At 35.7% G+C, this 288,358-nt stretch overlaps 2 protein-coding genes and 1 long non-coding RNA gene across 3 annotated transcripts in view; 2 read left to right on the top strand and 1 right to left on the bottom strand.

The window, feature by feature from the left end:
* Nucleotides 1-3,474, top strand: part of LOC145662631 (uncharacterized) — a 5,749-nt gene extending 2,275 nt beyond the window's left edge. Inside the window, exon 2 of the long non-coding RNA XR_014127074.1 lies at nucleotides 3,107-3,474. This is a non-coding gene — a long non-coding RNA (uncharacterized LOC145662631). The remainder of the gene's footprint in view (nucleotides 1-3,106) is intronic.
* Nucleotides 3,475-7,744: 4,270 nt separating this feature from the next.
* Nucleotides 7,745-38,529, top strand: LOC145662630 (hsp70-binding protein 1). The gene is made up of 6 exons (XM_081728396.1): nucleotides 7,745-8,249; nucleotides 21,221-21,401; nucleotides 22,139-22,360; nucleotides 28,491-28,646; nucleotides 33,106-33,314; nucleotides 38,001-38,529. Exons 1-6 carry the CDS (start codon nucleotides 8,028-8,030, stop codon nucleotides 38,067-38,069), a joined length of 1,059 nt encoding a protein of 352 aa, XP_081584522.1. The 5' UTR covers nucleotides 7,745-8,027; the 3' UTR covers nucleotides 38,070-38,529.
* A 21,800-nt stretch (nucleotides 38,530-60,329) lies between these two features.
* On the bottom strand, nucleotides 60,330-268,243 carry Rcd6 (Reduction in Cnn dots 6). The gene is made up of 8 exons (XM_081728395.1): nucleotides 267,703-268,243; nucleotides 127,736-127,790; nucleotides 104,293-104,381; nucleotides 99,664-99,759; nucleotides 93,031-93,093; nucleotides 80,658-80,744; nucleotides 76,714-76,862; nucleotides 60,330-65,086 (listed from the first exon to the last, which is right to left on the bottom strand). Exons 1-8 carry the CDS (start codon nucleotides 267,772-267,774, stop codon nucleotides 64,489-64,491), a joined length of 1,209 nt encoding a protein of 402 aa, XP_081584521.1. The 5' UTR covers nucleotides 267,775-268,243; the 3' UTR covers nucleotides 60,330-64,488.
* Nucleotides 268,244-288,358: the final 20,115 nt, after the last annotated feature.

The following is a 288,358-nucleotide window of genomic DNA, read 5'->3' as shown; positions in this document are numbered from 1 at the left end:
CGAAAATTCTTTTGGGTGCGTCTCTGCTTGTTTGTTTCCAGATAATAGGGCGTATTTAGAGGGGTCTTATCCCCTCTCCGATTTTTTTTTTTTTTTTTTAAGATTTATAACTTTAGGCGAAATTTATGTATTTCGTGCCTCAAGCTAGTTCCAATTTTTTTAAAATATGCCCCTACCAAATATCAGTAACTTTTGTGAAAAAAGTGACATTTTGATAAACGTTGCTATACTTTTTCCTTAATGCTTAACCTTTTAAATTATATTACCTATTTTCATTCTATTAAAAATCGAATCTTCATTATTCAATTAAAAAAGTACCAATAAACCTTTTTACTTCGTTTTTTTTTTTCCAAGACTGAAGGCATTGTAGAACATGCTACATATGCTTTCACGCCTTTCTGCGTCGAGACATAGTGTGTGATAACATCATAAATTTAAAAAGATATTTTTTGTTATGCCTATTATTATTATTTTTTGGTAGGCTTACATTTTGCATTCAAAAGACTGAAATTTTGCACACTCGTTCACTGCACCCCTTATTATTTTTCAGATCTCTGCGTGAAAACCGGGGGGGGGGTTCAGAGGGGAAAATGTAAAAAAAAGAGGATATTTTTAACAAAATAGCTTTTTCCGCGATTCAGATGGAGACATATGAATGGTACAATTTGAAAGGCTGTTCTATTCTGAAGAGAATGACGTACGAACCATGATCCTAGGATAAATAGGGATGTTTCAGGAAACTGTTACCTGAGATCCTGTGTTATACGGGAATTGAGGGATATTATTTTTCGCGGGCTTAATTTTGCACGTAGAAGATTGAAATTTTGCAGATTTATTCAATGCACCCCTTAGTATTTTTCAGTGTTTCAGATCTCTACCTTAAAACAGGGGGTTGGTCCAGAGGGGTAAAAAAGGGATATTTTTAACATAAAATTCCTTTTTTCGTGATTTTTCCGCCCCAGATACACGATGGAGACATTTGAATGGTATGATTGAAAATCTTTTTTATTCTGAATAGAATAATGTACAAATCACGACCCTAGAATAAATAGAGATGTCTGAGGAAATTTTTATATTACATGCGGGTTATCTGGGGCATTGTGGGGATGTTCTTAGCTCATTGTTAAATATTTTCCCCGCCCTTAGTATTCAAGATAGCTTGAAATTTTATACACACATTTAGTACACCCCTTAGTATTTCCCAGTTGATTTTGCGATATGTGCGTTAACACAAGGGAGTCCAGAAGGGATAAAAATTTGAAAAAAAAAATCAGAAAAATCCCATTTTCTCTCAAAATTTCCCGCTTCAGGGACATGATAGAGAAATGTGAATGTTACCGTTTCAGAGGCTGTTCTATTCTGAAGAGAATGAAGTATGAACCATGATCCTAGGATAAATAGGGATGATGTTGTAGCTGCTTGACTGGAAGTCCATAATTTCCCTTTTTTTTAAAAAAAAAAAAAAGCCATAATTTAAAAGGGTTAAGAAACATTGTTTGGGATTAACAGAGGTTAACAATCGGGGATTAATTCAAAATTCAACCCTAATACTTTCATTTAAATGGCATAATTAGCATTGAATACTACTTCCTAATACTTTTTCTTCAGTTCGCGACTTGTAATTTACGAGGAGAAAGATTTGATTTAAGTCGAAGAAATCGATTTAAATAAAAAAAATCAGCAAAAATGATTTTTTTTTAAAAAAAATCATTTTTTTCCCACCCTGGTTCCTCGTTTTGAAGTTTCCGCCATTCCCCATTCCCGTTCTTCTTGGGTCCGAATATTCGCCTCGTGATCTTGTTTTCAAATACTTTCAATCTATGTTGTTCCCTCAGAGTTAGCGACCGTGTTTCGCAGCCATACAGAACAGCAGGCATGATTATCGTTTTATATATTTTAAGCTTCAAATTCCTCGACAGAGTTCGCGACAAGAAATTTTGAACTGAATAATAACACGATTTTCCTGCTTTTAGTCGACACTTAATTTGCTCGTGAATATGTTTTTCGTCTGTTAATATTGATCCCAGATATCTGAAATTATCCACTTTATCAAAAGTATTAACGCATCCATAATTTGCCGTGTTATGGTCCCGACGCACTTCCAGGTATTTAGTTTTTTTTTTTTTCTGCGTTTACTTCCGAACCCAATTCACTGCTAGCTTTTAATAAGACCTCTACATTTCTTTCTATTGTTCTCTTCTCAAAAATCATTACAAGTGCTATAGGTAATCACATCACTGCGAAAACCCACGATTTCACTACAATCGCGTACGCAAATACTCACCATCACTTACGCGTCTGTTCCCTATAGACACGCCCTCGAGCAGGCTCCTTGCTACGATTAAGCCCTAACTAGGTTAGTAGCATTATGGCTTTTACTGGCCACTTATATAGATAGATATAGGGTGAAAGTGGATCTGAAAAGGTGGGGGGACGGTGGGTAGCGGCGTCACGTCACGCCGTTCCCCCTGCTTTCTGCGTTTCTTTTGTCCATTGTAATTTTTTTTAGAAACTGGGGGGACACCGTACATATTTTTTCGAGGTGGGGGACGACATTTCCCTGCACGTTTACCCCTATATATATATATATATATATATATATATATATATATATATATATATGGGTGATTCCAAGAAAAAGGGAAATTTTCTGTCACGGGCATTTCTTCAAACTACTACTAGAAAGATTCACCTCAATTTCTTTTGTTTGGTAGTAGTTGTCACAAAGTACTTTCTGGGAACTACTGTAAGTTTTGAGTAACAATTTAAATTTCAGCCACTTGTATTTGTGCAGAAATATTACGGTACTATCTCGCCTATAAATTCTCAGTTTTTGACGTTCAAAAGTGTAAGATACTTTCTTGAAAATGTACTGCATTGCTTTATTTGGAGTTAATGGTCTCAAAATATATTTTTTTCTATATAGGGTATTGTAGTGTTTTAATTCCGAAGGAAAGCTAATTTTTACTACACAAAATAAATTTAAAGCTTATTTTCGTAAGTAGAATATTTCAAAGTTCGTAATACGTAGCGACAGTAAAATGTACTGTATTTTTTTTTTTTTTTTTTTTTTTTATTGGGTTCATTATGTTAATTTGTATTACAGATGCAAGCAGTGGCTTACAGCCATTTCAAGAACGGATCTTTTGGCGAGAACGACGTATATCTGAGGAGAGCAGTCTGTTTGCAGACTTCATGGGAAAGCAGCATGTCTGTCAATGGAGTTAATTCACGTGAACAGGATTGGAAATGTAGTCCCTCTCGTATGACTTAAAAGACCAAAAAGACACACACAAAAACAAAAAATAAAAAAAAAAAAAACTTTCTTTCGTCACTGTCCATGAGCCTGCATTTTGAATAAGTTCTAAATAGGAGAAATGAGGTACAGGAATTAACACACATTTTATCAGTAGCAATCAGTACGCAATTTCCATGTACTTTCTTAATGGACCTTATAAAATTATTATTACTGTATTTTATTGTTTTATTTTCTTTCCTTGTTTTGGTTTAGGGTAATCTTTAGCTTATGCACAATTATGGTAGCATATGTTTCTATTGTTGGCTAAATGCAACATTTCTCGCGCGGGTAACATGAGATAATGTGCTAAAGAGCTCTTAATTATTAATGTCTAAATAAAATTCAAGCCTAATTATTCTGTTGCTGATCATTTGTTTCGTTTGCTACCATAAGTGTGAAATTACGTATTTGTGTTTTTCAACTATGATCTGTGTGTGTAATTATAGGAAAAAGTAGTGGCAATCATTAATGTATTTATTTATTTGCTGATTACATTAGAGTTTAGCATCCCTTTCACTACCAAGATTATATGAGACGTGAACCTATAGTTTAACGTGGAATATAAACAACAGTAATGCGATAGAACCTTCGAAAGTTCTTCACCGCGAATCGAACCTGGAACCTAGTGCGCCAAGGGCATGAGTGCGGGGCGATTAGAGCACAAGGGAAAGAAGTTCAATTACCAAAGTTAATACAAAAGGAGACAAAGCTATGAATCTTTTAAGCTCTATAAGGAGTTTCGATGGGGATCCTGAAGAAGAGATACTTTCAAAATGGATTTGATTCGCTTGTGCACTGAACGCGCTGTATTATCTAATTGATTTCTAGATCAAGTGTGTATGTTCCAGGTATTGTTGAAGGATTTAACTAAATATACTCATATATTCATCGATATCCAAAAAAACTTAGAGATGTTCTCTACAATCGTGGCATCAGAATTAAAGTTCTGTTTTGACAATTACTCAGAAAGGACTAATGGATGGGTCAAGTATGACGTATTTCCGCCATTTCATTCAGATTAATTTGTTTTCGGTACGTTCAAGAGAAATTTACTGCAAACGATATAATGGCATAGTTTTTCGCTGATCTTTTCACAATATGACAAAAGGGGAGAATATCTACATCAGTTAAAAGAAAAAATCCAAAAGAGCGGTCTTCGAAAGATAACAGGGTCAAAAATAAGGAAGGGAAAGAAATCTATCTGCATGAAAGTAAAGACAATCTATCATAGGCCAAATTCTTGCAGTTTTGTTGACAGCGGAAGTAACAAAATTACTTGACTGATCCATTCGTGTACGATATGAAGATTCTATAAATAAATACAAGCTACATCAAATGTATATTTATGAAATCGGTAAATTGTTTTGAAGCCTTTCTACAAAGTTGAAGTTTGTGATACAACTTGGATTCATTAGTTGAAAGCACATTATTATTATTATTATTGGTGAAGTTATTAGGCCAAAGCAGACAAGAGATGTATTATGGTCAAGGTTGAACTGGATTCGAACTCGCAACAGATAGGCATTCTCACTATGACACGAAACCTACAATTTATCTTAATCGTAACTGCTAGTATTTTCCTCTGAGGAGCACTCCCAGCTGAATTATAGTAGGAGACTGTTACGTAATAAGCAATGCAGGTAGGTATTTCCTTGGCTGTATATAAGGGACTAGAGCAGGGATGCAAATAAGCAACAACATTTTAGTAGTCCATGGAGAGAGCTACTAGCACACATCCCACAATAGGAATCATTTACTTACCTTCGGTATGGTATTAGAGGGTGTCTACTAGATGTTTGTTGTTAAATTCCAGGCTTTCTCCAGATCTATTTATATTATTTTCCATTTTTTTTTTCAAAGAAAAGTTGTTACTGTTAATATCCCCTCCACAAGGCCAGTTGAGAAAAACGTGCAGTAACTGAAAAATAGCAACCAGGGTTCTCATCTTTAACTAACGTGTGATTCATAGCTCTTGATAATATCCCTCTCGTGTTTGTTATCGGCTTTTCTTAACAAATAGACAAAACCTAAAAGAATGTTTTACTTTCTGAAAATTTTCCTTGATTTCCAGTTCCATTTTCCAAGTACCATTTTCCCTGTCTTGTCCATTACTTTTTCGTAAAATTTCCTAAAGGAGAAGTTTCCCGTATTTCCCTGATTTCTAGATTTGTTATTGTAGCAAAAAGAGTTTTCGAACTGCCCCAAAATATGGATAAAAATTCCACCTAAATACTTTCAAGAGGTCAATGGAAACTCTGTCACGGGAAGCGTACAAAAAAAAAAAAAAAAGTCACAAGCAAGCGGAAGCAATGACAGAACTCCGACCAGATATCCCCCTGGTTGCTATTTTTTTTATTAGGACTTTTCTATTATATACAGTGAAAAATGTAAAATTAAGAAAAATCCAGGTTTGTTGTTAAATTCCAGGTACAAAAACAAATTCCAAGTTTTCCAGGTCAATAGACACCCTGCGTTAAATACTCGCACCTACAGATGAACCACTGGTCCCAGGCTTGTGGTTATTTGCATCCCTAGACTAGAGTATTAAAGTAGGATAGGACTCACCGAAACTAGAGCTATAACTAAATAGCAAAATTATTTTAGGTTCACTCGAGCAGACGGTTCTACCAAATAGAACATTTATGGGTAAAATACGGTGTGAAACATTTTTTGTGAAGGAATGAGAGTGTGAATATAAGTAATTACTGCACATCATATTGAAATGAATTCTGAGTGATAGTGAAAGTATTGTATGCGTAAGTGTGCTTTTCCACTACCCTCGTTTATGCGTGTGCTCCCTACGGACGGAGCCCCTCGCCGCCGCTCAGATCTTCCTGCTGCGCTCCTGCCCTGACTCGGTTAGATAGCATTCGTGCTTTTTAGTGGCCACCTAGCATAAGTTGATTCGTGTTTCATGCACTGTATGTAGTTTTTATGCCATACGTCTACACTATTTACACTGCGCCGTCAATCTGCAAGTAGTAATGGAGCACCTCATTTAGTGCATGATCTGCTAAAAGAAATACAAAGCTCTAACATAACCTGAAAATGTAAATGTGCCAAAATTGAGTAGAACCGTCTGCTAGAGTAATGCCATGACTTTCGTGTGTGTAGTAACTTTGTGTTTGTAAATATCCTTTTGTGTGTGTGGGGGGGGGGTACCGCCACGACTTCATCTTAGAGGTCTGCAGGGGCCGGAATTGTTAGTGAATTTATAATGTGAGACCCCACCCGAGTCCGAAATATATGTTAGCATTTAGGCCTGAGATCGTGTGATAATCAAATAAGCCCAAATTACAGAAACTTAATAATTAACTTTGTGGTGGACAAACACCGTGTGCGTGGGTTTTCTCAGGGTTCTCCCGTTTCCTCCCACTGTCTTCATTCCACCATTTCATTCATTACTCATAATCACCGTCTCCTTTAGCCTAACCGGCATAACCGTGGGACGTAAAACTGAAAGATTTTATTTCATTTCATTTAATAATTAACGTAAATATGTAGTTTTATTTACAGCAATTAGAGGTTTAATTATGCAGTTGTGCTTTAAAAGTTCTCCAGAAAGAACGGTCCAATAAATATCGTTGTAGAGCATATTTACAAAGTTAGGCCCGAGAACTATGTATATTTAAAAATTTACTACCCAGGACGGAAATGATTTATGCTTTGTAAGCCCGAAACCGGCCTGCGGACCCAGTCTGAGCTCGTGCAGACCTCTACTTCGTCTATCATGTTATATATTCAGAAGGAGGGGTTCTAGTTATTATTACTTTTACTTAATTATGCACCGAGTCAGACGGTGATGACAACAATGAATGAACAGTGGAATGAAAAAGTGGGAGGAAACGGCAGAATACCGCGAGAACCCACGTATACGTTTTTGTTCGTCAACCACAAAACCCGCTTGTCGCAAGCTAAACGAACTAGCAGAGTTTTACCACTCAGCCACCGTGTCTCCTCATAAAATTAGACAGTACCACTTTAATCCTCTCCTACAATAAATATGCTATACTATTAATTTATTTTGCCATTCAGAATATAAGTACAATATGGTATAATTAAGGACATGCTACTCGAAACTATTGGCAGAATAAATTATCTCTTTTTTATTTCCTCTAATATAACTTATGCGCTTGAGGCTAAAGATGACGGATGATTAATTAAATTATTGTGAAATTAATTTTATGCACTCTAACGTCGGGAATCGAACTCGGAACCACGTGCACCAATGGCACGCGCTAGCCATTAGAACAACGGGGACGGCTTTATCCGCATGCACAAACTGTCCTATGAACGAGAACATGACCAAAGACGGTGTTCTCGCTGCTGGTAGCAGACAACGCTAGAAGCAGACGATGCAAGCGACTTACGACTCCTACCAGTAGAGGCGCTAGAGTCAGTTTTGTGGCATTCTGGGAGAAATTTGAATTTCCATTCGTTGTATAGGAAGTGGTGCCTCTTATAATACTCACTCTACGATACATATATTCATGTGCTCTTTGCCACTGTTAGGTGTATAACTCGGTTGCTGCAGGATATAACAATTTGTTTTTATTTTCGTTGAAAATTTGTGTATTAGAGAGAAGAATACTTTATTGTGTTTTGCACCACTATAGTTAATAGAGAAAAAGTGATTAAATCCTTTGGAATGATATTTTCTTGAGAATAGCAGAAAAAAAATAACATTGAATAAGTGTGAATTGAGATAACGACAGTTCTTGTGAATAAAATGTCATCCAATGGTAGTGGTGAAAATATGAATAATTCTGATAATGCACAAATAGTAGGTGCTATTTCCTATGATGCTAACAGTGAGCAACAGAATATGTCACCAGCTCCAAATCAACCAAGGCAACCCGCAAATTTGCAGGGTTTATTGAGATATTGCATGGAAGCAACACCGCGACAAGATGCTTCAGAAGAGGCCCAATGCTTACCTATGGATCAAGAAGTAAGTAACTAAAAATTAAAGTTAGGAAAAATATGGAAGAAAATTTGGAGTATGTTTAGTATAAGGGGTCCAGAAGCACGTAAAAAACACAAAATTTACAGGAGAAATGAATGATGTAACATAACGTAACCAAATCTAACTTAACCTAAGCTAACCTGAACTAACCTAAACTAAACTAATATTAGTAGAAATAAGCGAAGTTCTATCATTTTTTGGAAAATTATCCGGGGCCTCTACACTAATATATCATAAACTAAACTAACAGAATGTGAACAAAAATTACCAAAATTGTAATATTTTTAGAGAAAGGAGCGGGGCCCCTTCTGCTAAATATAGGCCGAAAATTTGTCAAAATTATAGTTTACGAGCAATAGTCCGTCAAGTTAAAATAACATTTTTCATTCACTTTTCTTGCTTTAAATGATTCTCGAAGGCGTTCTGTGCAAACAGATGTGCACTGGGAATGACCATGCTAGTGCCGGAGTAATAATAGCAGGAAAATGTAAAAATCATCAATTTTTTAGACCTCTTTAAAAGGGTATAATAGAGTGGGGTTGGGTAGAGTAGAGTAACGATCGGGTTAGCTTAAGGAAGTTTTGACCCATTTAGTTAAATTAATTTCTCGTCTCTGCGTAAGGGTACCAACTGGAGCGTCTCTGTACATCCGCAGCCATGTTCAGAATACAACTGCTCGTTGCTTTGCCAGAATCCAATCATGTGGTAACCTTGTACGAAGTAGGGGGCGCGGTGGCTCAGTGGTAGAGCGTTCACCTCTGGTGCTTGGGGTCCCGGGTTCGATCCCAGCCTCCGCCAAGTGAACTTTGTGGTGGACAAACACCGTGCTCGTGGGTTTTCTCGGGGTTCTCCCGTTTTCTCCCACTTTCTTCATTCCACCATTTCACTCATCTCTCATCATCACCGTCTCCTTTAGCCTAACCGGCATAACCGTGGGACGTAAAACAAAGATTTCATTTCATTTTCCTTGCACGAAGTAGTTCCCTTCGCTTGCGAAATAGTTCCATGTTCATAGCCGCTTATAAAGAAAAATAAACGCAACTTCCCCTCTTCTTACATATTATCAAGCACTCAAGCAAGCAAATTATCTATTTCTTCCTGGCATATTTTCAAAATTTAGCTAGAAACGGACGACCAGCTTTGGAACTTAACTCCGAAAAATTACAATTCTTTTACGATTTGCATATAAATACGAAGTCCGTATGTATGCATAAAATTACAGTGCAAAAAGCAAAAAACCACCTGTGCTAGGTAGTCACTAAAAGGGCACGAGTGCCATCTAACCGAGTAGGTGCAAGGCGAAACGGATTCCGAGCGTCAGCGTGGGGGTGTCTCTGAAGGGAGCAGACGCGTCAGCGAAGATGGGGATACGCATAAAGCGAGAGTAGTGAAAACGAATGGTTTGGGTTTTGGCATTGATACGAGTTTCAGTAGCACTTGTCATGGTTGACACGAGTAGCGCTCCACTTGTAAATATAAAATATAACTTCTGTACAGTGTAACAGAAGGGTCATTCCATATGAATTCACCAGATTGAAGGAACATTTGTTGCTTCATAGTCACAGATTTGGCTTTTTTTTTTTTTTTTTTTTTTTTTTTTTTTTTTTTTTTTTTTGTACTGAAAGGTAGTGTGCTCTAGGTAATAGAAATGCAATATGAGAGTTTTTTAATAGATACTGCGGAAAATACAGGGTGTTCAAAAAGTGACGAATTTCTCCAAATTGGCCGTTTCTGAAAAACACCCTACGACAGAAAATGAGCCATATCTCAACAACTATTTGACCAATTGTAATGATTTTGGTCTTGTTTGAAAATGGAAGGTCTGTACAAACCGAAGATGTCATTTTTACATGCGTAACTCCAAAAATCTCAGAACAATCTTGCGAAATATACAAAAAACACTATCCAAAATAACACCCGAAATGACAATTTTTTAAACGGTGAATCCCAGGAGATAAAACAAAATAATTTGGTACATCACCTTATCAACACATACACAATAACATAAATAAATATTAAAAAGGTATTATTTCTGACAATGAAATTATCACAATTTTATTGTACCCTTACCTGGTTGCTGTCTGACGCTTTAGAAGAGTCTGTATTTTCGCAAAGACATGTACTCTTTCGTTTCCCTTTAATTAATTTTTGGAGCATATCCTTATAATCTTTATGCGAATTGTTTGCAGCATCAACGTGACATTGTGATTATATGTAGGGCCACACAATCTTTGAAACGTAACTGGCAAAAGTTAGAAAATCCAATAATGTTCTAGTGAATGTTTCTCCTTAAAATATATAAAGATTTTCTTTAAGTTGAAGAATAATAGCCTCTTCTGCTTCAAGATCTTTCCATTCCCAACTGGCACAGATATACAATCCTTTTTACCAGCACACTCGACTTATATCGGTAAGTAAAATTCTTGAACTCATCTTATAGTATCTTGGCGTACACTTGCTTCTTTTCTTTTCCCAGGTTTGTATGAATCAGAGCCATCTATTGAATATGTGAAGAATGTACATTGTTCAGTTCTGCCATCTGTGGGTAAGTAACAAAACTACTTAGCTACATGAGAAACAACTCCAAACTTGTACAGTATAGTGAGTGTTGACATTGTCTGAGTGGGTAAAAATGGAGACTTGTTTTCTTTGTAGTGGTGAGCATGTGGAGATACAGCCATTGTACTCTGTGATTAGTTTAAGAGCAGAAAACCAAGAACTTCTTAAATTAAGAGCAAGACTTGTCCAGAATGAAACAGGTGACTTTGCTTCACTACATATTTGTGAGAGTCACAAGATATGAACATAACCAAAGAAGATGCTGTGACCCTCTGAATTTGCATTCTCATAAACCACGAAAGAAATCTCTTAAAACTATAACACTGAAAATGTGTAAAGTCAATCTTACAAATCTGAACATTGCACCAGGACAGAAAGTGTGCATTACATGCTACCAAAATATTTTTACTGCAGGTAAAACGGAGCAACAAGATACATGTGCTTCACAGTCTGAAGATATAGAGTTTTCTGAACCAAGTACGTCTTTGGAGGGACTGAACACCTCCCTCACTGCTGTTGGGTGTTTACCTCTCAAAGTTAAGAAACTATCCAGAAAAAGGCGTACACCATACATGAAAAAGAAACTGTTAGATTTAAGTGCAAAATGTGTTCAAACAGCAGCAGATCTATTACATGTTCCTCCTCATAAGTTACACAGTGTTCCAACACCGTGCACTACATGTTCAGACTGTGACACATTGATGGAGGGGCTCAGGAGAAAATTTGCTGTATCTACCATCCCGGATAAGGTGCAAATACTGACTCTAGTTCCTAACTCATGGACTATACCACAGACTATGGAATATTTTGAAACAACTGAATACATGGTTAGACAAGCACGTACGATCAGAAACACAGAAGGTATTCTATCCAAACCTGGCAAAAGAAAAGGTGCAAGTGTAAGCAATGATACTATAAAATGTGTTCAAGAATTTTATCTACATGATGATATAAGTCGAGTTTGTGCTGGTAAAAAGGATTGTGTGTCTGTGCCGACTGAGAATGGGAGGGAATTGAAACAGAAGAGGCTGTTATTGTTCAACTTGAAGGAAATCTTTACATATTTTAAGGAAAAGCATCCAACAGAAAAAATTGGATTTTCTAAATTTTGCCAGTTACGTCCCAAGGAGTGTGTGACCACTGTAAGCCGTGGAATACATTCTGTTTGTGTATGTAAATATCATTAAAATGTCAAGCTGATGCTACAAGCCATACACATACAAGATTATAAGGGTATGCTCCAAAAATTGGTTTGTACATTAGAGAATGAAGAATGCATGATTCATCGCTGCAAAAACTGTCCATCAGAAGAGTTTGTCAAGTCGGAACTGCTGCAATCCGAAATGTTTAACCTTGTAGATACTATAAAGTACTACCAGTGGGGAAGAAACGGACAGATCAACTATTGCATGCATAGAACAGCCATGGGATGACTTTATTGACAAACTGGTTACTAATCTTTCAAAACTTACAGCTCATCACTTCATTTCTAAATGTCAGAGCACTTTTTTGCAAATATCAAGGGAAAACATAACATAAGAAACAGTTATCATTATTGCTGATTTCTCTGAAAATTATTCCGTTGTAACTCAGGATTCCATTCAGAGTTTTCATTGGAGTACTTGTCAAGCTACGGTTCATCCGTTTCTGGTCTATTACAGAGATGCTTCTGGGTCTGTCTGTCACCTCTGTATGTGCGTAATAAGTGACTGCTTGCAGCATGATACAAATACATTTTGGTCATTTCAGAAACACATTGTTGCTCATATTAGAAAAGTTGTTCCGGAAGTGGCCCATATTTTGTATTTCAGTGACGGCTCAGCAGCACAGTATAAAAATTACAAAAACCTCACAAATTTGTGCTACCATCTGGAAGATCATGGCACAATGGCGGAGTGGCATTTCTTTGGCACAAGCCATGGAAAAACGGCATGTGATGGTATCGGTGCCACTGTGAAACGAATGGCTACTCACAACAGTCTTAAACACCCAAGAGATAATATGATATTAACTCCTGAAGATCTCTTCAATTATGCAGACAAGAATATCACTGGCATCAAAATATTGTATGTTTCATCATCAGAAATATCTGCTTCTTCCATTGCTATGGAGAAAAGGTACACTAATACACAGCCAATTCGTGGTATCAGGCACTATCATAGTTTCATCCCCATACCAAATTCACTAACAATTCAAGTGCACAGAGTTTCTGGTTCTCTTCATTCACACAATGTACACTTGGGTAAAAGGGAGCATGTACAGTTACAAGTTACTGAGTTACAAGTAGAGCAGTACGTAGCTTGTGTTTATTGTGGAAAATGGTGGTTGGGAAAGATCATTGATGTTTCACAAGAAAATGGTGATGTAAAAGTACAGTTCATGCATCCTAATGGTCCATCTATGTCTTACACTTGGCCCTCAACTCCTGACACATGCTGGATCCTCACAGGCCATGTCTTGAAGATCATCAATGTTTCCATCACATCAACAGGACGAACATATTACATCAGTGCAGAAGATACTGCCAATATCGTTTCCCTCTTCCAGAAGCAGTATTTGTAAGTATTTCTCGGTGGGAGCTTCTACATGCTGTACCTTCATACCATTGTCTTTTTTGGACATACTGTGATTATTATGTTATATCCTTGTTCATAACGATGTATAATTGGAGCATTTTGCCTTCTATTATGTGCGTGTTAATTCTTACACAGTAGTGACGTACTTCCACATATCTTCTGGTGTGCTAGAACTGTTCAATTTGTGACATATGTGTTGTGTTTGCGGAAATATGGACTCTTCTAAAGCGTCAGACAGCAACCAGGTAAGGGTACAATAAAATTGTGATAATTTCATTGTCAGAAATAATACCTTTTTAATTTTTATTTATGTTATTGTATATGTATTGGTAAGGTGATGTACCAAATTATTTTGTTTTATCACCTGGGATTCACCATTTAAAAAATTGTCATTTCGGGTGTTATTTTGGTTAGTATTTTTTGTCTAGTTCACAAGATTTTTCTGAGATTTTTGGAGTTACGCATGCAAAAATGACATCTTCGGTTTGTACAGACCTTCCATTTTCAAACAAGACCAAAATCATTACAATTGGTCAAATAGTTGTTGAGATATGGCTCTTTTTCTGTCGTAGGGTGTTTTTCAGAAACGGCCAATTTGGAGAAATTCGTCACTTTTTGAACACCCTGTATTTTCCGCAGTATCTATTAAAAAGTTCTCATATTGCATTTCTGTTACTTAGACCACACTACCTTTCAGTACAAAAAAAATCAGCCAAATCTGTGGCTATGAAGCAACATGCATCTGGTGAATTCGTATGGAATGACCCAGAAGTTAAACTGTGGTACACCGCCGGTGATAAATAGTTTCTAATACAGTCGTCTCTCATATGCGCTCAGTTAGGCTTGCTATACACTATGAGATAAATCCTTGAAAATATCTTAGGATTTATCTTCGGAAAAATGCTATGAGATATCTCTTAGGAAATCCTCCCTTTTGTGCCATACGTGTGAAGAGTTTTCTTGTCTGACCGAATGACGTTTTTCAGTGTTATGAGATAGTTCTATTTAATAAAAGTGCAAAATTGGTGAATTCCTATGCTACACTGCACATCCTACTGATATTAATACCAGGCACTATATGTTAAATTGGATACCTCTAAAGATAAATAATTAAAAGTCAGAAGGGTGCTGGTGTGCATTTGGTGCACCACATTTTAGAAGATTTACAGGTAAAATTCAATACTTTGCATGAAAAGACACGTTTATAAAGAACATATTTCTGCAAGCAATAGCAGGCTTTCCATGCTCCTATATTTCCTATTTTTCCTATACCGGTATATTTGCATCTCTTCCTATATACTCCTATATTTCCTACATTTTAACAAAACCTCATATATTTTTGTGGCATTGCTACTTCCACTTGTGCAAATGACATAAGGAAACAAGGTGATGATGGTTGGAGGACCTCTTGCCTCCACAATAGGGTGGTTGAATGGAGGCTCTTCTGTGTTTCGTCCTTTCTGCTTATTGTCTAAAGATAATTACACCAGACAATATGCAGATTGCGCAAAAAGTATTCATACACCTACGAAATGGAACAAAAAGTAAACTAGTTTCGTCATATTCATTAAAAAGTTCTATGGAGTAGTGATTTTAAAGACTTACAAATAATTTATTTAGGTATATCAATACTTTTTGCATTAACTGTAAGCAGATAATTGTAGAATGTGTTACACATAGTCAAATCTTACCTTAAAAATTTTACCTTGCCTTACAAACACTGATTTCCTGATGCAGATCATTTTTGCACTTTTCCGTCGTTACTTAGTACTGCTGAGCTACATACGAAAACACTAAGAAACTCGTATAAAATTTTGCAATAAGATAATTACCCATTTAGTTGTATTTAGAGTAGAATGTATGTTCATATAACAATTGGTGTAATTTCCATGTTTTTTTAATTCTTTTTTTATTTATTTATTTCTATCTATTGGATAATTCAAATATTCCTTTTTCACAGCCTCACGAAACCTCCTACCTAGTTATATCATAACTACTGTTACAAGTTTGAATGTGAATAACACAGAGAGTATTAACTCCAAGACTATTTATTTTGGTCATGTTTTACATTGAATCATTTTTCGAAATGTCCCCCCTTGGCCTTGATGCAGGCACGAAATCTGTCCGGCCACTGGTCAATGGCGGTACGCACCACGTCCATGGGAAAATTGTTTACTGCTCGGGTCAAGGATTGTTTCAGACTGTCGACAGATAGATGCCGTTTATGGCAGACCTTTGGCTGAAGGACTGTCCAAAGATTGTAGTTCAACGGGTTAAAGTCTGGGCTGCTAGAAGGCCAATCGGAGGTAGAAATGAAGTCGGGGACGTACCGTGCCAGTCAGTCCTGGGTTGTTTTCACTTTGTGGCCTGGAGCGGAATCCTGTTGGAAGGTCCACCTTTCTCCACGGAACATGGTAGCAGGTGTCCTGATACACCTTGGCAGATGTTTTAACACCTTGTTCGCAAAATGCAGCTGGGTTGTGCCTGAATAGCTCACTCACCACCAAACCATCAGTGAGGCAGGATGATGTGCCCTCAACGCTTGCAGCTATCTCAGCAGCTGCAGTAGATGACTTTGCATACACACGGTCATTTTGGGCGTTGTAGGTCTGCTCAATTGTGAACACCTTTTCGTCAGTGAACAGTCTTTCTGTACAGATTGTTGGCGTAACGGCGCAACAGTCTCTTTGATTTAAGGACCCTCTGCGACATTAATGTTTGGGTCAGACAGTGACCAGTCCGCCTCTTATACGCCCGTAGATATAGGTCACTCCTGAGCACACAAGACATGGAATTTCTGCTGATGTTCACCTCAGCAGCCATCACACTTTGTGTTCGAACAGAATATCTTCGAATTCTTGCTGTGACTGCTTTCTGGACCTGCGGGGTTCGTACCGTTCGTGGTCTGCCACTCCTTGCGCTGTCAGCTGCCGTTCCAGTCTCGGTGTATCGCTGTATGGCACGATACACGAATCTCTTGCTGATTTGTAGGGGTTTCAGGAGGTTGAAAATCTCACCTGCTGTCTTCCCGACCTTGTGTAGCGCAATTACTGATACACGATTTTCGTAATCGCCCCACTCCATCAGAACTCAGTACAATACCAACGTATGTCATGAACAGTCAACACACACTACACGCTTTATACACAGATGGCAGCACTGTGCCATTCCGGATGCCTATAGCGCCACTCCAAACTTTGTGACAATATTTATGATATAACTATGTATATTTTTTCGTCGCGATTTCCTATATTTTTTTCATTAGCATTGGAAAGCCTGCAATATTATTAAATATAATCTAACAATTATAACAGTATTTTATATTTACAAATGTAGGGTTAGTAGTGTAAAATCATTCATTACACTACTGTTTTACGACAAATAAAATATGTGAGGGGCAATGTTTAGCAGAAAGGGTCCAGCTATGTTTTCTAAGAAATGTTACAGTTTCGGTAGTTTTTGGTCGCATTTGTTTAGTTTAGATTGGTCCAGGTTATGGTTAGATTACGTTATGTTGTGTTAGATTATATTAGTATATGAGTCCAGGTAAATTTCAAAATGTATATGGGTCATTACCTTCGCTGATGCGCCTGCTTCCTTCGGACGCAGTCCGTCGCTAACTCGGCGGACCTCCATTTCCAACTGGTAAAGGAGCTTGTAGCCATGATTTGTCGTCTAAGGAACAGTTGAGAATTGATTCTAATCCCTTTTTTAATTGTTCATCGAACTTCTCTAGTAAGTCATCTTCTCGCCAACAAGAACATCGGAGAAAGTACAATAATAACCTTGGTATTGAAAGTGATGCTCGTAATATATAATATGCAGAATGGGCTGAAATTTTAGCTAATCTGGAAAAGAATAAGTCTAATTTGGAGATCTTTTCTGATAATATTTTGCTCCGTGCGTCGACCGAAATGGCAGCGCCTAACAGTTCAGCATTACATGATGTTAGAAGCCGAATTCCTGGTGCTGATTCATTAAAACTCTGATAGAGTTTCTCAGTTTGATCATCTGTGGCGCCCAGAAAGCTCACTAGCGGATCGCCCTGTTGCACTCCGCGTTGTGACAAAATGATATTTTCTCCTATAAAAAGGTTACTTGGTTAAGAGTAACATTGGTAAATGTATGGATAGAAGGTTGGAAAATTATTTTTGACGAAAGAAGCATAGAATCACGGTTGATTTCATTAAAAGCATTGCGAAAATTAATTTTCAAAAATGCTTTTACTTGAGTGTGAGAAGATGAATAATAAATTCGTGCTGCGTGGACGGCAGTTTCTTCCCCAGATGGTACGCAAACCCCTAATTGATATGGTGATAAAATGTGGATTAATGAGTCATGCATTCGGAAACAAACAATCTTAGTAGACAAGCGTCTCCATACATTTCCCACAGCTATTGATCTGATACCACCGCTTCTCTTGAGGGCTATAAGTGACGCACCAAAGAAAATAGGTCTAAGCATGACAGGTACATTTCCAGATATGATTAAATGTAGTAGTTCACATGTATAAGTGATCAGACGCTTTTTTTGATTCGAAGTCTTGACTTAGTATCAAATCTTTTAGAATTGAGGGCGTAGATTATCCATTCCACCAGCCAATCCAGACGGAAAGGATTTCAGTGCTTTTAAAAATTCTGCAGATGATTCTCTGGGTACAGAAGTAGAAGCTTCAGGAGGTTCTGGACTAGCGAATGAGTCGGAGTGAGCAGGATGCTTTTCTCTAAGAGCTTTCAACACTGACGCATCTGGTGTGGTCATTATGTCTTCAGAAATCAATAATCTCACTGCAACATTAGTATCTTCGTCTGATAATTTCTGTTCGATGATCTTGGAGTTGAAGGGCTTTTGCTACTTTGCAAGGTTTATAGTAGGCTTTTAAATGCTGATTTAATAGTGCTTCCCGATGATTTTGAGACCAGTTTTTTGACTCATTGTTTCACCCAAGTGGTGAGATTTGAGGCTTTTTCAGAAAGTGGTGGGATGCATAGAACCACATATGGAAAGAGAAAAAAGGTCGATCCAAGATTCGAAATCGTTATTATTTGTGATATTTTTAATTATTTCACATAAATAATCTGCTACAGATGAACGGGCGCCTCGTGCGACTCGACGAAGGATCGGAATATTGGCCTTTTAAGTGACAAAGAAGATCGCCTAGTTTGGCTGATGATTCTTGCGAATTGATATCCAGAACTTCGTATGATAATAAATGTGATAAATAATTGACGAGGTGGTTTGATTTTGCAGTGGTTCGTTATTTTGAATATATCGCGATGACACTTGCCAATATGAACGGACAAACCCCTTTGATTGAGAAAATATTGATTGCAATGTTGGCATCGCACTTCGTTTGATGCGTCAGAAACTTCCAGTGCAGAGTTAGTCTTAAACATATCTGAATCACAGACACATGTTATTGGAGGCCACAGGCTCAGTCTCATTGCCATCTTCCTGATTAACGGTAGTTTCACCTGAAGAGTTGTCAATTCTAAAAGTCTCGACTGTGTTCATAATAAATTGAATGTGCAGATATTGATATTATGTTAAGAATTTAAAATAATTTAAAACAAACTGATTTAATTTAAATAATAATGAACGATACTGTCCTTTTCATTGTTGAGATCAACTGAAATAACGAAATACTTTAGTCCACAATTGTTAGAATTCTAAAAACTAATTTGATTAAGGATATGTTGTCACTAAAACGATTTAAATACGGTTTGCACCCCACTTATATATCGATCATGATGAACACTGTCAGTGCACTTCGACACATCCAAATGCTAATATTCCCTGTTTGTAGGAGAGTTCTTACAGAGAGAAGTCTTGAAGCACACCAGTATACAACACACACACACATTGAGTTGAGTTGATGTTGAGTTTAATGTCCCTTTTCAACAGCGAGGCTATATGAGACGTGGACCTACTAATTAACGTGGAATCCGAACCACATGAGCTCCCGCCGGAAATCGAACCCGGGCCTCCCACGCCAAAGGCGCGTACGCTAACCGCTTAGCCACGGATGAGCTCACACACATATTATATATATATTATAATGTATACACTCTATTGTATGAGAACATGAACATTAGCTACTTAAAGTCTAAATTTTTTTCCAAGTGAACAAACAACATTGCCATCGCTTCATAAGCTTATTTGCTTCCAGTGACGTAACTAGAGGGGGAGGCAAACGAGGCTTGTGCCTCGGGCGCAAAATTGGGCTAATATTTGGAGGAGCGCTTTGGTTTGGTTGGTCAGGGGGGGGGGAGGCTAAGCCGAGTTCTTGGCCCCGGGCGACAACTAGCGTAGTTGCGTCGCTGTTTGCTTCTTTCTTGCACTTATCGATCTGCTTGTTTGTTTTTATTACAATAACTCGAAGCGGACGGTAACTTGCCTGATTGCTTGGGCGACATCTTTAAATAGTGGCGCGCGCTCCGCGTATTTTGTCATTGGTTGTAACCGTTTTCTCTTATAAATCTGATTTTGGCCCAAAATTTCGATAACATTATGGAGATATGCTTTTACTTGGATCCGAAATATCCTTAGTATATTTTAACAATACATTAATTGCCAGTGCATTTGGTGTGGACTATTTTCATAGGGAGAGTCAACTGTTGTTGCTAACTTACAAATATTTTTCACTTTTCCTTCAAGAATCATTGTCAAACAGTTGTGTTATTTCAGAAAAAATGGGCTGAAATGTTCATTATATCATACACATAAAAGAAGAACGTTTGTATTCACTGTTTTTATTTACGATATTAAGTTCATTCTAATTCAGGTCATTGCAAAGCCTTTCGTTAAAGATGAGGAAGTGGTCAGAACGTCAAAAAATGAATAAAAGATGAATTAAAAAGGATAAAAACACTTTTATAGAAGAGGGCCACGGTGGCTCAGTGGTAGATGAGGTCCCTGATTCGATCTCCGGCCAAGTAAGTTTGTGGTGGACATCATCATATCCGTGGGCCCACATTTATCACTCACACTAATTGTTCCATCACTATTCACTTGTCTTAATCATTGTCTCCGTTAGTCAAACGGGCATAATCGTTGGACGTTAAACTGAAATGTTTAATTTCAATACTAGTTTCATAGAGATCAGTGCTTAATGCTGTCACGTCCTACGGATGTTTTCAGTCATTTCCTGTCTGGAAACAACTAATGTCAACTCAAAAAAGAAAGAACGGAACAATTGAAGATGAGAAAAATAATTTGAATGAAGAAAGAAAAAGTAAAACAAGAAAACTGCTGCAACCTGCAAAGAGCCGAAGAAAGAGAAAGAAAATATCGCTGGCAAATCAACAAAAGAAGTTAGAGTTGATGATAAATGAGCTGTTTGAAGATCGTAATAATGAATCAGGAGTTTTTAATCTTACTTTAAATACTAGTTCGTAAATATTACTCCTGAATATACTTCATAAATATTCCTACCTTACAAAACCACTCCCTGACGTATTCACATATTTGATTATCTATGTCGTGTCACTTATTCGTATACATTGTGTTGTACTTCGGAATATTAGGGGAGATGGGAAACCTCAAAAATACTTAAAATTTCAACAATTTTTTTTTCTGGTGATTTCTACGTATCTTGAACAACAGTGACACTTTTAACATCCATCGCATCTATGAAAGCTTAAAAGTATTTTGCGGACAAATTTGTACCCATAGGTTATTAAAGGCCAGCACGCCTGATTGCAGTAGACATTTTGGTGTATTTTATTTATTTATTTATTTTATTTTTATTTATTTATTTATTTATTTATTATTATTATTTTTTTTTTTGTGACATTCAAATATTTTCTGTGATTTCTACAGAGGCGACAGTGGTTGAATAATGTCCTGCAATCCATGACTGAGGACGTTATTGAAACGTTAATGAACGCCATAGAAACATTGAAGCAGGCAGCGGAATTAAGACCTGAAGATGATTCTACTAGATTCGAGGAAGCCCTAGAAACAATCTCTGAATATGTGGATAACATGGATATTGCTAATGGTAAGTAAATTAATTAACTAGTTAATTTACTAGTTTATTTATTTTGAAGTTTTCACATCACAGTTATGTTCAAAGTAGTTTATTTTGATAAATACTTTTTTCCAAAGAATTTAAAATCGATGATTGTGCTTAGAAATTTATACACTATACAGAAAGTGTAATGTACTGGAACATGGATATGATTTATTCCTCTATTTGATAACTTGATTCCGATATTGGCAAAAGTACGTAGAGAGAATTCACCATTGAGTATGATCTTCTTTCTATTTTATAAATGTAGAATAAAATTGAAAATAGACAAGTTATTCTGTTCTTAATCACAAAATTACATTAAACCTACGGATAGATTTCTTTTCAAGTCTGTGCTTGCTTTGAAAATTTGGATTATAATTGCCTTTTTGTGAGCGATGAATCGAATAGAATGACTCTCTGAATAGAAATTGATACATTTTCAACTTGTAAGGTGCAATTTTTACCACTGTTGCACTATTTTAGTAATTATTTACTTTCTTCATAAAGAATGAGCACTTCGACTACTGAAAATATAAGAAAAAGTGAAAGATATTTGGTTAGGATTTTACACAGGAAACTGATGCTGATATGTCCATAATATGGTAAAATGTATTTATTTGTATTTATTTACTATGCTATTATTTAAAGTGTTTTCGTCCTATGCATACAATGCTAGAAATATGAAAAATATTCTTGGTTTATACTTTTTTGTTATTATTTTTTAGATTTTCATAAGATTGGTGGTTTTTGTATTTTTAACTCCTGCCTCAACTCATCGCATAGTTCCTTACGGTGGAGAGCTGCTGAGATAATCGCTGAATTGACTCAAAATAATCCTTACTGCCAGAAAGAAATTCTCAAACAGAAGTTTCTTCCCGTGCTGCTCAATATGTTGGACAAAGATCCTAGTGAACAAGTAAAAATTAAGGCATTATATGCAATATCGTGTAAGTAATTAACGGTTATTGATTGTGTACAAAATAAGAATTATTATTAGTACTTAATTTGTTCAATTCTTATTGGTCCTCAAGTAATAATTCATAATAGATTTAATTTGTATTACGTTTATTGTTTTTAATTTGCTATTGTATGTTACAGTTCAAAGATTAAATTTTCATCCAAGAAAGGAAACTAAAAGTAATTGCTGATAAATACTATAGGATGCATATTGAGTGAAGATAATTTTACCTTGTATCCAATGATATAAATTCATACCATGTTGGTGTTCACTAATATCTTTTTTCAGTAATTTCTGTACGCTGCTCGATTGGTGACATGTGTGCTGGTAGAGCTATTGTGGTTCTTTTTTCTGGAGCATGAGGTCCCTAGTTCGATTCCACTTTGCGCTAAGTGGACTCTGTGCTGGATAAATACAGTGTAAGGGTTTTCTTGGGGTTATCCCGGTTCTTCTCACTTTCTTTTTTCCATCATTTCGTTAATATCATCATCTCTGTTTCCGTTAAGCCTCGGTGCATAATCTTGAAACGTTGGGCTTAAAAAAAAGTTTCCTGTCTCCTAGTAGAACTCTTTATAGAGAAAGTAGACGAAGTCTTCAGTTTATAAAAAAAATCCATAACGTTTTAAATAGGTATTTTCACTGGAGGTGATTTTTACGTTTCTTCATGATAATAATTAACTTTCCTGCCTATTGAAGATTTAAACTGAAAATTTATTTTACGTTTCTGTATGAAGGGTTCTACTAGAAGACAAAAATCAACACAGTGTCACTAACGTTGCAGCGTACAGAAGTCATTGAAAAGTGACAACAAATACCGAAGAATATAAATTAATCTCGAATTCACTGGATGCAAGGTCATATTATCTTTATTTTAGTTATATATATATATATATATATATATATATATATATATATATATTGTTACACAGTTGTGCCTCGAAGTCCTAAGCCGGACTCACATTATGGGCAAGACGCCCGCGCTTTTCAAATTGTATGTGTAGTAAGGAAAAGAAAGATAGGGAGAGCGGAGTCAGTTGAGGTTTAAATTGGTTTAGCAACCTGATGCCTCATTGACACCAATCCACACGCATGTATTAGTGGTATGACCCTAGCTTTGATTTTACTCAGATCACAGAGCTGGGTCCTAGAGGCAATAGTTAGGGAATACCACGAGAGCAATAAATATATAAAATCTATTATGTAGTTAAAACTAGGTATAAAACAAAAACTGTAAAAAGAAATGTAAAATAGGAATTTCAATCCCGGCGTGATAGAGAAAAATCATAGAAATACTAGAAGTCTTAACCACTATTGAGCATGCGCGTGAAGAAGTCTCTCCCATGCTCAATGAGGCTCGTGACGTCGCCTTCGAGCTACGTCAGAAAAGGCAGAAATGCGTGGGACGAAGCGCCTTTATTAACGAGGCTTGTCTGCCGCACCGGTTGATTCTACGGACGGACGACTAACAGTGAACTTCGCTCTGGTTAGGGACGCTCTTAGAAAAATCAGGTATGTGCTAATTTTTTCTAAGTTCCCCCTCCACATGGGATGAGCACTTTGAGATTGTTTAGTGATCAATATGAGTTTCATGTTCAAGTCCCTTCAATCGGAGACCAAATTCCCTCTTCGAGAATTAACACTTTTCCCTTCGGGCCAATGCAAGTTGCGATGTACGAAGTTCATACTTTACTATTTTCAATAACTCGCGGTTTAGCATAAAAACCTTCTAGCACCCATTGAGTATTATAGGGGTTGTGCTCCCACTTGAATAATGTAGAAAAACTTCCAAGTTGTAACTCCAAGTAACCGATTTTGTTAAATTCATCTGTATTCTTATTTTTATTTTTTTTTTAATAAAAAGTAAAGTGAAATGGTCTCTTTGATTCAGTCAAGCTATCCCACCTAGTTAGATTCAACTCACAGTCTTCAAGTGTTACCTGGGTTTCGATTCCTAGTACCAAGCTCTACCACTGTTAGTGCACTTTCTCATCATCTTCGAACCAGTAGGCTAAAGACGTTTTCAAAACCGAGGCTATTAGGGAGTTGGACTCCGAACCAACTTCGTCATACTGGGTGGAGAGTGAAGAAGTGATCTCAACTATGATTTCACAAAAGTAAGTGTACACAATTGCTACGCCAATCTCTGAACCAAACAAACATCATAACAATATATATATATATATATATATATATATATATAAACCTAAAAAATTAAATCGAAACTTTTAAGAGTAGTGTGACACACGTTGTTTGTGTGGGAAATATGTTCTTATTACACAGAATTTTAGTTGCGAAGCTTCTGAGAAAATACCTTTTGGGTAGGCTTAAGATGGTAAAGGAATTATTGTATGTGTTAAGATCTTAGGGAGATGGTAATAATAGTTCCAACTGGATTAAACTGTAACAAGGAAAAATCCACTTGCAGTTTTTGATTTAAGAGGCAATAAATGTTCGGTATCTAATGCCATAGAATTAGTAGGCTAAAACTTGTTGAAAATTCTCCAACTGGTAAAATCTCAGGTACCTTTGAAACTGTTCGAAAGGCTTATTATTATTTATTCAGTTATTTATTTTGCTGCAAAATAATTTAAACATTTGATCGTATACATATACCCAACACAAATTAATAATAGAAGCAATTTTTGTGATAACTCGTAAAATATACAGCGTGGGCCATAAGTCGCTTGACACAGTAGTTAATCAGTTCTCAGTTGATTAGAGTAGCAGTGGCTGATAGACGTAAGCAATACGTTACGGTGTGGTTCGTGAATAATTCAGTATAAAAATTATTAAGAATTTAAACTTTGTTACATCTTATTGTAATTAAGAATAGTTACAGTGAACAGAAAGCTATAAAAGAATGAACGTGTGTTAATAATTCAAAAGTAATGGTTACATATCTGCAATTAAGAAGATGAGATGGAGTTATTTGTGCAGTATTTTCCGAGCACTGTCCTCGATCTCGACAAATAAGCCGTAACTTGAATAAAAGGTGGTGTAAACAGATTGTGTCGATATCGGATCTTCCTGTATCTTATGACAGTAGCACAATTTTTGTTCGATCTTTGGCCAAACCAACTCGAAAAGCATCCAATGAGTATGGTACTGATTTTAAATGCATTATTGTGAAATGACTTATGGCCTACTTGTACTATTGTTATTGTTATATTCATTTTGCGGCATAATAATTTAAACAATTGATCGTATACATATGCCGTATATACATATACTAAAATCACAGAATCGATTTTTTGTTTGATTTTTGTCCATTGCATATTTGTGAAATAGGAGCCATTTGAGCGATTATCACTACAAAAGATGCTGAGTGGGCAGATTTATAATTATCACGTAAACTTGGCCAAAGTTCTTCTTCAGCTCATGGTAAGCAGAGGGAAAGTGTGCCTAAAATGTGATTTTATTATTATTCTGTGCTAGTGACGTTTGACATCATGGTGCAAAAACGGCGTTTAGACCTTTTTTCTGAAATGAAAACCGATTGACAGAATGGAGAATGGAGCAAACTCAGATAAGGTCCAGAGCCATGCATATTCGGAGAAGTCCTATGTGCCACACTTATAGATCAATTTTAACGTACAGGTGACCTATCGTGAAGACTTTAGCCAAGGGCTACAAATCCGCAAGATGACAACTATTAAGCCTTTACTTGCAGGCGCCACTTAACCATATCTGCACGTCAAGTGATTTGCCTTGCTTTGCCACAGAGTTTCTGCTGAGACTCAAAAACCTGCTAAATCTTGGAGGTTTCACGAAAGATCTCTCTTTGCAAGATGATTTGCAATGTGTGTGCTGTTCACTTCATCACAGAGAAAACGCCATTGGTAATAGTGTTAACATTGTGGCTAGACCTAGGTTTACTGGTCGCTCGTTTCGTATACAGATTAATCCAGGCCTAGCGTACAAACTAATTCCGGACGTCTACTCATCAGGTTAGAGACGAACACAAGATACCATCCACGTATTATCAGGAAGGGCAGCATCATGACCACTGTCCACATCATTGAGTATATTTCTCTGACTACTAGAAAGTACAGATGACATCCTGGATCAATTCAGTACCAGAAGAGAGTACATTCTTAATTATACTCACTGTCCAGGCTTTGTTGACGAAACTTTTTCAATCCGCATCAACAGTGAACTGCGTATACTCATGCAGTGCCCAAATTCCCCATTTACCTGCCCGAAACACACAATCCACAACATTATATTTGTAAATACTTTCCACCTAAATATCCTTCAAATATTTCTCTCTAAGGAAGAGGGAGACACACTTACATCGCCTTCCTGAACTAAACCATCTATGATACTTTTTCACTACTGTAAGGTACGAGTCCTGTACAGTACGTGGTTTCCCACACTTACAGCCGATTCATTTTATTCATTTTTCGTAAATCTTTTCGTTTGAGTTATTTATTTATTTTTTGTATTCAAATTCTTCTATCATGTATTTACATTTCTTATTGATTTTGTTTTAATTTATATAATTATACAAATTTAATTTTAAATTTTCGTTTATTTTTCTTTCTTTCTCGTTGTCAGCAACCCGTCTTATTAGTTTTGTTTCCTTCCACCTGCAACACGTGTTTTAACTTTGCAATATTCTGACGTGACTACTTTCCAGATGGCACGTCCTAGACACTTCGCGGCTTCCTTTCTGTTCTTTCATAATTTTTCTTTCGTTTGCCTCTTTCCTACTGTACCTGATGAAGTATCCAGCGAAAGCGCATAGAGTTTTATTTATTTTTTTAAGTGTATTGTGAGAAAGTTTTCACTAAAAACATTGACTTCTCAATCCTTGCATAGATATTATAATTTTCAATTCGTGCCTACTATTCACGCCGGTCACCAATATACAAAGTATTTGCACTAATCAGGGTTGGCAAAAACCATGGTTTTTATTAAAAAACCGAAAAAAAACGGTTTTTTTGGTTTAAACCAGGTTTTTTTTTTAAGTTTAAACCAGGTTTTTATGGTTTAAATAATTTGCTCTGTATATTCGTATCATATATGGACAGAAATAAGTTTGTTTCGCCTTGATATTATGCAACAACCGGGTTATGCTGGACCCGGGCAACAACCGGGGTCACATAAGCTTAAAGCGGAATAAAAACCGCTTCTCGAGTTACATCCGAGAGAAATTGTCCTCCATTTGAACTCGGAACCAGGACTAATTGGCCACAAATGCAATACATCTACCGACTCACTCACGAAGGAATCCTGATTTAAAAAAAAAAAAAAAAAAAAAAGTTGTACTGATATTTACATGCTTCTTAATATAACTGTCAAGAGTCATTTCAGAAGGACAAAAAGATAAACAGTTGCACAAGTGAAACCATTACACAGAATTACATATGAACAATTTCAAAGTACTACGGAGTACAGAAGAACTAATTTAGTTCAAGTTAGTTAACAACGACTTTTATTGGTCCAAATTAAAGAAATACACCGACTTATCAATAAGAAAAGTGAATAAAGATACGAATTATTTGAGTCCACTTTGGCTCAGACTCATTTATACATAAATAGATACCAAAGATACTTCTCATTTCACTAAATGCCTCTCGTGGGGTCTGTATGATCCCCCCCCCCCACACACACACACAAAAGTACGGCATTTTCGTTGTATTTTATCAATAGTAAACATTGAAACGAAACAATATTTAGAATTTTTCTTCGATTGCAATTACATAACAATAATAACAACTACAAAAAAATCACAAAATAAACATTTATAAACTTATAAAAAAAAAAAGTTGCTTTTGTAGTATAATCTTTTTGGGTAATGAATGGGGAATTTAGATCCGAATATAATACGAATAATATACGGGAGTGAAACGTGATAACCCACAAATGTGTGTTTATCAAGATTTTACAAACACTTACACTTTTACGAACACTTTTTGTTTTTTGGTTTAAACCAGCCAACCCTGGCACTAATGCAAGTAAATTACACAAGAACACTACTATACACAATTACATTTCTCTCTCTCTCTCTCATGTTTTATATGAAAGAGACATGTAGATGTAGGATAGATGAGAAAATATATATATATATTAAAGGTTGTGTCTTGGTAATAAATTACAATATCGTTACATTACAGGTCTCGTTCGTGACCATCCTGAGGCTCAAGAAGAATTTGCAAACAGTGATGGCTATTCTGTACTTTTGCGGGCCATGCAGAGCAACGTAGATAAGCTAAAAGTTAAATCATCCTTTCTTCTTACGTCACTATGCAACCAACAACCTAGTATAAAAGGTAATTACGTTCATCGAGATGGACAGACATTAAATTTATATTATTATTATTGTGTATAAAATTTGTTAGATTGAAAACACCGAAAAACATGTTTACAACAAGTTTTAGAAAATCAGGAACAAAATTAAATTAAACTGTTGTATTCATTGTAAGATTTTGAAGCGTAACTGAAGTCTTCCTCAACTAAATTTTTCATGATGTGAGCTTTGCGTCTTAATTTCGTAAATATATATGTTAGAAAGGACATAGTGAGGAAATCGAACAACCATAACCCCTCTTTTACTTCGCACAGCAGCTATATATTTGGAGCATGTCCCATATTTATTTTTATTTTATTTTATTTTTTTATTAGGAGGGTGAGGGGCAGGGGGCCTTGCAGTATTATCAGTGATAAAAAGGTGATAGAGGAATGTATACATAGGATATGGTTTCGCCACTACAAAATAAAAATTAGAATACACTCTTTTAAATTATCATTTTCACAGTGTATACTACATCTTTGAATAAGGCAGCGTATTAATCATGGATAATTTTCGTCGTTCTTTCTTTTCTTTTATCTCTCTCTCTCTCTCTCTCTCTCTCTCTCTCTCTCTCTCTCTCTCTCTCTCTCTCTCCCCCTTCCTCCCTGAAGTGAGGGTATCGATGATTGGATTCTGTTGTGATGTAAACCAGCCATTTATTTAAAACTATGACCATCTTCCATTTCTTTTACTTGAAGATCAGCAGTTCAAAGGCACAGATAGAACTCTTCACCAGACATTATTTCTTGCTCGTTTCTCACATTTGTTTTAGTTTATAAAAATAGCTTCTGTAGATATTAAGTACACTGCCTATACAGTCCTATTATATTGTACATTTAATGTCTGTAGTATAAATTGCTCAGTTTATCTAAGAGAATATTCATATGTACCTCAACTGTCTTGTCATTAATTTTACCTTATTTCTTCTGATATTATAATCAAACCTGGATAATTTCTGGAAGAATAATAAGTAACAAAAGTTATTTATTAATTTTTGCAAATGATACAGTTTATTATATTACAACAGTCCGGAAGGTAAGTAGTAGTTTACCATGTCACGTTTTATATTTATACGTATATCATATATAAACAGAAAACCTTTTTCTCCTGTTGCTGTAAATTTACAAAGCGCGTAACGCAAAAATTGTCCAGATTTGAGTACATTTCATGATGGAAAAACAATAAACGTTGGTATTGTAATGCTTGTATTTGTCTTTAATGTAAACTTGATTGAAGTTGATTCGATTTTTCTTTTCTTCTTCTTGTTTTATTTATTTATTTATTTTATTTATTTATTTATTTTATTTATTTATTTATTTTATTTTTTTGAAAATAAGAGACGGAATGCAAATTAATCCCTAAAGCATGACATGTAAAAAAAATTTTTTAAGGTTAACAATCCTACTTTGTTTCTTTAAAGGTTTAGGTAGTCAAAAAATATGAAGGAAATGCAAAGCAAGCTATGGTTACGTTTGCGTTAAACTACATTGCTCTGCCTCTTTCGTAATTGCGAAAAGTCGGTATAACTTTAATACATTCAAAAATTCTTAAAGGAATTAACGAAAACTGTAAAATAAGTAAAGAGGTTCTAAATATTGAATTGTGTTGCACACACTATAAAAAAGCGCCCTCCCCGCTGCTCCTCGAATGGATAGGTGCATGGGTTTCGGGTTCATTACCTACAAGATAGCCTTCAAATATTTGAAAGCAGTAGAGCGGTTCAGATTTCACAACCTACGTAAGTGCTGAAAGGGATGCTAAACTCCAATCCCACTAACCAAAAAAAGAGGAAAGATAACTCCTATAAATAACAGTAGCAACACACACAAGAGAAATGTACGCATCCGATGATCCACAACAGGAACAACTTAGAAGATACTTTGTTGAAGAAAGAACAAAAACAAAAAAGGAAAGGAGAAAAGCTAAAGTCATCAGCAGCGTCTTTAGCCCGCCATGGGTTGTAACGCCAGAGTTCTGATTTAAAAATTATTTTGTATACTTGTCGTTGCATATTAGCATAAACTGAAACAAATACAGGAACTTACTAAACTGAGACACGTCACTTTGAATCTAATATAAATTAAATAAAGAGTGTCTGTCTGTGTGCGACGTGGGAACCGGACGAGTAGACCGAGAGTTACCAAATTTTGGTCATGGGTACCTTAGTCCAGGCCCCAGACAAAGACGAAGCGTTTTTTTTTTCTTCCAAAATTCGAACCAGGGGGTTCTCAGGGGGATGGGGCGTTTATCGGGACATGTAAAACTAGCAGAAAATGACCGATATTAGTGTCGAATTCATAGTTTCCGCGGTCGCTGAGATCAATGGTGACACTTCCAGTAGCGATATGATTAGTGACTTTCAAATTCAGCTATTATTGTATGCGGGCCGGGTTTCATCTGCGGCGGGAGGAGGAGTTAGCGAGACATGTAAAAATAATCCAAAATGACCCTTATTTCTTTTTCTTTCGTAGTTCAGTTTGTTTACATAGATATTTTGTCTGATTCATACGAAGAATGAGTATTTCAGCTAGCACTTTGAATAAAGGATTTCTTTGTATTTCAGTATATAAAATAAAATTTTATATAATTATGAAGACTAAAGTATTGAACTGATCATAATATCTCTTTGTTATTAAGAAAACAAATTCGGTTAAGTGAGGTAGTGTTAGTAAAATATTAAACAAAAAGGCATTGATTAATTATCGTATTTCATGCGTTACGTTACGTTATTTATTTGGGTGAGCCCGCATTTATATAATAATTTTATAACACACTAACCAGAGGTATCGAAGTATTTGGATGAAATCCCCCAAATTTACCATTCTCCCCCCCCCCCCCAAAAAAAAAAAAAAAACTAGTGGAGGACACAGGAGTTGTCTGTGACAAAACCAGGATAACTTGCTTTGTAGACCAGATTTGATTCAATTTCGGAACTTTTTCTCTTCGTTAAAACATCGTTATGGTATAATTAAAGTTCGATTGTGTCATTTTCAGTTAAAAATATGTCCGTCCCAAAGACCTCATGGGCGCAACCTGCCTATAAGCGCACCTAACAGTAACTAAATCAAATATATTTGTTTTCAAACGTAGGAGAAAAAAAAAAACTGATATGTTGGCAGCTTTTTGCGACTAAGAAAAGCGAAAAGTATGCAAGTAAATTTATGTTAAGTCTATTTATGTAAGTGTACTGAGGGGAAATTTTTTCCTGTAATGCGCTTCCACTTTCGCACGAAGAATGCAATTGATTGACTGGTTTGTATTTGTCCTTTGTCCGAAAAGGCTATACAAGGCATGGTCAACAGTTCCAAGTGAGGCGTGAACCACTGTACTGCGTTCGATACTCTCCCATCGGAAATCGAACCTTGTACCTCGTGCACACAGGCACGCGCTGCAGCTACTGGACCAGAAAGAAGGGCTTACGAATACTACAGTAAACACAGGGCTCATACTGAGTCCTTTTATATATATATATATATATATATATATATATATATACACTAAAAGTTAGTTTTTTTCAAGTTGGTCACTAAAAGTTACTTTTTTTTGGCGAGGTAAAGTGACTTTTTCGTGTGATTTATGTTTTGCATTGGCAGTTTTCTAAGAAAAATATAAAAATAAATGGAAATAGGCAGAAATTTGTTATTCATTACTTCTCTGAAAGCTTCAGTACTTGCTGCCACGTGTGAAACAGTCAGCTTTATTCTCACTTCAGCTTTTATTCTCACTTCAGCTTTTATTCTCTCTAAAGCACAGTGGATGTTTGGTGGATGTTTAAGCTCTCAAGGTGGGGTTGAGAACTTTTCTGTGTCTATTCTTTCTTCTATCATAATAGTCTTTTAGTTTTCTCTCGTAATAGTTAACGCTCCGCTCAACGTTGTGTGTATGTGTTTGTGTGGTTCATCATGTTCGTCTTGTGTTATGCTTCTTTTATGTTCTTCTTAAGAGTAGGTGGATGAATTTGAATATTTCATGGCTTTGAAAACTCTCAATGCTAAGTTAAATATAATGTCTGAGATGAAGAAATTCGGAAATAGGCCAAAACTGGTTCCACTTACTCAGAAGCTTCTTACATCTGCAAAGTCTGCTTACCGTAACTGAAAAGCATGCTTAGAAAACCTAAGAAAGGAGGAAGCTGAAAAAGAAGAAGTAAAGAAGAAAAGATGAAACAAAACAACAAAGAGAGAGGTGGTGGAGAAATTAACAAAAGAAAAAAGCGGCGGGCACTTTTTGGTCATTTTTGGTGTGCTTTTGGTCATTGTTTGGTCACTTTTCAACTATTTACAAGAGACCAGACCACTATGAGCCCTGTAAACATAATAAATCAAGAATATGCTAACCGATTAGTAGGTTTTCACTAGTAGTAAGTGAAATAAAATTAATACAGACTTACATAGATGTTTTGTATCAAAACTAAGTGTTATTATTGTAATGTTTTGCAGATATACTGTGTCAGATGGGTTTTGTTGAGCAGCTGGTAGCTTTACTACAACACGAGCATACTGCGAACCATGAGCATCTGATGTCCGCATTGCTTGGTCTAGTGAGAGATCATCCACCGTCACAGCAAGAATGCAGAAGACCTGAATTGCGTCTGAGATCGACGTTGTTACAACAGCTAGAAGTCACGAAAGACAAAGATGAATTTAGGGTAGGTTTTGTTTTTTGGTTTATAGCTTTTGAGCGAATGAATGGTTTTTCTGTATTTTTTTACTGGTGACTAGTCGTTGGACAAAAGGGAAATTCTTCGTTGTGGTCGATTCGCGTTGAATATCCCTTTCTAACACCGATACTATATAAGATGGGTCGTAATGGACGAATATTCTTCATATCACTCATGACCCTGAGGTAGCAATCTGTTTTGTTCCACCGCGACTTTTCACCTTTTTACATAGATATATACATGTATATAGTGATCTATAATATGTATAAAAGTAATCCTGAGCCTTTTGAACTAAAGCTTTCTTATGCTTATACTCCGTTTGGCACCTTAATCCTATTTTATATTTTCGTCGTATTTATATATTTTTTGCTGAAGCTATTCCTTCTCAAGCACTTAAGCATGTAAGATAGTTATCAAAATAATAAAAATATATTTGTGTTGCAGCACCAAATTTGTTATTTAAACATTAAACATTTTTCGTGTACTGCGGCTGTGCTGGGTACAGCGCAGGCGGATCAGATTGAATTCCTGCAAGCAATAGACCAAACATTAGTCGTACAAAATTAGGACTCCCCTCACCGGATTTTCAAAGAAGGAATAGTATAAGTATGCTGTTATTTGGAGCAAGTGTATCTAAGACTGACGATGCGTTACATGTATCGTGAACAACAAAGTCCAAGGTATACAATACTTGTGGCCAAATACTATCAGAAAAGAGAAATAGTATAAGTGAGAACGATTGCCAAGCTTTGAAAACGAGTATTACAAAGATGCGTAGTGCAAATGTAGCTTAATAAGCGTAGTGCAAATGTGACTTAATATGCGTAGAGCAAATGTGGCTTACTTAAATGCTGAAATCAGTCATCATCTGAAACGACCTGTTACTGTAATCACAGTCGTACAAGAGTTACATAACCTTAATATCCGTGGTTAGGTTGTGATTTCGCTGATTACAGCTCCCAACATAATAGTGCAAGAATGAGGTCGTAAGAACTTAAAACGTGGCGTATGCTTGGGACTGGTAACTTCTTACGGTTAAACATGTCGGCTGCTGTCTGTGTGCGTGGACCGCAATTTAATGGTATGTCGTTGGTTGTATGACTCTCAAAGGACGAATTACTAGTAATGATTATGTGGACATTTATAGTGATACAGTACAGATGTTGGTCCATAACAACGACGCAGTCTTTCCAGGTGCTCCAATACACAGTCAGACCTGTTTACACAGATAGAACTCCAGCACTTTCTCTGGCCCATTGAATCCCTCAACTTGAACATTATTTAACATCTGTGATCAGTTTTGAGCAGTCATTCCCCCAGATTTCCTCCTCCATCATCATTGATTCAAATCTCGAGGAATGCACCCCAACGATAAAATAGGGTTTTAAATATCTAAAGGCAGACTTAAATGTCCCTCTGAATGTATAACATATTCCAAAGTTGTAGTTGCTAATGCCCAACCTTCACTCTCGCAAGTGTACTTGGTAGCTAAAGGTTTCATGGAGAACGGCAGACCATTCTTCCCGGATAGTTTCAATGAGAGTGGATTTCGATGTGGATCTTGGTGGTCTGGTCAAAATATTTGACTGATCTGCCAAGGATATCAAATTTCCGCACCTCGTGCCGAACAGTTATGGTGTTAAGAGTACACTTTGGAATACATCAGTTATAGTGTCAATAGGTCGTTTCTCGGAAGTCTGTGAAAGTCAGGTCGCTTTTGGGTTGTGGTCGTCCTGTTACTTGGTTCCCGCATATACTTGTTACACCTGTTGCATATAATCACCTGACAAAAGTTAAAACTATTGAACTCCAGAAAACGACACATTCTGCTTTCTCGTGCTGTCGTGACGACTGCGGACACTATGCTTGAGTTCCACGCGGTATGTGATGTTAGTAAGTCTACAACTTAAGAACATTCTGTTCGAATAGTTTCGATCACCTATTGTGTATTTGTTTCCTCTCCATTGTTCATCACATTTAGAGCCTTTTCGAACCCATCCCTTAATATCATAAATTCTTGCTAATTCCCCCTCCCCTTTCTTGTTAATACCTAGACTGTGCTGTCGATTTTTACTTGGATACAATTTTTCAATATATCTTCCTCAATTATCTAAAACTTCACCGCGCTCAAATATGGTTTTCATTCTGAGTTTATGCAAATGTTGTCAGATTGAATTGAAGACAAGCCCGGAGACCAGTGATTTTTGTGTAATTGGATACAAAATTTGAGATTGAAGATACTTGCATTTTATTGTTTTACCATTGTTACTTCTAATACTAATAACCACTGTTAACAAATATCGTTACGATTATTACTAACTAAATTTATACTGTGCCGAACTCAGTGCAAATAAATTAATGATTATTGACGCCTATCTTACTATTCATATTTGCGAAATTCTTGACAAGTCATTCTCAATCTTATCTAAACACAAATTTCGGCCATCTAAAGTTCTGTTGGCATTCTGTCCGTATCATCTACTCATAAGCTTTCATTACACTAAACGCTCGATCGATGTGTGCATTGGTATAGCATTTAATTATAATGCATTGTTTTGAACAGGTTTGATGTATCGAAAAACGCACCAATAACTCACAATTATTATTATTACCCTTAATGCCAAGTGTTGATATTACGAATTTCAGAATAGAAAGCTCATATTTTACTTCTACAGAAACAGATTTCTTCCCCATCTCTTTCAAATCTTTGAATGTTGGCGCCGCGCGATAATACAGTCGCAATAATGAAAAGAAGTTGAACATTGCCAATTGTTATTATAAGAACACAATTTGTTGAATAAAACTAAGTAGAACATGTAAGACATAAATTGTATATATAATTAATTATAGTTAAAGTAATATTTAAGCTTGTAGATTTAGTTCATTGGTCCGTATACCTGTGGAATGTACTTCGAACCCGGACATTTCGGGCAGTACGTGGGGATCTGGCAACCCTAGTTTTTGCTTCATAAGCATTCCTGTTTGTTTCGTTCTTATTTTCGTTGATTCAATTTGCTATACGTGTGTTCTTATTTCCTACTCGTCGTAGCTACTATCATTATATTCATATACATATTAGCTTGTTCGCAGTGGGAGGATAGGTGTATGGGAAATATTTGAATCCCATTTCTCATTAACGTACGCATTTCAGTGAAACTGCTAAGATAATAATCCATAAGATCTCTACGGTTTTGACATAAATTTTGAAACACTCTACCCCATAGAATACCTCTCTCAATCTTCAACTAGAGCTCCTCCGTGGCTAAGCGGTTAGCGAATGCGCCTTTGGCGTGGGAGACCCTGGTTCGGTTCCCGGCGGGAGCTCATATGGTTCGGATTCAACGTTAATCAGTAGGTCCCGTCTCATATAGCCTCGCTGCTGATAGGACGTTAAACTCAAAATCAACTGAACTCAAATCAATCTTCAACTAAAAATATGCTAGTAATTTATCTCTGGACAGCTACTTCGCTCTGGGTATGTTATTGTAGTCCACGAGGGGAGTACGGTTAGTCACTAGTAGAACGCTCACTTCTGGTGCTAGATCTCCCTTGCTCCTATGCCAAATTAGTTTGTAGTGGATAACATCTTGTCCATGGGTTTACTCGGAGCTCTTCCGTTTTCTTCCACATTCTCATTTCACCGGTTCTTTTATCATTCACTTTCAATAATCATCCATCTTCCTGCCTAAAGGGTATAACCATGGAACGTTGAATTCAAGTTTTATTTTGTCAATCCACGAATGAATGAAGCAGTGTTGATTCTATCTGTGGTAGGAAAATACTGCGGATTGACTTTGACGGTTATAAACATGCTTCCAGTCTAGTATTTTGATTAGTTAATTATATGGAGTTTAATGTCTCTTTCAGCACCGAGGCAATATGAGACGTGAACCTACAGCTTATCGTGGAATCCGAACCACATGAACCCCCACCTTAAATCGAAACCTGTCTCCAGTGTCAGAAGCGCGTACGTGTACCTTATAGTCATGAGGGAGCCCAAAACAAACATTTTGCTATCAAGTTGGATTATGTATTATTTGTCTGGGATCAGAATAGAAATGTTTCGAGAGGTCGAACGTTTGGGGATGTGACCATGAATTAACTTTATGTAAATAAGAGATGATATCTAGGCTTTTGCTCTCACAATTGATTTATTCCACCCTCTTAATAGCAGATGTGTCTGTTGGCCTCTGCTAGAAGTTATACTAAGAAATATTTCTAGACCATACTTCCCATTTTAGTTACGTCTGGCCCTTTGTTTCCTCTTTAGTTAATAAACCAACGATAAATGTTCGACAGAGGTTCGATCAATAAAAAAATTCCATGTGCTGAAGTTCTGGGTTTTACTCGCCGTCAGAAGCAACTTCCTAGGTTCTTTTCAGCAGTTTTCTACCATTGAACCCGGAAGTACACCAAAGAGCGAGGAAGCCAGGTAGAGTGATATAACCAAGACAGAGCAATATACTTGTACAAAATACAGTAAAACTTTCATGGATCGTTCTCTCAAGTATGATACAAACAATATAGAATTTGAGAATTTCGTAAGCCAGAATGCCCATAGCAGCTCACTTTTCTCGCTTGTGTAAAAATTAGCCTAGCCTTCATCATCTATTTAAATTATCTTGTATTATATAAAGAGTTTAGATTAACCGGTTTCGTCATTTTCTATTTCAGGAAGAAAAAGAATATATTCAGGAGTTGTTACGCATAGTGTTTACTGAAGATGGTGAAGAAGAGAGATAATAAAAGCTTCGACCATCAGAGACATGAATACGTTGAATTTCTTATCTTGCAGTCACAGTAATCGAGTAGAAAATTTTCACAAAAAAGCTCTTCGCCGACATAACCTGGATGGAGAATTAAGTCCGTTTTTCCACATCAATAGTGACAATAGTGGATCACGAAAAATTACATTGTACACATGCTTTTTATTTTTATGAACATCATGCTAGTGCGTCAGTTTTAATAGTGGATAATCTTGCATAATCATGCTTTAACTTTACGTAACAGAAGAAAATTCACACTTGTGAAATACTGTGTGTAGATGAGCCTTGTTTTGTAATTGTTTATTATAATTTGATGTTTTATTATTTGTGCGGATGTTAATTCTATATTTTGTGCGTGTGTGTGTTTTCTGTTCTGAGAAAAGACTACAATCCACATGTCACTTGTTAAATTAACTCAATACACTGACTCCAGTTAATTTTACTCTTGTCATTTAACTAAATCCTTAGCGTATCCAGTAATATTATTTTCCATAATTTGCTGTGGTAAGGTCAAAGTATTGGCGGCTGATGTAAAGGTAAAATTATTTGTTCAGTAGTGGACGCTGGTAGCGTTTATCGAAGTGTCTGTGTACACTCCTTCAAAATATAATTGCACATATGAATCTTTCTATGTTCCTTAAAATAGGCAGTTCGGCAACAACACATTCAAAGGGAAAGTAATAGGACAAAATAATGAGACTTCTGAACACAGCTTACACTTCGTTGTTTGAAATACTCAGCTCCTGAAATCGATAAAACTTTGTGGTAGAAAGAAAACACAGGTTTCCGACCAAAAGCAAAATTCGTATTAAAAAAAAAAAGTTATTAAGGAGAAACCTTACAGTTGTTTCGATCGTTTTATATATATATATATATATATATATATATATATATATAGGCGTGACACCTTTTCTGATTTTCAATGTAACTCCTTAATAATTCCTTGATCCATAAGATTTTCGTAAATCTGTAGAAAGAAAGAAAGAAAGAAAAAAAAAACTACGTTGTAGTGTCCAGGAAATCACTATCAGCCATAATAACTTCTTCATCACTACTAAAACGTAGTTCATTGTTATTATTATTATTATTATTATTATTATTATTATTATTATTATTAAACTGTAAACAGAAAAAAGGCTGGATGGTACTAAATTTGGTGAGACATTTTATTTCTTCGCATGGCGATTTTTTTTACACCTGTTTAAGTGTTGTAATAGTTGTTAATAGTATACTTCGGACATCTAGCAGCATGTGGTAGATAGTCCACCATAAGAGTGTCCTCAGATTTCCATAAAATACTGGCCATCACCTTTACCCCGAGTGGTTTCGTATGAAGTATTTTGGGAGTGAGGATTATGTATATTTCCATCTGCTTTGAAACCTGTTTTATCTCAAATTTAAAATTGTGCGTGAAAGTCATCTTGAATTACAAATCTTTACTGAAACCTGTTTGTTCCTCTTTATAAAGATAATTGATGTGCTCACAAGCAAGCACTCGGCGCTCCCGTTTTCTTCCAGAAACAGTAGTTCGGAGAAGAAATCAAAATTAGGTGGAGCTGCATTGGGGGTGCTATTTGATATATTTTAGCTCCGACGGAGGGTGATTGGTTACTTCGATAGGGGGAGGGAGGTCAAAAGAATATCTGGGAAAAACACTCGTTGCCGATTGTGTTCAGCATTCAGAAATTTGGAAATCTGTCTGGCCGATATTTTTCTTATTCACAGCCACACACCTGTGTGCTCACCACCTCGTCAGTGTGTGTTGTAATCATTTATACTATTTGGTCTAGGAATTAATTCGTGCGGTTGGACAAGAGATGGCGCAACGAACGGAGCGTCCCACAGTTCCGTGTATCCACACATGTGTTGCAAACCCCTGTCATCGCGTATCGTTCGTAGTATAGGGCAGTGGATTAAAGCGTCAACAACACCAGTTTGTAGTTAAGTGAACATGGCGCAATTTGTGCCTGATAAAGTGTTTTTGCGGGGTGTCCTGCTGCATTACTTTAACATGCAGAAAAGTGCGACTGAAAGTCATCGTATTTTGGTGGAAGTGTATGGTGACCATGCTCTAGCTGAGCGAACGTGTCAGAAGTGGTTTGCACGGTTTAGAAGTGGTGATTTCGGCTTGGCAGACCAAGAGCGAGCTGGACAGCCAAAAAAATTTCAAGACGAAGAATTGACAGCATTGCTCGAGCAGGATTTGTGTCAAACGCAGGAACAACTTGCAGCAGCATTAGGCGTTGATCAAACAACAGTCTCCAAACGCTTGAAAGCCATGGGAATGATTCAAAAGATGTCACATTGGGTTCCACATGAATTGAAAGACAGAGACGTTGAAAGACGAAAAACCATTTGCGAATTGCTGCTTCAACGACAGAGCAGAAAGGGGTTTCTGCATCGAATTATTACGGGTGATGAGAAGTGGATCCATTACGAGAACCGTAAACGAAAAAAGGCCTGGGTGAAACCAGGTGAACCAGGTCCATCACAACCAAAACGAGATATTCACTGTGCAAAGGTTATGCTGTGCATATGGTGGGATATGAAAGGTGTGGTGTACTATGAGCTGCTGCAACCGGGTGAAACTATGAATGGAGAACGTTATCGACGACAATTAATGCGTTTGAAGCAAGCTCTGGCCAGAACACGACCAGAATGGGAGAACAGACATGATAAACTTATTGTTCAACATGATAACGCTCGCCCACATGTCGCAAAACCGGTCAAAACCTATTTAAAAAATGTCGGATGGGAAGTTTTACCCCACCCGCCGTATTCACCAGACGTTGCTCCTTCGGACTACTACTTGTTCGATTGCATGAACAACGATTTGATTGGACAGCGGTTTACTTCTTCAGAAGATATCGAAACATGGGTCTCTGACTGGATCGCTTCCAAGGATGAGGACTTCTTTCGCCACGGAATCCGTACATTGCCTGACAGATGGGCGAAAGTGGTGGCTAGCGATGGACAATATTTTTCTTAAGGTATTTATGTATTTTGTGTTTGTACTACAGCTTCAATGTGTGCGTACCAACCGCACGAATTAATTCCTAGACCAAATAAATACAATAGTTTCTATAATACACCAAAGGTCTTCGATTCTGCAATACCGTGTCATGGATGAGGTCAATATTTTTTGACAGCATTGTTGAAGGTGCACCGCAGCGAAGTTAATCATCAGTGGATATCTGACACTTTCGGAAATTTGCAACTGAATTTCTCTCAGTAGCATTAGAAGGTGCATTGTTCCTCAACAATTGACACATATCAAGATGGAATTTTTGGGAATATCTCCTTCTTGTACAGATACTCGATAACTGCTCGGTTTTTTGTCTTCTGTTCCTTGGTCGTGCTTATTAACAGGGCCATTCTGTCGCGGCCTGGAGCTAATGATGGAAGTGAGAATTCCATGTCTACCATGAACAAATTATTTTGTGCAACTTGGATTGTGCATATCAATTACAGTGATACTCCACTAAATATTTAAAACGAGAGAACAGTAATAATTCAATATCGCAGGAATAGTTTCTGTTCCCGGTTTCTGAATCGTACAACTTCGGTTTCAACTCTGATCCCCTTGAATGAAAAACTGTATAGTTGTCATGCTATATTCTGTCTCTGATCGTTGATTGAAAGGAGTATTTTCACAGATATCTGTTTTTGAAATCCAAACATACCGGATTTTTTTCTTCTGTGCCTCCCCTCCCCCAATCCATTAACACTTGCGAACTGGAGTTTGTAAAACGTTGTTGCCAAGTTTGTCTAAACAATTTCTTTTAAACTTATTAAAAGTTGCTTCAAAATATCTTCCCCGTAACTCCAGTATTTTTCTAAATATCAAATTATAGATTTCAACCACAATTCCCCATGTGCAATATGCTGTCAGACCAGCTGAAAGCATTTCTGATATATTTGGCAAAACTTGGAGATTGGGAAACGGGAGCAGGAAATAAGAGTTTAGAGGGGGTGTTTAGTAGGCCTACTTTGCGTTTTTCTTCATTTTAGTGCAGGTTATCTTTTTGACCACGGACTAAAGCTCGTGAGATAGTGGCCATAAATAGAATATTCGAACCTTTGAGGACCGTGGTGGCTCAGTGGTAGAGCGTTCATTTCTGGTTCGATCCCAGTTCGCGCCAAGTGGCCTTTATGGTGGACAAACGCCGTATGCGTGGGTTTCCTCGTGGTTCTCCCGTTTCCCCCATTTTATTCATTCCACTATTTTAATTCATTTCTCATCATCATCCTCTTCTTTAGCCTACACGGCATAAACGTGGGACGTAAAACTGAAAAAATTCATTTCCCTTTTATATAATCGAATCGTAGGTCAGTTGGAAGAGTGCTGGCTTTAAATTCTGGATCTTCTGACCACCTTGACTGGAGTTTTCTAGGATCTTCTGAGTCACAGTAGACGAATTCCGGGATGGCACCTTAGTCAAAGGCTCTAACTAATATTTTCCACATTCTTTTCCCCAATTGGTTTGTTTTGTAGAGGCACGTTATCCCTGCAACGTGACGGGTTTAAGTCAAGTTGCCATTCTGTACAGAAACAAATTTTAAAAAGTCGATCTGAATTAAATTTAAAAAATAATTTCGACAAGTTTACTTGCCAGTACTCCATCGCGAAAATTAAGTGTAGACTGCTATGATCTCGTTGTTTTTTTAGATGAAAACTTGTTGAATGACTAGTGTTGTAAATAGAAAAAAAACGTTCGTATTTTTTCAGAAATGTACGATTTTTTTTAGAAAAAATACATTGCCTCTCGTTTTTCTCTAAATTCCGTTTTTTTTTTCAAATAGTCATTTGTAATGTATCTAACGTCTAAGTATGAAGTATTTTTATGTAGGCATAATTACCGTAAAATGCAACATAAATTAAACGCTAGATACTGATATGGTACACATATTACAATACATATGAGTAGCATACCTACTAACAATTCGAGTTCTAGCAGTGTTCTATCAGTATCAACTAAGAAATAAAAGTAGAAATGAAAATTTGTTTTTTCGTGAAAGCAGGCCTTTAATAAGTACCACGTACAGTATAAAATGCAAATAACTTGTCTAAAGGTAAAAACTAATTCTATTTTTCCTACTAGTATTTTTCTAAATATCATACAAATAATTTGTCGGCTAGATATATGATATGCAGGGAAGGCTCTACCATATGTACAACACGTGCAATTGTATGGGGCGGCAATATCTGTCATAAGTATTTTATTTAAAATAAATATTTCTTGTTGGAAACAGACTTCATGATAATGGTAGTTAAATTTACTGAGCTGATCTTCTATTTGAATACCACATTCATAAATCATGTTTAGGGCGCATTAGTTTATGGTCACGTAGACAGTGCTAAAGCAAATGGTCAAATAAATCCCAGCATGAATTGCTTGATTATTGTCAAATACAAGAACTCAATTCTCGAACAGTAGCAAACACATGTTCCATTTAGTTAGTTATCAGAGTTCTGATATAGTAGTTACTCTTGTCTTTGTCATAAATAAAATTGTTATCATTGAAGGTGGAAACAACTTTTTTTTAAAAAAAACAAAATAACACATATAGAAGGGAAATCAAGAAATAAAGATAAAAGAGCTAGTTGCACTATAATTGCAAACTGATATATGATATAGAAGCTCGATATGGAATTCTATAAAAAGGGTTACCTTCTTTCAGGTGTGCGCTTTATCTTTCACTTTCACTAACATAATAGATTAATGTTTAAATAAAAAAAGACACAACGGGATTGTATTATTGTAATATTTAAGCCTTTCTGAGTGCCAATGCACTTTCCCTCCCCTTCGTTGTCCATGCTGGAGTAGCATACTTAAAATCGTGACTTTCAAGATTTGTTCTTTCTGGAGAAAGGGGGAGGTGGCAAATTATGCCATTGCACGGGGCGGTAAATTGCGTAGGGCCAGCCCTGATGATATATGCATACAAGACATGGATATAGGATGACATAATTTGAAACAGTGCAGGGTGTTTCAAAATGAATATTAGGGATTTGAAACTTTGTAGTATCTATTACAATTAACTTACAATTATAAATATTATAAAATAAAAGAGCAACTCAAACAGTTTTGTACGCACGTATGCACATGCACGGTTTCCTGTTTGCCATTAGAAGGCGCTTGTAGCAATGATGGTGACTAGTGAGCAGAAAGTTTTATGTGTTTTAATTTTGCAAAGACTGAATCTGTAGTACAGTGCAACCGACTGTGTGAAGAACTTTAAGGAGACGCTTACAATACGTCCTTTTCATTTACAGTTGCTAAAGGTCTAAAGCCTACAGACTACATTTTACGTGCCAATTTTGCAAATGAAATATTACTGCATGACAATGAAGATTTTATGGATTGTATCGTCTTCAGTGATAAATCGACATTTCACCTAAGTGCTAATGTAAACACTCATAATGTTCACATCTGGCGGTCAGCAAATCCTCAGAATATGGTACAGTTGCGACGAGACTCTCCTAAGTTGAATGTGTTTTGTACCATATGTCGGAAAGTTTATGGGCCTTTCTCGCCTATTGACTCGATGTCTGCCGTGTAACGAATGATGCTCACGTTGAACACGTAGCAAAAACTGTTTGGGGTACTCTTTTACTTGATGTGTTGTTTATAATTGTACGTTAAATGTAATAAGTAGTACTATAAAGCCATTAAAAACCCCGATATTCATTTTGAAACACCCTGTATTTCTCAGCAACAGTAATGGAACTAATATGTAAAAAGGAGAGAAAATTTTCCTTATAAGTTATTGTTACAACAATGAAACTATTGTTAATCGAGATTATAACTACTACAACAAAACGAGTTACTAGTCTAAAAATGTAATCAAATGTCCAATAACCCTTTCGGACCCAGATGGCCAAAGTAGCACACACGGGTATGTCACTTTTTTTAATCCGCTCCTGTGTGGACACTAATTGATATCGGGATATATATTGCCAAATATGCTTGAAACAGTTTATCATATTAGTTTCTTTTTTTCTGATTGTCGAATTTCCTCAAATTTCAACCGTCAAAAATTCGAGAATTTTCGAATTTTTTCCCTCTAGTTTCCTTCGTTCTAGTGAGATCTTAAGACTTGTCAGGTAGATACCTCGAATGGATACCTAATTGATGGCATCAATTGGACTGGCCTGCAAGCAATGTTGCAAACTAGGGAAATTAAAATTTTCCTAAATTGAGCAAAAAATTCGAAATTTGTTTATAAATCAGTACCTATATGTCCGAGCGCAAGTCAACTTACGCCAGCCGAACATTAGTCCTTACTAAACAAAAGCGAATACAGATCGTTACAATGGGGTAATTAGGGGGTGCACGAAAAATTCGTATTTAGGTTCTAACCCTCGATATTTCTAGTTTTTCCCAACTTTTCTGTTTACCGTAATCTATTTTTTGTAATTAGAAGCTTTGTTTCTTAAGTATCGCCATGATACTTGTAGGATGTATTAGAGAGATACCAAAGTTCATTTTAAGATAGTTTGTATGTATCTGGTAGCAGTGTTTCCAGCTACAGAAAATTTTAATTCTCGATTTTAGGTGGGAATTTTGGAAAAATTCCGTTTTTCTCTCTATTATTTTCCTCTTGGCTACATTCGAACAAAAGCAACGCTATCTGAAAGTCTGGTCCTTAGTTTACACAACGCTTCATAAAAAGTTTCAGTAGGATAGTTCGAGGAAGTACAGTTGAGATTTATAATGAACTATGTTCTATAAATGGTAAAAAAAAAAAAAAAAAAAAAAGGTGAATTTCTGAGGTAAAATGAGAGATTTTTTTTAAAAAATTTCATCCTTACTTTGTTAGATATTGCCATGATACTTGTAGAATATATTGGTGGAATACCAAGGCTTGTTTTCAGATAGTTTGCGTCTGTCTGGTGGCAGTGTTTCTAGCCAAACAATGAATTCCCCATTTTAGGTGAAAATTTCGAAAAAATTCCCTTTTCCCTCTATTATTTCCCTCTTGCTGGCTACATTGGAACAAATGTACCACTACCGGAATGCCTCCTCTTTGGCCTACAGAACGCACCATAAAAATTTTCAATAAGATAATTAGGGAAGCTGTAGCCCCGTCGTATCAGTTGGTTTTTGCTTCTGAGGTATAAAAAATGTCAAAATTGCATGTTTATGATGACAGAGAATTTTTTCTTTCTCTCTGTACGAAAGCTAGCGACTTTAGTTGTTCACTGTACCCTGTCAATACACCAAAGAATTATTTTAGGCGAGTTGAACCCATGTAGCAACAGTGGTGCTAGATACGAAAAAAAATCTTGAAGTTTGGTTAGGGATTTTTTAAAAAATAAAATTTCACCCCTACATTTCCCTCAATAATTTCCCTCCCGTTGGCAACACTGCAACGTAATTTACACTAAAAATAACCACATCCGTTTTCTAGAAAACAAGGTCTCAGCCATATCAATCGGGTAAATGGTTTTTGAGCAATACGTCACTAACTGAAAATGTAGGAAAACGCCAAAAATGAACTGGGTCCGAAAGGAATAATCACAAAATTTTGCTCATATAAGTACAAAGAAACAAACGATTTGTAAGTCGAAGTTATGAGGGTTTCGACTTAAGTTCTGCTGATTATTTCACTCATCTGCAACAAAAATCAATAAATAATAGTTGCCAGAAAAAAAAAAACACATTTGAAAAAAAACATGAAAAAGAAAGATGTTTTGTTTTTTATTGAAAAAACTTCACAGAAAAAAAGTTTTTTACAACACTATGAATGACATTGATATTACAGCTATATAACTGAAGCAACAAAGCATTCAAAGAATACACCACATTTATATATGAGTGATTCCATTTCAAATCGTCCAGGGTGGTCCACACGACTGTCTCAGATTTAGTTTATTTTTTAAAATAAGAAACTACATACAAAATTATTAGACCCATATTTTTCCCTTTTGCTGAAAAAATTTTCTTCTTCGATATACAGCCTTCCAAAATGGCTGCCCTCCTCTCGGATTGCTCGAAAAACTGAAAAACATGTCAAACTAAAAATTTTATTGTAGTGAAACGAGTGTACTTAGTAACATAATCGCAATAGCAGGAAGAGTATAAAGTTGTATGTTTCGGTGGAGGACCAAAATTCATTTATTGGTCCAATAGGAATCGCGCAATTCACTCGCAATGTTGCCAACTTTGGTGAATTTTTTGCTAACTTCAAACATTTATTTTTCTGTTCTCACGAGCAATATCAACCATCTGCTTCTAGCATCGAAATCTACTCCATAAGGTCTCTTGAAAATGTAAAGGACTTCCGTTTCTGATTATTACATCCCACGTTATAGCATGATGAAAAGCTGAAAATTTCATTAAGATGCCATGTGTGGACGCCATTTTCTCAAAAACCCCACCTTTTAAAAATCTGATTTTTTTTTACAACTATTGGAGAAGTACCTAAGTATTTAATATCCGTTAACCGTTCATGCGGCTGCAGCCCCTAACACTCGCAATTAATTATTGAAATTTCGATTTTTGTACTTGAAATGTAAATATTTCCTATGGGCATTTAGATCCTACATACAAGGCGAATTGAAAGGGAGTATGAAAATTTTGAGAGATGAATCCTGACATCAAATCCAGTAGAAAAGTTCCGATAAACATGAGTCGAATTCCGCTTCGTTTTCGAGTTACAGGGTTTACAACTCGAGACCCAAAATCGGCTCTGGACAATTGAAAATTAAATATATATTTCACATTAAATCAGAAACTGTGTGTTAAAGTTATGATGAAGTTCCGAAAGTTGATTTGTATCAATATGATGATTTTACGTCAGTTCCAATTCGGTTGGCAGTGTTGCCAACTTGGTAAAACTTTTATTTGTTTCCAAACGACACTACATGGGTTTTATTTGATATTTGGTATTCATTAATGTTTTAAACATCACATGAAACACAATTTTCCCCACATCATCACAGTTTTCGAAAATTTACATGTATTTCATTAAAAGCTTTTATCTCGTGCGTTATTGATAGTTTGCGTGATTCGGTGTCGTGAACAGTGTTCTCTAGAACCATGAAAATTGTTTTCACTGGTAACATGACATTGTAGTGCACTAGTTAAAAGTGTTAGTATGAATAACAATGGGGAAGTCCTATTACAGTAAGGACCGTATTAAATATGTTGATTATGTTAAAAGCCGTAAGAAGATTGTACACAGAAAGAAATCTAGACAAAAAAAAAAAAAAATCTTGCGGTAAAATATATAGATTGCGTACAGCGTGTCTGCCCAAACATACTGTTAGGGGAAGATGATTATTTCTGTCCTGTACACAAAGCGATTTGAAAAGCAGTATGAAAAATTTTGAGAGGTAAATGCTTCACCATAGTCTAAGTTTCACCGATAACTGCCGTTTTAATGGCTTACACATTCATGTTTAGCATGTTAACTGTCTGGTTAATGGTTTCCAAATCTACATTGAGAGGAACAGATTCTTATCTTGCTGGTGCATAATTTCATATTTACACCTTCTTCCGTGGTCACCAATGTCTCACACACATTCACGTTGTTCACGGTAAATATTCAAAGCACCGTTTTCACAAATAATCATCCTCTCTTAATACTACGTTTTGGCAGACGCGCGCTGTACGCAATACATATATTTTACCGCAAGATAAAATTTTTGTCAAGAATTCTTTCTGTATACAATTCTCTTATGCCTTTTAGAATAATCAACACATTTAATACGGTCCTTGCTGTAATAGGACTTCTTGTTATTCACACAAACACTGTAACTAATGGACTATAATGTCATGTTAACCAGTTAAAACAATTTTCATGGTTCTAGAGAACACGAGGACGATGTTCACGACACCGAATCACGTAATGAACTGTTTCGTGGTCACAGCAGAACTTCTTGAACAAGTTCGAACTTGATGCGTGGAGTTATGAGAGGTTTTGCAATAATAAAAAAATGCATTTTCTTCTTCTTCTTCTTCTTTTATTATTATTATTATTATTATTATTATTATTATTATTATTATTATTATTATTATTATTATTATTATTATTACAACTTACACAGACGTAGATTTTATTCGAGATTTTGGTTTTATTAATGATGGCAAACATCAAGTGAAATTCACTTAATGTTGCGCGAGCTATCAATAACGCACGAGATAAAACCTTTTAATGAAATACATGTAAATTTTCGAAAACTGTGATGATGTGGGGAAAATTGTGTTTCATGTGATGTTTAAAACATTAATGAATACCAAATATCAAATAAAATCCACGTAGTGTCGTCTGGAAACAAATAAAAGTTTTACCAAGTTGGCAACACTGCCAACCGAATTGAAACTGACGTAAAATCATCATATTGATACAAATCAACTTTCGGAACTTCATCATAACTTTAACACATAGTTTCTGATTTAATGTGAAATATATATTTAATTTTCAATTGTCCAGAGCCGATTTTGGGTCTCGAGTTGTAAACCCTGTAACTCGAAAACGAAGCGGAATTCGACTCATGTTTATAGGAACTTTTCTACTGGATTTGATGTCAGGATTCATCCCTCAAAATTTCCATACTCCCTTTCAAATCGCCTTGTGTATAGGACCTAAATGCCCGTAGGAAATATTTACATTTCAAGTACAAAAATCGAAATTTCAATAATTAATTGCGAGTGTTAGGGGCTGCAGCCGCATGAACGGTTAACGGATATTAAATACTTAGGTACTTCTCCAATAGTTGTAAAAAAAATCAGATTTTTAAAAGGTGGGGTTTTTGAGAAAATGGCGTCCAAATATGGCGTCTTAATGAAATTTTCAGTTTTTTATCATGCTATAACGTGGGATGTAATAATCAGAAACGGAAGTCCTTTACATTTTCAAGAGACCTTATGGAGTAGATTTCGATGCTAGAAGCAGATGGTTGATATTGCTCGTGAGGACAAAAAAATAAATGTTTGAAGTTAGCAAAAATTTCTCCAAAGTTGGCAACATTGCGAGTGAATTGCGCGATTCCTATTGGATCAATAAACGAATTTTGGTCCTCCACCGAAACATACAACTTTATACTCTTCCTGCTATTGCGATTATGTTACTAAGTACACTCGTTTCTCTACAATAAAATTTTTAGTTTGACATATTTTTCAGTTTTTCGAACAATCCGAGAGGAGGGCAGCGATTTTGGAAGGCTGTAAATCGAAGGAAAAATTTTTTTCAGGAAAAAGAAAAAAATGGGTCTAATAATATTGCATGTAGATCCCATATAAAAAAGATAAATGAAATCTGAAACTACGATGGGGACCAATTGTGGTTTGCTTGGACGATTTGAAATGGAATCGGTCATATGAAGTAAGTGCATCAATTGAATTCTCACTTGCGGCCCCAAGAGGGACCATGTCATTGTGGCCTATACAAAACATCCTACAGTTCCATCCCATCATCGCCGTCGTCACTGTTGCTAGTATCACTTTCTATAACGATTTTTTAGTATCGTCACATCTATTGCAACTCTTATACTTTTTTCTTTTTCTATTTTAACAATGTTTCACACACTTTACACAATGTTGAAGAAATGTTATCCATTTCCTTCCGAATCACTGGAATTACCAAGTTTCCAATATTTGGGGTTTTACAAAGTAACCAAAAAAAAAGTTCTTGCCGTTTTTGACGTCCCATTAATCATGCGCTCACAGAGAGGAAACGTAATAACTCATGTGCTTGCCAAGCGATCGGGAGTTAGTTTGACCATCAACTTTCAATAATACAGACACGTTGTGCGCACACAGCAGTCATAGCTCGTCCAGTGTCGAAGGGAAACGGAAGTATCGAAGCAGCTTGTTCACGTGCGTTTGTTGTATGACTTTAAATTAGGCCTGTCAGCTACAGCATCAAGTCGCCGCATATGCCAGGAATTTGGGGAGAATGCCACGAACGAACACACCACCAGGCATTCCAGAAATTTCGTTCGGGAGATGTGAGCCTTTCGAATGAACCTCGCAGTGGACGATCACATGTATTGGATGGCCTGAAGGCAGCCATCGAGGAGGAGTGTGTTGAACTTGCAGAGAGGTTACATGTTTCCGCTGAAACAATCAGACTGCACCTGCATAGGATAAGGAAGTCACACAAGTTAAGCAAGTGGTATCCCACACATTGTCGGCAGCCAACAAGAAACAAGTAGTAACAGCCTGTTTGTCTTTGCTCACTCGGCACCTGAACCCACCCATTTATGGTCGCTTGCTCACTAGTGATGAAAAGTGTGTCCTCTGTGACAATCCCAAGCGTACCAGACATTGGTTGTCGCCACATAACCCTCTTCCTCACACCTCAAGACCACTTCTGCACCCACGAAAGGTTATGATCTATGTATGGTGGAATTGTCGGCAAATGGTGCATTCCGAATTCCTTCCATCTGTTCGGACCTTCACTGCTGACTACGCTAAGCAGTTGCAAAGGGTGCACTGTGCATTGCGGCAGGAGCCGGTAATGGTGAATCGCAAGGGTTTGTTGTTCCAGCACGACATTGCCAAGCCACATATGCGAAAGAAAACCATGCTTTGAAACACCTCAGGTTAAAACATTATTCATAGATCCAACTAATTCAATATTTGGCAGCAATTTTTTTTTCCAAAAGATGATGCATCAAAGGCAGCAGACGATTTTATTTGATCATGACCTCAAGTAGATTTGTTAGTATATTTGAAACTTTTACGGTAGGCTTGCAAATGAACTATAATATGGTTGGCGGGTTCGATTCCCGGTGGGGTCACTCGGTCGAAAAGGTGTAACATGCTTTTTCAGGCCAGCCACCCTGAATGAGGTTTTCCTCATTCCCACCAGGCAAATGCCGGGGTGGTACCTAACTTATAGGTCCCAGGCCGCTTCCTTCCTTCCCTTTCCCCGGATTGTGTGCTCGCCGAGGCACGTCATCCCTCAAATCGTGAAGGGCTAAATGGTCTTAGATGCCGAAAGCCCCGAAATCTAAATCCTATAATATGGTTGGATTGCCCGCCACTCCCTACATTTTGGGGCTGGCTACCGGTCTGCCCCTAGCTAGTAATCAAGATTCTACCGGCGTGCTTGGTCAATGTGCTAAGATTTTACAACTGCGCAAAAGTCAGATAGCTATAGATTGGTTTGGTTTAAATTTTAAAAATAAGTGAACACTAGTTAGAATTCACATATCTTTGTGTCGAAAATATTAATTATAAGTTTGTAATTACATCATTAAATAATTTGTGGTGTCTATTGAAACCTGTCACCAAACTAGAGATGCAAGGGCTCGAAAAAAAAAAAAAACTGGCTTTTTCTGCTTCGCTTTTTTGCTTGGGAAATTTTGGGCTTTTTTCAAATTTCTGCTTTAAATTGATAAAGCAGACTTTGTTTCGCTTCTCTATAATGCAAAAAGTGATTTAATTAGTGGTTCATGCTGATAATAATATAAATCCTCGGAAATAAACTATGAATTTCGAAAAGATATTTCAAACGATTTTTCTTCAACATATTTACATTATGAATTCCAAAGGATTAACCAATGTATATAATAAGAACTTTTTTAACCTCCTATATACAAAAGTAAGCAGAGTTGGCACGAACCATGGTTTGTTTTGAAAATGCCAAAAACCCGTTTTGGGGGGGGGTGTTTAAACCAGGCTTTTTTGGTTTAAAGCAGATTTTTTTATTTAGATTCTTTGCTTTATGTATTTGTACTACATATTCACAGAAATAAGTTTGTTTCGCCTTGGTGTTATTATGCAACAGCGGGGTTATGCCGGAAGAACTCCCATAAGCTTAAAGAAGTCCGGTCAGTAAATTTCTTAAATTGAGAAGCTCCCGCCCTAACCATCGGGAAGATCCCGTCATTACTTGAAATGTAAGACAATAACGGAAAAATCCTGTTATTACTTTGCATATAAAATTTAAAGGTCAACGTATCATAATCAGTACGCTAAAACTGAGGTATTAAATTTCAAATTTAGTGTGTAGATATCATTGAAAGTCCAATCCAAGCTGATGTTGGAAGCTACGTAGGCAATCGATAAATTTTGCCAATTTCTATCAATATATTTAAGCAATCTTGGCATCTTTATAAAACAACAGGCATTTAGGCATGCAGGAATATACAATTTGGTTTTGTTTCGTATGTTTAGGATTAACATCCTTACGAAATACCGAGGTTATGAAGGAGAAGACTTTCGCTTAAGCTGACATCTCAACCGCTACTTGGTTTACGCATGAAAGAAGGGTTATGTTTCGACCGAGAATTGAACATGGGACACCTTGATTAAAAGGTGAAAGGGAAATAAAACTATTGCAGGTGGTTTGATATCTGGAAACGTCACCATGAAGTTCACACGATTCGCATTTTTCGTTCTTTTTATTTTTTTGGTTTAAACCAGTTATTTAAAAAAAAAAAAAGTTAGGGTAAACCACACGGAGAAAAATGTATAATCCAGTCGGCATGTAAATGCTGTTTTTACCAGGTTACGCGCGTCACCACATGAAGTAACGTTGTTTCATGAGTAGTACGATCTACACCACCGTCCAGCGAAAATTTTGTATTCTGGGACCACCATTTCAAATCTAGAATTAACGCCATACCCATTCCGACGGTGGTAACTTATGTATATAATGTTGTTACTACCTTCCTACGGGTGTCCCCTCTTGGTTCTTTCTAAATCGGTGACTCCCTACCTTACGAGAGTAATAGTTTTTAACACGAAATCAATCATGTGAATAAAATTATCCAATCACAGCGAGTCTAGTTCGACGCCGAACTCCAGACTTGGCATGGTGTTCCCACCTGCTGTACTTTTATACATGAAATTACATTATTTAAGGAGCGCACCCGCGTAAATACGGTGTATCCACACGGGAATCCTAGTCCTTTTTTTCTCAGTGCAGCCAACCCTGAAAGTAAACACTTCTTTTTAAAATATACACAAATAACTAGCAAAATTGTATGTAGTATTTTTACTTCAAAATATTCTATACCCTCTTTTTGAAACAAAATAAAATTAAAATAAAACAAGAGAAATACTTAGATTTATATGATACACTTAAAGGCTGCACATCTAGATCTTTTGGTTCTTTTTAAAAACCCTTCCCAAAATACTTTTCTAAATCCGCTTCTCATTATTTGTATAAATTGGTATTCAAGGTTGTGTCCGGAAAATTATTGCTAAATCACTTCACAACTACAGTATAACAGAAATGTGGAAGTACGGTTTGACGGATATATTGAAAAACGTACGCTTTGACGGATAAATAGAAAAACGGGCAAGTTTAACTTTGGCGCTAGAAGCTAGAGTAGCTCTTAGAAATGAAACACGGATGACAAACTAAAATGATCTAGAGAAGAAAATAGATGTCGATAATTCAAAAGTTAAAATAAAGTTAAATAGCCTCTAAAATTGCCCTCGAATACTACATTCTTCATGTTAGCTTTAAGTCGTAAAACATGTGCTCCATCCATCTTGATGGTGAATTTCAGAGCGAAATATCGCATTTAGGTCATGGAATACTTATCTAACTATAGAATATACTATAAGAAAGCTATTTAGATAAAAAAAAAATCATGAAAATGAAAAGAGCCAAAATTTCCAAAATTCTCGTTTTTTTTCCAAAAAAAGCCGGCTTTTTATGTGAAAAAAACCATCGATTCAAAAAAGCTGGCTTTTTTGCATCTCTACACCAAACACCAAAAAAATACGAACACAAAGTTCACGCCCTATTGATTTAAACTGAACTAGGGCAACAGCAATGATACGGAATTGAAACGTAAAAAAGAACGAAAGAAAGAGGAAGCATTCTGTTGTGTTGTGTAAGAGGTATAATATGTGCTTTTCAGGAAATACCCACGACAATGTATCTACAGAAAGATGGAGTGAGACAAGAAAGATAGTATCGTCATAGTTGTGCTGCATAAGTGTGGAAAAGCTCCGCTGAGTGATTTTTTTAATTTCCTGATGCATCTGAAAATAAGAATGTGTACAGGTACCACAAGAGTCTTGTCTAATTCGAGACGACATACGTATAAAGCATTTTGCGGTCAACAGGACAGTGTCTGACTTCTGTACTGAAGGAGATGAGAAATCAGAGTTGAACGCTTAACTCTAGTAGTATGCCACAAATGACCATCAATACATTCTCTTTCGGGTGACAAACTCTTTGCCGTTTAATAAACAAAATTATAAGATCTATGTTCATATGTCTTCTGAAACCAGACAGACTGTTCCAAAAGTGTAAAGAGGCCACCACTCGGCACTAATAATGAGTTGTTGAGGTGTTGGTCACCAATCGATATTGTGCATCCCGCAATAGCTGAATGGCCGAGATGTTTAAAAGATGGTGCCTAAACAACAGAATGGTATTTCGAATGAACTGTTATACACTTATGTCCAAAATTATTGTCGCATGTCTATAAATATGTTGTTGTAGGAATATAATTTGATAACGAATTCGCCCGGTATTTCTTACAATGTTAGTATGTGTATAATCAGCAGACACACATATGTGGCAAATTTCATGTCAAAAGAGCAGTAAATACGTACAATAAAACTTTCTTGTCCATTTAACATCATTTTGTTTTACTCATTCTCAGGGGTGTAGCCAGCAGGTTTGTGTAGGGGGGGGGCGTCGTTTTTGAGGGGGGCCAGCTACAATGTGCAAAGCTAAAAAATGTATTGCTGCTAGTCTGCAAAACTAAAAACACTATTTTAGCTTCTTCTTCTTCTTCTTCTTCTTCTTCTTATTATTATTATTATTATTATTATTATTATTATTATTATTATTATTATTATTATTATTATTATTATTATTATCCATAAATTATATTCAAGATAGTTTTTATTATGCTTAATCCAGAACTACTGCCCGGGACCAAACGCTATACTTTTGTGCATAACTATAAAGGTAACCAAGAAAGTTCTGTCCCTTTTCGTGGAGGTCTGTGTTCAATTGGACCTCACATCGTGAGCTGAATGCGAGTGGAGATAAGGCGAAAGTCAGTTGTTGTTGTAGGTATATCCAACATACTACCTGGTTGTGGCAATTCAGACACACCATGAACTTGCATAAAGACAGAGGGAACATGGGACTTCCACAGAGCGTCATAGGAGCATGTATGCTGAACGAGTTCAAATGGAGGTCAAACGCCGCTGTAACGGGACAGAAGATATGCCAGGCCTTTGGTGAGAGTGTCGTGATGACGCAGACATTGCAGCGATGGTTGAACAAGTTTAAGGACGATGACAAAACACCCGAAAACACCACGTGCCAGAAGACCAACACATGTACAAAGAGGAACTGGGACTACAATTCAGTGTGTGGAGAAACCATTCGGCAGCACATCCATCAACTTGTGAAGCACTACAAGTTGGGTCGATGGGTCTCTCATATTTTGACTCCGAGTCAGAAGGCAACGCGGCAGTCGCCTGTGTTTATTTACTGTTTCGGAGCCATTTCTGGACAGAGCGTTAACATGTGATAAAAAGTGTGTCCTATACGAAGCTCCACGGCGTCGTCATCATTGGTTAGTGTCCCATGAACCGATTTCAAAACAACCGAAACCAGCACTGTACCAGAAGAAGGTCCTTCTGTGTGTTTGGTACATCGTGCATCGGAAACTGCTACCAGCTGGTCAGAGTATCAATGCAACTGTGTAATGTCAGCAGTTGAGCTGTGCTCAACAAAAACTGAAAACTCTGGAGGCATCACTTCTGAATTGCAAATGTGTCCTCGTTTACGGGACAACGCTAAGTCCCTCGTGGCTAGGATGACTCAGGACACCATTTTTCGCCTTGGATGGGAAACAATATTGCAACCACTATATTCCCAGCGTATTGCGCCGTCCGATTATCATCTGTTCCATTCTTTGGACAATCACATTAGAGGACGCCATTTCAAATCCCTAGTAAAAGTCCAAAATGCACCTGATACTTTCTTCGTTTCACGGCCCACCAAGTTCTACCGCGATGGATTCCATGGCCTTCCTGAACGTTTTCAGAAGGTCGTCGATGCTGATGGGGACTATTTTTCATCTTCCAGGTTAGGTGGCATATCGATGTTCGAAGGCGGTGTGTGAAAAAGCAACAACACGTTTCTTGGTTACCTTTATATTTAAATTTAAGACATTGTATACAGAACCTATCTATACAAGATTGATTTTCTTTGAAACTTCACTTAATTTCTTTACGGTTTCCTGACAAATATACTTATTTATTATTCGTGACTAAAAAAAAAAAAAACATAATTGTTTTATTACACTGACGAGGAAACGGTCTTAAGTGTAAACAACCGATTTGGCTGGGGTCCGGATATGTGTTACGGGAGACCAAAGTAGGAGACACGTATTTTGGCGTTTGGGCCCATACGCAGAAATTTCCGAAATTCGGGACCCCAAAGTGGCCCTACATGCTATAACTAGGAAGCGAATGACGTTACTTGTACACAACCGATTTGGCTGGGGTCCGGATATGTATTACAGGAGACCAAGGTAGGAGGCACGTATTTTGGCGTTTGGGCCCATACGCAGAAATTTCTTAAATACGGGGCCCTAAAGTGGGCCTATATGCTATAACTAGGAAGCGAGTGACGTTACTTGTACACAACCGATTTGGCTGGGGTCTGGATGTGTGTTACGGGAGACCAAGGTAGGATACACGTTATTTGACGTTTGGGCCCATACGCAGAAATTTCCGAAATACGGGGCCCCAAAGTGGCCCTACATGCCATAACTAGGAAGGGAATGACGTTACTGGTACAGAATGTTGGCTTGGGTTGGAATGTTATAATATATCCAAAAGTATGAGACTTGTGTTTGTTGTTAGGTCCCACAAAAAGAAATGTCGAATGTACAGGGTCCGATATTGTTAGATTTTCAATAAGGCCATGAAGTCGGCGTATGTGGTACCCATGCAATTCTGAACAGATGTTCAGCTGGCACGAGCGTCGAGGGGGATCTGCTGACCACGAGGGTGTCAACGGAGCGAAAGAATGTTTGCGTTTTTCGCTTGTATTTCTAACTTCATGGCCTTATTGAAAATCTAGCAATATCGGACTCTGTATATTCGACATTCCTTTTTGTGGGACCTAACAACAAACACAAGTCCCATACTTTTGGATATATTATAACATATTCCAACCCAAGCCAACATTCTGTACCAGTAACGTCATTCGCTTCCTAGTTATGGAATGTAGGGCCACTTTGAGAGCCCGTATTTCGGACATTTCTGCGTATGGGCCCAAACGCCAAAATACATGTCTCCTACTTCGGTCTCCCGTAACACATATCCCGACCCCAGCCACATTTAAGACCGTTTCCTCGTGAGTAGAAATAAAAGAGAGAGCGAATGAAACCCAAATGGAATAAAAAGCATTGTTTCTCACCAAATTTTCCATCCTCTATGTCTTTTAAAATACTTGTTAAAGCATATAAAAATACACTGTACTTACAAATCAGTTTAGTACTTTGTTTTATGGCTGTATTTGTAGTACCTTGTTAAAACGTTTGTCTTCAAACTGTCAAATATAAATCGCAGTAAATTGTGCAATCTGCTGTCACAAAAAGTATCCCATTTTTCGATCGGTATAAGGAAGAGATACTATACTATTTTTCGATCGGTATGGAAAAACAATATTTCTCCATACTATTTTACCATAAATTATTAATTGTCAATAAACTTTGTTATTTTTAAATGAATGAAGCGAGATAATTTTACTATTATGTTTTAAAAGTTGGTCATTTGGGGGGGCCAGGAAACCATTTGGGGGGGCCCGGCCCCGATGGGCCCCCCCTTGGCTACACCCCTGCTCATTCTAATTTTCGTATTTATAATTCTTTTCCCATGAAATTTACCACAAATATATTTCCCGATTATACACATAGTATCAGTGTAAAAAGTACCCTGCAAAATCATTATCAAATTATATTCTTGCAAGAAGACAGTTATAGATTTGTGACAATCATTTTGGACATGACTGTACAGATACATAAATTTAGGCAAACCACGAAATTATAGGCCTATGTCAATTAAATACTCAATCTACTTTACTTTTCTATCATAAAAATAGTTTGTAAGAGAGCTTTCGCCAGGATTAGGTACCACGACTTACCCATAGACTACTTATCTCATAATTAAAGTAATTTTTCATTCACTTATTTCTTCCAAGCCTCTAGAGCAGCCTTTCCCAACCTTTTCCACACTACGGCCCCCTTTAAAGTCTACAATACATGTGAAGGACCCCTTGCAACATATACGGTCGGTATTTATATTTCTTCGCCATACATATAACGGTGTGTGTGTGTGTGTGTGTGTGTGTGTGTGTGTGTGTGTGTGTGTGTGTGTGTGAGTGTTTTTGTTTTTCTTTGCAGTGGTATAATCGTGTTAGTGGTATGATGCCTACTCCGAAATCGGGTGGTCCTCGGTTTCAAACCTGGGGCCGGACACCTTGATTAAGATATTGCAAATATATAAATAAATAAATCCAGTACATAAATAAAACGTTTGGACCACAGAAAATAGCTTAGTTAAGGATTTTTGAAAAAATGAAATAATACCGAGCAGGAATTTTTCATTCCCTTTTTCCTTCTCTAAGACCTATTGTGCAGAAGAAGATTTTCGTTTGAAGATATTTTACAAAGGCATACTACATAAGTCTTTACACGCTTTTTGGCTCTGCCAGAATTAAAAAAAAAAATGTCGTTGGACTAGAGGCAACTTTTTGTAAGTTGAATATCACTTCTCACGTAAATTGACTTATTACTAATTCGATCATTTAACTTACAGTGGTGTATTTCTCACCACTGTGTGTGCCTTTCTCAGATTTGCTGCCGTTCCTCTGAGATCGTCTTGCGGACCCCAGGTTGGGAAAGGCTGCTCTAAAAGGTTACTTCCTCATAATATTCAAAGCTCTTCGTCCCACTTGATAAAATGAAACTAGTCAATCTTCTTTGCTTCTGAGAAGAACAGGTCAGTTCACAGGAAAATTAAGCCATTAAGTATATATATCTTACAGTTTCCACAAAATATAGAAAGCTTTCCAGGATCGAATTGGATGTGAGTTTAGCGTCTCTTTTCAGCAGCAAATCTATATGAGACATGGGTCTAGCTTAACGTAAGAGTTGTGTGCTAAGCAGATAGCCAAGAGGGACCTCCGTTAGTTTGAGAACTTTTACTATAGTTATTTCTTGGTTCTTTTACTTATTTCCTAAAGTTTAGTTTTAAGTCATAGACGAAATAAGCCATCAGTATATGTTTTATATTTTATTTCTATACAAAAATATACATTTTAATTTCTTGGTCATTAGAAACTATTGTTATCACAACTTTTACATACATTTCAATACAATATAACAGAACACACTGCACTATTTACAAATTTATATATATATATTTATATTTGAACAACAAGAAAAATAAACTTAGTACTTATCAACAGCTTTTGTGTGAAGTTTTTCTTTTAAAATATTTATATATATATTAAGTATTTACCTCCACCATAATGGAAAGTTGTAACAGAAATATTACTAATACTGGCCTCATAAAGTACTTTTTAGTATGAATCATGAAAAGTAAATGTGATAATTTGTCAGCGTCTAAAAGTGGACATTTCTGGTAATTGAAAATATTCCTTTTAAATAATTTATTGACAAACACATATTTTCATTGTACTTTGATGTGTGCTGATAGACATATTTAAAGAAAAGGTCTAAAATAATAGTTTTCATTTTTGAACAACGAAAATGAAACATAAATAAAATATTTATATTATATGAGACTAACGTGGCTGGTAGCTGAGAATGCAAACCGAGAGCAAGGAAACGGGGAGATAAGTACACATGGTTCTGTCTCACTTTTCTATCAGGGGTATAATCTACCCTATAGTAGGATGTTACCTTTACCAGCAAAGTACGTGACAGACCAATGTATTCTTCATAAGTGTCGATGTTACCTTCAAAATATGTCCAGTGTTCAGTAGCTGGGAAAATTATGTATTAATTATAACACTGACTTAGCAGAACTACAATTAGAACCTAGAAAACATATATACAAAAAAAGTATCATTTTTACTTTTTGTACGTGTAAATAGTTTATACCGTATATACGCATACATTGTTAAAACACCAAAGTAGTTATTCTTCTTGTATTAACAGGTCTTGAATTTATTGAAACATTTTATTCAAATTTGGGGTAAACTATTTTGGTATTTTTATTTTCTTTCTTCAAAATTGAGCACAAATTCCACTTCCTAGAGGCAATCATTCGAATTTCGACAAAAGATACAGAATTATGAGTTAATGTATCATTGAAACTAATCGAGTAAGGCTAACAAACACAAGTGGAAATTTAGAGCAATAAATGCTTTAAAATTTATCACTGGCATGCAGTAAGTTGATAAATGTTAATACATACACATGTTAATGGCAATAGCTCGACTAAAGCTGGGAAAGAATGAGATAAGTTGCTTTGATACTTTTTTATTGATAACTTTTGTGCATGAAAGAAACTAAAGAAGGATTTTAAACTTTTTTTTTTTTTTTTGTGAAATCATCAAGTAATACTTACAAATATTTATTATTTGGAAATCAAAACATGCACTACGTTTTCGAAAAGCAGAAAACTTATTGTGATATATCAGAATTTTTGTTTGTAAAAACTTTACTTCCTACTTTACGAAGTATAATATTCACATTATAGAACACAAGCCGATTACTTCAGCATTCTTGTGAAAATAAAATTCGTAAATATTTTAACTAAATATAAAGTTCTTAAACCGTTATAACCAGATTTTTCTCTTATCTAATCCATGTAATGTGTATTCAAAAAACATTTATGTCAAATTTGCTGTATGGTTTTTATCAATTAAATCGATTGCAAGAGTCACTACTAAAAGCGTTGCAAGTAATCAACCTTAGGGAGGCTAGGATCAAATGCAAATCTGACCTAACATTCGAGGTGTCCTTAATGTGATAAAAGAAGCCAATTGCTGTTTAAATAAAATAATAATTCTAACATCCAGATTATGCATTTTATATGCAAGGCATTTTTTAAATTTACGTATATGTTCTCAAAGCATTTAAAAATATACCATAAACCTTATATTGCACTAAACGGTATGTATTGTATGTATTTTATATTGTTTTTAAAATTATTATTATTATCGATTTTCTGAAAGATCAAGGGTGGTAAAATCATACGAATTCAAGCGAACTCATCTAATATGAATTAAACTTATCATGGTGTTTTTAATGTCTTCTTGGACTATCAGTCAGCTAAAGATATTATCGAGACCTGGCTGATAACCCGAGAAGACTTACTAAAATCACGTCGCCAGGAAATATTCAATTCTTTCTTATCATTGTAGTAGACAGTGGCCCTTATTCCATTTCCAGCCTTCACAAAGCAACGCAAAACGTGCAAAAATCAATAATGACTGCTATCTATTATCGCAAATTAAAGCGTAGATTTTGCGCTGTGTTGACTCAAACCGTCACGGAATGGGGTCCTTTGATTGGGGGCCTTTTACTGATATACAAGCGTACCCTAATGGTGTTCCCTAATTATGGGTCATGAAATTGAGGTTTGGACTTAAAAGTGAAATTTTGGCAAAACAATTTTAATAAAGATCTACGTAATATCAACCAAGTAAGACTTCTTTCCGCAATTGGGAAATTCATACTAGTTTTTAGATAAGTTATCACATTTACTTTTCAGTTTTTTTTAATCGTCCTTAAAGCTAATTCCGTGATGGCAGTAAAATATCATAGTTATAAAAGTAGTGCCACTCACATGCTTGAACGCATTTTCAACCTTACTCACTTAAATACCAGGTCCCAAAGAAACGGGATGCAAACGAAGCTTTGGAAAATTTAAGGTACAATATAGTACCATCTCTTTTCTATCGTACATATAATACAATGTTAATATTTTAAAAAATTCAAATCTGTAAACACAATCATACCTACAATCACTTTAACATAAATACATTACATATTTACATGCTTTTATGCATATGGAATGTACAAATTTTAATTATAAAGGCGGAAAGAACCAAAAGTTAATACTACTGTGGATTAACTTAAGATCTTATCAATATTTTTGTTTCACACCACTAACAAATAACAATCAGAATTATTTTCGTCGTCGTGTGTTTTGTGTTTTCATCCTACTTTCTTTACATGTATTGGAACTCGAGAATTTGACTGCATTTCTAAATTTGACAAATTATAATTTGATACCTGTTACTTTTCAAATTTTAGAAAGTTAGCTATACTATTCGCCAAATATTAAAACGCTTTATTGTATAATAATTATATTACTGCGATCAGAATTTTTGCACATTAACATACCACGCACATTAAATGTTACAATTTCAACACTGGGATTGTGTTGTGTTCCGTTCAATAGTAGTTGGACATTGTACCAACAACTGGTATATGGAAAAATATATTGATTTACAAATAATAGATTAGACATCACTTTTAGAAAAAAAAAAGTAACGAAAATTAACCACTCTTGTACCAAAAGAGGAGACAATAAGTATGATAGACAATACATTTTTTAAAACCTTTTTTGAATAGTCAGTTCCTATTGAGTAGTCTTGTGCTAAAATATGGACAGTTATCTTAGTTTGAAGTCTCTCTACTATTATATAGAACTTTCTTCTTTGCTTTCAAGCCTTCGTGTATCAAAGTACTGCACGTCCTGACATAATTGACGGACTTAACTACACTGTTTGCTGTTTATTTCATACGTGTACTTTTGAAACAGTTATAAATTATTTAAAAATGTAAATATTCAAAGTATCATATCATATCTATTATTAATATCGCATATCCAATTATTAACTTTTTAAAAATTAACATACACATGGCGAAAAAAAAGGATCGGTATCCTCGCTATTTCTTTAAAGAAGAAAAGATCTACAAATCTATAAGAACTTCATTATTTTGATTATGATAATGATGTACAAGTTGAAATATAGCATCTCGTTTCTTTAAAATCATTTTTGCAAAATCCTCGTACATTTATCATTAATTGCTTCTTGTGGAAAAATAAATAGAGACAAACTAAGAAAGTTCATTACGTCCAATCTAATCTGTTAAGTTTATATACGAAACTTTTAAAAATATTTTCAATCACAAATTCATTACAATTGTTATTTGTGTTCATGGCCTAGTATATAATACATATATATAAAGTAAAATGACTATTAAGTACTAGAATATAATTGACTATAATTATATTTGCCCTGAATATGGATTCTCTGTTTAACAATATACAATCATTTTTTAACATACTCAGAATTATGACACACATAATAGAAAACAAAACAAAACAATCTTCTACGAACACTTCAGTCTTCTGTGATGTTATTTCACAATTGATCGGAAAATAATTAACTAGATATCACAACGCAACATCACGATATTTTTGCAAATCGTCCGATTCTGCACCTAAAGAAGTTTTACTGCCATTCGATGGAAAAGGCTGCTGAAGGCTTATTTTTTGGAATGAATATCGGTCACAGTTCATACGGTTAAGTGTAAGTTCGTCCATGGACGTGGCCCTCCGTGGGCCAAGGCATCTCATATATTTACGCCTGTCCAGGCTCTGTGTTGCATAATCTGGATGAATATAGTCCATATAACCTATTGACGCTGGTCTTGACGGCAAAGGATAATTCCAAAAGTCACTATTTCCATTGTTAATATGATTTAAACCGACTAAAGACCGTGTTCGTGTAATGGCTAAGCTGTCCTTTGTAGCGAACCCATTGGAACTGAGGCCGACGCCTGCAAGGCCCATTTCGTTTTGTGTGTGATTAGAGAAGATTCCGTTAAATGAAGAAGCATTGAATTCACTGCCTTTGTCGAAGAAAGCAAAGCGTAGAGTATTGAGAGGAGTAAGAGTCTGGTCACCTATCAGGCCATTCGCAGGAAGAGATCCTCCAAAAGGTAACGATCCTCGCTGAGCCATTTGTAACTGAGATGCTGAAGAAGCAGACCTATAAAATCGTTGAAAGAAATAAGTTTGGATAAGTAACACTCAACAGAGAAAACATGTAACATTTTCAAGTAAGTAGAATCGTGGTTGTGGCTTATGCACACAGATAATTCGAGACATTAAAACTAATCTTACTTTATTGTTTCCAGTGAAAATAAAAGTAACAAAGTGTAATAAACATAAATTAGGTTGTTTGAAAGTCCCGCACCACAGGAAAATAGTAAATATTAATTATTTTCACTATTTTGTTGTAGCGAATGATGCTGTCACGCAGGACGAACGTGTGAAAACAGTAGCGTAGATAGAATTTTTTAGGGGGGCCAATGAAGGGCCAAGAAAATTTTGAGGGGGCCATCTCCAATTAATGAAAAATTTTATTCATATATATATATATATATATATATATATATATATATATATATATATATATATATATATATATATATATGTGTGTGTGTGTGTGTGTGTGTGTGTGTGTGTGTGTTTTCAAGGTGAATGTTTTCATCTTTGTTGTTCATGATTTCACTCTTTTACAGTGAAAATGTAAGAATTTACTACCTCAAATAACTAGGATACATTAATACAGTTGATTTCTAATGTAAGTAAGTAGTTATTTAATAAGGGACACATATTGAATAGTCACAGATATGATATTTAGCTTGTAGGTTTCTAGGGATGTGTTTTTGTAGACGAAAAGATCAACGAAATTTATCAAGAAATCAATTTTGGTTTTCTCTCGTCTTCATAGAACTTAATTGTATTTAAGATGATTTTGAGTTCACATTTGAATATTTCCAGATCACTTCCATAATTCTGGGCCATAGGCTCCACAATGTTGTAATTTAGAAAGTTTTCACTTTTTGGATGAAGAGCGGTTATTGATCTAATGATTTTGCTACATAATCCAAAGCGTTTTTCCGTCTCAGTGACCGCCTTATCAATAGTAGGCAGAAAAATATCTCTTGGTATATTATCTTTAGAAAATTCGTTTCCTGCCTGCAAGAAGGAAGAGATTCATCCAAAATGAATTTGTGATATTTCGATGGCGAATGTCTAGTTCCTTTCCACGAGGAACCGCTATAATCTATCTGTTTCTGGCTCTGGAATTTCAAGATCATTTTTTTGCATATCTCCAAACATTCTTGATAAAGTTCGAATGTTGTTCGTTGAGAGTCATATTCTCCAGACCTCATCTTCGACAGCGTTTGAACTAGTGAATCTTACAAGAATCAAACCTTCTGACATGTTTGCATTTACTTGTGATAAGACGAAGCTCAAAGTTATAGCATGGTAGAGGTCATCTCAAATTTTACCAGATCGAAAACATTCCCTCTCGTACAGATCACACAAATTTGCCGGATGGAAGGATTGAAGTAAATAAATATCACAAGTTCCAGATTTGGTTTAGTACCGCATAATAATATAAATAGTTGTTTGGTAAATAAACTTTATTAATAATAGCAATAATAAAGTAAAAAGTTATGGACAAGGACAAATGTTCTTAAGAGACAAATGTCGCACAGAAACGGGAAGTGAATTCTAACAGGACACTGATTTGCCGTCCCAGCCCACTTTAAATTTTAAGCTTTGCTCTTGAAGTTTAAGGTACACTTTAAAGTAAACTGCCATAATTATCATGTATTCTTAATATTTCAGAAAAATGTCCCGATTTCAGGCTCTAAAAATACAGTAGCCTAATCAGTGACCAACCTAGACATTTGGTCCCCAGGGCAAATTTTGCGATTAGCATCCCCTTCTACATCTACACCAATAAACACACAAATTAGTTTGCTGGCGCCCGGGGCAACTGCCCTAGTTGCAACAACTTGTTTTGATCTGGCCGTAGTTCAATTATTTTTGGTTACTTTTACCCTTGAGCTCTATAACTGAGTAATGAATGTGCCTTTACTTTATTAAAATGATGAAGTGAACGCTGTTCTGCATAATTCCTACCATGTAATTTTCTCAGAAATGCTTAATGCTTAATTTTCTCTTTGAAGCATAAAGAGGGTGTGTTTTTTCTTTTCCTAATATTAAATAGTGTTAGTACAGACACTTCAATTGGGATTCCTTACAGCAAAACAAGTATACGTGGTCTTTTTCTTTCTTTCGTTTGTTTACCTTCACTAGTTTTTAGAATTTGGCGTAAGTTCAAATACACAAACACTTCACACCCACACCGAATAGCCAAAGCTCAGCGTTAGAACATCAGCTTAAGATTCGGAAAATAATGTGATCGATCTCTCGTGGATAAATATTCGACTGAAGAGATTACCAAGATTCTTCCTCGGTGCCACTAGGGAAATGTTTATGGCCCTATTGACTCATTTCCCTCATTTCTATCCTCTGAGTCTCGGATGTTTCAAACCCTTAAAATTCAAATGTAGTTGAAATAACAACGCTACTATACTGTAGTCGATGCTAAATTAATATTGTTAGTTTTGAGATTAGATTTGAAGGGGGGGGTATTAATTAGTATATCATGTTGAAAATTCATGTCACCAGTGATTTACTGTTCTGCATAATTCCTACCATGTAATTTTCTCAGAAATGCTTAATGTTTAATTTTCTTAGAAATACATACGTTGACGAAGAACAAATATAAATCTGTGATAGAAACTGGTATTTAGTGACTGAACTTACTGAATGGAATATCTGTGGAACGGTCCCACAAACTCCTGATATATCTCTGATTACTAAACATCAGATAACGGGATGGTACAACCTGGTCACGGCAGTAACTACCACTTTTTCACGAAATAGCATTACTGCCGCGACCAATTTGTATCACCTCGGTATCAGTTTGACCACCGCTAGTACTTTCGTACTAGATCTAGTACTTTTTATAATATTTTAATGTTCAAGTACGTTCACCAACAAATCTAGTACTTTTCACCTTCTCTTTTCTTATAAATATACATTTGGGAGGGAAAAAGAAATCTCATGAAAATGTGACAATGTACAAAAATTTATCTGTTCCTGGTAACCATTTCTTCTTCTTCTTTTTTTTTATTCAACAGTAGTATTTACAAGAGTGAAATTGGGACATAGGTGCTGTCCGTTCGTCTCCTCCACCGAGAAGGAATTTTGGCAACTTATAGTTCATTCTATTGGGGAAAAGATGAAATACAAAAGTGTCAAAGGACGAAGGGTTAAAACTAGTAAATGACTACAGGAACTAGTAAATGACAACAATGTTACATAATTGGTGATTTGTTTAAACAGTAAGCTATTAAGGAATTAAAGCTCGATTTTCTCAGTAAGCCTATTTTATGATTTCTTGTTTTCTCCAGACATTCTGTATATTTGTCATACCTGTGTTACTTTAATGGTTTTACAGTGAGTTCTAATACGACAATTAAGCAGGGATTCCGCCACGATTCTTAGTTTGGGGGTGTAAAGTCAAAATTGAGAAGGTGTAAGTGTTTTGCACGGTTTGTATCGAGTTTTGACTGAAATAATAATAATAATAATAATAATAATAATAATAATAATAATAATAATAATAATAATAATAATAATAATAATAATAAAGTTGGTGATTCTTTCAAAAATGTGGGTGGGGAGGAGAGGGGAGCTGCCGGAAACCTTTCAAGAAGATACTAATATCGTAAAATGTCACAAATAGGGTGAAACAGGAGCAGATATAATTTTAGTACTTTTCCCCCAGATCTAGTACTTTTCTCCCCAGATCTAGTACTTTTTTCTGCATAGACTAGTACGAAATATTTTTGCTGGGTGGTCACACTGCTCGGTATCTTACCTGATTGTAGATTGTAGCACTAGTTTTGCGATAAACTTCGGAATTTCTAAAGTTGTAGCAATTTTGGGATTAAACTACAGTTAAACTCATTTAAAAGAAAATATTCGTGAACGATTTATTTAAAATCACTGATTTTTGTTAGCCTCATTTCTCCAGGTTTTAGTTAGTAATATAGATCCACCAAGCGCTGACTCCGTTTTCCTTGGAGATCGCTAGTATCGCTTGTTAACATCACAACAGAAGGTTTCTACTGAGTTGTCAACAGCTAAGAGCGTTAGGAAAATAGACGTACTAGAGACAAGACCAGAAGGTAGTCAAGAAGGACTAATATCAGTAGCAAATAAGTGTTAGTAGTATTCAGTATCTTAATTTTCTCGAACGATTGGAATACAAACAACAGAGAGAATGATAGAAATAATAAAAGCTTCTGTTCTATTCTTTTACCGTATATTAAACAAAACGGCTCGATATTATTTGATAACAATAATACCAAATTATTTAATGGATGCTATTCATTTGTTCTACGTCGCCATAATCAATGTAAATTAATTACTTATTGTACGAAGACTTCTTTCGTCCAACACAAGTGTAATGTTTTACTGCAGTGCATGCTATTTGTAAGTAAGCATCTCTTATTTTAGTATGGCTTTCAACATCGAAGCCATCAACTTTAGAATGCCGACTGATTTTGCTTTCCCCCCCCCCCCTCCTTTCATTGTCGAAAACAAAGAAGTTAACCAGATAAGGGACAGAGGTTAAAAAGAACTTTCAGATGGTGGGGTCAGTGTATGGACCACACATATTTCGATGAATTAGATCTTGCTGTACTACAAACAAAAACGAGTCTGGAGCTTTTTACTCGGAACGCAGATCATTGTAACATACAGTATTCTGCAGTTGGTAACTCTGTTGTCGAGAGATGTTTCAGTAGTAGTTTCACTTGTGGTTACTATCAACTCACCGTTTGTCGGCCTATAGCAGTATCACTCTCTGTGAAGGAACCACTAGGGTGGCCAAGAATTTGAGCAAGGGTGCCTGGCCCCCCAGGCCCTCCCTTGGTTCCGCCACTGTGTGAAAATAATACTACTGTGTGAGCGTAAAGATTACTCACACGGAGATGTTACCAGTTATGCAATCTCGAACGACAACCAGCATCCCAAATCACTGTGGGACGCTTGCTTATGACCACACAAGAATCAAGGACGTATGGGAAGCAATTAACCCATGTAATGCACCACTATTATTGACATGTGCTATAGCGCATTATATTATATGCAATAAGGATTTTGGTCTGCATCATATAATATAAATTTAAAAATGTGAACCACGCCACTGCCCCAATTGCAACACCTTCGTAGATTTAAAAAAAAAAAAAAACGGATTACACGGTTTGTAGTGCAAAAGCAGCGCCGGCAGACATCCACGTCACTCAAGTGTGAATGATATAATAATAAGAGCTTTAATATCTGCAGTGCTCCCAGCAGTGAGGGAACCGAATGGATGTAGCCGTTCAGATGGAAAAAGACCTGATGGTATGACATTAGTACCATGGAAGAAAAGAAAGGCATTGATTTGGGATTTCACATGTTCAGATACTTATGACCCCTCCAACCTTCAATATTCCTCAGTACAAGCTGGACTCTTAGCTGCTCGAAGAGCAAAAGAAAAAAGGAATAAATATAGTAATCTACCCATAGCAATTGAGTCTAGCGGTTCTTGGGAAGAAGGCGGCCTCAAATTCATAAATGAAATCGGCCACCGTCTATCAATTAAATCAGGAGATACTCGAGCAAAATCGTTCCTGATTCAACGCATTAGCATAGCCATTCAACGTGGGAACGTGTCGGCTATTATGGAAACGTTACCCACCTGTAAAGAGCTAGAAGAGGTCTTTCATCTGTGATTGCAGAGCACGGAGGTTTGGAGTAAAAACAAATCATTGGTGCAACAATTTATGTAACAACCGAGCAAGGAGTATGGAGAGACAGCTCACAGTCCATAAGTTTATATGAAAAATTACGGCAGAATGCTGTATCATACGTCAAGACAGTGACATAACATGACCTGTTGGCGCCATTGAAAGCAGAGCCAAACAGTATGGGAACATAGGTGTGTATGCGAGCTGTGGTTTCTTGGAAAATATCTCTGATCATACTGAACGGGTAGCAATTCGAGGAGTCATGTATGTTAGGAAGCTTTCTAGGAAGCTTTCTGAGGCCAGCAAAGCGAAACAAGAGGCACGTAGAACAGGCGAATAAGAAAGTAAAGAGACAGACAAGAGTTTAAGCGTTCTTGATGTTAGTAAAATTGTAAATCATGAAATATTTTGTAAAATGTTTCCAATATTATTGTTCTCATAGTCTATGTTTCTACATATATATTGTTAAATTGTCTTGCATTGTTAAATTTGTCTACATGCTTGTGTTGAGTTCCTTTTTCTAGTATAAACCATTCTGTAATCTCTTGAATTCTAATCAAATAATAAAAATAGAAATACAATAAAAGAATTAAAAATATCTATTTTTCGAATCGAAATCAACAAAATATATTCTAGAAAGTAAAAATGGAATGTTAAGCACATATAATGAAGACAGCTACCCTATTACAGAGTTAACAGGGACGTACGCAATGGGGCTCTTGGAGTTCATGATCAAATGATCTCAATGATCTTGTTCGCATTTTGTGCTAGAAGTAAAGCCGTAGATTACCTAAACTTATAGTATGAAAAGAAAAACTTATTAACTTTCGTTTTAGACATTGTTAGAGGCCTAATAAAACGGTTTGACCGCTAGGCGCGCCTAAGCGTTGTGAGCATGTAAGAGAAGCTCCATCAAATCGATTGCAAAGGAAGGCAGGAAGCTTGGTATACTATAGTGAATAATGTGGGAAGTGCTGTGGAAACCACCTTTGCTATATGATCTTCATGATCTGAAGAATCAGATCACAGCGGGTGGGGGTAAAATTGACCAGGATATACTCCGACGTGTGCGGATGGAGTTGGAACTACCGTGTTGATATGTAATTAAAAAAAGAGCATATCAAGCATTTACAACAATTATAGCTAAAACTTGGTGATTTTTCTTCATATTATATGTTTCAATGCTCCACGCTTTATACTTTCAGTACAAGAAACGAAAGAAATCGAAATTACTGGTATCATTTGTAGTACCTTGTATAATATTCTTACTGTAGCTCTTTAGCGCCGCGGTGGATCAGAAAGCGTTCCTTTGGTGTGAGGTTCCTGCTCCAATTCGAGCTCTCACCAAATGAACTTTGTGGTGGACAGACACCATGTGCGTTGGTTTTCTCGTAGTTCTTCCGTTTCCCCCACTTTCATCATTCCCCCATTTCATCCATCTCATCATCACCGTCTCCCGTAGTCTCGGTTCATAACATGGGACGTTAAAATAGAAAAAAAGTATTATAGTTCTTTATTCAATCGCTGTGACTACGACAACCAACAACTACCAAATGATGACATCGTTAATTACATAAACTCGGGTTTTCATTAAATGCATCCATCACTACGTACGTACATTAAACAAACGCCCGTCTTTTTACAACAAAAATATCTGGCACCATACAACGCATGATTATTTGCCAAATCTTTAATACCCTACACACCAAAGGGAGGAAAAGGGAAGAAGACAAATTCATACCAGAAAGCTTAACAGAAAGATGGACTTCCTCATCCCTCAGTTCAAAGATTGTGCGATTGAATGCTACCAGGTCAATTTATGCATTCTCCTGCCAAATGCCCCGATAGACGTCACCTTTACGTATATATTTTTGTATGTTGGGTAGGAAAGATTGCGTGATACAGTGTAAATTAGAGTTACGACAAAGGAGGAGATTACTACAAGAAGGATCGCTTATAACAAATTGGCCTAAATAGGTTAGTCCAGGCACGTAGCCAGGATTTCGTAATAGGGGGGGTCCGAGACATGAAATACTGTGGTTGTCACACCAGAGTTCGATTATTCTAAACTATTTTATTGGTAACATACATTGGTTCGTTTAGTCTGGATTTCGCAGTGGGAGGGGGGGGGAGGGCGTGTAACATGAAATATTGTGGTTATCACACCAGGGGCTTGATCAATCTAAACTATTCTACTACCAACACATATTGGTTTGTTAGGACAAGAAAATGAGGACATGTTAGTAAGTATTTTAGTAGCAAAGTATGAGGAAATCTCGAATAAAAGAATATTAAAAAGATTTTAAAAGATTTTACAATATCTACATTTCTTCTTCTGTTCATTCATATTTAACAATTTTCCTTTCATTATGACCTCAACTATTTAAATTAAAAGTACGTATCCAATAATGTAAAATATTATATAGACTAATATCTGCGTTCCTTTCTCTGTTGAATCAAATGTTAACAGAACTTGCTTTCCATATAACTTTTTGTTTCTCATATTCTGTCAACTACTGTCTGTTCCAAATGACAAGTTAAAGGAGCAGTTGAAAACCTTTTCTGAAATAACATGTTTGATCTACAAAAAAGCGATTATGAAGAATTAGTTTTATTTTTCGCTTTTTATTTTTAACGCTGATTCTTCCTATTTCTCGTTTCTTTTTGTTTCATCTTTCATTAATTTTTCTTTAATTTTTGGTCTTGAAGGGGGGGGGTCCGGACCCCCCGGACCCACCCCTTGGCTACGTGCCTGGTTAGTCAGACGAGTATTCTGCAAGAAGCAACAATTTTTTCAGCAGTCAGGTTGGTGAAAATCATATTGATCAGTACGAGAACTTGAAACCAATTGCAAGGGTGAACAGAGTCACTTTTAACGGCTGGAACTTGCAGGAAACATTATTTTAGTTTGCGAAAAGGAAACAGGGGAAACTGTGTTTGTGCAACGGTCTATCACAGGACAAAATATTCCAGCGGTAAATATCTCTCTACCTGCCGGCGGGTGATATCCTATAAAAGAATATTGCCCATGACACTAACAATATGGGAAGGATAGTTGTAGCAAAAAAGTTGGAATAGGAACATGGAATATGTCCATCATAGGAAATTTTAATGCTGGCGTGAAGAAAGGCTTGGAAGATAGTGTAGTTGGCTCATATGGTTTGGGCGAAAGAAATGAGAAAGGAGAGGAACTTAATGAATTTTTGAAGACAGAATTTACTTATAATAGGAAGCACTTGATTCGATCAGCAGAAAAGAACAAAAATATATACATAAAAGTCGCTAGTGCGTGAACAGAGATATCAAGAAAATATATTACAACTCAGGACAGATTTCGGAACAGTTTAAAGAACGCACAGATTCCCCAACACCAATATCATCTGAGATCATGACATTGTGTGCTTGCCGAAGAGGATATCAATTGCAAATGTACTAAAAAGAAGAATAAACTAGAAAACAAGTTGATGTTAGAGAGTCTGAACATCAAAACAGAAGAAAACAAGATGATGTTAGAGCGTCTGAACATCAAAACAGAAAGTTTTTATAGTCGGAAAATATAAATATGTAATAATGCGCGGTAGTAGCATATTTAAATTTTGTATGCATGAGGCTGTAAAACAAGTAGTAAAGTATTGCAAACAGAAAGCAGCTAAGAAACTCTGAGTTAAGGTATAATAGTGAAAAAGTTCTGAAAGCTGTTCCGAAGATGGGAAAAAGATCTACAAGAAGGTAAATATGAACTTCGAAGGTAAACAGACATATCAAGAAAGGATTCTACCAAGTAGAGAAACAAGGAAAATATCTCGGAAAAGTGAAATAAATGGTTTGTTTGAATTTAACATCTTTTCGAGTATAAAAAGGTTATATGAGACGTGATCTACAGCTTAATGTGATATTACAACATGAACTTCCACTGAGAACATAGGCCTCTCGCTCCGAAGGCTCGTAAGCAAACCTAATGCTTGAACTTAGCTCCCGACTTGCAGCACAAACGATGGTATTAGTGCCATTCGTTACTGCATCGTTTGTGCTCATTTGTGCACGAAGCCCCATCGTTTGTGCTTTATTAGTTCCGGAGATATAAGCAGAAAACCGGTAGGACACCAAGTTCACGCTGGCCCCAACTTCAAGCACAAATAACAAAAATAGTGTCCTTCGTTATGCATCGTTTGAGTTTCAATAGTTCCTGAAGTAAAAAAAAAAAAAAATGAAAGCAGAGTTTTCAATAAAATGCTTAGATTGCTTCCCTACGTGAAGCAGAAATCATAGGATTAGTTCTATTAGTTAGTGCATTGCTTGTATTCGTTCGTGCACGAAAGTCTATCGTTTATGCGTTACTAGTTCCGGAGACATAAACAAAAAACGGTATAGGGTTTAGGTTCACGCTGGCCCTCCAACTTCAAGCACAAACGATAAAAATAGTTTCGTTCCTTATTGCATCATTTGTGCTCGTTTGTGCAAGAAACCCCATCGTTTGTGTTCCAAAACATCCTGAGATATAAGCAAAAAACTGAAAGAAGAATTGGAAACGGGATACAAATTATTGTTACTTCTTTTTAAATAAAATGTTTATGTTACTTCTACACGTGAAGCACAAAGATTGGATTAGTGCCATTGGTTAGTGTATCGTCTGTGCTCGTATGTGCAAGAAACCACATTGTTTTATTTAGTTTCGGGGATGTACGCAAAAAACTGATAGGGGACCAAGTTCATGCAGACCCTGACTTCGGAAACAATTATTTTCTTCTACTTGTAAAATTTTTGAGTGGACTATATAATTTCATGTAATGAAAAATTTTAAACAAAATATTGAAACTAAAATTTGTAAATAAATACAGTATTTTCCAAAGCTCTTCAATAAGTGCAAACAATTTTCAAACTAAAACATTTAATAAAAAAAATTTTAAAATCTTTCAATGTGTGCAAAGTTTAAAACTTGATAAATCTTAAACAAAGATGCTGAAACAAAATTTAAAAACTGTATTCAAAAGATTTTAAATAAAAGTTTTCAAAAACTTTTTAAAAATTCAAAATTTAAAGTTAAAAGTGGCAATTTTTTTTCAAAACTTTTATATGAATGTAAGATTTTTAACTAAAAAACTTAATTTAAAAAATCAAAAATTTCAAAGAGTGCGAAATTTGCGAACCTGAAACAAATTGAACAGATCAAAAATATTTTAAACAAAAAGTTTCGAAAATTTCAAAATGCTCAGAAAGTCAAACTGCACCAAAGATATCTTTTCACTAACGACATTAGATTATGACTTGTAAATCAAGTTCGAAGGATCAAATTGTTGTTATACATATCAAAAGGTTTTAAAAATGACCTATCCTCTTTCAAGCCCTAATTTTTCCTATCAATTACCTTAGACCATTTGTAGACTGAATACTAAATCCGTGCTAAGTGTCAAAACGAAAACATTGAGTAAACAGCCGAGACATTACTTCAGAACTGATGGGACATATAGGCACGCGCATTCTTTTGGAGATTATTTGAACTACTTCCACTGTGGATAATAGATAGCCAGTTTTTCAAGTAGTGTTAGGCACATAGGCCATATTTTGACATTATACCGAACTTTTCCATTTTGACACTTAGCACGGATTTTATATTCAGTATACATTTGTCATAACTACAATCCTAAGGATCAACAAATTTTCAGCAATTGAAACAGTTTTTAATTAAAATTTCGAAGTGATCAGTGAATCAGATTGCACCAAGGATATTTTTCTATTAATGACCTAAGACTGTGAGTTGTGATTAAATTTCAAAGTGTGTAATTGTGATACTTATATATTAGTCAGTTTAATAATTTCATATCTGATTCAAGTTCTAAAATTTTCCTAAATTTCCTCCGCTACGTATAAAGTTTCGACTAAAACTAGAGACTTTCAAAATACAGGTGTGGAATTTTTTTTTTTTAAAAAAAAGCGTAAATTAACGCACCTTCTTAGATTAGTGATAGTATACGGTTGGGAAGCACTTTTTCCATTCATGTAGCCTGTAGAATTAACAAATGCAGCATTCTGATATCCTAAAGTTCCATTTTTCATATGGCCATTTCCAACATTGGCACTGTCGGTAATCATAGAAGCCTTAAATAGAAAAATAAAATATACTAGACACATTAAAACTTATTGAAAGTAAAATAAGACAAAAGTAAAAACTATTATTATTATTATTATTATTATTATTATTATTATTATTATTATTATTATTATTATTATTATTATTATTATTATTATTATTATTAATCCGTGTTACGGTTCCTGCAATAGACTGTGTATATCTTATTTGGCAATAGAATATGTATTCTTTGGAATTTTATTTATTTAAGTTAACAAGATATAATAAGGAACATTCAAATAAAATTTATTGTATTCTCATTAGAATCTATATATATGTTATTGGATGCTAAACTCTTACAACATTTCAGTATTTTATCTTTATGGCTTTTTCAATGCAGATTAATGAGCTGGTGCCACAAAAGTATACACAAATGATGAAGTATTGGTAGTGATTTGGTTTTCTGAGTTTAAATCAGTAATTTGTGTGTAAAGAAATTTTGAGCACCTATACGAAAAATTTCTTGTTAATAATTACACATTTATGTCATTATTGCATACATGAAGGAAAAATATAGGGTAAAAATCTTTATTATTCTTTTTCTTATTATTAATACTAGAACTAATATTACTATTATTACCATTAATGAAATTGCTTTATTTAAACCAAATTAGTACGAAAAACTGTTAACACGCATTGATGTATCATTATTTTATTTTAAAAAGTTTAATTAAGCCCGGAAAATTATACCGTAGTGATAAGGGACTACATGGAAAATCAGATTGTACGTCATTTCATTATGTTCAGTAAGGTAACATATGATAAAAACATCCTTGTTATATTTGAACAACCCAAATATTGAAGCCGTGTCAGCAGTTTCTCTTTCAGAAGCAAAATCCTTTACGAAAAAAAGGATAACGAAAATGATAATTTTTGACTAACCCTCCTCACAACTAATCCACTTAATGGTTTTATAAGACTGCAGGTCAGACACTGCTTCTCTTGTAAAATGAAAAGTTTCCAAAATATCTTACATTCATTGTCGTTTCTGATTATTAGGTAATTCAAAGTACAGTTGAATTGATTATTGCAGGAAGGATCCGAGCCACATTTTCAAAATTTGGTTTATGAACGTTTCCGATTTTCTAAGGGTAACGCAGCTTTGTGTATAGGAAGGGCAGATGTCGAAGGTGTTACTCGGTGTAAATGCAACATTGAACAATAGGCTGAACGTAAGAAAGATATGGAGTCCTGGATTTTAGTATTTTGTTCTTTAACACTCGTCCAACGGAGATCGGGTCATTGTTTACCCATAAGTGTTTTACTTTAACTTTTTCTCCTATTTCTTCTTCCTTTTTTCAGTCATCGGTCTTCTAGGTATGCTCACGCTCGTATTTATATATTGTGCGCCCCTGTGCTCTAAATAATTTGCCGGCCCAGCACAAACTTATGTTTCAAACAAGGAAACAAGCGTGATTGTGGAAACATGCCAGCTCTTGTTGAGTAGCAGTTTACGTATGACAAATTACAGAAGTTACAACGTAATTTTAAATGGCCTAGTTCTCTCAATGATGATTAAGATGAGGTGTTCTGCCTGAAGATAGGTGTTTGACCCGAAGGTCCCTGGGCAAGGTGAGCCCATGGTAGTTTGCCATTGCCTTTCATGGGATGTGATGACGTACCAAGGACGGGACCTATAGCTTAACTTGGGATCCGAACCACTTGTGCTCACACAGGCAATCGAACCCGGCACTCCTTGATCACAAAGTAACGAGCTTAGCCACTCATCCATTGGGGACACATTCTGTAATTAATAATTTATTCATATAGGTTTTCATTTACTGTCGGGAGAAAATGCATTCTATTAATTCTTAATCTGTCTGTCTGTAGCACTTTTCAACTCGAGAACCATAATAAATAGAAATATGAAATTTTAATATATTTTAAAGCTCTAAGAGAAATTATGAAAATGACCTGTTCCAGGTCCCTAGGTCACACCTGAGCTGAGTTATGGAGGATGCAAAATCTCTATAAGAATAACATGGGGTATTTTAAAAATAATCGAAAATGAGCAATATTAGAGTTGAATTTGTAGTTTTTGAGGTGGCTGAGATGAATATTGACAGTTTTAATCCGATTCAACTTTAAGGTCATACTCCACTCCACCAAGAATCCACTCCGTGTCCCTCGAGGGGGCGTGATTTTAAAAGTAATCGAAAACGACAGATGTTAGTGTTGAATTCATAGTTTTCGCGGTCGCTGAGTTTAACAGTATCAGTTTTCATGATGTTCAATTTCATCCTCACCCCTTGGAGTGGAGTAGGGGAGGATGACTTTTTAAAACTAATCAGATAAGCTACCTAATTAGTAACTACTGTAATTAGAACGAATTAAATGCATCAACATATTTTCTCGCGCTTGCGCGGGACTCTGTGGGTTGCTACTTTTAAATATTACTTTAATGTGAATCTTAAAAAAATACAAAATTTTGCCGCCCCCTAAATTCTGCCGCCCTGTGCTCGAGCACAGAATAGCGCTTACCTCAATATGGACCTGGGTATGCTTCTTTTAACCTACATACCATGCAGTATCATTTCTATTACACTAGCATTCTTTATTTGTCAACCACAAATAAACAATTCTTTGTCTGGGTCTTCAATGACCCGGTCATCGCTGTTTGCGTGAAAGATAATTTATTTGTCTTGTCTACATCACATCGTCCGATTTGTTGCCATTTTTGTCATTCTGCATGATCATTTCTACTCTTTACTCATTTCCTTAGAATGCTCCGACATGTCAGCAGTCTTGCCAGGTAGCAAAAAATTCTCACAAAACGGGAAATTCATATGTGACGGGGATGCGGGATATTTCCTTCCAAATATGTAGTATACGAGATAAATTTCTTGAAAATATGTATCAATGGAAACGCATGGTACAACTTTTGTTATATATTATATGCATGCATATGTGGGTGTGTTTGTGTGCATTATTTTTTTTGGCGGGAATCATATTGAATCATATTAAAAAATTTCGTGTCTACGGACGGGAAAATTTTCCTTCACGAATTGGTAACACTGGTCGTCAGAGTAATTATAAAACTAGGGGGACCAGAAGGCCCTATATATTTTGATAAATAGACCAAGACCAACAGTGGTGGGTCTAGCCTGGGCTGGGGAGCCTAGATCCCCAGTTTTTTGAATGGCAAAAAATAGTTGAAGATATTATTTAAATATTTTTGAAAGTTTATAGTAAGCTATCATAGTCTGGGTTCTGGCTGCCCCCACTTTTTACTTTCTAGATCCGCCACTGAAAACTATTATGCTCATCACTAATATCAAGGTTTAAATTAATTGGAAATCTAGTAATAATACTATGTTTTCCTTAAAAACACTTAAAATATTGATGGGTCAAAAATGGCACTATCTTCGTCGGAAGCGTTATTTCTAGTAGAAATATCTTCGTTGGACGAGTGTTAATATATCAAAGTTACACATAATCGACTCAGGTTCTTTCTCCGATCATCGATTCAGTTCTTCAGTAGGGGTACTTTTGTTCGCCCTCATCCCACCCTCGCGGCTGCCAGAGATGAAGAGTAATAATCCTATCGTGCAAATTATGATTGAATACAAAATATATATGTAATATTATTTAATATACTAACATAAAAGTATGTATGAAAATAATTAACAACTGAAAATACACTTACAAGGCAAAATATACAAATGGTGATTACACTTAAGTACAGTATATACAAGTATACATAGGTACTACCAACATTGGGTTTAATTGTTCTTACATGTAAGGCTAAACATAAAGAAACATACCATGTTCAGATCCTGCAATCGTTTCATTACCATCTTTTCTTCTTTCCACGTCACATATAACGACTGTACACACACAACTCCTGCCACCTGAAATATCATAAGAAAAAATCTCTGTAGGTTAAAATATTCTTTTATTGCTTTTTTTTTTTAAATGGTTGAAATTCAGAATGGGTTTGGTTTGATCTTGAGATTAACACAATTGTTTTAAAAAAAATCTTTTAAAAATACAGAAATTAGATTTACTCTGACCATTCAACGATTCCCTAATCCCCAAATACCTGCATATCACTGATTAAGAGAAGGTGTAACTTTTAAAACCTGTCAACTTTTAAAACCTTTAAGTTGTGCTCCGAGACCTGAGGACAAAAGCAAATAACTTATATTTGAACAAAACAAATAGTGGATAGAAAACTAGGACAATCACAAAAATTATGACAATAAAGTTCCAGGACTGATGCTGGTACTCTGTAACTGATAATGGCACGATAGATTAACGCTACGATATTTCTCTTTAGCAGGACGCTTGAAGATTTAGTAGATAATCCGTTTCCTTTAAACATCGATCATCGAAGACACCCTGGTTCCTATTTCATGGATTCTTAATTGATAGGACCACGTTGGTATGATATGATGTAGCAACGAGGGGTCCAACTCCACGGACTTCACCAACTCTGTGCAACATTCTACTCCCTGAGCTTTTTGCTCTTCGATCGAAGAATGAGCGAGAAACCTCGCACAAATCTTTTTTCTCAGATCTTTCAGGATCTGCTAATCGTTTAGTGGTTGATGTGTATATCATCCAACATGCGGACGCTGACTGCATCAGATCTAAAATACATTCTACGTTATCCTCTGAACGACTGCTTGATGCATGTTCACTTCTGGAACCATCAGAAGTGTCTTCACATCCATCACGAAACTGAGCATACCATTCAAAGCCAAAACCACAATATAAGTTATTTTCTCTTAAATACTTCTACCTCCTAAGTCTCTGTTGTTGATTTTCCTAACTTTTTGTTATCAGCAGTCACAGAGTACCAGTATCACCAATTTTGGAACTATATTGTCAATCCTTATATTCTTAATATACACGAGGTATAATATATAATATGTATATCTCGTATATAAAGGTAACCAAGAAAGTTCTGTCACTTTTTCCAGTGGAGGTATGTGTTCCATTGGCCCTCACACCGTGAGTTGAATGCGAATGGAGATAAACCGAAGGTCAGTTGTTGGTGTGGGTATATCCAACATACTACTTGATTGCGGTAGTTCAGTTACACCGTGAACTTGCGTTAGGACAGAGTAAATATGGGACCTCCACAGAGCGTCATAAATGCGTGTATACTGTACGAATTCAAACTGGGGTCAAATGTCGCTATAACGAGGCGAAAGATATGCCAGGCTTTTGGTGAGGGTGGGAGACTACACCGACAGTGCAGTGGTGGTTTAACAAGTTTAAGGACGAAGACAAAACACTCGAAGACGCACCACGTGCCAGAAGACAAACACATATACAAAATGAAGATCTTCAGGCAGTAATTGAGGAGAATAGTGACCAGACATGTGAGGAACTGGGACTACAATTCAGTGTGAGTGGAGAAACCATTTGGCAGCACCTCCATCAACTTGGGAAGCACTACAAGTTGGATTGATGGGTCCCACGTAATTTGACTCCGGGCTAGAAGGCAACTCAATCAGATACCAGTAGAGATGCAAAAAAGCCGGCTTTTTTGAATCGATGGTTTTTTTCACATAAAAAGACGGCTTTTTTGGGAAAAAAACGAGAATTTTGGAAATTTTGGCTTTTTTCAACTTCATGATTTTTCTATCTAAATAGCTTTCTTATAGTATATTCTATAGTTAGATAAGAATTCCATGACCTGAATGTGATATTTCGCTCTGAAATTCACCATCAAGATGGATGGAGCACATGTTTTACGAATTAAAGCTAACATGAAGAATGTAGTATTTGAGGGTAATTTTAGAGGCTATTTAACTTTATTTTAACTTTTGAGTTATCGACATCTTTTTTCTTCTCTAGTTTTTCATCCGTGTTTCATTTCTAAGAGCTTTTAGTATTCTAGCTTCTAGCGCAAAAGTTAAACTTGCCCGTTTTTCTATATATCCGCCAAAGCGTACGTTTTTCAATATATCCGTCAAACCGTACTTCCACATTTCTGTTATACTGTAGCTGTGAAGTGATTTAGCAATAATTTTCCGGACACAACCTTGAATACCAATTTATACAAATAATCAGTAGCGGATTTAGAAAAGTACTTTAGGAGGGTTTTTTCTGATTGTTTCGTTTCCTAAAAAGTCCTAATTTTATTTGGGAAGTGCTTGAAGTTTATGAGTACAGGCATAACTAATATTTCGTTTCGTTTATATGTTTAGCAATAATCTTCCGATACAACTTTAAAAATCATTTTATACTGAGAATCAGTGGCGGATTTAGAAAAGTATTTTGGGAAGGGTTTCTTACTAATGTTTAGTTTTTTAAAACATTCGTAATTTTTATTTGACGGGAGCTTAAAATTTATGAGTAAAGGCATAAATAATAGATATTTAGTTTGTTGCAGACATTCCGTAACTTTGGGGAACGGGCTTCAGTCCGAAAGACCGCCCCCCTAACCTTCGCAAAACCGTCACTGCTGGTAATTAGTAATAATAACGATTTAAAAACAATAAAAAAGGAAGTCGCCCAACTCACAGTACACGCACTATTTCTACATTCACAGATGGAATGAAGAAAAGCTTTGTCAGAATAGTCGAATGCTGGTTGAATCCCGGACTTTCCGATAGAAGCGCAAAAGCTAATCACTCAGTCATGTTTGTTGTGCAGTTTTATTTAGCTTAACTTAAATATATTCCGTAGTATTTTTTTTTTTGGAGGGGGGGAGTTCCGTAATGATATGTTGAATCCTCTTGTTAAAAATTCAGAAAACTTGAGGATTGGGTAAACTGTGATGGTGGTTCTATAAAACCTAACTGTAGAATTTCAAGAATATGCAGAACCAAAAGCTCTAGATGTGCAGCCCTTAAGTGTATGATATAAATCTAAGTATTTCTCTTGTGTTTTATTTTAATTTTATTTTGTTTCAAAAAGAGGGTATGGAATATTTTGAAGTAAAAATACTACATACTATTTTGCTAGTTATTTGTGTATTCTTTAAAAAGAAGTGTTTACTTTTAGGGTTGGCTGGTTTACACCAACTTTTTTTTTTTAATAACTGGTTTAAACCACAAAAATAAAAAGAATGAAAAATGCGAATCGTGTGAACTTCATGGTAACGTTTCCAGATATCAAACCACCTGCAATAGTTTTATTTCCCTTTCATCTTTTAATCAAGGTGTCCCATGTTCAATTCTCGGTCGAACCACAAACATTCTTTCATGCGTAACCCAAGTAGCGGTTCGGATGTCAGTTTAAGCGAAAGTCTTCTCCTTGATAACCTCGGTATTTCGTAAGGATGTTAAGCCTAAATATACGAAACAAACCAAATTGTATATTTCTGCATGCCTAAATGCGTGTTGTTTTATAAAGAAGCCAATATTGCTTAAATATATTGATAGAAATTGGCAAAATTTATCGATTGCCTACGTAGCTTCCAACATTAGCTTGGATTGGACTTTCAATGATATCTACGTACCGGTACCAAATTTGTAATTTAATACCTCAGTTTTAGCGTACTGATTATGGTACGTTGACCTTTAAATTTTACATGCAAAGCAATAACAGGATTTTCCCATTATTGTCTTACATTTCAAGTAATGACGGGATTTTCCCAATGGTTAGGGCGTGAGATTCTCAACTTAAGAAATTTACTGACCGCACTTCTTTAAGCTTATGGGAGTTCTTCCGGCATAACCCCGCTGTTGCATAATAACATCAAGGCGAAACAAACTTATTTCTGTGAATATGTAATATAAATACATAAAGCAAAAAATCTAAGTCAAAAAAGCCTGGTTTAAACATCCCCCAAAAAACGGGTTTTTTGACATTTTCAAAAACAACCATGGTTCTTGCCAACTCTGCTTACTTTTGTATATAGGAGGTTAAAACATTCTTATTATATACATTGGTTAATCCTGTGGAATTCATGATGTAAATATGTTGAAGAAAAATTGTTTGAAATATTTTTTCGAAATTCATAGTTTATTTTCGATGTTTTATATTATTATCAGCATCAACCACTAATTAAATGATTTTTGTGTTATAGAGAAGCGATACAAAGTCTGTTTTATCAATTTGAAGCAGTATTTTGAAAAAAGCCCAAAATTTCCCAAGCAAAAAAGCAAAACAGAAAAAATCGAGTTTTTTTCCAAAAAAGCCGGTTTTTTTCCGAGCCCTTGCATCTCTAGATACCAGTGTTTCTTTGCTGTCTCGTCTCAGGAAGGAGCAATTTCTGGATAGGGTGGTGTTGACATGTGATGAGAAGCGGGTCCTGTACGAGGCTCCACGGCGCCGTCTTTATTGGTTAGCATCCCATGAACCGGTTCCAGAACAGCCGAACCAGCACTGCACCAGAAGAAGGTCCTCCTGTGTATTTGGTGGACTCCTCGCGGCATCGTGCATCGGAAACTGCTACCAGCTGGTCAGATAATCAATGCAACTGTGTACTATCAGCAGTTGAGCCGTATTCAAGGAAAACTCAAAACTCTGGAGTCAATATTCAGGACCGGTTCTAGACATTTCTTAAGTGTAAACAAACAATATTTGGGCGCCTCCACCTAAATGATCTATATATATAAAAGAGAACGCACAAATCCTTTGTTACCTCATCACGCTAATACGGCTGAACCAATTTCTTTTATTTTTGGGGGGTTATTAGGATTTGGACCCTAGATGGTTTTTATCATATCACTTTAATTTTTAATTACCAGTGTCTTGAGATAATTGACCATTCAAGTGTCCATAACGTACAAATCCTTTGTTAGTTCATCATAGGTAAAAATAAACGTATTTATATGCAACCCACATGACCGTGTCACTCGGCGGGTTAACATAAATGACAGGCGATATAATGTTAACATTTAATCCAATCTTCTATGGTTTTTATCATATCACTTGAAAGCGAAAAAGTAAAAATTATCTAAGTAACAAAGTTTATTGCGTTCCAGGGTGACCGCAGCGAAGCGGGGTGAACGCTGCTAGTCTATATATATAAAAGAGAACGCACAAATCCTTTGTTACCTCATCACGCTAATACGGCTGAACCAATTTCTTTTATTTTTGGGGGGTTATTAGGATTTGGACCCTAGATGGTTTTTATCATATCACTTTAATTTTTAATTACCAGTGTCTTGAGATAATTGACCATTCAAGTGTCCATAACGTACAAATCCTTTGTTAGTTCATCATAGGTAAAATAAACGTATTTATATGCAACCCACATGACCGTGTCACTCGGCGGGTTAACATAAATGACAGGCGATATAATGTTAACATTTAATCCAATCTTCTATGGTTTTTATCATATCACTTGAAAGCGAAAAAGTAAAAATTATCTAAGTAACAAAGTTTATTGCGTTCCAGGGTGACCGCAGCGAAGCGGGGTGAATGCTGCTAGTTTATAATAACCTGACGTAGTGCCATTAAAAAAAATAACTTTGTGATGGGTTGGCAACACTGTTAATTTGGTGGTATTGAAGAGTATGCCAGAAAATGTCACCCTGCTGATATTTGTATGTGCAGAATCCCAGCGTTATATATCTATTCGCTTAAAAGTTATAAAGGCGTATCAAGATGATTAGTTCACCCCATATCCGAACACAAAGATGCCGCCTGTCGACAAACACAGACTTTTACATGGGAATGGCTGACCTCACGGTTTTTGTGCCCAATAATTTATATAACCTACATGGTTTCATTTAGATTTTTCCGTCCGAGTCCAGCTACATCCCTTGTTAGTAAAATTAATTTTCAAGCTTATAAGAGTAAATGGTACTTAAGATGCATTAAAGTGCTTTTTTCGTGATTTTCGGTGATGCAGCGATGTGGATAAATATTTTTTGTACGATGCCCCTGGTGTGCCATCTTTATATTTGTCATGTCGGTGCTACTCTATTGGACTTTTATATATATATATATATATATATATATATATATATATATATATATATATATATATATATATATATATATATTTTTTTTTTTTTTTTCAAATAAATTGAAGAGGGGATATTTTGAGATATTCAAGGTCAAAGATTAAGGCGTTGATGAAACTTGATATATAAGCTCCTTTCTACTAACTTTATTAAAGATATCGTAGTCTGGAAGAAAACGTAGACTATACAGAATTTTTGGTGCGCATCTTGCGGCGAGGGGAGAAAGAGGGGAAGGAAAAGGTTAAAAACGGAAAAGGGGGTAAGAAGTAATGAAAAATTATAATATCTTACGAGGTGGGGTGATGTATAGAATACTGTCTCTTTCAGCAGCGACTCTATGTAAGACGCGGATCTACCCCACCGGAGATCGAACTCGGGAGAATATCTGTCGAGACACTTATGTTAGGAAGATTAAACTTAATATGTAAGTTCCTTCTAGATAAATTCATCAAGGACATAATAGTCTGGAAAAGACTGTAGTAGGCCTATATTTAATTTTATTGGGTGCGGATCCTAGGGCGGGGTTCAATTGGGAGTGGTTTAAACTTTGTCAAAAATAAAATATTTCAGGAAGGAGAAATTAAGTTCAAGTATACCTTGAGACCTTCCTATAACTATATTTCCCTGTGCACACCGGGCATTTCAGCTAGTAATAAAAAAGTAAAAAGTTGTAATGGACAAAAATTCTTCAAATACTTTTTACAATTGCAAATTTCTTCAATATCTGTAGTCTCCCTGTGAATATTAACGACAAATGTGAAATTATAACTAATTGATTATAATATATATAAAAGATGTATTTTAACAAGTAGAATTGAAACATAAAAGTCGAAACAGAATAAAACTCATAAGTTTCAAGTCTAACATTAACACAGGTTTGATTTTGACAACGAGGTGTGCTTTTATGCTTCACTAAAAGTATATTTACATAGTATTTTCTAGAGATACAACTATGGTAATTAGCTTAATTTCTCGTTTTCTTTATTACTGAAAAGTTCACGTTATAAAGACACCTCTCTGGCTGTCAATTTGGCAAAATTTCTTATTACTGCACCCGTGTCCATTTCATTGAGTATGTAATTTTTAGTGTCCATCACACCTAGTGTATTTAATCGTTCTTGAGATAGTTGATCTTAAATAATTTTTATTAATTTTAGCTGAATTGGTTTAATACACAACAAATGACAAAAGTGTGTGCCTTAATTGATATTTAGTTTGCCATCGATCCAGTGGCGGAACTTTAAAATCAGGCCCCCTTAGATCTATAAAACAATTCAGACCTTTTATGTCTGTTTTCAACATAGACTTTCGAAGTCAGGCAATGAGTAACACAATGTAAAGACAAGCAGTGGAGCACCCAAGACTTTTGGGTCCGAAAATTTTTCGAAGTAGCCTACAAAATCAGAGCCGGCTCTACTAAATGTGCAATATGGGTATTTGCAGGGGCGGCAAGTTTCGGGGGGGGGGGGGAATTGAAAACAGACTTCATGATGATGGTGTCAAACTTTCTAAGCTGACCTATTTGCATACTATATTCATAAATCATGTTTAGGTCGCATTAGTTTAAGGTCAGATCGACAGCGCTAAAGCAAATAGTCAAACAAATCCCAGCATGAATGGCTTGATTGTTATCAAATACAAGAACTCAATTTTCGAACATTAGCGAACACCTGTTTTATTTAGTTCGGTATCACAGTTTTGTTATGAAAAGTAGTCATGTGTTTGTCACAAACAAGTTTCTTATCATTGAAGGTGGAAATAAGTTTTTTTAAAGAAAAAAAATTAACAGATATTGAATCAAGAAATAGAGATAAAAGACGTAGTTGCACTGGAATTGCAAATTGATATATTGAGATTGAATCTTCGATATTGAATTCTATAAAAAAGATTACCATCTTTCCTCTGCAGGTGTGCTTGCTCTATCTTTCACTAACATAATAATTATTATTTAAAGAAAAAAGCAGACAAAACAAGATTATATTTGTAGTCTTTATGCCATTCTGAGTGCGAGTGCCTTTCCCCTCTCCTTGGTTGTTCATGATAGCGTAATAAACTTAAAATCGTGGCTCTTAAGATTTGTTCTTTCTGGAGAAAGGGCAGCGGCAAATGATGCCATTGCACAGGGCGGCAAATTGCCTAGAACCGGCCCTGTGCCAAATGCAAATAATTTTATGTATTTGCCCCCTGAAATTGTGCTAATTTTCTTAAAAATTAGAAGTGCTGGAGGATCCAGGCTCTCGGACTACCTCCGCCGGTGCATCCCTGAACACAAGTAACTAATAATAAAAACCTTACTTTACCTTAAGATTGTTACCAAATGTTTAAAAATATCGCACCATCTAAATTTAATACGAGAGAATGGGTTGATAACGATTGTTACACTGTTATAATGAAACGATCATATGTATACGCTGTTGAGATTGACAGTGAGTGAGAGTTCTAAAAAAATGTTACTTATAATCCTAATGACCTTTCGATTACAGTTACTCTTTCGAGTTATATACGCATATACTACGTGAAAATTAATTGTATACTCAAACAAAGTTTGAAGTACATTAAATTTAACTCAAATTCGTAACCGAAAAGGCCGTATCCATTCCATTTTAGGCTATAGTTTAACGAGAAGGGGGGGAGCAGCTTTTTCACTACTTATTTGCGATATTCTATTCCGATTCGGTCGTTTTATGGTTTCATATGATAAATTAGGCGCGCAGTTTTACTATACCGATCCATAGTATATGTAGTAGTAGTAGTACTAGTAGTAGAAGTAGTAGTAGTAGTAGGAACGGGTAGTAGTAGTAGTAGTAGTAGTAGGAAGTAGTAGTAGTAGTAGTAGTAGGAAGCTCTGCGTGCAAATGTGGTTACTGCCACATTATCACTTTGGGTGACCCGATGTTGAGTTCGTCCTTACTGCAGGAACGACTTTTTATCATATCAGGATTCTTTATCAATACCTGAAAGTTATACTCGTAGTAACATACGACACACATTCCGTTTTCTAGAAGTAATTAGTATAATCTATCCTTAAATGATCAATTGGTTATACATGAAAATACCCCAAGCCCTACCTGCTGATATTAGTGGATGGTATTCGTGCCTTTGGTGCACCAGGTCCTGGGTTCGATTCCCGGTGAGAGAACATTAAATTCTGAACTCATTACGGTAATTTGATCTTAAACTGTAGATTTACATCTCCTATAGTATGGGTGTTGGATAGGTAGGCTAAATTTACATCAACAAAAGCCAATGAAATGACCAAACAATAGCGTTTCACAGCTAAATTGTGAGGCTCTTAGTTCGAGTGCAAAATTCAGTCATTGTGACTAAAATTTTTAAGGTTTCTATAAAACAAATATCAAGATAATGAATACATTTCTATTTATTCTCATAACATTTCTCCTGGATTGTAGATGTTTCCAGGGAGAAGGAGCAAAGTAAGTTAACAAAAATAATTGGTTGGTTAGAAGATTAACGTCTTTTTGTTTTCTTAAGCATTGACGTTATATGGGACGTAGATGTACAGCTTAGTGTGGAGCCCGAACAACAAAAGTTTCCATCAGAAATGGAGCCTGTGTTCATATAGCCACAAGTTCGTCACACAAAAATGTTATACAAGGATCTCTATGTTGAGGTTGAGATCCTTGTGGTTATATGGCTAGCATACGCGTCTTCGGCGGGGGAGCGGGTTCGATTTTCGGCAGGAGCTCATATTTCGGGTCCCGCGTCCCGAACCTATAAGTCCATGTCTCATATAGCCTTGCTGCTGAAAGACACTAAATTCTACTTCATCCATAATCGTGTATGTTGGCGTTAATAAAAGTTATAAATAAATTTACTGTTGATTAACAGTTTTATAATAATTAGATACAATACTACTAAATATTTGCATATAAAATTTACAATCATTGAAACAGGACAAGCATTTACTGTTTATAATCCCTGCATTGGTCTTTCTGACGAGGGAACCTATCCAAGTGTAACTCTGACTTCGAGCCGACACTATAGCCGTTGGATACCTTGTCCCAAAAGAACATAACACGAACAGGGATACATCCTCGATCGCAACCGTTGCGGAGATATAAGCGTGAAAAGTTAGAAATTGAGCTCCATACTATACATTACAAAGTCCGATTTTTCGGAAACTCAGTGAATACATATCAAATTAGTGTGGGGAGCAAATCATATTTTGAATGGAAAATTTGTGTCCCCGGGGCACTCGGAGGGTCCCAGGCGTGGTCCAACTCAAAATTTGCAAATGGAACCGGGGGTCAAATAGGATATTGTATGAAAGCTATTGTTAAATAAAAGAAGATAGAACAAATCTCAACTCTACGATAAACCTGTGCAAACGGGCAACTGGTCAAAATGTCAATACAACCTACATCAGAAAATCTATGGCCACGCTTGTAAATCCTTTAAGTTGCGACAATAACAAAACAGAAAAACACGTTTGAAAGTGCAAGGTATTGAAGTAAAGCAAATTGCTGCAGAGTCTCTCACAGAGTCGCACAACGGACCTTATCCAAGTATAAGTGTGACTTTGAATGACCAATGGACCATAGAATAACCATGATCATTGGATTTCGTGTCCTAGAAGAGAAAGGATACATTGTCAATTGCAGTCGTCGTGGAGGGTGAGGTCAAAAGGCAACGGTATATGCTTCGCGCATCGGGACCTCAAATTCACAGATTGCACTGTGAAATTTCTATCGGGGGATTTGCTGAACGAGAAACATGATGGTAAAGACGAAAAGGAGTAACCTTGAACCTGTGAGGCAACTTGGAGAGTAGTGGGGTTGGAGAAAACTGGAATAATGGTGCAGAAATAAAACATATCGGAGGGTGCTTTTGAGAGAGAGAGACTGCAGCAATTTGCTTTACTTCAATACCTTGCACGTTTAAACGTGTTTTTCTGTTTTGTTATTGTCGCAACTTAACGGATTTAGAAGCGTGGCCATAAATTTTCTGATGTAGGTTGTATTGACATTTTGACCAGTTGCCCGTTTACACGGGGTTATCGTAGAGCAGCGTTTCCCAACCTTTTTCAACTTGCGGCACACTATGGGTGTAGCTTGAAATCTCGCGGCACACTCATAAATTTTATTATTTTTAAATATACGAGCTACTGATCTCACAGAGAAGAAAGCTCGATCACTGGTTTTCCACTATGAAAATCATCATGCTTATTTTTCATTCTAATTTAAAAATAGAAAACAATTGCAATGAAATATTGGACTTAGGTTTTTAAAAATACGCTTTCGTTTTCAAAAAACTGCATCCAAACTTTCACTAAATAACGAACGAACAAACAAATCTCTTTTACTTTTAGGACACAAATGTAGGTAACTCGTATGCATGTTTGTTTTGTCAAAAGGATTGCATATTTTAAACTTTGAAGTTACGAAATAGTCTGCAACAATAAAGAAGCAATAATGGTCATAACGTCATAACAATGATAACAAATACCTTTTTCAATATTAAAAATGTACAGAAAAATAACGCGGTATGAAACTTAAAAATGTAGAGTCATATTAGAGGTTCATAGTAATGTGAAATACAAATATACATTTTCCCTATGTCCTGCAATTTAATTGCTATAGAATTAATAATTTTGTTTCGATTTACTCGCGGCACACCAGCGGCCCATTCACGGCACACCAGTGTGCCGCGGCACACCGGTTGGGAAACGCTGTCGTAGAGAGTTGAGATTTGTTCTATCTTCTTTTATTTAACAATAGCTTTCATACAATATACTACTAGACCCCCGGTTCCATTTGCAGGTTTTGAGTTGGACCCCGCCTGGGACCCTGCGAGTGCCCCGGGGACACAAATTTTTCATTCAAAAGGTGATGTGCTCCCCACACTAATTTGATATGTATTCGCTGAGTTTCATTACCTGACCGAAAAATCTGACCCGGAATCTGACTTTGTAATTTATAGTATGGAGCTCAATTTCTAACTTTTCACGCTTATATCTCCGCAACGGTTGCGATCGAGGATGTATCCCTTTTCGTGTTATGTTCTTTTGAGGCAAGGTATCCAACGGCCATAGTCTCGACTTGAAGTCAGAGTTACACTTGGATAGGTTCCCTCGTGAGTGGTTTCTTCATTCCATCATGACCTAGGGATAAGTATTTAGAAATGATGCATAATCAATATATTTCCTATTACTAGCTTCGGAAGGAACTAAAGCAGTAGCCATGTGATGACATACGCTGAAGTTGTCACAAAGAAATCCACAGTATGACTAAACAGTACTTACATTGAAAAATACTCGACACACCCAATAGACAAGCTCTGTACGTCCATGCATAGATTCAAGTTGCTGAAAGTAAAATAAGAAGAGTCAGTGTTACGTGACTATGTATTGTAATCACAGCATTGTATGATAACTAGTCCTAGTTTGACAACGCAATAATAATAATCCTTACATAATTCTTCACTGCCATTATGAAATAAAATCATTAAGTATACATCCCACACATATTCAAGTTTTAAAGGATAAATTTCAAATGAACCATCATTCAGATGCATTCTCTGTTAATGTAAGCATCAATTTGTACGAGCATCCTACTATGTAAACTTACACTATTAAAGAAAAGTATCTATCACAAGCCAAATATGATTAGCAATAAACTTGTTTTTATAAAGAACAAACGAGTTTCGTTTCATTTTTTGTGAAACTAATACAGATCTACAAATTATGGGATCCAACACTGAAACCGAAAGTATGGTTACCATATCACAGATTTTTTAAAAAGAGGGTACTTTTAGATTTCAGAAATATATATTACTCGAAAAACCTCTTAATGGCATACCAAGAAAACAAATTATACAACGAAATTTCTACAATACTGATTGCGGAAATATTAATATGGTATATCAGGTCAACATCTATTGTATATTTTTCAATTTGAATTTATATCTGTAATATTTCATCCTGAGACGAATGTTCGGACGCAAGAGGAACGTAAATCGGGAATGGTGGAAAGTAAGGAACTGACCAATTTATACCGTTTACCTAACATTGTTAGGGTCATCAAATCTATGAGACTCAGGTGAGTAGGTCATGTAGCCAGAATGGAAGAAAGTGAGAACTCTTTCGAAATTTTAACTGGAAATCCAATCGGAAAACGACCAATAGGTAGACCTAGGCACAGATAGGAGGACAATATTAGGTAAGACTTAAAATACTGTACTTCCACATAACACAGTTCTGAAATCTAAACATAAGAGCACATATTATTGTGTGTTCGAGCACATCTTATACATACTCTAGTTTATGCCTATACATTGAAACAGACATAAATCTTTATTATTATTATTATTATTATTATTATTATTATTATTATTATTATTATTATTATTATTATTATTATTATTATTATTATAACACCCTTGCTTCACATTCTCAGTTCAAGGCAAGCCCATTTTTGTATGAGTTTTCCCAAGAAGTATTACATTTACAGAACCCAGTATAAACTTGGGATGCCAGCTCTTTTTTTGTAAATAAATAAATAAATAAATAAAATAAAAAAATAAGAAAGATATTGTTACGATCTTACAGCTATTATGAATAAATAAAAGAATGTTTAAATTTAAAATATTTTATAACACAAAACAGCTATAAAACGATTACAGAGTAAAGTGGTTCTTATTTAAAGATAGCAGCAGCCTGAAATTCTGGATTTTCCTTACATAATGTACAATTTCTTTGCAGTTGTATTCAAAATTCATGGTGAGTATTAATTCAGCTTTTATTAAATCTAAACTACGTCGGTTCCTACCATCAGGCCATGTGTTGCTCATGTAAGAAAAAAATGTGTTCTTAGCACAGAAAAAAGCATTAAAAAAGAAAATAAGAAGATATCAGCTTCCAATTTAAATTAAATTGAGAGACATTAGAAAGTTAGAAAAATTAAAAATGTACTAATACAGAAGCTTCCGTATAATATAGGAGAGTTGGCAACCCTAGTATGTGCACTGAGAGGTAATGTAAAGCCATTTTAAATACGATGTAAGTTTTACATAATAATAAAATTACTAATTTTTACAATTTATTTCTTACGGGGACAACAGCCTCGATGCTGTTGTCCCCATTAAACCTCAATCAATCAATACAACTTATTTCTTGCTCTGACGTTACGAACTGAGAAATTTTCTCGTTCTCAATTTGATTGAAACAGAAATCCCAGTAAAAGTAACTGCTTACTCAAATTTTAAACACTTCTAAATACTTGTTTCAAGTTTTGCTCTTGCATAAATTAATATGCCTAGCGCCAAACGTATGTACTAAGTAAGTAAACGAAACCTAACCTAAATTAATATAACCAAATCTATTCATGAGTCCAGTACCGTGCCGTGGGGGCGACCCCGGGCGCCGAAGTAAGGGGCGCAAAATTTGCGAGAGAGAAAAAAGGAAAAAAGAGAAAAAATTAGTTAAAATATTTTCCACGGCACACAACTGCATGAGTCATTATTGTCATGTTGAGAAGCTAGCGGAATAAATGCCATGAAATACACGACTAGCTAGCTCTAATATGAGTTAAATTTTATTAATGACAACTCTGTGGAACAAATTACTTATGGTACATTCACACTATTGATCTTTCCGTAGCAGTTCTATGAATCACGAAAGTATAACTTTGGAACCGAAGGAGGAAAACCAAATTATTTCATAATCTCAATTGAGGTTTTATATCTTTAGGTACAGATCTAAATCCCACTCATCTACATCATTAAATAATGTCATTAATAATTGTTCTGTAGCGTAATAATTTAGATGTAAAACTTCATGGAAAGAATAATAATTGATGAAAGATGGCGAATAAGATCTCATTAACTGAAGAACCCGCCACATCCTATCACATGGTTTCCTTTTTTCATCTTTTTAATGAAATGATCCTTTTGTTTATCTCAGTGTTCTTTTATTTTGCCTCTAGATTTTGGTATCATGTATCTTTTCTCTTATAATGAGAAAAAAGAGATAGAAGAAAAAAATAACACTTCCATAAATTGAGGATTCGGACCTCTCAATTCCACATTTGAATAACTCACGTAAACTAGAAGAAGAAGAAGATATCGACTTTAGGCTTAATCCTGTAATTCGTGCCATTATCACTTCTATAAATCTAAATGAATATTGACCCAAAAGAAAATACACAAGCCCTAATCTATCTTTTCCTTTTTGCAACAGATTAACACATAGGCTATTAAGACGCCGTTAGTAAACATTCAAAAGAAACTTTCTTGTATTCGCTTACGCAATGGGAGCATAGTTATTGCAAGAAATAAGTGCCTCGCCGTACTTTGTAACAAGCACAAGGTGTGGCTGCTCTCCACGCCCACTTTCCCTCTTTCTCCTTCTGAAAGTTCTAAAGATGTCAAGATGTTTCTTTTGAGAACATTGGCATTAGACTTGCAACAGACAGCCAACACCCTGCTTTTCATTAAATCATATTTTGATTCATAGGATGTTGACCCTATGCTACGAATATATACATCATCGTTATTATCAGATATTTTGAAGTGTTACATGAGCATTAATTAATAGCGATTTTATTATACAATCAGCTTTAATACTCATACTAATGGCATAAGAAGTAGTTTTATCTTTTAGTGATCTTGTTTTGTTAAAGAATTCTTGATGACCAATTTTAGTGAACCAAATTAAATTGGAAGACTCCTACAGGCTAATATATTCATAACGTTAAGTTGATGAACGTCAAATAGTCAACTTGGTTTATTTTTAGTAATTACACATACATACACACATACAATATCAAAGGTGTAGCATCCATGCAAGTTGTGGAGCGCCAATTCCTCTCAATAAACAAATACAAATAATGGCATAAAGATTTAAGAAAAAAAGCAGAATATTCAGAATAATGCACTGAAACAAATATCTCCTAAGTAGCTAGAAACCCATGCTATAGACCATGCAAAACTTCGAGACTCTCCCGCCCCTCCGAGCTTCAAATTTACACAGGATAAAATAACATTTATGGCACTTGATTCTACTTACTAGGGATGATACCATACCGGGACCAAATACCTGGGGAAAACCTATATATCGTCTGAAAGCTCTTGCCATAAGAAGTACGAAACCGTTTTAAAATCATGGGCAAACCCGCAAACTGACCCTATATGGGCCAAGTTTGTTGGTGTTTGTGACCGTATGTAAGGTATATTCGACAGAAATAAAAATTAATATTACGATGCATCACTCATAAGCCCCTGAGCCCATCATATTCCTGTTTGGTTTACTGCTAGAACGTGACTCGGGTAAGGGTTAGATACTATCACTTTGCACCCAAACGTACCCATTCCGTCAGTGTTGCCAACGAATTATAAATACAACGTGGCGATGGTTTCTGTACCACTCGATATATATCCATAAAAACGTGGCATAAACATCATTCGTCACTAGAGAAAATATACTTTGGACATATTCCTCTTCCAAGGACCCCAGTTTATCAGTGTTGCCAACCAAGTATAGAAATAAGAAATTGTAAAACAGGTTCCGTACGATGAGACATTTATACACCAAGCTTTGCAGAAACATCACACGAACTATAGGAAAAAGATGTTGAGTGTAGCAATCTCCCAACCATTCTAGGTTGTCAGTGTTGCCAACAAGTGTAAACATCACAATGTTGAAAATGGCGTGACTGATATTGAAAGAATATGTGACAAATGTGACAGAAGCAGCATTGGACAATGGAAAACATAGTGTATGTCCCCGTCTCCCAATCACCCCACTGTGACAGTGTTGCCAATCAATGAGAACACTGAAGATTTTCGCATGAAGTTTACCGCATTGGCAAACATATATTAATAGACAATATGGGTGCTTGTGGGTTCACTAACATACTACAAACCTAGTATGGATCACAGTCTAATTATATCCGCCACACTGAGATGCTTGGGAAATGGGGACACTCTCCATTGTTCAATGCTGCTTCTATCACTTTTGTCATATATTCGTTCAATGACATTCACGCCATTTTTAACATTGTGATGTTTACACTTGTTGGCAACATTGACAACCTAGAATGGTTGGGAGAAGGCTACACTCAACATCTTTTTCCTATAGTTCGTGTGATGTTTCTGCAAACCTTGGTGTATAAACGTCTCATCGTATGGAACCTGTTTTACAATTTCTTATTTTTATACTTGGTTGGCAACACTGACAAACTGGAGTTCTTGGAAGAGGAATATGTCTGAAATATATTTTCTCTAGTGACGAATGATATTTAGGCCGCGTTTTCATCGATATATATCTAGTGGTACAGAAACCATCTGCCACGTTGTATTTACAATTCGTTGGCAACACTGACGAAATGGTACGTTTGGGTGCAAAGTGATACTATCTAACCCTTACCGGAGTCACGTTCTAGCAGTGAGCCAAACAGGGACATATGACTGGCTCAGGGGCTTATGTGTGATGCATCGATAGCTATTTTTAAGATGAATGTATGAATAGTTACGAAGATAAGAAACTAGGGTTATAGTTAAGGAGCCGTACTTCCCATTTAGGGAAGGACGAGAAACGCCATACTTTCAGGAATTATTCATTGACTATCTAGGATGTTAAAAAGTAGGTAATAGACTGAGTTCTTGCCCTTGTACTTAGGGTGTTTAGGTAGTGCAACAGTAAGATGTATCCTCGTGCACGGGAGATGAGAAGTAGCTGTTCTTAACTATTACCGAAACTAGTTTTAGAAAATACTCAGAAGTTCATCGCCGCAGAAACTAAACCACACTAGTGGATAGCATTGCATCTTGTGCCAATTACATTCAACCAAGTTTGTTATTAGCCATTCCCCTCAGATCCTGTTATATGAGGTTCAGAGCACAAGCAAATCCAGTCCAATTATGTAAGACAAAGTTTGTACAGCACACTTAATTACATGGAAAAGTTAACACTGGGTTTTACACCATAAGAATTGTTTACAATATATAGATATGAATCATTTATGCTCTGAAAGGAGCTTCAAATAAAAATCGTAAAAATGAAATATGTTCAAAATGGCCAAAAGTGAACTTGATTGCCTTGTGCATTAAATGTTCCATAGACCCCCTTTCACCTTATTGTTGGAATAACCAAATGTATACGTATATATTTTTGGAGCCTTCCAACTAACATATTGTGCACCATATTGTGTATTGTGTATTTAGAACTTCTCGTAGCTATGTGGATAAATTCCTTTGGCGTGTGAGACCCAGGTTCAATTCCCGGAGGTGCTCATATGATTCAGGTCCCATATTAAGCTGTAGGTCCACATCTGATATAGCTTCGCTGCTGAAAAAGGACGTTACACTCAAATCTAATCCAAAACCATAGGTATATATTTCCCGTTCGAGCAATAATCTTCATCAATCATAAACGTACTCTAATTATTTCTAGAAAACTTCATGCTGGCTTTTTCTGTTGCTGTCTGATGATTTTATTTTTTTTATAAATTACACAGTAGGTATTAGGCTACTAATATTATTTATCAAAACTTGTGAAAATTTACGGAGGCCAATTTTAAAGGGTTCAAATAAAATTCCTGAGCTACGGGGGTTGTTGCGGGTTTATGCAGCCATGTCGAAGGTCTATGCAATACAACTTCTCAAGTAGCCCATAAGTGGCCCGTAACTAGCCCCCAAAATAACTGTGCATAGGACCTACGATTCTACGCATTCTATTCATATTTTACAAACGAGAAAGCATAATTATGTACTTGCATTATTAACTTAAAATAATCTGTACTACTGGCATAAAGCAATATCTTCACATTACTTTCCTTCGATATATGTACCTCAGAAATGTAGCACTAAAGGCATTTCTATGGCTACAAATTACACTTTAAGAAGTGAGTCAATTGTGGTTCAGCTTTATAATACTCACCCAGTAGTATAGGCTCATAAATAAGACGAGGCCAGCCTCGGGAAAAGCGAAGAGAACCATTATAAATAACCATCCTAACATGTAAAGCGTTCTTTTCTGGAAATAAAAATAAAATAAAATATTTTTTTAAATAACATACTAAAAACTGTAAAACACAAGTCAACTAGAAAAAATAGATTTCAGTCAGTGAGAGCAGAAATTACGTGATTTTTTTTTTTTTTAACGAATTAAGTCAGTTTCTTAAAAGTTACTTTTTTAACTTGTAAAGTGTTGCAAAAGAAAATACTAGAACAATAGCAAAAGCATTTGAAACACTAGCGCTGTTACTTGTGATTTGTCGTATTAGGTTGTATTTAGTTATGTATAATATGTAAAAAGAAAAGAAGTTCGAATTTTAACTTCTGCATTACAAGCAGATTTCCCGATTAAGCTGCTTCACCAAATTTGGCAGCTTTAGCTGTCTGATTACTTTTTTTTTTTTTTTTTTTATGAAATGGATACCGGTAGTGATTTGTGTTGTTTCTTATAATCCAATGTAACATGGGATCAAATTAGGACTAGGGGTGAGTAATCTAGTTGAGTTTCTGTCCGCTTCTACATTTAGTTACGTGTAATTATGTTAACTGATCTTATTATATCGAATTACTTTGTCTTTTTAGTTAAGATATTCCATTACCTGGGTAGCTTAATATAAACGAATGGAAAAAATTAGAAGAAAGTCAGAGCCAAGTTAGTGGAAGATACTTGAAGAAGCTTTCAATAGAAAGAAAAAGAAAAAAGAAAAGAAAGAAAAAGAAAAGTATTGACATGTAACGCAATCACTGAGAAGAGGCTATGAAAGAATTCTTTGATAAAAACGAGAAAGGCGTAAAACCAAAGATCCAGGTTTTCAGCACAATAAGGTTTGCTGATGACATAGTATTGATAGCAGAGAACGAAAAAGACTTGCAGGAAGCACTTTCAAACTTGAACGACCAACTTGGAAAACCATGCAAAATGAAGATAAGAAGAAAACCAAAGTGATAAAGTGCACAAGAGCAGGACAGGAAGAGGCAAACGTATGGCTAGATGGAGAGAAAATCGAAGACGTTAAGACGTTCCTCTAGTTAGGAAGTCTAATATCCTCGGATGGAAGAAGTGAAAAACACGTAGGTTCAGGAATAGTGCAGGCTAAACAAGCATTCAATAGGAAAAGAGAACTACTAACATCAAGAAATGTGTCGTTGGACGTTCGTAAACGATTTATTAAGACCCTGGTATGGAATGTGGCACTTTACGGATCAGAGACGTAAAAATTAAAAAAAAAAGCTGAAATACACAAGCTGGAAGCATTTGAAATGTGGTGTTGGCGCAGAATGATTCGCATATTATGGACCGAAAGCAAAAGGAATGAAGACGTACTAAAGGAAGTTAATGAAGGATGACAGATCATGAAGATAATAGGAAAAAGAAGAAACAGCATGCTTGGCCATCTTATTCGGTACTCCGATTGGATCACCGTGCTGATAGAGGGAAGGCAGAAGGAAAACCAAGAAGAGGAAAATCAAGGATAGAATATCTAGATGCAGTTACGAAGAAGAGGCCTTATCAAAGTAAAAAACAGTTCTCCCAAGCGAGAGAAGAGTTTTAAAATGTCCATGTTGCCCACCAACCTATGGTTGAGGTGAAGAAGAAGAAGGCATGTAACGCTATCGTACAGATATTAGGAAACTTTCTATAAAGGTCTTTGTATGTAACGTGGAGATCTTACGTGGAGATCGTGTAACGTGGAAAGTTGGACACCCCTAAAAATGCCAAAATAAAATTAAAGCGTTCGAAATTGGCACGCATGTGTAGAATATTCTTGATGAACCAAGTGAGCAATGAGGAAGTGTTGAAGAGAGCAAAAGAAGAGAGAAAGCCGATGGAAGCTATTGAAAAAAAGAAGAAATTTGCACATATTATAAGAGACTCAGATTGGTCCACAAACTTAATTGGAGGGAGAATGGAGGCTAAAAACAAAAGAGGAAGACCAAGGCGCAAAAAAGGACATCTGCACGTGGAAATTAAAGACCCATGCTATTCACCAACCAGTAAGGTTGAGGAAAACAAGAGAGATATTTAGATAATAAACGTAAATAGGACAGTGAATGAAAGGATTTATTTCTTGTAGATGGAATTGTGTAATTATCGAGTGGATTCTGGTAAGATTTGAGCCCTGATCTGATGGAAAATTCTCAGGTTTGGTGCTTAACATTGATTAGAAGACCTGATGTGATTGTAATTGCATAAATGAGTTTGTCTGAACAGTATTTAATGCAATAGAAGGCTTAGATTAGTAAATATAAATCATACGTTTAAAATGATTTAGTAAATGTAAATCAGAATTTTGAAATTCTTGTATACAGCAGCGTTATTTCAGATTTTGTTTCTGAAAAGGCATGATCTCTGATATGTACTTTGTATATCGACGGATGAAAATCAAATAGTGTTAAATCACTTTCAAACAGAAATAGACACACACACACAACAGAGTGTCCGTCTGTCAATCCGTCAATAGAAACGGAAGAAGTCAGAGGTTCATTCTGAAAGATGGTAGATTTCAGCAGATATCTGTAAAAATTCCAGTGATAAAGGAAATTGCTGTTTTGTTTATCAGGAAGGTGGTGTAAGTTAAATAAAGACGGCAGCGTTTCTTTCAGAAAAAAATGTCCCGGGGAACCATGCTTAGTATTCGGAGGGGCACTGCTGGTACTATTGTATTTATTATAATATCTATATTGTAGACATGTTATTTTGGTCTCCTAAGTGGGGAGGGCACTCTCAGAGCTCCGGGGGGCAGTGCCCCCAAAAAATATCTGAAAGAAACACTATTTATATCACTTTAAGTTTCATCCGTCCATATTGAGTTTCTCATTCTTTATTGGTATATTATTATCCTGTATTTATTATTCTATCCTAAAATCCCAAAAATGAAACTCTTGTTGATTTCTTCATTTACCGGTTCTTTTATCCTTGATTTACTTTCTGTGCAATAAATAGTTTCTGGAAGAAACGTGTTTATATTATAATAGATAGTAGATAGTCATAAATAGTAATTTTATTGATAGCCAACCAACCACATCAAGCGTTGCCCTTTGATGGGAAGTTTTAGTAATTAGAATTCGCAAAGATTTAATTTTTACCGTTTACCACGCAAAAGATCGAACTGTTTGCTATACGCTGTTGCTACTTAATTGTATGAAGGAAAGAAATGATTGAATTTATGACGATCCATAGCATAACTCACTATCTCATTGATTGATTTAAATCACCCTCGCATGCACAGCACCAGAGGGAGCATTGAAATTCTACCGAACGACAGTAGTATGATTTGAATAGCCAGCCCTAAACAACTAACGTCACTTATTAATAAGAGTCCTATTGAATTTACAAATAAACTGTATGCGTTCTAGTAGAAACAGTAGGCTTCATAAGAAGGTTGGAATATTGCGATATTAAATGTGTATAAGCGTAGAAATTGCCAGCTTTGCCTAAAGCTGATGTAAACAATAGAGAACCCAGCAAAATACAAATATACTGTAATTGTTTGTAACATTTTGAACTTGCCATCAAATTCACAACTAATAAATCGTAGTAAGTATCTATGGAAGGGGTCTGTTTTTATGTATTGTGCATAACCTTCACTAACACGTCAGAACCTCATCTGGACTTCCAAGTAAAATGAGTGTGTGTCATACAAGTATTAATATCAATCAATTTTTCATAGGCGGAGATTGTTCTGTTGAAAAACCACATATTCTTGATGGTAAAGGAACGGTTTGCGTGGTCCCAAGTTAGATTCCAAATGGAGATATTTACTTGCCTCAGACGCTGAGTACTCATTCAAATTCCATTTTAAACAATATGTTTCCTCTTATATAGCCTTGGTGATGGAAAGAAGCGTTAAATTAATAAAATTCAATCAACCAAACCCAACCAAAATTCTTCTTTACGTTTACCATTCACTATGGAAAATATTAGTCACATGAGTCGCTTTCCGAATTGATCATACGCAGTACCATTTCAACTACACACAGGGCATTAAACGACTCAAATTTCGGGCCAAAAAATACAAGTAAATAAATGTATTTTACTATATCAAAAAAGCTTTGGTTGCTCTTTAGTGATGCATTTGATTTTACCAAAAATAATTCCGAACTGTAAAATGGGTTTTGAATAGTTTGAAAACAGATTTAGTTAGCTCCTCCAAAAGTAATATTCCAAAGTTATAGCCGCTAATGGGCACAAATGACGAACTTATGACACAATTAATATTTCAGAAACATGAATTCAGACAATGGTAAGTTCTTCTAGAGTTAAAGTTAGTTCATCAAATGCCAAATAAAAACTGAAATTAAACTTTAATTTCCCTTTACATATTCATTATTAGCATTAACCTGTAGAACCCTTTAGTTCTCTCCTCTCTTTTTAAATACTATTAATAACATTCCCATATTTTTGCTTTTTAACCCAGAGAAAACCCACGCACACATTGTCTGTCTATCACAAAGTTCACTTGGCACCGGCTGAATCGAACCAAGAACCCCATGTACCAGAGGTAAGCGCAATCGATAGTAACTCTACATAAAATATAAAAGTGTTACTTACAAGAGTTAATCCGACTAGAAGTAATCCAGAGAGCAGGAAGGAGAAAAAGTAGCCTGCACACAGGACGTAGGCTGGCGCTGGAAGACTCACTGAAATACAGAGAAAAAGGTGTGATTAGGCTACAAACTTCAGTCGTTTCAAAACAGAAGTAAAATTCTTTTAGATGTAAGCAGAGGCGAATGTCGGTTCTAGTTTTCGGCCAGGCTCGTGTCACAAAGACAAAATATTCTGTGTATGGAGGGGGCACATGACTATTATTTTCTATTATATTATGATCAACGAATGAAAGAATGCTTGAATCAATGTTTATTCCGAACCTAGATTTTATTAATACCAATAAATGAGAAACAGGGGTGGTAATAGAGTTGCCCTTATCGTGAGAAGCATAGAAGGGGATTCATTATGAGGTCTTCTAGAAGCAAAAAAATTGAACTGAAAATTGACACATGTTCAGTAGCGTAGCTAGGATTAATATTCTAGGAGGGCCAGTGAGAGGACCACTAAAACTTTGAGAGAGCCATTCGTGTTTACAAACAAGGTTTTCTTAGAGTTTTTAGGTGATGTAAAGTTTTATACAATAGGTGTCTTCGCTTCGTTTAAACGAATTGAAAACACTTTCCAGCAGAATTTTGGACCAATTAGTGAACCCTCTTCGTAAATGCTAAACTAATTGACAGAAAAACACGAGATGAAAAGGACAAGTACTAAGCTGCAATACCATCAGATTAGCAATGTTACCAACCCAACATTAAGTTGTATTTTTTTATTGTTACTGCAACAGGTTATTACACATTTTAAATCTACATGGAAAACGAAAACTTATGATGCTATAGTATTAGAAACATCCAAATTTTGGAGGATTCTAATTACAACAGTAACAAAGCAACTGAGATGGACAGAGCGATATACCTCCAAAGCAACTTAGTATCGGATGATATGAACAATATATTATGTGTTTTGAATAAATAGGAGTAGTTACAAGGAATTGAAAATTTGACTTTTTTTTATAAAGGCTTTATTTCGAAAAAGTGAATAAATGAATATCATATCTAAGGAGTTATATGGTTTCTAATAGACTAAGCAATCATAATACCGTTTACAGTAATTTGATATCTCCAGAGGTATGATTTGTTCCAGAAGTATGATGAACATTGATGAAGTTTGCAATACCGCTAAAAATGACGTATTTGTGAGAAATGTTTGAAATGTTAAAAAAAAAAAAAAGTTCGATTGCGCTTGGCAAATTACCTCAAGACTCTATAGTTATCATACGACTCTGTGGTGTGGGAGACCCAGGTTCAAGTTCCAGTAGAAACTTGTGGGGGGGGGAGAGGACCGGATTCCAAGTTAAATTGTATCTACATCCATATTTCGTATTGCCTCGGTGCTGAAAGGAACGTTAAACTCAAATTCCAGAAATCTTGCGTACGCAGTTTATAGCATCATAAATTGTTGAGCAATCACATTTCTGCATATATACTGAAAACAATTGCTAGTTTATTTTCTAGAATTTTATCAGCGCTAAACGCTTCACGAAATGATCATATTAGTTGTTATTATTATCTGTGTCAGATTTTAATTTCATTTATGAAATGTTCTTATTTAAAGCTGTATTTCTTTAGTTATAATCGTATTGATTGGTTTCATGCACTATCGATATATTATTCTCATATGAATCGTTCATGCAAGTACACGTTAAAATAAACGTGCAAGAATAACACAAACAATTTCTTCTTAAAATACGTGGCAGATTTAAATAATATCTTATTGCCATTTAAAAACAAGCTGCCATTTTTTTCTTCCAAATAAGGAGATATGAGTACCCCGGATTAAATTTCATCGGGAGAAAGATTTTAAAAAATTGCAACAAATACGGGAGCTCTCCTATAATACAGGACAGGCACTTCATCAGCTATCCCATTTTTTTTTTCTAAATTTTTAATAACACATAATAATAAGTGTTTGAGTTTGGTCAAATTTTATTTTTATTTTAAGTTATACATAATCCTTAAAGTAGAACGAGCTGCATTCGGTAACAACCCCTATACTCTGCACAGGTTTGCACCCAGAAATTTTTGTTGGAAGGAGTCCAAGGTTTGGGGATCCTATACTAAAAGCCACTACGCCTATGGGTATTATTCTGGACTGGACACGAAAAGCGATAAATAATAATTGTAAAGTGCTTTCCCTTTCATATTCAGAAAAAATGATAGAACTAGATTGTTTTTATAAGAGGTGTAGTGTAGGATCAAATCTATGTATTAAGAAAGTATACAAATCTATGTTGAGTTAGAAAGTTTTGGGAGGGAACCGAGTGGACCCCATGTACGTGCGCCCCTAACTATGCATTATTTTATAGTACTTCTAAGTAATAAAATGTCTTAAATCTAACCATATTCTACTCATTCATAATAACCGTAACATTATTACCGTGTTGTTTGTTTCATAATAAAAGGAGTTTGCAGCCTTACATACAAGATCTGTATAAGAAGTTTTCTATATGAATTTCTTTTCATAAGGAGTATGCATAACACATACTTTTCAGTGTATTTCGAATAACCATTACTTCAGTAAACCTACCTGTGTAATACTTCAAAAATATTTCATTATTGACAAAACGGAATAGGAACCATTAAAAACCTTAAGCTCTTGCTAGAGGTATGCTGGAATGAGTTACTGTTTGAATGAGTTACGTACATTGACTTTTTTTTTTTTTTTGGTCAGACAACCTACATACTCTAACTTTTACTGTAGCTTCTTAAAGCCCGGTATCCATTATTACTGTCTACTAATTGAAATACACACATTACATATAAAAGAAATGTGTGAAATAGTACACAAAGGAGCAGTTTGTATTCTGTGAGGTATGTTTGCAAAAAAAAAAAAAAAAAAAAAAAAGTTAAGATTAAGTATAAATTGTTGTTCCTTTACAGTGTTTGCAAATGGGAAAATATTTTTAGGTCACGGATTAAGGTTATGCTTTTCTGTTGTATAATCAAATTGTTATTATCTGCAACACTCAATTTAAAATTATAGTGTGCAGTCATAAATCAAGAACATTTCTTAAAAGTTTATTTTACATTACTGTAGTGTAAACGCTGTTCGAGTGAGCCTACTTGAAGTGAGTTTAATGCGAACAGAGGAAACTAAATATTAGTTCCAATTTAAAATCTTGTTCAAAGCATGTAGACAAATACTGTTTTGCTTCTTTTTTTAACTACAGCTATATCTTAAGAGATTGTGGCACTAGTTACAAGGATTGCTTTTTCCACAATTTTTAAAAGAAGAGAAAAAAATAACAATATTAAGAGAGTTGAATACCTGTGCCATCTTTATTTTTAAGCCTATTGATTTATATGGGACATTATTTTTCTTTTTTCTTTGAAATCGACTGAAATCTTAATTATTTGATTTTGTTGATTTTTCTTCCACTCCTTGCTTCTTAAAAATCAATTTGCAAAAATCAATATAAATTTACTATAATTTAAATAAATTAAATTTGGTTATTAAATATTAAAATCATATTCAGGATTAGCCGAAATGATTCACCTAGTTTCAAACACTGTTTAATGACAAGTATACGCAGTGGCATTATAATAATCTTTGGCGCCCGTAGGCAAAACCCCTAGTGGCGCCCCCTCAGCCATCGAATAGTCCCCATGCATTAGTGTGACGGTATTGACAGCTTTTATTTTTATATTGTTGTGGTATGTCTTTTAAAAGTAAACTGATAGAGTGCCATTAAAAATATACGGTACTCGTGTAAAATTCGGACTATTTTTTACAGTGGTAGTGTAAACAAACAGTAACGTATCAACCAGTAATACCAAAAGGATTTGAAATGAATATATCTACATAGTGTGTTACGATTTTAGTAATTATAAAATAAATAATGAAATTGTGTGAAACCGTTTATAATCTTTTTTCTTATTTTCAGCCTTTTTTTTAAAAATCGACAAATTGTATACAAAATCAGAAGTGTTTCTTTCTCACTTTTGCTATGTAAATTCTTTTATCAGATCAGAGATGTCCAATTCATGAGCAAAATTTTCACGGTCAAAGTGTATTTTTGCTGCCCTCACCTAGTCCTAGCCTATATTTTACAATTTATTATAGTGATATTATAAAATATGATCGAAAATTTAGTTTGGGGTGCTCGTTTGGGCCCCCCTGACGTTGGCACCCCGGGCAGTTGCCCGGTTTGCCCGACCTTTGTTGCTTGTGCTTGGTTCTATGTAGCTGCAGTACGTCGCAATAATACTGTGCCTCATAATCATGGCAACACTTTTTAACGTGTGCGTGGGTTTTCTCGGGGTTCTCCCGTTTCCTCCCACTTTCTTCATTCCACCATTTCATTCATCACTCATCATCACCGTCTCCTTTAGCCTAACTGGCATAATCGTGGGACGTAAAACTCAAAGATTTCATTTCATTATTGCAACACTTTTTAACTGATTTTAATCCAGATTTTATAGGCCATAGAATTTGTTATTACTGTTGAATCCTGTTGCGCACGGGAATTTTATTTATGGTTAGTAAGCTCAGTACATATAGGCCTAATATAGGACTGATATCGTATTAATACAGGAGGATTAATTTCTTAATCACACAATGTTATAACCTCGTCAAGTTTACAGTAATGCCAATAATCCGATGCGCAAATGTAATAAACTGCAAACGAAATGAGCAGAATTTTTTATTCTTGCCATGTTCAGAAAGAAAGACAACGAAAACTTTGGGCTCTATTTATATAATTTGTTACCGAAACTCCCTGCGCCCGTAGGCAATGCCTACCCTATTGCTACGCCACTGAGTATACGACGTACAAAGACGGGTGATACACTCACCAAGTTTTAAAAGCCCGCCTCGTGGCTCGCGTGCATGCTAAATCGCAGGCCTGTGACAAGATGGCGGCAATGCAGGAGAAGAGTTTTTGTGTGTTTGAATATATAAAGTGTTGGTCGGTTACTTACGAGCGTTCGGCATGCATTCGTACGCAAATACTTAAAAGCTGCACCTGGTCATCAGAGCATTTTGCGTTGTCCTGGTACCTACCGTAGATGATTATTCCCGCCAATTGGAATTTTGTACCCGAATGCAGCAAGCTATGGAAGATGATAACTTTGCGGGGATATTGATATTCAGCAATGAGGCGACTTTCAGTCTCCTGTTTTGTTTCGTTATTCCCCCTTTTTTGTTTTTATTTTTTGGTGTAAGGTGTAAGGAGATTGACTGTTGTAGATTTGCATAACCAATTAGGATCGTGGATTTTTTCGCTGTCCCTTATATATTAAATCTGTCACTATTTACTTTATTCTTTTATTTTTTAAGAGATGGAATATTCTTAAGGTACTTCATGTGATGAATTGATGTGCACTTCAGTACGGAATGTTTGTAGAGAGCTCTCAATACACGGCTTAAATTGAAATGGTCTACTTTCACATATCCAAGACCTTCCCGCCTTTATAAAATGAGAAGAATAGCTTACATTTACTCCACTTTCTACCTTTAAAATTCAATTAAGGGAAATGAAGCCTGCTTTCCCTTTGATTTTCAATGTTACTTAAATGTTAACATAACTAACAAAATAAAATTCGACACAGAAATAGGCCTGCTATTGAAAAAACTTCATATAATAAACTCGGCTTACTTTGTCTAATATACATATACTGTATACAAGGTGGCCAACTTATCTCAAAACGTTGTTGTAACTTTTAAACAAATAGAATTAAAATTTAAAAAAAGACACTAAAAGTTTGTATGATGTTAATATCAACAGAAGAACATTCTTTGACATATTCAGCAATATCACCAGATTAATAGTGTGATCAACTAAATACAAACTTGTATATTTCAAACGGACCTAAGTGAGGTTATTACAGAGGCTACTTTATTTACATGCTACACGAAAATTTGCAATGCAACAGTTAATAGTACACGCTAAGTGCATTACAGTATCACAAATGTACGAATCTTGGAGTATTTGCAACAGTAATAACACACATGAAATGCACATTCAAGGCACCTTAGTGGCGAACATTACGACCACGATATGACAAATTATTAATTAATAAGAAGCAAAGTTACAAGGGACTGAAAATTTGATTTTTTTTTTTTAAGATACTAGTTGAACCTTCGCTCTCTACACAGCGCATCATTCACATATGAACATGGATCTCCTTGTCATTCCTCATAACATATGTACATGTCTCTTTACAGACACAAGTGAAGGACGTCTTGTTAAAAATTAGCAAGGCCTATCATAAAGGGGAGATTTTTTCGATTACTTTCTCAATATCTTGCATCGTTTTCAGGATTTGAACCTACTTCCGGTTGGAGTTTCTAATTTATGTATGATCAGATTTTCTTTCTTCTTGTATACAGTATGTAATAAGCAAATACATTACACACACAATTAATTAAGTCGATGATATATGGTGTTCATTGGGCAAAACATTCCAAACAATAAAGATTCATCTTAGACTGCAGAAATGGTTAGGGTCCATCCTTCGTTTTTCTTTATCATTTGGCCATGAAACAATCGTCGGAGGGATATACTAACCCTATATACAAATATGTGGTGTTGGAATGAATAATTCGTAGGATATGATGCGTTACTTTTTAAAATTTCAATACTTCCAGTGTACTCCTAAAAAATGTAATAAAGAAATAACGGCATTTTTTAAAATATTCGATTAGAAGTGAACAATCTACACAAAATTTGCAATAGATCAGTGAAAATGACATCTTTCTAGAGCTTGTGGTTTCCGAGACATTATTGTCAAAAGAATTGGCCGCAAACATGTAAACGTCCACAAACATATAAACTTTTCTTGACCACAAACATATAAACCTAGCATTTTAATATATAGATATTTCGAAAAATTGTTCTTCATGGTTAGGCTCTGATCAGCGATTATTCATAAACCAACTAAAGTAAAGCCATGAAGTGACATTTCCGCTCTTTGTTTACTTCTGGGTGAAATTAAGAAAACTTGAATAGGAAAAGAAAAGGTAATTTAAGAAGGACCAAATACATTTTTTTAAAAAAAAAAAATATTTAACAACGCTTCTATTTTGGAATTTTTTTGCTGATATTTCGAAGATATTTTCTTTATCAGAAAAAAATACGAGATATTAACTATTAGTTTTCTTAGCTCAAACCAAACTCTTACAAATCAACCCCGTCTGTTTTTCTTTTAACCTATATGAATAAAGACGAATGTCACGATGTTTGACATTTAACTCCTCCTGGACCACTGCACCAATTTTGATTATTTTTGGTACATGATTTTAGCCTGGCCTAGCTTAGGATTTTAGCATATTTGTGGCAATTGGGGCGAAGGGGATGACATGTAAAAATAATCGGAAACGACCGATATTAGTGTCCAATCCATATTATTCCGGGTCGGTGAGATAAATAGTGATACCTTCGGTTGTCGTTCAAGTCCAAATTCATTCCGCATCGACATGGGAATGAGGAGTGGAAGTGAAAATGGAGTAACGTGTAAAAGTAACTGTATGTGGCCGATATTAGTGTATATGACCAATATTAGGGTCGGTGAGATGAATAGTGACACTTCCGATGAGGTATAAGTCCCAGTTCAGTTCTCATCAGTATGGAGATGAGAGATGTTGGTGAGAAGGAGATGATATAATCGAAAACGACCGATAATAGCGTTTAACTCATATTTTTCATTTTCGGGGTAAGTGAGATGAATAGTGACACTTTCAATGTACTTTAAGTCTAAATTCATATCCCATGTGTATCGTAAGTGGCGAAGGGGTTCAAACACTTTCTTTTAAAAAACTAGTAGTTTAGTTCTTTTTTTTTTTTTAAAAAAAAAAAAAAAAGGCCCCACTTACGAGCAAGAAGGATTGTATACAACTACAGCTCTTTACAGATGAGAAGCAACATGGATTAAGAGATTCATTTAGCATGGGAGTTAACACTTTACGGTTTATGACTTTTGTTTTAAAAGAAAGTGTCACAACACTTCAATATAACCGACATATACGTTAATGTAGCTGTAGCTGTACCGAGAGAAGCTTTACGGGCAGTTTCTCTTTATGTAAAAGAAGTTATCCTGATTGACTGACTGATCAACGTCCAGACCAAACCACTTAAGCTAGAAACTATAAAAGAAAAAGCCAAGAAGAAAAGGGATGAGGATTATAATTGTGAAAATAACATGGCCATATCTCGAAATTCCTTAATTAAAGAAGTGTTCCAGCGTTTTTTCATATTTCCCTTAGAAGAGAAGAAAACAGATGGGGGTCGTAATTGTGTAGTTCTGTAGTTTAAATTACCAAATATCACTGTAAAATCTCTTTGGCGTGGAAGACCCAGGTTCGATTCCTGGCGGGAGCTCATGTAGTTCGGATTTCACGTTAATTAGTAGGTCCACTTCTCATATAGCCTTGCTGCTGAACGGGACGTTAAGCTCAAAATCAACTCAATGTAAAATCACTTACGCTTCATTTTGTAAGTTGATTTACATTTCTTTGGATTAAATTGCAAAATTGGCTGTTTTTCTTCAAATTTACAGTAAATTTATAACAAAATATGATATTTTTATTGATAAAAATGTAATTTTACATCATTTCATATTAGTAATTTTACTTTATAGGAGTAAAGTGATTTACATAGAGGCTTGGCAAACAGATTGCCACTGTTGTTTGTAAATTTACCTATAAAATTCTTTTCAGCGTGGTTGAGAGTTGAATCTTCTGTGAAACAGTTGTTTCAGTGTGTACTAGTGTGTGCTGTTAAGTGTTCTTCCCAAATTAATAATAGTTGTGAATAGTTTCAATGTGTGCTGCAGTTACAAAATAAATATGACGACTGAAAATTGTGGAATAACAATGTAAAACAAAAGTGAAGCACAAGTCAGACATTTAGAAGTCAGACAAGGGAAATGATAAATAACGCTTGGTGTTGTTTCGAAGACGAAAAAAAATAAAGAACCCCTCTAATCCCACTTTTAATTTTTTCCTTGATTCGTTATGGAAACATAGTTTATTTACGAGTGGGAAGTTAACTCTGCGGAAAGCACTTCAAAAAAGATAGGGTTTCAATATATGGATCAATGCTAACTACTCAAATAGCTAATGTTAGACTGACTCGACGTTAAAAGTTCATTACCTCTCCCAATTGGTAAAGGAGGGAAATTGATTTTGTTGCTTGCAGACATGGGAACTTCATACCAAATTGTCTTGTTCTGTTTAGATCACGTAAGACAACAGATATTTACTCGTCTCAAAATAACAATTCCCCTTTAAACTTTAAGATTTTGGTTGGCTATGGGCCTGTGCACGAAAGTCGAAACAAACTATAACTAAAATGATTAAATAAAACAGTTAATTAAATTTTTGAAATTATAACAATACTCTAAACATAGTAAATCATTTGCTGGTGATAATTTTCTGTTCCGATGTCTGTCTTTCAGTTACTCTAAAGAAAAAAGATCTTTTAGTTGCCTGTCAGCACAAGAATTTGTATTCGAAATATATGGAAGCAGTAACTTAGAGTGGGGTGGGGGGGACTCTGAACGGCGGGCGACTCTGAACATATTAACGTTTGTCATTTGTTTCCAAAAACCGCCACCTTGAGTTTGGTAGAAAGTGGTGGAATTGGAAGACGTTTATGTGGTGAACTAAATATTCGTGCGACATGAGGAACTCACGTTTGTTTTGGAGAGGAAAGCGAAAGAGACAAACACAAATGTAAGGATCAAGTAATAAAATAGCCATACTGTAGTTTGAGACCTTGTGTATATAGTGTGTAATTTCTATTAGAGACAGCATAGAACCACGTTGTTGATGCGTGGAAGTTTGGCGGGGATTTAGTCATGCCTGACTGCTACATGGTGACTGGTGCTTCCATCTGTGAAAAATTACGAACACTTAACTGACAACCTGCGTTGTGGGGCTACTCTGAACAGATTTGATGGGGTGACACTGAACACAGCTTTGTATTGCTGTTATGATGTTTTTACTGTACAATTTGTATACAGTGCCTGATCATAGTTTCATGTTTCATTACAGCTGCCCAGAGACTACAAGAGAGTAAAGAATGGCACAAAATACGAAGGTGGAATGAGCAAACAATGGCGCAAGCCTTCGAGGAAATTAAAAAAAAAATTGTCCCTCTGGCAGGTTGCCGAGAAATACGAGATAAGCAAGGGCACGTTACACTTGCGGTTGAAATCTGTCAGTAGGAGGTCACAAGGAGGTCAGTCCGTGTTTGGGAAAGAAGAGGAAGACGAAATGGCAAACTTGTTCGTTAAGGTGGCACGGAAAGCTTTCCCTATAACATCGCAAAATGTACGAAAAGCCGCATTTGACTACGCTGAAAAGAATGCACTGAAACATCTTTTCGACAGGGAGACGTGATCGGCGGGAAAAGATTGGCTTCGATTGTTTCTCAAACGAAACCCTGAATTATTATTACGAACGCTGAAACAGCTATCTCTTACAAGAGGAAATGGTTTCAGCAAGGAAGTTGTCACATAATATTTTGATCTGCATCAAACCGTAAGGCACTGGCTTGGTCAACTCTCCGGAATACATCTACAACGTGGAAGAGACTGACCTTTCTTTCAGCAATAAACCAAAGCGTGTTGTGGCAGACAAAGGTTGTTCGCAGTGTTTGTGACATGAGCCGAGAAAGGAGAAAATGTTTCGTTACTTACGTGATGTAATGCTGCAAGCGCTTTCATTTCTCTGTCCTGGGTTATCTGCAATAGGTAACTGGATCCAATGTTCAAGATGCAGCGGTTGGTACCGCATAGTCTGTGTGAGCACTGGTTACAATGTACTTTGAATCTGTGGACGATGCAGAACCAGTGCGATGTCAGTTCTACGGGGTCTACGTTCCCCAAGGAGTTTTAATACACTGTTTTGACTTTAGTAAATCTCTTCCTTTGTTTTTATTGGACAGATCACACATGCAGATTATTCTTCCCTAAAATATATACAGTACGTTTAGTATTTCTGCATATTTTTAGTGCCTTTTTTAACTGTTCAGTGTCACCCCTCCTTTGTTCAGTTTCACCTCCCGATCGTGGGTGACTCTGAACACAACACACGTGTTCATTTCCACGCACGTAGCATCCATTCTATACCAGATATCGCGCATTGCTTGCACCGAGTGTTGAACAACATATTGGGGTTTCGATTCCATGTAAAGTTTCTTCCATTCGTTGCGAACCGTTTGTTTATAAGATAAATTACCACGAAATTGTTCAGTGTCACCCCACCCCACTATACTATATTTTGAGAAAGTCACTGAGTAATTAGTCTATCTTTGTAAAAATTTTAATGAAAATTAATTAAAATACTTTTTGGTGTTCGATTCAATATTAGAAGATTACGAAGTCTCTCTGTTAGGAGAATAAAAATATTGAAATTGCATACGTTTCGAAGTTCATGTAAACTCAAGGTAGAAACAATTTATTAATATATTCTTTACTTTTCTTGTAGAATACCAATATTCCAAGTACTATTATTGTTGTTACTTGGAAATTATATGTTCATGTTACATTTTTACGATTATAACATTGTGAGTTGTTAAACGTCCTAATTTGTCGCCGTAATTTGTCGCCAGAGCTGCTGTGTCTGTTACAGAGTGTTTGGTAACAGCGTCTGCAATACACAACTGTCAGAAGCCAGCTCTTGTTGCGCACAGAATAGCTAGCTGAAGGCTAGTTTATTATTATAAATCGATTTTCTTATGGAGTTGTTTTATTGTTAATAATATAAAAAATTACAACTTTAATATGCCTATAAATCTTCCAAGCGGTGGAGGTGATTGGAAGGCCTCATAAAAACATAATCGTAAATACGCCACTGTACATCATATTCCCCCAAGAGTAAAACTGAATATCTTTTATGGAAGTTATGGAGGAATTATTTTATTGAGACGGGGAAGTAAATTTGTTCCCTCATTATTTTAACTAATTTAAACCCTAAGTAGTATGGATTGTGGAAAATGCTCAATACTGTATGAAGATTCAATAATTTTTCGACAAAATTAGGAACGCTGGGAAGGAAGTAATAAACTCAATGGTCGAAGTGAGACGGTATGCGGTGGTATGCCACACCGCCTCTGGTTTTTCAATGATGAAGTCATACCGCCTCCAGTTTTTCAGTGATGAAGACATACCGTCCTGGGAGTGTAGATGCTAAATACTTTTAATAAATCCATTTTATACACATTAATTGACGAATAGCTTTCCACGTAAAAAGATTTTACTTCTTATGTGAAAATAATTTCTAAGTTGACAATACCGACATTTTAAAACTTTTTCCTACCTTTTGTTTTTAAAATGAGGTGTCTTCAAAGAAATTCATCTAGTTTATATTTTGATGTGCCATATTGAATTGTTTCTTTCGTCAGTATATGTGTGTGTCTTCTTGTCTTAATTCAAATAAATGTCGTTTTGAGCATGAGTGGATTTAGGGGTTGTCTGCTGTGGGGGTGATTCTTTCGGGGGTTTAGAACATCCCTTAGTCGAGTGGGGGTCCTGAAACTCTCCAAGTAAGGCGAAAGTTGTTGGCGAGGGATCAAAGTCTCTACATTCCTCCCTCCCCCCGTAACTAAAGAGAAACTTTCCAATGGTTTTCAGTCTTTATATAAATAGAAATGTAATCTTTTAGACAACGTACCCTCACTGTATTTCAACATTTGGGTAGCTGGTATGTCAAGTCAAAATCGTAACTAAACATACCGCCTCTGCTTTTCTTCCACTTCGAACACTAAAAAAAAAAAAACTGCATAAATGCGCCAGTACAGAAGACATACAGCTGGAGAGGTTTTATGCAGAAACATTGATTGAGTAACAGCAAATTTTCGCTTCACACTGTGCTGGATAGTTTACCCAACTTTCTGCTTCTTTAAATCAAGAACTACGAAATAAAATTTCATTCCATTGACTTTAATTATTACGATTCTTGCTACTATTCAAATTGAGCCAATATCCATACATTAAAAGGAAAAATATTAATTTTATAGTTTCTATTAAAAATAAGCTAAACATTTATACATTAATACGAAAATCACCTTTTTTTCCCCTAGAAATAGAGTTCAGTATTTAGAGTGACAGGAAAATTAGTCATCATCAAGTAGCTATTTTTTTTTTTTTTTTTTTTTTTTTTTTTTTTTGTAAGTGATATTATCGTATATATACTAGCACAGCCCATTTGGAGCCTGCAATTATTGTTGCACAACCGAGAACGTGACTGAAATTAAAATCATAAGATTTAAAAAAAAAAAAAAAAAAAAAAAAAAGACGCACGTAATGCCAAAACTCCTTGAGCGATAGGCTGCGTCAATATTAGAAGAGTATATTTGTCATGAAGTTAAATTATGGAAATCGTATATTACACGTATATTCATTGTGTACACACTATGTAGAGATTATGCAAGATTCATAAAGGTCGTATGTACAACTCTTTTTCCTTTAAATATCAACACGTGTAGCAGATAAATTAATAATAATCATTCGAATTTTAAGCATATATAACGAAAACTGTATACTACGGAATCTTGACAAGAAAGGAACTTGAAAGTAGGGAATATAAACCGACAGTCTTACAAAGTATACCTAAATGACTTAAGTAAACCGGAAACTTTCAAAACGCGGAAATTGATTTTTCTTTTTTAAAATAATAGTGAATTGTTTATTGCTTGAGTATTAGCATAAGTTACTGATGCATAGGCTTATATTATCTGTGTATTGTGTGGAAGGACACTGCACATTGCATTAAAATAAAACTACTATGCAAAATAAAACTATACTTCATACTAGGAAGAAAAACTGCCAAGAAAAAAATGTCAAAAGAGTCATCACAACTAATACGGGCATATTCGCATATAAGCATAGCCGAATCCTTAAATTGGTAGATTTTAATGTTGGGACGTCTGTTCGTGTGAGTGGACTATATCTCAAATACAAGTTCTGGTACATTTGCATATTTAATTAATTTTGGAAAGTCAACTTTGTAAAGAATACCGTATGACTTCTTGACGAGACACAACGAACTCAGATTGTTCTTGGTGGAAAAACAGTCTCATAATTAACGTACACATAAAATTGCGTACGTAAGATTCGGGATCGGGCTTTAATTCGATCCTTGAGAAAGACATTATGGGAAAATGAACATTCAGTATATTAAAGGATATACATAAAAGTCACGCGTGTCTTGACAGGATATGAGATTGAGTGTTTCAAGTCCGCTTCCCTGATGAAAAACTGTGTACCTCACTGGTGTAATGTATCCATAAATATTTAGTTTTTGTATGTTGCAGTATATCTAATCCTAAGCAGTGATATATCTAGGAGGGCAAACGGGACTTGTGCCCCGGGCGCCAGAGTGGGAGGGCGCAAAATTAGGCAAATATTTGGGAGAGCGTTTTGGTTTGGTTAGTCAGGCGGCGACAACTAGCGTATTTGCGTCGCTGATCCTAATTGCCAGGACCAATGGTGTGATCTTGTAATCCAGCTCTCTTACGAGACAATATAGTGTGGGCTTATAGTGCAAGGGTTCATTTTGTATGATTGTCAGTGCACCCACCAACCGCACTGGGTTTAAGGACCAGTCGTGGATCGGAGCTCTTTGACCATCATAACCTCGGTGATACATAAGGACATAAAAACAAAACAAAATCTAATTCTCCATTGTGTCTAATTGTTCACTCTTGTTCCAAAATCTCTTAATTTTCAGTGTGCGCTTTATGAAACAGAAGAGAAACAAGGTCACATTACTAATGCCCTAATGGATTCCTTAGATATACTAGATAAATAGGCTAGAACTTCTCTTCAAACAACCTAACAAGACAAACTATCAACAATGCTTCAGTTCCATCAATAGAAATTTACGGATACACATTGGCATCATTCAGTCGATTTGCCCGAACCGGTTGTTAAAATTCTTTCTCAACCTCTAAATTCAACTTCTATACTAATATATAAAAGTAATGTGTCTGTATATATATCATTAGATGTGACTGTCGTTCGATTATCATATACTGTACAACGGAGTCACCTATAGCCACCAAATTTCATACATGGATCTTCACAGGATGTAATCGTGTACGAAGCCATTTTTTAAAAATTTTAGACTCGAGGGGGCTCAGGGAGTCAAAATATGGAAAAAAACACTATAGTGAAACCACAGTGACTGTGAGGTAGGCAACCCAATCGTCTTTTCAGCTACCCATGTTGCATACCTTCCAGATCGTTGAATTATTGCATTAATGTTATTCTTTCTGTGCAAAGAATGGACTCCTCTGCTCGTACGAAAATAATAATAATTCTCTACTATTATTTTTAAAAATCCAATATATATATATATTCCTTTCCAGTTTTTAAAGACACAATTATAACATGCTGCAGTCGAGACATGATAGACCTACAATCAGTGACGTAACTGAGGGGAGCAAAAAGGCTTGTGCCCCGCGCGCCGGATTGGGAGTAGTGATGGGTAAATTCCCGGGAAGATATTTTTCGGGAATATTCCCGGGAAAATTCCCCAAAATGGGAATATTCCGGGAATTTATTTGCAATCACAAAAAAGTGCATTCTATTACTATATTATGATTTCAAAGTTAAATTCGTTTTTTTATCAGTGTATTATTACTGTTGTCTCCAGAGGATTCTTTAAAATGTATATTCTGAACGGTATTATGTTATTTTATTAATATTTTATTATATTTAGAGAGTTCGCATAAATGTATATTTACTTACAATATGTTCTATGCAAGTAAATATGTGGGAATATGACATTGTAAGTCCAAATACTTTTACACCGCTAAACAGTTTAAATTTATATGTAAGTGGATTTTCTAAACTTGATTCTATTACTGATATTATAAACATATTAAATTTTTAAATGTTACGATATTATAAACAAATGAGTTTGGGTAACTACCAGGAGACACATGTCTCACCTTTTTATCAACATTTGCGCATACATTTTTATGTTCTCAATATTTGCAAGATACTGACTTATCTTTATAATTTTTCATGTAACATTGCCACACGACCTTACGACCTTTCTTCTACCTATTTCTCGAAATTTCATGCGTTAATTCACATATAAAAGAAGTCCGAGTACCTCTTCAGAAATTTGAATCCGAGACAGGAGACAGACCGACGTCTATTATTAACGGTGGTTTGGGGTGTATTAATAGTACTTCATCTCTATTTTTACATAATTTCTACATTACAAACTGGTTCCTTTTCATCATTTGTAAATTAGTTGTTTGCTACATTTTAGTGCAAATGGAAATGGAACCTAAAAAGTCATATTATTAGTTATATAGTTTTTTTTTTTTTCGACACGCAAGTTGGCTGCTTTGTTTCAATGCAACCGAGTATTCTACACCTCAACTATCCCTTTGGTCTCTTCTTTCATTCTAGACCTACCTCAACTGCTGAGTTCTGCAAACAAAGTGCCAACGTAAACTTGCTGCATAGCAATTCTATTTACGTTTTTAGTATCATGGCATGTTTGTTGAAGTTGGGCGTCTCTTTTCAGCACAGAGACTATATAAGACGTGAACCTATAGCTTCCGAACCATCGCAATACGTTCAAATTTTGTAATACTCTCCCAACGGGAATTGAACTCGAGACCACGTGGACCAAAGGCGCATATGATACCACTAGACCAGGAATGAAGATTAGTATCACTGGAAATAATAATAATAATAATAATAATAATAATAATAATAATAATAATAATAATAATAATAATAATATATGAATATATCGTAATATAATTAGTATAATTGTGTATAATTTGTATTAGTAATGTATCCACTTCACTTAGCGTTAGTAATAATACTAATAATAATATTAATACTAATACTAATACTAACAATGTTAGTGAACTTACTATACTAATCATAGAAGAGATTCTTAAATGATTTGAAGAACACCACGGAGTAGCACATATTGTTTACAGAAAATATTTTAAAGGCAGACGAGAAAATAGAGTAATAATTACCACGTACGTCTAGTAACACCGACTGTATTACTCAACAGCATTTTAAAACATAATAAGCGCTAAAAGTCGAGTAGGTGTCAACACAAAAGGAATTGTGAAATATGCTGTGGTAAAAACCATTTTATGCTGACAATGAACGCTGGAATCGTGACTGTAAGAGCAGTATTAATAAGTTTGCAAACAATACAATTCACTGGTAGGAAGTGCACGTGTTCCTTCGTTATAAAATAAATACATAACTTACGCCGACACATCAAGCAGAACACAATTTCAAGTTACCACTAATATAATGCTAGAATTCTTGGTAGATGTACGCTCGATCTTTTCCAAATCGTAAAGCGTATACTCACCCACTGTATATGCTAATTCTTTCGTAAATTTAAGGTGAGTATACGTTAGACCAGTGCTATTAAACCGGGGGTACGTAATCCTAAAATAAGCATATTTCCAATATTTATTGAATCATCATAGTTGAAGATTTTTTTCTTTCCAATGGACAATTTTCGAAATGACGTCACCCGCGTCTAATATTTCCAAGTAATAGGTTAACATCTATTGCGTACAGTCTCAGTACACTGATTGTCCTTTTGTTGAGTCCCTGTTTGACCCCTTTTTTTAATCAACAGAACATGTGTATTAAGTTTTATAAGTTCATTTCGTTTTAATTTCTTTTAAACAGTTTCAGTGGTACACAATTGGATGGCGAACTGTATCTAGGGATACGCGAGGGGGAAAAAAAAAAGGTTGAATAGCATTGCGTTAGACTATAAAATATTATTTAGGTATATGTCCCATTATATCTCTGCAAATTAATATTGTAGTATTTTCTCCATTATGGAACCATCAACGTATTACACATGAGTCGTTCAATACATAAGCTTCCCCATTTATTTTTAAGATACATTTGTAAACTATACGTAGGCCCTATATGTGCAGGTGGGTTCCTCCTCACCTCTCCACATAAACCTCATTGAGATTCTGGCATTTGTCTCACCGTTGCAGCAATTTGTGCAAACCCTTTGCAAAAACAATCGGGGCTCTGGCTATTTAGCACTCTCCTAAACATTCCGTTTCACTTCATCACCAGTTGACAGAAGACCAAGTCGCTTATGTCGAACCTGAATTGTTCTTCAGGAATACTAAATTCGATATAACCGACTTGATTTCTTCTTCTTCTTCTTCTTCTTCTTCTTTACGATAAACCCACCCGTACTCAGCACCCAAACAATACACAAAATTGAAGAATTGAACGGTTACCCAACTCTCCATACAATCTCAATTTAGCTCCGAGTTCCTTCCATCTTTTTCCGGTATTAAAGTCTGCATTGCAAGGTGAATGTTTCGAAACAGATGAAGAAGTGAAGCGAAATATAATGAGAGGGCTAAATAGCCAGAGTCCTAATTTTCTGCAAAGGGTGCAACGGTTAAACAAATGCCTGAAACTAAATAGGAATTACATGGAGAGGTGAAGAAGGACTCACCTAGATATGTATGTATAGTTTACAAACTTATCTTATTTTACAGCTTAGTGAAACTTACATATTGAATGACCCACGTATATTAGAGCAATGGCGTATACAAGAGGGCCCAGGTTTCAACCTCCTTTGAAAAAAAAATATTATCTAAAAATAAATATTTACTATTAATATTCGTATAGAAAAATCTTGAAGTTTTAGGAAGTTAGAAGCTCTTATCCCTGCTTGATGAAATTTTGCGTACTCTACCATTAAAGGAATGTTTCCTATTTAATATATAGGAACGGTTTCCAAAACACGCTGGCACTTGTTCAAGTTGATTTGCATACACCACATAAATGATAATGAAAGAGATATTCGATTTGATTTTTTTTATTTGAGTTTAGTTTAGCGTCCCTTTCAGCAGCGAGGCTATATGAGACGTGGACCTACTGATTAACGTGGAATCCGAACCACATGAGCTCCCGCCGGAAATCGAACCCGGGTCCCCCACGCCAAAGGCGCGTACGCTAACCGCTTAGCCAAGGAGGAGCTCAAAAGAGATATTCGAGTACACATGTACTATATCTAGTAGATGATATATAATTACTCGATTCTTTAACATCATTTTTTTTTATCTTTCTCTCTCTCACACACACTCTCTTTTTTCTTCAGAAGAGATTCTACTAAAATGCTGTAAGACTTTTATTCAAGACATTTTCCAAAATTTAAAGCAGGTGTGCCCACAAGGGAGGGCTATGACGCAAACTGCGTCATTGAAATATTTGGGGGGGGTTAAAAATCTATATAAATATGTTTGAGAGGGTGTAAAAATTAATCGAAAAGATTTTTTTTCATGGAAGAACACCTACGGATAGGCAATTGAGGAAGGGGGGTGCGTCATGGACATGAGGGGGGTGGGCACCACTGTTTAAAGTACCAGAAACATATGTTGAATACGCATATCTCTATTGGAATGTTTTGTAAAAATAAATAATAAATAAATAAATAAACTTTTTGTTTGATTGTCATCAATGTGAAGAATACTTCTACGTAATAGCCATGAGTACCTACGCGTCTTTGATTTTTTAAAAAGTTTATTGATTATTTTTCTGTTTTCTTTGAAATTATCTGAAATTTTAATGGCTTGATTTTACGATTCCTTCTTCAAATTAAATTGACTGTTCCTTGCTTTATCAGAATGATTATATATACAAGGTCTGACAATTAACTTCGCGAACTCTCCAAAGTGTGTGACTAAGGATGGTTTTGTATTTTTCCAGAAACCTATTATTTCAGTATCTCGCAGTAGTGTTTGCGTTGACGCGTGACAGTTTCGTGCTGAGTCGTGTCATTGTTGTTTGTGCACGACGAAGTTTTTGAGCCGAATAATTACAGGTGATGAAAGCTGGATCTTCGCATTTGACCCTGTAACAAAGCACCAAAATGCTCAATGGAAGACATTTTACTCCCGTAGAGCAAAAAAGTTCCAACAATCAAAATCACAAATAAAAACGATGTTGATAATATACTTTTAATATTCGTGGGATCGTACACCATGAGTTTGTACCATGAGGTCAGTGAACCAACTCTACTATGCAGGAGTGCTGTAAAGATTACGTGAGAAGGTGAGAGGCAAACAACCAAAACTTTTCGCGAGAAATTCATCGCTTCTCATCATGAAAATGCACCTACCCCCATGGAACTGTCCATATGGGAGGTTTTGACCAGAAAACTAATAACTGTGGTCGACCACCCGCCATACTTACTTAATCTCGCCCCAATGACTTTTTTCTTTGCTCAAGGATCAAAACAATGTTGAAAGGAAGGTATTGATTACTAAGGCTGTTGTGGCGGCAGCTATAGAGGCCATTTCAAAAATAGAGTTTCAAAAATGCTTTGAAGGGTAAAGTAGAGCCTGTCATCAGTGTATAGCTTCCCAAGGGGGGTATTTTGAAGGTGATCACATCAGTGTGCAGCAAGAAGGTATGTTGCACATTTTATAGAAGGACTTCTCGAACTTAATTGTCAGACCTCGTTTCTGAACACGACGTTCTTTAAGGAGTGTCTATCTACGAACAATATGACTTATATGAAGAGTTCAATATCCTTCTTGGCTCATAGTATCATAAGAGAATTTAGTTGATTGTCCGTCACTGTCAGTTGTATGCAGGGGTAAAAGTGGATGTGAAAAGGCACTAGGGTGACGGTAGGTTGCGGCATGACGTCACGCAGTCCCCATGCCTATCTTTGCCTATTGTAATTTTTTTAGGAACGGGGGGACACCGTATATACTTTTGGAAGTGGGGGACGGTGTCCTCCCACGTTCTCGCACACTTTTACCCCTGGTTGTATATAATTTTAAACTTGTTTTAATTTGATAAACACTTTGTTATTAAATGCAATTGGTACTGGTGATACCGGGGCTGTAAGAGTAAAGCGACAAATGCTGTTTGCCAGTGGTAATACTGTTTCATATTTGTGCTTTAATCATTACAGCTGATAATGATACTTCACTCACACACTAATCACTGAGTATTTTCACCTCCGATAGCACTGCAAAAGTACCAAACTTTAAAACTGCATCAGCTTTAAAGAAACTGTTCCTTTAACCAGGCTAATGCTAAGTGTACTAAAGTGCTAATGCTAAGTGTACTAAAACATTGAGAAAAGAAGTTCCACTATTTCTATGCATTTCTTCAGATTTTCCGTGGATAAGGTACGTTCCGTATTTAACACTGCTGGGTCAAGCGTATGATGAACTTGTGACAGTATTGTCATCCAGATGTTTAGACGCAGCACGAGGATAGTGATGAAAGAAGTCAGTTTCAGCATCAACACCCAAAGACTTTTCGTACGAAATTACACTAAAAACCAGATTCTTTATTCCTTCAATATCATTCCTGATAGCTTCTAGTGATTTTATAACGGTCGCAATGAGGACGAATGCCTAAAGAATATTTAATTCCTTTTCTTCAAGTATCTGTATTAACCTTATACATAATATTCTTCACAAACGTCATTGAAACAATGAAGTTAAAAAAGATCAATTTCTAGTTCAGACCAAGTGTTATGACTTTTGTATTACTGTTAAATTGACAAGATGTAGTCATTTTATTTAGAACCATAACAACTTCATTAAGTGATGCCCAGAGAACTTTAATTGATTCGGCTCCCCCCTGTCCAGTGGATCTTTGAAACGAAGTGCTGCTTCAGATTGTATAATTCACTATTTATCAAATTAAAACGTTTTGTAGTTAACGTAAAAAAAAATCAAGGACACTGAAGAAATCACAAATACTAGCACTTGCGTAACAACTATGTCCTAGGAGCGTGATAAGTCTATGTACCTCACAAGGTATGTAAGGTATTTCACGTCCAACTTTATCTGTGCTCTTTTATTCTCTCCTGACATTGCGCTGGTACAATCATAAGACTGAAATACATAGTTCAAATCTAATTCATTACTTACAAGAACATCAGATTAAAAAAAAAAAATCCCGTGCCAGTTAAATAAAAAAGTTCACCCAGTTTTAGTACTTCCATGTCTGGTGCAACAGACCGGCTTGATGTTTCCGTATCTTTATATTACGATACGTATAGTCTATGCCACAAGATAATCAGCGCTTATTTATCTTGTAGAAAGGAATTTTTTAAAAGTGAGGATTCTTAAGGAGAAACCTCTTCGAACTTTGTCAAATTGACTTCACAGCAGCGATTCTGCAGTCTTATTATTGGCTGGTATACTAAAGATATATCTTACATAACTGACGAACGTCATCGAAAGTTTATGATTCGGGTTTAACTATCGAACATTGTTTATTTTATGGTCCTTTGTTTCAATATTACAGAAATAATCTTAAATGGTTCTAATAAATTCCGACGAACGTGTGGATTTGCCGAACTCTTTCACATTGTGTATAGGAAACAAAATGAAAGGTTCATAAAATAGAATATGTATTTACTGAATTGGTAATAAATTTGACGGCTGTACTGAAGCGATAATTTTAATTATTATTGATTACTATTAACTTGATTCTGATTAAATGTAAAAACATAGCGTTTTCTTGCAATCCAGGTATCATTTGGCAATACTGAAGAACTAGTCATTTCCGAAATTGTCCGCCAGAAGCGCTAGTATACTAACTGTCAGAATTACCAACAGAGAAAGTTTACTGTGTGCATCAATACCGCAGAACTTAATCGGTAATCGCTCTTCAAAGATGTTTGTAGGAAAAATTGGATCAACAGGCGCCGTTGTTTGAGGAGACAGGCTGTTTGTGAAAAGAAAAGGGAACTGAACCATCAGTCAGCGGTAAACTTGATTATCGGCTACCTTTCTATTATTTCACATACAAAAGCCATAGATGTATTGGCATCTGCTAGGAGACTTGAGTACCTACTGTTAAAGAAGAAAGAACAGCACTACCTCGTGGATAAATGGGAGGCAAATATCGTATCAGTGAAATAAAGGATCATTTATTTTCTATTCAAATCTTATCTTCATGCTTCATCTAAATGTACTAATTCTTGCATGCAGCTTTCCGAAGCTGTATGAAGCATTCTTCTCTTAGCTTGTACCCCGGTAGTTACGAAGGAAACATTCTTCTTTCAACAATAAATGTTGATCTCAATATTTCTTTATTTTGAAATTATTTTCCACGTATGTGTCTTTTTATCAGCGATTGCATTGCATTTATCATCGCTTCCATTGGATATTGGATCTGTTAGGTAAAATGGCAGGAAATTAGAAAATTATCAGTAAGGAATTTTCTTTTATTTCAGTTTTTTAATTGTGGATTACAATCGACTACATGAGCGAATAATTCCGCGAGTCGTAATTTCAATTTTCATTATTCTGTCTATGTTCACTCAATCTCTGCTGTGAATACCACAGAACAATTCATTTTCGTTTTGCCTATCGAATAAAGTTAACTTAAAGACTGAAGTACTGAAAACGAATAAACACCGAACTCACCTTCTGCTTCCAAAATCCACCACAGCTCTATGGAAAAGGCGACACCATACACCACCTGCAAATGAGTAAGATATGGTTATGTGAATGAAATTTTCTAGAAATTGAAATTAAACAAAATAAAATAGATAATTTGATTTTAAAAAAATGAAATCCAATCATAAACGACAACCAAGTGTTAACCACTTAAAAGATCGTTTTTCGATTGTTGTGTGAAATAAATTCTAATTTCTAGTGAAGAGGAATTATCTGGTACCCACTGGATTACCTTCAGCAGTTCTAGCAAAATTTCAGGCCATTCTTACACTTTTTGAAAATAATAAATAAATAAATAAATATATAAATAAATGGAAAAGTACGAACAGCTTGTTCTAAAAAAACCTCAGTGTAATCAATCATGCATATTTGAATTCACAAGACCACCAGGAATTTACACTGCAAGACTTAATTGAATTCTTTCTTATTTTGAAAACAAAATTTTCAGACGATTGAAAAAAAAGCCAATTTACAAATAAAAAAACAGGACTTATTTTTTCTTTTCAATTCGGGGGTAAACAAGAGTCTAAAAACAATAGCATGTTTATTTTTTTCTCACAAAATATTAGAAGAATGTCAAAATTTTGGATTAAATTACTAATTTGGATTTATACGCTACCTATATAAAAGGACCACGTCTGAAAACACATTTTGTTCGTTAAACCTGAACCGAGCTATGCAAATATAATTCGTTTTCACACATTAACACAAATTCTCTGAGCATTTAATGAACTCCAAATACTTTTTTTTCCCTTGCATATCACCGCACTTTTTAAAAACTAATGTTATTCTACTGTCAAACTCAACAACACATTGTCAATCTTACTGTCACTTATTTTAAACATTTCCATTTAACTAGTTAAAAATTAAAAAAAAAGACAGTCACGGTTTGATTGGATGTCTACTTCCGTTCCGGTTTTGTGATCGTCAACTGTTACCGTGGCCTCTTTTCACTCGCCTTTTCTCACAATCATCAAAGATTGTCTTCAGTCACTTTTCTTATCTTTCTTTAAATTAAAAAAAAGTAAACAAACAAACAAAGGTATTTATACACAAGCAAACTACATACCTCAGTGTTTCTCAGTAATGTGAGCGTGAAAGTAAATGCTAAATAGTTTTCAAATACTTTTTTTTTTACCCTTTGTTATGTACAGTACACCTACACATAAACGAGATTATTGGTACATTCAAAATCAATATTTGTTATACATTCTACAATATTAACATTTAAGAAGGAGAAAGAAGTGTCCACGGATGAGACAATTAACACAGTGCCGTGTCGTGGGAAGGGGGGAAGTGGGGAGACAGCCCCGAGCGCCGAAGTAAGGGGCTTAAAATTCGGGAGGAAAAACGAAAAGAAGGAAAGAAAAAAGAGAGGAAAAATTACTTGGAATATTACTAGTATATACTTAAATCCTCTTCTTGCTTTAGAAAGTGATCCTATAATGTGAGTACATGCATGTGTACATTTACGAAAATAGAAGGAAAAAAGTAATAAAAATTGCTCAAAATCAAGAAAAAAAAAGGGTTTATTTTTGAAAATTTTCTTACGCTTCGCGCCAACCATGGTAGCGCTTTACGGCTAGCCAGTCAACATCACTCATATATAAGGGGCGCTGTCGTATACTCTTGTCCCGGGCGCTGATTTTCCACGGCACGGCACTGAAATAACAATCGATAAATCTCGAAAGCTGAACAAAATTATGAGGTTAAGTATAAAGATCTATAGGCAGCTTTCAGGATGATAATAATAATAATAATAATAATAATAATAATAATAATAATAATAATAATAATAATAATAATAATAATAATAATAATAATAATAATAATAATAATAATAATAAAATAATAAAGATGAGCACAGAACTTGAAAAAAGTGTTGGAAGCATGCAGCTTCATTCTCTGCATATATCTTCTTGGTCCTCATTTATGAAGTTCTTGTTTTTAAGAACAAACGATCATACCACTAGTAAACTATGACCACGCTTGAATAAATTTCTAATTGCGCTTTTTATGCTAATTTAAGGACACTGAATCCAATAGAACTATTTTTAAACATACGCGCCCATGGAGTGAATAGAAAAGTGATCTCAAATTTGGAATAAAAACAGATATAAATATCCTTATTTTTGAGGTAATTTTTATCGTAATTCCATTGAGCATATTTGAGAATATTTGAGCATTAAATTCATATTCTCAAATTAGTAATTTTTAAAAATCGCAATTAGAAATGTGTCGAAATTTGTGGTAATTTTTCTCGTGACCTAATGGACAGTCATATTTAAAAATAATTGAATTGAATGCAGCATTCTCAAGTTCATACAAAAAGCGCAATTGGAAATTTATTCAAGGGATACTTTTTACTAATAGCATGAATGTTAATTCTTTTAAATGTAATAAGCTATAATTGCACTACTTTGCATAATTATGATGTTCGTCATTATGCTTTCTTTAAATTGAACACAACTGAAGAGTTCAGTTGAAAAACCTATCTTTAAAAATCCCAAACTGAAATATTGACATCATTAAGTAACATTTGGTCTCACGAAAATAATCAGGTTGTGGTGGGAATACTGCTTAAAGTGGGATCTCGAATTCGAATCCCATTTTAAGCAGTAATTGAGGTCTCATACAGCCTTGGCAGTCTTCATTTAGGTTGGCAGGAGATGCAATTCCCTGAGTTTGACATAATAATGAGTGGCTCGGAGGAACATAATGGTATGTCACATTTTCTAACTTTCGTGCAAACTGGGAAAGAAAGTTCGATTTCCACGCAATTCAATAGAATGACATACACCAAACAAGATCCCTCTGTCATCTGCAGGTACACTTCCAGAATTAAATTACCTACATATTGTTCTATGATTCGATTCCAACTCATTCCATTTAATAAATCAATTTCACCGGAAATGGCGCTTACCATTATGTTTCCCCGATCCTCTTATGCATATTAATCTTGTAATATACTAATGAAAAAAAGTGAAATTACTTATATCGGTGGAGAATATGTTCTCCTCTCCCAAGAAAATCCTGAAATGACGTTACTGAGCAATGGCGCTGAAAAGAGACGTTAAATTTTCATCCAGTAGTCAAATATGCCACAAATATTTCCTTAATAAGGGTATATTTTCAAAGAATAGGCCTATTCATATTCGTTCTATCCTGAACGAGTAATACGCAATGAGTAACAAAATGACCAATATTGAAGGCTTACATAGTATACTTATAGAGACTATGGGGAGATAATTCAGTAAGGAGACAGGGTAGCTCAATGACAGAGCGCTCCTCTCTGGTGTAAGGTGTCCCTGGTTCGATCCCAGATATGTAGTTTGTGGTGGACAACATCATGTCCGTGAGTTTACTCCGGGTTCTCCCGTTTCCTCACACATTATCATTCTACGAATTCTTTTATTAATCATTCACTTCCATTAACAATTTGTTTCCTTTAGCCTACGGGCCATAATCGTGCGACGTAAAACATATTTAATTTAATTTTTCACGATTGAGTTCAGCAAGTTAAGAAACGTTCTCTGAAGACGCGGTATTCTCACTTCGTACATGACCAAAATGTTGCAGATAGAAAGAGAATAATCTAATTGTATCTTTACCATCTTTCCGCATACCGTAGTTAACCAACATGCTCACTGCAAATTAGAATTTCCACAGCCCGTTCTTTGGTTTCCTGGAAACGACATAAACTTCAATTTCACTGCTTGTAAGAACAGAGCAAAAAGCACGTCTTGTTTTAAGCCACCGCTTTCCTTGAAGACCAGTTAAGTTAACTGTAGTCTAAATGCTGATGCATTCCCCCACGTGCAAAATAGAGTTCTTTTCGGTGTTGCCATTTTGTTAATCGATATTCAAGCAGAGAGAATGAAATTAACACACGTAGTAAAGACATATACTGTGTGACAAAACTCTGACCGGGGTGCATAAGTTTACTCGCCTGACTCAACGCGACAGATGGCATGGTAGGGCAGGGAAATGATTAAATACAATCGCGACAGAATCGTATTTTACATTTTACTTCATTGCTAATCATCCACGTCAGGAACTATCTTAAACCGAAACAGCTGTCCACTTTACCCAAACGCTAAGTGAATTGTGGGATGAGTGCATTACGTTATGAAATCTCTTACACACAAAAAATAATGAAAGGAAAATCCATGAAAGAAAACATCCTATTTTCATTTTCTTCATTAGTGGCCTTAGATGTATATATATATATATATATATATATATATATATATATATATATATATATATATATATATATATATATATATATATATATATATTATATATAATGTTGGAAAATTAGTTACAATGTGACTCGTCCCGTTCTAGTTCTTACAAACTTTCCGCTTTTCTTCTTTCCTTGAAGAAGGAAAAAGAAAAGCACGGGAAAGTATTTTTTCTTGATTACTTTATATACAATTCTGTTCTTTACACGTCCAGTTTGAAAGTCAAAACGTCGCTAGTTCCGATACATAGTAAGTTAGTATCAAGAATGTCAAGCACTCTTTACGGAGGGGCAGGGGAGTATCAAAAGGTCTAATGCTTGCATCGAGCAAAATCATTTTGCCTTGATAAATTTTCTGAACTTTTAATACGGGCTTTAAAATACGTGGTCTGCTAATCATATAAGAAGGTGAGCAATCGTATATATGTATAGGAGAATCGAGTAGTGTGTATGTATGTGAAACATTATTCTTAGATCACATAATAAAAACATTTTTGAAAAACCTTCTTTATTGGACTTGGATTTTATACGTATTTGATTGACTAATGACTTTCTCGAGTTCAGAGGCTCTTATGTTCGATGTGGATATGTTTAACATAGGATCTGAACTAACTCCCACTATCAATAAATTTAATTTGTCTAGTAAGATTTGAAATTGAGATTAAATAAGAGTTCTTGGTCACTTACTTCATTTTCCTGTATATGTACCAACGTACATAGTAACAAAATATCTAAGTGTATGTTATTATTACTTTCTAGATTGGGTATTTGTACAAGTTGGACAACATAGTAATCAATCTGTATGTTGTAGACAACACTGTGTTTTTTCTTTCATAATTTTCTTCAGTATTTACGCAGATTTACATTTTTGTATAGCATCATAGCAGACCCGTAGATCCTTATTCCTTATGCTAGGACAAACGAATACAGTTGAACCCCTCTAATCCGTCACTTTTGGGACTGGAGGTATGGTCGGAACGCAATAAAAGGTCTGATCATAAGAAAATACAGAAAAATACTGATTTTCAGCACTAAACCAACGAACAGTAAGCACTACAAACTACACAATACAGTACAGAAAACACGCACAACGGAAGAAACGATATAAGAGGTGACTAAGCACTAATGCGAATAAGCGGTAACAACTAGTAAACAAGAATGCCGCGACGGCAGTAAACGACAACGGGCCTCGTGAGCCACCGACGAGTCGGGCCAGTTCAGCTCGAGCATGGTCAGATCAACCGAAGTGGCGGACCAGACGAGGGCGGACGAAGGGGTTCTACTGTACTTATGGGGCAACAACAAATCACAGAAGGAACATCACAAAACTGTTTGTGTATTTATTTATATTTACTTATGGAATCTGGAACAGAGCTGTAACTCCTTTTACAAAGAATAGAATACTCTATGTGCCACACCAACAAAATTTACAGCACACAAATCCAAAACTAAGAAGAGTCATTATAATATACAGTAAAATTTGTATAGTTGAATTACACATTGAATTAAATTTGGTAAATATAATAAAAATTAAATGAAATCTTTCAGTTTAACGTCCCACATTTATGGCTAAGGGAAACGGATGAATAAGGCAAGTGAATGGTGATGGAAAAATTGGTGGAATGTGGGAGGAAACGAAATGTCCTCCACAAACTTATTTAGCTGGGGATCGAACCAGAGACCCTACGCACCAAAAGTGGTACATATAATAAAAGTGCAAGGATTTCATATCTAGCTTTACGTCCATTTAAAAATTCTCCACAATATTCGGTTTAGAGAGAGAGGGAAAAACAAGGGACAGGCAGCACTTGCTCTAGCCCTTCCCTTGCTACGGGAAACAATAACAGTAGTGCAATAAGTGACAATCATTTTTAAAAGTACAATCCCATTTCGCACACAAAAAGTTATACTTCCATTCAAATTTTTAGAGGAAAAGGATTGAAATATTCCTAACAGTACTTGCACTGTTAGTATTTGAAATTGGGGAAAGGATTATAACGACATTGTTAATGGTGTTGAGAACCTACGCCTTTTCTTTTAGCCCATTGATTTATATGGGAATTATTTATTTTTCTGTTTTGTTTAAAATGAATTGGAATTTTAATCATGTGTTATTACTGATTTCTACGTCATGGCTGCTTCTTGCATTTTGAAAATGAATTTCAATTGTCTAAATTTTATGTCGCCTTATATAAAATATTAAAATTATATACAACATTTAATTTTTACTGTATAAGTAAGAGGCCATTATTCTAAATACATTTTTTTAAAAAAATAACCAAAGTCAAATCAGTAAAAAATTCCAGTTCATTAAAAAAAACAGAAAAAAATAATTTCCCATATAAACGAATGGATTAAAAATTAAAGATGGCGCAGGTATTCGACACCGTTTAAAGTAACAAGGCGAGAGGCCATTTTGGAGCACAGGAGCAGCAAAGGGGTAAGTCTTGCCATGCTGTTTCTTACCATAACCCTACTAAGCAAATATTGGGATAGTCTAACTTCCATCCCTTCCTTATAGGCTTTAAAATCAGTTATAAAATGAATTAGGAAGTGAAAATTCAAAAATAAAATAAATCCTTCTTTGACGTCGATTGTTCATTGCCCAGAAATTGTGTTTCTCATGGTCGATACATTTGCTCGTTCACGAACATGATTGTACTCTCATACGTACTATTATTGTTTCCTTTTTTCGTCACAAAAGATTGCAGAAAAAAAAAACTTCAAAGTAAAACAAACCTACACGGAGAAAAATGCATAATCCAGTCGGCATGTAAATGCTGTTTTTACCAGGTTACGCGCGTCACCACATTAAGTAATGTTGTTTCGTCAGTAGTACGATCTACACCACCGTCCAGCGAAAATTTTGTATTGTTGGACCACCATTTCAAATCTAGAATTAACGCCATACCCATTCTGACTGTGGTAACTTAGGTATATAATGTTGTTACTACCTTCCTACCAGTGTCCCCTCTTGGTTCTTTCTAAATCTGTGACTCCCTACCTTACGAGAGTAATGGGTTTTAACACGAAATCAATCATGTGAATAAAATTATCCAATCACAGCGAGTCTAGTTCGACGCCAAACTCCAGACTTGGCATGGTGTTCCCACCTGCTGTACTTTTATACATGAAATTACATTACTTAAGGAGCCCACCCGCGTAAATACGATGTATCCACACGGAAATCCTAGTCCTTTTTTTCTCAGTGTATATAATTTCATTAACGTGGCAGTGTCCTAAATTTCTTAAACATTCCCTCCTCTGTAACGCATGCGTTTTATGTATATACATTACCAACAACTAATACAGTTAAAACTTATGCGGGTAAACATATCTATGTGAATGTTTTTTTTTAAACAGTTAACTGTAAATCAAAGAATGATGCAATGAAATTACCACATACACAAAAAATACAAAATTACAACAGAAATTTAATGAATTCGTTTGGAACTCACATTGTGAGTGGGGACGTACACAGAAGCTGGGTCCTGGGAGTCCGGACCCTTCTCCCCGAAATATTCTGTAAAGTTACTCTAATTTTAGGGGCTTTGTGGTGAATAAACACCATGTGCGTGGGTTTTCTCGGGTTCTTTCGTTTCCTTCCACTTTCTTCATTCTACCATTTCATGCATCTCTCATCACCGTCTCCTTTAGCCTTACCGGCATAACCGTGGGACATAAAACTCAAAGATTTCATTTCATTTCTAATTTTAGGGGTAAGTTTACAAATTTAAATGTAATTTTCCTAATATTGATTTGGATCCCCCAAAATAAATTTATGTGCACGTCCATATACATAGTTATGAAATTTGATTACCTAACTTAATCCCTTAACTTACCATTTATTTTTCACATGTTCGTAATAATTAAACTTTTTATACATAAAATGTTAATGGTCGTTGTCAATAAATGTTATTGCCTATTGTAATGTTCAAGGTTATATCCAACAAAGCCAATTATATTGCTTTAAAAATTAGTCACCTTAAAATCCCGAATATGTTCGTTTTGTTAAAATGACAATTTACAGACTGCAATGTCAGTTCCTGAAAATTCATAGAAAATCACCGTCGAATACTCTTTAAGAGCTGAGCACGAAAATACAAACAAGGAAAATGCAAGTTCGACGCCATTTACAATGCTTTAAGATAAGTTACTTTAAAATCTCGAGAATATTCGTTTTCTTACTGTCGCTGAAAGTACTCTCATTTCTGACCCTGTACTCTACGTCTACATCAATAAAATGAAAATTATTTCACGCAATCAAAATAAACAAATAAATAAATAATGAAAATAAAGTAAAAAAAAAATCAGGGAGCACAGCTAACAATGAGCTGTCAGTTATCTACTTTCCGCTCTTAACGTTTGACTTAATTACATCCAGCTCATTGTGAAAACGAACATTATTAGCGTGGCGCTACATCATCTTGAAGTTATAAACGCAGCTGCTGGTACCTGTACCATACAACAAAACGTGCAAATACGTGATTTAAACAAAATTTCCAGAATATCTGAAGATCCTTGTATATTCTCTGGACTTTAATTTTTGGTAAGAATTTCAAAACTCGGGATAATTCCGAATTTTAAGATAAGGAGTTAAAGTAAAATTTAATCTATGTGTATATTTGTGGCAATTTCTTTCGATAATGAGATCGCGGAAACCACAAGCTCTAGAAATTTACCGTTTCTGCCGGTCGATTTAAAATTAAAATAATCTGTATATTAAAATGCTAGGTTTATATGTTTGTCTCCAAAGAAAAGTTTATATGTTTGTCTCCAATCCTTTTGACAATATTTTGAAAACCACAAATGCTAGAAACGTGCCGTTTTCACTGGTCGATTACAAATTTTGCGTAGATTGTCAATTCTAATTGAATATTTAAGAAAAAACATAGTCGTTATATCTTTATTACATTTTTTAGGGGTACACTGGAAGTGTTGAAATTTAAAAAAAAAATAAAGAATCATATCCTACAAGTTATGCATTCCAATATCAACGGGAGTAGTATATCCCTCAGGTGTTTGTTTCATGCCCAAATGATAATGAAAAACAAAGGACAACATTTCTTCAGTCTGATAACTATTTCTCCAGTCTAAGATGAATCTTTATTGTTTGAAGTGTTTTGATCAATGAACACCATATATCACTGATTGTTTAGGTAATGTATTTGCTTATTACATACTGCATGCAAGACGAAAGAAAACACTGGTCATACATGAATTAGGAACTCCAACCGGAAGTTGGCTCAAATCTTGCAAATGGTGCAAGATATAGAAATAATAATAATAATAAACTCTTTATGGCACCCCTTGCCGATTTTTATCAAGACATCTTTCACTTGTATCTGTAAAGAGATATGCACAGATATTGTGAGGAATGACAAGGAGATTCATGCTCATATGTGAATGATGCGCTGTGTCTAGCGCAGGTTCAGCTAGTCTATCTATTAAAATGCTACAATAGCAATTAAAAGCGCCTGAGCTCCAACCTATAACTTTGGCTTTCACATCTTTCATTTACGGTTGTGTGTGATTTCACGTTTAACAGAGACAAACATTTTGAGCATTTGTCCTTTAAATAGTCTTAATTAGTTAACTATATATTTTTCATAAAGTTTATGATATAAAATTATTGTTCAAAGCCTTTGTATTTTAATAAACCTTCTCTAAAATCAATGCATGTGAATTGTGCTTCCATCTTCCGAGTTCTTTTAAACTATGTTTATATGTTTGTGATCAGTTCTTTCGACAATGAGATCTCGGAAACTATAGGCTCTAGAAAGATGACGTTTTCACTGATCGATTGGAAATTTTGCGTAGATTGTTCAGTTCTAATTAAATACTAAAAAAAATGGCCATTATTTCTTTATTACATTTTTCTAGGGTACACTGGAACCGTTGAAATAATAATAATAAAAAAACTACAGCATCATATCCTATGCGTGATACATTCCAACACCACAATGTTGTATATTGGAGTTGTATATGTCTCAGGCGTTTGTTCCATGGCAAATAATAGTGAAAAAGGAAGGATAACCATTTCTCGAGTGAAAGATAAATCTTTATTTTTTGGGTGTTTTGCCCAATGAACACCATATATAACTGACATTATAATTAATTGTATATGTAATGTATTTGCTTATTACATACTGCATGTAAGAAGAAAGAGAACACTGGTCATACATGAATTAGAAACTCCAACCGGAAGTAGGCTCAAATCTTGCAAACGGTGAGAGATATTGAGAAAAAATAATCGAAAAAATATTCCCTTTATGATACCCCTTGCCGATATTTTTAAAATTAAGACGTCTTTCACTTGTGTCTGTAAAGGGACATGTACATATGTTGTGAGGAATGAGAAGGAGATTTATGCTCATATGCGAATGATGCGCTGTGTAGAGAGCGCAGGTTCAGCTAGTCTGTATATTAAAATGCTACGTTTATACGAGCTAGTATGTTTGTGTCAATTTTTTTCGACAATGAAACCACGGAAATCAGACGCTCTAGAAACACGCCGTTTCTACCAGTCGATTTGAAATTTTGTGTAGCTTTGCCAGATCTGATTCAAATTTTCAAAAAAAGTTACTTTTTTCTATTCAACTTTTAAGGGGCTGTTTTTCACCCAGGGGATTCACATTATCGCAAGAGTTGAAATGGTCGATATTCTTACTTGTTAGGCAACCAAAAGAAGACTTACGTAAAGCAGGTTGATGGACATTGCAGGCACTTTGCTTTAATCTTAATGATAAAGCCTATTGCACGCTGGCAACTCTACAGGCGTGTAGAGCCGCAATGCGATGTGCTCGGATATGGATTTACAAGAAAAGAATCCATTTGACACCATCTATCACTTCTTCAAGTTTGCCACAAACTCATCTACATATTAAAGTTGTAAGCTTGTATGTTTGCCTCTAGCAATTTGCTCCGCTTATGAGTCGTTCCGTCCTTCGCTTGTGTCTGTAAAAGGAAGGTAAGACGAAAAATTTCACGAGTGTCGTGCACAGCATTAGTTCACCCAAGTCTTGGATCTGGAATACTATTTAGTATTACTTGATGCATAGTACACGATTGCATGAGCACAATCAAAAGCATTTACCGGGCAAGTCATTACTAGGCTTCGGATTCTTAGGTTCGAATCTATTTTATTCCTGTACAGTGAATGCAAAAAATTCGTGTTTTCTTTACATTTCAAGTTGCTATAAGTAGAACTATATTAGTTTTATAGGACCTAAAATGTCCTAATTGGGGGGTTAAGACCTAAAAAATCCTAAATTAGCTTTTAGAACCTATAACGTCCTAAATGATTCTTTATAGTTACTTTTAACTTGAAAAATACTTTCAAACACTTTTTCTGCATTCAAGAGAATTTTGTCAGACGACAGGAAAAAAGTTCACAACAGAAAATCTTGCCAAATATTTTGTTATTCAGTGCCATTACAGAGAGTGAAGTGACCACTTTTTGCGCTATAGAAAACATGAAAAGTGCCGGAAAAACAATATTTGAACATTCGTATTTCCTCAGTGTATCGTTAGAAAAGTGAAGTGATATTTGTGGTGTTGTATAAAATTTCAAATATGAGAAAACTGACAAAACTACTACTACTACTACTACTACTACTACTACTACTACTATAGTACGACAGGCCATACATATGTTAAACTATATTTCAGCTATCAAAAAAAGTCCAAGGTAAGAAGAGTTTTATTATTTTTATTACGCAGAAGACTGGTTAGCATAAAGCTTACTAAATTAAGGTTACCATTTAAGTATGAAATAGCTAACAAAGTGTTTAAAGTGTAGTAATATTCCGTTTTCAGTAATATAACGCTAAAAATCCTAAACGGTGTTTTTAAAAACCTACAAAATCCTAAAATGCACTTTTTAAAATCCTAATTTGAATTTTTTGGGACCTAAAAATCCGAAGCTTAGTCATTACACAATGTAGTTTAAATCTTGTTATATCACACCTTTTGTGGACCTCTCATAACGCGGAAGTATTCTGATAACTTCTATATGAAATATAAAAAGTCAGGACATAAATTTGTACATAAGTGTACAAAACGGAATGAGACGAGAACATTGGAGATTTGAGACAAAAAAGAATTCTTCGAGAATCGAACCGAGACTTCTACAAAATTTATGATACGAGATTAGAAAACCTTATTTCTCATCTTGCCTAGCCTCGTGGGCAACACTGTTGATAAGAGTGGTACGACGGCCCACCTAGTAGAGTCCTTATGTCTGGTGCAAAGGATCCCTGTTTCTATACCCAGACAAGCGATTTTGTGACGGACAACATCATGTCTATAGTTTTCTTCCGTTTCCTCCTCCTACATTCTCATTCCAGCAATTATTTCATAATATATCTTAACTTTCATTTATCACCTCTCTCCAAAAGAGAATAACGTAATACGTAAAACTAGAAATTTCCTTTCTTGTTATCTGATTTTTCTTTCTTTTTTTTCATTTTTAAAAAGAAATATCCAAGATAGGTATTTAGTAATTTCGGGTAACTTAATTTATTCTCAGTTATGCTTTATATTCTGTGATCATCAGGAACCTCGTTCATGACATTGTGAGAACCATAGCAAAATCGTGACGAAACTGCGTGGTTCTAAGTTATTTACATTTTTCAACTTTTCTTTTTTTTTTTTTTAAAAAAAAAAAAAAGAAAGATGGAATGAAGGATGAAACAGCAAAAACAATCAATTTTCAGAGAAGTGACGTTAGTCTGTTACAACTTGGTCCAACATATGTAGTTAAACCTATGTGTAGAGGTTTGTGAAGATTAATGCTAAGTACATATTGACTAGAGGACCGACTAGAAAAGTAGAGGCAGAGAGGAGGACAAAAGAGGGTACGGAGAGAGACAGAGAGACCTAAGTGTATTGGCTGTGCGTATCAATTATAATGTTGGAGAGAGGCCTTTGACTAGCACGTGCCTGGGTGAGTGTGCGCTCCGAGGCTTTGTTCACAGTTTCTTGCCTGTACTGTGCCTCACCCTGGATGTCCTGTCTTCGTGTCAATACACGGTTAGCCTTAAAATACTGGATCCACAACATTTTTATCCATACCCGTAACATCTTTATCGGCATCCAAACCCGAATCCGTAGACAGTGATTTAGTACACAGCTTACTTGTTCTATAACAATTGTGATTTCAAAAATAGTTTTTAACATAATTAATATTTAATATATATATATATATATATATATATATATATATATATATATATATATATATATATATATATATATATATATATATATATATATATATATATATATATATTCCCTCTATAGTTTCGTTAATCGTATCCATCAAACTAATACTGAACACAATTTCTTCCGATTGTAAATACATTACGTTACATAAAATGGATTGGATTTGAATTTTGATTTCTGGGCATTCGACATCTATGGCTATGCCGTCATGTTTTAAGGGATGGAAAGGAAGGAAGGATTGGGGAAGGAAGGAAGAGACCTCGGACCTATATGTTAAGTACCATCCCGGTATTTGCCTGGTGTGAATAAGGAAAACCTCACTCACAAGGCAGGGTACCTCGGTGTAACACGCCGATTTTGATAAGATTGCACAGACATACAGATCATCAAAAAAGAAGCGACACGTATTTTTTTATATCGGCCAACAAGCGTATTGAAAGGGTCAAATAGGGACATAAAAATGGGGTCAAAATGAGATTTTATGCAATATAGCGAGAACGAGAAGAGATATCGGAAAAGGTTAAATGTACGAAATACTACCCATAGTTGACGCAAGCCATTGAGGTAGAACTTACCCATTTGAAGAAAGCAGAACATCCGGAAATGGACCAATCACGTTTACAACATTGTCATAATGTGCTACAGAAATGAGTGAAGAGGGTGGCAAGGAGCAGGAAGAAAGAAAACACGAAAATGTAAAATACGTGTTTTTGCTTTGGGTACATACGTTATCCATATGCGAAAGAGACGCAAATTTATCTCACTGCACGAAGATTCATCTCTACAAGCATGAAGGATGCAAACGCCGTTCGTATAGGCAGCCAGTGAATCAATACTGCACAGTGGGTTGCATATATTGTGCAATGGGAGCAACGGTGAGATACATATTGGAAACGGGAATGTTTGTAGCTAGTAACACACACGCACACACACAAAATGCATTGCACAGTAGAATGTAATAGCAGGTGGTCCACATGTAAGATAAAGAGCAACAGCAATATCAGTTCTACGCATGAGTATCTACATTATATCATGAAAATACGCGTACATATGTACGTACAACATAAAAGTCAGCAGAGGTGTATGCTGAAAACAAGACGCTCACTCCTGATAAGTAGCACAAAAATGATATTTCAGGAAGAAATCGTCCAAACAAAAACAGTATTTGCACCACGAACACTTGATGATGGATGGGTTCTGGCACTCTGCTTCTTCGCAGACCAATGACGTCAACTGATGAAAACAAAACTCCACTGGATTTGGAAAATAATCTGGTCGTGATGAAAGATATCCAGAACAAAACCATGCGTATTGGAATAGATGTATGTACCGTGGAGGTGAAAGTTGATTATGCACAAGGGATTGAAGTTTCAGTATATTGTCTCTGCTGTATAGATTGATGTTGAGTTGCTGAAGGCGTACCGCATCAGATACTTTGCGTACGAAGTTCTTTCAAATTCTGAAACCATACACATCCAGAGGTTGTATTAACCCAGTTGTGTGTGTAGGTATCGTCATAATGTTGCACTGCTTGTCCTGTGGCATTATTGTTGCCAAGTCGGATCGATCATAACCCGTCCACGAGTCGACTAACAGTACCGTTTGCTCATTGACTTGTGGAAGGAACACTGATTGGAACCACGTCTTAACGATCTGTTTTGTCACTTTCCCAGATGATGATGCACAAATATATAAGTTTTGTGGGCGGAACATTGTTTGCTGAATCCGTGGCCCAAACGTACCATGAAGTTCTTTCAAGACTATGAGCATGGGCGACAGCAATCTTCCACTGGCAGATATAACAGGCTGTATTGTGTAGCTATGTGTGATGGCAGGTAGAGATTGCATTGTTGCTGTAATATGCTTCTCGCCTCGCAAAGCCAGAGAGCGTCCAGAGTGAAATTCTAAAGCAAAGCCACTCTGATCTGTGTTATATACGTTATCCTCGCCATGAGCAGTAATGAGTGATTGTACCTTTTGGACGAAGGTTTTAGCGCTTTCGTGCACTTGTGTGGCCTTCGCTGTAATGCTATGTGTTACAAATTTTGTAACTTTGCGTGAGACGATACCGTGACGTGTTTTAAAGCGCCATAACCATTTCTTCGAAGCTTTGAAATTAGCAACGGCTGTTGTTTGGTTTGCTTCTAACGCCCAACGTTGCAAGTCTGTGTCATGGACAATTAAGCCGCTGTTTTGCTGTCGCAAATTTTTCATACACAGTTCGGTCTATCACGTTTAGCTTTTCACGTTTGGTTCCACCTTCTGTGATCTGTTTCTCCCATCTATATAGATCTGTTCTGCATTTGACACGCTTGAAGTGTTTCTGTACAGATTTCCAGGACATCTTTCTCTTCTTCCCTCGTTTCCAAAACGATACTGCCTTCCGCTTGTATCCCATGTCCACAATATCTCTGCTCTTGACTCCAGTTGTATGTACGTTGGAGGTCGTTGGGCCATCCCACTCATCCATCTCATCTTCACTTGCCATACTTGGGATGTCTGATCTATTGCTGCATAATAGGTCTTCTTCAATCTCAACATACATGTGCCCATTCGTCTTGAAACTTTCTAGGGCAGCGTTTCCCAACCGCTGTGCCGCGGCACACTGGTGTGCCGCGAATGGGCCGCTGGTGTGCCGCGAGGAAATCGAAACAAATTATTAATTCTATAGGAACCAAATTCCAAGATATAGGGGAAAATGTATATTTATATTTCACATTACTATGAACCTCTACTATACTATAATTCTACAATTTTAAGTTTCATACTGCTTTACTTTTCTGTACATTTTTAATGTTGAAAAACGTATTTATCATTGTCATGACCATTATTGCTTCTTTATTGTTGCAGACTATTTCGTAACTTGAAATTTTAACATATCATTCAATAAATTCAACAAAGCAAACATGCATACAAATTACCTACATTTGTGTTTTAAAAGTATAGGAGATTTGTTTATTTGTTCCTTATTTACTGATCTTCCCTTTTAGTGAAAGGTTAGATACAGTTTTCAAAAGAGAAAGTGGATTTTTAAAAACCCAAGTTTTATATTTCATTGCAATTGTTTTCTATTTAAAATTAGAATGAAAAATAAGCATAACGATTTACCACGGGGCAAAATCAGTGATCGAGCTTTTTTCTCTGTAAGAAGGAGATCAGTAATCACAGAAAAATACCACGGTATTTTATATTTACAAATAATAATAGTAATAATTATATATATATATATATATATATATATATATATATATATATATATATATATATATATATATATATATATATATATATGGGTGTGCCGCGAGAATTCAAGTTACACCTGTAGTGTGCCGCAACTTGAAAAAGGTTGGGAAACGCTGTTCTAGGGTGTTAAAAATATAGTCCTTGAGCTCCATTTCCGTTACCGTTCGTGGTGTCCGGACATATTGTGTTGCCTGATATGCCTCCACTAGCATATCCACCACATTCAGGGGATTCACATAGACCATCTTGCGACCACAAACGTCACAAGCCCACTTACACCTCACCTGAATTTTGTTACACACGCACAAATACGCACAAGCACACACCACCAGTTACACAACAATCAAATACCACTCCAGCTACCACACTGTCCAATGTTCACCACTAGGTCTCACAAGCAGTTAAACGTCGCCTTGCTTGTCTTGTTGAGAATAGTACCTGTGAAAGACACAAATGCACATACACTTTGCTGGCTCTACACCTCGCGTTTGGCAACTTTGTATACTCAAACCAGCTCGTATTGCATACGCCGCGTCCAATACTCTCACTGTTAAAACTGATTTTGTGTACAACGTCAACTTGCTCTTTCTTTCCTTACAGTACCTGCACCTGTCATAATGTGCTACGTCATCTGACCTCGTATTCCTTCATCTATTAGTCGTTTCTACCACTCAACTTGAGGTTTTGATCTTATATGCAACCCGCTGTGCAGTACTATCTTGCTGGCTGCCTATACGAACGGCGTTTGTATCCTTCTTGAGTGTAGAGATGAATCTTAGTGCACTGAGATGAATCTGCGTCCCTTTCGCAAACGGGTGACGTATGAACTCAAAGCAAAAACACGTATTTTCCATTTTCGTGTTTTCTTTCTTCCTGCTCCTTGCCACCCTCTTCACTCATTTCTGTAGCACATTATGACAATGTTGTAAACGTGATTGGTCCATTTCCGGATGTTCTGCTTTCTTCACATGGATAAGTTCTACCTCAATGGCTTGCGTCAACTATGGGTAGTATTTCGTACATTTAACCTTTTCCGATATCTCTTCTCGTTCTCGCTATATTGCATAAAATCTCATTTTGACCCCATTTTTATGTCCCTATTTGACCCTTTCAATACGCTTGTTGGCCGATATAAAAAAAATACGTGTCGCTTCTTTTTTGATGATCTGTATGTCTGTGCAATCTTATCAAAATCGGCGTGTTACACCGAGGTACCCTGCCTTGTCAGAATGACTGAGCTGAAAAAGCTTTTATTCTTTTTCGACTGAGTGTCCCCATCGAGAATCGAACCCGGGATCGCTCGCACCAAAGGCAAGAGCGTTAGTGACTACGCTACGCGGGGCCACCGAACATAAAATGGAACAAGATTGATGAAGATAATGTAAAAAAAAAAAAAAGAAGATGGAAAACATTCGTAAGGCACTTTCTGACAAGTAAATTGTCTATTAAATAGTAAATACTACAAATACATACAAATTTCTCACAAAATTGATAATACTGTATCTATCAAATAATGTCAAATGTCAAATGGTGTAGCATAAAAACCACATTAGCACTTCATGTTTGTTATAAGATTTGAGAAAGAAAGAAAAATCCAACAAAACAGTTTTAGAGTGGGAGTTATTTGTCCCAAACAAGTAATAACATAAAGAGTTAATATTAATTAATAATGCGTTAAAGAACGAATACAAAGATGATTCTCTTTTCACTTAGTTCCACAAAGAAAATACAAGTGTATCTACAGAAAGCTGTAATGATGCGAACAGATAACAGCATCCACGCAGACTTTTACATGTATTTCCGAGATATTTATGGGAATATTTTGTATGACCTATAATTACCAGTCACTCAGAAAAACCTATAGTAAAAAAAGCTGTATATTATTATAATGTGAAAAACTAACCACGAAATAATCTTGCATACATGACTGTGTATATATCTAATCAAATAGTGTCCTATACATTTGATATGTTGTTCTATTCAACACACTCTAGAAGAAATAGTTGATGTAACTTGCGTGTAAGACACACTGGTCAGAAATTACTGTAAATTCTTGAGAAGGTCATCAGTTCAGAATGAATAGGCACAAGATCCGGTTCTAGTTCAAGTCTGTCTGGAATGCTGCTGTCTACACATGGGCTATAAATCGGCACTCATAACCGAATTCTTCTAGCAACGTATGTCTAGTAAACGCAAAGGATGTATAGTTTTGAGTGCAAGGAACTAACTAATGAAGATATATGATAATTGATTAGATAATAATAATAATAATAATAATAATAATAATAATAATAATAATAATAATAATAATAATAATAATAATAATAGCATATCTTGTGTTTCATGCTTCATAAGGTATATATGGCATATAATATTAGAAATGTGTCAAATGAAGTTCCTTGCTGCATTATTCAAACTGAGTACTGCTTTAAACAACAGAAAACTATAGCTTCCCTCTAATTATATGGTCAGTGTGCATGCTTTTGGCGCAGGAGAACCAGGTTTCATTTCCAGTGGGAGCTCATATCGTTCGGATCCCACGATAAGTTGTACGTCCACGTCTCAAATAGCCTCCTGGTTGAAAGGGTCGCTAAACTCTAATCTAACTAACTAACAGAAAAAAATCTTCATTTGGTTGTTGAATGCATTAAAATATTTTACTTATTTAGTAACAATATATCTAGGTATATAGTAACATTTTTGTGTATCATTTCTCGCTGTTATCCACATCCATTGAGTTAATGGAGTAAGTAGAAATATGTATGACACAGGAAAACGAAATCATTGACGCATATTTGATTGTCAAATCTGCACGATGGATTTCCTCCTCTCTACGTGCCAGTGGGGAGACCCGGCTCATCATTCCATCCCTCTCTTGCCTAAGTACAATGATATCGAAAATTGATTATGCTTACATGCAGTATGTTCCATTTGTGATCCCCGATGCTGTGATGTTTTTCTATTAATAATGTTTCTTATCCCCAGAAGCTTTATACTTAATCATACATAAGATTTCAACAAGTTAGTAATAAACTGTATTTTTTAAAATACAAATTCTGGAATACTACTTAATATGCTATAGATTATGAAAAGTTAATATTATATTTAAATTAAAATACACCTGAATAATCATTTTAAAAATTTAGTCAGGAAAAATATTTTGTAGAAATATGAACTCGAAAAAGCACTCAAACATTTTGAGGGGTGGGGCTCAGCTCAGCTTCTAAACGAAAATATTGGGAGAGCTGAATCCCTAGGTTAAAGAGTCTATGAGTCGATGTCTCAAATAGCCTCGGTGCTGAAAAGGGACGCTAAATTCCAACTGACTTAATAGTGGTTCAGATCTTATGGGCCTATCTCAGCATTTGTGCTAAAAAGATCTGTTAATATAACTACAATGAACAACAAATCTAACCACCAAAATAAAAACACCTTAGCAAGTGATTATTATTTGCGTTAGCCTTACAAATATGTTACATCACAAACTAGCACTGGTAGTAGCATACATCATAAAGTTCCCAAGAAACACAAGCATCTTCCCTTGAAGTTGAGTTGCCAGATTTTACGTTTTCCCAGTAAGTTTTATATTTTCTGGTGCATTTTATGTTACACGTTTTTACGGTATTTTTCCCGTGCAACGTTTTCATCCTTTTTAAAAATAAATAAAGGAAGGGATAATAATGAACAAATTTAAAGTGTCTTTATTAGTTTGTGCATTTTTTAATTGGAGAAACTTATTTCCCACACTTTATTAACAACGCATCTCAACGATGTAACTTCATATTCAGAGAGAAAATGCAACACATTGCATCTTTATCTTCTATTTACCCACACCCAAACTTTATGCTTAACAATTTGCTTTTACTACTTTACCGTTCGTCCGTTAGCACCGTCCCGACTATTGATCAATTATCGTACACTAATGTCAGGAACAGAAGCTACTGTGAGCTCATACAAACAGAACTCCTAATGGTTATGAATTTCGATATGTTCTGCCAATAATTTTTTGAACGTAAAAAAAAAGAAAAAAAAGAAAAGAAAAAAGACTTAAGAGATGCAAACTGCAAAATCTTCATTAAGAGCCTGACACACTAAAAATAAAACAAAATTTACCATTTTTCTTTTGCTTATTTTTCATAAGTGAAAGATCGAGAAATGCAACTTAACACAATCGCAGATAATGTTATTTTACAACAGAAAATATGAACCTGAAGAATTTTCAGTGTTGCCAGAATAACATTTCTCCGAAAAATCTACGTTAAGGCAGCGACTAGAGGAACGAATTCAACTGCATTTGATTACGTATCATGCTGTCTTGGAATCCTGTGAACTATTTTTTAAATAATAATTGTATTTAGTTTGCAATACACAAAATAGTTTTAACAGATAGTTATTAAAATTAAATAATAATGTTATTAAAAATAGTTCACAGGATTCCAAAACAACATGATATGTAATCAAATGCAGTTGAGTTTGTTTCTCTGGTCGCTGCCTTAACTTAGATTTTGGGGGAAATGTTATTCTGGGAGCACTGTAATTTCTATGGATGGCAACATTGAAAATTCTTCAGATTCATATTTTCTATTGTAGAATAACATTATCTATGATTGTGGCAAGCTGCATTTCATTATCTTCTTTCACTTATGAAAAAACAAGCAAAAGAAAAATGGTAAATTTTGTATCATTTTTAGTATGTCAGGCTTAAAATATAATTAAAAGGCAAATATTTACGTAATATTCTTATATGATTAGATCTGAGTTTAGCAGCGAGGCTGTATGGGATGAGGATCTACACTTTGACGTGGAATTAGAACCATATGAGCTCTCATTGGGGATCGTAACATGCTTTTTGTGCTTTATGTGTTGCAATTGTCTTTAATGAAACTGCTTCAGTTTCAAATTAATATTATTTTACATTTTTATTTATTTCGACTTGTTTGACATGTCAAGGTTAATGCTATAAGAAGCCTTATCTACCACTTAAACATGATACAAAATTCAAAATTCAGATCAGCAAAAAATACAAGAAACAGACATTTACTTACACACACACACATATATATATATATATATATATATATATATATATATATATATATATATATATATATATATATATATATATATATATATTATAGTGTTACACTAGAATGCACAGTGTTACAATATATAATAAATGTTAAATTTTATTTCCTTATGATGAGCTTCTCTTAATGGCTCTTCTGTCTCTGTGTCCATTCAACACTGCTTCGATAACAATAAATTGTAAACTGCTCTTTTGAAAGATGCTAGAGAGTTTGAGTCACGTACCGAGGTTGGCAAAGCACTCCAATCACGACACGTTGAAATTATGTATGACTTCGAGGAATAAGTAGATCTATGAACAGGAATTGCAAGCTGGCTATTAAAACGTGATCTAGTGTTCCTGTCATGGAAATCGCTTTAAAAATTAAGGTGTTTTAGAAGGTAAGAAGGTTCTATAAAAGTAAGTGTTTTATAGAATAGTACCAACGAGTGCAATGATTTGACTGGATTTATAATCAAACAATTATCTGTTGACCATTTAGCTAAATTACTCAAGTCTTCGTTCATCTTTGCTACACATGTATCCATTTGCCTTGGTAAAGAAGATAGATACAATTGAACGTCATCCGCATACATGTAATACTTACAGTGTTTTAGAGATTGCGGTAAGTCATTAACATAAAGACAGAAAAGAAGAGGCCCTAAAACAGTACTTTGAGGAACCCCACAAGGGAGGTTCCGCTGCCCAAAAACTAAGTTGGCAACTACCACATACTGTTTCCGGTCGCATAAATAACTTTGGATCCATTTAGCAGTTGAAGTAGAGAAGCTAAATTTTTGTACAAGTTTCTGCAGCAAAATGTCGTGGTTTACTGATTGGAATGCTTTGCTATAATCCAGTACGGTGAGTATGGTTATCTCTCTCTTGTCCAAAGCAGAATGTATATCATCAGTAATACTGGTAAGGACTGTAGAAGTGCTGCAACGTTTACGAAACCCGGATTGAAAAGTGTCTAAAAGATTATAAATTCGAAGGTGCTCACGTATTTGATCACTTACAATATATTCAAGAGCTTTAGATAGGGCAGGTAATATTGAAATAGGCCTGAAGTCTTCTGCAGACCGGACATCCTTAGTCTTAGGGAGAGGGAGAACTCGTGCTGTCTTCCACAAGGCTGGGAATGTGCCGGTGGTAAGGGAAAGATTAAATAAATTGGTAATTGAGATAAGAACGAAAGGTAGTATTTTCTTGATCAATGTTATACTTATCTCATCTGCACCTAGCAGTGGATTTTATCCTCTTAATTGCTTTCATTACATCCTGTGGAGTGACACAAGTGAAACAGAAAACATTTTCTTCAGAATTAGGGATTTGCCCAGTAGTATCAGATCTCGCATTTATCTGTGAACTAGAAGTATCAATTCTACAAAAATAATTGTTAAGATAATCGGCAGAGAAAGGAGCAACTACATCAAGCTGGCCTCTTTTACTGCTAGGAATCCCAAGTAGCTTCAAATTTCTCCAAAGATGCGAGGAATTCTTATTCTCGATCAGGGTGTACGAAAATTTTAATTTCGCATTACGCACGGCTTGATTACATCTATTTCTAAGGATCCTATATTCCTCAAATTTGTCACTTGAGTTTGGTAGATTTAATTTACGTGCTTTCTTAAATTTTCTATACGCTCTGTCGCGACAAGCCATTAAACTTCGAATTTCATCTGTAATCCAGGGCGAAGGAGAACGAGAAACACGTTTTTCTCTTAAGGGGTCATGAATGTTCAGGAGATGTAAAATTAACTCATTTAAATAAGATAGTTGGTCATCCACGGAAGGAAAAGAATTTATTAGATGCAAGGCAATACCTCAGCATCACGCAAGAGCGCTTCATTGTTAATGTTGGCTAAGTCTCTGTATAAAACAATTTTAAGCTTGAATTTGGGAGTCTTAATAGAATAGCAAACAAAGATAAGATCATGACGCGAAATGCCAGGTACTGAAAAATTGATCAAAATGAAGGTGTCTATCCATGTCAGAAGTTAAGATTAGGTCGAGAAGTGAATCTAAGGTAGTGGTATGAAACGTAGCTTCGAGCAGACAGATGGAAAAATTTAATGATGTAGTAACTTCACGGATAGTTTCTACTTCACGTTTAGATGACAATAAATCAAAGTTCATGTCTCCAAGTGGTCATATATGTGTTTGATATGTACATATTCTTTCTTTTCCCTCCTAAAAGAATCGTAAAATCTCTCTCTCTCTCTCTCTCTCTCCGAAATCTAGCTATCCTGTTTCCTTCATTTATCTATCTATATATAAATCCGACCGATCTGGATCAAATTTTCAACATGGATTAGGTTCGGACTGGGATTGTTTTTATTACTTCAATGTATATATATATATATATATATATATATATATATATATATATATATATATATATATATATATATATATATATATATATATATATATATATATATATATATATATATAGAGAGAGAGAGAGAGAGAGAGAGAGAGAGAGAGAGACAGAGAGAGATGTAGATATAGATATAGATATATACAAATGATCGAAAATGACCGATATTAGTGCTGAGTCCATAGTTTTCGGGGTCGCTGAAATTAATTGTGACACTTCCGATATCGTTTAAATCCAAATTCAAGCTCTTAATATTAATATTTAATTTTTATTTATATAGATTACTTACTATTTTCTGATTTTTCATGATATTTTCTTTGCTTCTCTTTATTTGAGAGTGCTTCAGTAATAGTAAAAAGTGACTAACGGAACATACTAAGTTTTCTTACGTATTTTAACTCAGCGAAATAGGCAATTGCCGCTAGTATATGCTAAGAAACGTTTTGACTTCGCCCATGGGTGTCCTTGCAACTTCTTACTCATATAGGCCAATATTTGACAATTTGTTCATTGATTCGGGCGCGGCAATAAAATTTTACGTAGGAAGTTTAAAAACAATGCCAACTAGAAAGCAACATTATGCGATGTGCCAAATCCTAATTTAAAGCTTTTTTTATGTTGCTCGTTTTTTCGCTTATATTTGCATTCAAGCGCATGATCGAAATGACAGGTACAAACAAGGAAACAAAAAAGGTGTTCGTGCCTACGAGAAATCATAGCTGAATACAATGTGAGGAAATCTCTCCAACGAGAGTATGAACGCAGACACGTGACGTTTGCTCATGCTGAACAATGGCAACGAAAATCACATTCGATACGCTTGCATTTATACTTTGCAACTGCTACACACTTTATTAACAACCAAACAATAATCTATTCTCGGCAGAATTAGTGAACGAACGTAAACTACTCAAGATTTCAACACTTACAAGCTAATATGAAGGTCGCTCTACCCTCTACAACCGACTTCCTTCTTTAGAATTTTCTTTTCAGGAAAAAAAAAAGTTTGATTTGAATGAAAGCTTAACGTCTTAGGTTGCCCCAAGATCACTATGTGTGCATAGCTACACAGCTGCGAATTATGGTAAACAGACAATGTCAACTTATTCTCATTAAAGCACGTTCTAATAAACTTCGAAAAGAAATATTTTCAGTGCAATTGGAGAATATAGTACACTTACATAAGTTAAACATTGATATGTCGTTTTCAATGAAATTGTCAAACGTAGGCCTATACGAGTGACCAATTTCCAGAATAATAATACGAGGCGTATCCAGAAAGTACGAATTCCTAGGAAGGTAAACACAAAGACGGCACAGTGACCTTGAGACATTTATTGTCCCAGATACAGCACAGGTGACAGTACTTTGCAACATATACAGTTTCCCAGATACAGTACGGTACAGACTCTCTTTGAGGTGTAAAATGATACGAAAATCGCTTGGAGAAAGTTTCAGACTATTTGATGGAGGGTCCAACACGTCCCAATGGAACGACTGCAGAAGATAGGTTGTCACCTGCCGTATAGCCGAGATCTTTCTTCGAGCGATTTTCATGTCTTCTTACATCTTAAGAAATGCTCTGATAACATTTTGATAGTGATAAACAATTACAGATGTCTGTTATACACTGATTCCACTTCTCGGCGGCTAACTGTTACGACATCGGAATACAAAAGTTGATCCCACGGTATGACAAGTGTCTGAATTCTTGTGGTGAATGCGTTGAATGGAAGTTTCACCTGTATTGTATCTGATAAATATTTCAAGGTCACTGCGCCTTTTTTGTGTTTACCATCCTAGAAAAACTTACTTTCTGGACGCACCTCCTAATGATACTCACCAGTGGTCGAATTGAAAATAAATTACTACCAGCATGCTCGGATGCATAGGCCTGCGTTAAGTATACTTTAATACAGTAGTAGAACTTACTTTTTAAAATTTTAGTGCTGGCATGATTTTTGGCATTTTAATTTACTACTGGTATGTCATATCACAATTCCATCACTGATGCTTACATTCTTGGCTTCACGAAAGAGTAGCCAGTTTAACCAGGTAGCCAACTTATAGAGACGAGCAACTTCAAGTGAGAATATTTTTGAACATACGTATATTTAAATGTTTGTTTGGTTATTGAAGTTTGGCGTCCCTTTTAACCAACAAAGCAATACCACAAGATGCTGACTAACTATTTTAAGGTGGAATCCGAACCAATGATGCGTTCAATGTCCTTCCATTGACAGTCGAACTCGGGACCATATGCACCAAAGTGTGCGAGTTAACAACTAGACCAGCGGAAAGGCATTCCATGTGTAAGAGTAAAAAGCACCTCCATTTGGGACTGGCCGTAGGAGACTCAAGGGCTGGATACAGGTAAGGTACCGGTTAGCTATTGTTAAGGGTTAACTACTGTCCAAAAATAAGCCATATATCAGTGGGTAGATTACATCGAGCTGAACAAATTATTAAAACACAGTTCAACATAAATTCTTATGCGTAGGTTTTGAGAAAGTCAAAAAATAAAATTTGGAGGCACTAAAAGGTATACCATTTATTGTCAATAAAAATTGAGTTTTCATTTTGCTGGGAGACTTTTTCATTTACAGTATGTACACTCTACATGTAGCAAAACATACAGTTGACTGTATTTATTGTTATTTGCTGTTTCTTAATATATGATTCTTTATGTATATAAGAATGAACGAAGTTTCGAACAACGAAACAGGACTAGTAGATAAAAAATTATTATTCTGGCAGCTCTGTTTCCATTCTGTAGAGCCCAAAGAGGTTCAACAACCTCGTCTTTGAGCACAACTCGACGACAAGGACACATGTCACGTTCTCCTTCTTGGCTTCCGACAACGAATGCGTGATTTGAGATCTAACAGGATCATCACGACAATTTAAAAAAACAACTTAACCGCTATAATGATGAACGCTTTGTTTAGCAGACGACCACTTCGCACTTAAGAAATATCTATTATATAATAAACTCACAGGATTTAGGCTAAGAATGTCGTTACAGTCAGTATCAAGTACTACAAATTCAGTGTTCGTGCAATTAGTTCTTTTCTATCTTCCATCCCTGGGATACTGTGAAAGTAATGAAGAAAAATAAATCAAAACTGAAATTCTCACAAGAAGATTTAACTCGTAATGTGATTTTGCCTTATACACTTACTGAATAATACTGAATTTATAAAGGGCAGAAACAACTGTGAAAGTAAAATCCGAACCATATTTAAGTCTGTATCCGAGGCTTTATACCAGCAGCGGCATTTCAGATTTTGCTTAGGGGAAAGAGGTACAAGATATTCCACCGATATAAGCATATCCCTAGAGTTTCACGTTTATTAATGTTACATTACCATACTATTGATTTAAAAATCGACCTATCTCAAACGCAAGCTGGAGGGCAATTAGCCCCTGGCTTCGCTGAAATGAAGTCCCTGCTTTATACTCCAATTAAGTTATGAACCCGCCGTCAGTCCATACACCTCCTCTAGCTACGAGCTCAAAGAGCCATGGGGAGCTCAAAGAATATCCAGCTTTTGGATTATGTAATACAGAACCACGAATTTATGAACAGTTCATTCAGATGTTGAATTTGATGGTAATCCTTGATTTTTTTTTTTCTAAATTCTTAATAGCAGGACTTTTTCACCTTCCATAGCAATGGGTACAAGTGAAAATTCAAAATCAATAGGTGAGAATCTTTTTCAATGCCTAACTAACTTTTGGAACTCTTGAAATGCTAACCTACGATTGTTCTACATACACAGTTATAGAATTAGGAAACAATGGGGTCTGCAAACAATGATTGAATACCAAGTCGAATCAACTTGTCTCGATGTATTCAAAGTAGGAACCTTCTTTGTCTACACACAGTTTTGGACGATCAAGTAAGCCATGGAATCACTTCTGGAAGTCCTGAAATGTAATATTGTTGAAATTCCTCGTCATTACCTTCTGGGTGGTGGAAGTATCGTCAAAAAGCAACCCTTCAATGGTGCTTTTAATTTTTAAAAATAAAGTAATTATAGGAGAAGTTTTTGCCAGGATGTGGGGTGTGGTAACCACATTTTTTGGGTCAAAAACTCACAAATATGGTGTTGTTTGCTGGAGCAATGGTGTATGCTATCCAGTTTTTCTGCTTCTCTGTTAAGGAATGATGGAAACAAAAAGAAGAGAACAAATTAGTTTGGCTTTTTTCAGTACAAATTATCTGAAAGATACGACAGAATTGGAAATTAAAGTGAATGTCTTTTAGTTTAACGTCCCACGATTATGCTTTTTAGGCTCAAAGAGATGGACGATTAATGGAAGAGAATTATGGTGAAACTTTTTTGTGTGTTCTCCCACCGAGAACCAATCTGGGACCGCGTGCACCACAGGTACCCGCGCTAGCCACTAGACCAGAGGGAGTGCTACGCGGTAGAATGTGTTGTGGAAGGGAAAAGCGATAGGAAGAAAATGATTTCCATTTATAAACAAAATTAAAGAGATAGAAAAACGTAAAGGATAGCAAAATCTAACTCTCCGAAATGTAGTGCCGTTGATAACAGAATAAAAATATAAGCGATTTACATTTGCTTTCTATCTCAACTTGTCCTAAAATTTAAACGATGGGACAAGAAGGCAGAATTTTCCTTGCACAACTAAAATAATTATACCAAGAGCAAAAAGTAATTGAAAGGAGTACAACATTAAATTGCATTAAATATGATGCACATATGTACAACATAGCTTAAAAAAGTATAATGGATGTAATACAGGGACAATTTTTCGTTTAACTTCAAGTCATAGTAATTTCTAGAAATATATAATAATATTTGTTCATATGAAATATGTTGATATGTTAAAAATTCCGATATCTTTGGAACTAAATCAAACAGTTTGCTTTGATATACGAAAAATAATATATAAACATAACCTCACAAGTAGAGTTTCGACAATAGGGTATATAGAACAGTTTAATGCATACTACTATCAACGAACATAGTCACACGGTTCCGTATATGTAAAACTTAGATACATATTCGTTTTCTATTGGAAGGTGGACTAACGAATTATTAGAGTTCAATGAAAACTTTCCTCCATAAAAAAAATCTTGTTTGTAATCAACTAATACAGTTACCGGTAACATAAATTACTGATCAATCGTAAACTGAGGTGATATTCAGTAGTAGTAAAGAACTTACATCATTTTATGTGTCATTTTCATTCAAATATATATATATATTGGCTGTCACTGGTCAGAGACTATTACAGTCGTATAATTAAACAAAAGTTGTTATTCTTCTTTCTTTACATATAATTCTCAAACTAACGAGTAAAGAAAATTTAGAAAATATAGCATTCTAATACTTATGCAGTATGCGAAACAAAGCCATCAGTGCTTTCGATGCATTGATTTTTATATTACGTGGAACTAATACGAAGTTAAAATTTATTACGTGACAAATTACATATACTTAGTGTTAAGAATATATCAATGGCTGATCGCTATGTATCATACTAACATGTCTTTCAGATTTTGATATTCTTAATTTTTCCATGTTACTTTGAATACCGTAAAGAAAATCGAGAATCTAATAACGTACTCCTCTAACATAACAGGGAAAAACTGCAACAAAGCTTCACAATATATACGTTGTATATACGGTATTATGTAGATGATTATTGTGGATTTGAATGTTAATCTCAAGATATCAGCTGATCGCTATGTAATTATCTTATGTAAAAATGGACCGTTAATAATTCAAAGAAAAGAGTACTAAAACAGAATACAACTATATTAGTAAGCTTAAGATTTATAATGAAAGAAATAAAACTTTTGATCTCCTCTCTACTTCTTTCATTTCAAATGAAGACGTTTCATAGGCGACTTATGGCTTTTATCTTCAGGACTCGAGTCTAAAAATAAAGAACCGTAAGTATTTAAAACCAAAAACGTACATGGAAAACTAAAACTGGTATTTCATCCACTATACATGAATATCTGCGAAAACTACTGTATATTCAATAGGTTCTAAGCTTAAGATTTACTAAAACACCTCTCTGTAGCAAATCCCTGAAACACGTTCTTGTTAATTTTGATTGTAAAAATATAAGTAAAGTGCTGATTAATGACATGAAAACATTGTATGACAGGGCATAATAATAGAACACACGCAAACACAGTATATTGACACATGATCCTACATAGGAAAGCGCTAAAATATGGTGGGAAAGAAAAAAGATTTCCATAGTTGTCAATTAAGTTCCCACGTCCCCAAAAGGAATATTAAATTATTCAAGCACCATACAGTCTATGTATTGGTCTTAATATTATTGTTATTATCATATAATTAAGGTACATTGATACTTCCAAACTGCTGTAAAACTTTGTGTATTTTAAAGTGTATAATTTATTATGTATGCATTTTTCAGATGTAGTTATAAATCTATGAAGAAACAATTTATATTGTCAATACGATATGAGAATCAAAACGTTTCAATGTTTTTCTGAGACAAATGTTAGTAGTAAAAACAAGAGGAAAAAAAAAAAAAACATGCCGCATTCATTCAACTGTGTCAGATCTAAGTTAACACAACATACTGTGACACATTTCCATTAATTACAGCCTTTTGTTGTTAATTATGTGTAAAACAAATGTTCAGGAAATAAAATAATAAATACTTTCTTCTTCGTTTTCTTGCATAGAATTATGAAACATTGTGTCAAAGTATTCAAGAAACTTCATATGCGAAGACAAACGAATATAACAAAACAGTCATTTCCCGATATTGTGTAACAAAATTCACGACACGAAAAGTGAAGAGAGAAAAAATTGAAAGTATGAGAAAAATTCCATTGGGTATTTACTTTTTCCTTGTAGTTAGTGTACTATAAAGTGTTTAACCTTGCATTGTAAAAACAAATGAATAATGAGAACCGTTCCAACAGTGAATTACATCCTGCAATTCAGCTCCACCACGGATATTATTGATGGGAATTCCATTTGTAAGACACTATTGTGTTTTGTTTTCATATTATCCTTTTTTTTAAAAAAAAAATATTGCGACACACTAGTAGTAAAGCCAGAACAAGTAGAAATCAATTTCTCTTGAAATATTTGCTGTTTAAAACTGGACTTCCACTTCATTAAGTTATTACTATTACTACTACTACTACTACTACTACTATTATTATTATTATTATTATTATTATTATTATTATTATTATTATTATTATTATTATTATATGTACTACCTATCAGTCATACACAGTGTATTGACTCAAAAAGAGAGGATAGGATAGTGGTGAGCTATTTATTAGTGGTGAGCTCAAAAACCGGTTCGGTTTGTCACCGGATCCGGTTTCGGTTTTCTCTAAAATTTGTACTATTTCTTACCAGAATAGTGTTTCGTTGTTCTCCGGAAACCGATTCCGTTTCCACAGAAATAGTTTTATGTGTTTTCCAAAAGTTTTCACCGAAACTGGTTTCGGTGAAAACCGAACCTATTTTGGAGAAACCCGAAACCGGTTTCGGTGAAAACCGAACCGGTTTTGGAGAAAACCGAAATGTTGGTTTTTCGAGTTTCATTTTTCTAGAAACTGGTTTCCGTTTTTTTTAAAAATAAAAACCGGTTTTGCCCATCTCTAATATATAACTAACTAACTCTATGGCCTATGGAACCCGGAGGTTCAATGCCGCTCTCCACTGACTTCACTGGTTCACAAAAGCTCTCCACTGACTTCTATCCTTAACTAACTGCATCCAGTTTCTACTTTGTATTCCAATCTCTGCGAGATCCATCTTAATATTGTCCTCCCATCTGTGCCTAGGTCTTCCTAATGGTCGTTTTCCGATTGGTCTTCCAGTCAAGACTTTGAAAGCGTTTCTACTTTCTTCCATTCTAGCTACATGAACCGCCCACCTAAGCCTTCTGGACTTGACAACCCTAACCATGTTGGGTAAACCATATAAATTATGTAGTTCTTCGTTATGAAATTTCCGTCATTCCCCATTCCCGTTCTTAGGTCCGAATATTCGTCTCAGGATCTTGTTCACAAATACTTTCAGTCTTTGTTCTCAAATACTTTCAGTCTATGTTCTTCCCTCAGAGTAAGTGACCATGTTTCGCAGCCATTCAGAACAACAGGCATGATTATCGTTTTGTATATTTTAAGCTTCAAATTCCTCGACAGAATTCGCGACGACAAGAGATTTTGAACCGAATAGTAACACGAATACCCTGCTTTTAGTCGATATTTAATTTCTCCGTAAATATGATTTTCCTCTGTTAATATTGATCCTATATATTTGAAACTATCCACTTTATCAAAAGTATTATTTAATATTTTAACGCATCCATAATTTGCTGTATTCCGGTCCCGAAGCACTTCCATGTATTTAGTTTTCTCTGCATTTACTTCTAAACCCTACATGTCCCTACAAGCGTTTAATAAGATCTCTGCATTTCTTTCTATTGTTCTTCTATCATCCCCTATTAAATTTACATCACCAGCATATGCCATAACCTGGTGAATATCGTTCAACTTTAGGCCCTGGTTGCTAATATCCCTAATATACAGTATATATATATATATATATATATATATATATATATATATATATAATTATTATTAAGTATTCTGCCTTTCGGCAGGTCCTGGGACTAACGAGGATTTTTTTTTAATTTTAGATTTGAGCCTGGAAATGTTTCTTCCACTTTCGTCGATCTTCAGCTTCCTCTTTTAACTCCCAATATTTTCTCCTATCTTTCAAATCATCGATCAGCTGTGTTCTTCTTCCCTTTCATCTTTCCTTCTATGGAGGAGTAAAGAAGACAATTTCTTCGCAAGATGTGTCCAATCCAATTGGCCTTTCTACAAAGGATGGTGGCTAGAAGTGTCCTCTCCTATCCGTTTTAAAACATCTTCGTTTGTTGCTCTCTCTGTCCATTTTATCTTCTCCATCTTCCTCCAACACCAAATTTCGAAGCTCTTTAAATATTTCTTTTTCTAAGTTCCGTAATATATATATATATATATATATATATATATATATATATATATATATATATATATATATATATATATATATATACTTTGAGTTTTGCGAGCAACATTTTTATATCGATCGCCAATTGTATAGTATCTGCTATATGACAGTCCACTCTCGCAACCAATACCGTACTGTTCATATCGCTATCTGTTCTATTTCCGTGTTGATGTATTTGTCGGAGAGAGTAATGCTGTTGTGAGAAATTTCATGTAGGCCCTAATTTGGAGCAAGTGAATATAAAATATTCACGTTACCCAAGTGTGCAACATTAGCTGATATTAATCAGAAGCTTATTACACGTATTATTTTTGTTCAGTCTATATTTCCTCAAACAATACATCAAATAACTTGTTTATGCCCTGCACTAAGTAGCGAGGCAAATACAACTATAATAAGGAATTTTTGCCCAGTCAATTCCTAGAGTAACAACATCATCTCAACATATACAAAATCCTTCTATGCTCATATACTTAAAGTTTATACATTAATGTTAAACTCATTTATGCTTGCAGCCATGCAAGTAATGATGATATTTTATTTTCAATGACAAAGTGAAACTTGCAAGAGCAGGTACGTCAGGCGGAAAGATCCGAGCTAGCATAGATGACTTTAATTAATGCAGTTATATTCTGAAGTAAAGAGTTCCTCTTTTTGTATTTAGAATATGATCCGCTACATGGAAGCTCTGTTCTTCAACGGTTAATGTTCTTCAAATTATAATTTGGAACTGAGCGTTGGTCACAGAATATCATCTAGCATTGGTCAAAAGTATTTAAGAAGTATGACTCGCAACAATCTCGTACAACAACGGTGCTTCCAAACGTATTCAGTAAACATTTGAGATAGACCCTTAAAGTTATACACAATCAGGGCCGTAACTTGTAGGGGCAGGGTGGATCAACTGCCCCTACAGGTAAGCTCCTCGAAGTTCGAGGGGGCCTACTTTAAGACAAAATTTTCTTACTCCATATACGATACGAACATGAAATTATAAATGACGCATCAAACAGATTCACTATATTACATAAAGGAAACAGCACACAAAAGGTAAATAAAGCAAAATGAGTCGTAGGTCCATTTCAGTAAAAAATATCTACTATTAGGGACCCTAGAAATAATATTTATTCATATGGCTTTAAGATTTGTCAATATTGTCCCCTTAATTAATTTGCCACATATGGAACGGGCCCAGGGGCGTGCGAGAGCCTACAGGCTCTAGGGGGGGGGGGGCTACAAAGAGAAGGGACCTATTTTCGAATTTTTCGAGAAGGCCCAAAACAACTTTTACTAAGGGGCTAAAATATTAATGCTTGCACCCCCCCTCCGTTACGGTGCTGTACACAATAACTCAAGTTCTGTACTACAAGTACGAAATTTCTTTTTCTTTTATTTTCTTCTTTCTTTCTTTCTTTAATGTGTACTCCTACTCTAAATATTTGGGGATTTTCTTTCTCAATATGTCAATGGCATTTCTCTTGATCACAGAGAGTGACTAGGAATCATGGTCAGCGAATCGATTCTCGACATTGTAATTTTCTAATTGTATCTTGTCCGCAATCAGTTACTCTTTTATTTAGGCAGTCTCAACTTGCCTTAATGATGTTTGAAATGCCAAAGCTTTCGTACCGTTTCTTGGGAATCAAGCCAAAGACCATAGTCATTGAAAATGTGCATGCTAATTATTAAGCAATGTGGCCACTTCGACATCTAGATTATAATAGATAAACATTTGGAAAACGAAGAGACAAATAAGATATTAAGTGAATGTTATACATATAAAGCTCCTTTGTCACAAAAGTGTCGGGGAATGTTTCTATGAAGTGTGTTAATATGAGAGAGTTTTCTAGAAACGTATATGAAATACATTATTTCTTTATATGTAATTTAGTATTAACGTCATATGTCTATCTTCAGAACTTCTGCCTTAGTACTGCGCTGACCTAAAATAAAAATGTGCTGACATATACTAAGTAAAAAAGCTGTGTCAGTATTAAATATTTGTATAAACGTTTCAGAAATGAGAAAAAGATATTATGTTGCATCAAGTCGTAACAGAATCAGTCACGTGCATTTTAACAGAATGGGAAATTTCAGTACTTGTCAACATGTCATAAGGATTTATCTTTGGATATTACCAAGATTAAATGTTGCATGACTTGTATTTGGTCCCTACAACGATATATTTTTCTACCAAGATCTGATTTTATGTATAATTATGTACAGATACAGAAATATTCAACTGTTTAAGTAAGGAATGTGTAGACATTTCTTTCGAACACAATTATTCATATCTATAACTCTCGTAATGTCATTTCCAAGTAGGTTTTTTTTTAAGAAAATATTTTTCCATATTTTAGTAGTGGTTAAAATCTATCTACAAAATCTGAAGGTATCAATATAAAAAATACACACATAATAACAACTGAAATATGTCCATACGTAAATTGCGTGAATGCAAAAACTTCCTAAATCCCTCAACTAAATCGAATAACATCCCAAGTCCTTTGACTTGGTACGTTGTTCTAATTAGCTGAAATTATTTTGTAATAAAGAGAAGCTTTTGAGTTGGATTTAAGATGTAATATTATACAAAATTGAATAGCCCTTGGAACATAGATGGCGAACAATAAAAAGAAAATTGAAAGTACGAAAAAGAAAAAAAATACTTGGCGAAACTGTTAAACGATAATATTTTTTTCTACAATAAACGTATTGTTTTGTTCAGCGAGTAGTATAAATCAGAAAAAAAAATGAATCTGGGATGTTTTTCATTTTAAGTCCTCAATTAAATTGTACTTTTTTTTCTTTTTTTTTTTTGTAACATTCATGCGTACGTGTAACTCATGTAAATGATTTAAGATAATGGTTATAAATCTAAAAATGTAGCTACCTAATAATAAATCAACATGACATCATGATTGACCATAGAGCAATGTACTGTCGTAATCTTGAAAATTCAAAGAAAATTCGACTAATGTCACTTGAAAGTTCTTTCCAAACATAGGGCATGCTGTTTTGCTGTATCTGTGACCGAGTGAGTGAGAGATGTTCCTCTGACCTCAATCCTATTTTTTAATGCGTGAACTTTGACATTAAAACTTAGTTGCTGGATAAGTAGCAGCGATACTTAATAATTACACTAGGTATTTATGTCCCACAGAACCTATAGCAATTGGTAAGCAAAAACCGGTTGAGGTTATTCTTTAAAGAATTGTAGAATAGAGACTAATACTGAACTTATCGCTGTTGGCTACTATAGCCTACTCGTTAATTAATCATTACATATGATTTATAGCATATTGAACACTCTCATGAATTTCTAAATGCAGTTAACGGTGGTTGGTCAGAAAATCCACATACTTGCGTATCTTGTCACCGAATGGACATAGACCTACGTCAAGATTTGAGGGATGTAGTCGAAAAGCTCGATAACTCTCATTACAATATTGCATACACCTAATGCATTTTCCTCAGAATAATTTAATCATCATAAGAATTACTATAATTTAAGCACAGGAAGTTACTGAATAAAGAAAAATGTGAGTAGGTGGTTGGAAAATTCGATTTTGCACTCTAATTTATAACTTCAATCGCTTTTTTTTTTTTAAACGATTTCATTCTTGTGAGTTATCAACTGTTTCGACCATACCCGTCCCGATTTTGTCGGGCTAGTCTCGATTTCAGAGAGAATGTCCTGTGCGGCGATGTTGCTCTGACTTCAAAATGTCCCGACTTTCATGTCTATTAATAAAATTGGTAACTATTATTATCATTATTGGAATTTTATTCCCACATTATTATAAGATCTACAGAGACTTATAAATAAGCGAAACCTCATAACAATGGGAGGCAGAGAGACAGGTAGCAATGTGGCCGGCAACCTAAGATCTGTTCATAGGCTACATTAGAAAGGCAACCGGAATAGATAATATAGTAATTGAATTCATTAATAATATGAGAGACAAGGGCATGGAAGAATTGAAGCGCTTAGCAGTGGAGGATCTAGGCCAGGACTGGGGGGACCTAGGCCCCCCAGTTTTTTCAGTGACAAAATAATTTAAGCTATTATTTATATATTTTTGAAAGTTTATATATGCCTATCATAGTCTGAGTACTGGCTGCCTCCTAGTTTTTATCTTCTAGATCCGTCACTGGTGCATAGAGGATAAAGGTGTTATGTTACATTTTTTGAAACGTTGCATTCTGGCGGTTCATGCACGTGTTATATGTTAATCATGCTACGTAACACATTATTTGGTGAGTCCTCGTCTGAGTACAGATATTTAGAAACGATGAAGGCGGTACGTTAACTGACAAAGTTGTGAAAGTCAATTTTCCCGTCATATTTAATTTGTTACATAACACCTTTATCCTCTAAGCACTTCAATTGTCCCAACTCTGCAATGAAACAAGAAAGTATCCAAAAGACTTCCTGAAGACGATCAATAATACCGATGGGTAAGAAATCGAACCCAGAGAGATGTGAGGACTATAGAACTATTTGCCTCAAGTTGCATGCAGTAACAATTATACTTCGAATACTGAACAGAAGGTTGTAGGGAAGAACAAATGAAAAAGTTGCGGAGGAACAGTTCGGATTTAGGAGAGGTAACAGCATAAGACATACAATCAAATCATTAAAAGTAATCAGTGAAAGAGTTTATAGAAAAAGGGAAAGAAGTGTAGGTATGTTGTGTTTATTGATCTAGAAAAAGTTTTTGACCGTTTAAACTGAGAATTGTTGGAACTTTTAAAGAAGGTTGGGTTGGAATGTAAAGATCGAAGACTCATAAGAAACTAATATATGAATCAAAAGCAAATGTTAGAAGAGGGGAGGAAATTACAGGGGAAAGTGTAATTGGAAGAGGAGTTCGTCAGGGATGTTGACTCTCGCCAATATTATTTAATATCTACCTAGAAGAGATCGCGTAAAGGAGCCTACATAATAAAGATAGCATTTCGGTAGGAGGTAGAATGATTAAGTGTATACGGTTTACAGATGATATGGCGTTTATTGCGAAATTTGAAAAGAATGTTATATAAAAAAAAAGTTAGGAATAAATGTTAGAAAGACAAAAGCCATAATATTCGGAACGAAGCGATCGGTGACAAATATAGAAGTAGGAGGGAAGAAAATAGATCAGGTGACTAGTTTTCAATAGCTGAGTAGCATTATTAGCGATGATAGTGCGAACGCGGAATAAAAGCAAGGATAGAAATTGCGAAAGAAGCCTTTAGGGAGAAGAAAAGTCTATTTTGGGGTCCTTGAATAAAGAGTTGAGAAAAAGACTCATAAAATGCTTCGTGTGGAGTATTGTACTGTATGTGGCAGAAACATGGGCAGTTTTCAAATTGTAAATGTGGAGAAAAATGGAAAGAATTAGCTGGGTTGCGCGGAAAACAAATAAGAGGGTGTTAGAAATGAAGGGGGAGAAAAGAATAATTTTAGATGTAATTGAATACCGGAAGAGAAATTGGTTGGGACATTGGGTAAGAAGGAATTGTATCATGAGGGACGTACTGCAGGGTATGGTAGAAGGAAAGAGAGAGGGGAGGGAGCGAAGGAGGCCATAGTTGATGGATTGTATCAAAATAGAAAATTCAGACGTGAAAGCGAAGAGGTTAGCTGAAGACCGTGACGCATGGAAACTTCTCAGTTGCGGAAAGTGACCGGCGAATGATGGCAGGATAACTATGATGATGATTATGATATATTTTTAAAATATACATTAAATGTTATAGGGCCGCACTTTCTTTAACCAATTAGATAAATATGATTCGCTCTTCACTAGAAAGACATATCACATTATAACGTAACAATGACAGCTAATACATTTCTTTTCCTCTTTATTTGCTGCATGAAGTGTAAATACTTTTTGCTTTGGAGGAGTGCCAACCCTACTCTCATCATTTTATAAATATTTCACATTAAAATTTACTAATCTAATTGAAAGTGGATTATATTTGCAAAAATAAGTGATAGCAAATTATTCCACACTTAAATCAGAACAAATTGGCTATGTATCACTCCGTGTCGAGCTACACAAGTATTATCAGTAATTAACATGAATTGCCCAATACGAAAAATAGGTACAGATTAAGTACTGTATATGTGTACATATAAGTATTGCATAATTATAATACATAATTATAAAAAAGTAATATACATATAGCGATTAACTAAATTTTAGGTGAGTTACGTACACCACTGTCCTGCAGAAAAAGTTAAGATTTATTATAATTATGAGTGAAGATATACTGTAATTATTCAGTAGGTTACGAGAAAAACAAAATATAGATATTTGTAAGTAAGTCAGAGGTGTGAAATATGAGGCTTTTTGACTGAATAATAACTCTCATTATTGTTTGAAACTGTAAACAGACTATTGGAAACATGGTAATATATTTGTTGAATATGTATGTCTACGCTTCGAACAATTTCAAAACTCTTAGCCGTTTTTCCTTTACCGTTACTAACAGTATTTTGGTACTAGTGTCGATATGGTACCATGCAAATGACAGTTTTTATTTTTTACTTGCTTTTCTTTAACTTACAATGGTTCAACAGTGTCCTCAAATCTTTGACCCTTAGTTTAATTCATGTCCCGACATACATATGGCATTATACAATATCCCATTGTTACTTGTATATAGCCTATTTCTATACTTTTACAGTATATATTGCATTTGGGGACTCTGTAGTTTAGTGGTAAAAGCGTTGAACTCACATTCGCGTGGTCCCGGGCTTTATTCCCAATTTTCAGCGTCCATCCAGCGTCGTGGGGCAAATTGAGGATCACGTTAATAAAAGACGCCACTAGGCCTAGAAAGCTCCTGATAAGCCTGTTAGAGATAGGACGACGTAGCACGCTGACTACATGTTAGTCGCTAGGCTAGACGTAGTTAAGCTGTTAGATGGCGTTGGAGCGGCTCGGGCCCACAAAGAGCTCTCACTCCAGTGGTTAGTTATATACTGTATTTTACTTAACTCTTTGAAGAACGATGGTATATAAAATGTGGTATAATATTAGTACCACCGTGCTTCAAAGAGTTAATTGTTAATATTGCTCTCTACTAACTACATATCCTATTCTGTTATGCAACAAAAAATGCTACGGAGTTAGTGTGTATAGTATAACATCCAGGATATACATTAAGTCCCTGATTGTGAAAGTGTTTGATTAGGTTTCAAAAATTGATTGAATGTGGAAAAATCTTAAGTAAAAATTACTAGGCGTTAAAAAATAACGCATTAATGCTTTTATAAAATGTGGAAACATCTTAAATAAAAATTAATAAGCGTTAATAAAGTAATGCATTAATGCTTTTATAAAATGTGGAAACATCTTAAATAAAAATTAATAAGCGTTAATAAAATAACGCATTAATGCTTTCACAAAAATGTACAAAAACAATATTTTGTGGGTGAAATGAAGAAATGGGTAAGATTAATTGGACATTGTCTACAAAAGGATTTGGCAAGATTAATTACAATAGATTAATCCGAATCATCCATTTCCATTTCTTCATGTTGCCCCACTAAGAAAAAAGAACTTGTGTGTGTGTGTGTGTGTTTTAATCATTCCTAACTTTTTTTAAGAGTTAACGTTTCTATCAGGAAAAATAAAAACTCTTCTTTAAAAAAAACTTTCAGATTCTTTGAAATAAAATCGAATTTTAAATTTGTCTACGAAATTACAAATTGTCAATTTAGAGGTCTAAAATTCTCGAATAAACTTTCATTCAATTACTTGCCAGGCTTCGAAGCCAGGGGGTGGAAACGGAATTCCAGATCAAAAAGGATGGTCCTAATAGAGATATTGTCTGATCGGACTACGTCACGATCCCAGCCCAGGAGGGTGAGGGATCAAGCAAACTTTCGTGGATGACCGACTAAAACGCCAGCGTTTGACAGAACAAATAACAACCAAACAAAATCATAATCACCAATTACTGCAATACAATATCTGAAATATTCTTTAATATAAGTACGTAAAAGGAATTAAAATAAAAGAATAAAACGTTCCATTCATCAAACCTCAGCATGTAGATCTAGAGCAGAAGTCGGCAAACTACGATCCGTGGGCCAAATGTGTTTCGTCATCTCTTTTTATCCCGACCATTACATTTATTTTACTGTTAGTAGCGCTTACCTGTGCAAATTATTTACAATGAAGCTCCACAAAAAAGTTTGTCAACTCGTGATCTAGAGAATTACGTTCTAAGAGGGCGTGAAACAAAGGAAAGAGAGAGATTCGAAAAGTTCGATGCAGGTGCAGAATAGTTTCAGAACAGTATTCCAACAACTAATTGCCAAGAAATACTCAAAGTTGAAATATAGCTCTCTTCTTGCTTTGCTAGTATGAAACAGAGATACTTATAATTAAGGATTAAGTAATGAACCATCGAGCAACTTGCCAGCGTCAAAAATTTGACACAAAATCACTCACTTGATTACAGTTGTGCATTGTTACGAGTAATTTTAGGTAATATTTGCGTTAGATCTGACTAGGAATGAGCACAAATTTCACAGAACAACAATAGGAGCATTTATTATGCATAGATAATACAAAGAAAAACATCGTAACTGGATTCAAACTCTTTGAAAGATTAGAAGAACTTATACATCCATGGCAGAGCGAATCACTACCAGAGAGGTAAAAATTAAAAGATATATTTGTTCACGTAAACTATATTTCCTTTAACACGCCGATATATCCTTTAATACCAGATATTTACAAACAAGTTGCAAATGACAAGTTACTTTTGAAAAATATTCATCTTTCAAAGAAATGAACAATCTTTATGTTTTGTTTTGATTTGTTTGTTGTATGATTCGTATAGAGCCAAGGAGTTCTTTCCTATTTCTTTCTTTCTTTCTCTTTTCAATCTTAGACTCGTACTCTTGAATTTCGGGGAATAGCCACGAATAGAAGCTCTCTGAAAGATGAAAAGAATATTTGCATCCGTGGAAGAAGAAAATCATTATGGGCAAAAGCCACAACATGTGAAAACCATGCAACAAATTACACAATGTAGAATATAAAAATTAACCCAAATATATGTTTTGTCTCAGACTATTCATTCTGAAAGCTAAAAGATTTACCAATCTATACCAATCTTAAATTATCCAAATTCAATTAAGATTGCAAAATTGAAATATAACACATTTAATCTGAATATCTATGGACTTCCCTCACGAATCGTCCGTTTTTTTTTTTTGTTTTTTTTTTAGTTTTTATTAATTTATTTGTTATGTTAATAAATTTTGCGTCACATACACACCATCTTTGTGCAAAAGATTAACTACAAATTGCTCTTGAAATTACTCTCTCGCTGAATTCATGATCACAAATTCCAAGAAGATCGTTGTTACGAAATACCGCATGTTTTCGTGACGAAGATGCCGCCATCTCCTTCCCCTTCTGTGCTGAAAATTTCCGAATAGTTTGCTGATTCTCCTCATACTTTGACTCTCTCTCTCTCTCCACGTTTGTTTCCAATTACTTTCAGTCGTTTGATTACTTAACTAGCTCCTTGCAATCGTTACATAACATAGGTGTTCTTCTTCTTCTTCTTTCTTATTTAGCACAGGTTATATGCTTCTTTGATTATGGTATTTATTTACTTGCTGCCCTGCCTGAAGCTACTTATGCTAAACCATCCATCACCTTTCCTATTGCTATTGTTATTTGAAGTACAGAAATAAATGATAAAGAGAAAGCTGATTTCTCCTTGGCCTTGTCCGCTAGCGCTCTCTTGTCTTGGTAGAGAGGCTTCCATTTGAAGAAAACTTGTTTACATGTTAACACTGCTTTTAATATATATTATACACCTGAAAAGAACTTTGTGTTTATTAACACAACTATGATGGTAGACATATGATGATGTCACAATGGAAGAACGCGACCGGCATGCCTTATAGGCATAAAAAAAAGTATGCATAACATAACCATAAAGCAGAATTAAGTTTCAATTCTTTTATACAATTGAATGTTTGTATACATTCAGTTCTTATATACAATTAAATGTATATTTATTTGAATGTTATTTTTAGTTCATTTCAATTTACTTGGTGATACGTCCCAAATATACTTCCGATATGAATTTTTTTTTTTTTTTTTTGTCTTCTTAATACCGTCTTTCTTTTATTAATTTCCACACTATGCATCAAGTATCGGAAATCTACTACAGCTATGTTCGTCCGTCTATAGACAGATATCAGAGCAAACGTGGTAAGAAATGACAAGAAACAGTTCTCATATAGATTCAGCGTCCAACTAAGGCTTGGACTATATGGACACTGTAAACGCGGCGTTTAACAACGCAGCATTAGCGCCGGGCGATTGGAGCAATGGATTGGATCGAGTAATCGAACGCTTTCAACGCGAAGCGAGGGTGCATTAAAAGTGTGTTGAGCGTACTCAATAGTGTACTTGAGGGAGTCCAGTTGAGGTCTCCAAATATATATGCTTCTTAACGAGACTTCCAAAACCGACTTCAAATATTCATAAAAAGATTTCACTTACACCCGGTAGTATTGGAAAAAAATATCTCTTCGTCTTCCGGTATGCTGCAAACATTAAACGAAACTTAACGATTGGAAGCTGATTTGCTAATAAAGGATGAGTTCTCCATTTTCTAATTTCTCGGTCACTTTCATTTTCTAAGCGCTCCGTTACTGGGACAAGAGCGCCCATACATCCCATTTCCATACCGTGTCCATATCCAAAACTGAGAAAAGAATATTAATTTTGTTGCAATAATTCAACACCAACGAGTGTAAAACGCGACGTATAATCTGCTTATGACACTAGCGTCGTGTTACCAACGCTGCGTGTTTAGCGTCCGTATAATCGGACAAAATAACACCTACTTTTCCGCGTTGCTAACGCTGTGTTTACAGCGGCCATATAGTTCAGGCCTTACATCTCCGTTATTATAGATCTACTAGCAGCGTTCTCCCCGCTTCGCTGCGGTCACCCCGGAACGCAATAAACTTTGTTACTTAGATAATTTTTACTTTTTCGCTTTCAAGTGATATGATAAAAACCATAGAAGATTGCATTAAATGTTAACATTATATCGCCTGTCATTTATGTTAACCCGCCCCGCTTCGCTGCGGTCACCCCGGAAGTTGTCGCTTTCAAGTGATATGATAAAAACCATAGTAGATTGCAGTAAATGTTAACATTATATCGCCTGTCATTTATGTTAACCCGCCGAGTGACACGGTCATGCGGGTTGCATATAAATACGTTTATTTTTACCTATGATGAACTAACAAAGGATTTGTACGTTATGGACACTTGAATGGTCAATTATCTCAAGACACTGGTAATTAAAAATTAAAGTGATATGATAAAAATCATCTAGGGTCCAAATCCTAATAACCCCCCAAAAATAAAAGAAATTGGTTCAGCCGTATTAGCGTGATGAGGTAACAAAGGATTTTGTACGTTCTCTTTTATATATAAGATATGCATTCCAAGCGGAAATAGTAGAAGTCTTTCATTTCCAGTTTCAATGTTGAATACCAAAGAGAATAAAATGTGAAAGACAGCAAGAAACAGTTTTCTGACATGGATTCAGTGTCTCAAGAATATACCTCTTCTTCTACTCTTGTCACTCTACTGCAACCGAAAGTTGTTAAAATCCATTAGAATTTCCAGTTTCAGCATTGATTTTCCATAGGCCAAAAGCTGTATTAGATCACAAAAATAATTTCTTTATGTGAATTTAGTGTCCCAAAGATAGGTTCAATCTCGTTTTTTTTTTTTTTTTTTTTTTTTTTTATCGCTGTGTTGTAATCGGAAATGGCAGAATTCTACCATAGTTTCAATATGATCGTCATAGATAAAGAACGGTAAGCGGTAAGAGATAGCAAGAAACTTTTTTTTTCTTTTATGGATTGAGCGTTCCACGAATAGATACAATTCCCATCCTTAATCTTGCACCGAGAAAGGAAATAACAGAAATTTACTAAAACTTCCGTTTCAATATTGATCCTTAAAGTACGAAAGAAATACTTTATAGTGACAAACTATTTTTAGATACAGATTTAGCGATACAAGATAATCCATCTCGATTCCATTTCCTCTATTCGGCGAATCCCTCTAGAAGCGAAAATTCATGACCATTTTCGGTTTCAAGATTGATCCCCACACAAAGACCAAAAATTGTAAGAAATGAAGAGAAATTATATGTATTTATAAATACAACATCGCAAGAGTAGGTTACATATTCCTATTACCTAAGTCTATTGAAATTAGAACTGATAAATTTATCGATTCTGTTTAGAGTAAAACGACGCCCGCTTGTTTAAAGTTAAAAGTCCAATCAATGAATGAACTAAAGATATTTACCAATTCAATGGAAACACCTGAAAGAAGTGCAACTTACCATATTAATATGGCGTTAGAACCCCTTTCGCTCTCAGAACAGTTCTAATGCGACGTGAAACAAAGTCATAGAGGTTACAAATGGTAGCAAATGGAATATTACTCCATTTCGCGTGCACTGGATTACTAAGTTCCATGTGAGATGATAGATGAGGCAATCTGCACCGGATCGGTGTCTCCAAAACATATAGCAGAGCTCCTTTCTGGCTAAGCGCTTAGCGTACTCGCCTTTGACACGGGAAACCCGGGTTAGATTCCCGACGGGAGCTCTTGTGGTTCGGATTCCACGTTAATCAGTACGTCCACGTCTCATATAGCCTCACTGCTGAACGGGACGTTAAACTCAAAATCAACTTATCATCAACATATTACAGATGTTCAATGATATTTAGGTTCGGGAATTGGGTGCCCAAGAGAGGTGTTCAAGTTCCTCAAAGCACGTCGCAGCAGTTCCAGCTATGTAAATTGGAACTTTATCATCCTGCCTGAAGTATGGCGTTATTGCACAGAAGCAATATCTGAACCATTGGATGCACATGGTTCCCTAAAATGGTGACATACTCATGGATAATGATGCAACCAGAAACTGTAAGCACACGAACCACTGACACCCATGATATTGCAACCACAGCATCACAGAGCCGCCGCCATGTTTCACGTTTGGGCGGAAACACTGTGGATCATACAGTTCTTCAGGTGTAAGTAACACATTCAGCCAGTGGTTAGAGATAAGGTCGTGAACGATGACTTATCCGACCATATTATACAGGGTTTTCATAAAGTCTGGACGGATTTAATTTGCTTATAATTTTCATAAAAATGCTCATAATGAAATCAAATAAAGTGCAAACGGTAGCGGAAGGATTAAATTTTTAGTTGGCAACACTGTTAGATAAGCGGCAACTCTGAACACGTTGAGAGAGGGAGAGGGAGGGCAAGGGTCAGTTTCTTACCAAATTCCATCCATTGTAGTTTTCATTGTTGTTTCAATGTTGACTGTTGAAAGTAACTTGTAAGCTGTATTGGTGTGTGTGTCTTTTAAAGAAATAAATAAATGAAAAACTCCTCTGAGAAGACTATTTTTTTTATCGTATCAAAGATGGCGTCGGTGAAAGAGAAAGCGCAATGTGTTCTGTGGTACGCAGAGCTAAAATCACCAATTCTGGTGTGTCGAAAGTTCACCAAAGAGTTCAAAAAGCCGGCACCGACTGAGAGTGCAATCCGAAAGTGGCATGCTAAGTTCTTGGAGACAGGAAGCGACCTGGACCGTCATCGAAGTGGGAGGCCGCCAACATCGCCTGCAACAGTGAGCAGGATAAGGGAAACCCGACCGCTTGGCCGCCAAGATCACCCGATCTTACCCCCTGCGACTTCTGGCTTTGGGGTCATGTGAAAACGGAAGTTTATGCAAAGAAGCCAAGTGGTTTGGAGAACTTAAAGGACAAAATCAGGGTGTCTGTGGCTGGCATTTCGGATCAAACACGGCGGAACGCTGTGAGTGGATTCCAGCGCCGCCTACGAGAAGTGGGAGGCCGCCGCTGTGAGTGGATGTAAATGGCGCCCAGTTGGAGGTGTGGCGGTGAATGAACTGAGCTGGTGCAGATTACAGGTAAAAATTTAATCCTTCCGCTACCGTTTGCACTTTATTTGATTTCAATATTAGCATTTTTATGTAAATTATAAGCGAATTAAATCCGTCCATACTTTATGAAAACCCTGTATGTTGCCAATCATCAGCGGTCCATATTGTATGTTCGCAGCACTATTGGTGTTGTGCTAAAGCGTTATAGTCCCTTATCAGCGGTTTCATCCGTGCAACTTGACCTTGTATGTCCATGTCATGTAACTCGTGGCTGATTGTGATTGTCGACACAGTCTATAGTAGGGGTTGGTTGAGTTCCTCCATCACTTGTACCACAGTGTTAAGTGACAATCCACTTTAATGCTTCGATCGGTCTGTTACTGAGAGTTTTCTTCTGACTACTATTCCTCTTCGCCAATGTGATGTTACCAGGTGTTGTAGGGCACCGTCATCTTCCTGACACCCTCAACACACCTGAAACTTTCGTTACGCTTGCACTACACAACTGAGCGCCAAAAATTTGCCCTTTTTAAAAATCAGAGAAGTAGCCAATTTTATAGTATCACCGTATGATCAGTTCACAGCATACTACCGTTCTACTGCTCCCCACGTAGTACAGAATTCGCTGTAACACACCACTAACAACTGCCCGACGCTGGAGTCGCTGCCTGACTGTTGCCAACCTAGACACCTGACGCAGTGGCGGATCCAGGATATAATCAAGGGAGGGGATAAACCATAGTTTGCTGTTTTATCCAGTGCAAAACAGGATTGAAGTCCATTTTATCCTGTGTATACCTGAGCGTCAAGGAGGGGTATAGTCCCTATAGCCTTCCCTTGGATCCGCCCTTGACCTGATGTGTTTTTATCTTCAGGTGTTACCATTAAATTGATAAATATCTGTAAAAAAAAAAACGCATTTAGAACAAATGTGAAACATCACATCCCGTTGTTTTGACTTTATGACGGATGTTCATCAGTAGACACTGAGATTCACTTAACGGAGGAAAAATCACATGTGTACTGGCTACATTTTATTCTTTCTTCTTTTGTTAGTAAGGTTTCTTATAAACTGTGCTGAATCACATCATACCGACATTTTTCTCACACATCTCTGCATGCTTTCGTTGTTTCCTCTAAAAACAAGACTTGAGGGAAGAGGGAGACGGTATTCTCTTGCAAAGAGAAAAAACTTAGTATACAATCAAATAATTACCCAGCTAATTACGTAACCTTTTCTCTTGTCTTCTCCAAAAAAAAAAAAATCCATTGTTCTGCATCACACAATTCCAAGGAATCGTAATAAACGTGAGAAAAATACTTCTCGACTTCATTGTCATCAATGTTGTTGTTGCACTCTACGGTAAAATAAAATTAAATTATTTTTCTTAAAAAAGCTCCCAACGTATATTTTTAGAAGAAAAACTTTTCTGATGTTGTTTAGATGTTGATGTTTTCTTTCGGAAAGAATCTTCTTCATCTCGTAGAAACGAAGAAGTTCTTATTTGACTCTACTACTTTCAATAACAACGAAGCTCCCTTGTGGCTAGATCCAAGTTCGATTCCCGGTGAAAGCTAAGGTGGTTTGGATCTTAGGTTAAGCTGTAGATCAACGTCTTATAGCCTTGGTGCTGAAAGGGACGCTAATCACCAATCTCAACCACCTTTCAATAGTAATGCACTATAGTAGGGAAAGTTAAAGGTAAGATTACCCTCAGAGGTGTGATTCTGCTCTGTAGGCTCCGCAAAACCCCTAGCATACGATGTTGTCTGCCACGAACTCACATAAGCTTGGATTGAACCAGGAATCTTTTACCACTAAAAAATCGTGCCTCATCTTGTTCTAAATTAGAAAAAGTTATCTATCTATCTATCTATCTGTGGAAAAAAGAACCGTTAGTATACCATATTAATTTAAAGTGGTAGGCTGAAATATTTGAGAGGTACTAGAAAGAATTGACTAATTGAAGTTTTACATCCTTTTACATAATCGAAAGTAGCTGAAAAAGTCTCTTTGCAAATTTCACCAGTATTTCTTTGAATTTTAATGAATATCTTAAAGAAAGTGAAGAACATAAAAACTTACAAAGTGAGCCAAATTGCATCTCCAAATGTTATATTAGATACATGAACTAATAATTGTTTTCCAGTTCTTTAGTATATATATTAAAATGTTAGGTTTGTACGTTTGTGAACGTTTATATATTTGTAGCTAATCCTTTCGACGGTGAATTCTCGGAAACTATAACTCAAGAAAAATACCGTTTTCACTGATCAATTGCAAAATTTGCGTAGATTGTTCAGTTCTAATTGAATATTTAAAAATATGACCGTTATTTCTTTATTACAATTTTTTGGGGTACACTGGAAGTGTTGACATTTTAAAGAAGTAAAGCATCATTTCCTACTAGTCATACATTTCAACAATACATATTTGTATACAGGGCTTGTATATCTCTCAGGCGTTTGTTTCATGACCAAATGATATTGGAAAAACGAAGGGTAACCATTTCTTCAGTCTAAGATGAATCTTTATTGTTTGGAGTGTGTTGCCCAATGAAAACCATATATCACAGACATTATAATTGATTGTATGTGTAATGTATTTGTTTATTACATAATGCATGCAAGAAGAAAGAAAACACTGATCATATATGAACTAGAAACTCCAACCGGAAGTAGGCTCAAATCTTACAAACGGTGCGAGATTTTGGAAAAATAACCGGAAAAGATATCCCCTTTATGGTACTCCTTGTCGATTTTTATCAAGACATCTTTCACTTGTGTCTGTAAAGGAACATGTATAGATGTGAGGAATGACAAGGAGATTCATGCTCATATGTGAATGTTGCGCTGTGCATAGAGCGCAGGTTCAGCTAGTACTATAAAAATATGTTTCAAATTTATTTTCAAACAAATACCTTACCGTACCTTCCTACTCTACCATCTATTTATTTTTAAGGTATCTTTTTTTTTTTTCAGAAATTTAAACTAAAGTTTCAATTATAAAACATATCCGTATGTAGCCCATGTCTTTGGAACCCACCGGAAAAAAAGAAATGATGCCGGAAATACTGGTGGAAATATGTCAAGTTAACCCATTCATAGTTGTATGGTAGATCTATTTCTCATGGCTTTAGAATTTTGTCATATCAGACTTCACACTATATAAATGACTTTCAAGAATATAACAGTATAAGAAAGAGACCAAAAGCAACTCCTGTCTATTCTCGATTTTTTTTTTTAACAATGTGAAAAGCTTCGCGACATTGATGAACGAAGGAACACGCTTAATTAGGAAATACGCATGACATATGTACGTGTGCATACATAAGTTCACAAATGTACGTAAAATATTTGATTTTTCTTTCCAATATTCTCAATGTAAGTATTTCTTAGACACTGCATTTATAACATTATATCTCAGTATCCGAACACTTGGTTCTTTACAATAAAGAGGCAAGGTGAACACAGATAAGACCTACTATTAAGATACAATCTCATTTCCGTAGCAAGGCAAAGGAGTCAGGAAAGAATTTCGATATGAAAATGATCGGTTTTGGCGTCGGAAACTGGACTCAAAATGTCTTAATAATAACGACGAGCATGCATTATGTTTGTGCCTACTCTGTTTGGGTGCAAAAGGAATATTCATATATTCTCAGCGCCGGAACTTTTTTCTGGGGGGGAAGCATTAATACGTGTATTTGGGACCCCTAGAAAAATTTCTTTTTCTAATTCTTGGGCCCCCTCTCTCCATCTTTCTCTTACTCTATATGGGGCCCCGGAGCCTGTGGGCTGTCCCGCACGGCAAGGTCTGGGGGGCCGCTAGTTACACCCATGGGCGTTATATACATGACAAATTAATTAAGGGGGCAATGTTGACAAATCTCAAAACCATGGGAATAAATAATAGACCCCTAATAGTAGACATTTTTTTATTGAAATGGGCCGACTCATTTTTGTTTTATTTACCTTTTGTGTGCTGTTTTGTTTATGTAATGTAGAGAACCTGTTTGATGCTTCATTTATAATTTCATGTTCGTATCGTATATGGAGTGAGAAAATTGTGTCCTAAAGTGCGCCCTCCTCGAACGGTGAAGAGCTTCCCTGGGGGGCAGTTTCCCCCAGGCCCCCGACAAGTTACGGCCTTATATATTCCACACATGTGAAGGAGTATGTACACTCATGTCCAAAATTATTGTGGCATGTCTATAAATATGTTGTTGTAGGAATATAATTTGATATCGAATTCGCCCGGTATTTCTTATACTGTTAGTATGTGTATAATCGGCTAAAACATGTATGTGGCAAATTTAATGTCAAAAGAGCAGTAAATAAGAACAATAAAACGAAAATAAAACTTTCTTGTTCATTTGGCAACATTTTGTTTTACTCATTCTAATTTTCTTATTTATAATTGTTTTCCTATGAAATTTACCACAAATATACATTTCCCGATTATACACATAGTATCAGTATTGAAAGTACCGTGAAATCATTATCAAATTACGTATTATCCTACGAGAAGACAGTTATAGATATGCGACAATTTTGGACATGAGTGTACATGATAAAATAGAAAATCATCGATAGTTATTAACGAAGCATTTACACCAAATATTACAAGCAATGATTGTTTTAAGACTACTAACTTTTATCGATCCACGACATTCTTTTTCACGTTTTAAGATAGTGCAACATTTAAAACAACAAGCGGAAAATTTCTTTACGTAATATTTCAGTACTAACATAACATGTCTTAAATCAGTTATACATAATTTAAGATTGGAATGAACTTCTGAACATTAAGCAAAACCTTATTAACGCTGTTTTACTAAATACTATTTTGTTAGTACATACAAATCATGACACTTCAAAAATGCATTTAAAATTTTAATCCAAAGAATCCCATAAAACGTATGTTGTCTTTTAATTTTTCTTTTCACATTCGGAAGAACAAGAAAGTGAAGTTGTGCAAGAATTACCGACAGGTCATTGTTAGAACTGTCCAGTCGACGTCTGCACTCATTTGGCATGTAATAAGATTCGATTATCAGGCACTATAAGAAGATTTGTATATGTGCTGTACATATATTGTTTGTTATTATGACAAGAAAAAAACTAAAGAATAATAATATAATACCTATAGCAGATTTAGAATAATAAGTGAGAACAAAATATTGGGAATGCTGCACACTTCAGAAGAAACAAGAATCTTAGGAGTGATTACAAAAATACATCAAAAGATTGCGATCTTGACCAATAACTAGTTTTTGGATCAGGGGCCACAAACTTTTTGAACGGTCCCTAAATCAAGTTTCCGTATTTTCTACGGAATAAGCACATCATACTGAGTTAACTGATAGTTTGGGCTTGGCTATACTATGTGTAGTTCTCTACATATAAGGCCTACTATAAAATTTTTCATTGATATTGGATCTTTTGATCGAAAAAGCAACTTACGTCCTGACAGAGAACACGATGTACTCTCACAGTAAAAAGGAAAAATGAGAATTCTTTGAGTATATTAAAAGAAGCTACTCGAAGTTGCACGTTGATCTTTGCAATGTGAATGACACTTCAAAAGAAAGTTTGAAGGAAATTGGGGAAAATTGAGACAAACCATAATTGGCGTATACAGTATACAATGTGGTACTCAGGAGCAAGATATAAGTAACACTTCCATGTTTTGTATTTTTCATATTCAGGCATACATCTGGTGTTTGTATGCACAGAACGTGTCATTCATCCCAACATTTACTACTACAATGATAAGAGAAAATTTTTAAAAAATGTGTTTGAGACAAATATTTACGTACTGAGAGGCATGTCTCCCAGAAATCTTCCCTACACCGATAAATTTCTTGTAATGACGATAAAAAGAATACATACAATACCATGCTACATACAATTACGAGAAAGTAAATGGCTTGCATCCTCTAATCTTCCTGATTTCCCAAGCAGTGATGACGCCAGATTTAATTTCTTAATGGGAGCGGCAAGCGGAGGGGCAGATACAATTTGGGAGACAGTATTTTTTTTTTTTTTTGTATACTGAAAATAATAATTTATTTTTGTACTTAATCTATATTACCATCCCACTGTATAGACTGTCAGTGAGGAGAGCAGACGATGGCACCTGGAACGTCTGCCCTCTTGCCCCCTTTAGCATCGTAACTGCTTCCGAGTGACCAAATGGTTAGTACTATAATTTCTGTATTCGTTTTCTCGGTTCGATCCCTCAATAAAGTTGATTTTCATAATTTTATGTTCATGAGTTAATACTGATTTTTTTGCAGAAGTATATATAATTAATTACTTGTATATTATCAATTCTCATAGATTATTTTATTGTCCTTCAATATTTCATGACTCTTTGTGGCCAACCAGAGAGAAACCTCTGCCGCCACCCCTTTTCACAGAGTATTATATACAACAGTATCAAAACTAACATGGTATGAGTGTTATTTTAGGCTTCGTAGAAATGAGAAATGATTCCAGAGCTTTGTTTCATTTTTGTCATTTATCGTAAAGGAAAATAGAAAAGAAGTAACTGAAGTGCTGAAGATTGTTTATTTTTCATTATTTTTGACTAGAACAGCGAGGACTCCAATTAGTGTCAAGCAAGGAAACGTGTTTATTCTGTTTAAAACAAGCACATTTCAAAAGAGAGTGAGAAAAGTATTTTTCAGTTGTTCCAACAACTGTGCATGGATCTTGAAGACGTAACGGTTACCACTCCCGTTACAGATAATGGTTTAGAGAGCACCTTACATAACTTACTTCCAACCAACCACCACAAGACGCGACAAGTGGCTTCTAGATAATGACGATGCTCCACTTGCGAGTCCACAAGCTATAACAGTTGGGGTCTTCTTAGCTTTCTCGGAATTTTATGAATATATCATCCCTAATGTTTAACTATCACTATGCATTGGTGGTTACTTCTCACGTAGAAGGAAAGCTCAAGGAATGCAATTTCTGATTCAAAATGCTCTGAGATGTAGTTATCACATCCGATTAATTACATTAGAAATACTAGCTTTTTTTTCTTACCTTAAGGGTAAGAGGTATCTTATATCCATTTCCTCCGTTTGTAACTAACTCTATGGCCTATGGAACACGGAGGTTCAGCGCCGCGTTCACAAAAGCTCTCCATTGAATTCTGTCTTTAGCTAACTGGATCCAGTTTCTACTTTGTATTCCTATTTCTACAAGATCCATGTTAATATTGTCCTCCCATCTGTGTCTATGTATTCCTAATGGCGTTTTCCGATTGGATTTTCAGTTATAACTTTGAAAGCGTTCCCAGTTTCTTCCATTCTGGTTACATGGCATGCCCACCTGAGCCTCCTAGACTTGATGACTCTAACAACGTTTGGTAAACGGTATAAATTAAGCTTAAGTGAAAATATGCAACCAAAGAAAATGAATTGTACCAATTTGCTTCACATCATGTTCTATAATTTGCTGGCTGTTTTCTGGGATATAGCTTGTTATGCATATGGGGTTCTTTATTATTATTATTATTATTATTATTATTATTATTATTATTATTATTATTATTATTATTATTATTATTATTATTATTATTCTGTTAAGGTATAAATCTAGATACTTAGCGTGAGGAAACCAGGCTTAAACATGTTGAGATGATGGTTTGTGCACCTACCAACTGTTCTGGTTCCAGCTCCGTCGTGGTTCGGAGTCCACGTTAATAGCTTATGTTCTTCATAACCTCATTGATGCTGTCTGTTGCTTGTTTAGCATTCTGTTTCAGAACCTAACGTAAAGCTATATGAGAAGGAAGCATTTAAAGTGGAATCCGAACCACATCAAAGTTTTCAATGCTCTTCCACTGGGAATCGAACCTGGGACCACATGTAGTAAAGGAACGCACATTAGCCACAACATAGTGAGGGCTAACGAATGTATTCATAAGGACGCCAAATGCAAAACCTCAAAACTTAAAAACCACCCTCAGGCTGGGGACCATTGATTTAATGAACTTAAAACACTAATTTACACACTTATTCCAGTAACAAACTCTCACTTCAAATGTATTTGCTTTGCATGCTCTGCAATATTTTAAATGATAAGTGTAGTTTTCCCTCTTAAATGATATCGATCATTAAAGCTTACTGAATGGACATTTTTAATAAGATGATCTCAATAACTTGTATAACACGCATTCACAATTAATCAGAACGCTTTCCCCGTTAATCAAGTTTAAGATTAATCATGGTATTTGGAACTTACGCTTCCGTAAAAAGAATGTGAAAAGTAACATAATATTTATTTAAAAGAACGTGACGTCTTTAAGTCTACTATCTCTACTAGGTCTGCTGACAAAATGAAATTGGTCTTAATCATTTCTAGTAAAGGAAACTGAAGCAAATAATTAAGGATAAATGTCATTAGATACATATCATTTGTATATGAAAATGTAACTAAAGAAAAGTCAAGACTTTTATTTCAGATTTTATTTTCAATCTTCTGAATCATCTAATTATTCTAATTATTTTGCTGCACTGTTTCATTTCTTTATCATTATAGTTTGGGATTTTCTTGGCAATAATTATTATTTTTTCCGGATCTTACGAGTCGACGACATTTATGATAGAATCTCGCTTTGTTTAATATTTTCTCTTTAACTGTCTGTCGCACTTCCTTTTATATCAAGCATTTTCCCCAAGATTGGTTTCGAAAACCTTCGTTTCATATTCATCTTTGAATTTGAAATTGTTTCCTTGATAATAATCAAGACAGGATAGTTTATGCTACGTGCATCACACGAAGATTTTATACATCATTATGACACGATTTTACTGTAGTTAGTAGCCTTATTTATCTTGATTTTAGCACAGCTAAATACGAGCTCGTAAAACGATTCAGTTACAATGGTTCAGCACGATGAATGAAAATTAATAGAAAAAAGAAAATAACTAAATATTCAAGATGAGAAAGAAAGTACTTTATTACTGTATTAATACGAAACAAATCTTCAATTCGTTTGGCAGCACTGTATTCCACGTAAAGACTTTCAAACATATAATAGGCCTATGCCTAAGAAATGGTAAGTTCTACATATATGAATCGCATACCAAATTCCATTCTTCGTAAAAATACTTGTCCACTCGTCCTATAGGTACTGTACACTAATTTGATTTCGCTTTATTTTGAGCAATTGATGAGAACTACGTCCTCTGCAATTTGATTGATATACATAAAATCATAATTTGTATCGTTTTACAAATAATTTTATTACTCATTGTTTTACATATATTTTTTTTTACTATTATTTAGTATATAGCTTCAGTTCGTACGAATAAGTCTAAAACTAGTCAGGAAATTACACTAGTATTTCTCACGTACACTTAAGGAAGGGCGTTTAAGTAACCTGTCACATTGTTTTAATAAGGAAATAAAAAATACATCCTCACAAACTATGTGTTCGTAGTACTGTATATCATGTACCTATGAAACTTGTTAACCAACATATTTATCTTAGCCTTGCTATTTTTCATTTTTTTTTTTTTTTTTAAGCAAGGCGTGACGTGTCTCTACTTATCCTTTGTTTTACCAGTAATTAAAGGAAGTTGTAAACCCGGGTACTAAGTATATACCATATAGCCGCAAACGCAAAATGGACAATTCCTTTCATAAATAAAAGTTATCGAACAAAGTCGATAAATATGCTCCAGTCTTATTATTTTGATTAACATCCATATCCAAACGTTTTACTACTCTATATCCAATATTGGATATTTGACATCTTTTACACTGAATGCAAAATAAATAAAAAGATGATACACATTTCAAAGAATTCAAGTATTTCGTTTCTATCCTGATATAGTTAGTGGGGTCTAATGTCCTTAACAAAAAATTGAACAATTCAAGGGCATTTTCGATTTAAAAATCGATATAAGACATGATTATGCATTAAACATTACGAAGACTTTTTTTTTTAAATAGTACAATTTAATAATTCTGAAAAGCAGAAGAAAGATAATTAATTTAACTTTCATTGGAACTGGGAGCCAGCTCCTTTTTAGACGGAATGCTCATTAGAGCAACATTAGAGTTAAGAAGAAAACTGTTTTCTATTCATCTCCGTCGAAAATAAACTTGGACAAACACATACTGCAAAAGTGTTATATCTGCCTGAAGCAGTGACGTATTTAAGGGGGGCTTCCGGGCTTAAGCCACCCCCAAAATTTTATTTACTGTATTAAAGTAAAAATCTTGCAGAATTTTCCCATTTCTAGGACTAAAGTTAGTAAAGCCTCCCCGAAACAAAGTCGTAAATACGCCACTGGTCTGCAGCGTATGCAAGTTAGTTTTTAAATCTTTTCTTCTGCTAATTTTTTTTTCAATTATGAATTATGCAAATAGTCTTCAAAAACTTTCGTGAATTAAATTAAATTTAATTCCTTATCATTTTATTAAATATCATTTCCGTTGATTCAGTTACAACAACATTTGTGGATAATTTTCAAAATATTCAAAGATTCAAATGGCAACCAAATATTGATTGGATAATTCTCAATTTACTGAATTAAAATAGAAACCATAACCACTCTATTCACTTTTAAGGCGTCGTTCAATAACAGATACAGTTTCTGAAAGAAAAATCTACTGATGTGTAATAAGAACCAAGTTTCAAGCCTCTATTTTCTCATATTGTAATATATTTAATTTCAGACATTATATCGAAAACCGTACATTTATTAAAGTGAATCTGGATCCCGTACTATAGTCACCGTATGCTCAAATTAGGTCAGTAAATATGCTCAAATATTAGAAAGCTGTGTTTAAAGTAGTCACCATATGAGTGTAAAAAGGAAATTTGAACTGCCAGCCTTATACAGTAGAGGGCATGAACCATAAATGACAGGGACTTTTCCAAAACTTTTTATAGCAAATTCTAATTTGAACAATCTTAACACTATAAATAATTCGGATAGTACACAAAATTTGAACGTGTTCAATACGGCACTAATTACATATTTTGGTACGTTCACCAGCAAAATAAATGCTAATATCCAGATGAATTGATCGACTGGAATTAATTTTTCAGCACTACACTGAAAATTATGTTCTGTGTCCAAGAAAACTGAATTAAAGTTAGTAATGAAATGAAGTTTCTAGTTTTAGGTTCAACGAATATATCTTTTAGGCTAAAGAAGACGGGTGATTAAGGAAAGGAATGATTATGAAACCACTAGTGGAATGATAATATAGGAGGAACCGGAAGAATCTCGAGAAAATTCACGGGTACAACGTTGTCCACTACAAGCTCACACTAGTATTGTCCACGAGACGCCATATAAGATGTTTCTCGTCTTGTGTCGTAAATTTTTGTAGAAGTTTCATATCGTCCCGATTTTTGGAAGGCTTTTGTCGTCTCATTTTGTAATTCTATATACAAATATTATGCCCGAATTTTTCTCTCAATTTCATGTAGAAGTTATAAGAATCCTTCAGCGTCACGAGATGTTAACTAAGGATGTGACATGACAACATTTAAATAATATTTATTATTATATTGGGTCATGAATTCCATTATCTTTAAACGTTAATAAATGCTCTTGATTATGTTCGCACAATCACTTTATCAATTTATAGTTTTTATACTATGAAGCATATAATACTAAAATATAGTGTTTGAGATCTTGGACTTTAATGAACTAGTGTTGTCCACGAAACTCACGATATTTCTTGGCTCGAGAGTGAGATGAAAATAGTCACGTTTCTCGTTTCAACTCCAATTTGAAAAAGTACATCCCGTCTGGACGCGGGACGGGACGATTAATTTCTCGTTTCGTGGGTACCACTAGCTCACATGATCTGGAATCGAACTAGGAACCTCCCACACATGAGAGGTAAGTGTTCTACCACTGAACTACAGTGTCCTTTTGAATTAAAATTTTGTCGAATCGCTTCCGAATTAATTGACGAAAGAATACGAGGAGCAGTCAAAATGTTCCCGGAATTTTGTTATAGTTCTTTATTAGCACAATATAAGTACGCATTTACTTATTCATCTTCAAAGTAGGCACCTTCGGAACACACACACGCTTTCTCCACTCCTCCTATGATTGGTGGAAACACCGACGAAAGTTCTCTTTTGGTATTTTCAAAGTTCAGCAGTCACGTTAGTTTTGATCTCTTCTTCGATGGCGAAACGGGTTTCTTTGAAGTACATTTTAAGCTTTTACCTTTGAGATCCAAACATCCGATGATGCTAAATTGTTTTTAACATTACCAAAGACTCTGAATCAGATTTTCCCCCAATTTGCGCATGAACTTGACGTTTGCGCGTTGCTCGATCTGTGAAATTGCGCAAACTGATTACCACACACTTCTCCGTTCAGTTATACTTCTCCCACGAGGCCTGTTACGCACTAGCGTATACTCTTTTGAAGATATGGGCTACCACTGATAATTTTTACCAATGTCACTTCCTTCAAGAGTCGCCTCTGTTACTGACGTTAGTTGTCATTCCGTGTCAGTCTTCGCAAAAATCCCGAGTATAGCAAAGTAACGCAAAAATGTAGACAGTCATTATAATTGTTATGTCCATTTTTGCTACCTAAATCTCAACTTTTGCGTTGTGTTAACGCAAACGGTTGCGGAATGTGCCCAGTTATCCCATACAATATTTTTCGTTGATCAATTACTCCCCAGGTAGCCAGGGGAAAAATTTTGAAAAGTATATAAACCGTAAAAGATACAATAAAGAGTAAAGATATTTTTCACTATTTATATTAATGGTAGATAATTATTTAACAAATAGCATCAACGACTACTGTAAAAGTAATTTCCTACTATCATTAATCAATCAAATGTGTATATGTATCCATAAGCGAGGGAGCAGGCCTACCCAAAATTAAAATTCTAAAGCCGTCCCTGCTATTTAGTCTTAAATCCATTAGTGTATTGATTTTAGCGTTACAAAAAACGTTCTGTAATCAATTTACTTTGTAACAAAAATAAAAATTTATAATTTTCTTTGTAGCATTTTATTTTCTCGATAGATATTACTCACAATGCTCACCAGAGTAATAAAGTTAACACATTCTCCAATCTACAATACTGTCTGCGGGCTTCATTTCTTAATGATTGGCGCAAAATCAACGGATTCCACTCAATGCAAATAACGCAATAAGTAATTGAAGGGTCCAGGGGAACAATATGATAAGTCACATTTTGCAAATTTTACAGGACAACAAATTTAAAGTTTGAAGTTATATATTTTTCAAAATGTCATTACAATGCAATGCTTATTGTTGTTAACATTCATTTTACTTATATCTTATTGTGATTGGATATTATAAAATATGAAAAATAATATAGTAGTAATACTTTTTTAACAATAAAAAAAGTACTGTGCTCTGTTTACCGGACGTATCAGTTTTCCCCAAACAATTAGTACTGTCTTCATACTGATGATTATTTTATTTACAAGATAGCTGTAAGAAATATAATAAAAACACATCTTTGTAACACTTGTACATATTATGAAGTAATTTCAATGGTGGTTTCTTGATTTACTGTGCCTTTGGAAGGTTTGTGTAGTACTCCACTGCCTTTAAAGAGCAATAGTTTTTCAGTGAGTGCAAATCTGCATATTTTTCTTGAGATATTTCCAGGAACCCTAAAAATGATAGGCCTAGATGAGTTATGCTTTTAAAATTAGTTGAGGTGAAAACAAGATAGGTTAGAGACAGTATATAGAAGTAGTGCTGTCAATCGGGTCGATTCTGATCCGAATCGGGTCAGCTCTTTTCAAGTCACTGGTTGGTCAGCTCGGGTCATGGATAGTCAGCTAGGGTCGTGTTATGGGTCAGTCGAGTCAGCTCGGATTGGGTCACATGTCAGGTTGGTTCGAACATTTTCGTTTCGGGTAAGGTTCCGGTCGGATTTTGGGTCAACTTGAACCAACCCCCCAAAAAAATGTTTGACCTAACCTGACCCGAGCTGACTCAACCGACCCGTAACACGACCCTAGCTGAATCTACTCATGACCCGAGCTGCCCCAACCAGTGGCCCGAAAATAGCTGGCCCGACTCGAGTCAGAATCGACCCTATTCAGAGCACTGTTTATAAGCTAAGTTAAACATTTGTAGGCTAGTTTACGTTAGGGTAGGTTCCGTTAGTTATTCTGTAACGTGTAATACGTTAAAACTTACCATCATAGGCCGAGGATTACCAGTATTTTTCAAATGTTTCGTAAGATCATCAACTTTCCCGCGACCAATACCATGAGGTGAAGCGAATGCAGATTTACAAACAGTGTCTCCTCTGTCTATCCTTCTTGTACCACCAGCAGTCGGTATGAATATGATGCATCACAATAAGACGCTTCACTCTCGTTTTTCCTAGGCCTACGTCTCTCTACAGGTACTATTACAATTAGGCCTGACAGGTATATGTTAATTTCATCATTTGACACCATTTCGTTCATTCGTCTAATGATTTCTTGTTTTCCTACATCATTAACCTTCTCAAAACGTCGTTTGCAGGTGCACTCTGGGTCGGTCTCATGGGTCTGTCGTCTGAGTTTTGCATTATATGAAGGTTTTTCTTAGATGTTGAAGGTGGAGCAGATTCTTCTTCACTCAGAGAATCATCCGTGCTTTGTCGATCATTACCACTAACCACAAAAACTAAAGAAACCCACGTTTTATTGTAAACTTCACGTTAACTAGAGCACGTTTCTGAACGGAGACTGTGAACAAGTAATTTCTTAAATGGCCGATATTAGTGCTGCCCGTTGTACAACACAACAATAACCTGGACTTAACAGCGTTTTCCCCAGAAGGTAGTGGACTTAACATATTCTTCCCCAGGATGGGTTTTCTTTACTCGTAAATATTTTCGGACTTATCATAGTGTTCCCCTCGTCATTAAATCAACAGAAACGTCCGTTTTTATAGAACAACACTGTATCAAAAACCAAAAATATCGATTTTTGGACTTATCAGTTTCTTCCCCTGGACCCTTCAATTATAATTACAATAACAAGGATCGCAAAGTAAAACAAATTTTCCATTGCGTTGACGCAAAGTACTACTAAATGATGCCCCGAAATTCTCAGATAGGACCAAAATGATTGCTATGTCATTGTTCTTAACTTCGATTTACTCGCTTCGCCTAAGGAAACCGATTCACAGAGAGGAAACCTGCTTGGTTGCCGGCCGTGGTTCGCTAGCACACTGTTACGGAGGAACCTACGTGGGCGCGCAAGCTTTTACACCTTTTTCTCTGCTGGCATCAGTAGACAGTGCTATCCCAGAGGTTGCCAAATCATCAGTGTCTACGAAAGCGAGAGGAATTGCGTTCTAAGCGTTAACGGCTACCTTAGTACGTATTCACGTTTGCAAAAATACAGAAACTAGTACCATGAAAAGAAGATAACAAACTGTAAACGTATTATTTTAAATTAATTTATGTGTATTATATTAACTTTATTAATTTGCAAGGCTACCATCGGTAGCCTCGGTTGCCCATGACATAAGCCACTGCTGTTATGACCTGTTCACACTTGTCAAATTCATAACTAGGGAACCTAAGGACTGCGCTGTACAAGGTTCATTGTGACTGCATTACAAATGCCAAAAACTACATTCCGGGAACTTTATGACTGCTCCTCGTATGTAGGGCAAGTATACTCACTTTTGATGGTTAGTATTCTATTTTGAAGATTGGCTTTCTTGCTTTCTAAGAATTCAGTTATTAACATGCTTCAGTTCCAAGAAGGAATTAGCCTACGTTATACACTTTAAAAAAGTTTCAACATATCTTCATTTCATTTTCATTACCATAGGTAAGTTACAAAAACTTGTTATTATAACAAAATACCAGTAATATAAATTATAATATCTTTCCACACCTTCAACAGTGCGTGATTTTTTCTTTTCTTTTTCTTTTTCTTCTTCTTCTTCTTCTTCTTCTTTTTTAAAGGCATTAATTGTTAAATGGCACTGTAATCATACACAAGAAATGGCTCTCAGTTTTCCAAATGGGTTATAGCGAACTACAGCTGTTCACAGTTCATAGAGTTTTATCCAGCGTAACATTTCCAATTCACAGTTTCAAGGTTACTTTATTATGTAGGCTATGTTATCGATACTTCATCTCTAAAAAGGAAAAATATAAAATTAAAAAAAAAAAAAAACTTTCTTTATAACAGCAGTTCAATTGTATCAGCTCTTTTTCCTTTTCTTAATTTCTCTGGGCAAAGAAAATTCCAAACACAATTTCAAGAAGTGAAATTAAGTACAGAACTACTTAATTATTATATAGAAAATGACCCGTTTGTTAAACATATTTAAAAAAATAATTTATATTTCTTTTAGAGCACGGTATTTTATTAACCAATTTAATATTTCTTTTCGAAGCAGCAATAAATTTATGACACTTTATCAGATCTTCAGTTTTGAAAGTAGTCCAGCAATCTGAAACTTACTGAATTATTTTAGAATAAGTAGACATTTTGGCTCCGTGGATATTACCATCGTGGCGATTTCCTCCTTGTAAGTTTAGTCGCATTTCACTATAAGAAGAAAGTCTTCGTGGATTTTCCCTAAAAGAACTGGCCTTGCTCAATGGCACAAAAGCAATCAGGGGTAAATTAAATACTTAGATACGCTTACTAATACAAAATATTAATCATTACTACACTTAGATCTTGTACTACTCATAGGAACTGAGAGTTAAAGTTTGAAGTTTAACCACTGCAGTAGTACTTGTGCACGAGTATCAGCAAATTTAGGAAACTTTTGTGTCAAACCCGGCTTAGAGTATGTGCACAAATTTCACATTAATTAAAATTATATGGAATATATCAATATATCAGCATTTTTCATGTATAAACGGTACGAAAAAAAAATACTCAAACTGAAATGAAAACCTCTGAAAGATTAGTGAAAATCACAAAATTAACTTCATCCATCGAAGAATGAAACACGAACAGAAAGGTAAAAGTCAATCATATTTCCATTCGTACTCTTTAGAAACTCTGTGAATATTTTAGTTTACCATTTAACCAGTATAATTTTATGATATTTAGCTATTTGAAATGTTTCTCACACCTTTAAAAGGAATAAACAAAACTGGTTAGGATACCATAAAAAGCAACACAGAATAAACTACGTTTGACCAACAGGAGCAATATATTTTTTTCTCATCTTAAATATGATATAATACGTGAAATATATACTGTAGCTTGTATCTAAAATAAAATACCACATGTACAGTGTTTTTTCGATTGTGAAGTATATTTTGTTTTAGTTGATTATCAAGAAAAAGAAGTTCTTAAAACCCGAGCTTTTGGAACTTCTTTGATCTTGTTCTCGATTCAGATAGAGCCAAGATCATCACTTTTAGACTGATCCAGATTTTAGAGGAGTAGCCACGAGCAGTGGCGGCGATTGGACGTTAAGAGTGGGGGGGGGGCAAGACGACATGATCTGAATATTTGTATATCAATGTTAGTTTTCCTAGTTGTTTCTAATACTTTGTTAGACGAAAGGTTGTATAAATAATAGGATACTATCTTTTCAGTTAAAATACCGTATATCGTATTTCATATTTTATGAAATAAATTGACAAGAGCAACGCAAGTAAATACGGGCCGTTTGTACTCTTAAACAATGAAAGAGTAAGAAGAGATTTGATTTCTTGCTCATGAACACCTTAAAATTCTGTCTGGAAAATTGTGTGATCAGATTATTTAATAACAAATTTGCAAAACAAATAAATAGAAAGGATAATATTAATCATAGTAATAAATAATAAGGCTTGTTTTGCAAAAGTTATATTGAAACGGAGCATTAATGAACAACATATTTTTAATTCCACACATGCCATTAAATGTATGTTATTACTCTTAGAAATTGAAGGACAGTAAATATTATACGGATATGCTACGACATTTAAAGAAATACGCAATTGCAATATTAATTGCTTTGAATTGCAATTAAAACTCAATTCCTGTAGCTTTCTTAACTCCATGGGAAGATAAATAACCAATAGGTACTCACGCAACGGCAAATATTATATGGCACCATATTTTTCTATGAAGCAGTAATACATACAAAAACTTTACATTTGCAAATGAAACTACATACATTAAGGGGTCAGTTCGAAAAGTGAGAGTGGTGCCAACTGCCCTCTCTTGCCCCCTAATCGCCGCCCCAGGCCACGAGGAGAAAATCATTAAGAGCAAATGATACAAAGGAAAACTTCACAAAGGGCAAAAGCGACGCAACGGTTATTTTACATGATTTATAATTATTATTTGTGGGAAGTGACGCGGAAAGACAGACTGACATAGACAACAACGATTATTAAAGAAATACATAGGTTATTGATAATTTTCATAATGTTGACCAATAACGTTATTTTGTTTATTTGTAATTTAACTTGGTATTTTAGCACTGTAACTATGCGATACGTATCTAATTCACCAATGATCGTTAAAACCAGCATTTTGTTAAATACTTTTAATGTCTTGTTAATAGAATTGATCATTTCATTAACGTCCGTTTCCATTTATCATAACGGAGTCTATCATTTAATTAATAAACTTTAGAAAATGTGAAAAGCATTCATAAAAGAATGGTGGAACTTCATAAGTAAATACTAAACAGCTCTTCACCATCTTATATGGATGTAACCAATGCCATTATTTCGACGTACGGATCTATCCCGATGTGACCTACGACAATTGGGATCATGTGAAATCCCGAAACGATTGCGATAACATTACTAATTATCTTAAAAGTTTGAATCAAACATAGATTAACATTTGATAACGCGGCTAAAAACTACCTGAAGACTGTTGGATGAGGAAATTGCTCACATAAAGGTATATGATAAGCTAATGCATAGCTAAGAAGATTACAACAGTACAGTATTTATTGTCTGTTTTGTTTATGGAACCGAATAATTGCATCAATAAGAGGGGAAGCAGAATCACCAAATGGTTTGCAACGCCTTTAAGAGTTGTAGTAAGCAATTTGCAGAAGTTGTTTAACATTCACGCGACTTCAAGAGCATCTCTGATGAATATCTATCCAGGATGAAGGCTAGTTATTCATCCATAGGAAGATGCTCCTAATGGGAAGTTAGAATTCTTGACTTACTTTCTACACGAGTCGTTAAAAATGAAATTTCCGATTTTACGTCCAACGATTATGCCTTGCAGGCGAAAGGAGCCGGATGATTAATAAAAGTGAATGATTATGAAAGAAACGGCGGAATGATAATGTGGGGAAAAAATAGAACCTTAACACGAATATTGCCCATTACAAACCTGCATGGCCTAGAATCGAACCAGGGACGCTTAGCGCCAGAGATGTGCTCTTTATAATGGAACTAAGGTTCCCCTAAGCTGGAAGATATAGACAAATGGTAAATGTATCGACTTGCTCCAAGTGGAGACACTGGGCTAATAATACGGTAGGAGAATAAAATAATAAGATAGATGCATTGCTTGGTAGACCTCATCTGAAGATCCAAGGCTTGATTTCGTGCCTCAAGTTGGGAAAGTTGGAAACACAAAGCACGAAGGTAGTGTTTGCGCTGAAACTTATAGTACAATATATTTAATTCATTCATTATATATAAAAGACTTCTTATATATTATAGTTATATAAGATGATTCGTTAAAATAGGAATTTTCAAAAACGCTGGGACATGGATCTGTTTATTTTAAATGGAGAACTGATGTACCAAATTTCGTCTTTAGGTTGAGAGGATCGAGGGATACTAAATTCTTCGCATAAATTTTGAACTCCGCTCCTCCACGCCTTTAGGATATGCATTTTAATCCAAGTAACATGACAAAAATTTAAGCTAGGCAAGTGTCAAGTCAGGTGCCAAAAATTATCAAAATCGGTTCAGCGGTTTAGGAGGAGTTGGAGGACAAACATAGTTGCATTTATATATATTCTCTTTCTCGGCAAAAAAGGGAAAGAAGAAAAACATAATATTTATTTATTTATTTATTTATTGTTGAGTGGTTTGAAAATATATATCTAAAGGAGGCAGTCAAATACTTGACTACTATTTGCCTGTAGTTCTCAGGAATGTTAAAATTGATCGCTAATATTGTCTACCAGCTAAAGCACAAACCACACAGAACACTCACCTCCATTCATTTTCGCCAACTCCTAATTTCTACGTCCCAAACATTAGGTAGGTGAATATGAAATGTGCGCCATAAATGTGTCATTTCGAAAGGGAATAAAAACTACATACCGGATAATCAAAATAATCGCTTTCTGCAATCACACTTTTGCTATCACTCAGCCAACGATTGGATTCCGTGAAGAAAGAAGCTTGGAGTTTGCGATAAGAAGTTCTGAACCGCACGTTGTACCACCCAATCATCAGGGAAAGTTTTTCCTCCCAAGAAATGATTGAGAAGCCGAAAAGAGGTAGTCAGTGAGAGAGACATCGAAGGATATATGGCAGATAAGGAAGGGTTTCATACTGCAATTCATGGGGAGCCTCCACTATACTTCGCGCAACAAATGGGCGAGCATTGTCATCCAATATGGCACCGTGTCTGTTGGCCACTGATGGATACTTCTGGAAAAGTGATCGCTGTACTTCGTTGAGTTCAACATTGTAAACGATCTGGACTGAGATTTCATTTCCCCTGAGAAAGACATGGTGGATCACTCTCACTATAGACCAAGAATACCAGCAATAATACTTTCTGTAAGTGGAAAGGGTTAATCACGATCCCACCACTGTCGTGACCATTTATTTATGATTGTCATAGGAGATACATTTTACATCTCAAGTGATAATCCGATACAGGAAACTTCCCCAGGTATTCTTTACATATCAGAAAGTTACACACCTCCAGACGGCGATTCTTGGTAGGCGGTGCCAACTCATCCATGAGTCCAATTTTTTCACTTTACTGATTGCAGAAGGTTTCCGAACGACAGTGGTATGTTATATGGGTAACTCGTCTGCAACGGAATGAGCACTATTCCGAGGGTCTGCTTCCTCTGTGTTCCTGAGAAACTCATCCGAACATGATGTTAGTTCGTGACCACGGACCTCATTTTGTAATGCTGTCACTGGAATGAAATTTGACAAACCAACGTGGAATGATACGTTCGTTCGTCACTTCTTCCCCAAATATACTGTTAATCTTTTTCGTGGCTTACTGTGCAGAGTGTTCCATTTGAAATCGTAAAAGGAAGTCACTCTTACTTGCATGTTCTCCATGGGATATTTTCATACAAGTCTGTTCAACAACGCACTGCCTGCCTGACTGTGTATCGTAGGCCATTCGCTGGACGTGAACAGTGTTTGTTACGTTAGACGCGTTATATTAGTCCATAATTGAATTGTGTTGCTGAACTGAGTTTCCCACCAGAAGTCAAAGTGAACAGTTTAATCACATCATCTTAATTTCCATATAATCTCTGTCTCAACTACTCCGATGAACGTCAGAATTCCATCCAAAATTACAATGTAATAGTTATTAAAACCAAATCTCGGCAACATATGCTTCAGAAATTATGATGATTCAGCCACAAACTGTTTGTTCCTCCTAACAATAAACTCACAGCTATTTCCGATGGTTACTTAAACAGGGTTCACGAGCATAATTACATGTATTACGTATAAAATTTTAATCGTATGGACCCCAGCATTCTCATTTACCCAGGGGTTCATAATGCTGTTAAGACAGCACTGGTCAAATCCATGCGTTTGTTACCCCAACACATGTGAAGGCAAATAAAATGCCTTTAAATAATTGGTGGAATGAGTGTCTAAGGAAATTTACGTACGCATTTCTCTCAATAAAATCCACATGAGAGAACCCATGTTCGAGAACACGAAACTATACTACAGAATAGGTAACCCCCTAGTAAGAACTCTGGTTTCACTGAGGATGATGGCTTCGATTACATTACCACGAACACAATCTGAGAGTAGGTTTATTTTTTGATTATATTCTAGTTAATGGAAGGCAGTTATGTATTTGTAATGAGAGAGAATTATAGTCAACCCATCTAAAACTCGCACTATGAGAAAAGATGCACTTATGTGTCCACACAATGTATAAAAAAAGTATCAGAGGAAAATGCATCCAATGTAGTAAGAAATAATATTTTGCATCTTCTTTTATTTCTTGATATAATAAATACAAAAAAATATATATATATAACCATAATTAAATTTAAACAAGTAGAAAAGCTTATGCAACATATTGTTGGGAAATTGTCTATTACAGCAGAAAAAAATACCAAGGACACATTCAACGATAACACAGGACACGCTATATACATTCTGAAGACGACTTTTTCACCTTCATTTATTTTCATTTCCATTGTTAAGTCTATGAAGTATTTCTGCTACACGAGGAAGAAAGTTTCGTTAAAATGTATGAGAAATTACCTAACGAATAAGGTGTTGTGTGATGTTCAATAAATACATTCTCATCATTCGTGTTCGAAATAAAATTAAATGCAAATTTTTAATGTAACGTATTGTGGTTATGCTCTCTATGGAGTAAACCCAGGGGTGTAGCCAGTAGGCTTATGTAGGAGAGGCCCGTCGCTTTTTAAGGGGGGCCAAGCAAAAAAATTGTGTTGCAGTTAGTGTTTTTTAGGTCTGAAAAAAACGGAAATTTGTTTTCCTTCCGGAAAACTAAAAGCATGTTTTTAAGCGTATTATTATTATTATTATTATTATTATTATTGCTTTTTCTCCATAAATTATATTTCACGTAGTTTTTATTGTATTTAACCAAGAACTACTGTCCCGGACCAAATGTTATACCTTTGTGCATAACTATTTCAGTTTAAGCCCTTGTACACAGAACATATCTACATAAGATTAATATTCTTTAAAATTGCTCTTAATTTCTTTAAGATTTCATGACAAAAATATTTATTTGTTATCCATGACTAAACAAACATTTTATTAACAGCTATATCTCACTTCCTGTTTTACACCAAGTTGCAGGGTTGGCTGGTTTAAACCAGCTGTTAAAAAAAAAAAAAAAAAAAAAAAAAAAAACCTTTTAAACCAAAAACCGAAAAATATTCGTAAAAGTATAAGTGTTCGTAAAATCTTGATGAACACACATTTACGGGTTATCACGTTTCACTCCTGTATATTATTTGTATTATATTCAGATCCAAATTTTCCATTCATTACTCAAAGAGATTATACTACAAAAGCAACTTTTTTTTATAAGTTTATGAATGTTTCTTTTGTGATTTTTTAAAATAATTTGTTATGCAATTGCAATCAAAGAAAAATTCTAAATATTGTTTTGTTTTAATAATGTTTACTATTGATAAAATACATCGAAATGCCGTACTTTTTTGTGTATGTGGGGGGGGGGATCATACAAACCCCACGAGAGGCATTTACTGAAATCATAAGTATCTTTGGTATATATTTATGTATAAATGGGTCAGAGCCAAAGTGGACTTAAACGCAAATTAAGTCGTTGTATTTCTTTAACTTGGACTAATAAAAGTCTTAGTGAACTAACTTGGATTAAATTAGTTCATCTGTACTGTGCAGTATTTTGAAATTGTCCATATGTAATTCTGTATAATGATTTCACTTGTGCAACTGTTTATCTTTTGTCCTTCTGAGATGACTCTTGACAATTGTATTAACAAGTATGTAAAGATCAGTACAACGCATTTTTATCAAGAGTCCTTCGAGAGTGACTCGGAGATGTATCGCATTTGTGGCCAGTTAATCCCGGTTTCAAGTTCAAATTAAGGACAATTTTTCTCAGATGTAAGCCGAGAAGCGGTTTGTATTCCGCTTTGATCTTATATGACCCCTTCCAGCATAACCTCGTTGTTGCATAATAACACCAAGGCGAAACAAACTTATTTCTGCCCATATGTGATATAAATACACAGAACAAATTATTTAAACAAACAAACAAACAAACAAAATCTGATTTAAACAAAAAAGTTTTTTTCAATAAAAACCATGGTTTTTGCCAACCCTGCCAAGTATAATTTTTTTTTAAAAAGTGAATAAAATCGAAACTGAAAAACTGAATAAAACTGTTGTTTTTCACCAAATTTTCTATCTGATAAAAAATGTTTTTAAAACACTCGTTACAGCATATAAAAATATAATGTACTTACAAATTAGTTTAATACCATTGTTTTATGGTAGTATTTAGACCCCTATAGTACCGTGTTAACACGTTTGTCATCAACCTGTCAAATATAAATCACAGTAAATTGTGTAATCTGCTGTCGCGAAAAAAGGATACCAAGCTATTTTCCGATATCCCTATGCCGTAAGCGTTGGTGGACCACCAATGGGCAACTAGCGACATCTCGCCAAACATTGGCGGCCCCGCAGCGACTTCCGTTTTGAAAATGATACCACCGGCGGCCCACCAACAGCAGTGACGCAACGAAACACCAATGATCCACAAAATTACTCCCCCAAAATATATTAAATTGCCTATATGCGTAATTTCTGTACATTAAGGTGAGTCTACAAAAACACTTTAAAAATAAGTTAAAAGTATCTAGGGTGGACGCGAACCACCAACCTTATGACTACTAGCCGCGCTTCTTCCGACTTCGACATGGAGACAATGAAAAAGTCGTCGCTTTGTAGAGGGATAAATCGTTGAGGTCTATTTAATTTTACTAATCAGAGTGCTCCTTTAACAGTGTATATTCGACGATATCCGTTTGGAATCGGATAAAATGCGCTCGCCATGTAATTTTATAAGGAAATGGCGTGCGTCTATTTACTTTATTTCATTGTTCGTCCATATTCATTTTCAAATGATCGGTGACAATTGCCACCTAAATTCATATAATTATACGCACCCATCTCAAGATTTTTTACTTCATGATGTAGAGACAGTGGTTACTCTTGACCCCTGGAACTCACTTTAGGAACAATTCGTCAGGGAAAAAATAATATATTATAATAACCGCATGCACATGACTGTCGATAGTTCATGTTGGTCTCTACGCGATTCTCCGCGACGAATCGAATGAGCGCAGACCAAAACGAAGTCCTCGCTGCTACGCGGTGGTAACTTCAACACTCCGACTCTAGATATCTGTTTCGACTCGACGAAACCCTACTGCCAGTGGCACACTAGAGGCAATCCTTCGACGCGTCGCTATATCGACGATCGACATTTACCGGCAAGTGGGCCACTAGGTGTTGGCGACGTTTACGGTATGGGGCCATACTATTTTTCGATTGGTATGGAAAAATAGTATTTTTTCATACTATTTTACCGTAAATTATTAATTATACTATACAAATTTTATTTTTAAATGACTCAAGGGAGGTAATCTTACGATGATGTTTTAAAAGCTAAACATTTAGGGGGCAGGAAATCATTTGGGGGCCTGGCCCCGATGGCCCTCCGTGGCTACACCCCTGAGTAAACGGTATGGATGACAAGTACAACGGACCGATTGAAACGACAGAACTGACGGACATGGTGCTATCCACCAGTAACTCACATTGTCAAGATTGTTCAGATCACGGTATGTCTTCTTACATTCCCAAACGGAAATCTTGCACCATGTTTCGTGAATTTCCAAAAAGTGGTGCATTGAACAGAAACACACATAGAACGTAAAAATAAATAAATAAATAAATAAATACATTTAAGTTTATACCTACCTGAAGAGATTATATCTATTGACTTGGATCGATTGGCTGGTTGGCTGGATTGGACTATGACATCCCTTTCGACACCGAGGCTATGAGACATAGACCTATAGATTAAGGCTGGATCCGAACCAAAGTAATACATTCAAATTTGTCAAAGGTTCTTCTGTTGAGAACCGAATGTGTGACCTGGTGAACCAAAGGCGTGTGTAGCTAATAGCCAATAGACTAGCAGGGAGAACTTCAAGTTGGTTCGATTTGTAGTAGAAATGAGACTTCCTCTTAACAAATGTCGTAATTTACATGTAAATATGTGACGTATGCAACGTTCTCAAATTTGAAATATCACTTTAAAATACTCTTAACGCTCTTCAAACGACAACATCGCACCGGTCATTTTGATTCACTGTTAATACTGGTATATGCAACACGTTAATTTTACAGTCATGTAAGTAACGAAATCTGCTAGAGAGGTAACTATGGCTACACGTTGCCACCATTCTTTGATCCAAGTTCCAGAAAAGTCCTCATTTATCATCTGTTAAAATGCGCATACTCTTTTGGCGAACTTTTTATATAAACAGAATGCTATGTAGTATAATACATATCAGTATAATCATTTTTATCTATCATTTCCGCAATTTATCATTTTAGATAATATGTACCCAGACATAAGACACGACATTGATTTTGTTTTATATGTTGCTATCATAAACGAACGGGACCGGGTTCGATTCCCGGCGGGAGCTCATATCGTTCGGATTACACGTTAATCAAGGTCCACGTCTCATATAGGGACGTTAAACTAAAATCAACTCAACGCTTCTTTTCCGTATATCCTTTAATCCTCAACTTTAGAACGAAATGAAACGAAATCTTCCGTTTAACGTCGCACAATTATGTCCAATGAGCTTACGGAATGGATGATACATATGCAGTTGAAAGAAGAAAGAAAAAAGAATTAGAAAAAAGTTGTGGAATGTAATTACGAGTCTTCGGAGCGGGAGACCCAGGTTCGATTCCCAGCGGGAGCTCATATGGTTTCGGATTCCACGGTAAGCGTTGGTCGTCGCTAAAAGAGACGCTAACCTCAAATTTAATTCAATGAGAATATTCTATGAGAAGAAATGGAAGGACCCAAAAACAAGTCATAAATGCTGTCCACCACAAAAGTAGTAAAAGGCCAGGGATCAAACTAGGAAACCATTCACCACAGACATGAACTATGGAACAAATAGTATAATGTGACTGTAGTTTTCTTTGACGCAGAGAGGAAGTAATTCTCTTTCTTGCAAAGTTGTTTGATAAAAGAACAATTAGGAGTAAATGTACAATTTTGGTTATGACTATCAGCTAAAAAAAAAAAAAAAAGTAATTTGTATTGCTAGTAATACTATTTAAAATATCTAACAGGAGGCTCACTGGTAGAGCGCTCGCTTCTGGTACGAAAGTTACCTGATTTTTCGATTCCAGGCCGGCCACATGAGTTTGTGATGGGCAACATTGTGTGTGTCAGTTTCCTTGGGGATCTCCCGTTTCCTATAAAGCTATCATTTCATCGATTCTTCCACATTCATTCTCTTTCATTAGGCCTATAATAATGTATCTCCTTTAGCCTAAAATGCATAAATATGAGGTTAAATTTAAGAAAATAATTTCATATTAAAGAAGCTTAATTTAATTCTTAGGTAGGCCAATGTAATCGTAAATAGGCTTTAAAACTGTCAAAGGCATTTTAAGTTAAATAAACGAAATATATATATTTAGAATTTGTGATTTTTCCCTCTAAACGTTTCTATGCTAATTCTTTTCAAACGAAATTATTTAATATCAATTCATTAGATAATATTATGAAGCAAAATTGCATCTCAAAAGTTTAAAAAGAAAACTATCTTATATTATTATTATTATTATTATTATTATTATTATTATTATTATTATTATTATTATTATTATTATTATTATTATTATTATTATTATTATTATTATTGATAGAAACAGCGTATCTTATTTTTCACTAACTTGCACAAATAATTTTTCTATTTTTAATTCCTTCTTCTTTTTAAATTTTTATAATTATTGTATTTATGATTTTGTTCGAATATTATCTTTCATTTTATTTACTGAATTTTAATATTTATGTTTTAGTAGCTCATTCTAATAAGCTATGATGACTTCCATAGCAACGGAAATTCCCTTCCACTTGGCATAGTTATTTGTATTTTTCTATTCTAATTCCTATCTGTAATCTAATTCTAACTTTCTCTAAAATTTTCTCGCAAATATTTGACCATTATTTTTTCTTCACCCTAGACTATAGTAAATAACCACATTACTGAGTCAGACTATGAATACGGAAACCGAGTGTGTCTATTGACAATATTTACATTACGCAACTTTTCAGGGATTTTAGCAGTTACATAAGAGACTATTACTTGAAAACTTTTAGATAGTTACTGTGACCAATCAGTTCTCACATGACATTGCTTGAAGCGTAACAAAAATAAAAAGATAAAACCTGTTTTTCATCAGGTTAATGTTTTTTTTTTTTTTTTAATAGTCAAATATTTCTTATTCTGACTTTGGGTTTAGCAAAATAAACAGAACTTTTATTTCTCTTAACCTTTTTTTTTTTTTTTAAGAAAAAAGAGAGGATGTCTTCTTTTTGGAAACCAGAGTAATTTATTTCCAAACTGTCTAAACCAGAGCAATAGAAAAAGGTACAGTATCGTCATTTCAGGTAATGCTTGAGAGAGGAGGCAAGATTGCAAGATTCCGACCTCTCTCTCTCTCTAATATATATATATATATATATATATATATATATATATATATATATATATATATATATATATATAAAATTTCACGCTTTGCATTAATATAATATTATATTACTGATTAACATGTATATACATCTTAAACTCAAGGAGGTCAATTGCCCTCCTGACCCCCAAATGATGCCTTTGGTTGCACAACAAACACATTCATTTATTCTTTGATACAATAAACGAGAAATAGTTTCCATTTTTCATTGAAATGGTATGCTTTCACCCTTTTACTTGAAATCAGTCACCTCAATAGAAACTCACTCAAGTTTTCTCTGGCAAGTAAGTGTGTGATTGATAACATCGTGTCCGCGGGTTTACTCGGGATACTCCTATTTCCTCCCACATTCATATTCCACTAAATTTTCTATTATCATTTACTTGCCCTAATCATCAGTCTCCCTTAGCCTAAAATGCATAATTGTGAGACGTTAAACTGAAAGATTTCTTTTTTTTTTTAAAGATAATACTGCTTTCTCTAAAATAAAACAAAAAATGGTTTCGTGATCTACTCGATATTCAACGGCGATCAATTCTTTGGCCGGATCTAAGTAGAGTATTGTAATGTGTACAGAGCAGAAACACCAATGAGCAATGAAAGAGGACCAGAAACATTGTTAATGTGAGCCTGGAGAAGAATGGAGAAGATGAGTTGGGCAGCAATGAGGAAGTGTTATTCAAAGTTGGAGATAGAAAAGCTATACTGGAAATGGTGGAAAAAAGAGAAAAATATATTAGGGTATTAATGGAAGAAAATTGTCTTACCAGGAATGTGATAACAGCTAAGGTCAAATTGGAAATAAATTGCCAGCAATATCCTTAAACACATAGATCTGTCTTAGTCATATTATTATTAATATTATTATAAAGTAGTTCAACACGTTATCACTTTTAATTACCCCTCTTTTGCCAAAGCTTTTATTTGGTTTTCCCGCACAGGAACTGCAATACTATTGCACGTTACTGCAGGAGTGTCTATATAAAAAAAAGCTGCATAACACTATTGATATATCAACAATTACGTTTACGTATTTAAGAAAATTATTAAATAAATACACTTTTAATAAGTTTACTACAAAGTTGGAATTACCAGTGCAACTAGAATGAACAAGGTATCAAGTATACACCAAATGAAGGACTTTGGCTTTTTAAAAATTATTATTGAAACTGGAAGTGGTTGTAGAATTATACCACTTTTGGTTTTAATAAAGAGATTAGGGTGGAGATGGAAAATATTCTTGGGATGCTTAACTGATTGAAATAAAATCGCTTATCAATACTTATTACCATTTTTACTGTATACTGATAAACGTTGAAACCGCAAATGGTTGGTTTGTTCCACTTCGGGTTTGATTGGATGATTAAGAGAAAAGATGGTACCTATTCTTAGAACGTTTAAATCGATTCCAAAAATCACCGCTTTTCGCTACCTCTTATTGTTTTTGTTCCATGTAGATCAATATTAAAACCGGAAGTTGTAGCGGATTTCTACTACTTCCGGATTTTGTAAGAGTTAAGGATTGAGGTCAGGAGCGTAACTTGTGGGGGTTAGGGGGCAGCTGCCCTTCCAGGGAAGCTCCCCGCTGTTCGAGGGGGGGGGGCGAATTTTAGGACAAAATATTTTTACTTCATATACGATACAAACATGAAATTATAAATGTAGCATCGAACAGGTTCACTGCAATGCATAAACAAAACAGCACACAAAAGGTCAATAAAACAAACAAACAAACAAAAAAAAAAAAAAAGAGTCGTGGGTCCATTTCAGTAAAAAATGTCTACTATCAGGGGCCTTAGAAATAATATGTATTCGTATGGCTTTGGGATTTGTCAATATTGTCCCTTTAATTAATTTTTCATATATGGAACGGGCCCAGGGACGTAACTAACGGCCCTGCAGACCTTGCCGTGCGGAATGGCCGACAGGCTCCGGGGGGCCCATATAGAGTAAGAGAAAGATGGAAAGAGGGAGCCCAGAAATTAGAAAAACAACTTTTCTAAGGGGCCCAAATACACGTATTAATGCTTGCACGCCCCTCTCCCACTTCCGAAAAAAAATCTGTTACAGCGCTGATTGAGGTGCAATGTATTCTTGGGACGCTTAATCAATTGCAGAAAACCGCTTCTCGCTATCTGTTAACCGTTTCTGCAGTGATCAACGTTAAAACCGGAAATGGTTCATTTATACCACTTTTGGTTTCAATACCATTTCCATCGCTTCCTAACTTTTCATCCTGGACAAAAAAAAAAAAAAAAAAAAAAGGTGATCCATAAAGTAATTCATGAGTTGTTTTGCCTCCCTGCCAACAGACACATGGACAAAGACGGTAAATATATAATGAATTCTGCTCAACCAGACTCCTTAAAAATTACAGATAGTAAAGAATGACGAATAAACGAGTGTGAACTTGAGCAATACTTCAATTGAGTAGAGTTTATTTTAGTTTATTTTTACATCTGATATGATTTTGGCATCTCAAAAATTTACTACCGATATGCAACACCGGCCCAATTGGATCGCTGGATAAAATCTATCGTACAAGGTAAGATAGAAGGATGCTAGGAGATTACAATTAATCTGTAATTAGCAGTGGGTAGAGTCCCTATACCATCTTTGTTTCTTAACTCGTTAGTTTATATGGATATTTATATTTCTATTTTCTTTGAAATGAAATGAATTTTAATTACGTAATTTTACTGATTTCTTCTTTAAGTCAGCTTTAAGTGCCCCCGTCGCTTTCTCAAAATACCGGATAATCAAAATAATCGCTTTCTGCAATCACACTTTTGCTATCACTCAGCCAACGATTGGATTCCGTGAAGAAAGAAGCTTGGAGTTTGCGATAATATGTTCTGACCCGCACGTTGCACCACCCAATCATCAGAGAAAGTTTTTCCTCCCAAGAAATGATTGAGTTGCCGAAATAGGTAGTCAGTGAGAGAGATATCAAGGGATATATGGTAGATAAGGAAGGGTTTCATACTAGAATTCATGGGCAGCCTCCACTACCCTTCGCGCAACAAATGGGCGAGCATTGTCATCCAATATGGCACCGTGTCTGTTGACCATTGATGGATGCTTCTGGAAAAGTGATCGCTGTACTTCGTTGAGTTCAACATTGTAAACGATCTGGACTGAGATTTCATTTCCCCTGAGAAAGACATGGTGGATCACTCTCACCATAGACCAAGAATACCAGCAATAATACTTTCTGTAAGTGGAAAGGGTTAATCACGATCCCACCACTGTCGTGACCATTTATTTATGATTGTCATAGGAGATACATTTTACATCTCAAGTGATAATCCGATACAGGAAACTTTCCCAGGTATTTTTTACATATCAGAAAGTTACACACCTCCAGACGGCGATTCTTGGTAGGCGGTGCCAACTCATCCATGAGTCCAATTTTTTCACTTTACTGACTGCAGAAGGTTTCCGAACGACAATGGTATGTTATATGGGTAACTCGTCTGCAACGGAATGAGCACTATTCCGAGGGTCTGCTTCCTCTGTGTTCCTGAGAAACTCATCCGAACATGATGTTAGTTCGTGACCACGGACCTCATTTTGTAATGCTGTCACTGGAATGAAATTTGACAAACCAACGTGGAATGATACGTTCGTTCGTCACTTCTTCCCCAAATACACTGTTAATCTTTTTCGTGGCTTACTGTGCAGAGTGTTCCATTTGAAATCGTAAAAGGAAGTCACTCTTACTTGCATGTTCTCCATGGGATTATAAATGTAGCATCGAACAGGTTCACTGCAATGCATAAACAAAACAGCACACAAAAGGTCAATAAAACAAACAAACAAACAAAAAAAAAAAAAAAAAAAGAGTGGTGGGTCCATTTCAGTAAAAAATGTCTACTATCAGGGGCCTTAGAAATAATATGTATTCGTATGGCTTTGGGATTTGTCAATATTGTCCCTTTAATTAATTTTTCATATATGGAACGGGCCCAGGGACGTAACTAACGGCCCTGCAGACCTTGCCGTGCGGAATGGCCGACAGGCTCCGGGGGGCCCATATAGAGTAAAAGAAAGATGGAAAGAGGGAGCCCAGAAATTAGAAAAACAACTTTTCTAAGGGGCCCAAATACACGTATTAATGCTTGCACGCCCCTCTCCCACTTCCGAAAAAAAATCTGTTACAGCGCTGATTGAGGTGCAATGTATTCTTGGGACGCTTAATCAATTGCAGAAAACCGCTTCTCGCTATCTGTTAACCGTTTCTATTCTGCAGTGATCAACGTTAAAACCGGAAATGGTTCATTTATACCACTTTTGGTTTCAATACCATTTCCATCGCTTCCTAACTTTTCATCCTGGACAAAAAAAAAAAAAAAAAAGGTGATCCATAAAGTAATTCATGAGTTGTTTTGCCTCCCTGCCAACAGACACATGGACAAAGACGGTAAATATATAATGAATTCTGCTCAACCAGACTCCTTAAAAATTACAGATAGTAAAGAATGACGAATAAACGAGTGTGAACTTGAGCAATACTTCAATTGAGTAGAGTTTATTTTAGTTTATTTTTACATCTGATATGATTTTGGCATTTCAAAAATTTACTACCGATATGCAACACCGGCCCAATTGGATCGCTGGATAAAATCTATCGTACAAGGTAAGATAGAAGGATGCTAGGAGATTACAATTAATCTGTAATTAGCAGTGGGTAGAGTCCCTATACCATCTTTGTTTCTTAACTCGTTAGTTTATATGGATATTTATATTTCTATTTTCTTTGAAATGAAATGAATTTTAATTACGTAATTTTACTGATTTCTTCTTTAAGTCAGCTTTAAGTGCCCCCGTCGCTTTCTCAAAATAAATTTGCATTATATAATAAATTTAATATTACTTAAAATTTTATTTGATTATTAAATTTTAAAATAATATTTATAACAAAATTCAAATTTCTCATGAAGAATAAAAACATTTAAGTGAATTTAAAGAAGAAATCAGCAAAATGAAATCATTGAAATTGCAGTTATTTCAAAGAAAGGAGAAAATAATAATTACTCCTATAAATCAGTGCGCAAAGAAATCAAAATTGCGCAGGTATTCAACACCATTAAAAACAAACTATTTTTGCGTCAAAATGAAGGTATTAGTGAAAGACAATAAATAACGCCTGGAAGTTTCTGCAGTGCGGTAAGCAACTTGGCAGTAATAACAGAAAATTTACAATGACGAAATCAACAGGAATTACATTCCATTTGAGCGTATGGTTGCCATTTGTCTTGAATTAGATGCGATATCCCGAATTATAACATTTTCAGCATAACATATTACGCCTAAGAAAGAGGCCAAATTATACAGAATACTTACAAAATATGCAATAAAAATTCTTAGTGAATTTATAGATTTCGACCCATGATGTATACCTACGATTATCGAGGTATCGATATGGTTCTACCGCTAAAAATATTCGTGTTGGCACCACCAATGATGTTAATCTTAGGAAGGTTCAATTGTTTACAACCTCTGTTCAATTAACAGTCAACAAATTGACGCTACGAGTCTTCCTTTCGTGTGTTTTTAGTCTAAACTTTCTTGCAATTTTCTTCACGAACGTATGCATTTCCTTATATTATTCTCAATAAATTGTTCCATGTACAAATTTTGGGTATGAAAAACTGACAATTTGCACACGATTGGCAAATGTCTCGCTTTAGGCGTGCCACAAGGTGGGAACGCTATTTGAGCATAAGAACCAGACCATTTTGTTGTGCCTTAAAGTTTATTTTGACAGGTTAGGGTAACGGAACTTACAGATACGTGCCTATATGTTTCTAACTTCAAAAAATAATATAATGGAGAATATAAGGCGCTGATACTGAATGTTGGAAATACATTTTCGAGAATTTCGGGCGTTTCGTGTGCTGAATGCGTGCGTGGGAGGGCAACGGAATGACTGAATCTCTTAGCCACTGGTTCACCTTCAGAAGAGGAGATCTGGAGAAAGAAAAAATATCATGAGATGATGTTGGTAGATGAGTAGTTGAAGATCTTACAAACGTGTATCGCGCATGCTTGCGGCTGACTGGATAATGTGTGTGTATTTTATGAAGAAAGTAAAAAACTCAGCATCAATTATTTGCAATAGCCTTGTGGGTCGTAGGGCAATTGTCAAGGCCACAATATATACAACATGATTCCCACTGCAAGAAATAAAAGAAACATCACTAAGAGGAATTCTAAAATAAAATGCTTTAATAGCATCCTCTTTCGAAGAGAAATAAGGGGAAAATCTTCACATGAAACAGTTTAAAAAAATGGAAAAAAATAATGTGTGGAATATCTCTTTTGTCTGACGTCAATCACTTCCCCAATGTAATTCTTGTTACTAATATTTTGTTTGCACGAACAACAAACTAACTCTCCCATGAGTTCAGACAGGGATTCTCACTTAATAAGCGAACTTAGCTTTCTAATCGGATACATCTCCACAAAATACAGAATTAAACATTTTCCATGAACATGAAATACTATTAGAAAATACACTTCATACATGAAGTATCAAGAAATAAATACTCGTATACAGATACTTGTATACATAATCAGTGGCTAATTGATAGCAAGAAGGTTTATGAACGGTAAGATGTTCATATTTAGCTCAGTCATGCATGGTCAGTGCATCAGATTCCAACTTCTTGCTTCCTAGATAGGAAGTTCCAAGTAGCTTCCTATGTCGCCTTCGCCTTACAATCTTGAGATCAACGAAAAAAAACTATATTCGTTGATCTAGTTCTAAAATACTATTCGAGACCACACGCCAATAACGGTATAGTGTTGTTCAAAAAAACATGAAAAATTCTTCTCGTTCTTGGTACATCATACGAATTCAACCGAATTCATCTGATCTGGATGAAACTTGGCATTGTGTTAGATCTTGACCTGCTGTACAAACTTGTGGATAAAACTCAAATTATTACGACTGCGTAAGGTTATTAATAAGGATCATATCTTGCAATAGCACAAGGTAAGAAATGTTAATACATTGATTGCGATAATGGTTTCAATTGGCCAAGGAAAACTCATTGTTTGAATTAATTGCAGCTCTGGGTGAGAATGCAGGACTTTTCAAAGAGATATATGTGGCCAAACTTTTTTTAAAAGCAAGATTGTACATTCAATAATCATTCAACTTCCAACCATTTTTAACATAATGTACACGTGATAATGAGGTAATAATAAACACTAGTCTAAATGTCTTGTGAGTAAAGGATGGAAATCCTTACACACGCAAACGCAAAACACGTTATAGCTAAAATACTATTCTACATAAGAATTTCTAATATTATTTATTTATTTATTTATTTATTGAACAAATTCCCAGATACAGCATAACTTTGCCATTTTACACAGGGACATGCTAACAAAAGAAAGAAAAAAAACAAGACAACAATAACAAAAACATAGAAAAAAAAGAGTGTAAAAGTAAAACTATTCCGTCAAAGCTCGTTTAATTGCTCTTTCAAACACTGGGTAGCTCGAAAAAATGTCCACATCAGTTGTTACTTGATTATAACAGTTTGGTATTCTATAAAAAAGAGACCTCTGTATAACAGCCAACCTAGGATGGGAAAGATGGAATAGGTGGGTATTCCGGGTGATGCGGGAAGGGACACGTAAGGATAGTTCCTGAAGTAATATTTCCGATCTTAAGCTTCCATTAACTATTTTCTGTAGATATTTCAGGTCAGAGATAATTCTGCGTACTTCAGGAGTCTGAATATTAAGATGTCGCAAGAGCTCCTTCTTAGATAATATTCGAAGTGCAGGAACACGAAAACGAACTATAGCGATGAAGAAATTGAGAACAGAATCAAGTCTGGAGAGATGTGTAGGTGCTGCCATGGCCCATATGGGAGAGCAGTATTCGATCTTGGGCGCTATCAAAGTCTTATAAAAAGTTGCTAATGAAGAAACAGTGCGTAGTTCGGTGAATCGATAAAGAAGTCCCAACATGCGCATTGAATTCTTTAGTATTGAGGAGATGTGGTCAGAGAAGGTGAGTTTTGAATCAAAGATGACACCAAGATCGTTATGACTAGCAGAATGTGTGATAGGGGAATCGTTGATATGGTATGTGGAGGGAACAGGAGACTTTTTCAAAGTAATAGTAATACTGTCACATTTCTTACTGTTGAGTTTCAAGTGCCACATTTCACACCAGTCTGTAAGGTAATTTATGTCTTCCTGTAGAGCAATTGTGTCATGGAGACACGATATTTCTCTGTATAACTTACAATCGTCAGCAAAGAGAAGAAGGCCACTAGGTTGAGCTGATAAGTGCGTGTAGAGATCATCCATATACAGGACAAACAGCAGAGGCCCAAGTACACTCCCCTGAGGCACCCCTGAGATCACGGGTTGGGGGTTAGAAGTCGCCCCTGAAAGAACAACTCTCTGTTTACGGTCCTTCAAGTAGCTTGTGATTAGAGAGAGAAATTTGCCATGTACATTAAATCTATTGGAGAGTTTATGAAGAAGATGAATGTGACTGACAGAATCAAAGGCCTTCGAGAGATCAAAGTAGATAACATCTAATTGAGTATTGTTATTCATACATTTGACTGCACAGGAAAGAAGAGTACTTAAGTTTGAGAGACTTGAGCTTTTCGGTAGAAAGCCGTGCTGAGAACTATGGATGTAAGGTGAGGTGAATTTAAGTAGCCTGTCTTTGATTATTTTTTCGCAGATAATTGATATTACAGAAAGAAGAGATATTGGCCTATAGGAGGATACATGATCTTTAGGTCCTGATTTATATATTGGGGTCACGTGAGCTAGTTTCCAACTGGTGGGATAATACCCTTCCTTGAAGCATCTATTGAATAAGATAGATAGAGGAACCGCAATAACTGAAGCAGTTTTGTTGAGAAAGAGAGGACTAATTTTATCAGGTCCAAGTGATCTATGTGGAGATAACGATAGCAAGAGAGCCAGAACTTCGCCCGGGGTGGTAGAGAGAATGGATAAGGTGTCCGAACAGATGGGTTGGAGAGGGGGGAGATGGGTCGTAGAGGGAAGGGAAGTAAATGTTTTGCAGAAGTAGTTATTGAAGAGGTCTGGTCTTTGATCATCACTCGCTTCAGTATTTTCATCTTGAACTGTTGCCGGTATGCCCGGAGATTTTGTTCTAGATTTAATTACAGACCAAAAGACTTTAGGGTTACTAACAGTAAAATCACCAATTGATTCCATGTATTCAAAATATTTACGCCGCTGTACCTTCTTGGCAAGACTTCTAATTCTAGCAAAGTTTTTGTATGTGTAGTCACTCGGATGTGATTTCCATAGAGTCCAGGCAAGCTTTTTGTTTTTAAGAAGTTCACGAAGTTCATTGTCGTACCAGACCGGAAACCTGTTCGATTTTGATGCTTCCACCGGCACAAAGTCCTTTAGGGCTGAGTGGACAACAAATGTAAATAAGTCCACAGCGTCGTCAACAGTTCCTACCTCTAACAAACACCAAGGAAACAGTTCAATAGCCCGGCAGATGTCACCCCAGGGGGCTTTCTTCCAAACAAGTTGTGACCTACTTTTGAGGGGCTGGTTTGTAGTAGTGGAGGGGAGGAAATCGAAAGAAACATCCAAGGAATCATGATCCGAGGGAAAAAGATTTCTGCATGGGACAACACAACGAGGTTCTAAGTTAGAGAGAATATAGACAAGATTGTTATTATTGCGGGTATTATGCATATTATGTTGACCTAGACCAAGTCCATGAATAAAATTGTCCATGAAATAACTGTCGTTTCCATCTTTAGCGACGCCATGCTTGCTGTCCTGCCACGTGATGGAAAGGTTGAAATCACCCAATAGGATGACGTCACCGTGTGACAACGCATGTAACAGTGAGTCATGGCAAGCTTCTAAGATATGCTTGGGGGTGTTCTTGTGCGGCCTATAGAAGCATCCAATAAACACAGAACGACGCTTTGGAATAAATACTTCCACCCAAATAAGTTCACAATCCCGTTCGAGATCCAGTCTTCTCTTGCTCTTCCACTTATTATTTACACAAATCATCACTCCACCTCCACGAGATATTATAATAAACGGAAAATTAATAGTATTATATTTTTTCTTACCTCTCTAATTTGTTTTGAAAATTTTCACAAAATTTACCTATCTTTCTTATGAACAAATAGGGCACAGGCAATAGAATTCCAAGCATCTAAGTCTACAGCATATTGAGAAGTTCAGTCCTTACACTATGGATGTTAGAATCTTTTACGCATTGTCTGCACGTCGAGTGTGAAGTGAAAACCAGCGAAATAATAAGGTAAAAGCGTAATGAATCGCCAAACTGTACCACGCATTTAATATTACATGACACGTGAGACGACGATGTTCGCCGTTAGATTTTTAGATACTGATACAGAATCATTGATCCCTCAATAGACCTTACAAACTATTTTAAGTGTCGATAGATGTCATGTTTGGCAAACGAACATTCCACACAGATGTGGCGGGCCGGCGGTATGCGTTTGCGTAGACCGGCACCCACACAAGAGAGTTTTGTAATTTACCAAAATACTTCTATTTAGTCAACCAAAGTTTCTGCAAAACACCAACTATAACTCGAGCGGTAAAGTTATACTGGAAACAGGAACTCAGCTAACAAAACAGTCTGAAGAATCTTAGTATTACACGGTAGCGTTGGCCGTGGCCAAGACTTATCTTCTAATGGAAACAATGGAGTCGTTATCCTGATTAAGGTTTTATAACCAAACAATCCTTTGGGATATCTCTTGAAACAAAACTCGACAAATATGTTCCTTGCAGTAAGCCTGCAGTTTATTGGCTCTAAGCAAATTACAAGAACCAGAGCCGGGGCGATAGTGTAAGTACTGTGTCTATATATAAGAGAGTTTAACTTACGTGGCGACGTTCCAATAGGTAGTAAAAATAACTCACTAAATGTCACTGAATAAAACAAACTAACTGTAGCACTTTTCACAAATAAAACAAAACTGCACTAGACTGGGAGGGCACGAATCAGTCCTAGTGGGTAGGTAGGTAAGAGGTATACTATTTGATCTACCGGTCTGCGAACAGACATCAAACAGGGTAGGTGTAAAGGTTACCGTTTGATCTACCGGTCTGCTAGGCAGACATCAAACAAAGTTGGTTACCAGAAGGAATTAAGGTTACCGTTTGATCTACCGGTCTGCGAACAGACATCAAACAAGGAAGGTGTAAGGGTTTACCGTTTGATCTACCGGTCTGCGAACAGACATCAAACAGGGAGTCACTATTTGATTACCGGTGCGTTTTAGGCCAGCTAAGCAATAAACTTAGAGTCTGTCAAAACACACATCAAATAGGGGTGCGACAGAACTTTAGCCGTCAACTTCCTAAGCTTGCCAGCAGTTTCTGGAGCGAGTCCGGGCTGAAGCGAAACTTGCGGAAGTAGATTGCCAAGTTCGGAAGGAGGTAACTTTAGCCGTCAGTTTCCTAAGCAGACCAGCAATTATGGGAGAACCCTGGCTGAACCGTCTAGCTTTCAGAAACAGATTGCCAAGTTACCGTGAGGATTAGGTAGGGTAGTACTTTGACCGTCAGTTTCCTAAGCCGACCAGCAATTATGGGAGAACCCTGGCTGAGCCATCGAGCTTTCGGAAACAGATTGCCAAGTACTGGGTAAACCAAGGTAGTGAGGTAGGTAACCAAGAGATTGAGTAGGCAGGCCTCCGTAGAGGCAGAGAGGTTGGAAGGCAGAGGGATGGACAACTAGAGACTTCTTCGTGATAAGTTCCTGAACTGAGACGTACCTAACGAATTGCGTACTCCTCGTAGTCTGCACGTCTCTGAGGGGTTCAGGAGAGGGACGTTGTCCGACGAGAGAGGCCAAAACATGCGTTTTTAAGGGCCTCGGTCGGAGGTGCAAGCGGCACCAATTTACGGTCTGTGTGCAAAATAGTAACGTGAGCAAACGTTGCACGAGGACCGTAAGGTCAGAGGTTGAGCATGCGTGGAGATCTAAAAAGTACCTAGGGCGGAGCCCGAGGGGGACCAGTATCCTGAAAAGAAATATTATTGGCTTTGCACACGATTTCGGGTGCAGATGACCTCGGAAGAGTTCCACTCTGAGGGGTGGAGCGACTAACTATTGGAACGAGCCATGCCATTAACATCTAGATTGGCTAGAACAAGGTGCCTTGGGCGGAGCCAGGCAAAAGATAAGATTTTGTGTGTGCGCATGCGTGTGCGTGTGATGTGTAGTCCTTGAGTTTAGGTGTGTGAGCCCCTTTCTCTGGAAGAATGAGATTACATCGAGATATTACAGAGAATGGTACAAATAGTATCTTAAACTATAAACATATACTAAACATAAAAGATTTCAAGTAATAAACTTGAAAGGTTTTATACATAATGAACTCAAGACCCTTCAATAGTTTATCTTACTTGTTTTCGACCAAAGACACACATATATATTTAATGTTCTGAAGAACGAAAAAGAATCTTCTTTCAGAAGCAAAAATGACATTTTAAAGATACACAAACTATATGGGTTTTCTTAACAGTATTCTACCACTAATAATAATAATCTAACTTGTTAAAAGACTACATCAATATAGAAAAAAAACTAAGCTTCTGTATCGAACCAGAAGGGGAGAATGTTTATCTTAACTGCGGTTGACCTACAGGTCAGAAAGGGGGAACTCGGTGAAGGCAGACAGGATGTCTGGTTTCCAGCTAGGAAAAAAGAACACTCAACACGAATTTGTATTTTAAAAGAAGTAAATGGAATACGAATTCTGTTGCAGGTTTAAAAAAATAAAAAAAAGAAATAATTATTCGCAAAAAATAGTTTGCGAATTTGCGGCACTACAGTCCTTCCTCCTAGGGAAAGAAAAATTTTAACTGTAAGGCAAAAATTTTTCGTACTAACTACAATCAAAGTAAAAAAAATTCCAAAATTAAATTTTAACGATAGTTCCTAGACCTAGTAACTTTCTGATTGAGATGAGGTGAATCATCCTCTTGTGATTCCTCGTTAAAAGTTATTTCACCAGAAGCAGCTCGATAAGTAGCATTAAGAGCTGGACTATTTGATTGTACACCTGCAATGATTGTTGGCTTAAAACATATGGTTCTGATACAGTCTGAATTACACCATTTATTCCTATGTCTACAACAATTAAACTTAAAACTACAATACACACAAAGAAATATCAGAATAGTAAACATGATTATATAAGTCAAAATAGAATAAGAAAATACATGATTACTTTGTCTTATCTGCCATTCTTGTTCATTAATTAATTTTTCAACATCCTCAACACGATGGCTGGCATATTGTAAATCTGTAACTTTGTGTATGATATGATTTAACGGCAAAGTAAATTCCATATTCTTAATATTGATCTTTGAGTTTGAGAATATACAACAATCAATGCTATCATTTAGTAGTGGAAGCAAATCTTTACTTGTACTGTTACTTACATATATTTCCTGAGAACTGATTAAGGAATTTGGACCATAAGCTTTACAGTTTTTATCTAAAGTTAATTTTCCAGTTTTATGAATCAAAACAGTTTTCGACACATCATTTCCACAAACTATTGTTAATTTTTCTGGGAATGGCGAAGCAAATAGCCATTCATTATTATCTAATGAAATCCATAAAATATTTCTTAATTCTACTATACGTTTGTTACAATCTGCTGGAATTGATTTAACAAAATCAATAAGTTTTACTTCACAGTCTTCATTACTATGTGTAGGTTTTAACGGAAATGTTTGTTTGCAAACCCTTGAAAATGAAGTTAATTCCTTACAAGTATTAAACATATGTTCATCAATTTTACCATAATATTGTTTCGATACTTCAATAATCAAATACGGATTTTGAGGCTGTATAAAGAAACACTTATTGTCTTTAAGCTCAGTTGGAAATGGAATTAATTTATACATATTAAATCTTAAACCATCAGTCAAAGGTAAACTAATAACATAACCAAGAATTTTCTGATTGATGAAAACAATTGATCTCGATGTTTTTATTAATGTATGACATGCAAATTCATATATGTCTGACTACGAGTATTGACTACGTTTAATAGACAACACAGTGTCATGAATAGTTTTCAAAAGACTATTTGATAATAATTAACATATGAAATGACATCTGATTTAATTATCGTAAATAATTAAATAAGAGTCATTGATAATTAACATCGGAAATACCAAAATGAGAATTTTTAGATTTCAAACAACCAAATTAAATGTATGAAGTTAATTAAATATTCCTCTTTGGTTTTTCACCATGTATATATTTTTTTGTTTTGCTCAACCTTGTGGAGTTTTCGGGTGTTTACACTTAATTAAAGTTCTAGATGAGAATACCCAGAACATATAAACAAAAAGTTTTTTTTAAATATAATCAAGCAAGCAGACAAGGAGAGAGGATGTCTCATGATGGCTGCGAACAAAAATGGAAACTACACTACTTACTAATAAAGTCTACTAATATGATCTACTAATAATATAACTTTAACCTATTAGCTTGAACTACAAATGTTTTTCTTCGATTAGCAATAGTACAATTAACACCTTTAACTTTAATTATTTTGTATGGACCGATCCACTGTGAACCCAATTTCTTGGATCGTCCTCTTCTAACAGATTCATCTTTAAGTAACACTTGATCGCCTACCTTAAACAATTGTTCTTTATGAGAGGCGGTCTTATCATATTGTTCTTTGTTTTTAACCTTAGCGTGTTTCAGTTTTGATCTAGCTAACTCGTAACTGTTCTGAAGCTTCTGCTTTAGTGTTTTGATGTAATCATCATACGCGTAATTAATGTCGGTAGTTTGTTTCTGTAATATACCAGGGATGTTAGCCATCCGGCCAAACATCAACTCGTGTGGAGTATAGTTAGTTACTGAATGCGGAGTTGTATTGTAAGCAAAAGCAGCGTATGGCAACCAGACGTCCCAGTCCAGTTGGTTTTCAGACACATAATGCCTCAGATACTCAGCAAGAGATCTATGAACTCTTTCAACGAAGTTAGCTTGAGGGTGGAATGCACTAGTATGTAGTTTCCTAATCTGGAACATGCGACACATTTTCTTAAAGGTATCGCTCATAAAATTAGTACCTTGATCGGTTAAAATGGTTTGAGGTATACCGAAAACACAAACAAATTTCGTCACAAAGGCTTCAGCTACGGTTTCTGCATCTTGTTGCTGTAGGGGAATGGTCACTAAATATTTCGATAATTCATCTTGGCATGTTAAGATGTATTTGTTTCCGAGAGAACTCTCAGGAAACGGCCCTACAAGATCTAAAGCACATTTCTCAAATACTACTTCGGGAGTGGTGGTCAAAACCATTGGAAGTTTGACATTAGGTTGGGTGAGTTTGTTCTTTTGACACGACTCACATTTCTTTATGTATTCTTCGACATCGGTGTTTAGTCTTTTCCAAGATTTCGGATCGATATTGTTCAACTCTAAGTACGATTTGATTTTAGCTATAGTTCGATGAATACCTTGGTGTCCACCGGTAGGAAGGTTGTGAAACTCTTTCAGAATCCTACTCTTTGTTTCTTCGTCAAGGGTAGAAGGTTGACCTTCTGGATCGGGGTCTAAATATGCAATACGACTCAATGCATCAGCATTGGTATTACGGACACCTGCTTTATAAACAATCTTATAATTGTATTCTTCTAACTTAATTCTCCATCTTAAAAGTCTACTACTAGGATCTTTTACACTAAACACCCAAAGCAAAGGTTTATGATCAGTCACAAAGGTTGTTTCCTTTCCAAAGATGTATGGACGGAATAGTTTGGCAGCCCAAACTATCGCAAGTAATTCACGTTCGGTTGTGGAGTAATTTCTTTCAGCATTATTTAGTGTACGACTAGCGTAAGCGATTGGTTTGTCTTGACCAATTTGGCCCTGAGACAAGATAGCGCCAATTGCGACTTCTGAGGCGTCACAGGTAATAATAAAGGGACGGCTCATGTCAGGATATTGAAGGAGAGGTGGTGATGTCAATTTTTCCTTCAAAGCTTGGAACGCTAGTTCTTGTTTAGTCTCCCACTTGAATGGAACATCTTTCTTTAACAAAAGAGTGAGAGGTTTGGCTATATTGCTATAGCCTTCAATAAATCTACGGTAATAAGAACTTAATCCTAAAAATCCACGCAATTGCTTGACATTTTTCGGATGCGGAAAATGTAACACTTTCTCAATTAAGCGAGGGTCTGGCTTCAGACCTTGATCTGTTATTTGATGTCCTAAATATGTTACTTCTTTTCTAAGAAATTCACACTTATCAGGCTGAAGTTTGAGGTTGTAGGTTCGAAACCTATCAAATACAAGTTTCAATCTTGACATATGTTCCTTTAAGTCTCTACTATAGATACAACAATCGTCTAAATACGAAAAACACTTTAATCCTTGCAATCCGGATAGAACAATATTCATCATTCTCTGAAATGTTGCGGGGGCACCGCATAATCCAAAGCTCATGCGATTATACTCGTAATGACCATATGGTGTACTGAAGGCGGTCTTACTACGGTCTTCAGGTTTAATTCTAATCTGTTGGTACGAACTGGCTAAATCCAAGGTCGTAAAGTATTTCGATTGCCCTAACTGATCCAATATTTCTGTAATATTCGGTAAAGGAAAGCTATCTCCAATAGTAATCTGATTAAGCCTACGAAAATCTAAACATATACGAATCTTAGGTTTGCCTGATGCATCCATCTTTTTCGGCACTATTAGTATTGGAAAATTCCAAGGACTCTTGCTTGGGGAAATTATACCTTCATCTAACATCTTGTCGATTTGATTTTGTACTTCTGCCTTATGTACCTCGGGAATACGGTACGGTTTCTGAGTCACGACTGTACCTCGTTTGTCGGGATGAATGGGGATGCTATGTTCAATCACATCAGTATAGGAGAGTTTGTCTCCCTCTAAATAAAATAAATCATGATATTCTTCACAATGCGACAGTATTAACGCTTTCTCTTCTGGATTCAAATGGTCTAATCGCAAGTTCTGCCTAAGTAATTCTAAACGCGATTTTAACCCTTTAGTTTGGCTTGCATTGTCAGGTTTGCTCAATGCATAAACACTATGAGATTTTGTCATATCAAGAAGTGGTTCAAAATCTAAAGAGATTGGAGGAATTTGTACGTCTACCTCATTTTCAGTCAAATTCAAAATGCTAGTAACACATTTGTTATCGGATGCTTTAACTATAGCGTCTGGCAGGAATACACCGTCTGCCAAAGTACGTTTGGACAAAAATCCTATCCCATTATTTTCAGTCTTAACTTCAATTAGCTTTTCAGTACGTGCTGGGATCTTTACTTTAGTTCCTACATCAATTTTCAATTCAGCTTGTCCGTCATACGAAATTACACAATGATGTTCAAGAAGAAAATCTCTGCCTATTATACCGGCTACATTAGGAGGTAATAAGTCACTACGCATTACATGAAAAGTATGAGTCACTCTGTTCTTGCCTATTTCTAATCTAAGATCTAATGTACCTAAAGTATGGGCATGAAAATTACTGAATCCATGCACTGGAGTGGAGTCACATCTATGTATCTTTCTCAACATTGACTCACGTAAATGGCTATACTTAATAAGCGATAGATCTGAGCCTGAATCTAATAACATTTCGTAATTCTTATTTAAATCCATCATTCGTACTTTAATTTTACCCTTTTCATCGATTATACTCTTAGTGGAACATTCGCATAATTGGGCGTAACGTCCAATTGTATCAGACTTAACAGAATTTCGATCAGGTTTCTGAGGTGGGGACACCTTCGTACAATTATTACTCGTTTGTTCAGTGGAACAAAGGAAAATCTTCTTAACATTATCATTCTGATTTCTATTATTATCAAAACGTTTCTCTAATTTAACTCTGGAGGAGTTGTGTTTCGATAAACAACATAAAGACTTATTCTTGCTACAAGATTTTGGCTTGGTGCTGTGGTCAGCACGGCATTTCTCTTTCAATTCACAATCATGCGTGTCAACTACGGGATGACGACGCGGTGAGACATTATTCGGGTTTGGTCGCGGAGAAGGTTTGCGCGGTGTACGGCGCTGAGGACACACATACACTGGGCGACGCGGCGAAGGACTACGCGCTGGGCGATGTTGAGTGCGACGCGGAGAATGACTATGCGATCGGCGACGCTGAGTGCGACGCGGAGAATGAGCACACGCTGGGCGATGACACTGAGGATGGCGCGGAGAAGGATCTCGCGCTGGGCGACGCTGAATGCGACGCGGGGAACGGCTTCGCGTTTTGCGGCAACGAGAACTACGCGGAGAAGGACTGCGCGTTTGCCGGTGATGAGAACAACGCGGAGAACTTGTGTTCTTTCGGGTACAAACATGGATACGCTTCTTCGCACAAGTATGGGTACGCTTTTCACGACAATGATATGAGTGTATACAACGTAAAGCACAACAAAAATTGGAATCCTCAAATTTGTCACTATTTTCACTACAATGTTTATCATGCGGTTCTTCATGCGAGTCTACTGAATGATCACAATCTTCTAAACAATGAACCTTTTTCTTAAAATTTCTTCTATCCTTACGGGAATGAGAAGAGTTATGAGAATCTCTAGATTTACTTTCAGAATGCTTTTTCTCGGAAAATTTCCTATTTCCTTTCTTCTCTGACTTATGGTTATGATTTGAAGAATTTGCCCTATCTTCATTCTTAGAATCTAATGGCTTTCGTCTCTGAGACAATATGTGCGATTCTTCAACTAGAGCGAAATCTACTAATTGAGCGAAACTATCATCTTCTGTACTTTTACCACGAATTACTGTTTGAATGCGGGGATCCCTAATTCCCTGGACAAAAGATGCTTTTGTCAAATGATCAATAAGTGAATGAGCACCAGCTCTTTCAGTTTCACGACATATTTTCGAAGCAGCAGCTTTCAGATCAGCTCGAATTGTATCTAACTTGCTAGCCCATGAGCTAATACCCTCATTTTTGCCTTGTCTGGCAGAAAACAATAAACAAGCATAATAATCAATAGATCTATGTGTAGCATAATTCTCTTCTAAAATTGTCTTAACTGCTTCCCAAGTATCTACGTTCAATCTAACTAAAATACGATTTCTAGGTTCTCCTAAAATTTTCGACTTAATAAACTTCAATAATACAGGCTTATCACAGGGGTTAACTAACCCTTGAGCAATTTCACAACTATCAATAAATTGCCTCAACTTAGAACGAACTCCTGTAAATGGTTCTGCAATAACCTGAATTGCCTGAGAAACTTTAACATATTCTGGCTGTACGTTACTTCCGTCAGCTTCTGCCATGATTAAAAAATTCAAATTACGTTTCAACGTAGAAACAACAAATGAAATAAATGAATGGACCTCTTAGATTTGCGAAAACTCGAAGGTTTGAGCAATAATGGTTTCTGAGAGGAATTTCTCACTTAACCTAACTAAATCTAAATTCACGATGAGTTTATTCACCTGTGAGTTTAATCACGATGGATTTATTCACCTATTCGGGCTTTAAAATGCCTAATTTCAACACTAAAATGCACTGCACTTATTTAAACACTAATGAACTGAAATCACTAATGTGCGTTTGGCGTCACGATACAGTGAGCAGGATGTTTTGCTGATTGATGGCCAGTCAAACAACAAAAGCGTCCTTTTCCCTTTTTCGCTTCCGCCAAGGAGGATGGAATGAAAGTTAAACAGATGGAAAAACTTTCAGCACACAATAAATATCACACATGCAAAATGCACATGCACAAAACACAGTTCACTTAAATAACTTAAACTGGTATCAAAGTTTACGATGTCACGATTATTCCTGATATCCTAAGGCTGTGCAAAAGTTCACGATATCCTAGGTTGTTCAAGATATCCTAAGTTGTTCAAGATATCCTAGGTTGTTCAAGATATCCCACAAAGCTGACACCAAATTATGTGGCGGGCCGGCGGTATGCGTTTGCGTAGACCGGCACCCACACAAGAGAGTTTTGTAATTTACCAAAATACTTCTATTTAGTCAACCAAAGTTTCTGCAAAACACCAACTATAACTCGAGCGGTAAAGTTATACTGGAAACAGGAACTCAGCTAACAAAACAGTCTGAAGAATCTTAGTATTACACGGTAGCGTTGGCCGTGGCCAAGACTTATCTTCTAATGGAAACAATGGAGTCGTTATCCTGATTAAGGTTTTATAACCAAACAATCCTTTGGGATATCTCTTGAAACAAAACTCGACAAATATGTTCCTTGCAGTAAGCCTGCAGTTTATTGGCTCTAAGCAAATTACAAGAACCAGAGCCGGGGCGATAGTGTAAGTACTGTGTCTATATATAAGAGAGTTTAACTTACGTGGCGACGTTCCAATAGGTAGTAAAAATAACTCACTAAATGTCACTGAATAAAACAAACTAACTGTAGCACTTTTCACAAATAAAACAAAACTGCACTAGACTGGGAGGGCACGAATCAGTCCTAGTGGGTAGGTAGGTAAGAGGTATACTATTTGATCTACCGGTCTGCGAACAGACATCAAACAGGGTAGGTGTAAAGGTTACCGTTTGATCTACCGGTCTGCTAGGCAGACATCAAACAAAGTTGGTTACCAGAAGGAATTAAGGTTACCGTTTGATCTACCGGTCTGCGAACAGACATCAAACAAGGAAGGTGTAAGGGTTTACCGTTTGATCTACCGGTCTGCGAACAGACATCAAACAGGGAGTCACTATTTGATTACCGGTGCGTTTTAGGCCAGCTAAGCAATAAACTTAGAGTCTGTCAAAACACACATCAAATAGGGGTGCGACAGAACTTTAGCCGTCAACTTCCTAAGCTTGCCAGCAGTTTCTGGAGCGAGTCCGGGCTGAAGCGAAACTTGCGGAAGTAGATTGCCAAGTTCGGAAGGAGGTAACTTTAGCCGTCAGTTTCCTAAGCAGACCAGCAATTATGGGAGAACCCTGGCTGAACCGTCTAGCTTTCAGAAACAGATTGCCAAGTTACCGTGAGGATTAGGTAGGGTAGTACTTTGACCGTCAGTTTCCTAAGCCGACCAGCAATTATGGGAGAACCCTGGCTGAGCCATCGAGCTTTCGGAAACAGATTGCCAAGTACTGGGTAAACCAAGGTAGTGAGGTAGGTAACCAAGAGATTGAGTAGGCAGGCCTCCGTAGAGGCAGAGAGGTTGGAAGGCAGAGGGATGGACAACTAGAGACTTCTTCGTGATAAGTTCCTGAACTGAGACGTACCTAACGAATTGCGTACTCCTCGTAGTCTGCACGTCTCTGAGGGGTTCAGGAGAGGGACGTTGTCCGACGAGAGAGGCCAAAACATGCGTTTTTAAGGGCCTCGGTCGGAGGTGCAAGCGGCACCAATTTACGGTCTGTGTGCAAAATAGTAACGTGAGCAAACGTTGCACGAGGACCGTAAGGTCAGAGGTTGAGCATGCGTGGAGATCTAAAAAGTACCTAGGGCGGAGCCCGAGGGGGACCAGTATCCTGAAAAGAAATATTATTGGCTTTGCACACGATTTCGGGTGCAGATGACCTCGGAAGAGTTCCACTCTGAGGGGTGGAGCGACTAACTATTGGAACGAGCCATGCCATTAACATCTAGATTGGCTAGAACAAGGTGCCTTGGGCGGAGCCAGGCAAAAGATAAGATTTTGTGTGTGCGCATGCGTGTGCGTGTGATGTGTAGTCCTTGAGTTTAGGTGTGTGAGCCCCTTTCTCTGGAAGAATGAGATTACATCGAGATATTACAGAGAATGGTACAAATAGTATCTTAAACTATAAACATATACTAAACATAAAAGATTTCAAGTAATAAACTTGAAAGGTTTTATACATAATGAACTCAAGACCCTTCAATAGTTTATCTTACTTGTTTTCGACCAAAGACACACATATATATTTAATGTTCTGAAGAACGAAAAAGAATCTTCTTTCAGAAGCAAAAATGACATTTTAAAGATACACAAACTATATGGGTTTTCTTAACAGTATTCTACCACTAATAATAATAATCTAACTTGTTAAAAGACTACATCAATATAGAAAAAAAACTAAGCTTCTGTATCGAACCAGAAGGGGAGAATGTTTATCTTAACTGCGGTTGACCTACAGGTCAGAAAGGGGGAACTCGGTGAAGGCAGACAGGATGTCTGGTTTCCAGCTAGGAAAAAAGAACACTCAACACGAATTTGTATTTTAAAAGAAGTAAATGGAATACGAATTCTGTTGCAGGTTTAAAAAAATAAAAAAAAAGAAATAATTATTCGCAAAAAATAGTTTGCGAATTTGCGGCACTACACAGAGAAATACACGTATTTACTATATATACGTATTGTGTTGTATGAAATATAAATAAATGTAAATGAACTGGAAATATTACATTTTAGCTAATACTTTTGAAATTATAATGTATAATTTATTATAATTGAGTTGCATTCACTTATGAAATCATGTATTATATTACTTGTCAGCATATTTATATATTGGGCGTAAAATATACTGTATTATAGCCATCGTTATATTTATAGGCATGAAGAGGAGTAGTATTTATTTTATAATTAATAATAGTAATAACATTTGTTGGATGTGTCCTACTGCTACTAGAGGTACAGAAGAATAAGTTCTTGTAAATTTATCCGTAACTAGAGTTGCCACGAGGAAAGGGGATAAAATTGTCGTTACGATATGAAAGACGAAGCACAGCTTTTCCCATAAAACAGATGTACTTTCATATTTTTTTCGAAACGAGACAGTCCCAACTTTTGTCACGTAGTGAACCTTACCCACGAACAACATATCGTATTCGACCATCAAAATCTGTCCATTTGTCACAAGTCTGAAACCTCAATGCACTACGATCCTCTGCTAAGTTCTAGGTTTTGATCAGTAACGGTTCTTGAGGGAAATCACATCAGTAAAAATTAAAATTTTATCGCTACAACCTAAGGGAAGAAAGCTTACCTTAGTAATTCGCGTTTACAGATTTTTAAAGTTGTATGAAAATTTGTTTCCTTAGCTTGTAGCGATACTTTTTTTTTTTTTTTTTTTTTTTTACCAATGTGACTTCCTTCCAGAACCACCACTGGTTTTGATATCAAAAATATCCTCTTTAACATTGTAACATTACCTACTTAGGTACAAGGTAAGCAATTTACACACGAGAATCGGTTTTTCACCATCAACCTTTAAGATTCTGTCATAATACAAATTCATTAAGATCAAAATAAAATCGATTAAGTAATTAAGGTAAATAGGTCTCCAAAGGCCCAGGCAATCTAGGGAAGGATTTTCACAAAGCTCCACGCAAGCTGAGTACAAGAGGGTTAGAATTCCCAATGTTCCAAGCAAGCAAAGCGAGGTTGGAGTCCCGCAAACCTTCAGGCAAGCTAAGCGGGAATGAAAACCGAGAAGCTCCATGGAAGTCAGGTGGTTGCGGTTAGGCATCTCTCAGAGCTCCACTGATAGCTAGGAGAGTGATTAAGTTCACACAATGCTCGAGGCAAGCAGAGTGGGCAGAAGGCCTCAGAGCTCCAGGCAAGCTAAGAGAGGGGAGTTAACCAGTCGAAACTGGTGTCGGTTGCAGCGATGCTTGGAATTCTATACCTTCTTCTGCGCCGCACAGTGGTCGGAAACTTGGAAAAGGCGGACAAAAATAGTTTATTCCGAAACAATGGAAGTTGACGGACGTCTCTCTATCGTTCTATACGTAATTATCCTTTCTAAATCGATTGCAACTACTTCGAAAGTGATTCGAAGAACCCATGCTGCAGTACGTGCAGTTATATATGCAGGGTGGTTCAAACGTGTGGAAAACTCTCGCATAAATGTTAATTACTGCAAAATATAATCAAAGGAACAATGTAGGGGAGTAATAAAGGTCAGGAGAAATTGTTGAGAACACAAAACAATAAAAGCCGCCATCTTGAAATCCACTATTGTGAATCATACATACAGTTTATAAATTGCAAACATAACATGTTGACGCCTTATGTGAATTGGACATCGCTAGCCAGTACGAAGTTATGACAGGTGTTAATATGCACTCAAGAAGCGGTTACAGGTTCAATGTGCTCTCCTTTTAATTGTATGTGCAGCTAATAAAAAGACAGTGTAAAACAAATGTATGTTTGGCCTTAGGATACAAAATTAAAGTTAGCGGTTTTGCACTCGTACTTCTTCGAAGAAACACTTATACTTACTGGAATGTAATTTAGTTCAGCATTACGTTGTTTTGGTAAGATTAGAAGATTCGATATAGGATCTTCGTATATACTACTGCACTGACGTGTAATGTACAGCAGCTCCACATGACATAGTTTATCACTGCAATATGTGAGGCTTTCACTACAACTTTGATTCAGGGACGAAGGGAATTCCAAATTACGTACAAGACAATATGCCCTTTGTCAGATACAGGATCTCGATTGTGACCAGAACAACATTACTCATCATGCATTTGCAGTTAGATAGGGCTGAGTCCTCCAGGTGCACTGGGGTGCAGCTATTTCCAATGCTCAACCTTTGTACTACTCATGGACAACTCAATAAACCCTATTTTACAGATAAACAAGAATAAGCTTAGACTGCATAGCTAGTAATATCAGCGTATATGTAACTTGTAGGTAACACTAACAAATCTACCATATTAATGATATCACAGTAGATAAGAAATAAAACTCTTCACTAAACACAAGTATTTGAGTCCAATGTACTGTCCAACCTCTTTCATCGACGTCAAAAACGATATAAATGATTAAAATATATCATATTGTTTGGCTAATATTTTACTGATTTTTCAGCACTTTTATTTGTTCATGTTTACATGAATTTTATAGACAGTGAAAATATACCTATGTCCTGAAACTAAGGATTTGGAAGCAGGAGATATTCTTATAATCAAATATCAATACCGATTTCATAGGTGGCGAAGTTGAAAAAAATCGCTTTTTCACCGCTTTTTCTGTTTCCGACCACTGTGTGCCGGGGCGGTGCTGGTATTCCTCTTCCATCACATGATCAAGTGGTGACGATGATTCCTGTCGTCTGCTTCATGCGGCAACTTGTAGTCGAAGAGAACGTAGTGTTGTTTATAAATAAAAGTACATGTTGATGTTTATAAGTACTACCTATTTCACCCAGGAGTGCCGTTGTTTATTTGGGGGCGCTGATGTAGTCAACAGTTAGTCATGCGCCTCCTGTCTCTGTATTGGCGAGTGTTGCTAATGCACAATATCGAAAACAAACTGAACAAAGCGTCACGTTCCAACAACAGGTACGGAACATGTTATGAAACATGCTACATTTTAAAACTTTATAACATACTCCTAAAAACATTATGTATAAAGTTGTAAGAATTTGTCTTTATGGTCTTTAGAAATCCTGCTGTAAGCACTTAGGCATCCTAATGCATCTCTTTGTTAATCCTGTTGTAAGAACAGCAAAAAAACAAAATGTAGAATTGTAAAGGATTTATCCTCACTAGTGGCGTACCTAAGAGGGTTCTAGAGGTGGTTAAGCCCCATATAGATCCAAGTTTAATCCCACGTAGAAAAATCAAAAGTTAAGAAAAAAGAACTCATGGAAATAATTGCAAAAGATTATTGAAGTTTTAGCCAATACAAACTGTGTACCGTTCGACAAATATTTTCATCTATACTAAAAACAGAAATGTAAAACCTTACATTTCATATTTCACTCTTTATTCCTGTTTTGTGGTTATTGTTAGTATGCTGGACCCGGGATTAGGATGCGAAATTCTCCCAACCTAGGTGACGGGAAACTGGGGGGGGGGGAATGTTTCTTCTCAAGTGGAATGTTTCTTCTCGTGAGTTCGTACCTTACCCGGGACCCATGGGCGTCTCTGGCAGAAGGGACGGGGGGACGCGTCTCCCCAATATTTTGAAATACGAAATATTCAATATTTTATTTTAATTTAATTTATTTACTAACAACAGAATAACATATAAATAATAATCATTTCCTTAGATGTCCCCCCCAAATTTTACATACCAGAGACCGGGACCCACGACCCCGTCTATATCCCAGTAGGCCCCTATCTTCCCTATATTCTCCGTCGCTCCTTTAATAGGAGGTGTTTCATACACTACATCACGGCGGGACCCTAGCTCCCTCTAGGCTTTAGTACTAGCTACGCATCTGCGCATCACAAAGCAAGAGAGAGACAGAAAGAAAGTGCTCAAAGAAGTGAACAGGTGAACATAGCTGAAATAGTAAAATAACTCGCATACAGAACCATTGCATACTTCCTAATGCGAAATGTATGTCCCAATGGCCAGATCTGTTGCTAATTTTCTGCAGATTAGCAAAAGAAACAACAATCTCTTGCAACAAAAATAAAAACAAAAGCTTTGCAAAGAAGTTAAAAATGGTGATTAAGGTTGACCATATGTTTTTTCCAGAAATGCCGGGGAGAATCGGGAGAACTTGTAACGTTATTTGAATTATGGGGGATATGCATGTACTTGTACCGATGTTGCAATAGATTAAGTAAACTAAAGAGCTCTATAACTGATATTTCATGTTGACAAATGTGTGCAATTAAACAACCGTTACAACATTATGCATAAAGAAACATGTTCCTGTTTACCAGACTTTCTTTCCTTTTTTTTATTTATTCGGAATTGTCTTCTTTGGAGGCATAACGACCTATATTGCGTGACCGAGTTGTTAGTAACGTCCTAAATGAGCTGGTAAGCTTCAAAGGACCGGACTTACCCTACAGCCCACCGAGAACCGAACCCAGAATTCCTTGAGTACAAAGCATCTAGCGTTACCACTCACCCACGGGGCCACTTGCACCTAGATATTGGCCTAAGTATGTTTCCGAACATCTGAATGGATCATTGTACCACATCTAATGCGCAGCAATATGTCAGACAGAGGTAATTTTTCTACTATTGCGTAGTATATTTAAAAATAGGAACTCGAAGGATACGTAGTCTTAAAACTGGGGAGGAAAAAACAGCGATAAATCAGAGCTGAACACGAGTCACTTATGTTAACCCGATCTGACCCGCACGTAAGTGACGCAGCGACAGAATCCGAAACGTGACCTTAATGACTCGATCTAGGAAATACAATGAACTGTAAAGTTTGGCGTCGCATTTTGCGGGTTAGCGTTGCTGACTACAGATTGAGGGATCCCGGGTTCGATTCCCGGCGAATCCGAAGCTTACATCGGGTTCGAAACTTGACCCGATCGAGCCATTCCAATATCCCCTCCCCCATCATCTCCCTACCTGTGCCTAATGTCTAAAGTCCAGAAAGAAATGAAAATGTAAAACAAAGCGTTAGGTTTGATATTATGACATTATAATAATGAATGCATATATGCCTAAAACAATAGTGCGGTCGTGGCTTGTATGTACAAGATGTTTCATGATGCACTGATATTACCTATGATATTGTAAATTTCAAGGCTTCTACGCAAATTTAGTTCATGGCGTGAAATTACTTGAACTCTGGGTGTTGTTTCTGCTTAACACAAGACATCCTTCACGCCATGAACTATACTGTAGTAATATAATGACAATGTACTATTTTGAAGGCATATAAACTTGAAAAAGGGCATAGAAATAAATGATTTGCTATCAAATTACGATACTAATATTCGTTGTCACTTATAACCCCCCCCCAAAAAAAAATAAAACAATGACACATTGGGACAAAAGCAAAGTTAGGTATGAAATTCTTATTAGTTGTTATGAACAATTGCACCTTTTTATGTTGCAGTTTGGTATTGTACAATAAAACTAAATATTGACGTCATGAAAAGTATTGTTATTGCATGTTATAACTCTGACGTTATCTTCTCGCACGCAGCCCTAGAAACTGCACTCTGATTTTGTGTAACTGATACGCAAACATAATTGTATTCGTTTGTAGTTTGGTTTTTGGCATGTAGTAGGCCCTAGTGTTCGAATTATTTTTAAACGATTAGGATGGGTTAATTATTCCTGTCAGGGATGTTGTGTTATTTTCATTATATGAGCCGAGAATAAGCTTTCACGAGAGACCGATTTCCCCGGCATCCGCCGTTAATTCGAACACTGGCAGCAAGCCCCGGCTTGAGAGTTCTGTGACTATGACAGAGAAATAGAGAGAGAGAGAGGGAGGGAGAGCAGTTGAAGCAAACAATTCTTGTCACTCACATGCCCATACATTTACTCCAACGATAACTTAAACCATGCTTGTTTCCACAAAGAACGTACCATGTTTTCGGCAAAAACGTACTGAGTTTTCAACACTGCAGAATACTGAATCACGAGTGAGCTGTCACGTCTTAGCTGCGTTCTGTTTACTTCTTAGTTCTGTGTTTTGCCACCATAAACAACGGCAATCCCATCTGAAACGGGTAGTATAACCATGTGCAAGATTTACAACGTCGTTTATTAATCGTAGTTTTATTCTTACACTTAATTTTTATTTTCGACCATGTCTGCTAACATATTCCGAATTCAACAATTTCTCCTCCAATACTACCACAACCATTTTTTTTAAAACTATTTCTAGTATTGTTCTATTTTCCGAAGTTTCGCTAGTACTTGCTCGTTGGATTTATTCTTTCGTTCCTCCAGGCTAATTTCCTCGCTTCTTCTCTAGATCCACATTTCAATCGCTTTCAAACGTTTTTTTCATTACTCTTCTGTAGTGTCCAACGTCCACGTTTGTATCTCGCATACGGAGCATTTGACGAGTCGTTTACGTAACTCTTCACTTAGTGATCCACAAAAGTCGCTTTTTTTTATATTCTTCTCAACTTAGGCCAGCAATAAACTGTGATATATAAGATGTCTGCTCCAAAGAGTACCAATGTGTTCTAAAAACCTTTCAAAATCATTATATAATCTCTTTTTATCTTTGCACACCTGTTGTGAATTTCCATGTATATCTTATTCTCTTGTGCCGATTCAGCTCTTTATTACTACAGCCTGTGACAAACATCTTGGCATTTGAGCTAAACGAATAAAACGCAAGCTCTGACGCGACGTTGCCGAATGAGAAAAGAGTGTGGCTGTAGCTTGGCTAAGCAGACGAACTGCAGCGCGATCAGGTGGCAGGGGATGAATGTGTACAAAATAAACGTGGCAAAACTGCAGCCTTCTCATTTGCTAGCAGCATTTAAAGGGAACTTGGAGCGCCGCCTTCAAATGCCAAGATGTTTGTCACGCCGTTTAGTAAGTTCTGTACAAAAACTAAGTTCTCTGATTTGTCAAATAATAATAATTATTATTCTAATAATAGACTTCGTTTAGGAAGCTCTTGATACGCCTGTTAGAGACAGAGAGAGGCAGAGCGCTGACCACGTGTTAGTCGTTAGGTTGGACGTAGTTTAGCGAGTAGTTAACAGATGGCGTCCGAGTGGCTCAGGTCACAAAAGGGCTGTCACACCAAGTGGTTCGGTTTATTCTAATAATAAAGGACACCGTTGCTCAGTAGTAGAGCGCCCACCTTAGGGTTTCGATCCTTGGCCACACGAGTTTCAGGTGAACAACATCGTATTCGTGAGTTTTCTCGGGGTTTTTCTCCTTTCCTCCCTGATTTTCATTTCCCCAATTATTTAATAATCATCCACTTTCATTAACCATCCATCTTCTCTAGTCTAAAGGCATAACCATGGGCCGTAAAACAAGAAGTATCGTTTCACTTCATTATACTGTTATGAGCCGTCTTGCTTTGGAACAAACATGAATGAGAACAAAGTAGGATTATTTTAATTACGAAAACTTTGCCCTTGTACTTAAAATGTTACTCAGCAGGGGAAAACAAGTAATAATTATTTCAGAGTAGTTTAAACGGTAACGAAAATACAAGTAAACATCCCGATGGCCTTCTAGCGATAGAGAAAACTATTTACAACCACCAGTTCTTCATCTTTTTTTTAATGTATTAAAATTCTTGTCATGCAATAGTAACGAAGGTAAACTTCTTTGGAGAACACTTGTTCTACTCTACAACGGAAAAATGAGAAATTTCATAATGAAATTAACCAGATAATGATCTATTGATTTAGACAGTAATGTGGCACGGAATCAATTACTATTTACAAAATACCAAAGGGTTTTTAAAGAAAGAAACCAAAAACGTTTGCAAGACATTTGAAAATGATTAAAAATATAATTTTGTACAGTGTAAAGCTATTAATTTCAGGAGAGAAATTCTGAGTCGATTCCAAATTTTGTGTAGATTTGCCAGTTTTCAGTCAAATTTTCAAAAAGACGTATTTATTTTTATATTCCACATTTTAGGTGTCGTTTTGGCCCTATTAGTTTAACATTGCAACTAAGTTGATATTCTTGTGAAAGGCAACCAGTGGAGGGGCTACGTATAACGACTTGATGGACATTGCAGGCGTTTTGCTGTAATCTGAAAGACAAAAGCTATTGCAAGAATGAGGCGTACTCCGATATGGAATTAAAAGAAAAAAATATTTGCATTTGGCATCATCTATCACACATCCAAGTTTGCCACAAACTTACCCCAACATTCTACATGTTAAAATACTACATTTATATGTTTGTCTATAGCAATTCAACCCCTTTGAGAGTCTTCCTGTCCTTTACTTGTGTCCGTAAAGGGACTTGCACAGATATAGTGAGAAGTGGGAAGGAGATTCACACTCATATTAGAACTGTGTGCTGGGTAAATAGCGTAGGTTCAGCTAGTATGTACTAAAATATGCATGCAAATTTCCACTAAAAAGATTGAAATGCGCACTATAAATACGGTAATATGCACTTAAGAAACTGTTTATTCATTTGAGATTCACTTGTTTACTGTGAGCAGAATGACTTTTCATACACACTAAGAGTTTCTTAAAATTTTCTGTCAAACTTTGTCTATTGCCTATTAAAACAAGTTTATAGGCCAAAAATGATCTTTCAACATCAACTGATGTGATTGGACAATGTTTGTAGAATGAAATAGAAGGTTCGCAACATTCATCTAGTAATAGATTTACTGGTTCCACACATGTGTTATTGGTTAATTGACTCTATCTTTCCATTCTTGGATTTGAGTGAAGCACCTTATTCAACTTCTCTTTAATTTTCTTTCAAGATTCGCTTGATGGCAGAATTTGAAATTATTTTCTCAAGTTCGAGTAAATCGTAGAGGAACGCACCCTCAATTTCTAGACGCTTAGATGTTTCAACATTTGTCGAAAAGTGTATTATAGAAATAAAAGTAATAGCTTGTTGAACACACACAAAATTACCAATTTAGGATTATAAGAATATTAAAATAATTCTTAATTTTAAATATATGCAGAAATATGCAAATACATGTAGAATATGTACTAATCTTTACAATATGCACTTCCATATGCATTTTTTTTTAAATTCGGGTTCTCGTCATTAGATATATTCGTACATATTATAGTAGGAAATGTTCGTTTCGAAGTCCTTTCAAATGGAGACTGTTTCACTTTTGAGATATTTCAACGCATATTTTTGGTGAAGATTATTCAGATACCGGTATACAATTTACTGAGACCAGATTTTTATTAAATAAATAAATAGTAATTTCACAATTCTTTGAATTACATTATATATGAGAAAATAAAGGTGTTCGGCTATAAATTCATCCACCTTTAATTTTTTAGGGAGTAGTAATGGATTGTGGGGGTAGTTGTACTCCTAATATATTATGTAAGAAAACAACGATATGATTTTATAGTGACAGATGTATGTATATGTACTGTAAACCATGAAGATAAAGTCTTTTCATGCAATGGAATGGGACTATATTTACCACATACGGTATTTAGTAAATGTCTGCTTCAGCAAAACAAGATCAATCTACTTAACACTAGGGACCTAAACATAGTGGTTTGTTTCTTCCTTCACATTAATTTTATTTTCCCAATCTAGAAAATGTTATTTCTCCCCTTCTTAATAATTTTTATGAAACTTCTTTCAACTTCTGAGAGTACTACCAACATTTTAAAAACTCTCATTTGAGCTTTCGGTACTAAATCTCTGATTAGAATTCTCCAAGGAGTTGGGGACATGTCCTTTCCAAACTTTCCCTGATCCTATAAATTATCCATCCCTTTTGGTATTTTTCAAGTAAATTTTAGACTTTCAATCAAGCAGCTACTACATCATCACTATTTATCCTAGGATCATGGATCGTATTTTATTCTCTTCAGAATAAAACAACCTTCCAAATGGTGCCATTTGCATGTCCGTATCATGTACCAGAAAAGAGGAATTTGACGAAAATGGAGACTTTTTCTAAAAAAAAAAAAAAAAAAAAAAAAAAAACTATCAAAAGTTTATGATCCTCTGGACCGGCAGGAGGAGGGAAAAGGGGGAAAGAAGCCATAATACGTGTAGTTCTTAGATTTCATTAAAAAAAAAAAAATAGACACTATTTGCGAGAGAACAAAATGCACCTTTTGCGTTGTACTCTCGAAGGTCAAACAGATGATGTCATGACCCCCATCAATTTGACGAACTCCTTCTCAAAACACATGTGACCCGTTTCGCAATACATATCCAACTGAATAATAATTATTAATAATAATAATAATAATAATAATAATAATAATAATAATAATAATAATAATAATAATAATAATAATAATAATAATAATAATAATAAATCAGAACTAATAGATGCTAAATGATCGTCTTTAAAACAGCATACACGTCTGGTATAAATACTATAAATCCCGAAAGGGTTATATAAGATAATAATTAAAAAATCTAAAGGAAGCCTTGCACCTCTTTATCCAGTTTCTTATAATCTACCATAACATTTGTTAGTTACTGTTTACAGACCTATATTCGAATCCTTCAAAAAAGAAAATGAACAATGACATTGTTCAGTTTTACGTTTCATGGTTGTGCTCTGTAGACTAAAGGAGACATATAATTAATGAAAATGAACGGTTATGGAAGGAATTGATGGGATGATAATGTAGGAGAAAACTAAGAACATCGAGAAGAACTACTGATACGGTTCAGTTTTACGTCCACGGCTATGCTGGCTGGGCTAAAGGAGACGGTGATGATGAGAAATGAATGCTTAAGTAAAGTGGGAGGAAACGAGAGAACCCTGAGAAAACTCGGGGCACGGTGTTTGTCCACCATAAAGTTCACTTGACGCGAGGTGGGATCGAACCAGGGAGCTCACACACCAGAGGTGAACGCTCTACAGATACGATCTTGCCCACTACAAAATCACAGGGTCTGGGATCGATCGAAGGACACCTTGCACTTGAGGTGAGCGCTGTATTAGTGAGACACCGTGGTCTCTCCATTCAGAAAGGTCTTGACGCCTAGCGCAATATTTTCCTAAATATGTTGTCATAAATTTATGTGCGTGTTATTTTTTTTAAAACTTGGTATCTGTGTTATTTTATCTATCTATTTAATTTTACGTCACATTTATATATAAACTGGTTTACAACATAAAAAGGTATTTCACAACACTTATTACCACTATTTGTGATAAATTGTTATTTTCGAAAGAGACTTGTTGTCGTGAAACCAGTATTAGTTTGTATGCATTAATTCCTGTCTCACACACTACTGCTGATGAAACGGCAATAAAATTAAACCAATAGGTTTTTTTTTTTTTTTTTTTTTTTTTTTTTTTTTTTTTTTTTTTACGTAGTACAAGGTATGAATCTTTGGAATGGCAGACACGTGCATCAGTGAAGGAACAAGTTATCCTTGGGACATGAATGTTGTTTTTGCTTCTTCCGCAAACGAGGAGTTTCTACAGCTTATAACAGTGCCATGCTGTTCAAATCGCTTCTTGAAATTTTAGATGATGATGACGAAGGCAAAACACACAACCAATCCACAAATAAAAGATCGACGTAAAACTTCTTTAACTTTATTAAGATCTTAATAGAAAAGTTTTTCAACTGGAAAAGTTCCATTTCCCCCTTTGTTACAAAAGATTATTTTAAAACGTGATTCTTTTCTTTTCTTTTTATCGTAAACATTGCGTGTTGGATGATGGGCACGGAACATCTTCGCGTGCTTTCCCTTGGAAATTGACTGTCTTTTGTTTCCGCTGCGAGATATTCAAACTGGCTAGCATTGTTCGTCGTTGATTCATGCTCTATTCTAATTAATTTTTAGAATATTGCAACCAGGTCTCCATGTATGTATCCGCACGAATCGTGTCAAGATTATAGGATAGGATGTATCTACCATATAAAGAAAACAAATGAGTCTTCAGTTAGTCTCTAATGAATTGTAGTGGCACATAATTTTATATAGTTAATGCTGTTATTATCACGTAAGAATATTTTATTATGACATCTAACAGTCTTATTATTATTATTATTGCATTCACTATAAGATAATATAGTCAAATGCAAAATTTATCATGGTAGATTATGATATGAAACAGTAGCGTGGAGTTGCCAAAATGAACTGAAGAAAAGCACGGAGACAAGCAGAATTTGTGTAATTGGAGATATAAATTTGAAACTGGTATTTTTACATGCTATTATCGCTATTACCACATATAACCACTACTATTAAAATACTACAATTTACTAAGGGGCACAGTTGTTCAGTGGTAGAGCGCTTACCTCTGATGCGTGGTGTGCTTGGTTCGATTCCCGGTAGAGTAAGTTTGTGGTGGACAACATCGTGTCCGCGGATTTTCTCGGGGTCCTGCCGTTTCTTCCCACACACCCATTCCTACAATTCTTCCATCATCATCATTCACTTCCCTTAATCATCCGTCTCTCTCAGCCTAAAGGGCATAACTATGGGATGTTAAACTAAAAGATTTCTTGTACTACCATTACTACTAACCACGTACAGGGCTACTGTACCAAAAGTACAAAACATTGATGATAATAGACCTACATTCATCTTACGTTATTTTATTACCCACTTTCATTTGTACCTTCTCACTACGTCAAGAGAAATCCTATCTATTTTCTAGAGTTATTTTGAAGAAATCTTTACAGGTTATTTTCAAGTCCTTCAGAACAAAACATTCGGCCAGAGCTCGCTTTAGGAGATGCAAGGTCCTATTGGGAGTTTGTTTTTGCTTGTATTTGCCAAGCCGCGAATTTATTATACTGTAGCGCCAGACCCGATTAGAAGCAGAGCAAAAGATCCAATTGGCTTAAGGTCGATCCTGATTTCGGCAATCACAAATCCCATTGACATTTCATCATTGACATTTACAATCACATTGATATCTCGATATTATAGGTACACTCATGTCCAAAATTATTGTCGCATGTTTATAAATATGCTGTTGTAGGAATATAATTTGATAACAAATTCGCCAGGTATTTCTTACAATGTTAGTATGTGTATAATCGGCTAAACATGTATGTGGCAAATTCAATGTCAAAAGAGCAGTAAATAAGAATAAGAAAACGAAAATAAAACTTTGTTGTCCATTTAGCAACATTTTGTTTTACTCACTCTAATTTTCGTATTTATAATTCTTTTCGTATGAAATTTACCACAAATATACATTTCCCGATTATACACATAGTATCAGTATTAAAAGTACCCTGCAAAATCATTATCAAATTATATTCTTAGAAGAAGACAGTTATAGATATGCGACAATCATTGTGGACATGAGTGTACATATTGTGAATAAAAATTTACAAATATCACAATAAGAATTTCTGTCGTATATTTTGTAAGTGTCTTGCACAATTTGGTGTCCAGCCATATAATTCGTAACTCAGGACGCTGAAAATATTCTTAAAATTCGGGGTGTTCCATCTAATTCGGGACAAGTGGCAACTTTAATTACACGTAATGGGAAAAGGAAAGATGAACGTACTGTTATTTCTTCATTAAAATTGAAATGTTTAAAAATTCCCAAAAATTTCCCCGGCAAAAATGACTTAAAATAAATACTTAAAAGAAAATGGTGATTTGTGCATTTTATAATTTACATAGGCTACACTAAAAATGTTAGACGAAACGCGCATAGTGAGTACAGATAACTCTGTATTTTCTTTAAATTACAGAAATTATAGAAAAAAGCTTACAAGATGAAAATTTTGAACAGAAAACAATTTGTTTCAAGATAAGATGGGTTTTACTGTATTACAATATTTCTGAATAGCAGACAGTCAACCCGAACTTAAGTGACGTTTCTGCACACTTTTAAAATTCTTTATTTTGTTCAAAGCAATCACAGTCACACATTTTTCTCTCAGGACAACATTCCATGTTCTACCACCTATTTCCGTGACAGCTGTAATCACAGCCATAATAGAATAAAACAAAAAATAAAACAGAGTCAAGGAATTGCGGTTGACTTGCAAGGTGTCGCTCGCTGCAACACAACGCCCTGAAATTCCTTCGCCATGAAATGACGTTCTTGTATTATTATTGCATGACATTACTCGGGCGTAACATTGAAATACACAAACAGATACAAATACTTTTTAAGTACTCTATACTTTATCGTTTAAAACTTTAGAAATGATAAGCAGCACTTTAACGTTAATGCGCGGTACATTTCACATGTCTAACACTATTCTCGAACACTCCATCTGTTTCTCTTCAGTAAAATTAATATGAACCGCTGGCAAATGTCAACGCTGTATCATGGCATTTTCCTGGAAGAGGGAGGCAAGCATTATTTGGGCTCCCTAGAAAAGTTTTTGATTCCTTATCAATAAAAATAAATTAACTCAATAATGTAGTTCATATATTAACGTTCTATTTGCGGTACGTAGCACGCCGGTTAGTTTTTCGAGACATAACATTTACTATTATTTCTAGTTATCACATTTGTTAGAAGTTAAATTATGGAGCCCATATGTGGCACAATTTTAAAACTTAGGGGCCCCAGTTAGCGATTTACTGAAGAAGGGCCCAGATCACATTTATAACTTCACCTTAAAGAAATGTATATTTTGTTCAGATGATGAGGCAACAACACCTTCAATTATTTTCAGTTCTTTTTGAAATAGTATGGTGGGTCCATTCCATGCTTGGCAAATTAAATTGAGGGGACAATATTTGACAGAATATAAAACCTTAAGAAACACGTATTATTTTGGGGGGCCCTAATTGTAGACATTTCACTAAACTGGGTCCAGATTACATTTTTTTTTTTCATGCGGCAAACCTCTTCCATGCTACGTTTGTACATCCAAGGTTCGCATTGTATCATACTAGGAAATAAGAAACTTTATCTTGAAGTGTCCTTCCCTCGAATGGTCCCTTCCGACCCCCACAATTTACGGTACTGGCAAATGTGTTTTAGAATTATTATATTACAATAATGGGTGATAAAAGGAGTCAGGGGCACAACTAGAAATTTTTCTTGGGAGGAGTCCAAGCTTTGGAGCGGGGGGGGGGGGCATCCGGTACTACAAGCCACAATGTCTACATAGTATCGAACGGATAGTATTCTGCACCCGAGAAGAAGAAAGTAATTGTGAAATTCTTCAACCTATCGGTATATTTTCAGAGAAAAAATGATACAACTAGATTGTTATTATAAGAACAGATGAAGTAAAGGGACAAATTTTCATGTTACATCAGTCATTTTTCTATTAAACAAATATAGTTTTATTGAGAAAGTGCACAAATGAATGTTGAATTACGAAGTTTGAGGGGGAGGTAGGGTTCGCACTCGGTGGATCCCCCATGGGTACGTCCTAGAAGGAATATGGTTGACGATCAAATATACAATGATTAATTGCTGCACTGTAAAAATGATTAATTCTGGCTGCCAACAGATTACTCTAAAATTTACGGTATTACTGTAAAATTATTGGTTATAGGCCATAAAAAAAGGCCGTATTTATGCCCTATTACCATAACTTTAACACTAATATCGTAAATTTGAGGATAATCGGTTGGCAGCAAGAATTGACAGTAATCGGTCAGTAAATGTGACCGTAATTGTTTATAGTGTGTATCATTAAGGATTATTCTAATATTACGACTAATTACCAGTAAGACGCGCGGGAGCGGTGAAAGACGAAAAATAACGTGAGCAGCAGATCCAAATTTCTTGAGTGGTAGATATAACGATAATATCAACGCTTAAGCGTAACGTAGAATCTGGCGAAAAGTGCTTCATAAAATGAATGAACCCGAAGAGGAAGAAAGACACAACTACAATTTCTTGTCCATTACTAATCTATAGGCTATTCTTTGCATCTTCATGCCAATGGATATCAGTTTAAGAAATTAAAGAGTGTTTTATGTTATACCGAATTAACGAAAGTGTGTATTGTTCTGTTGGCAGTGTCATAATAAATTAGGTGGATATTTTAATCTTAATTTCACTTCAATAGGTGGAGTGGTTCTCGTATAGCATAAATTTTTATATTAAAAAGTAGTTTTTTTGATTTTCTCAAAAATTACGCATGAAAATTTACCCTAGAATATGCCTTTTTTTTTTAGTTCAGTAAGATCTCTCAATTGGTATAAGTCTAATCTTATTTGACATTTTTTTCCTTGACAAAGTATTCTAGTATTCTTTTGGTACATATATTATACATATTTCTATTACCTATCGCTGTATTTTAATAATGATAAAATGACATTATGTTTGTCAGTATTTCGCTGAGATTTTACGGGAAAAGTTTAGAAAAAGAGTAACCGTTATCCCAGTGGTGCCCCCCCTTATGTCCATGACGCACCCCCCCCAATTGTCTACCCGTAGGTGTTCTTCCATGAAAAAATCTTCTTTTCGATTAATTTTTACACTCCCTCAAACATATTTATACAGATTTTTACCCCCCCCCAAATATTTCAATGACGCACTTTGCGTCATAGCCCCCCTTGTGGGCACCCCTGGTTATCCTCTCTATTTTGAATCATCCAAATTAGACTCTCAAATGACAAATCAATGGGGCTGAAGAAGGTATATGGTCATAGCAAAGATGTCTAATTTCGCAATTTTGAAGACCGCGAATTTGGAACTCGCGCTTAACTGAGCTCGATCACAAGAATTATACGTGGGTTTCGTTGGGATTGGTAAGCGCGATTTTGATGCAAAATTCATACAAAACGGGTGTCTATTCCGTAGACCTATTCTCTTCTCCCAATCCAGCGCCTGCAATCTAAAGAGGACCGCCCAATTTTTGCGTAATGAAATGTAAACATTACAGTACGCCATATTAGATATGTGCGTAAGTTTGCAGCGCTGCCTTTGAGTAGCTCAATTAAGCTGTCTGAGTAGAGGTAATAAGAAATCTAGGCAAGTTTACATAGCTTGACACCTAGTTTTTCGATAAAACGAGTTCATAGTTAATTTGTCATGGCTGTGACAAGATACACGATCGACATTACATGCTATCCTTTATCAACTTTGGAAAGTTTGCTGCAGAAGCCAAAAGAACGACCGACGAAGCATATGGAGAGGATAGTATTGGTAAGAGCACGGTGAGAGAATGATTTGGCAAGTTTAAGAAGGAAGATTTGTTATGCCCCACAATTATTCTTGTTTATACCTTTTGCTTGTCATGTTGTTTGTTTATTTGTGTCGTTGCTTTCCTTGTTTATATTCGTGTTGTTCAGTATGTAAATTTTATTTGTTATATGTTTTGTCATATGTCAACTTAATTTTGGTCGGTACCAGAAATTAATTTATTTAAATATTAAATGAAGAAGAAAGAATATTAAGAATAAGAAGAATATTAAGTGAAAAAAATGTAATTGTGATTGGAAATTGTCAATCTGTTACTTTTAACGGAAAATTTAATTAAAATAATAATCTTCAGAAGTGATTAATGTGTTTAAATTGTAATCGGCCAAAAGTTACATAATTTAATTTATAATTATTTAAGTTTCGAACGTTTTGTGTATATTTTAAAGGTGCTAAGAAAATAATGAATATGCAGAGTTAAATACTTTCTTCTAGGGCTTAGGCCCTTACTCTTCCCTACCGCCACATCACCGTAAAATGGTTCTAATGTAACCTATTGTGTAATCTACAAGTATAAAATCCAAATTTTAGTAACCCTCTACAATTTAATCAATATAAATCTTTTGAAAATATTTATTTGTTTCGGCACGACTTTATAATAATCGTAATGCCTATTTTGTTACTGAATCGTTATCTACATGATTGAATGACATATGAATCCGCATATCATTAGATGTAATCTATTCCTTTGTGTGAGACTGAGTTAATCCATGAAATTTAAATATTGAATTATGAAGTTAAGTAGCATATACAGCAACGCCGGAACGATGATTATTTATACAGAGGCTATATATAAAAGGAATAAAAGATATAATTATGAATATGAATATAAAAAAAAAAAAAAAATAAATGTATTAATGGAAGATTTAAGAATGTATTTGAAATATGATAGAATTTATAGTTAATATACGTTGCCTTTGTGGAATTAAGGAGCTGTGGCGAATGCTGGATATATAAATAGTAATTTTAGAGTCATAACAAGATAAGTTCTGATCATGGAAATGCTAGATGCGGAATTCTTGACTAAGTTCGGTAACCAAACGGTATTATTGATTTGTATTAAGTTTAGTGTTAGAAATTCGTATTTTACTTGAAAACTTCCATACATTCCGTCAGTTAGTCACGGTTTATTCTCATACTGTACCGTGCAATGTGATCGTATAGATCTTCATGGTTATTTGCTTCTGAAATCAAGGATCTGGAACTAAAATACTTTTTTCCACGTTTTGCGTAAACGTGGTGGCGACTCAGTTTAGGCCAATACAATAACTCTAAAATAAATGTCAGATTTGTCAAAATAATAAAGCGTTGTCGAAGAGCGTGACAAAGAATTTGGCGACCTTTCAGCCAGGATATTAGATAAAGAAGGCAAATCGTCGTGAAGATGTTAATAAATCGCTCTATCGAATATATGAAATATGAAGGAATGTTTTTGAAAATTTCCCCCCAAAATGTTAACTGTGAAGACGAGGAAATAAATATGGTGAATGTGGTGAGAAAGAAGAAAAGGTGCTACGGTCCTAGATACTATAAAGATTAACATGTCAGGTACTGAAGTTGAAAAAGACTTTTTTAAGTGTTGCCAAGAAGTAGTTCAGACAATAAAGAAAGGAAGTAAGAGGAAAATTAATACACGAGATAAAGCAATTACCTGTGGTAACTGCACAAAATTGTTTCACCAGAGATGTGTGGGAACTATAGAAAACCCAGATGATCAAGATATGGAATACTTTTCGAACTGGATCTGTAAAGACTGCCAACTGAAAGGAAGCGAAAATAATAATAAGACAGATAGTGAGGATGATTTTGAAGATACCGAAGAAGAGAAAGGAAAAGGAAAAGAGAGAGAACTGGGAAAAGAAGAAACTCAACGGAAAGAAAAAGTACAAAATTCAAAAGAAGAAGAAGTGTCAAACGAAGAAACTAGACAGGAAGAATTGCAGAATTCGAAGGAAGAAGGAGAAATTGAAGAAAAGGCACAAGCAGATAAATCACAAGACATCTGTATTTTAATGGAATCAGTCGTTTTACATGAAGCCAAGGAACAACCGAGTGTGCCACCATCAGAACTAAACAGCCAAGAAATGTTTAAAATGTTTATGCAGCAGATATCCCTATTTCGGTTAGAAGTTACCAATAACATAACCACATTGGCTAATAACATGCAAACATTCGGAAAAGAGTTGAAGGAAGAAATACGGGAGGACTTAAATATAGCGATTGGAGATTTGAAGAAAGAAATTGTAGGTATAAAGAAAAAGGAGGAAGAAACGGAGAAACGATTAGAAGAGGTGGAAAAAACGGTTGATTCGTTAGTCAAGGCTCATGATGACGTCAGTATGGAAGTAGCCACGACTAGGAGCAGACAAGAGGAGAATTGTCAGAAAATTGAAGATAATACCCGTCGAATTGAAAAACTGGAAGACGAAGTGAAAACTCGCATGACGAAGCTGGAAGAAGAAATGAGGAACCAAAGACCGTGTGAAGAAAAATCTTACATGAACGGGAAGGACGTAGGTCACGATAATACTCCGGTAGTACCTATATTGCTGAGTTCTGCGACCGTATGTAGTACTACTATTACAACGGTAACCAGTAATCAACAGAGTATCTATGCCAATGATTCGTTGATGACGAACAGATCTAGTATTGGTTCCATAGTTACACCTCACCCTGTACCAGTATGTTCTGTGATAGAGCACTCTGCGATTAATAATCCAGTAATGGGGAATAAAACCATCAGTATGAATCCGATCGAAACATGTGGAACGATAGGACGTATAACTATGAATGATTTAAGTCATTTTCCGAAGTTCGACGGTCAGCCCAATGGAACAGCAAAAGCTTTTCTGGAAGAACTTACCCAAACATTGAATCTCTTCATGTTGCGTGAAGACGAAAAATTGGTAATCACGCAAAGATGTTTACTTAAGGGAGCAGGAGCATGGTTCAGGAACGTATTGCCAAATCTGCAGACATACCAGGATTTTGTTGACAGCTTCAAGCGACAGTATTTGTCCCCAAGACTAGAGAGGGTACAAAAGCGGAGATTACAGAATATGCGACATGAACGGAACCAATATCCTTCTTTAACGGATTTCGTATGGGCAATAGTGGAGCGCTATCACGCTATAATAACAGATGGGAATGAAAAAGAACTCATGGAAATAATCTTAGATAACATACCGCCAGAAGATGCCAAAATCGTCCGAGCGAACCCTAGTCGAAATGTGGACGACCTGGTACTAAAGATAGCCGATATGGAAGACTATGGTGATCCGTGGAGTTATAATGAGTCGAAACCTCGATACTCAGGAAATAATAAACCATACATGCGAACTCCACAAATACGATACGCGAAAAGGATGAAGATGGACTCCGCATCCCAAACAGAGAACCCAGATAACAATCCATCATTTGTTAACGAATCACCATCTGAAAATATTAACCAGAACAAATGGAGATACAACTACGGACCAGTTTACCCTAATAGGAGAGGAAATAATCGTGGATGGTATATGAATCCATATGGTCCTCCACCACCTTGGTGGAATAGAAGAAGAAACTTTCGAATGGGTCAAAATCAGAATGGAAACTCAAGAGTTAATGCTTCTGAATTGGAAAAAATTAATGTGTCATCATCTGCTACCGATGTGTCACATCCGATTCAGAATCCGCAATCGGGAAACTAACGCCGCAGCCTACGGAAACAGGGGTAGGTGGCTGCGATGGAAATGTATCCCCTGATATAGTTACTAATGATGACATCGTACGCAACCCGAAACAACTGGGTCAAGATATTCACCGATTATATGGTAATTTCATATTTAAAGAAGATCCTGATTTGTATGATCCGGAGGAAATGAGGAGGAAGCAATCACAAGATGATTATTGCAACTTATTGAAGAATAAAATAAAAGTAGAAAACTCGGAACATATTAAATTATTCAGATCATTACTGTTTGTTAAGAACGTGAAACGTGGGAGTTGGCTTCTGGTAGTGCCCCAAACTATGGCCAAGGACATTGTTCGTCGAATCCATCAGAAGGGCCATTTTGGTCAAAAGAAGTGTTTAGCTTTTTGCAAATCCATTTTCTATTGGAAAACATTGAAAAAGGATATGATACACTGCATCCAAGATTGTTTAGAGTGCGCTAAGACTAAACCAGCGAATCGTAAAATCCAATGTGAAAAATATCATCTGGACGCAAATTATGCACATAATAAGATTTGTTTAGATTTAGAAGGTAAACTTCCTAATAGTCATGGTTTCCAGTATATTCTATCCGTTGTTGATGTATACTCACGCTTTGTTTGTTTCTATCCTCTACGTAAAGCTAACACCGCGGAAATAATTAGAACGCTAGAAAAGTACTACTTTTATGTTTTTCCTTATCCATCTTCCATTGTAAGCGATCAAGGAGCACAATTTACCTCGGCGCAGTGGAAAAAGTTTTGCCAGGAACGCAAAATTAAACATTGCCTAACATCTCCTTATAATCCTCGAGGAAATGGTATCATAGAAAGAAAACATCGAGATCTCAACCGGATTATAAGACTGTATTGTGCTGAAGAACAAAGTAATTGGAGTAAAATGTTGAAACCTGTACAGGATCTTTTAAATAATTCTGTGAATACCATGACGCAACAGGTTCCTGCCGAAATCTTTCTCGGGCATTCATCTGTGGACATATTCAAGAAAGCGTATAATTGGCCGGAGGAATTATATCCTTTGGATATACATGATAGAATCATAAGCTTACGAAATCCTGTCCTGCCGAAATCATCTACTAAAGCCACGAGTGAGAAAGATATTGTTCTGAAACCTGGAGATTTAGTTATGAAAAAGACACACTATTTATCATCTGCGTTCAAAAGTGAATCAGCGAAATATTTGAACTGCTATGTGGGACCTTATTTAGTAAGTAAAGTGTTACGCAATTGTGCAGTGCTGGATACTTTAGATAATAAATCGATTGGAACTCATAACTTCCGAAATTTGAAACTCTTCAAATGTTCACCTGAACAAAAAACTAAATTAATGGAAAAATATGCTATAGAGAAGACATAAAAAAAAAAAATATCACTGATAATTTTTTTTTCCTTGAAGAGGGGGAAAGTTGTTATGCCCCACAATTATTCTTGTTTATACCTTTTGCTTGTCATGTTGTTTGTTTATTTGTGTCGTTGCTTTCCTTGTTTATATTCGTGTTGTTCAGTATGTAAATTTTATTTGTTATATGTTTTGTCATATGTCAACTTAATTTTGGTCGGTACCAGAAATTAATTTATTTAAATATTAAATGAAGAAGAAAGAATATTAAGAATAAGAAGAATATTAAGTGAAAAAAATGTAATTGTGATTGGAAATTGTCAATCTGTTACTTTTAACGGAAAATTTAATTAAAATAATAATCTTCAGAAGTGATTAATGTGTTTAAATTGTAATCGGCCAAAAGTTACATAATTTAATTTATAATTATTTAAGTTTCGAACGTTTTGTGTATATTTTAAAGGTGCTAAGAAAATAATGAATATGCAGAGTTAAATACTTTCTTCTAGGGCTTAGGCCCTTACTCTTCCCTACCGCCACATCACCGTAAAATGGTTCTAATGTAACCTATTGTGTAATCTACAAGTATAAAATCCAAATTTTAGTAACCCTCTACAATTTAATCAATATAAATCTTTTGAAAATATTTATTTGTTTCGGCACGACTTTATAATAATCGTAATGCCTATTTTGTTACTGAATCGTTATCTACATGATTGAATGACATATGAATCCGCATATCATTAGATGTAATCTATTCCTTTGTGTGAGACTGAGTTAATCCATGAAATTTAAATATTGAATTATGAAGTTAAGTAGCATATACAGCAACGCCGGAACGATGATTATTTATACAGAGGCTATATATAAAAGGAATAAAAGATATAATTATGAATATGAATATATAAAAAAAAAATAAATGTATTAATGGAAGATTTAAGAATGTATTTGAAATATGATAGAATTTATAGTTAATATACGTTGCCTTTGTGGAATTAAGGAGCTGTGGCGAATGCTGGATATATAAATAGTAATTTTAGAGTCATAACAAGATAAGTTCTGATCATGGAAATGCTAGATGCGGAATTCTTGACTAAGTTCGGTAACCAAACGGTATTATTGATTTGTATTAAGTTTAGTGTTAGAAATTCGTATTTTACTTGAAAACTTCCATACATTCCGTCAGTTAGTCACGGTTTATTCTCATACTGTACCGTGCAATGTGATCGTATAGATCTTCATGGTTATTTGCTTCTGAAATCAAGGATCTGGAACTAAAATACTTTTTTCCACGTTTTGCGTAAACGTGGTGGCGACTCAGTTTAGGCCAATACAATAACTCTAAAATAAATGTCAGATTTGTCAAAATAATAAAGCGTTGTCGAAGAGCGTGACAGATTTCGACATGAGAGGCAAACCAAGAAGGGGAAGACTTCAAGAATTCGAAAACGATCATCTGGAAGCATACTCGAACAAGATTCGTGAAAAAATAACGAAGAAACACGGTAAGAAGCTTGGAGTTGGATATTCGACAATCCTAAAACGACTTTCTCATGCACTGGCAAGATCCCATACGAGCCAACAGAAAAGAACTATAGAGAGTCGACTGAACACTTGTGTGTCACTTTTTGTTCGCCATAAAAGAAAATCTTTTCTGTGGAAAATAGTAACACGAGATGAAAAGTGGGTTTACTACGATAATCCTAAACATTGATAATCGACTGCTAGTCAGCCGTCAACGTTCATCGCTAAAATGAGTATCCATTGCAAAAAAAAAAAAAAAAAAAGTTTTATCGTGCATTTGGTGGGATGTAAAGAGCGTGTTTTATAACGAATTGCTGAAGCTTAGTAAAACAATCAATGTCGAACGCTACAGCAATCAATTCCTCCGTTTGAACGAAAAAAGTCGAGGAGAAACGACCTTTCACTAGCCAAGGAATGCAATAGATCATATTTAATTGTTCCATGACAGTGCTCGTCCACATGTCGCTTTATCAACAAAAGAAACACTTTTCAACCTGGGTTGGATAGTTCTTCCACATACTGCACTTTCACCTCATCTCGCTCCTTCAGATTATGTTCAGGTCCTTACAGCATACACTTTCGGTCAATACTTTGCAAACATTGATAATATTCAAAATTCCATTGACAACTTCATCAACTCTAAGCCACATTTGTTCTTTAAAAAGGAAAAACGCAAGCTACCTGATTTATAAAGAGTAAAAAGCTAAAAATGATAGAGAGTAAAGAAAAGTACTTTGATGATTAAGATCGTATTTTGTTGCTTAAAAATGTGATTTTTATTCTCAATAGAAAAAAGCTGGAAACTTTTACACGCACCTACAGTAATCGTTCCTTTATCATTTGCTTTTGACCTCATTAAATAGCCTATTGCGAGTACTAAAAGCGCGATCTAACAATCATGAGATAATAATAATAATAATAATAATAATAATAATAATAATAATAATAATAATAATAATAATAATAATAATAATAATAATAATAATATTTTATCGTCTCAAACTAAAGGAAGGATAGTTACTTGACATTCAAAATGCTGTACACAAGAATGAAAAAATTTACCTTCCTCCCTCCTTCAATTTGAAGTGATACAACTTTAATTTTTACAAACGTGACTTCCCTTACAAGCCGCCAACGCAAACTTTCCGAGACGCGAAGATTGGAGTTGGCTTCAAATTTGTCAGAAAGGATCTTTCATTCTTCGATGATATGAAAAAGCAAATATTTTTCCCAAAAATGCTTCAAGTGTTAAAGGGAAAACTACATAAATACATTTTGTGTTTCTTAAAAAAAAAATGTCCAATAGATTTTTATCCATAAAGAATATTGCATCAGTGTATAATTTACTTGAGATAATGAAACTGTGTGGTAGCAACACCAAAGGCACACGGAAATGTCTGGTGGGATCATATCGATAGGGCGTGACCAACTACCGCGTAAGAGAATGACATGTGACAGATAATCTGCCCGATGTCTGACGGATGACTTTTCTTGTTGACAACAAAATTCATATTGACTTGCGTACGTGACACACACACACACACACACACACACATATATATATATATATATATATATATATATATATATATATATATATATATATATATATATATATATATATATATATATATATATATATATATACAAAAAATGCATATACAGTACCGAAAACCTAAGATGATAATTTTACAAGGTCTAGGGACGCTCCATCTGAATCACAATTAGAAGTAAATGAAATTGGATTATATTATGAATGTAAAGAAACGGATACGAAGAAAGTCAGTGTACGATGAACACGGCAAGAGATACACCCTGCGCTCTCGATGCACAATCATGTCGAAAATTGGTGTCAAATTTGTTGCATTCTTCTATCTATTAAACAAATAATTTCTGAGTATAAAGAAAATCAACTAGAATTCTATTTTAGGTACTATCTCGAAGTACAGTTCGTGTATCAAAATAAAATCTGATAAATGAATAATTGTGGTGGCCTTTCGAAATCACACACCTAATTGATGTATTTAATAATCAAGTTAGGAATGTTGTGCAAAGCCGATAGATATTATGAGCTATAAATATTTCAACACAAAATTTTATTGTCTCTATCCCAGAAAATAAATCCATTACAACGTAATAATAATAATAATAATAATAATAATAATAATAATAATAATAATAATAATAATAATAATAATAATAATAATAATAATCATCATCATCATCACCATCATCTACAGAAGCCCTTCTTAGAAGTCATGTGCATTGCAACTCGGAATTGAAATATTTGTATGGTTTCTATGACTTGGAAGGACAATGCTGCAAAGCTGTTGGAATTTACTAACATTGGCATACTTGATAATGCTACAGTGATAAACAAAGAAACCAAAATATTATTAACAACTATAAATAATCTCAATGTCATTAACTTTAAAACATTTCAACATTATCACCAAACTTAACTGAAGCATTAGAAGTAGAGGATTTATATAGATATACATAGGGGAGGCGGACCTGGTGGATTCTCGTGGGTGCGCCCACAATCATTGTTCGAAACTTCACACCACACCACGACACACAGCCGTATTTCACCGTAGGATGGTGGCATTGCAGTCAATCTTTTTTTTTTTTTTTTTTTTTTTTTTTTTTTTTTTTTTTAAACCTACTATCGACCGTTGTCTGAGAACTAGCAAAATCAACTTTCATAGGAGAGTGCGACTTTGTAGCTTCATAGAAGGGTGAAGCTTATTGCACTTTTGCAGTGGCCCAAATGTGTCTCCGTATCATTTGTGGTTTTGCAAGATAAGACTTCTTTTTCAAACGAGTCGGCACGTGCCTGCACTATGCAAAAGCCGCTACAGATTTGTGCTGATATGTCAACCTCCGCTACGATGCCATTGAGAACTTTTAAATGACGCTTCCTTGCACTCCGGATGAAACGTACGTTTTATGCATGATGCTGATCTTAGTGGACCCGATCTTGAGTCTCTGTCCTCTTTGAACTGCATAATTCTGTTAACAGCTATCAAGGATACAAACATAGCACTGTTGGTGCGCAGACTCCTGTTATACTCCCAATGCTGACGTGCCTTGGTGTCATTTGTTGTACTGCATACTCACGGCACCACTTATAGTATTATCGACCCACAAATCCATCGGTTTCCGCGAAACTGTTTTACTCTTGGAGTATCTATCAAGGCAGTCAATATATATACGCAAATGGTTATCAGAATAACAGAAACACCTGGAGTTGCAAACACGATGTCTGAGTTGCAATGGTCAGGCGGTGACTGCAGTACCGAGCTGTTGGTGGTGGTGTCTTAGGAGAAATTTCGTACTACATAAGGAGCAGTAGAAGGCAGCATGTAGATGGTGACGATCTAGAAAACTCAGGCAAAACCACATCGGAAGAAACCTCTCAGTGGCAGGTGCGGCCGAACATCAAAGTGGATTTCGCTTAGAACCGTCTTGCGAATGTGGTACAAGAGACGGAGAAACTCAAACAGCACCTCCCACAGCCTGTATCAATAATCACAGTCTGCCGTGAGTTACATGATATACATATACGGGATCGGGTTGCGCGATCAAATTCACTGATAAGGGACCATAACGCTTTAGCACGATGATAATGGCCGCAAACATGTAACATAGACCGCTGATAACTGGAAACTTGTGATATGATCGTTAACCATATTCCAAACAACGAATCATGCTTATACATTTTGGACGCCCAAAAAAGTGTATGATTCGCAGTGCCTCCGCATTACTGCGAAATATGGAAGCAGCTCTATGATAATAGGGACAATACTCTTGTTTTCAGTGGGTCCTGTGATGATTCTTAACGATCGCGTCACTACCCGAGATTGTGTTGCCATTTTATGGGACCATGTGAATATATAGTACAGACACAGTTTCTGTGCAATGATGACATATTCCTGGGTCACAATGCATTCACTCACACAGTTGGAACTGTTACAACAGGATGAAGTTGAACAACTTTTCTGGCCTACCCAATCCCTGGTCATAAACAATTGAACATCTGTGGTCCGTTTTGGAGACAGAAATCCAGCCCAGATTTCCGCTTCTGTTGCACACGGAATGGTGTAATATTCCAATTGCAACCTTCACGATCTCTACGATTCCAATCCACGTCGCATCAGAGCTGTTCAGAGGACGAAAGGTTGTCCAGTGCCATATTAACCTGATAAATTGCACTTTTCCCCGATGTTTTCTTTACTCTGCATAATTCATATCTATTATTCAATTTTTACTTGCAAGTAGAAGCTGATGGTATGATTCTTAGCACACCTATGTTCATGTACTTATAGTGCTTGGCACAAGGTCATACACAGGCGAGGCTATTGCGCATGATACCCTTACCCAAGTATACCCTTCCCTCCTAAAATACATCGGTGCAAATCTGTCTTTAACATGGGGAGGGGCACGTAAGACTTTTTTTTTTTTTTTTGTTGTTGTTGTTAAGCGATGCTCAAAATATTTGTGAAGTTGAAAAACAATCTTGTGGAGGATCAGGGAGCAGAGTTGTCTTCAACATTGGGAGGCCGGCAGATTTGAGGCTTATTCTGGGGAGACATCAATTTCATCTCACTTTCCTTTGTGGTAACCGGACACAAATCATCACATTTTTCCCCAAAAAGCACACTTCAAATCGAATTATTGGGGGGACAGTCCCCCAGTTCCAAGATTGGAGGAGACAGGTCCCCTTCATCCTCCCGGGATTTGCGCCAGTGTTAAAATAGTCAAGTATAGTTATAGTTCTATAGAGAGTGGGTTTGAAATCATTATATAGGGTCTAGTATTTATAGTAAGAAACTTTCTTTAAAAAAAAAATAAATAAAAACCCTTTTTGAAAACTTTTATGTTGCTCTTTCGGCTGGTTTAGTGGCTAGCACGTGCGCCTTTGGTACACAGCTACGGTGGTTTAGATTCTACCTTAAATTAAAAGTCATATAACCTCAGAGCTCAAAAGGGATGCTCAATTTCGACAAACTTTTCTGTATACGCCTTTTTCCCCTCCCCCCTGTGAACAAAATCCCCAACTTCTGCTTTAAAAAGATGAACTGAATGCTCTAGCACTCTGAAATTTCGAAATGTTAATCAAAATAGGACAATGCTCCTCTGGTGGCATTTGATACTTTATTTCTCACAACATCATTTAAAACATTGAAAGTAACATTTGTATCTATAAATGAAAGTATCTGCTCTAGTGCACTGCACACCAAAAGTTACAGCAATGACATTTCTCTTCTTCTTTTTTTCCTTAAATCTACAACACAGAACTTTCCCTTTGACTGTGACATGGCGCGACTTTCTCATTAATGCTCTAGTACGCATATCGTTCGTTCCTGGGAAAGGAACAAGAGTGAATTCATGGGAAATTTTCTTTCAATTATTATCTGTAGAAAAAAGAAAGAAAAAGAAACAGACTAAACCAAAATGTGTCGCCATTTTTAACATGTGAGAAAAGCAAGGAAATGTTTCGTACAGAAACATTTGTTGAATATGTGCGGTCTTGCATGTATACATGCACGACGTATACACAACGAGAGAGAGAGAAAAAAATGTAGTATTTTCATGCATGGGTTGTTTATACGTAGGGTAATTGTCCACTTGACAGCCCATGTAATTTCCGATTTCAGAGATAACATTTGTTTGTTTATACATTAATACAAGTGTTCCGTAATTGTAAATCTGAAAGGATTGTCAGAAAAAGTAACATATACATTATTATTTCTAGTTTAATTTAATATCGTTATTAATAAGAACTGAACCTCTTTCAAAGGAAGTAAAGATCCAGGAGGAAGCAATGAACTTTTTGTGATCGCTTCCGATATGTTTTTATTTTGTTGTGCTTAGTTAACGACCAAAAACAATTCATAAGACTACTAGGATAATTGTCTGTATTAAAATTACCTTCCCTTGAGAGGAAGTCTCTGGGAATTCACAGTATTTTTCTTTCCAAGTTCGACACATATATATATCTTTAGTATTCTATATTTGATAACATGCGTGTACTGTAGTTTCAGAAAATCCTGCAGAAATACTGTATTTTTTCCTTTTTTAAAACTACTTTCAAGCATAGATGTTGAATATACCAGAAATATTTTAATAACGTTAGAATGTCATAAAGTGAAAATGGCATGGGTTAGTTGTAATCCGTTAGGATAAAGATCATGGTGGTAAAATGCAAATGCATGATGGTGCCATACTGGTAGAATGATAAACAAAAATTTTAGGAATTATATATATATATATATATATATATATATATATATATATATATATATATATATATATATATATATATATATATATATATATATAAGGATCAAAAGATTGCGATCTTGGCCAATAATTAGTTTTTGAGCCAGGGGCCACAAATTTTTTGAACGGCTCCTAAATCGAGTTTTCGTATTTTATACGGAATAAACACATCATACTGAATTAAGTGATAGTTTGAGTTTGGTTACACTATATTTAGTTCTCCAGATATAAGGCGTACAAGAAAATTTTTGATTCAAATATATCGGATCTTTTGGTCCAGAAACAAGGTGGGAAATCCAAACAGTTGAAGTGTGTGTGTATTTGACGAGAGAGAGAGAGAGAGGGGGGGAGGGAGTCAGGAGTGTAAAAGAAAATCTTCTCACTGGAATGTTTCGATATAGAGAGTTCACATAATTGAACATGCATAATTATTAAATTATATGATTACGGATACGCTAATCACTAGTTCACTTAATAATTGCATATAAATTAAATGTTCCTTCCATATGAATTACTGAGCAAACTTCTCACAACACTGTCACTTTATTCAACTGCCCCGTAAGTTATTAATTCTGGATTTCGCACCCTCAGGGAAAGGAAGAAAACTGTACTTCCCGGAGAACACACTATCCACACATTTGCCTGTAAGGAAACTACGTGAATTACTAGCTAGAGAACAGTTGTTCACACGTTAATTCATTCATTCATTCATTTGTATTGCGAAGTACGGTAGTAGTGATGTTCATTTCACTCTCTTTGCAGATTTTTAAACGTTATATGCTACTCAGAACTGTTGTGGTTTTATGCAAACTGCAACTTTAAAATTAATGTGAATGTGACTATTAGAATTAGAATGAGAAAATTATATTAGGCGTACGTATTTTCATTCACGATTGTTTAGCAAAGGAATCCATATTTTGTAGCATCATCATCAGTGGCGGATCTGGAAGGTAAAACTGCGATGTCAGCCAGACTCCAGACTATGATAGGTATATCATGACTTTCTACGCAAATAATTTTAATTTGAAATCCGTTTACGCACTTCGTTAACAGAAACTAGGAATAAAAAAATTAATAATTACTTTCACCAAATACAGTTAGACATTCATTAGAGGCATTATATATAAAATGGAATTAACATTCAAGTTGGAAATTATCGAAGAAAATAAATGTTGAATATAAATATACAACTTATCGTTATTATCCTAGAAGTATCCAATAAAAATATACTATAAACTTTCAAATATAAATAATAGCTTCAATTATTTTGTCACTCAATAAACTAGGGGCATATCTCCCCCGGCTAGATCCGCCACGGATCATCATCGAACGTGTAGTGAAAACTCAACCAATAATAATCGACATCAGCGTGTGCCAGAAAAATATATCGGAGAGATGTCTTCTCTGAGTGTCCTTTCTAAAATAAGGTTCTACGCATTTAGCTAACGATAGTTAAGGGGTTCTATTAAGAGGAATCTCTCTTTATGGTCCAAAAGGTAAAAGGAGAACTGGAAATCACGTATTAAGAATTAGCATGAGTGATATCACATGCATACAAGGTGAGTAATCCTAGCAGCACAGACAGTTGGCCCAACCATGGAAAACGATAGGATAGCCAACTGTCAATTGACCCTACGTTGTAATAGGTCGCTTTGCCGATCATTCGCCAATCAACTCAATTGCTAACGTAACCCCGACGATAGAAGTAAAATTGTGGTTGGGAGTACAAGATCGGATAAATGACGGCAAATTGTTGCTTGGCCAATACACACTTCAAACTACGTTCGCCTATCGATTTTTGAACTTTGTTTTTGCAAGTACCAATTCCCAATCAAGCCGACCGACCACTAGCCTATCAAGTGTGCTACCAGTGAATTACGGCTTCATTCTACAGATTCTCAAATACATACATCAATCAATATTTCCCGGTCTCTTCAATGTTACTTTTAAAGCAAGGAAAAAATTCACTAGGCCAAAAAAAGTGCATATTTTGGAAAGAGAACATCACGACCTTCAATATCCTTCCTAAGTACGACATTGGTAGTGGCTCAGTGGTAGAGTGCTCATCTTTGGTGTACGACGTCCCTAGATTGATCACCAGGTTTTACGAGTTCGCGGTAGACAACTACGGTTTCCACCTGTTCCAAATTAGGCGGAACATCCCGAATTTAAGGGAAAAAAATCAGTGAAGGGGTACTGTCCAAAGGATTTACAAAATATACGAACAGCATTTGTAAATTTCAACTCATGTTGTATACCTATAACAGACGATCGAGATGTTGATGTAGTTCTGTTGCTTTTTTCTTTGGCAGCATTGAAATCACCGCCAATGATGTTACTCTTTGTAAACTTTTGAAATGCGGGTGTGGAGAAGAATGGAGAGCATTAGTTGGGTCGAGCGGAAAACGAGTTGAGTTGATTTTAGTTTAGCGTCCCTTTCAGCAGCGAGGCTATATGAGACGTGGACCTACTGATTAACGTGGAATCCGAACCACATGAGCTCCCGCCGGGAATCGAACCCGGGTCTCCCGAGCGGAAAACGAATGAGAAGGTAGGGGAGAAAAGAACAATTTTAGACATTATTGAAAAGATGAAGAGAAACTGGTTGGGACATTGGCTAAGAAGAACTGTATCATGAGGGTCGTGTTAGAGAGTATGGTGGCAGAAAGGGAGGGAGAGGGCGAAGGAGGCTATAAATGATGGACGGTATCAAAACAGAAAATTCGTAGCTGAAGACTGTGCAGCATGGAAGCTTCACAGTCGCGGCAAGTGACCAGCAAATTATGGTAGAATAAATATGATAATTATCATTAATAATAAATTGTTTCGTGTGCAAATTTGAGTATGAAGAACCTTCGATCTGGACTAGGGATGGCCACATTTCCCGGAAAAACGGAAAATATATTTTCTGGAAACCGGAAAATTGAAAAAGGAAACCGTAAAATTGAAAACGGAAACCGGAAAATTGAAAACGGAAGATTGAATATTTTCTGGGAAACGAAAGACGGAAAATTTTCCAGAAAAATGGAAGACGGAAAAAATTTCCGGAAAAACGGAAGAAGAAAAATTTTCCGGAAAAGCGGAAAACGGAAAATGTGATTTTCGAAACCGGAAAATCATTTTTCCGGGAATGTCCATCCCTAATTTGGACATCTTCGATAAGTGTGTCCTGGTTAAAGCTTATCAAAAGGTTGCAACCGTATGGACAACATCATGTCCGTGGGCTTTCTCAACGTTCTTCCGTCTCTTTCTACATCCTCATTCCACAAATTCTTTCATATGCATAAACTTTCATTAATTATCCATCCCTTATAACCCAAAGGGCATAAGTGTTGGTCGTAAAACTAGAGATTGACTTTCATTTTCAATTGTTACTTCTATCCTTATGTCTAGAGCGTTTGCTTTGGTGCACTTGTATGTTCAAGATACAAAATATGCTATAAGCCATCTCGTATAAAATTCCGAGTAGAGATTAAGATCCCATTTTAAACAGTAAATCCAATCCTTCATAACCTGCTACATAAGAACGTAAAGAAAAATCCACTATGTTTGTATACATATATTTTAATAATAATCTCGTATCCCTTTCGCAGAATAACACTCGAGTCGAAGTAGTTCTTTTGAGTTCTATTATATCCAATAATACTTAAGTTTTAATTCATTTATTGTGAACACGTCTCTTGGAAATCGAATACCAGTAGCCTTACAAAATCCGATTAGTATGAACTTCACGTTTTGTTAACTTTGAAAGGAGCATACGCAACACAGGGACACTGACCTCGCTCGTTTTCGTCGGCTTAAAAAACTATCCCACAAGCACCTACGTAGAAAGTGAAACATTCGTTTCATGGAACCCTACTCCCTTAGGGTTCAAACACAAACCTGTTCTCTCTTGGAAAGGAACAAGAACGTACAAAATATAATTTTTAATTTACAAATGATTACGTTGAAACCCAATATTTTGTGTGGTTATTGATGTGAAAACGGACATTTAATATCCTACATTTTTTGATGACCTCTTAGTTACTAAAAAAAAAAAAAAAAAAAAAAAGGTTATTTTTGTAAAACTAAGCTCTCATCACAATGTAATGAAATAGGCTACATATGCTAAATTAAATAGACTCAGTAACAGAGCGTTCATTTCTGATGTGTGTGATGCTTAGTTCGGTACCAGCTCTTGCCAAGTGGACACAACATCGGGTTTCCTCGGGGTACTCCTCTCGTTTCCTCCCACATTCTCATTCTACTAATAATTCCATCATGTCTCAATCATCCGTCTCGTTTAGCTTAACAGGGATAATCGTGGGACGTTAAACTGAAAGATTTCATTTTCATTTTGTGGTGGACAAACACAACGTGCGTGGGTTTTCTCGGGGTTTCCGCGTTTTCTCCCACTTTCTTCATCCCATCCAGAGGTGCCCATCCCCCCCCAAAGCTGATGGCGCACTCCCCCCCAAAACTAATAATCTCTTCCCTCCTCAAAACTCAAGTCCTCTAAAAACAATTGCCCAGTGTAGCAGTAGTTTTTATAGTACTAGTAATTGTTATTTTTGTTGTTTTTATTTCCTGTAGTAGTATTATAGAATGCTTGTAGTAGTAGTAGGGGCAGTAGTAATTATAAAAATGGCATTACTTTTATTAGTAGTCTTGGTAGTGTACAATACTAAATATGTTCTATAAGGATATTGAAGGGTATAAAAACTTCCACACACTGTGTATGGCACAGGTATTCTTTTTTTACAATTAGTAGTATTATTTTTTTCTTTACAAAATATTGATATAATTCCCTTGTACATGAAAAGTAAGACGGAAGTTACAAGTTATTGAGTTTGATACCACAAGAAAATGTTGTCCTCGAAATTAGCCTACAAAAAGAAGTGATATCCAACAAAAAACATTCCTGTAAAAGAGCCAAGTACGAGTGGCCTTAAAAAGAATTGAAATCACAAAAATAGGCACCAAGTTCTGGTGGACAACAGTTACAAACACTCAAGGAATCACTTTCAAATTTAGATTTGAAACTTGGCTGTTGTCTGTATGGTTGCCATTAGCTCACAATTATGCCAAACTACTTTATAATTTTCAACAGACAACATAGGCAAGTTTCAAATCTAAATTTGAAAGTGATTCCTTGAGTGTTTGTAACTGTTGTTCACTAGAACTTGGCGCCATCCTTTCATATAGCAACTTGCGTGGTACTTCATTCATAGAGTTTCTAAGCAGGGGGTATGGGGATTCATTCTCGAGATTTAAAAAAAAAAATCGCATCGTGTTCCAGTGTTATTCTGACGACAGCAAAATTACTTATTCGACATTAGAGTAAAATTCTTCCCCAATTTTTTTATTCCCCCCAATTTTTTCTCGATGGCACAACTTGCGCCATTCATCCCTCCTGTGGCGGCCCTTCCCTCTTAAAACAAACCAACCTTTCCTTTCATACGGCTACTTGCGCAGTACTTCATTCATCGAGTATCGAAGCAGGGGGTACGGGGGTTCACCCCGGAAAATTTTTGAAAATTAGCTTCCCAAAATCGTGTTTTAATGCTATTCCGACAGTAAAATTGCTAGTTCGAAAGTAGAGTAAAATCCCCCCCAAAATTTTTCTCAATGGCGCAGCTTGCGCCATACATCCCCCCTGTGGGCGGCCCTGATCCCATCATTTCGTCCATTATGATTCATCGTTTTCCTTAACCTCGGGGTATAATCATGGGACGTTAAACTAATATTTATTTCATATATAATTCTATTTATGCGTTACTTAAGAACATAATCATCTGATGTATTGTAGGTACCAGACAGGTTAATTTCATTTTCTATTGAATCAAATGATCTCATGCCTAATAACAAAAAATACATTTTTCTCACTCAGTTTCTTCTTAACTGTTCACTACAATCCTAGATAAAATTATTTACTTTCATACATATATTTTACAAGTTGTAAAATAAAAGTAATAGTCGAGTTGGATGGACAAATTGTCATTGTAGAGAATGAGAATGTATTGATAGGTCGCCGCACACCGCACATAAAGGAACTGATGAGACTAAAATTAAATGTCGAAGATGGAGTGAAAAGTCTCATATAGCCTCGATGTTACAAAGGAATGTTAAACGCAAAACAAACAAAATAATCTTGAAGTCAAACAAACAAACAAATATTTGGGTAAAATATATAATATTAATACGCATTTGTTGAAATAAATATTCCTTATATAAATATGAATGTTCTTGAGTTGAATCTCCAGTCAGTAATGGCAACGGATGTGCTGAAAACACATCATCCAAATAAAAGCTGTCTGGGTGGCCTAAACGCTTCATGAATCGTAGTGTTAGTTTAGTCTCTGAGAGTTGATTGATTGATTGGTTTGCATAGAATTTACGTCCTTTGTCAGCAGCGAGGCTCTACTAGATGAAGCATAATTTAAAGTAGAATTAAAAAAAAAAAAACATTGCACTTTGTTCAATAATGATTTTACACCAAGAATCGAAACCGCGCTCTCGTGCACTAAAGAGATGAGAGCTAACTGCTACACTTTGAAAACGGTTATACGAAGTTTAGTAGCGAATAGTAATTTAGATAACTTCAATATTGCTAGAAATAGCTAAAATATTTAGTAAAATAAGAAAATAGTTAGACCTTAATACTTAAAACCAAACGTGATTTACCAAGGGTCGCGGTGGCTCAGTGGTAGAGAGTCCACCTCTGGTGCATGGGGTCCTTGGTTCGATCCCAGCTCTCGCCAAGGGAGCCTTGTGGTGGGCAAACACTGTGTGAGTGGGTTTTCTGGGGGTTCTCATCTCCTCGCACTTTCTATATTCCCCCATTCCATTCATTGCTCACCATCCTCGTTCCCTTTAGCCTTGCCGGCATAATCGTGGGACGTAAAACCTAAATATTTCATTTCAAACGTGATTTATACTTTGGTCTTTTAAGGCACTTACTTCTGATACAAGAGGGCAAGGTGGCTTATTGGTAGAGTGCTTACCTCTGGTACGTGGGATCCCTGGTTCGATTCCCGGCCAAGTACGTTTGGAGTGGACAACATTGCATCCACGGATTTTCTCAGAGTACTCCCTTTTCCTCCCACATTCCACCAGTTCTTCCATCATCATTCACTTGCCTTAATCACCCGTCCCCCTTAGTCTTAAGGGCATAATCGTGGGATGTTATACTGAAAAAGATTCCATTTCACTTTGATGTGAGGGAGTACTTGATTCCATCCTGGACCATGTGAGTTTGTGGTGATCAACATCTGTTTCTTCCCACATTCTCATTCCACCATTTTTTTCATAATCCTTAACTTTCATTAATCATTTGTCTTCTTTAACCTAAAGGACATAATCGGAGTTTAGTCTCTTTCAGAATCGAGGCTATAATGAATCAAGGGCATAAACGTACGTGGAATGTTTATAGATAAAGAAAGTATATTTTAAGCGAGACTTTCAAGTTAGGTTCTCTCAATTCCATAATGTTAATGGAATCATTAAAATTATTATCAAAAATAAATATTTACCACATTAAGTTACATATATACAAAAATTCTGAAACGATATAAATTTGAGAGGTTTAATTCACCCTTGAAAAATTCTGAGCATGCTACGCATTGTGACAAATAATGCTCATTTCAGGAGATTCGTGGGGGGCATGATGGCTCAATGGTAGAGCGCTTACCTCTTGTTCGTGGGGTACCTGTTTCGATCCCCATCCAAGTAAGTTTGTGGTGGACAACATCGTATTCGTAGGTTCTCTCGTAGTTCCCTTCGTTTCTTCCCCATTCTCATTCCACGAATTTTTCCATCATCATTCACTTGTCTTAGAAAATAATCATAATCTTCCTTACGAGTCTTCATCCCGGCGAAATTAAAATACCGCTAATTTTACGGTAATTATGTGATATCTTCAAATAGATAAAAGATAATTGAAATATGGAACAAGAGCGCCCTATACAATATTATTTTGCGTGAGGTACCGTTATCACAAGTCACCTAATGGCTTTCCGTTTTCAGCTGTTTAGAAACGCGAAAATAAATGCTGATTTTCAAAATGGCTCGAAATCGAAAGCAGATAAGTGAGTCGTGATAACGGTTTCTCATGTAAAATAATATTGTCTAGGGCGCTCTTGTTCCACATTTCGATTATCTTTTATCTATTTGAAGATATCACATAATTACTGTAAAATTAGCGGTATTTTAATTTTACCAGGATGAAGACTCTTAACTAAAAAGAAAAAGGGCATGCGTGACATTAAACCGAAAGGTTTTATTTCATTTCTTTTCAAAAAATTTCCTCTGAAAATATTGATAACCTAAGTTGAGAACCATCGGAGAAATACTCCGGTGGGAAGAGGTTTCCTAATTCCGGAGGAGCGTAGAATATCCTTAATAGGCCACCCAATGAAATCGTGACTGGTGACAAGTAGAATTGGTTGTATTGCCCGCAAACCAATACATTTATAGGAAGAGAAGGAGATTGAAAATGGCTCTTAAAGAAGAAAAGAATAAAAACAGAAATAAACTGATCAGAACAGTGGGTTCTTCGAGATACACATATAGAAGATATAATAGAAGTTAAAAAAGGAAGGAGAACAGTTAGTGTTGCCTACGAAACGAGATGAGATGAGAAATAAGATTTCGTCTCGTAAACTTTTCTATTCTCGAAGAAGTTTTTCTCGTATCGTCTCGATTCTCGAAAGCTTCATCGCCTTGTCTCTTTTCGTAAAACTTTTTACAAAGTTTGTGCCCTGACTTCTCCGTTTGATCCAAAAGTTGTCAGAATCCTACCGCGTCATGAAGAGACTAAGAAAAATGTGATATAACAACATTTAAACCATATTTATTATTGACTTACATATCTTAAAACGTTGATAAATGCTGTTCACTGCGTTCGCACAATCACTTTATCAATGTATATCTTTTATATTATGAATCATGTAACAATAAAATAGTGTTCGAGATCTACGACTTGAGTGAACTGGGGGTCTCGTCTCGAATTTAAAACGGTACTTCTCGCCTAGTTTCCGAGACGAGACTTTTTTCCCACCTCTTGGGCATCATCAAATACGGTATTTCTTACAGAGGTTTGTGGTGCTTGGAAGTTACTCAATTTGCAGTTATTTGTATTTAAGAGTAACTCGGACCTAGGGTCACTATCCAGAATGGAGCTCGCGCTCATTAATCTCAAGTGAACGTCACGCTTGCTCAGACTGACAGTCTTCCGGGCTCGTGTTCGTTATCCTCAATGGGGTTCGTACTCGCTCACTAACTTCACTAAGGCTCACGTAGGCTCGGACTTTGGCTCCGATTCGCTATCTATCTATAGCACTGAAGCAGAAACGAATTTGCGCGCAATCGTTGAACTTCAGGCCGACTGAACCCAAGAGCCGGGCTTGCAAGTCTAGGCGCCCAACAGCACATGTAGCGACATCTATGAGTGCAACTGCTTATTATTAGGATTAGGGTGAAGCAGATATTGAGATGGTGTGCTCTCATATTTTATGTTCTGCACTGAAGACTACAAAAAATATTCTCACTCCCACGATAAGTGAGACACTTGTAATCACATGGAGCGTTTAGAGCACAACGGAATCAAATCCAATTAGCAAGTTTTATAAGGAAAAGAGAGAGAAAGTTTGTACGGTAGTTTTAAGCTCATGAAAAAGTTAACACTTTTCTTTTTATTAAGATTTATTTATAAGTTATTTATAATTTTTGGACATTTTTTTAAGCTTTAAAAGGACTTTCAGACAGAATTCTTCAAGATGATATGTGTCCAAATGATCATAAGTGGACTTGATTTCATTGTGTATTGAACGTGTCATATCTTAATAAGGAATTATATAGACTATTTCTGGGCTTCCAGTATCTATGGCCACTTTAGCCCCTCACTTATGAGAGATGTCCCCAGCCGATCACAGTATCTGGAGAACTGGAGAAAGAAGAAAGCGGCTTTTGACATATATCTTTCTATTTCTCCGGAAAAACCTTACTCAGGATGCCTGATCTGAATTTTTTTTTTTTACACCTTTCTATATCTTAATATGACAATTTTTATTTTTCTATATCATCTTCTAGAAGCCCCCAAAGTAAAGTCCGGGTAGGAAAATTTTTGTCCACGAGCTTTCAGTCGAAAATGGCCTGAAACAAGGAGATGCGTTGTCGCCATTATTATTTAACTTCGTTCTGGAATACGCTATAAGAAAAATCAAAGATAGCAACCACGGCCTACAGTTGAACGGTATTCACCAGGTTATGGCATATGCTGATGATGTAAATTTAATAGAGGATGATAGGAGAATAATAGAAAGAAATGCAGAGATCTTATTAAACGCTTGCAGGGACATGGGTTTAGAAGTAAATGCAGAGAAAACTAAATATATGGAAGTGCGTCGGGACCGGAATACAGCAAATTATGGATGCGTTAAAATATTAAATAATACTTTTGATAAAGTGGATAGTTTCAAATATCTAGGATCAATATTAACAGAGGAAAATCATATTCACGGAGAAATTAAATGTCGACTAAAAGCAGGGAATTTGTGTTATTATTCGGTTCAAAATCTCTTGTCGTCGCGAATTCTGTCGAGGAATTTGAAACTTAAAATATACAAAACGATAATCATGCCTGTTGTTCTGTATGGCTGCGAAACATGGTCACTTACTCTGAGGGAAGAACATAGACTGAAAGTATTTGAGAACAAGGTCCTGAGACGAATATTCGGACCCAAGAGGAACGGGAATGGGGAATGGCGAAAACTTCATAACGAGGAACTACATAATTTATATGGTTTACCCAACATTGTTAGGGTCGTCAAGTCTAGGAGGCTTAGGTGGGCGGGTCATGTAGCTAGAATGGAAGAAAGTAGAAACGCTTTCAAAGTCTTGACTGGAAGACCAATCGGAAAACGACCATTAGGAAGACCTAGGCGCAGATGGGAGGACAATATTAAGATGGATCTCGCAGAGATTGGAATACAAAGTAGAAACAGGATGCAGTTAGCTAAGGATAGAAGTCAGTGGAGAGCTTTTGTGAACGCGGCATTGAACCTCTGGGTTCCATAGGCCATAGAGTTAGTTAGTTTAGTTAGTTTATCTTGTAGAAGCCGATTAAGACTCGGCAATCCCGCTGCGTACAGTACTCAAATGAAATTAAATCTTTCATTTTAACGTCCTACAATTAGTTCCTTTAGGTTAAGGAAGACAGATGATTAAGACAAGTGAATGATGATGGAAGAATCGGTGGAACGACAATTTGAGTTAAAACGGAAGTACCCCGAGAAAACCCACGGAATGAGGTTCCATCACAAACTTATTTGTCTGGGGATCGAACCAGTGAGCAGTGACCATACGCACCAGACGTAAGTGCTCTAAAACTGACCCACTGTGCTCCCCGCGTATACAGTATTCATTGATTGGATTGGAAAATTGACGCATTCCCCAATGGACATCTATGATTAGAAGTAGGTGACGCCAGGGACAGAGATGCCTAGAGGTAAGTTTTAAGGAGTAAGTTGTGCCCATAAGATTTTTACTTTAATTACACCACAGTGATACCTTTATAAACCGGAAAAGTTCTGGAAATGAATAAAAATTTAGTCTAGAGCGCAAGTATCTCGACTTTATCACTACCAGTTCCTGTCTCCCTATTATTTTGGAGGTTTTTACACTAGCAATGGTGGGAACCCCAAAGTATGTATGGAGACACCTTCGGCCGGGGTGATAGAATACTTCAGGTGAAGCTTATACTATATACAGATATGAATAGTGACATTACTAATGTTTTTTTTTTTTTTTTCACTCATGGTCACGCATAGTTTCGCACTACTATCAACCAAAGATAAATCCCGTGTTTATGTCAGCAATAAATTGTTTGCAACTGCTACTTACCAAACTGTATATCCCTGTCATTGTTGAACCAACAAACAACGTGCAACAATAGCAAGACTCCAACAAAGCCATGGTAAAGAAATGTAATCATGTAACACTAGTTGCATTCGTGTAAACGTACAGATGCTAAGTATCAAATAATTTTACACTGGTTTCGCGAATCCATACCCCAGTAGTTCGAGGCATGCCGAATGTATTTTATTTGTTTATATACGAAGTACACAACAGATAAGAACGTAAACAACACAAAACACACACAGGAGAAAAGAAAGCAATATTTTCTTTTAATATCGTTTACGAATAAAATTGAAACTCAGGATAAGATTGAATGTTATACACTACACTGTTTCGATCCTCGTCACCACGTCAACTGAGAACATCAAAGGAAATCTTTTAGTATACAAATCTCTTTCATCAAACGTAAACGAAACAGCAACTTTCCTCTGCGACAGGTGTTCACTCGAGTGAAGCAAGGAACACGCTCGGCTCAGCCTCAGCGTACCAACTCTTGACGTAGGTATGTACGTACAGTCCACATTCTACTTACCGGTCCCTTCCCCTTCCCTTCCCCCTCCCATCAACAACACCTGAGAAACTTTCTTCGTCTATATCGCGCATACATCGTTGCCAGCTAGCTACCTTTAAAAAATACATATTGGTGACGCAATTTAAATTTCAAGCTGGCAGCACGTAGACAAGATAATGAATTCCAAGATCATATATAATCGCAAGGGGGTCAGAGTCCCTCCCTGCTGTAATATCGATAATTTGAATCAAGTTTCCGGGTATGTACGGGCCTGACTTCATCGAGGGACACGAGAGAGTCGAGGGAGTCAAGGGAGTCGAGGGACTCGTGGGAGTCGAGGGAGTAAAAATAATGACACGAGGGAGTAAAAATAATCACTCGAGAGAATTAAAATATTCACTCGAGAGAGTAAAAATATTCACTCCAGGGAGTTGAGGAAGTAAAAATAATCACTCGAGCGAGTCGAGGGAGTAAAAACATTTAGTCGAGGGTGTAAAAATAATCACTCGAGGGAGTAAAAATAATCACTCGAGAGAATGAAAATATTCACTCGATGGAGTCGAGGGAGTAAAAATATTCAGTCGAGGGAGTCGGCAGAGTAAAAATATTCACTCGATGGAGTAAAAATAATCATTCGAGGGAGTAAAAATATTCACTCGAGGGGTAAAAATAATCACTCGAGGGGATCGAGGGAGAAAATATTCAATCGAGGGAGAAAAAGTATTCACTCGAGGTAGTGAAAATAATCACTCGAGGGAGAAAAATAATGACACAAGGGAGTAAAAATAATCACTCGAGAGAATGAAAATATTCACTCGAAGGAGTTGAGGGAGTAAAAATATTCACTCGAGGAAGTCGGGGGAATAAAAATATTCACATCAGGGAGTAAAAATATTCACTCCATGGAGTCGAGGGAGTAAAAATATTCATTCGAGGGAGTAAAAATATTCACTCGATGGAGTAAAAATAATCACTCGAGGGAGTAAAAATAATCACTCGAGGGAGTCGAGGGACTAAAATTATTAACTCGAGGAAGTCGACGGAGTAAAAATATTCACTCGAGGGAGTAAAAATAATCTCGAGGGGGTCGAGGGAGAAAATATTCAATCGAGGGAGTAAAAGTATTCACTCGAGGTAGTGAAAATAATCACTCGAGGGAGTAAAAATAATGACACAAGGGAGTAAAAATAATCACTCGAGAGAATGAAAATATTCATTCGATTGAGTTGAGGGAGTAAAAATATTCACTCGAAGAAGTCGGGGAATAAAAATATTTACATCAGGGAGTAAAAATATTCATTCGAGGGAGTAAAAATATTCACTCGATGGAGTAAAAATACTCATTCGAGGGAGTAAAAATATTCACTCGATGGAGTAAAAATAATCACTCGAGGGAGTAAAAATAATCACTCGAGGGAGTAAAAATAATCACTCGAGGGAGTCGAGGGACTAAAAATATTAACTCGAGGAAGTCGACGGAGTAAAAGTATTCACTCGAGGGAGTAGAAATAATCACTCGAGAGGGGGTCGAGAGAGAAAATATTCAATCGAGGGAGTAAAAGTATTCACTCGAGGTAGTGAAAATAATCATTCGAGGGAGTAAAAATAATGACACAAGGGAGTAAAAATAATCACTCGAGAGAATGAAAATATTCACTCGAGGGAGTTGATGGAGTAAAAATATTAACTCGAGGAAGTCGGGGGAGTAAAAATATTCACATCAGGGAGTAAAAATAATCACTCGAGGGAGTCGAGGGAGTAAAAATATTCAGTCGAGGGAGTCAAGGGAGTAAAAATATTCACTTGAGGGAGTCCAGGAAGTAAAAATAATTACTCGAGGGAGTCGAGGGAGTAAAAACATTCACTCGAGGGAGTAAAAATAATCACTCGAGGGAGTCCAGGAAGTAAAAATAATTACTCGAGGGAGTCGAGGGAGTAAAAACATTCACTCAAGGGAGTAAAAATAATCACTCGAGGGAGTAAAAATAATCACTCGAGAGAATGAAAATATTTACTCGATGGAGTCGACAGAGTAAAAATATCACTCGAGGGAGTACAAATACTCATTCGAGGGAGTAAAAATATTCACTCGAGGGAGTAAAAATGTTCACTCGAGGAAGTCAAGGGAGTAAAAATATTCATTCGAAGGAGTAAAAATATTCATTCGATGGAGTGAAAATAATCACTTGAGGGAGAAAAATATTCACTCGAGGGCGTCTAGGGAGTCTAGTTTCTCACATGTGATCTATCAGTTTACTCATTCGTTACAATGATATGATATTGGCTTTCGCTGTGTCCGCTTAAACAATCAAATCATTTTTCTTAAGTAACTACTGTTAGACGCATGTATGTATGGCGAAAAATTGTGTATCCAGTTAGAAATATTCAATTGTTGCATTTTTTTTTTTTTTTTTTTTTTTTTTTTTGCTTTCTAAACATCTCTCATTTACTTCAGACACGGTGCGAGTATCTGTATTTAAACTTACTAACTGAAAGACCGGTCTAATGTCCGCACCCTGATTGAAATATTGGGTAAAAATGTGCTGCGAACATCACATGGGCAAATACGGTAATCAGAATAAAGTATATAAGATATATCCATTATTATTGTTTATGTATATTTCATGTTTATGATTTGTTTATGTTCATTATTGTTTATGTGTACTGATTATTTCCTTTTAGTGTACAAAAACTTGTTAAAAATTATAAAATATGTATGTGTACAGTAAAAACTTGTAGTCAGAGAAACAGAACTTTTACCAAGTCAGCGTATTTCATTAAAATTTGCAAGATTTATATATTACTGTTTTCTACATAAATTAATTCTATTACCTGTATAGTTTGTAACGCAAACGATTTAAATGTGTTAAATATGTAGCCTAAGCCATAATATGAGCAATATATATATATATATATATGTCGTTATATGTAGCACGAAAAAAAGAAGAGATTTTGATAAATCAAGATGATTCTGTTGAGTGAAGATGAATACTAACTCTGCATTACAGTTTATTTTATAATAATGAATATTTAACTTTCATGTATATTTTTAAATAATAAGAAACACATTCATTTGTACGAGTATAATCATAAAATATACCACGTCGACTACTCGCTCAAGATGATAGATTTATATGTAATATTAAAAAATAAGAAAAAAAGGTAAAATTAAAATAATTATTCAGACGTATAGAAAGACAAGTAAATCAAAAGTTATCCATGCGCCTCTTCTAATGAAGAATTTCATATTGTACGAGAAAATAGCAAATTGTCTAGAATATTAGGGACTCGGTAGAAATCACTTAATTACTGTTAGTAATTATGTGCTAGTACAACTTGAAGAATAGAGAAGTAAAAAAAAATGGAAAAATAAACAAAGCTTAGAAGATGAATTAAAAACTTAGTATTTTTAACAATAAGAATTTACCATGATTATACATGAAGAGAGTAGTAATTCATCTATATTGTATCAAAAACTATATTTTGAAACCTCAAAAACAAATTAACATTGGTGGAACAAGACGGTCCTCAAACCACATCAAGCTTAATGAAGATTATACTAATTTATTTGGATCTGTCGTACAAATATTTTCACTTCCTCGACTCCCTCGACTAAATATTTTACTATCTCTACTCCCTCGAGTGAATATTTTTACTCCATCGAGTGAATATTTTTGCTCCCTCGACTGCCTCGAGCGATTATTTTTACTCCCTCTCGTGAATATTTTTACTCGCTCGACTCCCTCACGCGAATACTTTTACTCCCTCGACTGAATATTTTTACTCCTTCGACTCCTTCAAGTGAATATTTTACTCCCTCGACTCCAAGTAATTATTTATACTCCTCGAGTGAATTTTTTACTCCTTCGACTCCCTTGAGTAAATATTTTTACTCCCTAGACTCCCTAGAATTAATATTTTTACTCTGTCAAGTGAATATTTTTACTCCCTCGACACCCTCAAGTGAACATTATGCTCCTTCGACTCCAAGTAATTATTTATACTCCTCGAGTGAATATTTTTACTCCCTCGACTCTCTTGAGTGAATATTTTTACTCCCTAGACTCCCTGGACTTATTATTTTTATTCTGTCGAGTGAATATTTTTACTCCCTCGAGTTATACTAATATTTTTACTCCCTGGACTCATCCGAGTGATTATTTTTACTCCCTCAACTCCCTCAAGTGAATATTTTTACTCCCTCGACTTCGTCGAGTGAATATTTTTACTGCCTCGACTCCCTCAAGCGAATATTTTTACTCTCTTGACTCCCTCGAATGATTTTTTTTTTACTTCCTCGAGTGAATATTTTTACTTCCTCAACTTCCTCGAATCACTATTTTTACTTCATCGACTCCCTCGAGTGATTATTTTTACTCCCTCGAGTGAATATTTTTACTCCCTCGAGTGAATATTTTTACTCCCTCGACTGATTATTTTTACTCCGTGAAGTGAATATTTTTACTCCCTCGACTCCGCGGAGTGAATATTTTTACTCCCTCGACTCTCTCGAGTGAATATTTTTACTCCCTGGACTCCCTCGAGTGATTATTTTTAGTCTCTCGACTTATTACTTTTACTCCCTTGTCTCTTTTCAGTCCCTGGACTCCCTCGATGAAGTCAGACCCGGCATGAACAATATTTTATAACTCTCTAATTCTCAAATATGTTCTTTATTTCTTCAGTTTATGAGTTTTGTTGTGAGCTGCTTCGTGGCTAAGTGGTTAGCGTACGCGTCTTTCGCGCGGGAAACCCGGGTTCGACCCCCGGTGGGAGCTCACGTCTCACATGGCATCGCTGTTGAACGGGATGTTGAACTCAAAATCAACTCAACGAGTTCTGTTGGAACTAGTAAACTTAGTCTAAGCATCCTTAAATTTGATTTTTATTTTAGATGTAATTCAGAAACCAAAAGTCTACACCCGTGTGGAGTTGCCCCCCATTTTCAATTTTCGACTCGAAACAGAAGCCAATCGATAGTTTTTCGTTTATTATTGATTGTTTTGAAGAAAACATCGTATTTTGAAAATCGTAAGGAGATATTTATAAAACTAAGTTGGGGGCCAACTTCATACTACCCCTCCCCCATTTTCAAATTTTGATTCGAAACCAAAGTGAATCGTTTATTTTTCGTTTCTTAGTGATTGTTTTGTAGAAAAAACGTTTGTTTCTAAATACTTCAAGAGATATTTCCAAAATAAATTTGGAGTGTTTATCCTGGTCTCTCAAATTTTAGTTTCGACTCAAAATCCAACTCAATCATTTGTTTTTTGTTTATTTGCAAAATAAAGTTGGGATGTGGACAAATTTACCCTGGTCCTTTCATTCACAAATTTCGATTGAAAACCAAAAGCAATCGTTTGATATACGTTTGTTATTGATTATTTTGAAGAAAGAATTGTTTCGAAAAACATAAAAAGTGTTTACAAAAGAAATGAGTGATGCAACTTCACACTGACACTACTTCCAAATTTCGATTCAAAACCCAAGCTAATCGTTTTTTGTCCTTTAATATCGATTGTTTTGAAGAGAAAATTATTTATTTCGAAAAATAGAAAGAGATTTACAAAATAAATTTTGGATGTGGCCTAATTCACCCAGGTTACATTACTTACAAATTACGATTCAAGGACAAAATCAATCGTTTGATACGTGAATGTTTTTGATCTTTTTTCAAGAAGCGTAGTTCACTTCGCAAAACATAAGGATATATTTACGATATAGAGTTTATGAAGGTGGTTTGGTTTGATTGTTTTGAAGAAAAAATCATTTGCTTGGAAAGATCAAGACATATTTACAGGATATATTTGATGGCTAACTTCACACTGCTTATTCTGCTTTTAAATTTCGATTCAAAACTCAAACTAATCGTTTTTTTTTCTTTTCTTATAGATTAGTTTGAAGAGAAAATAGATTGTTTGATAAAAATATTAAGTCATTCACAAAATAAAATTGGGTGGGCAAACTTCAGAATGATATTTCAAATTTGAAACCGGAAGTTGTTGCACATTCAAACACTTACGGTTTTAACGGAGTTAATGATAGAGACGTAATGTGATTGAATTCCACAACAACTTCCTGTTTCAAGATAGATATACAGTGCATGGATCAAAAATGATAACAAGTAGCGAGTAGCAGTTTTTTTTGGAATCAATTAAACGTTCCAAGAATATATTCTTCTCTACTATAATCTCTAGTAAAATTAAAGAAGGGAAATATCAACCATTTGTGGATTTAACGTTGATCGCTATTGAGTAGAAAAGGTAGAAATCCACTACGACCGACTACAGGTCTCAATATTGCTCTGCTTACAGCAAAAACGATGAATTCTGTTTCAACGCTGATGGCCATAGAGTAAAAACGATACTATGTAGCAGGAAGCGGTTTTCAATCAAGCATTCCACGAATATATTCCGTCTCCATTCTAATATCTCTAATAAAACCGGAAGAGATATAAATCTGTAACACTTATGATTTGAATAATAATTGAAAAAAAAAATCACGCTATAAAAACCAAACTCCATCAAGTGGTTTCCGCGTGACAGTGTTACTTGTTTAATGTATGAAGAGGGGATGAGGCATTAATGTTTTATTCGACGTTTGTTCGTTTCAGATAGTATTACTCTCTTTCTTCTTAATTTGTAATGTATAAGGCAATTATACACCATAGCATTATTATCCAATTTCTATACATTGTAGTGTTTCAATTCTCGTTTTCAAAGTTTAAAATAAAATAAATTATTGAAATACTGGTTTATTGTCAAATCTGCATTCGTCTCAGGTATTATTATTACTATTATTCGTCTTTTCCTTTTTTAATTTTTTAAAACAATAAAATGTATTGTACTGTTATAAAATATGTGCTCGTTTCACATAGTATTATGTTCAGCGGTGTACGCAAGGGGAGGGATTTCGGAGTTTGAGACTCCCCCTGAATAAGAAGTTACGAAAAAAACAAAATTTATCATATTAAGATATATACACAAACATTTGAAGTTATACGAACTTGGAAGCCTGAACTCTCCTTGAAGTGACGTACTCAACTAACTGATTGTGTTTCTCTTCTCATCTTTAACCGTTTTCTGCTTTGAACAAAATTTTGAACTGCTGGGCAAGCATGAAGGTGACCGCCAACTTTATTATTTAAAAAAAAAAAAGTCTTTAATGCTTCCCGATTTTTCTACAAAGCAATCAATTACGTACCAAAATCAAATGTTTTAGTTTGGTTTTGAATCAAAATTTGAAATTTCAAAAACCAATGTGAAGTTGACCAATCCAATTTTATTTTGTAAATGTCTCTTAATACTTTTTGAAATAAACTATTTTATTCAAACTAATCAATAAGAAACGAAAAACAAACGATTGGCAGGAGTTTTGAATCAAAATTTAAAAGTAGAATAAGCAGTGTTAAGTTGGCCACCAAATGTATCTTTCAAATATATCTTTTTGGTTTAGAAACAACTGATTTTTTTTCCTTCAAAACAATCAATACAAACCAACTTCATCAACTTTATTTCATAAATACAGTAGCACCCCTCTAATCCGTCACTTTTGGAATGGGGGTATAGTCGGAATGCAAAAAAGGTCAGATTATCAGAAAATACAGAAAAATGCGGATTTACAGTAAAATCAATAATCTCTGAACTCAAAAATGACTGTATTCTCTACAGTAAAAACAAGCTAACAATAAGCACTAAAAACTGCGCAGTATAGTACAGAAAACACGCACAACTAAAGAAACGATACAAGTGATGACGGAGCACTAAAGCGGATATGCGGTAACAACAAGTAAACAACAATGTCGCGACGGCAGTAAACGACAATGGGCCTCGTGAGTCACCGACTAGTTGGGGCAATTTCGGTTCGAACATGGTAGGATCAACCGGAGTGTCGGATCAGCCGAGGGCGGACAAGAGGAGTTGTACTGTATATTCTTATGTTTTTCGAAATATATCACTTTTTTTTTTTTTAAAAAAAATCAACAACAAACCCATATCAAATCACTGATTTTGGTCTTGAATCAAATTTGTAAGTAAAGGGACCAGGATGAATTTGGCCACATCCGAGATGTATTTTGTAAGTCTCTCTTTCTGTTTTTTGAAAGCAAACCTTTTTTTTTTTTTCAAAATGATTAATAACAAACGTAAAATAAACGATTGTCTTCAGTTTTCGATCGAAATTTGAAAGTGTATGTGAGTGACAGGTGGAATGGGGCAGTGAGAGTGTTAATATCTCTTTATAATTTTCGAAACAAGCGATATTTTTCTTCAAAAGAATCAATAACAAACGGAAAAATCAAACTATTGGCTTGGATTTTGAACCGAAATTAAAATTTGAGAGACCAGGGTGAAGTTAGCTACACCCTAATTTTAGTTTGTAAATATCTGTTTGTTTTTCGAAACAAACTATTTTTTCTTCAAAACAATCAATAACAATCAAAAAACAAACGATTGGTTTCGGTTTCGAATAGAAATTTGAAAGTGAGAGGGCCAATCTAAAGTTAGCCCCAACTCTAGTTTCTAAATACAGAATTCTGTATATCTATGTTTTTCGCAACAAACAATTTTTTCTTCAAATAATCAATAACAAAAAAAAAAAAAAAAAAAAAAAACAATGGTTTCCAGTTGAAATTTGAAAGGGGCACAACTTCACACGGGTAGGGTCTACATTCTTTGTGCCGTGTTTTCCAAATTATATTGGAAGCACTAGGCTAAAATTATGACAAGTTTATATATATATGTATGTATGTGTGTATATTACCACCAAGATAAGACAAAAAGACCAAACTGAGTGCGCAAATGCTTCCTTTCGGAGTTATAGGCTGCCGAAAACATGAAAAAAAAAGGACTTTAAAGGTCCAAAGCTCCAAAACTATCCCAGACAGCAATTTAAGCTTGCTGCAAGTTGCCGCAAACTTGCTATTGCAAGGTAAATTAGCTTGCCGCAAGCTATAATATGAAAGCCAATTAGCTTGCTGCAAGCTTGTGGCAAGCTAGTTAGTTACATCTGGACAAGGTTTGCGGCAAGCTTGTGTTCACAAGTTAAACTATGTCAAACGCAAGCCAAGTATAAGCGTAATCTCATCAATGGCAAGCTTTATTAAGCTTATTGCAAGGGAAAACACGCCAAACAAATTATATGGAAGCTTGCAGTAAGCGAATTTAGATAAAACAGTATGAAATCAGTATAATTTAACCGTCTGACTAAATCTATGCTACAATATATTTTCCTCTCGCCTTCCCAATTATTGCAACAAATACACAACGGTGAAAACATCCAAGTCTCCGATCCACTTCTACAAAACATCAAAATAAGCATAATTGTTACGGTCTAGTTGTGACAAGCAACGCTTTTTTTTTTTTTTTTTTTTTTTTAAGGTTACAGGGTTAGGGATTGGTACTTTAAACTTTATTCATCTATTTTCATTTCAAAAGGTATGCTGGTAGAGTGTCTCCTAACCCTAGCCATTAGAGGGTTACGCCCTCTCTTTGGCACAGAATTGACGACACTGGTGAGTTTATAGCATATAAGATGTTCTAAGTGCAGTTTTATAAACGAATAGTGCTGAAAGTAACAATAAACAAAACAATAAGTGAGTGAATAAATTTAAATGTGCTGATAAGTAAACAAAATACATATATAATTATATAATTGGTGCAGGTAGAAAAAGAATGGAACTTTGGCATGAAAGCAGTGCGTTGAATTGTTATGAAATAAACATGATAGTATAAAATGAAATGCAGTGCGTACACGCCACAATCACAAACATAGTGTTAGATACACGAATGCATGTTAGTTCTTCTGTCTCGGGGCGACTCGAGACTGATGGAAACACGGGGAAAGCCCAAAGTTAGTAGTGAATTGAGACATTGTGCTAAAATGGAAACAAATGATGATGATGATCTGGTATAAGATATATATGAAATATGTCGTGGTCTTGAGCTGTAGGATGTATAGATTTTAGGTATAGCGTGAGGAGAACGTTTAACGGTGTATGCAGATATTTATGCGGTGCATCAGTTTCAGCATCAGCTTGTAAAGTGTCTAGAAGTAATGGGTGGGAGACCGGTAGGCGAGAGAGTATATGTTTCAAACGGAGGTCTGCAAGATGTTGAATAAGGTGAGGAAAGTTGATGTGTTCGTATGTCATGAAGTTCGGGTATGGTAATTTTATGCGATAGGCAAGTCTAATAGCATGGCGTTCTAGTATCGATAATCGGTCGTAAAACTTTGTTGGAGCATTGCACCAAGCAATATGGCCAAATGTTAAAATGGGCCTGAGGAACATTTTGTATGTGTTGATTAAGAGAGGTGCGTTTAAACCCCAAGTAGTTCCTGTTAGACGTCGTAGAAGATTGAGCCGCAAAGTGGCCTTTTGTGTTATTTTCACTAAGTGAGCTTTCCAATTTAATTTAGAGTCGAAAACAACCCCGAGATATGTAGCTGTAGGTGTTGGTCGAAGTGGATGGCCTTGTAGAGATATATTAAGGTTGCGAGGGTTACGTTGAACCTTGGAGCGGCGTTTAGGAGGTAGAAATACCAATGCTTGTGTTTTGGCGGCATTTAAAGTTAGTCGCCAAGTGGTACACCATTGCATAAAATTATTTAGAGTTGATTGCAAGGTTATGTTGATCTGTTGCATGGTCTTGCCCAGAGCTAAGAATGCCGTATCATCCGCATACTGAAATAAGTACACATTCTGTGTAGGTGACGGTATGTCGGAGGCGTACAGTATATAGAGAAGTGGGCTAAGTGCAGAACCCTGTGGAACTCCGGAGTATGGAAAAATAGGACGGGAGATGGCAGATCCTATGTAAACATATCCGATTCTATTAGTTAAGAAGGTATATATAAAACGTAAGTAACTGATCGGAAGGTTAAGTTTCTGCAACTTTCGTATGAGCCCATAGTGCCAAACTTTGTCGAAAGCTTTTTCCAGATCCATTAAGACGAGACATGATGGGAGACCTTTGTTATATTGATTGGTGATAATGGTCGAAAGACGAAGTAACTGGTCATTAATAGAAAATGAGGGTCGAAAGCCCGCTTGATGTGTAGGTAATAAGTTATGTTCTTGGATATATATATGAAGCCTTTGTACCAGGACTTTTTCGAACAGTTTACTAAAGACTGATGTGAGCTGGATAGGGCGATAAGACGTTACATCATGTGCCGGTTTATGAGGTTTGAGAAACATGCAGATTTTGGATACTTTCCAATCGACAGGATAAAAGCCGGTACGGAGAATAAAGTTGTATACTGCAACAAGTAACGTAAGGAAAGAAAGCGGAGCCTCTTTTAGTAGCCGGTAGGAAATACGATCAATGCCTGGTGTAGTATTGCGTTTCTTATGGAGAGCACGTTGAAGTTCGTGAGTAGTGATTGGTGATGTAAGAGGGGCTTCCTCATCGATTGTGTGTAAACGTGACGGCTGTAAAGCAGGAATAGTAGCCAAGTCTATACGGTTACGTGAATAAGGAGATACTGCAGGTGTAAAAACTGTCTGCAATTGCGTTGCAAAAGCGTTGGCCTTATCTAGGTCAGTAAACAGAGGAATACTATTGTCCAAAAGTGGATACGAAATTTTAGTATTTCTGCCTGTGAGCCTATGGAAAGATTTCCAATATCGGCTTGGAGATGCTTCATCGTTTAATTTATTACAGGCGCTGATCCAGCTTCGACGTTTATATGCTATGAGATAATTAGTTACTGTGCGATGCCATTGCCGGTGATGGCGAAGACATTCCTCGTTTCCGGTTTGTTGGTATTCTCGGAAAAGTTGGCGTGATTTTTGTACTAAAGATAGATATTGAGGAGGCAATTTAGGTTTAGAAGGATAAAATTTCTCCTCAGGGATGGTTTGTTGAGCACTGGTATGCAAGATGTTTGTAATCTGGTTGACTGTGCTATACATATCGTTTTCAGTAGTTGGTGGATGAAGGGTTGAGACCTGGGTATGTATGAACTGCCGGAATTGAGGCCAGTCGGCTTTATCATAACGGGGAATAAAATGAGGTTGTAACTGCTTTACAGAGGAACGACCCTTGTTAATGGACAGTTTGATCGGACAATGATCACTTCCGATCGTGTCGAGAACCTGCAATTCACAGTCATTTACAAGCGATAAAGAAGTGATTACCACATCTGGAGTTGTTTGACTGGCTGGTCGAGTGGGACCAGGAAGGTTGTGAATATAAAGTTGTAAGGTGGTTGAAATAAATTCCGTAAATCGTTCTCTTTCCCTGGCACTTCGGCTATGAATGTTTACGTCGGCCATGATAATTATGTTTTTAAAATTACGGGCTATATAATCGAAAAAAGAAAATGGTATTGGATGCCCAGGGCGGATATATATAGTGGCTACATTTACTGTGATAGAAGGATAGTATATAGAGTAGAAGAGATGTTCAGGTAGCTGTGCAAATGCCGGAGGATTATATTGTCGATAAGGAAGTTTTGGAGAAAAGCCAATCAGTACTCCTCCTTGAGCGCGCGCATGTGCATCATGGTAATCGCATCGTTGAATTTGATACCCTGAAAGTCGTGCAGTAATGGTTGGTTTTAAAGCTGTTTCATTGAGAGTTACAATATCAACTCTCTCTTCTAGCAGGAGTGGCTCTAGAAGTATTTTGTGTTGATGAAAAGATCGAATGTTTACAAAGAGTAAAGTCAAAGCCATTATGTATACTGCCATGTTGATTTCAGACTGCTGTTTCTAGAGGTGCGATGTGAAAGTGGACAAAATTGCCAGAATATGTAGCTGTAAAGTTTAAGTTGAACAAAGATTTAGCTGTTGAAATGGCAACCCGAAGAATGTGCTCGCGTTGGAATGGAAAAACATTTTGGAGCACTATGGTGATGTAACGAAGATCTTCGACAGTGAGAGGCTGAGCGAGAGACTGAGTAGGTGGCGACTTGTCGAAGCTTTGTACTGGTACTGTGAGTTCTGGACGTTCAGGTTGTGCTTGTGGTTTACCCTTACAGCGATAACTGTAGGTTGGATGATGTTCGTTACACGCAGAGCAAGTTGGTGGTTGCTGCTGATTTTTACAAGCTTTTGTCTCATGAGGTCCACTACAGTACCCGCATTTAGATGTGTTTGGACATTGGTATGTCAAGTGAGAATTATAGGTTTGACACTTCTCACATCGGATTGGTAGAGGCCCTGTTGTCTTGGAAGGTTCAACGCGATGGAGTTTCTTATAGATAGGAGCTCCATGACTTAGGAGATAGTCTAAGGAAGTTTGATTTTGCGATAGAACGCGAACCATGTAAGTGGGGCCATTGCTACTTTTAATACGAATGCACCTGTTAACGTCGATTCCCTCTTGTTTGAGTTCTTCGAGAATCTCTTCGTCGCTTATTTCAGGTATCACTCCTCTGATAACTACAGAAAACATGGGGGGTTTTCGAGGAGGTGGTGGTTGTTTGATTTTCCTATCAGCTTGTTTTACTAGTTTTGCAGTTTTGCCAAAGATCTCATAAGATGCTTTGTTTCGGAGTGTAGTACCGAAATTCGGGTCCGTAGAACGAATAATAAAGCCATTCCGGGTTTTAACAATATTTTCCATGCTAGCTCGTGGTAGGTACTTGATGATTTGTAGAAACACCATCTTAGGATGAGTGTATTTTGTATCGAAATCTGTCAGTAGAAACGTGTAGATTGGTTCTTTGGTGTTGTAGATATTTGAAGATGAAGCGTTAGCAGTGTCCATTGCAGAGTCTTTGTTGGTCGTTAGAACAGGAGACCGAGATCTATCACGAGGCCGTTTACTGGAGTGAGCAGAGTCACCAGAATCAGTACGATCTCTGGGTCTAGTTACTCGCGAACTGGTTTGACTACCCCATGAAAGGTGCCTGGTACGACCGGAGCGAGATATATTCTCACGGTCTCCTACAGAAGAACCAGGAGCCGGTGGCCCCACGTATGGGGGTAGGTTCTTGTGCATTGGTCCCAAGACGAGCACAACCTATCCGTGTGATTTTACTAATATGAGAAATGAAGTGAAAGAAAATAATGAGGAAGATGATGATGATGATATTTCAAAAATGTAAGCGACCCTCCGAAAGTGTTAACTTTCGTCAATCCTCTAAACAACGTAGGTCTGCGATGCTCACAAGTGCGTCTGCTACACCTGATCCTCGCTAACAGATTAACGGTTGTAAGAGAGGCTAGGTTCAGCTCAAAGGTAAAGATCACAAGCAACGCGCCGTTGCTTCGTACAAATATCTAATACATTGTTATATTAGCCGCGAGTACTTGAAATTTCTACCTTTTTATATAAAAACGCAGGAAAATGTTTATACTTTAAACAAAGCGTTCAGATGAAGTTTATACTGTAAGTTAATCTTGAAGTTTATATTAAAATATCTGCAACAGTTCTGTATTCTTTTGTGAAATAAGTAGGCTCAAATCTGCTGCCATCTATGTTCACATTTATGCTTTATACATAAATACTATAATTGCATCATGGTTACCGAAATATGAGGAAATAAAGAGCGACATTATAGGTACGTGGGACTAGAGTACTAGAGTACTAGACGGCACAATTAAAAAAAATTAATTAAGTTTGTCTTTTATTCAAGCTGAATGCTAACAAGACGCTAACAACGCGAACACTACCTTGTCACCGAAAGTTAAGAGGTCAGCGTCACGTGGTTTTTGAGAACAACTGAAAATCGAACGCGCGCTGGCTTTTTATTTCAATCTAAAGAAAAGCGTCTCGCAAATGAAGCGTTGGTTGCCCGCACTACAGCTTGCACTAAGCAGAAATAAGCTTTTGTGTATAAGCCAAAGCGAAATAAAATCAAATAAAAGTGACAGGCAAGCTTGCGGTAAGCAAAAATGCTGTCTGGGATGGGACCTACCGTAGTCGGTAGGGATGCGCACGAGTCGAGAAACACTTTGTAAAATTCGAGACGAGTCGAGACAAATGTATTTCTCGACTCGAATTTTCGAGTCGAGTCGAGACAGCTCGTAAAAATCTCGACTCGACTTGAATGTCTCGAAAATCTTTCTATAATTTTTAAAATTATTTTGAAGAAAGTACTCATTCAGAAACACTCGGCACGAGAATTTCGGAAACTGCAGGACTTGTCAGGTGTTCGAGGACTGCTGTGGTGAGTGTCTTCAACAAGTGGCGAAACCAAGGGGAAACGACGTCCAAACGTCGAGGTGTTGGGCGCCCCCACCTCATTACATATGTCGGACGTTATAGGCTAAGCAGATTGGTAAAACAGGACAGGCAGCGAACTGCGTCGGAACTAACATCAGAGTTTACTGCTGGGACAAGTATAAGTGTGTCTGAACTAGTGTTGTAAATTACCGGAAATTTTGAACCTGTTGGTAAAAAACAGTTTTTTTCGATTTCTTTCCGGAAAAATTGGAAACATTGAAAAAATAAAAAGTGTTTGTATTAGGTTAATTTTACTAGTAATGATATCCTTTTTCTCAAACGCGTGAAAAATATAAGTTCAAAAATTTCAATATTGCGAATATTAAAATATAGCACTCGAAAAGCTTCATACCCTACGAGTTATATATTCCAACATCACATAGTTGTATATAGGGGTTGTATATCTCTCAGGTGTTTATTTCATTGCCAAATGAAAGAAAACGAAGGATAACCATTTCTCCAGCCTAAGACGAATCTTCATTCTTTGGAGTTTTTTTTTTTTAATGAACTCCGTATATAACTGACATAATTAATTGTGCGTGTAATTTATTTACGTATTAGATAATGCATACAAAAAGAAAGAAAAGACTGGTCATATATGGATTAGAAATTCCAACCACAAGTCGGCTCAAATCTTGCAAACGGTGTGAGATATTGAAAAAAAAATAGTCGAAAAAATTTCCCCTTTATGACGATTTTTATGAAGGCGTTCTTCACCTGTATCTGTAAAGGGACATGTAGAGATATGAGGAATGACAAGGAGATTATGAATGATGCGCTGTGTAGAGAGCGCAGGTTCAGCTAGTTGAAAATTAAGAGTCCGCATTTATTTCTATTATGTCCTTTATTCGTGGGTGTGCATTAATTACAGAAGTTACAGTTACAGTTACATGCATTAATTACAATTACGTATATGCCTACCAACATGAAGTATTATGTTGCAACAAATAGGTCTCTTAAATAAAACTGAGTTCTCAATATGCTCTTTGGTCTGGTGAAGTTTTGTTAATTTTAACCAAATTACTTCTTAAGAGAAAGAGCAGTAGGCAAATTTGACTAATACTCATACACTAAAACATATAATTACTATTATTTAATATTTTAACATAGACACTTATATAAACTTTATGTATAAAATCCTGTATGTAAACAAATACATGTTTTCTAGTGCGACAGATTATCTATTACAATCAAAATGAAAGTGACTATGTTTCTATCTTAATAACTCTTGAATCATCAGACCGACCTCGATAAAATTTTCAACATAGATGAGGTTTGGGATGGTTTTTATCATTTTATTTCGAAGGTGCAACTTGAGGGAAGGGGAGAGGGGAAAATGACATATTAGTGTCGAATTCACAATTTTCGGGGTCGCTGAAATGAACAATGACACTTCCGATGCCATTTAAATCAAAATTCAGCCCCACAACTTGGAGGATGGAGGAGATATATAAAAATTATTGAAAATGACCGATATTAGAGTCGAATCGATAGTTTTTGGGGTCGCTAAGATGAACAGTGACACTTCCGACCGTTTAAATCCAAATTCAGCCCCGCAACTTGGCGGAAGGGAGAATATATTAATATATATATATATATATATATATATATATATATATATATATATATATATATATATCTCGATTTTTCTGTCGTACGCAACGGTACGACATACTGGCACCTTTTAATGGTAGCGGAATATTTCCTTTTCTGTCTTAAAAATGGGTTGACAAGAAACTTTAAAAAAATACCAAATAGTAAATGTATAGGTTTATAGAAAATGTATTTCTTATTTAACATCTTAAACTAAACGAAAAAAAAAAAAAATTAACCCTCGATCGCGCAATGTGAAACTTCTCTCTCGCAACATGGCACCACTGAGGAAACAACAGAGAAGTCAACGTTTTCTTCATCCCTACTTCTTCCTAATCGGGTTAGTGTGTAAACTTCGTCATAAGTAAAACTCACAACCCCACTTCGGTGTGGTGTGGTTTCACTTTATAAGATCCTCATTAAAAATGTTATCGACACAAAAACAAGGAAAGTAGACATCGAAGATCGCGTGTTTCAAGCAAAATGAACATATTATTTCTTTCTCTTTTCTTTCTATTCTTTCTTTCTTTTTCTTTTTTCTTTTTTCTTTCTTTCTTTCTTTCTTTTCTTTTTTTCTTTTTTTTTTGTTAATGAGAAAGGTAAATCTTTCTCTTGCTGTTAGGAAAGTTTAGAATTATAAAGAAAGATAATATTAAAAGACAATATACTTCAAAACTTTTAGTTTTGATGATTTGCAAGGATAGCTTCCCGAAGATAAAATAATAACAATAACAAAAATCTGAAGAAAAAAATATGTAGACAGCATCTGCTTTTAAAGAAACAAAATGGCAATGTTAACGAAATTGCTCAGTGTATTCAACTTTTGCCAAAATGTTATACATTGTCTTGTACAGCCTCCGATCCCACTAAGTGCTCTGGGATTGGTTCTTCCCCGGTTCTAACTTGTACATGCTTGATTTAAGGTGTAGTCCTATACACTCCTAACGAAAATTAAGGAGTGAGCCAACCATGACATCATATTTGGGATCTTCCTTGCCAAAATTGAGAGGCGTGGTCCAGAATCACATAGCAAGGCGTCATACGAGGTTATCAGACAACTTGCCGCTCAACAGCTATTAAAGAAAAGTTTGCCCAAATCTCCTTATTAATACAAAGTAATCACTTCATTTATCCAATTCTATTGAACCATTTACATTCTAAGCGCGAAGAGAGAAATTTACATGCATTACATACGAGGGAGGTTCAAAATGTTTCCATGTTCACTTAGTTCGAATAGTTGCAAAAAGTTGAAACTTGACAGAAATATTATGTCTTTTCTACATAGTATAAAAAGTTACACAATTTTCCCACTGGTTCAAGCAGTTGTGAATGCCATCTTTGTAAAACTGTGTAAATCAAGCATTGAAGTACACCTCTCTGTAGCTGAAATGTTATTGTCATTTTGAAAATTCTTGATCCACAAAGACATTTTCAAATCAGGGAAAGAAGTACGAACGCATAAGATCAAGGGAATATGGAGGATGCGCAAAACAATTATAGCCACACTGTGAGATTGACATCCGTTGACAAAAGCAAAATGAGATCCATGAACAGACGAGTTATCATGTAGTATGAGCATATCCTTTGGACATCATTCCTTGCCAACAACGTTTAATTTTGTCACGCAATTTGGCCAGAAAGTTTGCATAGTACGATATTCTCCAGTAACTATGCGGCAATTTGGTAAATAATACATAAGGATAATGCCACGTTCATTTCAGAAAAACAAATAAAATGACATTATTAGCACACATTTGTATTTTTACGTTTCTAGGGTGCGGGGAGTCACTTACTGTTTTGATCATTCTTTACTTTCGGATCAAAAGTGATGTATGCATACCTCATCTGTTGTCACTAGTCGGTAAAGAAACAAATATGTGTTCTGATTAGCAAGACTAACAATTGTCTTCAGTACTCCAGCTTTCGTTGCTTTTGGGATGATGTCAACGGACGGGGGATCCATCTTGCAGACACCTTTGACATATGCAAGTAATCATGTATGATCGTACTCATGGAGTATATAAAATGAATGTCCTGACAATATTTCTTTGATGGACATCCGGCAATCTTCATTTATGAAGGATTCAATTTTTTGGATAATTTCATCACTCATTGTTGTTGACGGTTTACTCCAGCTTTTTTTCAAGTTTGTGCGACAATATGAAGTATTTGTAATGTTTTTGCAACAACAATATACGAAGGCATTCTTCACTATATACCGCAAATATTTCCTCGTGGATTTGTTTGGGAGATTTGTCTTGCACAAAAAGAACTGAATCACTGCTTTGTATTTGTCCATTTTTGCACATTCATTCATTCAACACTAACAAAGGAAAGACTAATTATTTCACTGCAGTTATATTTTGTACTTAACATACACAAGGTTGTACCTAATCAATTGGCATAAGTTTGTGATCGTACGTGAATAATTTCTACATAAATATGAAAACTTTTAACCCTTCGTGCATGTGAAAAATACTAGTTAATGAATCCGATTCTTCGCCTCGCTTTATGCTACAAGTTAAAACCGTGCTTAATTAAAAGTTATGATTGGTTACATCTAACAAATTTATTTATTTATTTATTGTTAACACCTATTTTGAGAAGCGAAACAGCCAGCTTATAACTTTCAAAGTGAGGGCAGATACAGTCAATCGACTATATTATGTGTGGCAGGTAACACCTTAAGGAAGTGAAGGGCAGCAAGGTGGTAAATGGAGAAAGTATGGTGCCATTGCATAGGTTGCTCATAACCGATTGTGAGATAATAGAGACCAATACCTGAAGTATACAAAAGAGAAGACTAAGGATTAATTGTGGGGACTAAATGAAAGAGATTCAAGGTGGGAGTTCAAGGAAAAAGGCTCAACAACAAATGACATTAATAGAAGATATACAAGAAAAAAATGAGGAAATCACCAGGGAAAGGACCACAACAAGGAAAGGAGACTTGGTAGGGATCGAGGAAGTGTAAGTGGCAATGTGGGACGAAACATATATAATGGAAAACAAGGCGGCATACAAACTAGCACATAAGAAGCCCAAAAAAGTAGCAGCAATAGCTAAACCAAGGGTCGTAGACAAGGCTTATGCAGCAGAGCTGGAAAAGAAAGACGAATAAGCCACAGCATGACATACATCACTCAAACAGATAAAAGGGTAAAATGAAAAGCATTGGCGTCGATTGATCTAATTTTTGTGTCCCTGGATCCCTGGCTCATGGTCTCAAGTTCGAAGTATGAAATTTTTGTTTTTGCACATCAATCGAATGTTAAATTTTAAAGAAAGATTTTCAAACAAAATTTTACAACTAAAATTGTTAATACATTTTCAAGTAATATTGAAAATCAAAAAATTTTAG

Source organism: Thermobia domestica, chromosome 10, assembly GCF_964235325.1.
Source record: "Thermobia domestica chromosome 10, izTheDome1.hap1.1, whole genome shotgun sequence".
NCBI classification, from domain to species: domain Eukaryota; kingdom Metazoa; phylum Arthropoda; class Insecta; order Zygentoma; family Lepismatidae; genus Thermobia; species Thermobia domestica.
Note: the sequence above shows the minus strand (reverse complement) of the source record. Positions and strands in the feature narration are given on the sequence as shown.

Bases quoted from the DNA above. Each gene is read 5' to 3' on its own strand.
- LOC145662630 (XM_081728396.1), top strand. From the start codon at position 8,028: ATGTCATCCAATGGTAGTGGTGAAAATATGAATAATTCTGATAATGCA. The intron at 8,250-21,220 runs GTAAGTAACTAA...TGATTTCTACAG, and splicing joins GCTTACCTATGGATCAAGAA to AGGCGACAGTGGTTGAATAA. The intron at 22,361-28,490 runs GTAAGTAATTAA...GTTACATTACAG, and splicing joins GGCATTATATGCAATATCGT to GTCTCGTTCGTGACCATCCT.
- Rcd6 (XM_081728395.1), bottom strand. From the start codon at position 267,774: ATGGCTTTGTTGGAGTCTTGCTATTGTTGCACGTTGTTTGTTGGTTCA. The intron at 80,745-93,030 runs GTAAGTACTGTT...ATGATATTTCAG, and splicing joins TGTGTCGAGTATTTTTCAAT to GTGGCAGGAGTTGTGTGTGT. The intron at 76,863-80,657 runs GTATGTTTCTTT...TTTCTATTTAAG, and splicing joins GATTGCAGGATCTGAACATG to GCTTCTATGATTACCGACAG.